The 280,041-nt window shown below is 45.0% G+C and overlaps 23 protein-coding genes across 49 annotated transcripts; 6 read left to right on the top strand and 17 right to left on the bottom strand.

Annotated features, from left to right (window-relative positions):
- Positions 1-931: 931 nt before the first annotated feature.
- cars2 (cysteinyl-tRNA synthetase 2, mitochondrial) lies at positions 932-5,288 on the bottom strand. The gene is made up of 15 exons (XM_084668748.1): positions 4,768-5,288; positions 4,630-4,680; positions 4,424-4,541; positions 4,269-4,340; positions 4,015-4,120; positions 3,829-3,909; positions 3,503-3,632; positions 3,256-3,389; positions 3,093-3,160; positions 2,858-2,924; positions 2,630-2,768; positions 2,361-2,484; positions 2,055-2,153; positions 1,715-1,933; positions 932-1,493 (listed from the first exon to the last, which is right to left on the bottom strand). Exons 1-15 carry the CDS (start codon positions 5,013-5,015, stop codon positions 1,431-1,433), a joined length of 1,719 nt encoding a protein of 572 aa, XP_084524874.1. The 5' UTR covers positions 5,016-5,288; the 3' UTR covers positions 932-1,430.
- Positions 5,289-5,963: 675 nt separating this feature from the next.
- On the bottom strand, positions 5,964-7,510 carry LOC146261066 (ubiquitin-conjugating enzyme E2 A). The gene is made up of 6 exons (XM_084667814.1): positions 7,322-7,510; positions 7,091-7,171; positions 6,786-6,811; positions 6,602-6,691; positions 6,410-6,498; positions 5,964-6,226 (listed from the first exon to the last, which is right to left on the bottom strand). The coding sequence occupies exons 1-6, from the start codon at positions 7,363-7,365 to the stop codon at positions 6,098-6,100; spliced, it is 459 nt and encodes a 152-aa protein (XP_084523940.1). The 5' UTR covers positions 7,366-7,510; the 3' UTR covers positions 5,964-6,097.
- Positions 7,511-7,862: 352 nt separating this feature from the next.
- On the bottom strand, positions 7,863-24,413 carry ankrd10a (ankyrin repeat domain 10a). Of its 3 annotated transcripts, XM_084667515.1 has the most exons (7): positions 24,230-24,413; positions 23,061-23,280; positions 21,140-21,292; positions 18,362-18,453; positions 11,485-11,720; positions 11,315-11,401; positions 7,863-9,149 (listed from the first exon to the last, which is right to left on the bottom strand). In XM_084667515.1, the coding sequence occupies exons 2-7, from the start codon at positions 23,256-23,258 to the stop codon at positions 8,698-8,700; spliced, it is 1,218 nt and encodes a 405-aa protein (XP_084523641.1). In that variant the 5' UTR covers positions 23,259-23,280; positions 24,230-24,413; the 3' UTR covers positions 7,863-8,697. The 3 variants fall into 3 exon arrangements, with proteins under 3 accessions (XP_084523641.1, XP_084523640.1, XP_084523642.1); XM_084667514.1 differs by lacking the exon at positions 24,230-24,413 and having other exon boundaries at positions 23,061-23,629; XM_084667516.1 differs by lacking the exons at positions 21,140-21,292; positions 23,061-23,280; positions 24,230-24,413 and adding an exon at positions 20,603-20,725.
- hsf2bp (heat shock transcription factor 2 binding protein) lies at positions 23,165-27,072 on the top strand. Its single transcript, XM_084667518.1, is given in 11 exon segments — positions 23,165-23,282; positions 23,777-23,800; positions 23,923-24,019; positions 24,456-24,600; positions 24,746-24,849; positions 24,989-25,138; positions 25,269-25,413; positions 25,535-25,664; positions 25,772-25,774; positions 25,863-25,966; positions 26,321-27,072. Coding segments are annotated over 11 exon segments (1,239 nt in total). The 5' UTR covers positions 23,165-23,256; the 3' UTR covers positions 26,632-27,072.
- A 641-nt stretch (positions 27,073-27,713) lies between these two features.
- On the top strand, positions 27,714-32,746 carry LOC146261063 (serine/threonine-protein kinase SIK1-like). Of its 4 annotated transcripts, none has more exons than XM_084667513.1 (12): positions 27,714-27,942; positions 28,053-28,220; positions 28,342-28,458; positions 28,941-29,004; positions 29,111-29,272; positions 29,447-29,571; positions 29,760-29,883; positions 30,268-30,491; positions 30,708-31,020; positions 31,174-31,452; positions 31,608-31,791; positions 31,889-32,746. In XM_084667513.1, exons 2-12 carry the CDS (start codon positions 28,077-28,079, stop codon positions 32,397-32,399), a joined length of 2,247 nt encoding a protein of 748 aa, XP_084523639.1. In that variant the 5' UTR covers positions 27,714-27,942; positions 28,053-28,076; the 3' UTR covers positions 32,400-32,746. The 4 variants fall into 4 exon arrangements, with proteins under 4 accessions (XP_084523639.1, XP_084523636.1, XP_084523638.1 ...); XM_084667510.1 differs by having other exon boundaries at positions 27,718-27,942; positions 31,168-31,452; XM_084667512.1 differs by having other exon boundaries at positions 27,783-27,942; positions 31,168-31,452; positions 31,892-32,746.
- A 1,161-nt stretch (positions 32,747-33,907) lies between these two features.
- Positions 33,908-36,489, bottom strand: cryaa (crystallin, alpha A). The gene is made up of 3 exons (XM_084668060.1): positions 35,955-36,489; positions 35,145-35,267; positions 33,908-34,258 (listed from the first exon to the last, which is right to left on the bottom strand). The coding sequence occupies exons 1-3, from the start codon at positions 36,150-36,152 to the stop codon at positions 34,049-34,051; spliced, it is 531 nt and encodes a 176-aa protein (XP_084524186.1). The 5' UTR covers positions 36,153-36,489; the 3' UTR covers positions 33,908-34,048.
- A 1,515-nt stretch (positions 36,490-38,004) lies between these two features.
- cbsa (cystathionine beta-synthase a) lies at positions 38,005-45,355 on the bottom strand. The gene is made up of 15 exons (XM_084668005.1): positions 45,233-45,355; positions 43,671-43,972; positions 43,330-43,436; positions 42,448-42,582; positions 42,057-42,136; positions 41,744-41,948; positions 41,566-41,657; positions 41,348-41,473; positions 41,072-41,156; positions 40,518-40,623; positions 40,209-40,286; positions 39,958-40,092; positions 39,699-39,807; positions 39,352-39,436; positions 38,005-38,814 (listed from the first exon to the last, which is right to left on the bottom strand). Exons 2-15 carry the CDS (start codon positions 43,970-43,972, stop codon positions 38,684-38,686), a joined length of 1,776 nt encoding a protein of 591 aa, XP_084524131.1. The 5' UTR covers positions 45,233-45,355; the 3' UTR covers positions 38,005-38,683.
- Positions 45,356-45,805: 450 nt separating this feature from the next.
- On the bottom strand, positions 45,806-50,760 carry LOC146261060 (splicing factor U2AF 35 kDa subunit-like). 2 transcript variants are annotated; one of them, XM_084668403.1, is made up of 8 exons: positions 50,669-50,760; positions 50,222-50,309; positions 49,231-49,297; positions 47,143-47,192; positions 46,872-46,970; positions 46,625-46,758; positions 46,299-46,391; positions 45,806-46,126 (listed from the first exon to the last, which is right to left on the bottom strand). In XM_084668403.1, exons 1-8 carry the CDS (start codon positions 50,710-50,712, stop codon positions 45,982-45,984), a joined length of 720 nt encoding a protein of 239 aa, XP_084524529.1. In that variant the 5' UTR covers positions 50,713-50,760; the 3' UTR covers positions 45,806-45,981. The 2 variants fall into 2 exon arrangements, with proteins under 2 accessions (XP_084524529.1, XP_084524528.1); XM_084668402.1 differs by lacking the exon at positions 49,231-49,297 and adding an exon at positions 48,037-48,103.
- A 526-nt stretch (positions 50,761-51,286) lies between these two features.
- On the top strand, positions 51,287-55,625 carry btla (B and T lymphocyte attenuator). Its single transcript, XM_084668631.1, has 6 exons — positions 51,287-51,516; positions 52,668-52,991; positions 53,090-53,134; positions 53,336-53,455; positions 53,577-53,611; positions 53,712-55,625. The coding sequence occupies exons 1-6, from the start codon at positions 51,438-51,440 to the stop codon at positions 54,051-54,053; spliced, it is 945 nt and encodes a 314-aa protein (XP_084524757.1). The 5' UTR covers positions 51,287-51,437; the 3' UTR covers positions 54,054-55,625.
- A 1,317-nt stretch (positions 55,626-56,942) lies between these two features.
- LOC146261058 (nectin-4-like) lies at positions 56,943-67,369 on the bottom strand. 3 transcript variants are annotated; one of them, XM_084668630.1, is made up of 8 exons: positions 67,224-67,369; positions 65,173-65,271; positions 64,879-64,980; positions 64,423-64,746; positions 63,686-64,015; positions 61,750-62,034; positions 61,138-61,239; positions 56,943-57,657 (listed from the first exon to the last, which is right to left on the bottom strand). In XM_084668630.1, the coding sequence occupies exons 3-8, from the start codon at positions 64,967-64,969 to the stop codon at positions 57,653-57,655; spliced, it is 1,137 nt and encodes a 378-aa protein (XP_084524756.1). In that variant the 5' UTR covers positions 64,970-64,980; positions 65,173-65,271; positions 67,224-67,369; the 3' UTR covers positions 56,943-57,652. The 3 variants fall into 3 exon arrangements, with proteins under 3 accessions (XP_084524756.1, XP_084524755.1, XP_084524754.1); XM_084668629.1 differs by lacking the exon at positions 56,943-57,657 and having other exon boundaries at positions 61,130-61,239; positions 64,879-65,001; XM_084668628.1 differs by lacking the exon at positions 56,943-57,657 and having other exon boundaries at positions 61,130-61,239.
- A 275-nt stretch (positions 67,370-67,644) lies between these two features.
- On the bottom strand, positions 67,645-77,189 carry LOC146261057 (OX-2 membrane glycoprotein-like). 11 transcript variants are annotated; one of them, XR_014724809.1, is made up of 17 exons: positions 77,080-77,189; positions 73,164-73,502; positions 72,740-73,045; positions 72,604-72,636; positions 72,406-72,487; positions 71,880-71,948; positions 71,665-71,688; positions 71,403-71,435; positions 71,276-71,314; positions 71,097-71,165; positions 70,882-70,905; positions 70,618-70,650; positions 70,491-70,529; positions 70,281-70,305; positions 68,281-68,439; positions 68,006-68,089; positions 67,645-67,910 (listed from the first exon to the last, which is right to left on the bottom strand). XR_014724809.1 is itself a non-coding variant. In XM_084668503.1 (15 exons), exons 1-14 carry the CDS (start codon positions 77,150-77,152, stop codon positions 70,290-70,292), a joined length of 1,179 nt encoding a protein of 392 aa, XP_084524629.1. In that variant the 5' UTR covers positions 77,153-77,189; the 3' UTR covers positions 68,114-68,439; positions 70,281-70,289. The 11 variants fall into 11 exon arrangements, 8 of the variants coding, with proteins under 8 accessions (XP_084524629.1, XP_084524628.1, XP_084524631.1 ...); XR_014724810.1 differs by having other exon boundaries at positions 68,006-68,045; XR_014724808.1 differs by having other exon boundaries at positions 67,645-68,089.
- Positions 77,190-78,543: 1,354 nt separating this feature from the next.
- On the bottom strand, positions 78,544-80,596 carry LOC146261056 (OX-2 membrane glycoprotein-like). Its single transcript, XM_084668510.1, has 4 exons — positions 80,560-80,596; positions 80,094-80,435; positions 79,206-79,523; positions 78,544-78,683 (listed from the first exon to the last, which is right to left on the bottom strand). The coding sequence occupies exons 1-4, from the start codon at positions 80,594-80,596 to the stop codon at positions 78,544-78,546; spliced, it is 837 nt and encodes a 278-aa protein (XP_084524636.1).
- Positions 80,597-81,997: 1,401 nt separating this feature from the next.
- Positions 81,998-85,075, bottom strand: LOC146261055 (uncharacterized). Its single transcript, XM_084668424.1, has 5 exons — positions 84,858-85,075; positions 83,295-83,609; positions 83,068-83,191; positions 82,639-82,681; positions 81,998-82,479 (listed from the first exon to the last, which is right to left on the bottom strand). Exons 1-5 carry the CDS (start codon positions 84,922-84,924, stop codon positions 82,381-82,383), a joined length of 648 nt encoding a protein of 215 aa, XP_084524550.1. The 5' UTR covers positions 84,925-85,075; the 3' UTR covers positions 81,998-82,380.
- A 2,542-nt stretch (positions 85,076-87,617) lies between these two features.
- On the bottom strand, positions 87,618-94,255 carry LOC146261054 (motile sperm domain-containing protein 2-like). Its single transcript, XM_084668031.1, has 16 exons — positions 94,114-94,255; positions 93,244-93,393; positions 93,086-93,131; positions 92,719-92,874; positions 92,199-92,285; positions 91,945-92,099; positions 91,188-91,248; positions 90,901-90,939; positions 90,642-90,766; positions 90,111-90,233; positions 89,862-89,959; positions 89,365-89,458; positions 88,936-89,032; positions 88,621-88,747; positions 88,339-88,453; positions 87,618-88,163 (listed from the first exon to the last, which is right to left on the bottom strand). Exons 2-16 carry the CDS (start codon positions 93,274-93,276, stop codon positions 88,011-88,013), a joined length of 1,509 nt encoding a protein of 502 aa, XP_084524157.1. The 5' UTR covers positions 93,277-93,393; positions 94,114-94,255; the 3' UTR covers positions 87,618-88,010.
- Positions 93,326-95,918, top strand: gemin8 (gem (nuclear organelle) associated protein 8). 4 transcript variants are annotated; one of them, XM_084668035.1, is made up of 4 exons: positions 93,326-93,399; positions 94,006-94,058; positions 94,296-94,695; positions 95,012-95,918. In XM_084668035.1, exons 2-4 carry the CDS (start codon positions 94,056-94,058, stop codon positions 95,266-95,268), a joined length of 660 nt encoding a protein of 219 aa, XP_084524161.1. In that variant the 5' UTR covers positions 93,326-93,399; positions 94,006-94,055; the 3' UTR covers positions 95,269-95,918. The 4 variants fall into 4 exon arrangements, with proteins under 4 accessions (XP_084524161.1, XP_084524160.1, XP_084524158.1 ...); XM_084668034.1 differs by lacking the exon at positions 93,326-93,399 and adding an exon at positions 93,589-93,681; XM_084668032.1 differs by lacking the exon at positions 93,326-93,399 and adding an exon at positions 93,614-93,909.
- Positions 95,919-102,752: 6,834 nt separating this feature from the next.
- Positions 102,753-116,749, top strand: LOC146261052 (neuronal membrane glycoprotein M6-b-like). Of its 2 annotated transcripts, none has more exons than XM_084667827.1 (7): positions 102,753-102,894; positions 112,407-112,593; positions 112,830-112,989; positions 113,696-113,864; positions 114,191-114,264; positions 114,449-114,514; positions 116,568-116,749. In XM_084667827.1, the coding sequence occupies exons 1-7, from the start codon at positions 102,825-102,827 to the stop codon at positions 116,715-116,717; spliced, it is 876 nt and encodes a 291-aa protein (XP_084523953.1). In that variant the 5' UTR covers positions 102,753-102,824; the 3' UTR covers positions 116,718-116,749. The 2 variants fall into 2 exon arrangements, with proteins under 2 accessions (XP_084523953.1, XP_084523954.1); XM_084667828.1 differs by lacking the exon at positions 116,568-116,749 and adding an exon at positions 115,412-116,246.
- A 2,859-nt stretch (positions 116,750-119,608) lies between these two features.
- On the bottom strand, positions 119,609-126,449 carry LOC146261051 (ras-related protein Rab-9A-like). Of its 2 annotated transcripts, XM_084668115.1 has the most exons (5): positions 126,392-126,436; positions 123,515-124,083; positions 123,242-123,302; positions 122,207-122,239; positions 119,609-121,566 (listed from the first exon to the last, which is right to left on the bottom strand). In XM_084668115.1, the coding sequence occupies exon 5, from the start codon at positions 121,542-121,544 to the stop codon at positions 120,939-120,941; it is 606 nt and encodes a 201-aa protein (XP_084524241.1). In that variant the 5' UTR covers positions 121,545-121,566; positions 122,207-122,239; positions 123,242-123,302; positions 123,515-124,083; positions 126,392-126,436; the 3' UTR covers positions 119,609-120,938. The 2 variants fall into 2 exon arrangements, 1 of the variants encoding a protein (XP_084524241.1); XR_014724765.1 differs by lacking the exons at positions 119,609-121,566; positions 123,242-123,302 and adding an exon at positions 121,579-121,639 and having other exon boundaries at positions 123,924-124,083; positions 126,392-126,449.
- On the bottom strand, positions 124,111-126,452 carry tceanc (transcription elongation factor A N-terminal and central domain containing). Its single transcript, XM_084668114.1, has 2 exons — positions 126,221-126,452; positions 124,111-126,127 (listed from the first exon to the last, which is right to left on the bottom strand). Exon 2 carries the CDS (start codon positions 126,122-126,124, stop codon positions 125,099-125,101), a length of 1,026 nt encoding a protein of 341 aa, XP_084524240.1. The 5' UTR covers positions 126,125-126,127; positions 126,221-126,452; the 3' UTR covers positions 124,111-125,098.
- Positions 126,453-147,199: 20,747 nt separating this feature from the next.
- On the bottom strand, positions 147,200-149,505 carry LOC146261049 (thymosin beta-11). Its single transcript, XM_084668337.1, has 3 exons — positions 149,364-149,505; positions 148,316-148,428; positions 147,200-148,084 (listed from the first exon to the last, which is right to left on the bottom strand). Exons 2-3 carry the CDS (start codon positions 148,413-148,415, stop codon positions 148,053-148,055), a joined length of 132 nt encoding a protein of 43 aa, XP_084524463.1. The 5' UTR covers positions 148,416-148,428; positions 149,364-149,505; the 3' UTR covers positions 147,200-148,052.
- Positions 149,506-149,979: 474 nt separating this feature from the next.
- LOC146261048 (ribose-phosphate pyrophosphokinase 2) lies at positions 149,980-156,389 on the bottom strand. Its single transcript, XM_084668116.1, has 7 exons — positions 156,100-156,389; positions 154,034-154,217; positions 152,706-152,804; positions 152,465-152,589; positions 151,857-152,030; positions 151,549-151,708; positions 149,980-151,360 (listed from the first exon to the last, which is right to left on the bottom strand). Exons 1-7 carry the CDS (start codon positions 156,219-156,221, stop codon positions 151,268-151,270), a joined length of 957 nt encoding a protein of 318 aa, XP_084524242.1. The 5' UTR covers positions 156,222-156,389; the 3' UTR covers positions 149,980-151,267.
- A 2,492-nt stretch (positions 156,390-158,881) lies between these two features.
- On the bottom strand, positions 158,882-196,542 carry LOC146261047 (FERM and PDZ domain-containing protein 4-like). Its single transcript, XM_084668367.1, is given in 17 exon segments — positions 158,882-160,733; positions 160,736-162,679; positions 162,966-163,943; positions 164,164-164,302; positions 164,574-164,756; positions 164,884-164,973; positions 165,194-165,320; positions 165,609-165,745; positions 165,971-166,090; positions 167,103-167,234; positions 167,511-167,618; positions 167,852-167,956; positions 168,045-168,090; positions 168,421-168,523; positions 169,749-169,909; positions 171,689-171,805; positions 196,303-196,542. Coding segments are annotated over 17 exon segments (5,997 nt in total). The 5' UTR covers positions 196,533-196,542; the 3' UTR covers positions 158,882-159,456.
- Positions 196,543-197,838: 1,296 nt separating this feature from the next.
- Positions 197,839-205,596, bottom strand: LOC146261046 (MSL complex subunit 3-like). Of its 3 annotated transcripts, none has more exons than XM_084668477.1 (13): positions 205,366-205,594; positions 204,538-204,620; positions 204,347-204,442; positions 204,071-204,171; positions 203,728-203,828; positions 203,450-203,569; positions 203,121-203,281; positions 202,846-203,004; positions 202,263-202,567; positions 201,841-201,950; positions 201,605-201,704; positions 201,256-201,340; positions 197,839-198,820 (listed from the first exon to the last, which is right to left on the bottom strand). In XM_084668477.1, the coding sequence occupies exons 1-13, from the start codon at positions 205,462-205,464 to the stop codon at positions 198,721-198,723; spliced, it is 1,620 nt and encodes a 539-aa protein (XP_084524603.1). In that variant the 5' UTR covers positions 205,465-205,594; the 3' UTR covers positions 197,839-198,720. The 3 variants fall into 3 exon arrangements, with proteins under 3 accessions (XP_084524603.1, XP_084524604.1, XP_084524605.1); XM_084668478.1 differs by having other exon boundaries at positions 202,278-202,567; positions 205,366-205,592; XM_084668479.1 differs by lacking the exon at positions 197,839-198,820 and having other exon boundaries at positions 201,526-201,704; positions 205,366-205,596.
- Positions 205,597-207,218: 1,622 nt separating this feature from the next.
- LOC146261045 (rho GTPase-activating protein 6-like) lies at positions 207,219-251,109 on the top strand. 2 transcript variants are annotated; one of them, XM_084668418.1, is made up of 13 exons: positions 207,219-208,004; positions 238,093-238,252; positions 239,991-240,062; positions 242,003-242,277; positions 242,487-242,682; positions 243,166-243,221; positions 245,087-245,237; positions 245,727-245,875; positions 247,404-247,583; positions 248,855-248,946; positions 249,171-249,424; positions 249,522-249,605; positions 249,748-251,109. In XM_084668418.1, exons 1-13 carry the CDS (start codon positions 207,483-207,485, stop codon positions 250,326-250,328), a joined length of 2,772 nt encoding a protein of 923 aa, XP_084524544.1. In that variant the 5' UTR covers positions 207,219-207,482; the 3' UTR covers positions 250,329-251,109. The 2 variants fall into 2 exon arrangements, with proteins under 2 accessions (XP_084524544.1, XP_084524545.1); XM_084668419.1 differs by lacking the exon at positions 207,219-208,004 and adding an exon at positions 224,273-224,589.
- The last annotated feature ends 28,932 nt before the right edge of the window (positions 251,110-280,041 follow it).

Here is a 280,041-nt window from a genome sequence, read left to right as displayed (position 1 = left end):
TCCACTCTCCCTGTTTCTTCTGATTTAAAAAAAACTGCTTGCAGTGGATGAAGAAAAGACGACAGTTGTTTGAGCACAGTGCAGGGCTGTGGGCGGCCCAGGTGGATGCAAGCTGCTATAAGTCTGACAACCCCTTATGTGCTTTAACATGTTTATTGACCTCCCCCACCCCCACCTCCCCTGCTGTAGGTGTCAAGCAAGTGGATTTCCCCTTTAACATGGGATGACAGTTCCAGGAAATAGCTTTCAGGAACACGATTCCAAGCATGGTTCACAAGAACAGACATCTGTGGGCAGGTCTGGACTGGGACTGAAAAAAACGGCCCAGGACTTTGAAACGCAGACCAGCCCACGACGATATATTGATTTTTTTGCATTATGCTGCGGCCGTTTGAGCGGCCGTTCGGGATATCTCCCGACGGCCAGTCCGACCCTGTCTGTGGGCTACAAACCGCGCCATGGCAGCAAGGTCATGATTCAATCCTCCGTTGTTCTGGCAATTTCTATAGAGCACATACATTTATAACACAAACGTGGCCTGTGACTTAATTACGCTAACCTGACAACATCATCTACGGTTCCATATTAATGGAGCTGGACAGATTACAGCAAGAGGATTCTGGTTCTGTTAAACCATAGAGGAATCCTGAGTTGAAGACTGGGAATGGACTACACAGTTAACAAGCTCAACAAGCCTAAACGACACACTCAAACAAACACATTAGATCCATGGCACAGTTACTGGCTAAATTAAATGTATTTGTAAGATGCACTGAGGAGCTTTACATTGCACATTTCAGTGACATGCTTACCTGAGAGCTTACTAATAATTCACTACAGGTATAGAGAAATTGTCAATCAAACAAAATCAAACATCCTTAAAATTGGATAGAGATTTTAGTGGCAATGATAACCTCTTATAAACGCAAAATATAATTCAATTTTTTTATTGGGTGTGCAACAACCAAGCCTTTTCAGAGGTTCATCTCAGTCCACGTCCTCAGTTCTAATACTGTTGGCAAACTATTGTAGAGGTCCTTCCCAATGTCATTCCAATGGAATTAAAACTCAAGAGTACCTTGTGTCAAAGTGCACTTACATTAACCTCACTCCCCAGGGTTCAGTCAAAGCCGGTCCCCCGTCCAACAGTTGACAGTAGACTACCACCTAGTGGACTAATCGCACACCTGCAGGGGCACGCCAGCAGAGGCGCACAAGGACGAGGACGATTCCGGATGATTCCGGATGATTCCGATCTCTGGATGATTCCGGATGATTCCGATCTCTGGATGATTCCGGGACCTTTAGACTGTTCCACCCATGGAGTCTGGCGAGCGTATGACACGGTCTGCATGACAATAATGATCTCCAAGGCAGCCGTCCTGATGTGGACCAGGACCCTCCAGCTGAAGCACGTCGGGGCGGAAACGCTACTTGTCTTGATACACAGATCGCGTTTGAGATATCTCCCATGTGGAGTTGGTCCCTCGGTCCTAAAAACATTCAAAACAAGATCCGTCTGGGAATATCAGCCAGGCAAATTCCGACCCGGAAAATGCAAGACTAAATAAAGACTAAATAAAAAAGGCCATCACAAACACATAGAAGCTTGTTGACGATGGACGCCTTAAGTATTGCTACAAGTACGACACTCCATTTATGATCTCAGCCCACATATGACTAAACATATGTGAGTAATCACACACACACACACCTTTATGAGCACCCCTAAGGGTGCAAGCTCTTTGCGCAGCACATCACAGGCTTGAAGAAGAGGCAGTCTGTCTGGGCGCGGTTTCGGTCTGGCTGGGCCTGGTTCTCCAGGGGCCGATTCCACGGGAGCCAGGGCAAAGGCCCTGACCTCACTACGGAAACGAGCCAGCTGCTCCACTACATTCTGGAGGGTTCCAGAAGAGTCTTCAATTTGGCTCTCCTGAGAATGAGGAAGGAACAACAGTTAGACCATTCAAAGCCAAAAAACACCTCAATGCATAAGAACATCTTTGTGTTGACAGAGAGCCGACATTCAAATGATATATTCTTTAACCTCTGACCTTTCTATCCAGCAGGTCAACCCCCAGCACCTCGAAGACTTCCCTGATGTAGGACAGCATTGCCCCAAACACTGCTGGACTCCTCGGTGAACCATCAGGCTGGCCAGCCAAAGGACATATTCATTTTAATATTCATTACACATTTTGCAATGGATATTTGTGGGTGAAATCACACAGCATGCCACTGAACTTACAGCGACACACCCTTTAGTCCAGGACTATTTGGCTAGCGGTGTGTTTTTAGCTTTTCATTCCCACACCCACTCTCTTTGTTTAGAAAGAACAGACATTTCCATTGGACGGTACCTTAGTGATGGGTTGCAAGTGCCGGTTGCCATGGTACACCAGGTTCATAATGGCACCAATTGCTCTCGGTGTATCAAAGTCATCAGCTAATGCCTTCCTAACACTTGCTTTGGTTTCCTCTAGCCTATGAAACACAAAACCCAGGGAGGGGATATTATGTTTTTGCTTGAGGGCCAAAGGGAGGTATAGTCTGGTGAGAGGTGAAAGTGTCAAAGAAAAAGGTGGTAAACACTGAATGTAGGCAAATCCATTCAGGAAGGTATTCCAACCTCTCAAATAGTGACCCCTCTTGTACGGCTTGGCACTGCAGCTGCCCCCTCATGTAGGCCTGGGCATCGTGGGTAAAAGTGTCAATGGTTGCCAGGGAACTTCTGGCTTCAATCATGCTGGCATCGCTGTAGTCAATTGCTGTAGAGATGGATGAGAAGACTATGTTGAACCACATCGCAGTTTGATGGAAACGTACGGATATGCAACACTTCAGATATGCTTCTTACCTGATCTGTATTTAGTCAGCAGGCAGAACATACGGAACTCATTGGCAGAGTAGAACTGCAGGAAATCCTAATATGAATTAACGTGAAGAGAGAAAGGAAACAAAATGGTTTGCTTTCAAACAGACACCAACAAATAGAAAATGGAGATGACATGATGGCAGATGAGTCTGTAAATACGTTATTATTACACATTACAAACACTAATGATTTACAGAGTTCTCCAGCCACTGTTCACCTTAATAGTGATGTAGTTCTTTAGGGACTTGGACATTTTCTCTGTGCTGCCTTTCAAATGTAAATGTCCTGTGAGTAAAAACAAAGAACACAGATTCAATCACGACCTCCTAATGAGGGAGTTCACGATGCATTATTCATGTTATTTGACACATAGGGCCCACCTGAATGTAGGAAGTAATTCCCCCACTGGTCACACTGGTGGTAGGCCTCACACTGAGCAATCTCATTCTCGTGGTGAGGGAAGGCCAGGTCAATGCCGCCAGAGTGGATATCCAGCTGATTCCCGAACACAGAGCTGTAAAGCATCAAAATAAAACTGTCATGAAATATATTGTTTTGTACAGTCTACAGCACAGAACCATCCATAAATGAAACTAGGGACACACACTGTACAACCAGTGTTCAGACCTGGCAACAGTGGAGCATTCGATATGCCAGCCTGGTCTTCCATTGCCCCAGGGAGATGTCCAGAAGGGTTCCTGAGGCTTAGAGCTCTTCCACAGTGCAAAGTCCCGAGCATCACGTTTCTCTGATTCTCCTGGGGGGGGGGGAAACTGTCTCTTGAAGATCCATTCAAAGACAATCCAAGATAACATGCATACAGCATGTTAAACATGTACTTCTGTTTCACAGCTGCCCTATCCATGGTCTTAAAGAACAGCATTTAGTCTACTGAGCAACAGGGAGCAACTAGAAGCCACGAAACAGCCCGTACGCAAACCAGAAACACTCACCAGGCTCTGTAGTTGAATCTCCAGAACCGGTAAGCTTGCCATAACGCTCTCTGATGGACTGGATGTCAAAATAGACATCACCTGAAGGAAAAACAATCAAAAATATAGTACCTACTTCTAAAAATAGTTCATAATGGCACCATGCGAAACAGGTATGATCGAATAGCATGTTTGTCACGTAATTACCCAGTTTTGTGGAATATGCATGTCCATTTTGGATGATTTGTTCAATGTAAGCCACAATCTGAGGTACATTTTCAGTCACCCTCAAGTACACTGCAGGAGGGATCACCTCAAAAAGAAAAGGAAAAAAAAACGGAAAAGTTAAATATGCTACAGATGTTCACTCTTTTTCACAATACATACAGTCATGGGAGTTTCAGTTCATACTGAAACACACAGGAGACAACAAAGACACCTCACAATTCATACTCACACACCTTCAAAGCTAACATGTCATTTTTAAAGTCCTCCTCATATATTCTGGCTAGGACCGTTGGGGATATGTTCTCCTGTAATGACAAGTTGTGATAAACTAACATTGCAAAAATGATTGTTGACTGAATGATGACCGGAAAGTACATTGTCGGCTTACTTCCAAACTCCTTCTTATAATTTTATCATCAATGTCAGTGATGACCATTGCATGGATGACAGTGATTCCAAAGACCTTGGATAGAATCCTCTGCAGTATGTCAAACCTTACATAAGAACTACGACAGGAAAAGAAAGGGAAGTCAAATCAACTGCTGTATGTAGTTGAATATTGATGCTCGACAATGAAACTAAATTGCGGATTACCATGCATGACCCAGATGTGCGTGATCATAGACTGTGGGTCCACAACTATACCTACAGCGAAAGAGAACACAGTACAGCTTTTATTAATGTCCTTATTAAAATGCAACAAAATGTCCCCAAAAACCATGTCTTCCATACCAAGTAGCAATTCCTTCCTGTGCCAGGATAAGTGGCTCTTTCTGTTTAGTGAGACTGTTGTAGGTTGTCAAGCCGGTGTCGAATCCAGTGGGTTTTGTCCATGATTTTCTTGTTCCTGCACAGGATGCATTACATCTGTAGGCTAATGTGCTGGTTGGTGGCGGGTTGAGGGAGACAGTTGATAAACAATACGCGCCTTTTATTTTCCACAATAATGGCTTTAAGGTTCTTGCAGGCCACATCTTCATTGTTAGGTGCAAAATGGTTATAGTTTACCAATGCTGAACTGTGAGTTTGCCCTTTGGCCACAAAGATACCGGGGACACGGCTAGCTCTTCAGCTGCTTGAATGTGTCCTGGTCAATCCGCGCAAAGCCTCAACACCGCCCATTGTGCCATAATAGATACATGTTGCATTAATGTGTTCATTGATGTAATTAGCATTTAAAACACAGTCACGCAAACAAAAACAAGATGCATTTCTTCTTGTACATGAGCTCCACAACATCCGTGCGTCAATATTGCGTCAAGATGACACATTCTTCGCGCGTGCGCAATGTGCAGACATTATGATGGGAACTTCCGTTTTGGTACACAGGGTAGCCGAGTTTTCTTTCCCCTTTTTACTATTCTTTTAGTGCTTTAGGATTGGATAGAGTGCACAGGTTTTATATCCATAATTAGTGTGAGTCAGATGGTTTCCCACAATTTGATCAAATGATTCCGGTGCCTATGAAACCTATCCAGACTTCACTGTGACAAACGTATCGAGCTTTCATTGGACACAATAAAACGATGCACAATCATAACTTTTCTTTTACTAATAAAGGTAGCCTTTAATTACAAGTGCTGAAAAAAAATGACATTTGAACATCCTGTGCATGTCTTCTGCACATGACTTCATATGAGGTGTTATATACATATTTGAGAGACAGACACGCAAACACATTGGAAGGCATTCACACAGGCATGCTTCAAAAGGAGGAGGCATGACATGGCTGGCAAAGGTTTCCATGTAAATCATACCTGATTCCAGAGTAGGATACCAATGAACTGTAATGTCTCTTATTGTCAGTTATTAAAAAGTGAATAATTATTGATCTACTCAACCATTAAGTATTTGGATGGTGGAAAGGTTAAAACATATCTGAGGGTTGATAAACAAAATCTGTCAGGACCCCTTCTTAGTAGAGCAAATCCTTAAAGTGCTTGAAAGTTGTATATTGGTGTAGGCAAAAGACACAAAATAGAAGATGCTTCACCAATCACTCTACTCTAAATCACACAACATTCCGTGTTCTTTGGACAAAGGTTTCGTTCCATCGCAGAGGTCAACTGTCCCTCCAGCTCTGCTCCACTATGGCTGAAACTCTCTTCTCATACTCCCGCTTGTTCTCCTGGTACAGCTGTGCAGCCTGGCTGTTGGCCGGACTGTTTGGGTTCGGTTCATCTAGAAGAGACTGCAGAGACCAGGAAGACGGCAAGAACGAGAGGGGGTAAATTTAGAAGGAAGGGTATGCGGGTGGATTTCCCTTGTGCCATTTTCAACGGACCATCCGATACATATGGCCTACATGCATTACTACTTGTATTATTGTTGATACTTTAATTGCAGATTTTTGATCAAATAATTCAAAATGTACCTGTATAGAGGTGAGAATTGATGATACATCATAGGTTGGACTCCAGCGGTTTTGAAGAATATCTAAGCAAATACTTCCATCTGCATAAACTATGGGAGAGATTATTACCCAATAATTAAGTAGGGGTATGGACTTAAAGCACAAAAGCAAAATAGTGGGCGTTATTTATGTATGAGCATAAGCAGTACAAACCATTAGGATGGAACATCTTTGAAACAAATCGTACAGTTGGTGGTTTGTTGGGATACTCTTCAGTAAACTCTACTGTAAGTTTGAATGTGCCTGTTGTTGACAAAAAAAGATGATTATTCGGTTAATAAATGCTCAGCAAGCGACCCGGCAATAACAAATAAAGGTGCAATTAGCAGTTACTTACCATCTTCAAATGGAGTTCCTTCAGGCCTGTAATGACAGATACAAGTTTTGTCTGAGAAGCTATTAAGGACGAGTGAAGGTGTGATTTTATTTAGAATTGTATATCATTTAAAACTGTTGTAAAGCAAAATGGGTGAGACATGCAGACAGAGTAAGAATATAATAGAATGTCGTTATTTAAGCAAGTGGCCATCTGGTAGGACCGGCTTGAGCTTCAATTAAGCCTATCACACGAGTGTTTCCATGACACAAATGCCAGCTCTAAATGAGATAGAAATAAGAGTCCAACTGTCTAAATTTGCTCACCCAAATATGACTGCATTCCACACCATTATATTGTTCTCTGAAGGTGCACCACTCACGCCAGCTGGGGGGTCCTCTTGCAGTCTGCAGGATAGGAAAACTACATGACGTACACTGGGGGTAACTGTCGTAAGGTCACCGAATATCATTTTTTATTGCAGAGCATAGGCTACGACCGAGCGACAGCTTTAAGTAAACAACCGAATTCCCTCGACATATTCGCAGTCAATTTACCTTTTGAAATCTCGCATGAGTCGCCTTCTTGCAGGGGTAGACATCACTGTAGATTTAAGTTTCTTATGTCAGCAAACGCTGAAAACCCCAAACGTATTTACGTTAAGTTAAATAATAGTACCACTTGTAATTGCTTGCTAAACTACAGCCCTTTCTTCCTGAGAGCAAAATTATGCTCTGTATTTCTGACCTAACTAGAATTAAGGGTTATACCAAATATGGGAAATAGGAGGCCAATGTAAGTAGCCTATAAAAAGGTACAATTTCGAAACATTGTATTCATGGTTTCATCTAGACTAGTCCATTGAAATAATATTCAAACAAATATTTTAATGAGGTACGCTGTCTGATAATATAATGTTATATTTTTCCTAATACAGTTCAGTGTAACACCCTAGTTTCATGTGTAAAATGGAACATTTGGAGGCGGGGCCTTGGTAACGTGAGGCGAGACGGAATAGTTGCGCAGGTGACGCACGAGTGAATGGACACGTGAGCAGGGTGCAGGAGGTAGACGAAGAGATGCAGAAGTGATCAAATATAACATTTCAGAAAGCATTTAATGAAATATTTGCAAGGACAAAAAACGTTAGTTTATAATACAGAATGCATTTCAGTGAAAACTTGCCATTGAGAAACATTCGCATGTCTACACTCCTGGAGTCTGAATAAGCACATTTATCTCTAGATTATATATCTGAGACTCTTGCAACCTTGCAAAAATGAAAAAGCAGTGTAACAAACGTGAAACACTCCATTACATTCAATACCCTTTTAATGGTGATAAAAAATAAACAAACCTAAATGTCAGAGATTGTTTCAAGACAGTTTGACAAATACTGTTTTACATATTTTCTGCTCTAAGGTTTGAAGAAAAACATGAGATGTGTAAGAAAAAGTATTGTACAAACAAAATGATTTCCATCACAAGCAGTGCCATATAATACTAAATAGGCAGTATACTAATCTGTAGTATTGGCACAATCTAACTAGATTCCAAACATAAGTCATATCCCTTTCGTTTTAACACATCTGGCATTATTCATTCTAATAACCAGCACCTTTGAAAAACAAAATGCATTAAATGCAATATCACACACAAACTAATAACCTTACTACAACCACATACAGTATTTTGTTTTACAACACAAAATGTTGAATATTAAAATAAGGATTTCATTGTCAAATACAAAAGAAAAACTGCTTTTTTGTGTCCCTTTGGTAGACATGTTAACACACCAATGATCTATCTGGACATTCTCTTTACTTCTCAGTGCAACACCAAGATCACCGTTGGGTTTAAGGCGGACGGCGTAGGGCACAAAAGGTGCCACCAGGACACGCGAGTGGACAGACGGCCTGGAGGGCTCACCCTCTTAAGACCCGTGGTAGAGGTGCATGGTGCTCAGCACCGCCTGGTCATAGCGCTGCTCGGCCCGCACGCTGGTGCTGTGCTCCAGCCGGCTGCTCGTGTCGGTCAGATCTTCCGCCGTGTCCCCGAAACCGTGGTAGTGGCCGTAGTGCAAGGTTTCCCCCAGGTCGGAGGCCATGACGCCCCAGGAGGGTCTGTGGGAGACACAGCTGCTGGGGCTGCCAGACTGGTGCAGGGAGCCGCACATGTCGGCCGAGCGACGCCTGGACTCCTCGGCCGCCGGCCCCTGGCCAGGCTGCCTGGAGGACAGCCCGTTCCCAGTGGAGAGAGCAGCCACCAATCCCCATGGAGTGCTAAAACCATTGGTGGACACGCCGTTGCTAGCGCAGTGGCCATTGGTGGAGGCCCCGTTTGAGAGGCCATGCTTGTTCCTCAGAGCGGTGGTTTTGGGGTCATCTGCCGTTTGAAAAAAGATATGCGTCACACAGACATGTGATGGTATAAGACAGGAGATATGGACAAGAGAAGGATTTGGCCTGGCAGGTTCATGGCAAGATATCTCCAAACACCAGGTGTGTGTGTGTGTGTGCACGCACGCGCTACAGATGACATCGCCTCAAATCTGGATTTTGTTTTGCCCACACCATCCTTGTGTGATCATCATGAAATGGTTTAGATTGTTATGCGTCAACATGTCCCATTGTACCAATACCTTTTTCTAGTTGATGCCAATGACTTTTGAATCTTTGTGATTGCTCTTGTCCATCCAAAGGTGGTTGTAGTTCACCTGCCTGGAATGTTTTACTGATGAACAGTAGTTGATTCAACTGGAGAGTACTTTGGATTTTACAGCCTTTAGCCACTAGAGGGAAGCCACACTACATTGGCATGCCAAAGACCCATTATGGTTGGGGTCAGTGAGCCGCCTTTGAATCTGAATCCGACTCCAGAGGAAAACACCTGAGCGGTTTTCGACACACAGCATCGTTCAGCACCCCTCATCTCAGAGGTTAATTACAACCCTGTCAAATCATTAGATTTTGCTCTATACCTGCCAATGCTCCATTCGTCTCATATAAACATACTATTGTACAGGTGCACATACTGCACACACTCACAAAAAACACTCCAAACCAAACTAGATTTGTACAAGGGGTGATATACTTTAATGGATCGATATACAGGAATAAAATATTAAGGAAGCTGCCAGAATCACCAAATCTAAGCACACTATAAAACTAACAGAGTTGAGCTGAAACACTGAGTTAAATTTGATTTAGTTTATAAATACAAAGTTGATTATTGGTCATAAAATGTACTACTGGCCACTGTCAAATACAGTGGAAGAGCAGAAAAGCTAGCCTAATATCAAAAAGAGACAGATAATACTGAAATCCCTTTTGCCAGATCCCCTTAAGGAAGTAACTAGCTTAAGCAATTTATGCAAGCATTTGCATAGTCATGCATGTTAATTAAACTGCTACAGTTTTTGACGTAAATAGTCAACTTTACAGTGCAATCAAATTAGTTATGATAGCTTCCTTTTGGATTTACAATCATTGTCAGGACAGGGGAAGTTTGCCCTTAAAAACACACACAACGTTCAATAAAATCTGGAGCACCATGGTTCTCACAACCCAACATAACCATAACACATTATCTTTGGCCAAAACTGTCTAAAACGATGCAGGGTGGATGGTAAACTTGGAATGAATTCCATGGCTTTTCTGAAATACGCCATGCCTGGCTGCCATGCAATCTGTCAAGATTATGGGTATTAATGAACACATGCTTTCAAACAGTAACGCCACTGTCACACCTGGAGCATGGCAACAGAGGCCGGTTACAGAGGAAATCTCATCAAAGTCCGCCACAGGAACCAATAAGGTTGGGCCAAAAAAGCGACACCACACGGACGTGGGTCCAATCAGCATTCCGAACAGAGGCGTACACTGGGAAATGACCAACAGGTGGATGAAAGGGGACGGGTGTGCAAAAACAAAATCCAAAAGCAAGGGACACGTGTCACGGTCAAAACGTGTGGTGTAAACTGCACATCATGCAGGGTTATCAAATAGGAAGTCACTTAAAAATTGAATTTTAAGTCCATTAAGGGCATCCGTAGTAACTGAAAGGGTAAGAGTGCATCTGGTTCCATATTTCAAATCCAACTAAATCCATGCAGAAATATGCATGACCGGCCAGGGTATGAATACATCTTGAACATGAACGTGCCATAAATGCATATCAACAATGTATGGTGAGCAGAACATGACAAGTAGGCATTAGTTAGTTGAGAAAAACATATTATAAACCGACGTAGACTCAATGAAGTGTGACGTCAAGAGACCAGTCCCGCCTGGCTCATATCTTTAAAATCTCCAAATCCTTAACACACCCAGACCCACTATTAAGAACGTGTAGCAGGGTTACAGAGAAAGGCCTTTACAGGTAAGCATAGGAGTTAGTACAGCGGAAGGGGAACTGCACAGTGGTGGGCTGGGTGGATGTGTGAGCCTCTCTGGGGCCAGTGGAGGAGGAGGAGGAGGAGATCTCCTTGGGCCCCCAGTCCTGCTGGGGTCCTGTGCACACGGGCCCACATGCATCGTGGCCAGTCCCACCTGACAGGGCCTCCCGGGCAGACTCGACATGCATGCTCTCCATCTCCACGCCGCAAGCATTCAGCATCCTCATTGGTGGGAGCACACCTGCGGAAATATTGAGACAAATCAAATGGCAGTCCTTCTTGGCAAAAATCGGAATAATTAAATGCCAACAAAAACGTATTTACCGTCGGTTCTGGCTTTCTTGGTGTGGTTGCAGTCCATGTCATCCAGCAGCCTCTTTCTATTGGCCATCCCGTTGAGAAGGCCCCGACCTTGACTGTTACCATTGACAGCCCCATTGGCATGGAAACCATTCAGCTGGTTGACATGGTTTTGGGCATTAGAGAGGAGCTGGGCACACTCCCGGAAGCCCTGGGCATGGGCCAGGTCTGCCGCCGTCAGGCCGCTAGCGTTCCTCAAGCTGTGCGGTGAGAGAAGACACCCTCAGCAAAGCTAACCCTGGCGTTAGCTCGCACAAGACAAGTCACAAGAAAAAAATATTTAACTCTGCCAATCTACTCTGCCGACAGTCTCATTCTAACCGTTGTCCTCACTGCGTGCAAGACTACGATTTATTCTAAGACATCATGAAAGTAAAATGTCTAAACTGGATAAATCTCTTCACGTGAATGTAAACACTGCAACGGGAGATGATCAGAAGCCACACATCAGAAGGGTCAATACTCAGAAAGATTAATTTCCTTAAACACCATTGTTACATTAAGATGTGTTTTTAAAAGGCACCAAAGACGTTGACAGGGAAAGGGTTTTCATGAATTTTCATAATTGAAGGAGAAAAGTCCCACTAGTCAAAAAAGACTTTGGGTCATCTTCAAGGATGTGGGACTAAAACATTTCTTGATGCTTTGTCTTCGAGATAGAATGAACACCCTTTTACTTTGTCTGAACTGGAGACTAGGGTGGAAGTTTCCCACAAGTAGAAAGCACATTTGCGGTAAGAGAAAATACGAGTACAGATGAGGGCTATCAGTTCTCTAAGATGTACCATAATGGACTGTTACATAGACCACTAAGCCAGCTAAAATGTTAATGGGCACTTAAAATCTGGCCTCTCTAAACTGTACCCATCTATAATGTTTCTTACTAAAATGGATTTACTTTTGGCTGACAAGAACTAATTCAGTGAACCAGGTCACAATCTTCCAAATCCAGCAGGTATGTGACTTAAGAATAATATCTCTCCTTCAAAGTTTTGAGAAGAACGTTCAGAAAGCACGTCGTCAGATCTTCATGACCGTTCAGGGTTGGAACCACAAAGAAACGGAGGACAAATCCATTAAAATAGTTCATGTTGCTCCTGTCTTTCAAGCATAATGTGCTGAACTGAAAAGGACTGGTGTGCAGAAAGTACCGTCATCGCCTGTAGACGTGCTGTCAGCAGCAAAGTAGTATGACACGTAATGTGAAAGAACAAAGTGTAGCAATAAATGAAGTCATTTTTCATAATTAACAATCGTTTCTTCCATTCGGGCTCGATCATCTCCCATTCCAGTGTGAACCGAACAAATCTCTGAATCCATGAATGAGCAACTCTAGAGTTACATAGGCTTGGTTTCACCATGACCTGCAGTACGTTTGAATAATAGCCAAAAGGAGCGATGCCATGTTTATCTGAACAGTAAATGTCCTACTTGTCACTCTCAGTTGGATGAATGCCACAAAACACAGGCTAACACAAACACTGGAATGATTCTAAAATGTGTAGACATTAGTTAGTGCTCCAACTCTGCAGTTCTGTCAAATGTACTAAATGTGCTTGTCTGACTAAGGTTCTTTGGCTCTACTGTACACGATGTTTTAAAAAAAGAGCAAAGACACAGTACTGTTTCCACAGATGGTAAGTCTCAGATTTGTTAGGTGTCCAGGAAGGTTTGGCCTTCAACATGAGCCGTGGGTTGAACATCTGGTTCTTAGAGGAAGATTAATTTAATGGCTGTAAGAGGTGTCAGACTTGGCATTACTGGGAACCTCTGAAAATATACATATTCAAAAACTAATCTGGGTAGCTTTCCCCCAAATCACAAGATGCATGTTTGTACATTGCTAGGCCTTGTTGGAATGGACGAGTTATGTTACTATTGGTTTTAACACTAATCGTATAGACACCACACCAACTTTGCGTGACAATTGTTGTCAGAAATAGTACTTTTAGAAATTGTTCATTCATGGATTCGTTGACTCTACTCTAGACTCTTTTTCTAAATGTCTAGTCTATGAAACAACGCTCAAAATAATACAAAAATCATAAAACACCTACAAGTATTAGGTCATAGCATTTAATTTCATGGGAAGAATCATTTTAAAGAAATAAAATCAACAGAATACTTCAGTACACCTATTCCCAGTGCCCCCTATTTAAGAAAAAATAATATGTTTCCAAACAGGATCTGAACTGTCTCGTAAATTGGGAAAAACAAATAGGCGAGTGAAAAAAAGGCAACCTTTCTCATTGTCAGACAACACTCAAGTACTTTGCAGCTATATAAACACAATTACAAATCCATCCTGAGGTTACACAAGTAGGAAAACATGGATCTATTAGAAGTCGCTTTGGATAAAAGCATCTGCTAAATGAATAAATGTAAATCTATTAATTAGATTCAAACATCTAGTAATAATCTACCTAGATGGATTAAAAACATCTAGGAAACGATGTGCTTTTGAGTAGCATCTCTGTCCAGTGGCAAAATACTAAAATAATTGGGTGCAATGTATTGTAATACAGTATTTTATACAGTGTTCTTGGGGAAAACAGGTTATTGAAAAGGACATCTGAACAGTTTTGTGGGGTCTTTCCATCTTAAATTTTGATACTAGCAATAAGCATGAAGTGCTAACTGTTTGTCCTTATAACCCTTAAAATCCCATCAATAGGTTAATGACATAATATATCCTTGTTTACACATGTAATATATACGCCAAAATAACTATAACCGGTCATTTCATATCTATTAATAGGGATGTGTTTAACATCCTATAGAATACAGATCCAGTACATTTTCAAGAGTGAATTGGTAGGTAATTTTGTTTTAACTTTAATCTAACAAGGCATCTTGTCTGACAATGAGAGTAAGACCCATGAGAATCTCATTTAAAAGTTAAATAGACCAGCAGATTTTCACAACAGACATCAAGGACAGATCTTGTTTGTGGAAGCATATGATAATTATCCCCCCCCCTCCTCCCCCCTTCATTCCTGATATGCTTTGCTTCTAATGCGAGGAAACCCCATAAAAACATATTCTAACCTGACCATCTACTGCTATGAAACTAAAACTGCCCTATTCTCGCAGCCCTAGTCCTGAATTTGAGCTAAAATCCTAAAAGGTTAGTTAGCTAGTATCTGAAGTAGATGAGATAAAAAATTAGGTATAAGCAAAGCATGCAGGTCTAGACAGACTATCATGACTGCTCTCCTAGCATTAAAACCAATCACTGCAAGAAATACCTCGCCAGTTTGCCAGTGTGTAGATACTGTAGGAAGCGATAGTGAGAACACTCATTGCCACAACTGTAAGATGTTCGCTGAATCACTTGTGGCAGATTCTGCAGTGCCTATTTGGAATGCTCCCCCTTTCTGGGATTACTTGAAAAAATCAAGTCATGTTCAAATTCAATAGCTGTAAAACATCGAAACGTGTAGGGGTTTTGTTTTTTGTGACAGGACAATTTTGCATAAAATTCTTAGGATGGCCTTTTCATTAGAGAAAAGGTAGTAAATATCATTTAAAATACAGATCTAAGTTAAAACATTCTAAACAGTATATATGTCTGACATAAACAGAGACATTGAAGAATTATGGTTAGCTTGAGACACCTCTCACTGAATGTACAATTTCTGTCCTGGCAACACTTTTCCTTTCCACTGACTGTTGTATGACACTTGTGCCATCACTGATTTGAGGCTGGAAGCTTATAATGATGTTTTGCCATAAATTGATAGCATTTTATGCCGACATGTTGACCCATATCACAAAGCACTTACAATTAGATTTCTCTTAAATTGTTTTTTCTTCACGGTTACAGCAAAAGCAAGATGTTCCTGATTCGCCACTAGCCTTTGTAAACGAAAGTAGACTGGACAGAAAATACAATGGTTTTAAGCTATATAAGGAATGGAATCGACAAAGAATTGTTGTTGAAGCGGTATTTGAAGCGGTATTTGATGATCAAGTGCGTGGGTCAAAAAAATCAGCTCCTTGTTTCCACAAATATGTAAAAAATGACATCGTCCAGGCCAAAAAGAGCCAAACAAGAAATCCCAATAAATCTTGGTGTTCTGGAATGTTTCAGACCCATGGATATGGGCAAGAAAGGAAGACAAGAGAAATCAACTACAAACCGGGTTCAAAGAGATGCTGTAGAGTTTAAAAACATGGATCCATAGACAACCACACTCAAGGAGACGTTCAAGTAAAGCCATTTTGCTACTGTAGATAGTTAAGGCCAAAAACAAATTGATTTTTGGTTATTTGTTCAAAAATATAACCAGTCAAGCCTCTGAGAAAGATGATTGCTTCATACACAATTTTAGGTAAACAATTCACATAAGTAGCATTAAAAAAAGCTAAAGGTGAAAGCTTATTGCTTTTTGCTTGAGTTGCGACGCAAAACAAGGCAGCAGAGGAGATATTTGGAAAATAAAATAAATAAAGGAGTCAAATTTGGAAAATAAAAGAGATTTTTCCTTCAATATTATCTTGGCAGGAAATTGAATGCTGGCAGCCATGCGTTCTCCTTGTTGGGTGCTGGTCAGCTGTTGGTTTAGTCTTCATAGATGCGGGCATAGAATGTTCACAAGATCAAAAGGGGAATGTTCTTCAATCTTCTGTCCAGTAATACAAAAAAATATACCCCATGAATAAAAGGACCTACTTCCTGCCCTCTCTGGAGCAAAGTTGAGGGTTCACGGATAAATAACTGGTTGGGATGAGCAAGCGAATGATAGGCAGGTAGCCCAGCTGTTTGAAAAGCATCCAATCATTGCTTAACCATGTTCAACTGATTTAAGAGAAATCTAAATCTTTGTTTTTTATACTTAAGGGTCTACTTCGTAACGGTTCTAACAATATATACATGTTAGTTATCATATTCAATGGTTTATATGTGTTTTTGTTGCTTTGAAAAATAAACAAATCTACCAATTCAATCAGTAAATTGGAATTTAAATGTCTGTAAAATACTCAAAGAGGAATCGTCTTCAAAACAGGAAAAAACGAATTATACATAAACTCTGTGCCAAAATTTGTCCTGGTTGGTCCACATTATGACTGGCCAGTTTGAGAAAAAGGAGGGGTTAAGTAGGAGAGCCATTTGTAAAACATTAACAAAGCTAACTGACAGAGTAAAACAGCCAAAGACCCTCTTTGCAAAGGTTACGTTGTTTCTTATGGGCACTTTAAAAGAAGGCATCTTTAATTGGAATTTTACTGCAGGGCAAAACAAAATATAAGCTTCCCTGCCAAATCCTCCCCTAATCCTTTTTTTCTACTTCTAAGGTAAGAGCTAACATGCCATGTCTGAAGCTGTCAAAGGAAGGAAAAGCATCACACCATACAAGCAAATGTTGTTAGACAAACTAACAATACTATCAAGGCATTAAAACATGACTAATACTTAACACACTTCCTTTTGGGGGGAAAAAGCATTGACCAAATGCACATTTCCACATAAAAAAATGTTGGATGGATGAATATGAGGCGTTAAAATCATAATGTAACATGTGATAATGGGCTCTTAAGAACAGTAGGAGTTCAGTTCATTAGGAGTCAAGGGACAATGTCCTCTGAAGCCGGCAGGTGCACAGACAACAGTGCAGGGATTCAATGTGATAAGGCAGATGGTCACTAGTGGCACAACCAATCATTGCATTGCTGTGCCAGCTATTGCTAAGGCCTTACATCTGCTGCACCTGCTAACCAAATGATTAATCATTGGGACACTAAAACAAAAGCAGGCAGACTAACAGGGTGACTGAGTTAATTAGATCTGAAATAACTAGAGAAGTGATTAAAAATCATGGGACATCAAGCCAAACTCTTGAAGTGAACATTTCTACTAGGACCATTACATGTTGAAGTCCCCTAAAATCTTGGTACAAATCTTTCTATAATTATATAATATCCATGTTTGTGGGAGTACTATTGGCAGGACAGACTTAACTTGCAATACTTAAGGACTATGGCCATCTGTGACAGTGATTACATTTACTACATCTCACCAGCAAGTAACACTATTCCGTTAACCCTTATTAGGCTGCTGATAAACAATTGTCTACTAACCTTGGAGCAAGAAGCTATGGCCAGGGGTTACAATTCAATTAAGAGGAAATGTGCATTTGCCCCATACCTTGCCAAACATGAATCGTTATCGTAAAATTAGCATTACATTATAACCATCCAATTAATTATATCAATAGATACACAATTAGTCACCACGGAAGCAGATTTATGAAAGGAGGAACCCCAACCACATATTCAAGAGTGGCGTAAAAAAAAAAAATGGGTAGGTATGCAATTTAGCAAGGCTATTTGAATAACTTAAAAGATACAGTAGGATTTGGAGACCAACACAAATAAGCTTATGGCTTGACCCAGGGCAACCCCCCCCCCCCTTTGCATAATGAGTCCATCTGGCTCAATTGGAATTAAATTACAAAAGGGCAGAAGATTACCTTAAAAAAGGTTCTATATTGCCCCATGTCACTTTAAAGAACCTTGAGGAAAAATAACTACTTGTGAACTGATGTGGGCCAAATGACAGGCACTTTTCCCTTTACCCGGACAATGTTTTTCCATCTTTAACGAACAGTACTGGGTGTGCATGTCATTTCTACACAATAAGATAGACACCAAAGACTAAACAGAAAACCATCTACAGAACCGCCAGATTCACGTTTCGATACGCCCTGAGGACGAAATGTGGCACTGAAATCATATGGTGGAGTTCCCCCTTCTTCACAATAACATTGTTTCCGTGGTAACGCAGCTTTATTTGGTGTACAGTTTAGGTGTGGTGGAAGGTGTGCAGGAGGGGACTTACTCAGGTTTAGCAGCCTGTATTAAGAGGGCGCTGATGCACTCCATACTACCCGCTCGGGCTGCCTTGTGGATAGGAGTCTCACCCACATAGTCCTGGGTGCAAAACAGAGAAAAAAAAGGCATCACGTCTACAGAAACACACTGAAATTGAAGTGCGTTGAAGCAAACTGTTTCAAATGAACCAGAAGGATAAATCATACATCTGCGTTGCAAAAATGTATATTCAGAGCCATGCTTTCGGCCTCAGTGGATTCAACAATGTCCGCAGAAGATCGAGTTATAAGCAGCAGTCCCGTAAACGGCTTCATCTAAGCGGTAAACCTTTCAAGATGGGCACAGCTGCAGACAACAGTCTCAGGGGGAAGCGTTGACAGAGATGCCGTGTAAAGATCTGTTTGCTCCAAGCAGACATGGCGGGCACTGGGCCACCAGGACCGGGGCTGAACTCTTGACCCCCTCACCCACCCACCCCCTCACCCCCCCCCACACCCCCCACACCCCCCCCTTAATAGCGCCCCCTGGGGCCGAGGACCACATCAGCACTCTTGCCCAGCAAACCTGCCTCCGGGCTCCACTTCAGCTACTGCTCTGGCGGAATGTAGGTCAGACGGCCCTGTTTTTCACTGTCAGTGATCCGATTCGCGGATGTGGAGGAAAGTGCATCTGCCCCGTCGTGCTCGTTTTTAGGGCAGTGCTGTGACGCCGTGCCGTAGCCTCATCCCCCCCCTTGTGCATTTCATCAGACAGATCAGACAGGGATTACTGGGCCAAGTTCAGCTGTCTTCAGCCTACGCCTGTCTTGACTCTGTCAGACAAATTACACCCCATTGGAGTCGCTGCCCAGAACAGACTTTATTAATAGGAGGTTAATCAACCTCAGAGCAGACCATTTTAGATTGTCCGTTTCACCCCCAAAAAAACATTAAGAAAGTCTAAATTTTAAAGCGTCACAGAGAGAATGAAAGAGGAAGAAGGAGAGGAAGAGAGTGTGCTACAGAGAGAATGCAAGAGGAAGAAGGAGAGGAAGAGAGTGTGCTACAGAGAAAATGAAAGAGGAAGAAGGAGAGGAAAAGAGTGTGCTACAGAGAGAATGAAAGGGGAAGAAGGAGAGGAAGAGAGTGTGCTACAAAGAGAATGAAAGGGGAAGAAGGAGAGGAAGAGAGTGTGCTACAGAGAGAATGAAAGGGGAAGAAGGAGAGGAAGAGAGTGTGCTACAGAGAGAATGAAAGAGGAAGAAGGAGAGGAAGAGAGTGTGCTACAGAGAGAATGAAAGAGGAAGAAGGAGAGGAAGAGAGTGTGCTACAGAGAGAATGAAAGAGGAAGAAGGAGAGGAAGAGAGTGTGCTACAGAGAGAATGTGAGGGAAAGGCTGAGAGAGATGCTGGACAGGATGGAGCCGGGAATTACGCAATCGTGACCTCCTAATCTGATTTGCCCAGCTCAGCCTCTCTGGCCCACAGCCTCTAGGTGCACTTACGCTGTCATGGCAGCACAGATAGGCTGCCCCCCCCCCCCCCCCTCCAGTTCATACTCTGGAGAGGGGGGGTGGCCCCTGCTCGTCCTCCAGCCCAAGCCGTGACGTAGCCTGCCTGCTACATGCTGCTGCGTAAGATGACCAGCGTGTAAGGATTAGCGGGTCTGGGTCTATGGGGTCAGGGGCGTAGTAGTGCAACCTACGGCGCACGCCGTCGACCTGATCCCGTAATAGGATCGAGCGGGTCTACGTGGCCTGGGAGAGAGCTAGTAAAGAACTGCTGAGTGGGAGGAAGTGCAGTCTCGTAGGAGAAATCTCGATTCATGTTGTGAATGAGATATCCGGGCCTTGTGAACCATACTGCCCTACAAAGCCAAAAGACCGTAACTCGCCGAAGTGTAGAACTGAGAAAAACGACTTCAAAGTTTTTGCACTTTCAAAGTAGTTGTCCTGCAAATGCATTTTAGGTAGGACACTGGAAATCTAGCAGTTTGATGTTTTAGTGATTACACATTATCTAAACTAGACATTTTTGAAATTGTTGATCTTAAACTGCACTTTTGACCCAAATTTTGAAATTACAGTAGTATACCATAGTCTATCGTAAGTGGTCATGCCAAGGCAAAATACAGTAACTTCCGTTTCTTCGCTCACTTAGTTGCTTATCACGATATAAACTCTGTATTTTATAAGCCAATGTAACATACACATGGATACCTGTCACAAGACAAGAGTGTTTTTGATTTAACTGCCAGGGTAAGATACTTACAAACGACTCATGTTTGGGATGTTTGGTGTTGAATGCCAGCGAGTAGGCTAAGCTAATGCTAGATGTGTTTATTGTTGCTAGGTTACGTATTAGTTCAATTGAAACCATAACTCCATTTGAACGTTTGAGTGCCGCAAAACAAAGGCAAAGAACCGTAACTGATGTTACGGCATTCTGCATTGGATTTCTAAAGCCAAAGCAGGCTTTTGGAAGGTACGGTGAAGACAACAACCTTATTTTCTCTGAAAAACAGACGAGTTCATTTAAGATATTAGGCCACATGATAAAGCAGACCTTAACTGTTCCGAAAATGAAAAAAAATCATTTTTGACAAAACTGAAGTTACGGTCTTTTGCCTTTGCACGGCAGCATAGGTTTTGGAGCGCTGAGGCGTCCTTTTGTTTAGCAACCTTTTTTTGTCCCCCCTGAGGGGCATTTTGTTCTGCAGCATGCGAGTTGTGCCGGTCGCGGTCGGTCTGGTAGGCAGGTGGTCAGTGGTGGTCTGTGGAGTCAGCAGGGTGGAGGTTTGAGACGCACCTGTCGGTTGATGTCGGCCCCGGCCTGCAGCAGCCACAACACGCACTCCGGGTGGCCCCCGAACGCAGCGATGTGGGCGGGAGTCTGGGCGAACCTTGTCGTCATGGCGTTCACCTCGCAGCCCACCTGCACCAGACGCATCACACACTCCAGCTGCGGGAGGGAGAAAGTGGACGGAAAGGGGAGAGAGCGCGGGGGCAGGGAGGAATAAGCATTACATGGACCACGTGACTTTACCAACAACGCATGCTCGTTTTCTCGTGGAGTGGTTTCCATTAGGCAACGCATTAATGATCAACTTCACTCATTCTCTGACAGTTAAGTTTCACTTTATAAACCTCTGCTTCACACATACGACACACCAATGTATAACTAAGTGTGGTAGTAAAATAAACATGGAACTTAGACCAATTATATCCATCTTTTCAAAATTGCTTTTTCACATCACAGTAGTCACGCTTATCACATTTTCCCCCTCAGGTTCAGCCAAGGCCATAGACTTGGGTGTGTTCGGCACAGAGTTGTTTTGGCGGGAAACTTGTTTTCCCAGAATTCACAGAAACATTAACTCTGGCCCCTCCCTAAAAGATAAACTTGTCTAGGTAGACCTTTTGTCTGCCAGCTGCATGTCCCTTGAAAAAGTGTGTATTTGTATTTATGTAACATTTCAAAAACAGTTTAAGTCTGAGTTAGCTTGCTGACTTGCTTTTATCCCTACTGTGTATATTCAAAGTTTCTCAGAAATAATAGTAGTTGGCCATTCTTTGACTTAGAACAAGGCTCTGGTGTTGTCTTTTGAACACCATAGTAACTCATGATTTGTAATCTCTCCTTCACTCAACCTTAAATCTCTCTTCCCACTTCAAAAACCTGTGGAACCTTCAATAGAAAAAAACCTTGGGAAAAAAAAAAGCTCCTCTCTTGTACTTGAAACCCACACAAGGCAGCTGCAGCCGTTGGGTGGGAGAAAGAAAAAAAACACTGTCAGCAGATGTGAAGGGGTTGGCTCTTTTCTGCCAATTCTTTCCTGCTCTTTTTGTAGGTTCCCCCCAGGCTCCCTGAATACCCAAAAGACTCAAGTTCAAGTCAGTACCAATCCTCGTGCAAAGGAGTCAAAAGGCAAATTTGCATGACAGAGATTTCTTGAAATAATCACTGTAACATTTGCATGCAAAGGGCCTTAGCCGTTAGAAAACTATTAATCCATGTTCCAAAACAATTAAGGTAATGGAGAATTAACAACTACTACCTTGCATTAATGAGGTAATTTAGTGCCGTGCCAATTATCTTTAATGAGCAGGTTGCCCCACTTGGCATCATGATCCTTACATCTTGAAATTACACTAGTTTAGCCAGAAATGTGTACATTTTAACTACCAAAATAAAAACACCCTGTGTGTGGGTTAAACATGTTTTTATTTACTTAGCCCGTACTAGGCATTAGGTAATTCCACAGTTTAAACCGTTTGACTGTTACGACTTTGGCGCTTTGATGATCATTGGTCAAGAGTAAGCCAATGAAAAGCTATGCGACGCCATCAAAAAATGAAGAAAAAAAAAATTGTTAGTAAAACAGACTCTCGCAAAACAACAGTTTACTTTGTGAATCAATTGCTGTTGCAAGTTTAAACATGTTTCAAGACACAGCATGCTTGTAGTTGAACGTTAGTCAGCGTTGCGTTTTCATTGTATTGTGCCGAACTACGCATGTTCTTATTCCACTTGAAATTACATATTGCAAACAGTGTATATATTACAGAAGTAGCACTAGACTAGATTGGCTTATTGGTAGCATTTTGATTATTTGGTGAATGCTAGCCACGATAACGGTGAATGGTTGCAAGCTAACTCAAAATGGCACGATTCATCGCCTTCGATGTGTCTCGATCCATAATTAACGAATACTACAATGGCAGTTTACCTTCCCAAAATGCGCAGCCCAGTGAATGGGAGTCCATCCATAGAAAGAGTCCTCCGCTATTAGGTCAGCTTGGTTTGTGGTGCACTGGAGAAGTGAGCACAAAGCACCGACGTCTCCATCCCTGCACGCCCGGTGAAGAGGGAAACGAATATTGAGCACCTCGTCGTTCGAAAATCCAGACTCGATCCCAACAGACATGTTTCAGCTTCGAAGAACACAGCTGTAAGTGAAATGATAGATGTCGTTTCAACGTAGCTATCACAGACAAGAATGCAACTCCTTCCGCGCTCCTGAGAATGATGTTCCTTCACCGGTAACGTGCGCACGGTACACAAAGGAGAGGAAGGAAAGATATGCGCTCCTACTCAACTTAGGCCACAATGAAATAGCGTTGTGGAATCACGGATTGGGTCGCATGTCGCTTGATGTAGCCTACTAATGCAAGTTCTATCAAGACCCGTCATGGAGTTTTTTTTATGACATTAAGTCTACCGTCAGGCATTTGGTGCCAATTTGTTTCTGATTTATTTGCTTCCTATTCTAAAGTATGGCTAAAAGCACACAAGCAGATGACAGTAAGTTTTATGAAATATGTGCAAATTGAACACACTAACACACACCTCCTTGCTCAAATCTTAATAATTTCAAGTGTGTTCACGGTCGCACAAGGTGTTCTGAGGTTAAAACGTATTTCCTTCTCTCCCTACTGCCCGCAGTGCATTCATATTTTACAATATCCAGTAAGTCAACGTAATTCTCCAAAAATACACGACAAAATGTGAATTAAATGTCTCACATGGCAGTATAGTATTAAGACCATCTCTTGCTGGACTAAGTAACACCAAAGATATTGTGTCGACAGGAGAACTCTGCCTACCTGGCTTATAGACGACACAATTCAGTGTGGGGCTAAACACACAATAATTCAAACGATGGACTCAACGAGCAAACTGGGAAAGGTATCCTAATAATTCAGTTATCAATTATGTGTCACTAGTAATCTGTCTACAATTTTCTTGGTACTGTACATTTTGGAGGCCCCCAGCTAACAAGGTACAGTAGGCTACCCATCACCTCAATGAACCTGATCTGCAGTCCTGTAATTGATAGCTAAATAAATATATCTGTCACGTTTTGAAAATAATATAAACAGATTGAGGGAACCTTACAATATGAGTCTGTGAGTAGAAGTTATATTGTCCCTCAGAAAAAACTTGTGTGTCGCTAGCTGGTGGAAAACTAGCACTGAATGTAGTCCGTAGCTAGCTAGCGCTACAAGACTGAGAGGATTACGCCCTCTCTTCTCTACGAGTTTGTCCACCAGGCGGCATGCAAGGTTCATTATTCATGAATTAAACTCAGCACAAAACGTGTATTACAACACTTTTTTTACAGGATGACAGCCGTGATAGTTTTGTTATAGTAAGGAAAAGAGAGTTGGAGATGTTGACCACGGAAGTCATGCAGCTCCGTGAGTTCCTGCCCCAAATTAATGGAGATCTGGTAGAAATTGTGCATAGATCCCGTACTGCACAAACAAGTAAGCCAATCTAACTTGCTATAACTATAAAGCCTGCTCTAATTTGGCAATAAATCATGTCCTTTGAAAAATGCATAAATGACACGATATCGTATCCAAGAAAATAATAATGAGATCCAGTGAGACTGTTCTGTTTGTGCTGTAGTGACTAATCACCTTGCCCAGGATCAAGAGCAGCTGAAGCAAGAGTGCTTGCATCTCCGTTCAAGACTGGATGCAGCTCAGAGTGAGTGCCAGAAAGAGAGGGAGGTGAGGGACAAAACGTTTCCACGATGGGCATGCACTAAAGTGTTGAGAGGGGATCTTGTGTCAAAGTCGGGAGTTTTCTTTGTGTCCGTGTTAGGGATTGCGTACATATTTGTGCGTGTGCGTGTGTGTGTGTCACCAGGAGAAGCTGGTTCTGAGGGAGCAGCTGTGGGAAGGCCGGGAGCAGCTCCAGCAACAGGCTGAGTTCTGCACAGGGCTCGGGGCCTCCGCCTGCACCCTGCTGTGGAGTGCCTCCAGCAAGGAGAACGCTGTCAAAGACATCCTAGCCGATGTGAGTCCCTCCCGTTCTCTCAACGATTCATCAGCCTGGGCTCCCTCTGTAAACGTTTGCCCACAGCCACCCCTGGACTCCTCTTTACTGAATGGGAAACATATAAACTGTGTGTGTCTGTGGGTCACAGGGTAAGCTGGAGTCCTTCCTGACTCTAGCAGGTCAGACTCTGGAGAGCTTTGTAAAGTCTATGGATGGGGAGGTTGAGAATGAAAAGCAGGACTTGAACTCCCATGAGCACCAGTTTGTCATGGCCTTGGCTGGAGTCATCACCAGTGAGTTTCTAGACTGGCCCACAATTGCAGAGAAGGATGGTATCAACTAATTGTAACTATTACTGTCTATGAAATGTTGCTCCTTTCATAACCTGTTTAATTTCCATCCACCTCATTCAAGATGTGGCAGCTGTAACGTGTGGGCGGGACTTCCTGTCCAGCTCAGCCCAAGTCCTTTTAGACACTCTGATGCAGCTACTGGAGCTTATGAAGACTGGGGTGTTCCCAAGCTAAAAGTGTGAGAGTTATGAGTCATTAACACCCAACCATTTGAATAGTCACTGTAATGGTACTACAGGTGGATACAGATGCTTACTGTAGTTTCCTGACTATGGTTGTTTGTCTCGTCACTGTGCAGGTGGTTTGTAGTTATTGTAGTTCCTTGCAAATGGACAGTCTATCTTCTCTGGGATTGAAACTGTGCCAATTCTTCTGGTATTGCGATACAGGTTGATGCTCATGGCTTTATACAACGTCAGCATCAGTGTGAAGGGACTGAAGTACATCAGCGAGAGCCCAGGACTTCTCCCTCTCATCTGGAACCTTCTGGAAGGTAAGGGGCAGAAACAGATGGGCTTAACGTTGACATTTACGATGATAAAATAGCGTGCGTTTCTTTTTATTCGATTTGGTTTTTGTGCGTACATGGAGACATCTGTAAGTTGGTGATGAGAGTGCGTGCGTTCATGTCCCTGGACACGTGGACACTGTGGAATGTGTGTTTATGTGTTCGATGCCAAGCCAGCTTCCACTCAGAGAATCCGACCTCTGCCCTCTGACGTTAGCAATCAGTACTCAGCGTGTGGTCAGGGGATTAAGAACGCTCTTCTCTTTCTCCAATTCTTTCCCCCCTCCCTCCATCTCTCTATTTCTCTCCCTAACCTTTTGGTGTTTTTCTCTCTCTGAGACGGTGACCAAGACGTCTGCCTCCACTCCCTGCGCCTGCTCCAGTCCCTGCTGTTGGAGGCGGAGGTTGTGGCCCTGGTGCGCCCAGGGCTCCCGGACCCTCTCCCTCTAGCCCGCATCCGCCAGCTGGCCTCCAGCCGCCACCCGGCCCTCAGGCAGACAGCGCAGGAGACCCTGGAAGATCTGGACTCCCTCTGGGACGGCTCCCCCCGGAGCGCAGCACCTCCGAGTCCGACCGAGCATAAGCAAAGTCGCGCACGTCCCGCTCGCATGAAAGCCAGGTCGGCCATTCTATGCGTTTTGGATCCGTGAGCAAACCTTAATGAGTTTTTTTTTTTCCCATGGTGGACTGGTCATGTGAAAGCCGAGCCTGCCCTTTCCCCTCATTGCCTGGGGAAGACATTACCCCTGTCAGGGCCTTGAGGACTGTTGTTCTTGAATGCCTGGCAACTCATTAGGGAAATGGCTCTGTTCTTGCTGTAGAACTGCCACAAAGGAACCGTTCCATGTTGTTTGTGTTTGTTTCATGGGAGGGTCTTGCGACACAAAGTCATTTGCTTCCAGTTTGGACTGTACGTGTGGTATGTTGATGTTGGCATATGGTGGCCATATGTCGTAAGTTCCATAGGGACTTTATTCGTTTACAAGCTGCTTCTGGTGTTCTGTCGCTCAGCTGCTAAGGACTGAAGTTACGTTCATGTTACATTTGGGTTCAAATGTTTTCACTGCCATTAAAGCTGATTTTTCATTCCATTCAATGTGAAAATGTGAATTGTGATATACCGTCCGAGGTAAACGTCTCCCTCCTATTTATATCCACATATCTTCTTAGACACCTTAATCTAATCACTCATACCCAGGTGAGAGGAAAAAATGGGCGAGTCTTTAGGTGAGTCATAAGTGGTAAGTGGATAAGTCTGGGAGAGTGAAGAGATGAAACTTGGGGTAAGCTTTCACTGCACGTGCTCTAGCAGTCAGCACTGCTGACAGTTTAGGATACAGTCTCGTGGGTTTAAGCCACACACTGATACAGATAGCACATAAACACGGGAGTATATTCTGGTCCACGTGACAAGGTATTTGCACTGTCTTTTGAAATGGCTAATAAAGTGTCAAACAGCATCAAAGTTGGGTCTTGAATTTCCAAGTCCACACAGTTATTTGAGTAGTTTGTTTATGAAATATGATGTACTGTCTACAACTTAGACTGGACTGATCCAGACATTGTTGACATCTCAACATGTTGTGGTGCAACAGATCGGACTGAAATCCACGTGGGACTTTGAACAACTGTTACCAGCCTTGAGCTACATATCCCACGACTCAGCCACGAGTCGTTGATCAGTTTCTTGGCAACTCAGACTCCGTCAAGCGGTTGTGCCACAGCCGAGCTGAGCTGACCTTGCGCACCGCCCGGAGCTCTGCCTCTGACGCCAGAGTGACGTTAACGGAGTGGGTTTCATATTGGCAGGGCTCCAAGGAGCCTTTTGAACGAGCTTTGTTTCCAGAGGACGGATGTTCATTCTGATCCCATGTTTGCAAAATACACTGTTAAGGATGGACACACGAGGAATATAACAGGTGTGCGCATATGTTCTGGAAACTGGAAGATTTGTTGAGAAGGTAGTCCATTCATTTTCTTCTCTCAAGATATAGTTGGATGAGTTGTCTGCTTAGGATAAATATATTTGATTACAATTTCTTTGTTGTTGAAACATTTACATTATTATTAGTTGATTCCATCGAAGCCTTTCACCATGGTGATTTTATCGGCGGAGTCACCTCCAAGCTCACCCTCCGGCAAGGCGCTGCAGGTCGGTTTCTATGAAATCATCAGGACGTTAGGAAAAGGAAATTTTGCAATTGTCAAACTGGCATGTCACAAAGTCACAAAAACTCAGGTGCGTAATTTTTATTTACGACATTGCTGTTTCCAGTAAACAGTAGCCTGATGGATTCAATCATCATAACTTACTTAATGAAAAGCATTGTTTGATGTCGTTTTGCTGTCTGCGACTTAAGGTGGCCATCAAAATTATTGACAAAACTAAACTAGACCCTTCAGACCTGGAGAAGATATACAGAGAGGTTCAACTCATGAAGCTGATGAATCACCCTCATATCATCAAGCTTTACCAGGTAGGTCATCTCCCTCTCTCCTCAGTGCCTCTTGTTATTTGTTTAAGAAGGTTATGCTTTTTGTTTTTATTATTGGGTTGCGACTTCATTCCCAGACATTATCCCCCCCTCTGAGTTACTGAGTCTCGAGGGGGTTTTAGGGTGGAAAATGATGATGCCTGATGAATCGTTTTAACTATTCCGCTCCAAATATGGCCTTAACCCTTGTGCTGCCTTCGGGTCAAGGTTCACAATGACCCATCGCCATCATCGTGTTGCGACAACTTTACCCAATACAAAAACAAAGTGAAGCATTTTCTTTTAACCTTCGCGCTGTGGTGGTCCGAGACAGCGCGACGGTTAAAAGAAAATGCTTCACTTCATTTTTGTATTGGTAAATTGTCGCAACACGGTGGGTCACAATGACCCAAAGGTTACACACGGGTTAAGCAAATTATCCCTGAAATCCATGTCTTGTAAAAATATCTTTCTTTAATTTGAAGGTAATGGAATCTAAAGACATGTTGTACATGGTGATGGAGTATGCCAAAAATGGAGAGATGTTTGGTAAGTGGAGAGCTGTGTTATTCTTATGACCAAATGTTTATATGACCACAAGTTTCCTCATGTATAACATTCCACATGTTTCTCAATCTCTACACACCACATGTAGATTATCTGGCTTCGTCTGGGCGGTTAAGTGAAGGTGAGGCTCGAAGAAAGTTCTGGCAGATCCTCACAGCGGTGGATTACTGCCACAAGAACCACATTGTTCACCGTGACCTCAAGGCAGAGAATCTCCTACTGGACTCCAACCTGGATATCAAACTAGCAGGTATCCAGAGACAATGTTGGACTATCCACTAATCAGAAAACAAGAGTTGGGAGGAACATCTAAAAGAACGATGCTATGAAACGATCATGCACCGTTTCACTCCGTTCCCCCCATATGACAACGTAAAAATAAATAAACGCAAGTCTCTAACGCTCTCTCTGTTCCTGCATGTAGACTTTGGTTTCGGGAACTTCTTCAGCGAGGGGGAACCCCTGAGCACGTGGTGTGGAAGTCCCCCGTACGCGGCTCCAGAGGTGTTCGAAGGGAGGGAATACGAGGGGCCTTCTCTGGACATCTGGGTGAGGAAGCACACCCTGCGCCACTCTCTGCCGCCCCCCGGTGCGTTCTCTTACACCCCCTCGGGAAGAGCTCTCACTCTGGAGGCAGAGCCGCAGCTCGACGGGCCTGTACCCCAGAGGAACGGGGGTTGGAAGGTTCCGGAACGTGTGCGGGTGCTCACACCTGTGCTCTTCTCCTTGCTCGTCAGAGTCTGGGGGTGGTGCTGTACGTCCTGGTGTGTGGCGCCCTGCCCTTTGACGCCCCGAGCCTGCACATGCTCAGACAGAAGGTCACCGAGGGGCGCTTCCGAATCCCCTTCTTTATGTCCCAGGGTAGGTGGAACATGAGATCACCATCCACACTGATGAATAAATGATGCTGCTTGCATAAAATACCATATAATACCACCAGTATCATCGGGTTACGTTTAGACATTTAGCAGACACTCTTATCCAGAGCGATTTACAGTAAGTACAGGGACATTCCCCCCGAAGCAAGTAGGGTGAAGTGCCTTGCCCAAGGACACAACATCATTTTGCACTGGCAACCTTCAGATTACTAGCCCGACTCCCTAACCACCGCTCAGCCATCTGACTCCTTACAACAACCAATGTTTATAACCACTATTATTGATGAATCAATTCATCATTAACCCAACCATAGTGATGGTGGATGACTCATTGATTCTATAACCTGTGTCTTTTCCCCTCCCTCAGACTGTGAGAGCCTGGTGAGGAGGATGTTGTGTGTGGACCCTTCCAAGCGCATCACCTTGGCCCAGATCAAGCAGCACCGCTGGCTGCAGGCAGACCCCACCGCGGCCCCCCAGGCCCTCCACTGGGCCCTAGCCCCAGAGAAGGAGCCCTTCGTAGGGGAGTACAGCGAGTCTGTCCTGGGAGTCATGCAGACCCTGGGCATCGACAAGCAGAGAACCGTGGAGGTAAGAGGCGGGAGGTTTGGATGACCTACGAAGATAAGCTGTAAATGTGTCCCTTTACAGAGTCAAGAGTTGTTTATTTGTTGTTTTGGAAAGTTTACTTTGCTATCCGTTAATGGCAAGAAATGAATCAGTGTGAAGTGTATGAGCCATCTGGTAAGGACTCTTCAAAGTCAGGTACTATAATCTAATCATTCTCTCCACTCATTATCCTATAAGTCTCTTCAGAGCAGCAGCTACAACCACTTCTCTGCGATTTACTGCCTCCTGCTGGAGAAGATGGAGGAACTGCGCGGCCGGAGGCCGTCCCTGGCCGTGGAGGAGGCGGGCTTCCTCCCAAGCCCCGCCCACGGCAGCCTGCTGCAGACCAGCATGGACGAGACCCAGCACAGAGACCCGGGGGAGGAGCTGGAGGAAGACGAGGAGGAGGAAGGTGGAGGCCGTCAGAAGGTCCTCCCCGTGTCTCTAAACCCCTCCCGTAGACACACCTTAGCGGAAGTCCCCGCTAGCAACAAGCACATTCCACCCCACTGTGAGTAGAGACAACACACACGCGCACTGGTAAAAACACGCATTCCTTCAATCACTCAGGAAGTGCTATGCGCACGTTGGTCCATATCACAACACACCTGTGTGTTCAAACATGCCAGTAAACCTAACCACAATGAACATGTGTCAGTTCCAGATGTTCTGGCAGACACTTCCGGCGAGGGTTCTTTGGAAAGCTGTGAGACGTCCTCCTCCTCCTCCTCGTCCTCCTCTTCCTCATACAATGGCTGCTCCCCGCTGACAACCTCCATCAAAGCTCCTGCCGTAGTCTTGGCCCCTGGAACCCTCAGCCCCACAGAGTCATCCGGCCCACTGCCCCCTCCCCAGGCCCAGGTGTGGGTCCAGGCCCGGGACAGCCTCCCCCTACCGAGGTTCCAGGAGGGCCGCAGGGCCTCTGACACCTCCCTCACACAAGGTACGAGGCTGCTCTCTGCGTCTCTCTCATCCACCGCAAGCCGGCAAACTGTCCGGCCGTCTCCGACAGACAGATGACAAGATTTGTGAGGGCTGGATTCAACCGATCTCTCAGAGTCGGATCTCAGACTTCTCCCGCTCCCCCCCCCCCCCTAGGTCTGAGGGCTTTCCGCCAGCAGCTGAGGGCGGAGGTCAGAGCCAAGGGCCTCCTGGGATTGAACAGGTTTAAGAGTCCCGGGCGTCAGGTGTGGATGCCCCCGACCAGTCCCCGGCTGAACCAAGGGCTGCCCCACTGTGCGCCCTCCAGCCCTGTCGGGGAGGAAGCCCTGCTCCAGCACAGGTGAGGCCAGAAGCGTCTCCTCCGTGTCAGCTCTCCTAGACCCAGTCTGGTCCAGGGGCCGGTCCCTTCTGACTCTTCTTCTCTCCCTTCCTGACAGCAGAGTCGTCCAGATCCCGCTGCATCACTTTCTCCCCAGCGCCTGCCCTCAGCCGCCCGTTCTGTTCCTCCCTCACCCGAACGCCGCCTCTCCCCTCGCCCCTCCGCCTCCTCCGCCTCCCTCTTTCGACGCTCCCCACCCACGCCCGCCGTCCTACGTTCTACAGACCCCCGCGCCTTTCGCAGACTTCTCCCGCCATCCCTCCCCCCCGTCGCCCCCCCAGTCCTGCTTCCATCCGTGCTCAGAGCAACCCTTGGATTTATCCTCCTCTTCCTCCTCCTCTCTGGCCATGGTGGCGTCCACCGCTCAGCTCTTGAAGACGAGTCTCCACATTCACCAGGGCCCGCGGGCGGAGGGTCTCACCCAGCACCAGGCCCAGCATCCGCTAGCCCAGGCCGAGAGGAGGCCTCGGGCCAGCCTGCATCCCTACACCTACACCCAGAGTCTCCTGCAGCCCCAGCCTCTTTTCCCCACCGCCTTAGGCAGACTGGAGCCTGCGCATGGCCCATAGCACTGGGACGCTCAGAAACCATGGGGGTTCTTCCCAGGGATTAACAAACACAAGATGGCTTCTCTGACCCGATAGTCCTACTGGTTGACGTTTTCTGTCAGGTTGTTTGAACCATACCCTTGTGCCTTTTGTACCAGCGTGCAATCATAGTAGCACAGTTCGCAAACAAAGTATCACTTTCAGAACTGCGTTTTGTAGGTTATTTTCTATGTTTGCAGTATGCTGTTCAATCAACTGTATTACTGGTAAATGCGTGTAATACTTTGTATTGTAAGCACGTACTATCTGAATATGCATGTGTTAGAGTTGAATATATTTATTTAAATAAATTAACTAATCAACGTCAATATTTTTTTGTGGATGGTTGTTACTGTATTTCACATACCGCCCACAGGCATGTAATAGTTGTTGTAGTCAATTAGTTAATTGAGCCGGCAGTCTAGGTATTAAGTAGTGTGTATCGCATAACACAATAAAACTGATACGATCTGCTGTGCAACCCGAACCACGTTAAGCATTCCAGCGCTCTGCGTGCGTGCGTCATTCAATGCACTGCTGACCCCTGGAGAGTTGATCCTTTTATCTTTCCAGCCCTCCTTAGCGTCCTCCTCACTGTCCCCCACCCCCCCCCCCCCCCACCCACCCCAAGTCTTGGTGTCTCCTTTCTCCCTTTTTCCTTTCCTCCGACACCTAACTTTTCTTTCTTATACGTCACTGAGAGGTGTTGTAGACAATGTGGTGCTGCAACAAACAGTCTCTGTTAGAATAAAATGTCATCATTAGTCTAAGTTAGTAGAGGACTCGTAGTCAGAGAGATGCTGTGGACACAGGGGTTGCCTTTTTGTTAATTGTACAACTTTATTGTGTATACCTTTTAGTAGACTTCTTGGGTGATGGTCAGATATCAGTTGGACAGGGCTAACACTACAGGACAGGAAATATTCAATGACAAAAGAGAAGGGTTTGGAAAAGTTGACACAGGAATGGAAAAAGCCAGGTGGGTGGGTAAGTCTAGGATGGTCTGAACTGTACCCCAACTATCTTGCCCCTCTTCTCTTTCTCTCGTTCAAATATGCTCAGAAGAGCGTTGTAATATGGGGAGTAGGGCAAGCAGAATGGCCACGTGGGGAAAACACTTGGCTCTGGGAAACCTACCCATGGTGTTCTTAGGGTGACAGCTCTTGGGTTGACAGAGGAGGTAGAAAGCTAGGGTCATGTAATCCTCTGTTCAACCCTTAAAAGGTACCTGCCCCACCTCCCCCAACCACCCCTCTCTTTATCCATCCTAATGGGAAGTGAATCATCATAATCATAACAAGAATATTAATATTATCATAATGTTCTAGAATCATCTAAAGAAGGAGAATATATTAGGCTACAAAAACACTGATATCCTTTAGGGGTGGGGGGTCAGGGGAAGAGGGAGGTGGAGAGGGGAAGGGAGTAGAGTGGAGCCTTGGAGGGGGGGGGGGGGGGGGGGGAGGGAGTAGAGTGGAGCCTTGGAGGGGGGAGGGGGGTAGGGAGGGTGTGCACCCCCGCGCCAGGCCCCAGCCGCATGGCTGCTTTGTTTGGAAGAGAAGCCCCTGCACGTGCCCTCTGCCACCCCCTGTGCCCTCCATGGTTCCACCTGGTCGCCGGCTGGCGTCCACTTAGGAGGATGGGGCAGCGTTAGGCTTATCGTCACGGGTGACTGGGATGCTGCGGTCGCCGCGGCCGGACTCGTTGCCCCCGCTGACCTTTGGGCCGTTCAGGGACAGGAGGCCATCGGTGGTCAGCGTGCAGGTGATCGCTGATTGGTCCACGTTGGAGGGGAGGCGGTAGCGGCGGTGGAACTCACGAGAGATGTAACCATGGTCGTCCTGTGAAAGAGGGAAGAGACATGAAGATTTGCAAGGAGAGAGTGGTCAGGGATTTTGTGTCCGGTTAGAGGTGTCTCGGTCATATGTGTTTCAACAGATCCCTTACACTTCTGTTCTTTCATTTTCAGCTGCGTTTGTTTTGGGAGGAAAACTTAACTTCATATACGCAGATTAGCCTGGATTATTTGTAGGCTGAACAAATAAACTCTGACTTCTCGGAATCTTATGGGTAATGACGCACAGATGACGCAAGAAAAATCCCAAATCGCTATTGTTTTCCTCAACGCGTCTCTCACTCTTTGTCCCATGAGGAACATGGCACGTTAAAATAAACTGAAACCAGGAACAAATGGCCTACATTGATGTGAACCCAAATACCTTACCAATAAAGTACTTCAGCATAATCAAAATAGCCTTTGCATTTAGGGCTTGGCAAATGAAATGACCTGATAAATTGCCTCCTGTTGGCTCCAGACCAGACTGCCACAAGCATTTCCCAGCTATATGTTTTGTGAGAAGGTTAATAAAATGTACAGGACCACAGGTTAAAATACAATGTCATGGGGGTCATTGTGTAAAAATGTTCTATTTAAAAGAATAAATAGTTTGGGATTTTAAATAAACTTGTAATTGCATGTGTATGTCCAATTGGACTGGGGGATGGTTAGCCCTGGGGCCTGTTCACTGACTTGACAACAAACAGTGTTGACACTGTCTGCTGCTTCTGTTACATCAGCTGCTGCCAAACCATGTCTGTAACTGACAGCTGTCAGGCAATATCCTCTCTTGCTCTCTCTCTCTATCTCTTCTTCTCTCTCTGTGTCTCTAACACACAAACACACACAACACACACACACACACACGCACACTAAAGGGTGGCGCTCACCTGTCTTTCTCCATGCTTGCCTTGGATCTCCACGTAGTCGTCGGTGATCTTCACGTTGAGCTCATCTGGGGAGAAGTGCTTGACGTCCAGGTGGACGCTGAACTTGTCTCTGTCTGATCTCACCTGGGAAACAGAGATGGAGATGGAAAGAGGGTATGAAAGAGTGAGAGCAACGGCAAAAGGGCAAATGTCAAGGTGGGCAGGAGATTGGGTGTGAATCTGTCAAATGGACAAACAGAAAGCTTTGTGTTGTAGCTCATATAAAAGTTAGTTAACTTGTGATTAACTGCAGGTTTCGACTGTTTGAATCCTGCTGCTGGGACATGTTAAAGAGATGAAATGATTGCTGGCTGTTTGCTATTTGCTGTCGCTGCTGTTTGAAATTATAGCTTTGCATTGTAGTGACAGTTTGGTTGACTTTGATAAAACCATACGCCGAGGCTAGCATCAATAGCTACTACCAGATGATTCCCCATATTGTTTCCATTCTGGATGGACAAGTATATTTGATTCTGTTCTGTTTTAGTTAGTCTATTTAGTATATTTTAGTACAAAATGGCTGCAGACCTGACTGAATGTATACCCCCCAGGTTTTCAACTTTCATCTCCTCCAACAACAGTCAAATCTGAGACTTTTTTGAGCAACCCTAAAAACAAAGTTAACACATACATCTCCTTCAACTGAATCTGATTTTTAAATTCAAAAGCCCAAGGCACTGCATCTTCTCTATCTTTCCCTCTCCCTGAGGCCGCCAAAGGCCTATTCTAGTGTTTTGGATGGAGAAAGTGGAGCTCCATAAAGAGCATTACCTCAGAGATGCCAGAGTTGGAGGAATCCATGAAGTTGCGGAAGAGCGACTGTCTGTAGTAGGGGCTGATGGTGGAGGCGGTGTAGGGGAAGAGGTCATAGTCGAACATTCCCTCTCCGAAAAACTGGTCGAAGAGGCGGGCGGGGTAGAGGGAGCCCATAGCGCGTCTGAACCAAGGGTGCTGGATGGCAATATCCATAGTGTCTGACTTGGCTTGGGTCTAGCTGGGCTGGGGCTTAGGCAGGTTCTAGCTGGGCTGCTGGATGGCGGTCGGCACGGGGTCTAGCTCGGTGCGAGGCGTGCAGCGAAGGTGGCGGAGACAGAGGAGGAGAGGCGAAGGCCGTGAGAGCGAGCGGAGGTCCCAAGTGGCGTGTGTCCTCTCTCCTGCAGCCGCCCTCTCTTTATATACCTGAGGGGCAGAAAAAGGGGCTTTAGAGTAGATCTCTCTGGAATGGCATTATCTCATGGTGGGATGGGCCCAGTCAGCAGAATCCTCGGGGTGCACGCTGACCCTCTCGCCACGCATGCTGGCCCCCCGGCGGGAGGCAGGGGCGCAGCGGGACCCCGTGCCAGCGGTCGCCGAGGGTCTGCCAAAACAAACCGCGCTGATGAGTGGGATGAAGACAGCGGAGAACGTACGGAGAGAGAGAGAGAGAGAAAGAGAGAGAGAGTTAGAGAGAGAGAGAGAGAGAGAGAGGGAGGTCAGACAGAGGAGGGTGGACAGGTGATGAAGAATGCATGATTGTGTACACACAAGCACGGGCTGCAGGGTGCCATTATGACATGACGGTGTTGTTGTGGTTCGATGGAAGATATGTTTAGTTACAATGTCGGGGACGGGGCTTTGAGGGGAAGAAAAACAACAACAAAAACACGGAGCAGAGTCGACTTGAGGGTGAACTGTTGAAACATCAGGGACCTTGGTTATTTCGTAGAGGTTGTATGTACTGTGTAGTAGATGCTGTGCGTGATTCCTTTACAGGACATGACCTAGCTCTGTCTGTATCTATAATGAGGTATGCTACATTCATGGAAAAGGAGTCCACACCCAAACAGTCTGCACCACGCCCAGCGCACCACCAGTTCCCATGGCTCTGATCCCGCTCACGGTGACTTCCCGCCGCGACCGTTCACCGCTGCATTAGCTTAATCCCACCAGGCTTTCACCCACGCCAGTACAGAGGCTTACCCAAAGTACCAGCCAGGCCCTTTTCCAGCCCGCAGACCCCAGTGCCAAGACCAACCAGCCTGGCCAGGGGCAAGCCAGCGCTTAGGGGGCATTGTGGGGCTGGTAGAGGGCTTTTGGAAGGGCAGGGGGGGGTAAAACAGGGGGCCGGACGTAGAAGGGGTTAGGCCCTGGCTGGATTTGAGCCCTGTCAGCATGTTTGGGGGCAGAGTTTTTTTTCTCAATGAGGTGGACAATAGAGGAGTTTGCGCAGGCCTACTACACCAGGGTGCTCACTGAGAGCAGGCAGGGGCTGACCGGGCAGGGCCTGTGTTTGTCAGCTACGGTTGTTTCATGAGGACCTGAGGACCAACGTTTCTATGATTCTATAGGATGGAGAGACCCCAGAGCAGCAGGGCATTCAAGTTGTTTCATGTCTTCTGTACTGTCTGGGTGGTTAGAAGGCATTCAAGGGCTCTACACATGTTACAGCAGACTAAATACTCCTTATTTATAACAGTGAATAATCTGGCCAATGTCTTGGCGTCTTGACAACAGATTCAAAGCTTTCTACACATTCAAGTCAAAGCAGGCCTTAAGTAGTGCCCTATTTATTCAGAATATGCCAGCCTACAACCAAAAAATACTGTATATTGTGTTGAAGTTCATCTGTTGCAAGTCTCTCATCTCCCCCTTGTGGCAATAATGTGTAACTGCTGCAAGACCCAATTTACAAGGATTCCATAATATAAAAGAGACCTTCATGCGGGCATAGTTTGCACAGACTAATAGTTATGCCGATCTGAAATATATCATAAAGCAAGGCTAACAAAGTACAGCGTCATGCAATACCAGCAACAATAAACAAAACATACAAAAGAAAACGTAAATTAAAAATAATTTAATGATCCCATAATAGTCAACATTTATTGACAGTGAATCATCAATTAAGACTTTTCTGTGCGATACATTCAGCATTCGATACAGGACAACCAACATGATCTCAATACCCTTGCTCCATTTAGTCCTACAGATCCCAATTGGATAACTTCATCCAAAAAGATTTATAGATGTTCATGTTGAAGTCAGTTCATGTTAACAAGATAACGTTTTCGAGGTCTGTTCTTCAAACTTATTAGGTGTATTGTAACTTATACCATATGGCTATATGGTGAATATGACAGATGAATATGCAAATCTAATTTCAATAAGAGAATACAGATAGAAAGGGCTAAATTAATCAAATTCACAGTTTAAAGCAGCAAAACACTCATATGTCAAGCTTTTTTAATAACCAAAAAAGCTTGTTTAATAACCCAAGCTAAGATTCCTATTGTATAAGCCTTCTCTGTATTAAGCTGTATTCTTATAATACCTACATAACAATAACATGATTGTTATAGGAATCAAAGATCAACTACGAGAAAGGACAACCAAGACAGGAAAGCAAATGAACGGATAATGACACATCGGTGTTACCCTCTATTTGACACAGCCACTAACAGTACTGCTGCCTGTGTGTCTGTGAGTGGGTCCTGTGCAGCGTTCAGGCACTACGCGCCCTTTCACGGTTCTTCGGCGCACTCCGATAAGGACCTCTCCCTCTTCTCCCGAGCTGTGACGAAGTTGAGCAGGTCGATGGCGGTCACCACACCAAACACCATCTGCTTCAGACTGGGGGAGCCGTCTGTTAGGTCTGTGGGAGGGGAGGAAGGAGGGAGGGAGAGGCTGAAGGGTGGTGGAAGAGAGACGCACCGCACCTGGACTCGAACGCTGACACCCAGCCGGCCTGGTGTGGCGTCACGATCGAGGCATTACAGGCATCCGACATCGCACCCTCTCAGCCATGCAGAGATGACGCAATGCCTGTGGAACATTTCTTACTGCTGGCTGGAGCCAATGTGGAAACAAACAAACAAGGGTGTGTGTGTGTGTGTGTGTGTGTGTGAGATTGTTTGCCGAGTTGCCTCTTCTGGCCATTACTGGACTAGACGGAGGGTGGGGATAAGGCACCTGGAAACTCTCTGCTTAGATCACCGTGATACTATTGGACTACTGAACTCTGATGCTGGCGTTTCACCATGTGTACTTGCACAGTGACCTGCTATTACATAACAGCACACACAGCCAGACGCACACATGTCCCTGGAACACCAGTTTAAATAGAGATGTTTATGTACTCTGGATGGAGAGTGTACTCATCCCTTCGAGCGAGAGTGTGAGAGAGACTCACACTGGATCTGTTCGTGCACCACCAGGGCAAAGTGGTCAATCTCCAGGATCCGGGACAACTTCCCCAGGTTGTCATTCAAACGAATCTGAGGAGAGGGAGAAAGATTCAAAACATGCGTACACCCACACACACACACACACACACACACACACACACACACACACACACACACACACACACACACACACACACACACACACACACACACACACACACACACACACACACACACACACACACACACACACACACACACACACACACACACACACACACACACACACACACACACACACACACACACACACACACACACACCAGGACTTATGAGGATTCCAGTGACCGACCTGTTTGAACTGCTTGTAGAGCACCTTGCTGACAGGGTCGGAGGGCTTGACCTTCCCAGCCAGGACAGAGGCCAGCATGTTCCCCAGGGTCACCATGCCCAGGATCAAACTGCACACACACCCACAAACTCATGTCAGCGTACGATGAACCCACGCCAAAGTACACAAGCCCCAGTTGAACTCCACTGGATCGATAAAATACAAAAACAACAAGTCCAGAACGCGCCCCACACGTGATCCCTGATCACGAGCACCCTACCCAGCCTCGTCCACCACAGGGGCCTGGTCGAACGCCTTCTCCTTCAGGATCTTGATGGTCTTCTGACAGGTGACCGTGGGAAGGACGGTCAGGGGGGCCGACAGGTTCAGACCCTGCAGTTTCAGATTCCACCACCTGGGAGTGAAACACACACACACGGTACTTCAAATCATGATGTATTACTACATTTTTCACACACTTTTAGAGGACAAACACATTCTCTGTGCACACACACACACACACACACACACCAGGGTTTGGACACCATGATGTGCTCCTCCCTCAGGAAGCCCTTCTGGAACATCCACTTGTCACTCAGGAACTTGGACCTAAGAATGAATGCAGAGACATGACACTGGTAAATGCGTCATCTCATAGACTAATGGGGCTGCAGATCAGTTGAGACCGAGATCTGACGCGACAGCTGCAATACCAAACAAGGCCACAGGGAGTCCGCATAAACGAGTGTGACCCCAGTGTGAGCATTTGTCATGTCGTAATTCTCATTGCACCACAACGCAATTTCTGAGACACACAAACAAACACACACGGCTCCTCACATGTAGTTGCGGATGGAGTCTGGCAGGATGACCACACAGCGCTGGCCCTCCTTCAGCTCCCTGGCCATCCTGACCGCCGCGGCCATGGCTGTGCCTGAGCTGCCCCCTGGGGCAGAGGGACAGAGACGGGTCAAACGCCACTCCTCCTCTTCCTCCAGAAACACACTCCCTTTCACCTTTGAATTCATGTTTATGTGACCAAATCAGGCTAAACCGGGTGTTCCGTTATAGCCCGGGTCAAGGACAGGGGAGAAGGAGAGGGGGAGGAGGACAGTGAGAGGGGGAGGAGGAGAGGGAGAGAAGGAGAGGGGGAGGAGGACAGGGAGAGGAGGAGAGGGAGAGAAGGACAGGGGAGGAGGAGAAGGAGAGGGGGAGGAGAGGGAGAAGGAGAGGTAGAGGGGGGAGAAGGAGAGGGAGAGGAGGAGAGGGAGAGGGGGAGGAGGAAAAGAGGAGGAGTAGAAGGAAAGGGGGAGGAGGAGGAGGAGAGGGAGAGGAAGGAGGAGAGGGGGGGAGGAGAGGGAGAGGGGGAGGAGGAGAGGGAGAGGAGAGCGTACCACACAGCAGCCCCTCGTCTCTGATGAGCATGCGGGACATGTTGAAGGAATCCTCGTCATTGGACTTGTACCAGCTGTCCACCACCTGAGGCAAACACACACTGTGAGCGTGGACGCGTTGTGTTTGGACAGGCAACAGTTACTCTCCAGGTACACTGTGTCTCTGGAGAAAAATCGCAGGCGATGTGTTTTGACTGCGTGAGACAGGGCGTGAGTGAGTGTGTGTGAGAGAGTGAGGAGAAGGAGAGAGCGCGTCTGCCAGTATCTGCCACGTACAGATCTGTCCAGCACGGTGGGGATGAAGTCGTATCCGATGCCCTCCACCTCGTAATGGGTCTTATCGGTCCTGTTGAGCTTTTCTGGTTCGGCCAGAATGGAGCCCTCAGGGTCCACACCTACAATCTACGCATACACATTCACACGCTTGTAAGAAGGAAAAAAAATACCTCATGAGTCATCGAAATGTATGGAACATTCCAGATTAGGGGTCTCACCTTGATGTTGGGGCATCGCTCCTTCAGTTTGCGGGCGATGCCAGTGATGGTGCCACCTGTGCCGGCACCTGCCACCAGCATGTCCACCTTGCCTGGCGGGTTGTAGACCCGGGAAGGAAACGCAATGAGCTCCGACACATCAAAACCATGATAAAGGTTTCCCTTCGGCAAACCTCACCATCACACTGCTCCAGGATCTCCTCAGCGGTAGTGTCGTAGTGGGCCAGGGGGTTGCTGGGATTGCGGTACTGGTCCAGGATGTGCGAGTTGGGGATCTCGTTTTTCAGACGCCAAGCCACGCCCACGTGCGACTCGGGCGAGTCGAAGCGAGCGCTCGTGGGTGTCCGGACAATCTCGGCCCCGAGGGCTCTCAGAACATCCACCTGTGTACTCACACACACACACCAAAATGATCAACTGGCTACTACTACACCATTTCAAAGCAGGATATTTACACTAGGGAGTCCTATTTGTCATGAGACAGATGTCACCTTTTCCATGCTCATCTTCTCAGGCATGACGATGATGCAGCGGTAGCCTTTCACAGCAGAGGCCAGGGCCAGGCCGATCCCTGACACACACACACACACACACACACACACACACACACACACACACACACACACACACACACACACACACACACACACACACACACACACACACACACACACACACACACACACACACACACACACACACACACACACACACACACACACACACACACACACACACACACACACACACACACTTAGAGAGCACTGAAATAGCTGAGAAATCAGACATTTACTAAGGGTGTATAAACAAACATAAATATACACACACGTACACAAACACACATATCTAAATAAATACACACGCACACAGAGTCGTAGTTACCTGTGTTCCCAGAGGTGGGCTCTATGATGGTGTCTCCAGGTTTAAGGAGGCCCGCCCTCTCTGCATCCTCCACCATGCGGAGACTGATCCTGTCCTTCACACTGCCGCCCGCGTTGAAGTACTCACACTTGGCCACTGTGCGCACGGACACAACACACACACACCAGCAGGCGTACTACATTAGGAAAACAGATATCATGTGTTGTCCTAAATATACTAGTAAAGCGATGTTTCTTTCACGAAACTGGTGGGAAATGTCTACTACCCCAAACAACTATTACTGCCAAATTGTCCCCCCTTCAATAATCCTCCAAAGGATTATAAAATATTTTTTCCACAAATGTCCTTTCATTAAGCTATAACTAGCCGGTCCAGCTCCCAAATCTATTGTGCATGGTACCATACACAATATCATTTGGCTTCCAAAATCTACTCAAATGCTAGTAAAAAAGGTTTTAGAGTGAAATCTATTTCACATGAATTCCTAGAGCTAGTTAATCCAAAGCCGTTCAAATCACGACTCGTCATGGTAGCCCATGTGTAACAGCTTTGTAGTATGACTACTAGATCAAGACATTTGAATGTTAAGCAGGAAGGCTTTTGTCTGAGTCCATAGAAGCCCTTTGGGTCAAGGCAAGCTTTTATCATTGTGGGATTTCCTTCTAACTTTTTGAGAGAAAAGCAAGCGAGTCACGTAGTTTGCCCTGGACATGGGCACTGTCTCAAGCTATCCCCATTTCTCCGATGAAGATCAGAGAGATCACGTACAAGAGTGTCCGCCTCACTTAACAGTGCTGCCGTCTCACAGTTCCATTTTACTCCCATCATCCAAATAAAATACAGTTGGGGACATCTGATTGGTTACCATCATGAGGAACTCACGGATTTCACATTTGAGGCCAAAGGTTTTGGGGATCTTGTTGATGCGCACCAGGGGGGTGTCTCCGATCCTGCGCAGTATGTCTGGGAGGATACTGGGGTGGTCAGTCCTGGCAGGGGGCCGGGGGAAAGTACACAGTCAACACTCAGCACAGAGCTAACATCAAAGTCATAAATGAACTATCCATTTTTCCACATAACGCATTTTTAGGTTCTCTTATCTAAAAGATTATGGACGTTCATTTGAGGGGCAAACCAACATTGTGTTGTGTCAAAAGTGCATTTCAGTTCACGAGAGATAAAAACAAAGGTTAACACATATGGGGTGAGTAGCCCAGTCGTACTTTGGTGGGTGGGTATGGGGGGAGTCGGCGTGCGACGCGCCCAGCCTCCAGGTGCACTTGCTGGGAAGGTCGGGGCGGATCCACTTCCTCTCGCCAGCTGCCTTTCCCACATTCAGCCTGACGGGCAGGTCCCCGTCCCCTACCTCAGCCATGGAGGACAGAGAGAAGGGGCCGTCCAGGACTTTGACTCCCTTAACATCACCGTTGGTGTGGGCTCGCAGCTTGGCAGCATGGGGGCACCCAGGGCCAGCGGGATTCGGCAGGGTGCTTTCTTTGGAGGAGGGAATTGAAGGCATGGTCATCTGGTGGAAGGAAGGTGAACGATAAAAAAAGATAGATTATCAGTTAACAGTGACGTGATCGGTAATCTTTCCAATTAGCCGTTGTTTTTGTTTCACGCAATTCAGTACAAAATAAATACAAAAAAATAAATACAAACATCCAAAACAATGGGCCAAACATTCATTTTCATTGTTCCAAAAGCTCCTCTCTGCCCAATCATCAATTTGCATTGAAGTTATTAAATAAGGCTATATGAAACCCCTCAACATCATTAGCAGTCAACATGATTTAACAGGAGCGCACACACACTGAGCTACACTTACACTATATTAAGGAAGGAGTAACTTGAAGCACTCAAATGGACGTAAAACATTTGGACGCCACAGTGAAAGGTCAAACAAGGAGCCGTCGTGAATATGGACGCCAGAAAGGTCGCTTTCCAAGAAGCTGAATGGAATTCTGGGAGTGGCTGCTGTTGGTATCGTTCCACACACACTGTGGCTGGCTAGTAACACTATACTCTCCCTTAACAAGTTGACTTGCATAAAGTACAGTACAAAATACTTTTCCATAGCGTAAATGGCCATGTGCTATCCCAGCATAGATGATTCATTCCATTTGGTTGCAATCTTATGCTTGAATTGACATGAGATGACCTCTGATGATATAGTGTACAATACTAAGCAACTGTTCAGCTGGAGCCTCTTTCCACACTGGGCAGAAATAATATCCTTGCACATTAGTGACTTGATTTGAGAAGTGAAAACAAGTGTTTAGTAATACCAATCCAAGACTGGCATGAACTCTTTATGATAAGACTCAATTACAACACAACCACAAATGAACTAATGCCCACGCTTGCTGTTTAATACTGAAATGTTTTATCACTGACTGGGGGAAAGCAGCAGGACCTTTGAAACTGTAAAATAGACTGTTTCCGACATGCTGAAGGAGAAGTGAATTAATATAAAGTAAATGTATCCATGAGGAACAGCATTAATCTGTCAGGGTATCAAGAATCGGTTCATTGGACCAAAGACAAACGGTTTGCTGTCAAGAACTTGAAGCAACTTGCAAGAAAGTCACATGGGCTACTAAAGTAACAACGTTGTACGTAGGCTTGATCTGTCCCCTTTACAATTATAGTTTATGTTTGGGAAATGAACGCACTAAACTTTGACACAATCAACTTTTACAATTGTCTTTATACATTGCACTACTAGAAAATATCTTACAAGACTAGAACACGTGGAAATCATCCAGTTCTTAGAAATACTTACCTAAATGAGTGAATGAGCCCCGGGGACGAGAGCTGTGGTCCAGAGTAACCGGACGTTCATAGAACTAAGGACGAAAACGAACATTTGTCGCAAACTTTGACAAGATTAAAAAAACGATTGGCCAATTAGCTAGAGAATAAGATAGGTTTCCGCATGGCTCTGATTGGCTACGGCATGGGCGTCTATTGGTTTTTCTTATCCAACCAAGGGAGAGGAGAAGTCAGTGCAGACGTTTGTGAAAACAAACGCAATTATGTCAATATGAACTTCTTCTGGTTTACAATGTTGCTGGAATGCCCACATTAGGTACCAGATCATTTAGTGAAAACTGGCCGTATACATGAACTAAAAGCATGACATTTCATCATGACTTTGTACATTCCTTTTTTGATGAAAGAGCACTACTATCCCTTTATTGATTTAACATAATAATAGAATTTAAACAAGCCCTAATTATGCTGGCATAACTTTGATAATTAAAACATCTCAGGAGAAACATATTAGCCAGTTGTATATCAAGAAGTACAACTAACTGAGACAACATAGCAAAAATAAATGGGACCCAATACTGAATCACTACAAAGATGTTTTATTAAGAAAGAATCACACCTGTGTCTTTAAAAAAAAGAAATAAAAGAAAATCGGGCTGCAACATTTAACAATTTTCATAACAGGACCAAGAGGGATGGGACTGGAAGGATGAAGAGAGAGGAGTAAAGGTATAGATGGGACGGATCTTGGCTTTAAATTTAGAATCTTCCAGAACGTTCTCTGTCCCTTGACCTCCGTCTTGCACGGTCCCGTCCACCACCGCCACCACCACCACCGCCGCCACCACGACCACGGTCTCTGGACCGGGAGCGCCTGTCTCGCGAACGCGAGCTGGAGCGGTGCCTGATGAGGGAAAAATTGAGACAAATGAAGTACCAAGGCTGGGATGAAAGCCTGGCACGAATTACTTCTGTAGTCTAAGTGCAATAGCCTTTATGGTTGGACAGCTACGAAATACTACTGGAAAAGTAGTCATTCAGGCCCAAAACTTAACACATTTCCAGAAATTCTGTACCTTTTCCTGCGGCGTCCATACAACTCCCTACGGAGCTCTCGTGATATGGGTTTTAGGTGCATGAAGTTGCAGAAGCCACCTCGCGTGCACTCTCTGTGAACAACAGGCGTAGTAAAGGGTTCAAACTGACGTGCGTGTGAAAAGCTGTCTCGTACCCAGCTGCCGTCCTTGAAGCGGCAGCTGGCAGAACGTTTTTTTTTTTTACCCTCGTTCACTTGGAACATTGTCACGCTATGCTCAAACAACTTACGGCCCAAGTCTACTTTATAACCATCAGGTAAATGTCAGAATGACAGTGATGGGGGTGTGAATGATGAAACACTGACCCCATTTCATACTGGCGACAGCAGGCTTCTCGGAAGTCGGTGACGGGGGACAGCTCTGCGTGGATGGGCTGACCGTTGAACCAGCGGTTGTTCAGGTCCATCACCGCCTTCTCGGCGTCCTCTTCCCGGCGGAACTGCATTTGCACATGAGAGCACGCGCAACACGCACAAGTCACAACCAGAGGGGTCACACATGGGTCATCGCAAGGGCTTCTAAACACAGCAGCCCCCCCCCCCCAACAGCCACCTTCACATAGACGTTCCCCACGAGGTGGTCCCCCAGGTTGTCGCACACGTTCATCTCCTCCACCTCGCCGTACTTCTCCTCCATCTCCGTGAAGACCTCCTGCGGGGACCAGGAGGAAGAGAGAAGACCGTTCATACAGGGAAGAAAAAAAGATTTTTACTACATTTTAGAGGGATAAGATTTAGACCAAACATCCAGAAATGAAAGCTGTGGAAGGGTGGTGACAGGGCCTTTGATCTGGTTTCGGGGACGTGTCACAGAGGTCACGCACCTCAAAGAACTCGTCGTAGTGCTCTTGCATCTCCACATCGCTGACAGCACCTGAAAGCAGGAAACAGATCAAAACACTGATATAGGACTACATTTACCAGTATCCTCACGCCATGTGTATGAGCAATGTGGGACAATGAAGCCACAATGCTCCGCTGAGCTTTTGTTGTCCCCTTATGTTTTACTTCATTTTTTTAATGTGAAAAAGGGCTTTAGCATCAGTTTGAAGCAGCACCAGATTATTTGTGTGACGCATTACTGACTGACATCCACATCTACACAATCAACTATATCCAGCAACAGTACAACACTGCTGAAAAGTCTGATCTGCATGAAACATGTTTACATATGTAACATTGTCGACCCCTAGTGGTTTTGTTACACTTCATCTTAAGCAATGTAACAGTTATTAGCAGGTGAAGAGTATGCATGTTTGTTAATATAGGCTAACTGATCATGAGAAAGGCAACTGAATGCACTGAAAGAACCTAGGCCCATTTGAGCACATCTGCTTAACACAGAGAAAAGGACCTCAGCCAAAACTATGTTCTTGTGCTATTAGGCAATATGACTATACGGTAATATTTACTGTGAATCCAGCATATTAAAACGACCAAAATATCATACACTGAATCTGGCTAAATTCAATAGAGGTCTTTAAGGTTATTAAAGAATCATCAAAACACACATTTGTCCCATCAAATCAAAATACAGGGCAATGGTGGAGCTTCAGAAACGAGGGTTCTGCATCTAAATGTCTAGAGTACGCCTTTTGAACAGGGCAATTTGGTTGCCTGGCAAGGGAGAGACAATTCTGTGTGGGTGGGTATGTGCATGGAACAATACAATACGAGCAGTCAATGCCGCAAGGTCCTGCGTATGAGGGGGAACTTACAGTGTAAACCATCGGCAGACTGGGCAGAGTTTTGAGGGTTACGGTAAATGTTCAAGAGGGCAATGGTCTGAAATACAAAACGCAAAACGCATGTGATACAAGTCAAGCAGAAATGAGAGGGAGGTGGGGTGGGGGGGAAGAAAAGGTAAGATTAGATTATTGGTAGGGACCCTCAAGTCACTGTCCTAAAACGAGGGGACACATTTGCGTCAGCTACGGGTGTGCGTGTTAACAGTCTGGATTCGTAGGCTGCGACCTGTCCTACAGCAGTCATCCCCTTCTTGAACTACAGAGCTCTGCTGTGAAGGAAAAATGGCATTGGGTGATCGTCGATGGAGGGAGTCACTGCAAGAGACCGGACACTGTGGAGGAAACTACAAGTAAATACTGCCACAAAGTCACAGGAAGCTGCAATCACAAGGATCTCAGAGCCAGTTACTTTAGTACGTCAGAATCAGTGAGGTCTGAACTACATCCGTGACCATAAATCCAAACGGACGTCATTTGTGAGGGTGGTCATCTCGAAAATAGGCCACGGTCATGTGGTTTGTATGACTGGTTCTGATATCCCCGTCAGGAAACAGAAGTGGAAATCAGCAGAGTGTAGCAGAGGAGTGCCACAGCCATACCCACAGCGGTACCTACCTGGGTGAGCGGCTCTGCGTCAGCTCTGCTAGAGAGAGCTCAACCCCAGCGACTGTTCACACTAAAGGAAGACATAAGACTACACTGAGCACTGCTTGTACCTACTGTCCGAACGAGGCCGGTCGTATGCTAGAGATCACATCGGACAAGTCTGGATTACAAGGTAGAAATGGATGTTTTCGAGTTTATGGGTGAGGCCTACCTTTAGAGGAAAGGGGTGAGAGGTTGTATAAAACTGAATGGTGTCAGTCTTAGACTAAGGAAATGTAACTAAACTGTAAGCTAGTCCTGGGCATGTGATAAACCATTGTCAAAGATCTAAAGATTGTATTTTTATATATTTTTTTCATGTAGGCTAGGCTTAATCTACTTTAAAATCTGAAAGTAAACTTGTTCCAGTGTGTGAAAGGTAAAAGTTGGCTTTCCTGCTAACAGCGCTGAGGCAATCCCTCACTGCTGAGCTGCAACATGACCTATATTTTGGGGATGGGATGGGGAAAGAAGGAGGGATTTTGGCACCTCTGAGGCTGACAAATCTGTTGGACTTACAGCGAGAGGCGTCGGCCGTCTGTGCACTGTTTTGGGGATTACGGTAGATGTTTTGAATCAAGATGGTCTGCAGAGGGAAGAATAAAAACATGATCAGATCAACTTCCTTAATGCGATTTAGCTCCCTGTGCATAGTTTTTCAATGAAGAGTTACTATTGCGAATACCTAGAATTTTAAAACTGAATTTAAATGCCTTTTTAAAATGTATTATTATTCTCGACGGCTTGTCAACTATCCGTGAGCTGTTTTTAGTTTGGAGAGATAAAGCTAACACCTTTGCAGCTGCCTTTAACAACCCTACTACTAAGTGTCTAAGATGTTGAACAGCACTGAGTGAACTAAGTAGCCAGTGTCTTCATTCCCAAAAGATCTCCCCCAGTAAAGGATGGGTGTTATATGTGTCCATGTGTTCCGCAATCCAGTTGGATACTTGGAGGAACAGGAACATAATTGTCCCTGATAAATTATGCCAAAATGCATGTAGATATGTTTCATAATCAAATGCTGCTGATGGTCACGATTTAACACAAAGCAAAACATGAATCCTATTTTTTTACTCAACAGAACGTGCAGTATCTCTGAAAAAGAACAAAACACAGGGTTAACAAAAACTAGCTGCATTGTCCCCAGCAAGAACTCTGAAATTCAAATAATGTCCTGATTCCTCCAGCAGAAGCTGTTACACAAAGACAAAATACATGAGATTCATGCAATCCTGACATTGTAACGGCGAATCAAACGTGATTCCTGTCGAGTGTGGTCCTACAAAGTTACTTTTTTTTTACACAGACACGCCCAACTGGCACCGCTTTCAAGCAAGTAAGATGGTTAACCAGGAATGCCAGTTTGCAGACTTTGAATGGCGAAAAATGCATTATAATAAGAACTGATACATGGGTTGACATAATAAACCTTCCTATGCAAAACTGTAAGCCATGCTACCTATATGAGTTGGGACTATCCTCATGCCATTTATGATAAGGGACTTACCTGGCTGAAAGTTGGTTTGTTGTGCAACCTAGAGCAGCGGTCTCCATGCCTGCACGCTCCAATTTTGAAATAGAATGAACAATTGACCCTAGAAGAAGAGATGTGTGGAAAAGAGAGTGTGCAGGAGAGAGTGTGCGTTAGGAAGCATACCAGGACAAATATTTGAGAAACTTGACGCAACTTAGCTGGTTCGCAAACAGGGATATAAAAGGTTGGCGCAAATGCCACATTGTGTCGCAGGCTGGTAGCAGCATTGCAGTTGCTGTACAGTAACGCGTTAGCTGGCTAGCACTAGAGGTAGCAATGACAGCTAATCAGCTGCCCAAAGAGCAAAAAAGACACGTTCATAGGACCCACAAATCAAAATCAATGATTAAGTGATCACAGTGAACCTAAATGGCTTATCGGTTTACATGGTTAATTCAAATAGATAATTATAAAACTTACTTGTCTTTTTCAGTACCGAAAATGGACGCCAGGTACTCCGCCATTTTTGGTTGGTCAAACTTATTGTGGTGAACGTCATCGGTGAAACACAGTTGCTGTGTTTCAGGAATGTGTTTTTCGTCAGAAGCACTTGAACTTCACTATTCTCACAGGGGCGCTGTTGTATCAGTTGCCATTACAGTATTGCATCATGGACAAAACAACAGTAAACTTTGTTATTACACGGCTTTTCTAAATGCAATAGAATGCCCAATTCAAGGGCCCCTGGTGATTACTGTGACAAATTGTAGCAAAATAACATAAATAAGTTAATAATAAATAAATAGGCAAGCAATGAGATTGGTAACTTGCCCAATAAATAATATTGCCTATTTTAGACATTGCTGTATTTCTACATTCGTCATACATTCTTTAGGTAAGACTGTAACATTTATGTCTCGTTTTGATGCAATAACTTCTTGAGATTGAATATCTGATAGACCACAAGAGGTATGATGCTTTGTGATTGTTAGGCAAGGGGAAAGTTGAGACTGGGGAGAGAGGAAGTGAACTGAAGGTATGGAACCACACATGAGGTGTGTCACTTGGGGAAGTAGTGACACACAAAAGTAGAACTAAGATTCAAATACTACGCTTTTTCTGGTGTGAATGCAGGGATTTTAAGGAAGGTGTCATTCACGGTTTTGCTGAGGCTGTCTCCTTAACACACCTGGACTCTTATTAGGCTACCATCTGTTAATGGAACCAGACCAGCGGACTAGAAGATATCATGAGGCCCAACAAGCTTTGGACCAAGCCCCCTCTGTTAATCCTCCTGGTTGTACATCTGTTCCCCTGGACCATCTACAGTGAGTTAACCAACACTCTCTCTCTACACACACTCACATACACACGTTGTATAAGTAGGCCTATGTCTGTACACAACTTTCACTAGGCATTGCAATAGTTGTACTCCAGCCAATTGTGTCACCTTCACATAGTCTAAAGACAAAATGTTGTCATCAGAGGGAATCATATTTTAAGATGGTAGAGGCATTCTTAGATGTCAGGACTAGCATGCATTAGGCTACATACTGACATCCTCCACCCCTGGACAGATATATAGCCTAGATATCATTTAGGTAAACATAAGAACAGGAAAAGAAACTATGTGTAAAAATGAAACAATTTTCCAAACGTATTCCTCCTTTTAATATAATTTTCTTTCATACTGAATTTCTCTTTTTATCTATATTTTCCGTTCATTTTGATTCACAAGTTGAACATTTTCGTTTGAATCAATAATGCCATTCATTATGACAGTATCTCGACATATGGGACTTTGAACTAATACAGGTATCTGATATAGCCATGTGGTTTTCCTGTGTGGTTCGGGGTAGCCCATGTGTTGCCCAGCTACCCAAGATCTGTGGATAGATATGTATATTGGTACACTTTATTCACACCATTAGACATGCATGTCTTTGGGAAGACAATCCCTTAGTGATCAGATCACGTGTATTGCTGCATAGTGCGATGATCACATTGTGTTTGCCGTTAGACCAGGTTGCTAATAGTACAGGTGATGCTGCACACTTCTTAGTTTCCTACAGGGCTATTTTCTCTGTCTCATGCAAATTTCACTCCCACTCAGAAGGAGGAAAAACGACCTAATCAGGGTTTAATGCATGTTTTTTGCATGGATGCTTTTACTGAGGGGAAAATATAACGCATTCTTTCTTTTGTCAAAATCACCTTGTTCCAAGTCCTTAGTTTCACTCTTAGTCTTATTCCACTGTACATTCAAGAGATTCATGTTTTTATTGTATATAATTTCTTATTCTCCTAATGAGAAGGTTCAATATGTCATCATTTGTTGATGGTGTAGACTACCTGACTAACAGTTTAGCCATACGTTATTAATCAACTTGATTTGAATTAAAATAACAAAATCACTTGCTTGGTCAACAACCATCCTAGTATCCTTATCCTGTTCATTGTTTTATGTTATTCTCTCTAGCACAAGAAGCTGACTGTGAACAAAAGATTAGAGTACATCGGAATACAGTTATGAGCGCTTCATCTGGAGAGGACCTGAGGATTGAGTGCCCCGTTGACTTCTGCTACGACTTACAACCAGTGGTCTCCTGGTGTAAACTGGATGATTCAAATAACTGCAGTCCTTTAAATCTATCTGCTCGGACTGAAACCCACTGGCAGAATTTGACACGCAACACAGGGATCTCCTTTCTAAATTTGAAAGATGTATCTACAAACGATACAGGTCAATACAGGTGTCAATATATATCCGACATGAGTCATAGCATCAAGATCAGAGTCTCAGGTAAGCAGAGTTTCCTGTTCATCTGGTTCTAACAGCATACATCTAATCTAATCAGCACCACACCTCCCTGTAACTGGGTACAAATTGATGTATTTCAGAAAGAGCAGACATCTCCACAGTTGTATATGAGAAGAATGAAACAAGTAAGCGAGAGAGATGTGTGCTTGCTTATGGTCAGACTGTGGCGGAAAGACAGATCTATGCACACGGATATTGGATATCCATGAACCACAGTATTTCCTACCAGTCTGAAAAAGCCTATGGAACACGTCAATTCAACTAAAAGCTGTTAATCAACATGCGTGTGAAGACAAACATTCTTTTTTTCTCCATTTTTTTTACAGACAGCTCTCCACCTCCTGAATTAGAGTGGCTTTTGCCTTACATCTACCCTGCGGTAGGGATTTTAGGGCTTGTTGTCGTGGTGATGACAACATCCATCTTATTGATGCAAAGAAGTCGAGGTAAAACTCTCATCATCATAATGTTGTCATATGTAGGATGAATAGGATTGCTCAGGAAAATATATTTTGACATTTTGTTTCAGTATATTTGCATTATGTTAAATAATTACCCATGTTCCAGGTCGACCAAAGAACACCGATCCAACAGAAAATAAAGTAAGAAGGCCAGCCTTTTGTGTACAAGAGTGGTCTTAGGCCAAAATGTGCATCTTGGTACAATATTGTATACAATAAAGTGTTGTTAATCTATTTGCAGTACATGGCTATACCAATGACACAACAAGCATTGCCCCACGCTGACATCAGCCCCCAGCCCTACCCCAGAGCAAGCCCCCGTCAGTCCGTACCCACCATCTACGACAACGCACCCTCCAGGAGACCCCCCCGCGCCCAAGCACCTCCCACCCGGCCCGCTGCCAATCACAAGGCCGCGCCAGAGGACAGAGACCAGGGCAACAGGAAGGCAGGCGAAAGGGAGAGAGATGAAGAGAGTCTTCTGTACGCTGCACTCGACCACCAGGCTCTTCCTGGGGCCACAGGCCGGCCCCAGAGGCCCCAAGAGGAGTGCTCTGAGTACGCAGCCATCCGCGTACATTGAACACCTGGCCAACACAACAACATGCTGAGCCACTGACTTAACTCCCTCCGATGCACATGGCTTTCTTTACTTTATGTTGCACAGTTTGCGGTAGATGTCTTTGTACATTCAGGGTTCCTTTTAGATGTTTTTGTTCATTTGTGTAACGTATGATGTCGGGTGGTTAATGACATTCCCAGTTCCAACAAACAGCACTATGAGCAAAATCTGTAAAACTGTGACAAACTTGTTTCTGTAAATCTTCCTGTTTCACCTCAGAAATGAGAGCTGTCTGATTAATGAAAAGCCCCCATGGTTTTACTGAGGTGTTGGAGTTTTATGAAGACAGTTTTTTTCGCTGCTTTGTTGGTTCTGTTGGGATGTGATCCTGCCTTGCACAAACCCTAACCCACATGTGCACTTACAGCCACATATCCTGTTTGAAACTTTGAGAGTCTCAACGACGTTTCACACATGTTTATGTGAACGAAAGTGAATGTACAATATGTAGAAGATAAATATGATCATGTTAATTTATGTAGATTGTGAATGTACTGATCTCAGACCAATGCACAAACACCTGAACTGCAAACATTAAGCCAAAGGTGCTCTAGATTACTTACTATTTCTACAGCTGCTTTACGGTAATTTACAGCAAAGGAGGCTAACCAAATATCTACCAGACTTGCCTGGGTGTTACATTAGCGTTATGAGTGATTTCATAACGCTAATTTCAGCTGCGGCAGTCTTAGGGGCTCAACATTGATGTCAAAATGGTCTATGAAAGTACACATGAAAGTCTAATGTTGTTTTCCATTGGTGTGGTCATTCTAGAGATATTTTAAGGCTTATGTTTGCATGTGTTACTGCCTTACTTGCCTTAAGTTAACTAATGAGATAATGGCAATGGAACTCATCGCAATCAAAGTGTCTGATTACAAATGTGACATACAAGTAAATTGAATGTACAGTAGAGACTTTTGCGTGTGCTGGCCATCTCACTTCTCCTGGAACTGCTTTCAGGAAATGAGAATTTTCAGTACTATTTTCAGTAGCCCTTAACTTTAAGGGACATTTTAAAACCATACATTTGAAATAGCTTAAATGAAACTATGCAATGAATTTCTTTTGTTACCTGTGATTCGTACATCTTTTAGTCTCTCAAAAACTACTATTAGTTTCATGGTGGTTTACTGGTGGTCTATGCTCTAAAATACCGGAAGTAGGGTTAGAGATAAACCATTAAGAAAGTAAATCAAAACCCTTGTGTGTTCAGTGTCTAACTAAGTGGATATTTTGGCAGGCATGAAAGCGAGGTAAGACACGTCTCACATGGGGGACAAGATGGGTTGTACACTGTGGTTATGAAAGTGTGAACGTGTGCTCCCCACTCATGCCCACACACACTGTCACACTTATTGCATAAGCTCGGAAGTGCAGTCATGTAACATTGTACAATGATGTGTATGACATCAGAGAACGGGAACATTTTCTAAAAAACAAAATGTATTTGTGAGGGAACTGTGAAAAAACCATTTGATTAGCATTTTTTAATGCAATGTACGGGGGACTAACAACAACCAAACGTTTTCTTACAACAGTGTTCCGTTTTTTACTAAAGTGTTGGCTTTTGACTTTTTTGTCAGATTTGCCCAATGGCTATAAAAACATGTCTGTGTTAGTGTCACCTAAAGCTTACAGTATTAAAGCACACCTCATAGCGTATTGCTTTAGTGGTTTGGAGCAAAGGGAGAACATGCACTTAGTGATGTGCAGAGCCATCTAGAGGAGAAAAATACACTCAAATGATGTCACAAAGAAAATAAAACATGGATAGGTCCAAACTTCTAAAATGAATATCACATGATTTGCTTTTATAGTAACCATAACAGTGGTCAAACACCATAACAATGAGTATTTGCTTTCCTGTCATTGTTATAGAGCCAAATTCTTACATTTTCTCATTGATAGTGACGTACTTAAATGAGTGACAAACAGTAGAAGAGAACCTGTACTGTTAAAAGGCCACCATTTTGATGGGAGTAGCAATAACTGAGCAATTAACACTGAAGATGACTGTACCACGTTAGTAAAATGTGAATAACGAGTCAAGCAGTGACAATACCAAGACAAACAATCCGTGGTGCATAGCCTTTTTTATCATTATACCTCAACCTGAGGCAGAAAAGGCTGGTTCACAGTTGCACGTGTGATCTTACCACATGTCTGGTTTGGAAGCCATTCACCACAGTACCCCTTTTCCATATCTAACAAATACCTGAAATGTATGTGTCAGACAAGGAGAATGTTTACTTTGAATTGGAACTTGGAAAGTTAACACACAGAATGGATGGTAGTCATAGACCATTTTAGACTGGTTGTCAACAAGCCAGTAGCCTAACAGTCACCACTCACAGTTGAATCACACAAGGCAGACATGGGAGCTGGCTGAGGGGAATTTCAGTGGAGAGATCAGATAGGTCTACTTCTCACTGTTAAACGACTTTTGAGGTGTTAATGTGATTCAAATCACATTAAAAAGGGGGAAAAACTAAAAGAAGCAGACATCAAATCACATTCATTTCCACGGCGCAGTGCAGTAAAATGTTATGTAGACAAGCACACACACACATGCTCATTAATGTTGTAGCTTTAAATTGCAAGTATTCAGAGTTTTCAAAAAGAAGTTAGCTGGCACTTATTTAATGAGGAAGTTGTGCCAAAAGTTAGCTGTCTGCAGGACAGGAGGGAATTTTTTTTAGACTATAATGAAGCCAATCCAAAGACACCAGAGGTAACCAAAGGTAGAGAACCAAAAAACACATTCTCATAAATCAGCAACGTCTATCACACCTTGTCACAAGTTTGGTTACCTCAAACAGCAAATAAAAACATCAGTGTAGTCAAAAGAACAACATAATGTGTATTTTATTTCACACTGGGTCACAGTTATACTATTTAAATAAATAGTAAAAAGTAATGTGTAGTTTAATTTACACAGGTAGTCAGGTAGGTTAGTGGCACAATATCTCCCATCCTTTTTTTTACTACAGGTATAACACTGATGGCATTAGAGTTCATTGGAAACAATTGTATACGATATCTTTAGGCTCAAACAAGTAACATGAAAACAGAAATGAAGGCAAACACTGATGTCTGCAATATTCAATATATACTTCAATCTCTCAACTGTTACAACATACACAGACGCACATTCACCCATCAATGTATCCAATGCACACCATTACATCTGCATTCAATAAAATAAACATAACTTTTTATCACTAAGCAGCCTTATATAATTACAAAGAATGTGCTTCACAGACAATGTTGTGAAATGATGCTTCAAATAAGCTTTTATGGGATTAAGAACCTCAAACTACCTTTCGGAGCAAAGGATTTAGCGTTGTATATCCACATTGCTAAGTTGTGCTTTCTAAAGGGGGTTTGGTGATGGTGGTGTTGGTGGGGAACAAACTGGAATGCTGTCTGTCTGTCTTTCTGCTGCACGTTTCCTTTAAACAGACTTGGAGCTCATGGTGGTGAGCAGCTAGGTCAGGCTGGGACTGGGGGGCCCTCGACGCTCATCAGGGACAGACCCCATAGTTCCAGGTCAAGGCTCAATCTGAAGGGAGGGAGTGGAGAGCAGAGAGATGGAGAGAGAGAGAGGGAAACAGAGAGAAAGGGAACAAGAAACAAAAGAAAAAGAGGAAAAGGAGGATAGAAATGGAGGGAAAGCAAGAGAAAGAGAGGGGAACACATATCAGAGTAAAGAAACTGTTACTTAAGAAAAGAATGATGCCTAAGGCTGGATGAAGTTGCCACACATCCTTGAAAGGCCTATCATCCCAGCTTCCCAGCTAAACCCCGGCCTTACTCAACCACCTAATCTCCTTTCCCCGTTCCACACCCACTGCAAGTCTAGTCAGTGACACCCTTTTCCTGACGTGACTGCAAGGGAATTCTATCATGTAGGAATCACATATCAACAAATTAAAACCATTTATGTTGGTTGACAAAAGGCCCTGTAGCCACATTGGTTTACCTCAGGGCGGATGTGAGTGGAGCTGGTCTTATTATTCTTCCTGTCCATGATTCAGTTCTTTGGTAAAGTAATTTTTCAAGCCAACAACATCAACTTTTCAGGAAAGAGGTGGTGACTACAACTGTTCAAACAAGTACACCCACACTCACTCACTCACACACACACACACACACACACACACACACACACACACACACACACACACACACACACACACACACGCGCGCACACACACACACACACACGCACACACACACACACACACACACATACACGTACACACACGAGAAAAAATAGTTTGGAGTATGGGGAATTTAGGGATACGTTTGAAAGAATAACATTTAAACAGGCACAGATGCTCTGTATCATCACTACCCTTGAGAGTGTGCTGTGACACAGACCACATCCCCTGTCCACCACCAGGGGTCTCTTAAAAGACCGAAGTTCCTTTAGTTACAGTGTTTCCAGTGTGGACATGACATGGTGAATGGGGGAGATATGGGCATAAAGTTCTTACTTTAGCTACCTCTCATCTCTCTTGCCCACTTCTCATCTCTCTTCCCTACCTTTTTTCTCTCTTCCCTACGTCTTTCCCTTCCTTGAACAATCAAGGTCACCCAGCGGTATACCCTCCAAGCGACAAAGGGCCCGAACATGTTTGTGTGCCGGACAGGATGTGGTTACTCCCTATACTTCCTGTGGTGTTGCAGATTAAAGGTGCCCCTGGAAAATCTTTCAGCAAAAATAAAAGTCTTATCTGGCACTTCCTCCTTGGTGTTTTTTTCCAAAGCATCAATCATCAAAACAAATAAATCAACAAATAAAAAAGTCGCATTGATTGCTTAACATTTCTCAAACAATCTCCCCCAAAAACACTCTACTATGATTACATGGGTCACACATGACCCAGCCCCACACGCCCAAACATCACAAAGGACTGAGGTTTTTCCCGTAAAGTTGGTCTATTTCTTGACTCTGATCGAAGCAGACAGAGATTACAGTCACCAGTTAAATAAGCATAACCACAGACACCCACGCATGGTTCCACGGTGCACTCTGATCATCCACACTGAAGACAGAGGCTCCCCACCCCCAACTCTACTGCACCAACAAGCCCCAGACGAGCACACATCAGCTGGGTGTCACTCAATGAAAACATTTGCAAAGTACAAACACAAAGGAAAGTTATTCTTCTCATTCCAAGTATTTGGAATAAGTTAACAACGTTTCACACAAACAAAGATAGTCTAGTCATTCTTCATCTCAGAGCCACAGCTGGCTCTCTGTACACAAATCATCCTCAGTCCAAGTTGCATAAACACCACAGCCAAGCCTACCACAACCATCTTTCGACCTCAAAATGTGATTAGTGAGAGGGAGTCTCTACAATGTCGGCCAGGGCAGTGATGAATGAGGCCCAGGCTGCAGTTTGACAGACCCGTTGTTGTCCACTGGGCAGGGTGTCAGGCCTGGGTGTGCACCCCCTCCTCCTTCCCTCCGCCACTCCTGTAAATCTGGCTCGGGGAACACGATTAGAGAGAGTTCCTTTCCACTAGCACTGGGCAACCAACACAAACCACTTGTTCAGTGATTTTCGGAGAGTGGAGAGTGGAATCCAGAAATGATAGAGAGGCCGTTGTTAAACGTTTTCCAGTTCAATTCTTTTTGCCAAAGTGACATCAAGACAGTGACTGCATCCATCAAATGTTATCACAGTAGAGTACTCTGATTATGACTTCAAACACTGCAGGTCTCAAAGTCACTTAGAATGAAACAGCTGCTGTGAGGAAATCACAGAAATCTTTTTTCTTGATTGCCTGCAAACAAATAAAGCATAGTCTAACACTTATAAAAAGGTTCTGAGTAGAGTTTTTGGAACATGTATGAAAGAAATCATTGAGCACCCAAGATGACAAGATATACTGTATCTGGCAAGTTGAGATGATTCAACCAAGTTAACACCCTCAGACAACACTTACAGTTAATAGACTACCCGGATGATGTAAAGACCAGGCTCTGTTCTAACACAACCCCTCTACCACTACAGCTTATCATGCAAAATTACCACCTGAATTCCTATCAGTAGTGTGTCTGAGTCTATGGGGCCACACCCTGCCAATGCACCACACTTCTTCACTGCGAACACCCACTGGACAAACATTCTAATGTTGACGGTATCAAGAGGTAGATCTTTCTGTGGTTTACAACTACCTAGAAGCAAAGATAAAAATTGATATTTTTATGACAACCTTCCAGAGAAGTCTCACTATTTCAGTTTCCTGTCCTTTTAAAGGCATTATTGTTCTATTCTGACAACACATCCTGTAAGTGGCGTGGTCTGTTTAACTTGGGGACTGGGCTGGCATAGTGTGGAGGGGCATGCCACAGTAAGCTGGCACCAAGCTGCTTCCCCCTACGCTAGCACTTTAAATGCAGGATACCCAGAGAGGGTCATGGGAAAAGGTGTTAACAGATATTCTGGCAGTGACTGTGACACAGGTCTGGAGTGACTTCTGTCACTTTCCTGTGAAACTCCCACCTCCGTGACTAAAAGACCACCATCGCCATCCTTTCCCACAAGTTTTCCATTTCAGTCACATCCTCTGTCCTGCTGAAACATGTCAAGTCCCAGAAGGATCTACCCATAATTTTGTCTATAGGAAAAAAAACATATTTTTAGCTAGTTTGGCCAAGAAACTTTGAGAATGTAATAACGTTTCACAACATAACTAGTAATGGGATTTGACCCTGAATGTCCCCTGTTCCTTCTTATAGTTCATAATAATTGACCCTACTTGTCCTCTCACATGATAAGCAGTGAGAAAACACTACCCTATGCCCTTTGAGACAGAGGATTCCATATGTGTCTACTCTCGTTCAACGTTTGGAAACAGTCACTGCAGTGACAGACACTTCTGAATTGGCAGGCTAACCAGGTCACAGCATGACCTCTGAATATGAGCGATGAGGAGATACTGTGTCCCATGACTCTGTCAGACAGGGGGTTTCATAGTCTGCATCAGTCTCAGTGCCGCGGCCCGCTATCGATTGGTTACTCACCGTCGCGGCAGAGAAAACACTTGCAGAGACACACACACAGGCACAGCAGGAGCAGAGCTGCAACACAGGACACAGAGATGACGACTGCCAGAGCTGGTCCCACTGCAACACACACACATACATACACACACACACACATGCACTGTGACACATTTATCCTAATTGTAAATGGCAGTACATGAATGAAAGAGGGAGAAACGTGAACCATCTGGCGATCAGGTGCTGCAAGGTTTGAGCTTGCCAGTTTTCTTATTTTAGAGGCCAATTTAGCCGAAGCGGTAAAGAATGCTTCGTCATCCGTCAAACTAGCCATAATTGCGCGTCACTAAAATAGCAGAGAATCCACTGGGAAGAAAAACCGAGATTCGAATTACTGCTTTGAACCTCAACACCCACCGGAAACAAGAACCACTTGGGCTATGCAATGCAGATCACATAACCCAGAGTTATGCATTTAGTCATTTAGCATACGCTCTTATCCAGAACGACTTACAGTAAGTACAGGGACATTCCTCCCTTATGCACACTGAACCACTTAGAATGAACCCTTGTGAGACATGGAGGATGTGGAGACAACACCATACTGGGGTGCGATCGTCTAACTGCCCTCACCGTTTGTGTTCAGGGACACAGACATGGGCGTTTCCAGGCCTCTGTGATGCACCAAGCATTTGACGGACAGGTCATTGAGCAGGCCTGATTGGAGGAGGAGGGTGCTGGTGACCCACGTGGTGCCGTCTCCCTGTTCGTAGGAGGAGGAGACAGGGGGCCCCAGCGTTCGGTTGTCCCCCTCTACGTTCCACACCAGCTCCGCGGGCGGGCGGGACCGGGCCGTGCAGTTGGCCTCGATGACCCCGGGGGACGAAGTCACGTAGGTCACCTCCGGTTTAGGCAGCACTGAGGTCAGCATCCGACATGCAGGAAGATTTTACCAGGGTTAGATCATGCCGGGGAGGTAAAAAGAACACATCATTCAATAAATCAAAATGTTAAATCACAGTAGGGCTTCTTCTTGTTTCTTCTTCTTGTGTATAGTTTTGTGTGTTTGTGCAGTGTTGTTATATTTGACTATTTGGCCTGAAACTGCTTGTCATTTTGTACAGTCTGAACTGTCTGATCCCAGACAACAGACAGCATGTTTGTATCCACCCTGGCATGACAGAAAACGGCAACAATGCACACAGTCTCTCTCTCTCTCTCTCTCTCTCTCTCTCTCTCTCTCTCTCTCTCTCTCTCTCTCTCTCTCTCTCTCTCTCTCTCTCTCTCTCTGTCTTCATTGAACACAGCACCACATCCCCATCCAAGACCCTCACATATGGAAGAGAGAGAGTGAAAGAGGACTGAGTTCTATGTGGTGCGCTGGGAGGCTGGGAGGCTGGGAGGCTGTTTGTGCCTTGTGCTGACTGGACAAGATCTGGGCTGTTTGGCTAGGATGGAAGCCGAGGGGCAAGACAGGACACACACACACACACTCACACGCACACACAGAGGCCCTGTGTCTAGGGAAACAGTGACCCACTCTTCCCCGGAGTCCTCGCCCCAACTGAGTCACCTCTTTCCCCTTGACCATCACCTCTCCCTCTGTCAACTTTATCACTAGCGAGCGGCTCACCGGGTAGAGAGCCAGATTGGCTGAGGCCCAAACAGCAGCCAGGGGTCGTTTCTGGCTCAGCCCCTTTCTGCATGTCTTCCACCTCTCTCTCGCCAACATTTCCTGTCTACCTCTAACTGTCTCTGGACGAAATAGGCTAAAAATACATCTTAAACACGTTGCAAACACCCACGCACTAGGAGTGAAGTCGATGACCACTTGTAGAGCAGCACCACAGATATTTTAAAGCATAAAGCGTGAAACTCAGAAGCAGCAACATGCAAATGGGAAATGTGCTGAATGTTGAACTTTTTGGGTACAACATGACCTGAGCAGAGCATCACACTATAGGATTTCTGAGGGACGGGGCAACAAGGGTTAAGACATTGAAAATAAGTCTGTACAGTCAGCACAGTAGTATTTCTGGACCACACTTGCCACTGTCTAAGTACAATCGTTTATTTACGCAAAGTTCTTCCCCTTCCTGTACTATCTTCCTGTGTGAATACACAACAAGCACACACACACACACGCTAACATAAAAGTACCTCTTTCCTTCCAACCAATACCTCTTATTCTTAAACTTCAAATGACCTTCCGGAATCTCTGAGATGATGAGGCATAATTAGGCATGGCCTTCCAATGACCTGCAGAGTGTGTGGAGAACGACTGATAACACTCAGAACGACTGGCAACACCCTCATCTCCCGCCTCCAGAGATGTGCTCTCAGCCTGGCTCTGGGTCCCACAGCTCTTTCGAACCAAAGCCATTGTAGTCATCAACTACATCTACAGAATGCATTCTCTGTCATGAGGATTCTCACATCCAATCAAGCACATGTCAGATTCCCAAAAAAGACTAATTATAGTTTGGTTAAAGTCACGGTGTCTAAAGCAGTTTATCGTCTCAGTTCAGTTACAGAGGCATGGACGATCTCTGCCGGCCCACATACCCACCATATACAGAGAGACAAGCCGTGGCCCTCCTGGTGCCTTCTGGATAGGTGTGGAACTCGCAGCTGTAGCATCCCTCATCCTCAGTCTTGACCGGCCGGATGGTCAGCTGGGTATCCCCCAGGGTGGGGCTGAGGGTCACGCGGCCCAGAAAGGGCCTCTCGACGGTGGGTTGGCCTCGCTTGGCGTGCGAGGCCACACTGGTGGTGTCCCCCTGCTCGGCGGTCTTCCTCCACAGCACTTGGCGCACCCTCTCCTGCAGGCCGTACCAGCAGGACAGGGTGGCCTGCTTGCCGCTCACTGCTGTCTTGTTGCCTTCAGAGCCCACTTCGCCTGGGGAGATACACACATTGACATTGATTAAGAGGTTTAATGCTCTATGAACAGCTTAGAGGAATGTGACAATGAATAGTAAGGGAAGTCTTTTAGACCACCGAGGGGTTAACTTAAAGCAGGTCTCTTGTGATGGTTCAGTAGAGACAGGAAAAAGTCTGTTTGGGGGCCGGCCTGAACTCTTTGGGGCCCAGTCTGACCTCAGCCTACTTCCTGTTTTCAGACCATTAATGCATTGTGGACTTGAGGTTGGGGGGTTGGGGGTCAAGTATTGTGAGTATTGTGACTCTAACAAACATTCTAGCAAACATTACAAAATCTGAGGGTAAAGTGAAGCTGAAAAATACCTCAGTCTCCAAGATTCGAATGCTTTCAGGCTTTCAAAGTATGAGGGTTTTGGAACTCACCAATGATGTTAAGGCAAGTCTTTCCTTCCTGACTGCCACTGGGGTAAATATCAAAGATGCACTGGTAGCATCCCTCGTCCTTAGGCCCCGCCCTCTTGATGGTGATGATGCTGACGTCGTTGCGGGAGGCTGTCAGTGTCACATCGTCGCGCTGTGAGGAGATGGTGACAGGCTGCCCCGGTTTGTACGCCAGGAGAACCTGCTTGTGCTGGTTCAGCCAGCGCACCTGCTTCACTGTGTGGCCAGTTTCCATGGTGACGTTACAGCCCAGTGAGAAGGGAAGACCCGCGATGGCGTTCAGACTGGAGGGGGCGATCACCTCACCTGACACGAGATAAAACAGTGAGAAGCGACTTCACAGGATATCTCACCAATCAGGTCGAAGTATTCTCTGTATTGTTCTAGATGAAAAAACACAACAGGCTAATCCAAAGGAATGCCTCTTCTGAAACACACCTCCAGTCAAAGACGTCACCATCACCAGGATCCAGAGCTGCAAGCCTCCAGGCAGGGCAGATGACCACATGTTTGGCTGCAGGACATTCATTAACGCTCACTCTGTAATGGACATCCAGATCACTTCAGAGAAAACATACATTTAGCTGGACATGTACTTGCTTGAGAACATACAGTCAGATTATTATTTGCTCCAAACTGATTTTTGTATTTATCATTTACAGTTTATCTCCATAATTCCCTCAACGGATCTGAGGGATGCCAGTGTGGTTAGATACTAACTGACAGACTCACCTTGGCGGTTGTCTGGTGTGTATGGTTTGTCTTTGCGGTCTTCTTTAGTCAGTGCTGCGATTGCATCCTCCTTCCGGCACTCCTTCTCTGTAGCCGTGGCTATGCCCAGGGATCAGATAATGACACGTTCGGAACATGCTATTTTCTCAGTCTTGTAGTTGTCCATTTACTGATATCAGCCCTTGAAGATGAACGTTATAACAGCTTCCTGCTGTGGGAGCTTGTGTTCTGAGGTGGGTCAGTGAAAACTGATCTCACTGGTCAAGCTCTACATAAATTATCACTCAAGTATGTTTTTTTGCATTTGGGATTTTCAACATTGTGTGTCTGGAATGAATTGCAAAATGCATGATTGGAAAAATGTTTATGCGTATTAAATATATTTAATGTTTATGAAAGCATAAATTCCTGAAAAAACATAAAAGCAAAGAGGATGATGGTGAAATATGACAGAACGTGTTATGTAAAGCATTATTAGCAAGTTCAACTAAACCCTGTGGCTGTGAAGAGTGAGAGAAGGGCATAGGGAAAGCAAAGCACAGCACACTGCACCAGCGGTGGTCTCTAAGTCACAATAACCTGGGGTCAACACCAACGGCTATCACCATGGTGACTTAACTCCCCAACAAGATTTTATAAGATTCATCTAACGGTTGCTAAGTCCTGGGATGTTTCATATCTGCCCCCCGTCTAGCACCCTACCGACACAGACCATAATCACCTGGAAACACTCTTTGATGTCTAGACTGCACCGACCCACACAATTTCAAAAGGCACATTTCTGAGGAGCTGAAGGTCTATGTTGTAAACAGTAGCAAAGACATCCAGTAACCATGGTTGTAACCATGTGCCAGTAGAAGCTGTCTTTCATCATACCATGTTAAACTAGGCTTCACAGATGGAGATGAATGCACAGTGACAGGGTTACTGTAAGAACAATGATTTTATACTGCAGTGGAGAGGGCTAATGTTAGCCAAGCTCAGCGGTTGGGTCTCTATATAAAAATACTCCTGTGGTTGTGCCCCTGTGTCTGACTTGCCGGGAAATCCACTTGTTGTAGAGTGACAGTGGGAGGCTTCAACAGTGCCAGAGAAAGTAAGTACCTGCCTAAAAGCTGCCCTGAGATCAGACATCGGAATCTAAATCCAAGTGCTTTAAGTACGGAGTTTGAGTAAAACTGATCTTAGATTATATGTTACTTAACTTAAGACTCTGCAATGTAGCCTCAAACCAGACCATAATTTAACAGCAGAGCTTGAAGGGTATTTTATGGTGTTTTTAACAACATGAACCATCTGGGTTCAAGTGTGCAGCCTGCCCCTGTTGGGATAGATTTCAAACAGTTCAGCTATTGTTCCACTACACAAGTAAAAGACAAAGAAACCACACATTTACATGACTGCTCATGAACAGGACGGATAAGGCAGTCTTGATACATAGTTACATGTAAAGACCGGCAATAGAGCCTCTTCCATGTCCGTCTATTTCAAGGCGCAGTCAGATCATCATCTCCTGAACCAAGAACAGGTCCAATGACTGTTTCTAACTATTTGTGGTATTAATTATGGGTACACTTGACAAAGTATATCAAGGTACACTGCAACAAAAACAAAACTGTCACTTCAGAAAAGCCATGGCCCTTCAAAGGCTTCGCTACTTCACTTGTCACTTCACTAACTAGTTGAGAAAGTAATACTCATGGGAAAATCTGCAGGTGTGCGCGCAGTTATATATTCAACAGATGTTAAATTCAGTTTTCCTCAACAACATTTGAAGATCTGATAACAAAAGGTCCCATCTGTTTTACAATTAGACTGCAGAAGAGATGTCATTGGGTGTCATTGTGATGTTTGGTTAGTTGCGGACAACATACAATTTGCTATCTGCCGTACCTGCAACAAACAACTAAATAAACCATGAAAACTAAACTTAAATGTATTTCCGAAAAACGTGTTGTCAAAATGACTAGGCACTATACTTTTAATAACATATCCTATGATGAAATTAAAATGTAAGACCAAAAGTAGGTCTTCATTTAACAGTAACTTACCCGTTAGATAAGAGCATGCAGGCGGATTTTGATTATTGGCTTACGATCACGGTGAACTGCGCAAATGGTAAGTCACAGTAAAATCCATATTCTAAAGTATTAGCATTCTGGTGTAACTAAACAGTCTGGCGGGTTTAGGGCACACCGCCCATTGGCAGCGTCAGAGGAAGCGCACCTCATTTACAAGACGGGCCCGAAGGTCTCCAAGAAAAGAGTTAGATAAATTATGCCGATCAGGTTGTCAAGTTACACAATGGTGACCTCTGGTGGAAATTTGCATAGCTTGTTTAAGTAATGAGGCAAAGCATTTTTTTGTATAAGTCGTATTATTTAAAAAAGCGTTCAGAAGGCTTTAATACAATTGACAATAAAAGAAAAACTGAAATAACGTTGACATTTAAATTACATATAGTTACTTGTAAACAGTGATGTATCTCAATTGTATCAATCAATCAGAACACAGTCTGCTTTCTGATGGTTCACCTTAGGTAGCGTACCACCAAACATAAACAATAAACAATAAAACAAGTTTTGAGAAGTAATTTTTGATTTAGATAACAGCAAATCAACAATTTAATCGAATGTACTGGTTAGTGTCTCAATGTCACTGGTTAGTGTCTCCATCAGGCAAATGTCAGCTCAGTGAATTTATCACATCAGCAGCAGCAAGTCTTGTTTAAAAACTTCCTGAAATGAAAAAAGGATTACTCAGGAACAGCATGCGAGACCTGAACATATTTAAAGAAAAAAAAACTTCTGGCTGCATATTTAAATACTCTTACCATTCACCATTATCATTACCATTATCTGGATTAATTGAAACTGTAATAGACAAGAGTACATCATAATGTATATTGTTCACCCATCTGTAAAAAAACCAGATACTTCAATAATTTTACTAAAATATACTACTACTTCAAATTGTATATTTTGTTAGTTTAGCTGTTTCTCTATACAAGTTCAATTGAGAACAACAAGTATTTCAAAAAAATAAAACGCACTATATTTTTCAAAGATTAAAATGACATTTTTCTCAATACAAAAGATTTTCACTTACTTTACAGCAGACATTTATTGAGCACTTCCTCATCATGGACATGTGATGCAAGAGGTCCTCTGGTTAGCTTTCCCTGGAGCAAACTATATTGATCTTTGCTGCTGAATTTGCATTTCATTTCACTTTTCCTCATTTAAAATGGTGATTGCCAACATCTCTCTGCGGCCAAAGAATGATGGGGAAAAATGCTGCTAAGGTTAATAACAATCAGCCACTCAAAATTAATGAGCTTATCAGCATAATGTAAATAGTTCAGATGTTAATTGCTTTAGACCTTTCCTGTATATGAAGGACTTGTATCCTATCTGACGGATATACTGTTATGGGAGGAATACAATTAACTGGCGGTGACTCCAAGATCACTCCTGTGTTCCATGAGGGAAACAAATGTACTCCATGTCTTTACTGTTGCATTGCAACACAGACATACAACCATATAAGCCATGTAAGCCTTGACATGTTCAGTAGAAATGTTTACTGAACTCCTGATATTTATATATTCATATTTTAATAAAGTGTCTTGTCAAAAATAGTTTTTAATAACATTCAATAACATGATAGGCCATAAGCAAACAATGCTATACTTTTTTCTTATGTTGACAAATTATTGACTTGATGATTGTGAGATACTATTTAATCTAACCATATTTATTATATGTAGGTATAGATTATTCATTATAGGTTTAGATAAGCCATTAGGGCTTGACAAGAAAAACAGGACCAAATAATTGCAATGTACCTACACCTTGTTACAAATGGCAATAAACTTGAACCATATCCTTCCACTCCCATTTAAAACTTAATGTGAAAGAGGACATTCGGGCTGAGCAATCCCCCAAAAAGGTACATGCAACACAATTGGATAGAGACAAAGTCTGCAGGACTGAGACAAAGCCACAGTTTCACCCTCACCCAATTAGAGACCTGAAATCCATAGCCTCATTAGACTGGCCAGGTTGGAGGAGTCCCTCATTCCCTTGACATCTATTTTACACTAACAAGACAAATTTGGTTAACGTTGAGGTTCCAATTATTTTGTTCACTGTGGCAGTATAAAACTGGTCCACAAGATTTTCTAATTTAATCTTCAACCCATTCCTGGATGTGATTCCCCTTGAGAATTATGCAACAAAAAAAAAAGCACATAACATAGGCCTACAGGTCTAGTCAGTCAACACATGCATCAGAACCTTTAATCAGCAACCTTCTCTGTTGGTCAGATAACAACATATTTTTTATACCGATAAAAGAAATTGACAATTATACACCGGGCTATATTCATGTTGTTACAACAATGAACGCTTCAAAAATAAATAAAACAGACTTCACTTATAACGTTGGGCTGTTTGATCAATTCATTACAAGTTGTATTATCTATCAATTAATTTATTGTCACTACAACTGCATTGTTCTATGCATTATGACTTTCTATAAAATAAGATCAACATAAATTGAACATTTACATTTACATTTATTCATTTAGCAAAGCAACTTCCAAGAGAGAGCTTTACAAAGTGCATAGATCACTGATAATAACAACAAGATAGCCCCATAGCATTGCGGGTAGCCAAAACAAGAATTACATATTGTGAACAACCACAAAATAAGTGATAAAGGGAAGAAACCATAAGAGCATGTAATTAAGCAAGTTACAATTAAACAATATGAATCTCTAAGTGCAAGTGTACCTGTAGGAAAGCAATACAAAATAGGATTAACTAAAATAGCATAGAATACAACAGTTTAAATCAGCTACCACTAACCAACAAGAGCAACAGTCTAAGCAAGTCATTCAGATCCTTGAATGACTTGCTTAGACTGTTGAAGAAATTGAAGACAAATGTAATGTCTCGATTGTATTCATTAACAATATGTTTTATAGTTTTCATGGTGTGTAATTTTGTATTATACAGTATTACAAAGTCCATGGGGGTATTACAGTAGTATTGGAATATTTCATAAATGACCTTTGGCTGCAATATGTCCCCAAACACTCTTACCTTGAACCCTCATTCACTGAAAAGTCTGTAGAAGAGGAAAATCAAGCATATTTATTGTTCATTTATGGGTGTTTTAGGGACTAATCAAACAGTGATATAGCTTAATCAGTGCAAGAATGTAATCAGCTTGAATACTGTAGCCCAAAACACCATTCACTTTCTATCTTAATTAAAGAGTAAAGCAGATCAAATAACAAGATGACAGCTTACTCTCTTTTGCAGTTACTAGTCCAACTAGGGGATCGTGTGCTGAAAAAAGAACATTTATTAAGTTGTTGACAAATGTGTGTTGTAATAAAGCATAACAGAGCCGACAGAGTAAATGAGGATGGCTTACTTATCTGGCAGCATTCGCTTAGTCAAAGTGCTGCTGAAAACAAAAAGAATGACAATAATGAATACCTTAAAAAAATATGTATAATACATAGAGAGTGTGTTATGCATCTAAAATGACAAAATGCCGTAAAGTGTTAATGTTACAGCAGTTTAAGTTCAGATAAATGCAACAAAGCACTGTGTAGTGTCACTTTTTACAAGATATAACACAGTAAACTGTATATCCTTATAGTATAGCAGCAATTGTATATGCTGGCACACTTACTTTCCATATTGAGTGGTAATGGTTCTGGGGGGAATAAGTATTAACCATATTAGGAAAAGAGCCAAAGCACCTGTTTTACCATTCACAAGCGATTTCTGGTGTTTTTTAAAAAGGCACTGACATTTGTCGGTTAATGAATGCACAAAATGCTATCCTTAAATCATCGATCATTTCCTTGTAAAGACCACTAACTGCTTTCATTCATCATGACTTACTGGGTTCTTGGCGTTGCCCTTTGAGGAGTGCGTATATTTTCATCAAAGATGGAGATGTTGGAGGACTTTCTGTGTAAAACAAACCAGATAATCAGCTTGAATACTGTAGCCCAAAACACCATTCACTTTCTATCTTAATTAAATAATAAAGCAGATAAAATAACAAGATGACAGCTTACTCTCCTTTGCAGGTACCAGTCGAACTAGGGGATCGTGTTCTGAAAAAAGAATATTTATGAAGTTGTTCACAAATGTGTGTTGTAATAAAGCATAACAGAGCTGACAGAGTAAATGAGGATGGCTTACTTATCTGGCAGCATTCGTTGAGTCAAAGTGTTGCTGAAAACAAAAAGAATTACAAGAATGAATACCTTCAAATGTGTATATAAGACATAGACAGTGTTATGTATCAGAAGTTACAACATGCCGTAAAGTGTTAATGTTCCAGCATGTAAAGTTCAGATAAAATGCAACAAAGCACCGTGTAGTGTCACTCTTTATAAGATATAACACAGTAAACTGTATATACTTATAGTATATCAGCAGTTGTATATGCTGACATACTTACTTTCCATGTGGAGTGGTAATGGTTCTGGGGGGAATAAGTATTAACCATATTAGGAAAAGAGCCAAAGCACCTGTTTTACCATTCACAAGTCATTTCTATTGTTTAAAAAAAAGGCACTGACATTTGTTGGTTAATGAATGCACAAAATGCTATCCTTAAATCATCGATCATTTCCTTGTAAAGACCACTAACTGCTTTCATTCATCATGACTTACTGGGTTCTTGGCGTTGCCCTTTGAGGAGTGCGTATATTTTCATCAATGATGGAGCCATTGGAGGACTTTCTGTGTAAAACAAACCAGATAATCAGCTTGAATACTGTAGCCCAAAACACCAGTCACTTTCTATCTTAATTAAAGAGTAAAGCAGTTACCAGTCTAACATTAAGTTGTTGACAAATGTGTGTCATAATAAAGCATAACAAAGCTGACAGAATCAATGAGGATCAGGAACACTAAATGCTTCCATTCATTATGACTTTCTGGGTTCTTTGCAACGACTTTTTAGGAGTGCGTATGTTTTCATAACTGTCAGAGATATTGGAGATTGACTTTCTGTGTGAAACAAACCAGATGATGTCCCCTCTGACCCCAGGTTACATCACTGTATCACTGTATGTCTGATAGATGTATTCAGTCATTTACATTTAACTTTGTATTGTTGTTTTGCTAAGCTATAAACTTGACTGGCTTATTTTGACTTAATATCTGGGTTAGGAAACAATCCCTTTTCTTTTCTTACCTCTTTTTCCACAAACACACTAAAACCAGTATGACTAGAACCACAAAAACGAACACTGCACACACTGATATAGTCACTATACCTGTGGACACAGACAGAAATGAGAGATGAAGGTAATGGTTCAGTACATGTAAGGGTACATTACAGCTGGTCAATGGGTCAATTAAACAGTCAACAATGAAACATGACAATACTTACGACTTCTCTCCGTGACTTGATCCACATGCTCAGCTGACCAACAAAAAAGAACATGGACATTGTGCTACTTTTCAACAGACCCTTTTACTTTATGTATGTGTGTGTAGTGACAGAACATGACATCAGCTTATCTTACATGGAACAAATGCTTGGACAGTAGCTGCAATCAACACGGATGCCTCTTTGCTGGCTCCCCCTGGGGACTGTGATACCACACACCTAACCAACGTGTCTTGGGCCACTTTCACCCTGCCGGTTGAGGTGACAGTGATGGTTCCATTGGGGTGAGGAACGTGGATAGTGCTGGAGTTTAACAGAGGGAGTTGTTCCGGGATTTCCCACGTCACAGTTGGAGCAGGCCGTCCAGTGGCAGAGCAGGAAATTAATGAGTCGCCATTGGTGTTGTTTGTTTGTGTTGTGAGGAGACTGGGTTCATACAGCTCTATGGACCAACAACAAGAACAGTGGTGACAATAATTGTACAACTCTAATGTATAAAACTGATATTCATGATGAAGTAGACAGGAAATTGACATATTTACAAATAAATATAGTTTTACCATGGACTTTGACACAGTGCTTCTCAGAGATGTCTTTGTGTGGGTAGATGGTAAACCGACACTTGTAGCAACTGTCATCCATCCATGTCACATTCCTGATAACAATAGAACTGGTGTGCAGTCCAGGGTTACTAAACTCTACATTCCCCTTAAAAGGAGAGTTGATCACAGGACCAAAGCGTGTAGTATAGGTGCCCACATTTCGTTTAGTCTTTGCACCTTCTTTATACCACGTGACCTGAAGAACCTCCAGCTGTTGCATGAGCTTGCAATTAAGGACGGCATCTTCTCCAAGGTTAACAAAGACTTCATGACGAGTTTCCACTGACTCAAGGTACCCTGTATGAAGTTACTGAAACAGTTATACTGACCATTCAAACTATTACATTATAATGTCAACAATAACTAGTTCATGGGTTAAGTAAATTCTTAAGTTAAGTAGTTGTAGAGTATTTATCATCTGTCATCTCTCATCCTCTGTCATGCACAGACATCCAAGTGTTTTTGCATTAAGAGAGTGAAAACTAAACTATAGATAAATGTACTGGGTCAGTGACATGCGGTCAGGGAAGGCAAGGGAGGCAGTGCCTCCCCTGTGTCATCATGAAATGTAAAAAACTAATAATTATTAAAAATAGATCAATAAATAATTGTCCATTGATATGTGATATAATAACTACTTATTATATGGCAACGACGGTACGAGATTTCTGTTTGGCTAATGGGTAGTCATGCCTGACGCGTATTGCCCTCCTCAGCGGTCAGTACGGCTCCATATTGCCCTCTGACGTCATCTTCAAAATGACCGACGAGTAAGTTGCTGAGTTTTACCAGAGAATGTCTAATATAGAGAGAACTGCCACTCTCGGGAAACTTCCGGGTTCTGAACTGGTTGAAGTTCCATGTGAGGGCGCTAACGAGCGAGTGCAGAATGAATGGAGGTCTATGGAGCGGTACCCCTCAAAATACACTTTTCTCAGTATATAATTTGTTGTCTAGTGATTTGAATTCTGAATTCAAAAGGGGAGGCAAAAAAAATACACACTGCTGGCTGTTGGATTGTTTTAAAGTCACCTTTCTGTTCTAAAAAGCTTTTGAAAATGTCATTGATGTCATACACATCGTACGATCAGAGCTACTGCTTGACGGCAAGCTCTGGTCACTTACTTTTTTCTCTCAGGGCATCGACAACACAGCTGACAGGTTAGGCTCTCCCTGTCAATACATATGCTAGAAAGAGTTTTGGCTTGCTATGTTGTTGCTAATGTTGCTAATGCTCCAACTTTCTGATTTCGCTTCGGATGCCATCAAGCGGGAACTCTGGTCGTATCAGTCCTTCACTAACCAATCAGCATTCATTAGCAGAATGCTAGCGTGTTATGGGCAACAACGACTCACCATGTAAGAAATCCAAAGGACATAAGTACTCGTACATTCAACTTTCGACCTATAATCCATGTTGAATATGCACAAACTACAATCAAATCGGAGATTTTTCAACGACAATCAGGCGAAAGAGACAAATTTAGCCGTTTAGCTCCATAGACTCCCATTCGACATGCACTCGCTCGCGATCACCCCAAGTGGAACTTTGGTGGAACTGCAGCCAAATTCGGTACAATGGGGCTTAATGGGGAGTGGCAAGGCTCTCCTTAAACAGGCTCTGCTTTTACTATCCAGATGATGCTGAAAAGATTTGTCATCGAAAGTGAGGATGAAGACTAGACTCTTTTAATCACTTGTGTCGTTATTTTGTGTTGAAATTAAAGCCATTTTAGCAGAACCATGTTGTCCGCTTTCTATCAAAACTAATGAGTTGCTAGGCAACACATGAAACACAGCGTGAGAAGACTTGAGAGCTAGCTACAATTAGCCTAGAGGTAATATTTATTTTCTTTTACAAAATGAAAATAAGCTAAAAATGCCATATAATAAACTAGGCTACTTACTAACCTCTACCGTTTGGTCATGCCGGGAAATATCAAACCTCGGCTTTGCCGTATCGACCAGTATTGTCAGTTGGATATTTCCCGGCATGACCTCACTCTCGGTTAGTAATAACTACTTACTAACCGAGAGTGAGGCTGGAACGTATCGACCGAGCGATAGCGAGGTTTGATATTTCCCGGCATGATCGAACGGTCGAGGTTGGTAAGTTTATTATATGGCATTTTTAGCTTATTTTCATTTTGTAAACGAAAATAAATGGTAGGCCTACCTCTAGGCTAATTGTAGGTTGCTCTCAAGTCTTCTCACGGTGTTTTTCATGTGTTACCTAGCAACTCATTAGAAAGCGGACAGCTTGGTTCTGCTAAAATGACTTTAATTTCAACACAAAATAACGACACAAGTGATTCAAAGAGTTTAGTCTTCATCCTCACTTTCAATGACAAATCTTTTCAGCATCATCTGGATAGTAAAACTCAGCAGCTGACTCGTTGCTCATTTTGAAGCTGACGTCAGAGGGCAATACGGATCCGTATTGACCGGCGAGGAGGGGAATACGCGGCTGGCATGACTACCCAGTAGCCAATCAGAACGCTCGTACCGTCGTTGCCATATAATAAATGTAATTATTGTATGATTCCAAACATTCCGTAAAATGATTTTTATAGTCAATATCGCTGAATTTGTGTATTTTCCTTTTCAAATACGAAGGAAAGACACAAAAGGAGACAGTGACGAGCTGAGCCTGTTCTCGGATTGCACAATGCCTCACAAACTGGGTTGAGCTCAGAAGCATTGTCGACTGTTTATTTACCTAGGTTATCGAGAAGTAAAATTTACAAATTTAGTATAGGAAGGAGAATGTGAAACAAGTTTGAAGTTTATGTGGTCATTTTTGACAAAGATATTGATGAAATACTGGAAAATGTGTGTTTTTATTGATTTATTGGCTATGGGTTAATCAATAATCATATTTATCACCAAACCAAAACTTGGACAACTTGGTCAGCTAGTAGTTGAAAAATTTGAAACAGATATGAAGTTTCTATGTTCTTTTTTGACAAAGATATTGAGGAGACACTGAAATATTGGTATTTGTATTGATTTATTGGCTATGGGTTAATCAATAATCAACTTTATCACCAAACCAAGGCTTGGACAACTTGGTCAGATAGTATTAGAAGAATGTGAAAAAAGTTTGAAGTGTGGTCATTTTTGACAAAGATATTAATGAAATTGGTGTTTGTATCGATTTAGGCCTATTTGCTATTAGTCAATCACTAATCAACTTTATTTACCAAACCAAGTCATGCACAACTTGGTGTGCTAGTAGTAGAAGAATGTGAAACATGTTTGAAGTGTCTATGTTCATTTTTGACAAAGAAATTGAAGAAACATCTGTCTACTCTTTCATCCCGGTCCCTAAATATGACGCGGAGCCTGAACAGAGGTATGAATATGAATAGGTGTGTTCGATTTCATGCAGCAACGGCGGCGCCGACAGTTAAGTAGGCTACAGAAAGTCAAGTGCACCCAGTGGCGGTCCTAGTACATTTGGCGCCCCGGGCAAGATGTTCCCTTAACAAATGGAAGACCGATGACAGAGCTAAAAGATTTGATGCAAACGACTGGACAGCTAAGATAAGAAAATAATTAAGCTGCGTTGTTTGTAAGAATAAAACTAAATTTGTCTTTTTGTTGTGGACTGTAGGCCTATATTCTTTCATTTGTATTGAATGAGTATGTATTGTGGAATTGTGATGGCAAATTAAGAACTATGAGCCAATATTTAACGCTCTTCTATTGAATTTCATATATTTGGAAATCTGACTTTGAAAGAGTCAGTGCCTCCCCAGCCACGAACCTCACCACACGTCACTAGAGTCAGGTTAGTTTTAATAGCATATCAATTTACTAGCAGCTATTACACACTTTACATTTTATTTGAAACATGAAGAAAATAGCTTACCTAAAGGAAGGAGAAGCAGAACAAAAAGAAACTCGTGTGCTGCAGGCATTGCGAGATTTTGCGCGGCAGACATTCAAAAAAAGAAAGTAAAAGTAAGACGTTGTCACGTACAACCAATCAGAGCAACGTAATATGTTGATTCTTGAAAACGAATTCAACCCAAGCGTCCTTTGGTGACGTGGTTGATTACGTTACCTATGATCATCTGTCCATCCATATATATATATATATTAATGTGTCCATCATCGAATAAAGCCTGCCCTGACAATTTGATTGGTCCGAACAGGAGCTGTTCGAACATACTTTTTCCCAAAACTAGCGACCCAAGACCCAACTTTCCGACCACATGTTTTTGTGTGGGCGGGGCTAAATTGGGCTGGCAGCAGGCAAGTGTAGGCCTAATGTAAAAACAAATGAGGTATTTTGTTTTAATACAGTAAACAATATCTTTATTAAACAAATATTTGGGTGTGTGTGCTTTAGTTTAGAATATTTTATACATTCATGTGTCAATCTTACATTGACGTATTTGCATTTTATGGATGTAAATGAACAAATATACGTTTACAATGAAAACATTAAATATGTTTAATTATGAGAAGGAAAAGTAGCATATTGCACATTCAAATAGAAGAATCTTAAATGAAAGTAAACTACACTTCACTGACATTTTTTGAAGAAATATTAAGTAATATGAAACTACTCATGCAATGACATGACGGTGTAAATAAAGTGCAAAAAGTGCCCATGCTGTTGATTATTGAATAAAAATGAGAATTCAACATTTTCATTACTCAACAGTAAAATAATAACAGTTGGCCTCAATATAATCAAATGCATAACATTTTAGAACTCAGATCTGAGGCGTTAAGACCAAAAAGTATTACATTTCTTTGCCACAAGGGAGAGCTGTTGAATCGTTGTCTTGATTACCTGGTTGAGGGTGACAGATGAAAACACCTTCTGTATTCATCCAATAACCAATATTGTGGAAGACATATAATACAGGCATTACTGTTGATAATATAATCTAATAACAAAAATACTGTAACTGTCTTATCTGTTTTAACAGTAAGTCACGCTACAGTTTTAACACATAAGCTTAAGGTGGACTAACTTCATCACACTATGATCTGTGACAGAGATCCCATCATTCATCTAAATGGTAATGACATCACCAAGCATTCAACAGGTCACTTTCAATATATCCTAACTATATCACTCAGATATATGAACTAGTTTATCTCTGACTATGAAGTTGATTATTAATTTTAACTAGGTTTGTTTATTTTTATATCAGTTTATATGTTTATATCAGTTGTTAACTAGCAAAGCATTAACCTATAGTTAATAACTTATTTAAAACTTGAAATCTATCCACACAAAGGTACATAGACACTGCAAACACTACCATTATATTAGTACATTCCACATCCAGTTGTATTAGATGAATTGGCCACATTTTTACACAATTCCTTTTCCTTTTACACAACATGATACAGATTGACCTTTTAGAATCCTCTTCATGGCATAGAAAATGAGCAAGAGAAAAGGAATGCAGAGGATGATTGTCAATACAATCACACCATGATACCGGCCATCATCTGGAAAGTGAAACACAAGGTTCCAGTGAGGTGACACAGCATTTCCAGTGAAGAGGGACATGGGATTGGCTTGCTAGATAGTAATATAAGGAGGCACTTCCTCTGGCTTCCCTACTGTGTTGGAAACTACCCAGAACAATCCACTTGTTGGGTCATTATGCTGCAAATTGCTGCAATTAGTTAGTGAAAATAAAACCTAATTGCCCAGATAACAACACTGTATTACCAGCATAGTACGTGCTGGTTATGATGCTGGACAATTTTGTTTACTACAATACTTTTAGTGTACACTACCTGAAATATACATGCAATGAAATTAAATGAAATATAGGCTACTGTAAATAAGTATCATAAACATGTATTGTTTTTGTTATTTAGTCACATGAATCATTATTACGGCAAGTGATGGAATTCAAAACACAATAGGCTACAGCTGTTCTAATGTCCATTGTGGAGATAGCTCTCCTTCACTGACCCACTGTCACAATGTGTATCTGGACATGCGTCATATACATTACATACCCATGTCATTCTCTGTCTGCCCTTCGTGGATGATGGGCAGCAGGATCCTCTCATGCTTTTGTCCTTTTGTCCCATTGTTTACAAGACAGTCCACAAAGCCCCCTGATTGTGGCGACAGGCGAAGAGTAAAGTTGCTTGTAGTGGTGGCTGTTTGGTCGGCATTCAAAACTGTTCTCTGGCTTGGTTCTGTGTTGGCTGACGTAATCCAGGTGATAACAGGAGCTGGTTTTCCCGTTGCTGAGCATGACACTACAACTTCTGTGCCTGTCTCAGGATGAGGGAGAGTCTGTGACTTTGCGGTTTTCACTTCAGATATACCTTCAGATAATAAAAGAAAGAACTTGTTTAGGTGTCATCCAAATAATTAACAGCCCAGGTCATATTATTAGCTTCATGAGCTACACTATTTGCACGTAAAACAGATGGGAAACTATTACTAATGAATGTTCTCATTGCATTCTCTACATCTATAAATGTTAGGCCAACCGTAGTCTATCTTATATTTCACTATCACTTTTCATTACGTAGACACAGACACACACAAACAAACATAGCATGGATAGGTATTATTTACATATACATTTTTTTCATATATAACTTTATATATAGCCTACCAATCCATGCACCTTTCTCACAATAAATTATTAAATTAAACGTTAAAAATCATTGACAAAAATAAATGATTATCCCTAATGATTAATAGAGAAGTTGGTTAATTCATTAACACACGTCAAACTCTAATTTAAACACCTGTTTAACAATATCGGCCCTCACAAGTTACACTTTTAATTAAAGAGCAACCACACTACGGTAATGCACAGCAAGGGCTGTAAATATCTGCAGTCAAATCAAACGGAACAGGTGATAGTGCCCCTTTCAGTGAAATACCTTGTACAGTGAGGCAGGTCTGCTTCCGTATAGATCCACTTGGATACACATTAAAGCTACATATGTAGCAAGCCTCGTCGTTCCATGTTACGTTCTTTACGATTATAGACGTTGAGTTGAGAGATGCCTTGGTGAGAAATACCCTGCCTTGGTGTGGGCTGATGATTTGCGTTCCAAATCGTTTACTAAATGTTGCCAAGTTCTCCACAGAGTCGTCTGAAAACAACCTCTGCCAAGTTACCTGTAGAACACCTGTCAAATCCGCGAGGGTGCAGCTGAACGATGCGTCTTCGCTGAAGACCGACGTCGTGTCTCCATTCGCCACGACGTTGACCGACAGTGCTGTAAAATTGCAAATGCATTTGAGTTTAATTGGCTAACACGACTAGCTTTATTTGAGAGGATTGTGCTTTATAAATTAACATGAACATTTTGACTCGATTAACCAATATAAATGGACAATTACCTTTCGACAGTAAGCAAAATAAAATAACAGACTTCATTCTTCGGCAGACTGTCCCATTCTATATCCTGTACAGAAACACTGGACTTTTAAATAACGAGTCAATCAAGAACGGAATTGCCCTATCACTGTGCCTTACTGTAATGGAACCACGGTATTTCCCGGACAAACTCCTGAGTCAGAGCTTGGTGACTCACTGCATTATTTTATTATGGTAGATTTATTGTCCGGTTATTGCTTTAGATGTCAAAAATGATACTCAAATATCCCGTGACAGTGGTTTTAGGATTGTCGAGACTCATCATAATGAAACTGAACGCACGTAACCTACCGGACAGACACATATCACGTAATAGATACTTGAAAGAAACAGGATTAGAAAGCCAATTTGTTTGGAAAGTTAGTTTATAATTATTTTGTCAAATGTTCTCAACACTTTGGAAGGCACACGAATACAGTATTGTGTTATTTATATTACACAATGTGTTTGGAGGCTATATCGTGACCTCTGCAATTCTACATGGATAATACATATGACAAAGTCTCACGCATTCGCAGTGAGACTCATGCATTGCACCCATTTCTCACGCTCTCACACAACATCTTACAAATATTTCTCACGCTGAGAAGTAAGGGATAAATTGTTGTCCCGCTATATAGGCGAGGCGCAGGCATACGGAGGTAAGTTTTCTGCTTAGTTGAGAGCTTTCTCGAGGTATACAGAATTAAATGCACATACATAGAGATTACGTGATGTCCAAATTATTTGTATTTTTTATGGAAGGCAGAACCATTGATACCAGCGTTGGCAGTAATATACATAATTTTGATTTGCTCCTCGAGAAAACACATTTCTAATTTACCTTATCCCCAATTGGATGTGTCATTGACAGACAATTTACTCTGAAGACACCCACCAAACAGAATAAAAACTGCTGATTTACTAAATAACTGTCGACAAGTATCTCCGACCCTAACGCATGTTTTATGATGCGAGAAATGTTAGCTGTTCAACCTGATATTTTTCATTTCTATTGCTCTTCTCAATGGGCTTGTCATTTTGTGGTCAAGATAATTCTCAAGGGAATGTGGAGAGAAGGTTATTGTGTGTGTTTGTTTGTTTGTGTGTGTGTGTGTAATGTGTGTAATGTGTGTGTGTGTGTGTGTGTGTGTGGGGGGGGGGGGGTCGTCAATATGTAATGATATTGGAAGACAGCCAAAGAAGTAACGTTACTGGCAATATAAAGTTTTGTATTTGAATTTCCATCTGAAAGAAGGAAGTGATTCTGTGACTCAACTCACAAAGCTACAGTAGCATGAGAGTTTGTTTGTTTGTGTGTGTGTGTGTAATGTGTGTGTGTGTGTGTGTGTGTGGGGGGGGGGGGGGGTCGTCAATATGTAATGATATTGGAAGACAGCCAAAGAAGTAACGTTACTGGCAATATAAAGTTTTGTATTTGAATTTCCATCTGAAAGAAGGAAGTGATTCTGTGACTCAACTCACAAAGCTACAGTAGCATGAGAGGCCACACCATAATCTATGTGCTAAGAACATACAGGTTGTTCCTTGACACTACTGAACTATGCAGTTCTGATCTTTGACTTTCTGCTGCATGCACTTTCAGTTTATTCAATTTGTATGTCACTTAGAATAAAATAAAATGTAAATGTTTTAATGTAAAAAAGTATTACACTGACATCTGGCGGAGTGTATACTGGAGTAATTTGGTAAGAGTCACAAGAATGTACTGTAGTCTTTCCCATTCTCCTGAACATAGTGTGTCCCAAGCCAGTGAAGCGGACCATGCTATATCTTAGTATTAGTCAGTCATCATCAGAACAGGGAAAGTCCAGTTGGACAGTTGAGTACAGCCCATTGGTTGTCTGTATGAATGTGCTGTACGGCTCAATATCCTGCACCTCCTAAAAGACACAAGCAAAGCAGTCTTACTCATCAATCAACCAACATGACCAAGTATAAACACATTTCATGTATTCATGGGACATTACTAGGCTTAATCATTGATACCATATACTGAAGTCTGTGAAATCACTTGAGCTCATAAAGACATAATGTTTTACTTGAAACTCTTTGGAAGGGACATCGTTTTTCTGGTGAAGTCTCCTTTTGGGCAAAACAAGAGAAAAAAATGAAAAAGAATAAACACAGGGGTAAATAATAGGCCTATGTAACAATGCTTCTAACACTGTTTGTCTGCTTCAAGGGGTATGAGAATACTATTCTCATAACCGCTCTGACAAACTAGATGAGAATTGAAAGGACATATAGCGGTTAAGATTGAAATGGAAACCTATAACCTGTCTGTCTCTAATTGTATCTTTGCATGTGCATTGCATTTGAAACACACAAATGTATTTACTGTATTAAGGCAATGAGTTAATGAGTGGTCATTGACATAGAAAGATCATCTGGTGACTTTGAATGATGTTTACAGAATGAGTCGTCATTGTCATCCTCTTCTGTTCTTTTTGAGTGAGCTAATCTCTTACCAGAGATGTCTTTTCTTCAGAGTTACTCCAACAAAGACAACAGCAACCATGGTCACTGCCAAACCTCCCATCATCATCGTCACATTAGGGTAGGGGCCTTCTTCAGTCATAGACATATGAGACTCTGCGTATGGAGTAGTGTTTTACATTATTTATGTTAATCTTGTTTGTCCCATCAACAATAATTATCATCATAAGGATCATACGAATGAGAATGGAACACTTACCTTTGTAAGAAACATTGATATTTATGAAATGTATTCCTCCATGAAAGGTACACTGACATGTGTAGTTCCCTTCATCAGATGGTGTTGGACGTAAGAAGTGTAAAAATGTTCTTTCCTTCTCTATGTGCATGGTGACTCTGTAGTCACAACTTGTGTGTGTTTTATTACTGTCAAATCGAGATGAAATGTTACATCCATATGTCCAATTATTCACTGTATGTATCTCACATTTGACAGCTGTCATTTCCTCAAATGATGGGTGGGTGCATATAGGAATAGAATTAAACATGTCTGTGAGCACAAAATTGAGAGTTTCTGTAAAAAGAAAAAAAGACAAGTTTCTATAATTAGTGGATGATGGGATAGACTGGGAATACTCTATGCTAAAATCATATTAGTTAAGTACAAATAACTGTGTACTGATCCTTGATTATCTACTGTAGGTATTATAGGCACTCTGTCTGTTGCTCTGATCAAAAGTGTCAGCTAAATTAATACAATGTGTGAGGGGTCAGGTGGAACACAGGGTCCGGGGGCACCCTCTCCTGGGAGGTAGGCCTAAAGACGCTTAATTGAGGTAATCAACTAACAGGTGTAACTCATATTCCTGATTGTGCTTGCTTTAAAGCTCCCGATTAGAGGAAGGAGGGGAGAGTGGAGCCGGAGAGTGACGGGCGCAACGGCGGTTGAGGGACAGTCTGCGTTCACACTGCAGCGACGCGAATCGCTTGCCATCGCTCGCCTTCCCACAGTTCACCACGCTCGGGGGCGTTTCAAACAGATTAATGTAGAATGTAGCTAGTTCTCAAAAGTCACTGTTGTAGTTGTAATGGCCAAGTGTGCAGACTTGGGTTTACGTACTCGCAACATCGATCAAAATACAACTTGCATAGAAAATACAAAACAGTTTAATAGACATACACGTTGACATGTGTAAAAAAACGTTTTACTATATTCCTCAGTCTCTGCTAATCTGTCGATATTAGGTTGGAATCCAGCCTTTATATTTTGGCCTGTCATAATTTTGATGATCTATTTAGTTAAACAGGATGACATCATTCTGAAATACACTGCACAAATTCATGCAATTCCACCTTGAAATTCCTAACCTTTGTCCCAAAGCTGACCAAAGCGAATACTCTGCCTTTTCCATTCATACAATCTCAACAGTTGGTGTGTAGCAGAGAGGATAGAGACTAACTTGTAACCTTATGCTCATGAGTTCAAATCCCCATTCAGCCTATTGTTGTTGGCCAAACATTAAGTAGTTTTGCTCTTTTGTTGTCCAACTCTCGATCTTCTACAGTGTACATGTTTATAATATTTTGCGGAGGAACCCGCATCGCTGCTTGCAGCTATATTTTACGAAGTATTTTTGTTGACCGGTTTTGCCTAGTACGGAAGTGTGCCTGCTAGCGTTCTCACAGTTCTCTCTTCCCCAGTTAAAATATATGTGTACTGAATCTACAGGGACAACAATGCATTAACCAGCTGCAAAGAAAATGTAAGGAACACCAACAAGCATTTGGGAATCTTTCAAATGAAAATATTATCTGGACTTACCGTCAAATGCTGTGTACATTCCCCACATTTCCAAAAGCACAACAAACCTGAATGCACTTTTCCACATTCTACCCAGTAAAACCAACTAACTAATATATTATTCTCCGGACCTGTCTGTCTTTATGTCAACTCAAAGTTTCAAGCTTAATATGCAGATCAAGACATCTTCACTCTTTAACAAGCTCTGTCATCCCAAACACACAAGGCAAGGGGTTGTGTATTAGGAGGCTCTGCACTGTCTTGTTTCCGACCTACAAAACAAGTACAGAAACTAGTGCAGGAGGAAGTGATATTTGATATATTGAGACCATCTATGGGTTCTATAAGTATATGACAATGGGGTAGATAGATAGCTGTGCAGCTCTGGCAACTACTATTTACTGCTCAACATGTTTATTTTCAGTTATAGCAACATTAGGAAACCACAATGTTCTTGGTAACTCAGATGAAGGGTGCAAAGTCACGTTTATTCATAATAAATGAGACAACATTGTATTTGTCCATTACAAATGTCACGGTAAACAATTTAGGTGGAACATGATTCTGTGATTATATTAGAAATGTTGATTATTTTGGGGGGGAGGGGGGGGGGGGTGCTGTGAGCAGAAACCAATATCGATAAGTAATGAAGTTGGAAGAGAGCCAAATCATTTATGTTACCGGAAAGTGGTTGGGAACCAGAGTATGGTAAGAGTCAAAAAGAGTTGTGACCAGTGTGTATCTTAGTATCAGTTAGTCATCATCAGCACAGAGTCCAACTGGATGTCCAGTTGGGCAGTTGAGTAAAGCCCATTGGTTCTCAATATGAATGTGCTGTACGGCTCAATATCCTGCACCTCCTAAAAGACACAAGCAAAGAAGTCTCACTCAACAATCCATATACTGATACCATATACTGAAGTGCTGTGAAATCATTTGAGCTCATAAAGACATTATATTTTACTTGAAACGCTTTGCAAGGGACACAGGTTTTCTGATAAAGTCTCCTTTTGGCCAAAAAAAGAAAAGAAAAGAGAAAATAATTAACACAATGGGAAAGAATAGGCCTATGTAACAATGTCTCGAGCACTTTTTGTCTGCTTCAAGGGGTATGAGAATACTATTCTCATAACTGCTCTGAAAAACTAGATGAGAAGTGAAAGGACCTATAGTGGTTAAGATTGAGATGGAGACCTATAACCTGTCACACTCAACCAAAAGTAGGTCTTTTTGTATGTCTTCAAGGTGCTATCTCTGATTGTATCTTAGCATGTGCATTGTATTTGAAACACACAAATCTATTTACTATATTCGGGCAAGAGCTAATGAGTGGTCATTGACATAGAAAGATCATCTGGTGACTTTGAATGATGTTTACAGAATGAGTCGTCATTGTCATCCTCTTCTGTTCTTTTTGAGTGAGCTAATCTCTTACCAGAGATGTCTTTTCTTCAGAGTTACTCCAACAAAGACAACAGCAACCATGGTCACTGCCAAACCTCCCATCATCATTGTCACATTAGGGTAGGGGCCTTCTTCAGTCATAGACGCATGAGATTCTGCGTACAGAAAGCAAGGTTTAGTGCTTTACACTATTTATGTTGATCTTGTTTGTCTCATCAATAATAATTATCATCATAAAGATCATATTACTGAAAACTTGATGACAGACTGTACATTGTAGGTTGAACACAGAACAGAACACAATGCAGCAGCAGCAGTACATAATAACTTTAATAACACTTACCTTGGTAAGAAACATTGATATATGTGATATTTGTTCCTCCCTGAAAGACACACCAACATGTGTAGTTCCCTTCATCAGATAGTGTTGGACGTATGAAGTGTAAAAATGTTCTTTCCTTCTCTATGTGCATGGGGACTCTGGAGTCACAACTTGTGTGTTTTATTACTGTCAAATCGATACGAAATTCTACATCCATATGTCCAATTATTCACTGTATGTATCTCACAAATGACAGCTGTCATTTCCTCAAATGATAGGTGGGTGCATATACGAATGGAATTAAACATGTCTGTGAGCACAAAATTGAGAGTTTCTGTAAAGAAGGAAAGAAATAGACATTTATATTATTAGTGGATGATGGGATAGACTGGGAATACTCTATGATCAAATCATATTGGTTAAGTAAAAAGAACTGTAATCCTTGATAATACACTGTTATTATTATAGGCACTATCTTTGTGTTGCTTTGTTCAAAAATGTCAGCTAAATTAATACAATGTAAAACATTTTCTCAGTTCTCGCTTCCTCAGGTAAAATATATGTGGACTGAATCTACAGGGACAAGAATGCATGGACAAGTTGCAAAGCAAATGCAGGTAATAGCAACATGCATTTGGGAATAATTCAAATGAAACTATTATCTGTACTTATCCTCAAGGACTGTGCACAATCCCCACATTTCCAAAAGCACAACAAATCAGAATGCACTTTTCCACATTCTACCCAGTAAAACAACTAACCATTATATTATTTTCCGGACCTGTCTGTCTGGATGTCAACTCAAAGTTTCAGGCTAAATATTGATACAGAGCAAGACACGTTCACCCTTTAACAAGCTCTGTCTACTCAAACACACATGGTAAGGGGTTGTGTTTTAAGAGGCTCAGCACTGTTGCTTGTTTCCGACCAACAAAACACATACAGAAGCTTGTGCAGGAGGAAGTGGTATTTGATGTATTGAGGTGTAAAATGTCTGTGTGTTCTATAAGTATATGACAATGGGGTAGATAGCTGTGCAGCCCTGGCAACTACTATTCACTGCTCAACATGTTTATTTTCAGTTTTAGCATGATTAGGAAACCACAATGTTCTTGGTAACTCAGACTAAGTGTGCAAAGTCACTTCAATTAATAATTAACGAGACAACATTGTATTTGTTCATTCCAAATGTCACCGTAAACAATTGAGGTGGAACATGATTCTGTGATGACCAGATCAGACGTCATTACAGATCAACAAACAGATGGAGAGTATTAAAAAAACATGAAAAGAATCGGAATGTTCAGAAAACACGATTGAACTCTTTTCTCCACGAATGGCTCCTTCATCATTGAGGTTCCCATCTATGATTGGTTGGTTGGTGCTCTGCCCCTCAATTTTATATCCATGTTGCATACACAGGCCCAGTTCTCCATGGTCCGGTGCCGCTACTGTGCATTGTCCCAAGTGTACAACATGTAGAAAGCAGAGAACCCCAAGCCTGTCAGTGCTGTCACCATGGCTGTCAGAACGTTCTGGGACCACAGGCATCGCTCCAACTTCTGCTCCAGCCTGGTGCTGCTGGCCAACATGTGCATGAGCTGCAGGGAACAGAGGATGCAAGGAACGGCTTGTTCAACAACGCAAAACACAGCGGTTTAGATAGGTTCTAAAATGCTTTGACACCTCTGTATTACTGTAATACTTTCATACTTCGACACGCTAAATATCCGCTGAACACTTCGACCACAAGAACTGATTGCACTGGTGACTCACAGTGGTATGCATGTCTTGGTACCCGTTGGCCTCCTGTATTTTGGGCTGTTCTTTTTGGCTGTTCCTTACTGGGTTTAGGGCAGGCTTGAGGCCTTCCAGGATATGACATTGCAGCCTGCAGGTACAGACAAGCACTTTATCAGTGAACATCTGAGGTACAATTGTCTTTGGAGACACATAAACAGCAAACACTGTTCTTAATTGTTACATTTTCTACAAATACTTTAGTAGGGCACTTGGTGATTGTGTTTTGTTCATCTAAATGAAAGTGGACGATCTCACCTGTGCTCCATCATTTTGTTTCGTTGGATGCCCTTCCAGAAGGAGGCCAGATCTGGGCCTGTCCCACTGTTCTGCTCCATCTCTGCAGCAATGATCAGGAAGCGGTCCTGAGGCGAGGGTACAGAACCTGCACAGCCAATCAGAAGACATGCAATCAGGTCCAACAGCCGATCAGAAATAATCGAGGACTAACAGATTTTTTCTACATATATATTAAATACAGGTCTACAGATCCTGTTCATGTTTTTATATTGCATTCGCAGTGTAGGACTTCACAGAGTAGGACTAAAGGGTTGAATGGGACAGATGAAGCACCTCCATGCAGGGAAACTATGATCTCTGCATTAGTCCCTGGCTCACAGCTACTGTTGCTGGGCTTCACCCTGTACTTGTTTGGGGCTGTGGTGCGTACCTAAAACCATAGATAGGAGGGTTGTCAAATAAGCCAAATATACATCTATGTATGCATACATTTATATGTACACATGTATACATAAATCTAGTGAACAGCAGTGAAGTGAGGATTGTCTGGAACCTTCCTTCCTGTGTTTTTTTACTACTTTAGTACTAAATTAGTTACTAAATTAGTTTCTAGTGTATAAGTAATCACATGATTTTCAATTTGCTTTTGTTGTTTACACTTTTCTGGTATTGTTTTGGTTGTGATTGGATGCACATGGTTGAACACATTGGTTATCCAGTGTTTACAGAGGAATGTTCTAGAGTCCACTGAGCAAGACTTACCTTAAAGGCCACTGGGTTTTTGGCGACATTATTAAGGACGATCAGACATTTCTTCTCGCTCTCTTGGGAGCCAAAGCACAGCTCTTCAGCAGGACTGCAGCAGGAAAATATACAAGATCAAATGCTGAAAAACCCACTTCTGTTCTTTCCTTTTTTCTCTGTCTTGACACTTCACTTCAAAAACAAGTGGTTTAGTCTGTGTGCTCACTCTGCAGAAGCGTGGTGCGCCACAGTCCTCATACATAGGCCAAGCATTAAACTGTACATGCACCTGCAAATTACATTGTGTGCATAACTGCAGAATATTCTATTCCATTTCAAGTGTGTAACATCAATGCAAAATAGAACCTAATATGGAGTAAAGCATGGTGACACTGTACTACACCACAGTAATGATGTAGGACATGGACACAAATATGTATTACACTGTACATGCAAATGGATAAAAAAAAGTCAAAAAATGAAGAAAATAAATGAGTGCAGTTTTTTTCTCTAACCTGACATGGAGCAAAGAGCCTTTCCAAGTCGTCATGGGTCTCCTAGCTGTCCAGACTCTGCTCACAGTGTCCATGTCCCCATCCTCAGAAAAGGACACCTGCTCCTCCAGATGGATAGAGATGGAGGACAAATATATCTGTTATCGATATGCTATGCTATTATCTATGCTCGCTACATATGACTGAAACTGGTTAGTACGACGGCTCTGAACTAGGCGGTTGGTTGGATGAAGGCATGGACGGCGGCACCTTTTTGGGGATGACGGCTGGCTCTGCCGTCTCACCATCCTGCTCTCCATCTTTCACCTCATCAGATATGGACGGCTGGAAGTCATCGTCAGGCAGAGGTGGATAGCTGTATTTGAAGGGGTCCTGTGAATTAGATGTGAACAGAAGAGCTACTTTAGCCAAACCAGATCCCAGGAAACACAGAAGCAATCACATTCTTTAATGCAACTCACAGCATAACCCGAACGTTTTGCCTGTAGGCTGTCTGTATTGTGTTCATGAGAATACAGTCCCTTTATGTGTAGTCATACATAATATACAGCTGTGGCTACATGCTAATGAGGCTAAATGTGTGTACTGTATGCACCCATTATCAATGTATATATTAATCCAATGGACAGAGGAATTATGTGGACAGCATACATTTTACCTAACAAAAGTTTAAACAAGCATAAAGGTGTCTTCTGAACTGTATGCAGAGCAGAAAGCAGATGGGTAGCCTGTGTAGATACTGTTCACGTGTGTCTGGTACTGCAGCTGTAGGGAACGTACTGTTCCTCCCATGTAAGATGGTAGGTGTTCTGCGTCGACGTAAGTCTGGATGTCACTCTTGGAGACAAACTTCAGTTTGTCGATAGCATCTGGGTCCAGCCAGGTCTTAATGACCTTCCAAGCAGCTAGGGTGTAGATTACGTGACTGGGATTACAAACAGAGCTGTGATAGAATGGTGCTAATGGTGGTTCTTGAGATGGGCAGGCCAGCATGGTCTTGAATAGACTCAAATGAACGGAAATACTTGCCATGACTCACCATTCATGATCCATGGCATGTCGTACATGAGCATTTTAGCTGAAAATCAACGGAATTAAAGAAACACAAATCAAACAAGGCATGAGCTTTCCCTTTAAGGACGATTATCAGATGGGAGTCGCATGCAGGTCAAACATCCCATATGATTTCCCAATAGGTTAAAATGTTTTTGAAATGTTAAAGAGACAACGCAAGTCCAGCACATTAAAGGAACATTATCCTGGATTATTAAAATGCAACAAATCATAAACAAGAGTGACAAAATGACCGTATTCCCAGCTACTTACAAAGCAATCTTGGGTAATATACCTGGAAGCAATTAATGATGTACTTCACAATCTCCATGTCCTACAAGAGAAGCGACACAGCAGATACTGATCGCATAAATACATCATTTGGAACAATAAGAGAGGAAACATGTTCAGTAAAGACGCAGCTGTATCTCTTTCTGAACAGACTTAGAGCCCCAAGCCAGAGCCTGACCCAGATAAGACAGAGAAGCTAACTTTGGCTCTCACATACTGCTTCTGTTTACTCAATCATATGACCCGTAATACCCCTCGGAAAATATCTCAGCCTTTTCTTATACAACAACGTATTGTGCTTACACTGGATAGTCCACTGTGTGTGTGGTGTGCAAAAAGAAGGATGCAGATATTCTCTTGAAGAAGGAACTAATATCTCATTTATCTTTCAACAGCTTTTGTCATTCTAGACGTTTTTATGGTCCAAGATTACCTTTGAGCTCAACATAGGCTAGTGTCTGATCATGCCACATTAGGCCGTTGGGTAGTTTTGGAGCAAGCATAAACACAATCATAAAGAGGGGGATACATTGTCTACAGTAATGATAACCGAAACTCCTCCCTGAGTAATACTGAGATACAGTGACGCTGTAAGTTTCGAAAGGACGTTGGGTTTCACAAAAGACGCATTCACGTGTCCCAAACAAATACAAAAAACCTCCCATGATGATGAGATTGAGAGAGTGAGAGAGGAAATGAGTGAGAGCAGAGGGGAGGGGTGTGGAGAGCAGTTTCTTACGACATTTCCTAGACCCGACTCAGACATGTCGAAAACCACAGTGAGGGACATTCCAGGTTCTCTCTTGGCGTAGCGCTCTAACCAGAAGGCCACATACCTCTTCCTCTCCTGTAACATCTGCGGGTCTTTCACATGTAACTTCACCCTAAACCAGACTGGGGAGAAAACATACTGTTTACTGCCAGCAGTCAGCATGAACACAATGTTTTATTTGGATTTCAATAACGGACCTCGTCAAGACAATAGACACGTACACAGTTTGTTGCCTTCTTTATCATAGCCATGGAGGTAGTGCACACCAGACTCAAAGAGAGCATTCTGGATACAGCTTTCATTTATGTCTAGAAGAAGAGAGATTCATCAATTAGAAAAATGGGTATGCTGATTGAAACTAACCTGAGGTTAGTGTAAAAATGAAAGTGTCATTGTGTGTGTGTGTGTGTTTGTGTGTGCATGTGGGACATGCATGGCCCTTCTGCCTTCACTAAACAGAGGGTTCTCTATTGTAGTAGTTACAATTCTTTTCATTGTAAACCAGCCCAGGGTCTAACTTCATGCCATTGTAAAAATCTTTATACAATCCTTTCCCACCTGTGTATATTCAGTTTCCAAACAGTGATCAATGCTTTCTGACAACACCTGGTATGCCATCTTGAATAACTGGTTTAAGAGGGTTTACTGTAACCAACATGTGACGTTTGCAAATGGAACAACCAGTTTTGGATCAATCTAATCTAATGATGGAAAAGTGTTCCTTGAACAAAGACAACCCACCATTCAGTTTGAATTCCTTTCTCCACTTTAGGCTCTCATCGATCATTTTCAAGGTGTCTTCCAACACATAGTGCCTCCAGTCCAAATAACCGTCCACCAAAGCGTCGTCATTCAGTAATCTGTCCACATCCCTGATGTCATACTTGTCACATGGATCTGTGACAGATTTAAATGGAATGCATGACTGCGCATGTTTTTGTCCAGACACACGTTTCTTGTCTAAGCTTTCTCTACAATGTATTAACTTTTGTTTAGAAATAATATTTAATACAACTGTACCTAAAACACCTGTAACTTCCGTTACAGGCTATACATTCTGTATGAGATTTTTTAAATTATTCTCTTCACAGCGCATTCCACATCTCACCTTGTGCATATTCCGCGCTGAATCTTTGTCTTATTTCTGCTATTTTCTTTTGAATAAAACAAGTTTATAAAAAGTTATCAATATGTCTGCATTTCATGTTACATAATGCATTGTCTGATAAGAGTTTTAAAAAGTGCTGTAATCTGTGTATAGCCTACCTTTAGTGATTCCGTTGAACCTGCGTCCGCCATACTCAGCTCCAGAGTTCCGACCAGACAGTGTAAATACTTGTCTCCAACCAGTTACAGAGGGGCGGGATTGGGATAAATGCCATGTTCTTCTTGACAAATGTACGCGATTCACTGAAGCTACAGGTATGAAATTTGAGCGAGAGAAAGTTGGAAGGATTGTCTTACTAGCTTACTGTCTAAGCTTTAAACATGCATTGTTAAATTATTCGATTTCATTTATTTTATTTCGTGCAGATAAATAAACAGGGTACGTTTTTTTCCTTGGAAAGGAACCTCAAGTGGAACGGTTATTCCAAGTCCAAGCAGGCATAGGTCACCCTGTCCATCTTATTCAGTCCACTAGGTGGTGGCATACACGCATACATGCTTTTGACAATATTGTAGTCAACAAAGTGAGCTCATAAGGTAGCCGACTAGTAATGCAAGTTTGATAAACGTGTACAATACACTGTCAAATTAAGCTTTTGTATCAATTAATACTGTTTTAACTAACGTGCGTTCTCTAGCTGGCCTCCATAACATGTGACGGTGACGTATGTAACGTTGTTTGTTAGCAATAGCTAGCTAGCTAGTCGACGATTACCCTCCCGCATGCCACACCGTGGACTTCTGTAGCCTGTTTGGGGCATGCAGTTAAGTTAAGCCAGTTACACAAAGTTATCCTCATAGTGATAGCTTGCGTGCTAATTCATTTGCGTATGTTCAAGTTTACAATTTGTATTACTTTAGGTCCGGCAATGAAATAAACTAAGCACCAGCAATCAAGTCATAACATCAGCATGGTAAGTTAGCTAGCTAGCTAGTAGCATAGCACAACTGTGCAGTGTGGTAGCCTACTTCACAGCATAGTCTCTCGATGAGCTTCATTGGTTTGTAGTTGCTACTCAAATGTCTTCTTCATGTACGCTAGCGCTAACTAATATAAAAGGGAGCTGTGTAGTTCTGATACGTAAGACTTTATGTGACATACTTTTTGGGCGAAATCTAATCTCTCATACCATCTCTCATGCCATAAATAGGAAGAACTGGGGAAGGATTCCACCTGGTTTGCTGACCCAATGTATGGCCGGTATTGGCAGCACTATCAGCAGGCTATGCGGTGGCACCAGAGGCACAGACATGCCTATAGGAAGGCTCTGGAGGCTGCTTTTAGCCCAGGCTACAACTACCAGTACCCCAACACCCCCCAACGCTATGCTGACTGGCAGAATGAAGGGAGTGGGGGTAAGGCTGATGAGGGGCTCACTGCTAAGGGCCCGAGGGAGGAGGTAGGACATGATTCTGAGAGCGAGACATACGGCTACGGCTCGGACACCGATGGTTCGGACAGCGAGATTGAGTGCGATGTCAGCAACATGGAGATCACTGAGGAGCTGCGCCAGTATTTTGCTCAGACAGAGCGGCACAAGGAAGAGCTTAGTAAGTATGTGTGTGTGTGTGTGTGTGTGTGTGAATTTGAAGCAAACCAAAACTAGTGAGCACACAGGGCTGTTTAATTGGTAGCTGTTGAGTTGTAGAAGGTGTAGAAGCCGTGTCACTTCATAACAGCTCAGATACTCTGACAAAAGAACCTTTCCCTGAAACACACCAGCGCGGTAATCGACCTCTCTTCTGGAAAAGGAGCGCATCGCACTGATGGGCTTGGTTAGTGTTTCAGTAGGTGACACGGCTTGCTGAATAATGAATCGTCGTGAAGCTCGCATGTAAAGCCTCCATTTTGTTCCCTCCCCTGCAGAGAAGCAGCAGCAGCTGGAGGCTGAGCAGGCGGAGAGCTATGTGTTGGCCGACCAGGACATGCACAGGGTGTCCTGGCGCAGCGCGCTGCCTCCCATGGAGCGGCCAGGTGAGCGCCGCGGGGCCGAGATGAAGAAGCTATACGGGGCGACCGCCGCCAAGATCCAGGGGATGGAGACGGCCATGCAGCTCACCTTCGACAGGAACTGTGACAGGAAACAGCCCAAGTACTGGCCCGTCATCCCCCTGAAACTGTAACTCAAAAGTGGATCTCCCCTGAGGCCTGCTGGGGGAAGTACTTGTCTGGTGTTCTCGTTGACCTGATGCACTGCTCTGAGCTGCTGGTGCTGACATCAAGGCTTTGGTTTGGTGTCTTTTTTAGCGTCTATTTTACAAATTACCCACCCTGCCACACACGGGATGTTGACCAAGGGCGGAGGTAGTTGTTTCTGTGACTCTTTGCCAAGGTTTTTTGGGCCAGTGGTTCCCTAAATGGATTATAAATGCATAAGTTGCACACTCAACAGGTCGGGAGAGGGTAACATATGCATACATGGGTTGGTGTGGAATGAACAGGGAATTTTCTCGTTCATGTAATCAGATTCTGCTTAGATCAGGTGTTCCTTGACTAATTAATTCTGAGAATGCTTTTGACAGTTCTGTCCTTCTCTGGCCTGAGCTTTTATGCCACAGGAATGAAGCAACTTCTGTTACTTTGTGGTAGACCTGTTATATGTGATTCATAGATTAAATTAAAATTCTCATCCCAATGTTATCTGCTTCATCATTGCATGGTTTAAACAAAAGTCACAACTTTTTGGGTGTCTCCAATGCCTTGGTTTTTTAAAGATGTATTTAAAGAATATTGTTGATATTGTTTCTAATAAAGTTTTCTGTGACCAAGTGAAGTTTCCTGATTAAGCCTGTGATTGACTAGCCTGGCCCTGCCCTCCTACACTTCCGCTCAATTTGGATTTTGCTTCAGTAGTAGTACAAATGTAATGTATGAGGGTCTGGTTAGGACCAGGCTAGTGATTGATGCCCTCTCCTTATTTTTATGCAAATGAGATGCAGATTGTTTGAAAGCCAATAGACTAGTAGGCCTACTGTGTAAATTCTTCTTTTGACAATTCCAAGAGGAGTAGGCGACTTTAAGGTCACATTCAGACCAAAGGGGTTGCATCATTTAACAATAGCACTAGGCCTCGGTCACATATTGCAGTGAGAAGCCGTCTACTGATCAATTACTAAGGTAATGTTCTTTTTGAATGAACAGTAATTATCATGTTATCTGTCTCCAAATTGGGTCCCTACCGGATCTGGCAAAAAGAAAAGGTGTTAGGGAAAGAAAGACGAAGAAACCTGGACCTGAATAGTGACGACACCGTCCCATTCCTAAGTGGGGACCTCTTTTGAGACCGATCGACTTTTGGTGCGGTCGTGGCTGTATGCATATTGTAGCGCACGTCTTTATCCAGCAAAAAAACTTCCCTGCCTGCTGAATTTGTCACATCTTCATAGTCCGAAGTTCAAGTAACGCTATGGGTATGTAGTGAACAATACAACTCGATGCATTTGTTTGCAATTGTATTTCTAAATTGGAGTTTGTTTCTTTGTTCTTGTAATAAATTAGAAAGTTGCACAATTGTTTGAGAGCTCATTGCTTTCCTTTCAAAGCAGATTGGGATGTCATTTTGTAATCGGTTGATGAGATTAGATCGAAACTAAATGTATATTATTTTCGACTGAAGGTAGATTTGTTGTTTCACTTAAACATTTCACATACTTCCTTACATGCATTTCATATGTCCCATAGCTTCAGGTAGGTTAGCATATGTTCTAATAACATGACTCGTCAAATGTAAAAATCATACAATGTGTATTTACTTTAACTTTACCATATGCCATTTGTTATTTTCTTTTTTTTACTTTAAGCCAATGAATTACAGTAATGTGGTTTTAGGGGCCAGTCGTGGAGTGCTCACGTTTTACAGAGTGTAGCCTATTTGTGTGTCAGTGTGTTTGTGATCACAGTGTGATAGACAGTGTAATGGGTGTGCATGTTTGTGACCTAATGTAGCTAACTTCCTAATGTGCAGTTCTAAGTATATGTCCAGGGAGACAAGTCATGTCACCATTGGTTTATCCCGCGGCTCAGAGCAGCATGACATAGGAGGTGCTCTCAACCACACAGTTAAACAGGATGATGTGACATCATTCTTAGGATCCCGGATTATGAATCCTCTGTATCATGGACCTGTGTGTTACACAATGTTCTCCTAATAGTCCCTAGTGGATTTAAAATGGGATCCTAAATGGATTAGAGCCGAACAATCTACTTGGTGATCAGCCTGTGAGTTCTCAACCTGCACAGTGGGCTATACATTTCCTCCCTGAAACCAGAAAATCAAAAGAGGCAGTACTGAGTCTGTTGCTTTGTGTCAGTCTGTCTATTTCTCTCACATTCCCAACATCTGTTTTGAATAAGCCGTAGTAGAGGTAGAGGTGCCTATCGAAGGTTCTGACAGGACAGTCAGACTGTTTTGTTTCAGAATAGGCAGACAAGATGTCTCCCGGTGACCTGTTTTACCTGAAAGAACGCAGCCTCCTTTAGCCTGGAGCCAACAGACAATCTGCCTCCATTTCCCTTCCTCCTTCTCTTTTTCTCTCCTGTTCCTCCTTTTATTTCCTTTCTGCCCGTAGGTTTTTTACCACAGAGCAGGTTGTGTTCGTTATCAGCCTGCAGGGGGCACAGTCATTGACAAAGGGGAACATTGTTTATTGTGTCTAGGAGGGAGAGGAATCTATTGAGTTAGCTTGCTAAATGAACACACTCACGCTCACACACTCAAACATAAGCATGGAGAAATAATGCATGTCTATTCCCACACTTTTCTTTCGACACGAAAGTGATGATGCAGATTTCACCTTGAGAACAACGCACGGTTTTGCTGTCCTGGCCAGTAGTGGGGGCTGTTCATTTGGAGATATGTATTCAACCCTTGGCTCCTGCGATCAGCTAGACCCAATTGAGGTCCATAGAGAGGTACCTGTTGCTATGGTGACAGCTATACAAAGGGCTTAAGGCATCATCTCAATCCTGTCACGTGTTAGATCTTATGTGTGTGAGTGTAAGGAAGACACACCCAAGCAGGCACACATGGGCACAATCACAGACACACACACACATGCAGTAATAGCAATTTGTGTACATTTCTGATAATGATGTAGACGTGACAGTGATCGGCGACGCTGCAGTAAAGAAATGGCTTAATTGCTTGCCTTCTCTTTGAGGCGAAACCTGTTTGCTGATTGAACCCCTGCCCTGAAAGACTCTGTACATGGATTGGCACTGGCATGCCGGGCGCAGGTGCAGGAGATGTTGAGGCGAAGGCCCCTTTCATGTGACCTGGGTATTCATGAAGGGTGGGGATGGGGGTTGGATTTGATGATGCAACATCATCACATGGAGCTGTCATCCAGCAGAATCTGGGCCAGAAGGATTATGGGCTAGTCAGATAAATCAGTGGGGGGTTGGGGTGGGAGCAGTGGCCCTGCCTCGACCCAGGCTAAGCAAATTTACAAAGACACCCGTCACGTATGGGAAAACAACAGAGGTGCTACACACTTGTCCTCTATGGGTTTTCAGTAGGGGAATTTTACGGCACACATTGCAAGGGATTGTCCAGTCTGTGTCAACCACTGTTGGTTCGACCTAGTCCTTTAAGTAAGGGTGAGGGTCTTCCTGTCTGCCATCTCCCTGTTTGTTTAAACGTACGTTGGCTTGACTTCAACTCAGTTCGGAAGTGGGTAACCCGCATTCCCAGTTCATGCAAAGTTTAGAGGAAACAAGTGGTATGACAAGTTTGAGTTTGCATCAGTTTGCATCCATTTATTAGTTTTAAATGGCTAGTTGCTGTCAATGGGCCTACATTGTATTAGGATAGCAAAATATTTACCCCCCTCACCCTGTTGATGTGTGTATAGTTTTTGTGTGTGTGTGGTGTGTGTGTTTTTTGGTAGGATTAACTTAACTCGGCATCCTCCCTCTCTCAGTCCCGCTCTCTGATGAGAGGGAGGCGTCTCCTTGGCGACCGCCATCGGTGGGTGGTGCGGGGGTAAAGTGGGTCACCCTGGAAGATTAGGACCTGGATCTGTCCATTTGACATCAGGGATCTGGAGCTCCTGTGTCACACCCCTCCACATCCCCACATCCATCCAGAGCGCAGCATCAGTATCTTCCTGGGCCCACAGACAACCACGCAGATAGGCCGAGCATGGTTGAAGTGTGATACTGAATACAATACAAGGTGCAGCGGCTTGGTCTCTGCCAGCAAAGGTTTCGCTTTTAGGGGAAGTGGAGCCCATTAAAATGGCAAGGATTAGACTAAAGCGTGAGCAGGAGGTTCTTAATGCCCTTTCAGAGATAATGTGTGTGTGTGTGAGAGAGAGACCGAGAGAGAACCAGACAGAGAGAGAGAGACAGACAGAGAAAGAGAGAGAAAGAGAGAGAGAAAGAAAGAGAGAGGAATGTTAACGATGCATTTATTAATTTCCCTTCGCGTTTGACCACATACAAACTATCCACACAGATAACGTGCAGATAACTTAAAATAAGCAGCAAAGCCCTTTCAACTCTGGCTACACTCAAAAGGAATAAACATAAAAAGGACAGAGGTCAGAGGTGTGAAGATGGATGCTGATAGGAGGAGACCTAAAAAGCCAGAGAATAGGCCCTGTTAACTATCCTGGAATCTGCTTGTACAGTGTGCTGTATGTGCTTGTTCCTACATTTTCATAAATGGCAACCTGCCTACTTGAACTATTTGTCAATTTTTTACACTACCACCTTTAGAAACAATGTATAATCAAGCCAAAAATGTTTTGGAAAAAAGAAAGTCTGATAGTAAGTAAATTAAGTAAGTAAATTGAGAACATGTTCTTGGAACTGTTATCAGTATGTTAATAAATATTAAATTGCCATAGCAACAACGGAAACATGTTCCTTATCGCTGCTGTGGGACATTTCCACTCTATGAGAGAGATCTGATTGAGCTCATGTGTGTAATGGCAAGTCTGTTTCACTGAGTTCACTCTCTGACCGTTCTCTTAAAAGTCCTTAACTTTGAAAGACAGTCCGAGGACGTGTAATTGCACTTTTGTTTACAGACGCATAAGACCAGAGACCAGACTGTCCTCGTCTCCCCTTCTCTCTAATTAACTCCCCATCTGAGAACATAAAGGAGCCGTAATGGCCTCATTACAGCAAGACGACCCCATTGTGGTTCCAGCGTCCCTCTGTTCCACATTAATGAGGCAGGACAGGCATCCAGGGGCTCTCCGCAATGGCCACCCTCAGTTCTGTGGGCATGAGAGAGCAGAACACTCAGCAGAAGGAGACATGGCTTGGGTCTCCCATAGTTCAACTAGACTCTTTATTAAAGGGGGAGTGTGTGTGTTGGGGGGAGGGTGGGGGGGGCTTGTCTGTGTTTCACAATAATTTGGGCCATCTATTGACTCTGGCAGGAAGAAGAAAGTTCAATTATGGGATATAATGTGAGTCAGCAAATTCTGATTGCGATCGCACATGCACACACTCACCAACTCACACACACACAGCAACCTATTTTCCAGAGGTGGTTTTGTCTTGTTTCTCCTGTCTGGTTCTTGCTTTGTCTCTGCTAAACCGTTCCTGGCCTCCATCTAGACCCCGTTGTTCACCCTGGGTGGATAATACACTACATATAGAATGTGGGTTTAGTCGTATGGCTACAAGGGATTATATTCAGAGGATATTGAATCCCTCATACCCCCCTTCCCATTTCACATTGAAAGCCACGAGCACAGAGAACTAACAACGTAACATTTGAAAAGCTTTTTAAAAAGTACAGCTTTTGTACTATGTACAGACATGGTTCAGGTGTGATGGGACTGTATCATGATTTTTTTTGGCAGTCGATTGATGGAGCAGACACTGGATAATTTACAGTAGAGCTGAGGCCGTGTATTGCCCTGGATAAAGCAACTGTCCTGTTCAGATCCCTCCATGTTTACTGATGAGTCGTAATTGACCTCTGTACACAGAGTTAGAAACATAAGCTTACCCGGTTTATAAAAAGCAATGTGTGTGTGCATGTGGATGTGTGTGCGCGTGTAGATGGTGTGTGTTCGTGTGTGGGTGTGTGGGTGCTGTGTGTGTGTGTGTGTGTGGTGTGTGTGTGCCTTCCAGAGCTACAGGAGGTGGGAGGGAGTGCCAGGGACCACTGTATCTCATCTTCTGGACAAGTGCTTAATCTGTGACCCAGCAAGGGATTATGGGGTGCTGGGGGATATGGGCCTTGAGATCCACCCAGGAGGGCTTCTGTTGCTCCCGTCTCTGTCAACTGGTGTGTGTGTGTGGGTATGTGTGTCATTATGTTTGTGTGGGAAGCCACTATGGGACCAGACCCAAGGTTTACATCAGTGTGTGTGTGTGTGTGTGTGTGTGTGTTTGTCAGTATGTTTGTTAAACTGAAACCACGAAAATTGTCCAGACCCAGGGCACCATACCGAGAGCACACATCGCTTTCAAGTGCTGACGACAAACATTTACTTCTTAAATGTACCTCTGTCAGTGGTGAAAGGCTCTTCCTGGATGGTTGTGATGCAGCGCTAGTGGCAGGCTTAGTCTAGACAGCATTTTGAGCTGCATTAAACCACGTGCATGAGAATTAATACTTGATTTAAGAGGATTCAGGGCAGATGGCCTCCCTTTGTTTGAGGATGTGTTTATTACTAGAAAATGAGGTGAACACTAGTGCACACAGCCATGCCTAAGTTCAAATTGAATTGTGTGTTTTTTCCCTATCGCTTTTGTTTGTTTTCTGGATAATTCCTCTTTGCTGCATGAAATATATGATAGGCAACCGTTATCTCATAACTACTGGGTTGTTTGATATACGGAATACCTCTTTCTCCCCCAGCACAAACTGAGAATAAACAAAGAACGGAGACTTTCCTTCTCTGTTGACAGAATACTCTTTTCATCTCTAGCACTCACTTTCATCCACACTCCTCCACAACACTCAGTCAATGTCTCTCCCTCTCTAATTCTCTCCCGCTCGACAGATGGAGAGTGGGTGGTGTGTGTATATGTATGTTGCTGTGAATTTGCTGCTGCGTGAACTTCATGGGTGCATATGTGTCCTTTTTGGAGTGTGTACCCTACAAGACTGCCAGTGTATGTTTAAGTGCAGGCAGTGCACATGTATGACTTGGTCTTCTGTTATTCTTCTCTCTACTAAATCCCGTCTGCATGAAACATCTTACTTGCACCTGTGTTGTTGGGAAGGGGTTGGATGGGGTTCGTTGGATGCGTGAAAATCCTCAATAGGACACTCAGAAAGCATCCCACCATCATCACAACCAATTTATTCATCGCCAAAGTAGGATTGCAAGTGACGTACAGTCAAAGCGTTAGCTGGCATCGTTTAGGGACCACTAATCTGTGCAGAATCCAATCTGACAAGACCTTTGCATCGTCAAAAGGGATTGTAATATATGCAGAGGACCTAAACTTGATAAGGAAAGAGGTTGAGGAGAAGAGAGAAGGCGTGAGAGTGAGAGAGGGAGAGATAGTGGGAGAGAGAAAGAGAGAGAAAGAGAGAGAGAGAGAGAGAGAGAGAGAGAGAGAGAGAGAGAGAGAGAGAGAGAGAGAGAGAGAGAGAGAGAGATAACAAGGACGCATTGAGGGAGAGAGCGAGAGAGAGAAACAGCAACAGCAAAGTCAGAATACAGAAGCCAGGGAGTAAAGTATACAAAGGAAAATATTCCAAATGGATGGGACGAAGCCAGCCATGGAAACTACTGCCGAAGAGAACCAAGATGAGAGTCAAGAAAGCAAAGGTAGAGAATATTATCTGCCGTTCTAATGTGCGCGTTTTCAAGCTTTTCATCTGCGCTGTTTACTGAGCGGTTTAACCTACTTGCTATGGCTTCGTTTCACGCGACACAAAAGCATGTTTTATGCCCGCAAGAGCTTGCTGGACCACCGGTTAATTGTTTTCTATTTTAGAATACAAATTAATTGCGTACATAAAGGAATAATGATTTCATGTGTTTTTTTTTGTGGACAGAGGACATTTTGCGCGACAAATTGAGGAGATGAAATAGGGTGTGCTGGGCGCACGCTCTGCTTTATGGAGCATAGTTAATTCCAATTTGCTTTGGCTTGCTGAAATCATGTAGACAGACCATCATTACCCTATTTGTCTACAGTATGGTTATGATAAACCATTCATCTTGTGCAAAGACTGCAGACATTTCGGTTTGCTTGGTTGAGGTGTGTGGACCCTTGCTGTGAATACTATTGGTCAGGTGTACAGTAAGCTATTTTATGGGCCGCTTTCAACAAAAGGTGCCAGAACAAATGGCTATCAAGGATTTCGATGACATTACCATGAACGTCAATGTGGTTATCCCTTTAGTAAAATTGATCGTCAAATGAAAAAGCTGGTGCATTGTCCAAATTCGTTTTACATTTCATCATGGTGATACGCTGATTTTGATCAAATGGTATTCTCATTGGATTACGGATATGAATAATGACGTGTCTTCACACTACACGCATTCTAAATGGAGAAATGGTAGATCTTAAACACTTATTTAAACCAACATCAGTCTATTGTTTGTTTGGACTGATAAAATGCATGGATGCCGTGCGGGAAGGCTGCTGCCTTTGTCCATCTTTAAAAAGGCGGGGACACGGGTCTATGGGAATTTCATTTGTTTTGATAGAGCCGTATACGAAACGCCCTATCCGTCAATAATTATATAAGACTACATTAAATCTCGTCCATAAATATTTTTTTCGGGAGCCTTAAGGTTAATGCTTCCAAGGTGGCGGCAGGTGACATCCGTTGTTTTGGTTGTCTTGTTGTTAAGGTCGAGAGTTTGATACACACAGCTGATCCCATGCCTAAGGGGGCGTTGCAGCTGAAGCTTCCTCAGGGGTAGTCTGTAAGCCCCAGCACCCCCCTTCCTTCTGCCACAGCCCCTGTCTTATCAAATCCTCACTCACTCACTCATTCACTCACTCACCCTATTTCTCTCTCCCCTCTCTCTTTCTCCCTCACTCACTCACTCACTCACACACACGCACACACACACACACACACACACACACACACACACACACACACACACACACACACACACACACACACACACACACACAGACGTCTTGTAAATCCAGTCAAAAGCATGTCAACAAATGAAATGTGCATTTGTGGCGTAGAGCTTGTATGTACCGTGTGGGTATTTAGTTGATGTTTCATCGTAAGCTTCACAGCATGCCTAAGATGGCTAAGATCTCTACTGAGGGGAAGGCAGCTTCCCTGTCGTGTCATGTAAGGAGCTTGTAATAGGAATGTGTCACCAGCTCTGGCTGTGGGACCCTCCACAGTGGATTTGAACACTCTTGTGGCAGTAGTGAAGAGAATAGCCAGCCTGGCTGGGATTTATATCTACCTGTGACACCTTAACTGGGGTGTCAGCAAGGACCTGACATCTGCTGTCTTCCTAGCAAGCAGTGAAGCTCAGCCTTCCTCTTCTCCAGTGCTTTTTGCGTAGGTGATGTTTTTGATACGAGAATCAGTCAGCTGCCATGATGGACAGGTGTGGTGCTGTGTCACCGTGACAGCCAGACAGGTCACATGGTGTGTGGTGCTGTGTCACCGTGACAGCCGTACAGGTCACATGGTAAGGATGGCACTTGATTTGGAGTCCAGCCAACGTGTCATCTCAAAATGCTATTAGGGAATTTTCTTGTGTCCCCATATGGTGTTTAGGTTGAACTCAATCAACCCTTAGGGTGATTCATTCTAATGTGGCAGGCTTGCACAATTTCCACATAAACGAGTAAGTACTTCTTTTCCTACTCCCTGACTGGAGCCAGGCGTCACCAGAGAGGTTACACGCATGCAAGCGTAATTACAAACGGGAAAGTGAGCACACGAGCCAACGTCCTCATCGAGGGTATAATCCCAACAACAGGATTGATATTTTTGTCTGATTGTTTATATAATCTCTAATCTGTATTCCTATAGCTTTGCCCATTGACACAATTCTGCATATACAAATAGGTCTACACGCACTGGATTTGTTCCCTCTCCCTTTCTCTCCCCCTCTCTTCCCCCCCCCCTCTCTCTCTCTCTCTCTCTCTCTCTCTCTCTCTCCTTTGCTCATTCGCTTCTCCATTGTTTCTTTCCGCTGGGCTTCTCCCTCCATCTCTTCCTATTCTTTCCATCTCCTCCCGCCTCAAAAGATGACACGCGCACGTGCACGCAAGGAAATGGTTCTGTCTTCCACTCCCACATGCACGGGAATGAAGGCGCAGCAACTGCATGTGCATGCGCGCGTCTGCGAGCGCGTGCGGTCTTATGTAACTCTCGTTGGACTCGCCATCCTAAGTTACGCACATCTCAAGAACCGTGAGGGATTACGTCATCGCCGTGGCGATGGGGAGGGGAGCTCGGCAACGGAAGCCTGATGATTCTGTATGAGAATGGAACACTGGAACATTGGACTCCACGCTCTATCTCTCCAGCTCAACACGCACGCACGCACACACACCCCCGAACAAAGCTCACCTGTTTGCAAATCTCTTCAAGCTGCTCATTGCCGTGTTTCCTACCATGCATATTAAATCAATGCCATTTGAATTGAGCACAGACCACCAGACACCAGGCACACAAGCTAGAACCTTTTTTAGCTGAGACCTGACTATTACTTTCGTTTCGACGCTCCTTTCTGAGGAATCATCAAGGCTCGTGGTGTCGCGAGACTCGCTACATGATCAGCCGCCACAGTCTGGCGAGGCGATCTAGTGGGGCAAGGTGTCTAGCCAATGAGGTGACAGAGGGGCAATGTGCAGGGGAGAACGGGTAGGGGGTTGGGGAGAGGGGGAGGCGAGGCAGGGGGAGGGGGCGGGGATCATGCCGGTGTCAGCCCCACGGAAGGACCCGGAAAGGCCCAGCTGAGGTCTGGCCTTGTCCCTGGTTTCCTGTGGAAGCATGTCGCCTGATGACCAAGGGCAGGGTCTGTGGGAAGGGGAGGGGGAGGGAGAGAAAAAGGGAGGGACTGAGAGGGAGGAAGCAAAGAGCAGCTCAGTGCAGCTACAGTGTGTGTGGGTCGTCTTTAGCAGCATCCTCCTCTCGGTATTCGGCAGACATCCTCTGCATCTCTTATCTCCTTTCCCTCTTCCTTTGAGTGATCTCCTTTTCGTATCGATGTTTACTTGATTTCCTTTTACGTTGAGGCATTGCTAGTCGTGATCTTACATTTTGGTTTCGCAAATCTTCTCAGCTCCCGCACTGCATCTTGAGCACATTTTTAGTCATGTCCCTTTACCTCACTCATTCACCGCCACCTCATTTACCCATGCTTTCCATCTCCATGAATCAATCTTTAACATCTTAACCCACTCTCATCTTTGTGCTACTTTTCTTTTTTATTCACTCACACTTACACCCACCCACCCACTCTCTCTCTCTCTCTCTCTCTCTCTCTCTCTCTCTCTCTCTCTCTCTCTCTCTCTCTCTCTCACACACACACACACACACACACACACACACGCACACACACACACACACACCATGCTCGTGCACTCTCCCTGAAGGTGTGTGAGGTGGTGAAAGCATGTGAAAGCCATCACACTCGGGGAGTGGCTCGTGTTTCTCATTTGGGCCGACCTGCCCAGAGCATGCTGTCAGCCTCCATCTGTGTGTGTGTGTGTACATGTGTGTGTGTACATGTGTGTGTGTGTGTGTGTGTGTGTATGGCGGTTGTGTTTGTTTACGTGTCAGTGACCAGGGATTTGCATTCAAGGGGATGTCTGTGTCAGGGCAGGGCTAAACACTGCAGAAAATGGCTATATTTGTACGCGCGAACATATGACGTTGTCATGAGTTCATGCATTGTTCCACATGCCAAATATCTCCACATGAATGACATGACAGCTTGGCTACGGACTCGCTTCGGCAAATGTATTCATTTGAAGAGTCCTGGTCCTCTTGAGGGCGTGTGTCATGTCCCTCTGTGTGTGTGTCTGAAGGTGTGCTTGCTCTGCCTATGCCCAGTAGTCCACAGTACATGCATGAGTATGTACAGCACTGGGTGGCAGGTTGGCACAGCGGGCTCTGTTCCTAGGCATTGCCAACCTCATACCATCCTCCTGGCCCTCCTCCATCGCCCACTGACAACCAATCTGCTCGCTCCACTCCTTCCTCCACATTCCTCTCTGTGTCTGATTAACTCTCGTCATCATTAACCATGACATCAATGCTTCCACCATGATAGAGACGGACTACCGTACCCCCTGCTGTTTCATCTGAGGAAAAAGAGAGGTATAAATCAATAGGGTGTAGTACTAGGCAGCAGCGGAGGATTGTGTGACTGAATTATTGACATTTCTTTGTAACGAGAGCCCATGTGTCAAGTGTCCTGGATGCCTTTTGTCACTGCCACACTGTTGTGGGTACAGAGCAGTTCTGAAATCTTGAATCAGGTTCCCAAACGTTTAATTACATTTGAAGCATACGTCCGGTTCTGGGTCACTGTTCCTACTATGTACAGGCCCTTGTCTACTACCTTGTCTCTACCAAGAGGAAACCTTCCCTCTGAGTTCTGTGTCTGCGGTCATGGTGAGACAGAAGGAGCCACAGCACTGGCATCAAGTTAGCAACATTAGCCACATGAGTTACATAATCCCAAAGCCATTGACTTAGATTGCGCAAGACCCTTAGCTAAGGGAAGCCATTTTATATTTTAGGGGGAATAGTGGGGAGTGACGCAGCTAAAAACCGCCTTTTGTCCTCTCCTCTGAGCTGTCCAATCACTTGGCAGTACAGGTGTTGTGACCTTCTGGCTCTGATGGGCGAGACAGCGATTAGGTCATTATCTAGCGAAATTCAGACTGGTTTCTTGTTTGACACTGATACAAAGCAACTCCAAGACTAGAGCAAAAAGATGCATGTTTAGGTCAGGTTATGTAAAAGCTCTCATGCTCCTCCACTTTACTCTCCTAAAACAAACATGGAAAAGCTCCCTAACGTCAACATGGAACAATGCATCTTTAATGTTATTTGGATTGGTTTGAGTTCTGAAGCAAATATGCACTGGTGTTTCTAATTTGGACGATTATGCGTGTTTAGTTCGGGGTTCGTACGATGCCTTTTATTACACCTTTGGAATGAAAACTGCTACGTGTGGATGTCTGTGTGCATGTATGTGTGTGTTTGTGCGTGTGTGTGCAAACTTAGTGTGTGGGACGGGCTTTGAGCCTCCTGCACAGCTGACAGAGTTTAGCCCAGATTCCCCAGTGCCAGTAAGGGATGGTTGACAGACAGTCGTGTGCCGGGCAGGACCTAGAACCAAAGGATCTCTGGGATAAAGTATTGATCACACTGGGGAGTGTTGCAGAGGATTTAAAAGCTGCTCACTTCATTACACACAATTACTCGCAGGCAGATTCTGACTTTGCGGCCTCGATGATGCTATCTGCTGGGTATGGACCAGATTGGGCTCAGTTAGGAGAAAAAAAAATGGTTTTGAAGCAGAAAACCATCATGAAGGGCACAAGCTTGATCCTCTTACCTTGCTTTTATACGATGCCCAGGCTTATTGTTGTGTTTAACACCTGGGTTTTCATAAGACTTTACTGCAATTAGACAGTGGTGCATGAGAATATTTACACATTAATGTACACACGCACATACGTCCACACAAACATATAGAGATATAGTGTATGGTATATACATATATGCATATATAAGAAAGAAGGCATCGGAATATGTTTCTCACCCTCATTTGTGAAGTGATGCTCAAATCATGACGAGTGTGTGGATGTGTGCTTTTCTGCAGCCTGTAGTTATACAGATGGGGCTCCTCTTTCATCTCCTGTACGCCTCAGTGAAGAAGGAAGCCATCTTTTTTCTTTTTTTGGGGGGCTTTTGAGAAGATGAGTTTTGTGATCCAGAGATCTGCTGGGAATTTACCCATAATGCACAAGGAGGAAATTGCACTATAACGAATACAAAGGTCACAAATTGGCATATGACCCAAAGTGAAGCTCAAACGTACAGTTGAAATATTCCCCAGGCATTTTCAAATGTTTCATTCGATAAAATATAAGCATAATGTTGCTTGAAGTGTTGTAATGTGAATCATAGTTTTAGCAGAAAATCCCCTTGGAAATATATCACATTGTTAAAACAGTCTGTTAAAGCTGATCGTGTGCGGTTCTTTATGTATGACGTCGCAGTCGTTTTTCCCTCTGGCTCAACTTGACCCATTTTCCAAAAACCAAATCCAAATCACCTACTATAACGTGCAGAATAATGCATGTAGTCTCTTTTCTCTTTTGTTTTCACTCAACATCAGACCAGGTTCCTTCTGCTCTCAGGGGCACTGCACACACTCCTGGACCACCATGTTGTATTTATGTTAATGTCGAGCTCAGGTTGTTTTAAGATTCCTGTCCTCTTCGTCACCCCACAGGTCTGACACGGACGCGTGTGTGTGTGCGTGTGTGAGTGTGAGTTCACAGCCCCGTGCTGTGTGTGAACGTGTGGGAAGTGTGGGGCCGCTGTGACAGACTCAGCTACGTGGCCGCTCAACGGGGTCGTGGATAACACGTTGCCATGACGACCACTATTCACCGGCCCCCGGGCTGAAAAATGCTTTTTCCTCTCAGACTCTCTTCAACTCTCACTCTGACTCCCTCGCTCTGACTCTCTCTCTCTCTCTCTCTCTCTCTCTCTCTCTCTCTCTCTCTCTCCTCTCTTGCTTTTGTTCTCTCACTCTTTCTGGCATCACAAAGAAGTAGGCTGAACTTTTTGACGGCATACTGTACTGAAGAGTCCAAAGCAGAGACCGTTTTTAACATACTGAAGAAAACACCGTAACGTCAGGAGCTTCACAGCCAAGCCAAGCTTAACAGAGCTTTGATACTTTTGCATGCCTTGCTTGGCAAATTAGCGAGCCGTTTACTAATGATGCTGTTGACACTGGGAAAGCGATATTACAGGAAATCCAAATCACTTTCAATGGCCACGTTTATCCACTTGTTTCAGGGAATATTCTAGGGAGCAGGGTTCGTATTGGAAGAATGATCTTTACAATGTGCCAAGACTGCTAGTGTCCGATTCTGTCAAAATAACATAAAAATCGATGGAGGTGAAGAAGTATAAAGGGCCTCTGTTGAACCTTTACCAGCTGGCTATTACTTTAGAGGAGCTGTGGACTCATATTTCACCCTGGGGATGGAAGAAGAGGAGAGAGAGAGAGAGAGGGAGACAAACGGAGAGAAGGAGCGAGAGACAGAAAGAGACAGAGGGAGAGAGAGAGAAGGAGCGAGAGACAAAAAGAGACAGCGAGAGCGCGACGTGCCACCTAAATTCCACTCTAATGAATAGCCCATCGATTTGTGTTCTGGCTGACCGGGGCTGTCCGCTCCGGCCTGTCCGCAGCCCATTATTGCACTTTAACTCGCTTGATAAACGGTCAGCAGGCAGGCAGAGCCTCGGGCAGCCAGGGTCCTTCCTGTCTGAAACAGGCTGAGACCCCCTCCATCCAACTGGGGGGCATGAGTCTAGCGGGGAAGGGAGGTGGGGGGGCATGTATTTTCGACTGGTCGCCAGTCCGTGTGAGCCCTGGGGTTTAGCCCAACTCTGCTCTAAGATTTGGGGTTGGCATCCAGCCCCATCATAGTATAGAGCTCACCTCTTCTGGCCCTGTCTCGTGACTTTGTTAACATTTAATAGGATAGAGATCCATTATGCAACAGTCTGTGTGTGTGTGGTTACACAACGCCTCACCCCTAATTCCTCAGTATTTCACTTAGCAGCAGAAGCCATCTCTTAAGTCTAACCCTTCGAGTTTTCTTAGGCCAACCGGCTGGCATGGAAAGGGGAGGGGAGATGAGACACTGTGGATCCCCCTGGATGGGCACTATCAGATTATATATATGTGATGAGTCATGTGACTTCCTGACTCCCTGCGGTCAAGAGTAAAGAACATCCTCTATGTCTCTCTGAGAAATGTCCTTTACATACAGCCGTTTCGTTGTTGACTTCAGTTACAGAATTGGAAAATGGAGGTAGAGATTAGGCTACAATCAACATTGCATTGAGAATAAATGTGTTCTGGTTTGGTTTGTAACTCTGAGAATGACATGCACCTGTGATGTAAAGGGACATTACACCACTAAAGAAACTCAGCTGCCAATTGGAAGGCGTTGTCATGGCAACACCAAAGTGGCACACGCAAGAGAGTGCAATTCTCTCAGAGTAACTTCCCTGTTTGTGAGGGGTGGCGCTATTTCTATCAGCGGTTATATAAGCGTTAATGCTTGTGTTTAATGTAATGTACTTTTTTTTCCACTCTTTTTTTGTCTTCTGAGAACTGGGTGCAGCACAACCAGTCTTGTGACCGGCCTCTCCCCTAGCCTCTCCATTAGCCTCTCCCCCAGTTTCTCCCCAGCCTCTCCCCTCTCCCCAGCCTCTTCCCTAGCCTCTCCCCAGCCTCTCCCCTAGCCTCTCCCCCAAACACTGCTACTCTACACCCCTGCCCACGTGTCATTGTTAAACTGTCACGGGCATTGCACCAAAATGACAGATTGGACGGTTTTGATCAATGTCAATAGATTTCTTCATTCATCGCTTGCTGCATTGTGTTTTTTTGAAATCCTGGAAGGAGAAAACAAAGAGAAATGTCAGGGTACATTGTCATTAAGCAATCTTTTGTTCTGGCTGTCCTTGTGATGCTGGAGAGCTGTCAAGAATTGGAGTTATAGTAACATCATCTCTCTTCTTCACTTTTATATTTTGCATTTAATATCGACTGAGACAAAGGTTTGAGTGTGTCCACTCCCTGTGCTGGGCATGAATGGAGTTAGCAACAGCAGTCCCTCGGTGCCCCAGAAACCTCTTCTTAATGATCTACATAGCAATCATTTATTTAGAATTAGATCATGCATAATTCACGTGACAGGATAAAGGAACTTGTGAATATTTCTGTCCTTAAGGAAAACTAAAGGAGAGGGAAATCTTTTCAGCAGGCAGTGGAAAGATTTGTAACTCGTGTGACGGTCATGTAATATTCAACACACTTGGGTTTTTGTGAATACGGAAAGAAGGGGTGAGAAAAAGGATGAGGGAAAAAAAGAGTTCACCCATTGTTGCCTTTTTGTTGTTTTCCATTAAAATATCATAATTCATAAGTCACATTCAAACTTACTTTTCACCCAGTTTCACTGATAATAGGAATCTGTCAGGAGCAAGGGAAAATGTAAGTCTTCCTCTGTGGTTAATCGTCCCCCCTCATGTTAAGTAACGTGTGCTCTCTGTCTCCCCTAACAGGCTGCTTTGAGTGCTGCATCAAGTGTCTGGGCGGAGTACCCTACGCTTCTCTGGTAGCCACCATCCTCTGCTTCTCTGGGGTGGCTCTGTTCTGTGGGTGTGGCCATGTGGCCCTGACCGGTACCCTGACCATGCTGGAGAACCATTTCTCCACTGTGACCAGCGACCATGCCACTCTCACCTTTGTGTAAGTGTGTGTATAAAGCTGCCTCTGTTCCTGAGTCTGTGTTTTTGTCTGCCTGTGTATGTACAATGACTTATTTCTACAGCACCGGTTAAACCTACCAAGTCAAATCACGAACACATCAATGATTTCAAATATCTTACAATGATGTGTCGCTAGCGTACACGTTCAGAAGTTCTGTCCAAACCGCGTGTCCATGTGTGCATGACTGAGCGTTTTTCCTGTGACGCCTCGCTTAGGATCCAGATCCTGCAGTACATCATCTACGGCATTGCCTCCTTCTTCTTCGTGTACGCCATCATCCTTCTGGCCGAGGGCTTCTACACCACCAGCGCTGTGAAGAAGGAGCTGCAGAGCGAGTTCAAGACCACAGCCTGTGGCCGCTGCATCACCGCCTTTGTAAGCATACACACACACACACACACACACACACACACAGGGAGATGCTTTCTCACACCTGAGTACATGTGTGGACTTAACGCACGTTCGCACTTATTAACACATTTGTTTCAGAGGCCATGTACAACCACACACACACTCACACACACACACACACACACACACACAGGCACACCCCTGGAGGGTAGCTCTGGCACAGTTTGTCCTCTCCAGTCTGATTGCTCTAATTGCTGCAGATGTCCAGTAACATCAGCCTGGAAGGCCTCTGAGCGTGTGCGTCCCCTGAAGAGCAGTCAGGCTAATACCACAGCTCAGATTTGACTGAGAGGAAGCTTTTTTCAACTAGATGGATCTGTTGGAGAATGCCGATGATGATGATGATGATGATAATAAAGGCCCCTTAAGTGTTGTTGTTGTTCACACAGCAATTACAGAGTTTCTTCTGATGATACTGTTTAAAAGGAAATAGTGATAGTGTAGTGTAATTTGAGAGTTTGTTTGCTTTGCTTTTTTGGGGTATTTTCATGCTTTATATATAGGATAGTGCAGTTCAAGGTAGACAGGAAAGGCTGGGGATAGAGAGATGGGAAGACATGTAGCAAAGTGTCTGGGCCGGATACGAACCCAGGCCGCTGCGGTGAGGCCTCAGCCCACGTGACACGTGCTTGGTGAGACACATGTTCTGAGCTCTGTCTCCTCTCCTCAGTTTGTGTTCCTGACCTACATCCTGGCTCTGGCTTTCCTGGGCATCTTCGGCTTCTCCTCCATCCCCGTCTTCCTCTTCTTCAACATGTGGACCACGTGTTCCGCCATGAGGTCCCCCGTGGCCAATATCACCTCCCCCGACTCCATCTGTGTGGACGTGCGGCAGTACGGTCAGTAGCCTCTCTCTCTCTCTCTCTCTCTCTCTCTCTCTCTCTCTCTCTCTCTCTCTCTCTCTCTCTCTCACACATTCTCTCTGTGTGTTAGTTTGTGTGTGCTAGTGTGATGAGATGGGGATTATGACCTATTTCCAAAGCACCGACGCTCCAGCTGTTCTGTAATTTATATCCGCACCTTCTGTAACCTGACCTCTTTAAATGGCCGCGATCATAAAACCTTTTTATCATCGCATTAGGCCTCTGTTCTTGAACCGATGCGACCCTCGTGTTGTAAATCTGCCCCATTAAAACCCTCCTCCCGGTCCGTACCCGCTCCACAGGCATCATTCCATGGAACGCAACGCCTGGGAAGGCCTGTGGATCCACACTGGGAGACATCTGCAACACCAGCGAGGTATGGAAACATCCGGTGCTTCTCTCACAAACCCACGACGCCAACGTCCAAACGTCGAGAGTTATGACACAGCATTCATACCCGTTCAAATACATAATCAATGCTATGATGTGTAGCCTAATACTTGACATGTATTGTGTCTCTTTGTCGCTGAAGTGAATCTCTCTCTCTGTGTGGGTTGCAGTTCTACTTGTCCTACCACCTGTACATTGTGGCGTGTGCCGGGGCTGGAGCGACCGTCATTGCGTTGGTAAGCTCTCTTCGCGCAACCCCCGTGCTCGTGCGTTTGAATTTGCATGTTGCCATGGCATGCCTATCTGTTGCCATGGTAATCCTCTTTCATGCCTCATGGTTCTCATTCCGTGCGCCTGAGGGTTTGAATCCGACCAAGCAGCCTGAGGCAACTCTTTGACCAAGGCAGCAGGAAGCTAGCTAGTGGCTAATGCTCCCTGGCTTCTGTTGTGGCCGTAGCAGAAGAAAGTCTGAAAACCCCCTGACATGGTTTCGTACCACAGATAGCGGGGATTAGAGTATGTGTGATCGGGTGGAGCTGCAGCGTCGCATATTTACAGCCGATTGGGTGTGTTTATCCAATCAATGGGCTTAGCATTAGGTGACAGCCAAGTTAACAGGTTCATGTTTGACGAGGTTAACAGACCTTGATTAGCCGCTCTCGTGTGGGTAACTGGGTTAAGGTTCACCAGTAATGTTACCTATGGTATGGAGTTAGTCACCTAACTCACTAAGCTATGTTTGGTTAATGGTGTTGCCTTTGATTGTGTATGTTGGTATGTCTTGTGTAAAGATGCAAGGGATACTAAAGAGCTGGCTAATATGCCATAGCACAGCACAGGGCTGCCCAACCCTGTTCCTGGAGAGCTAACATCCTGTATGTTTTTTGCTCCAACCACTATCACATAGTAGTACACAAGCACACCTGATTCTAATACAGTTCTGGTTGCAAAGCTGAATCAGGTTTATTACAATGGGGGTTGGAATAGAAACCAATGGGGGGTAGCTCTGCAGGAACAGAGTTCGACTTCCTGCCATCACCAGATGCCTCTTAGAGAAACACTGGCCCCCTGAAAGGCCTGCTGGGTAATGTAGTTTTGTCTTACCTGGTATACCCTCTGATCTCTCCCCCCAGCTGTTCTACATGATGGCCACCACATATAACTATGCCGTTCTCAAGTTTAAAAGTCAAGGCAACGGACGCCCTACAGATTTTGAAGGGTTTTGATGTTGCTAAGGATGGATGTGAGTGGAGAAAGGTAGAAAGAGGAGGACAGTGGGGAAATGATAAAGGAGACCGAGAAAGAAAGAGAGAAAGATTGAAATGCTTCGTAATGTCATGGCCATCTTATCCACTCTTTATTCACTGCACCAACAAATAACTCTGTGTCACTTGGTGAGAAAGTTGATATGATCAGAACACGATCAGATAATGAGGATGATGATGAACGTTTCCAGCAATAGAAGGTTCTGTAGATGCAAACAAGGGAAAGGGTTTGACAACTTACAACCTCTGACCAGACCCCATGCCTAGATCAGTATAGAGCCAGAATGTGAGTCTTGGTTGAGCCCCATAATTAGGACCACAGTAAGTTAGAGACTGATCCTAACCCTGGCATTCTAAACGTGTAACATGTAACTTCAACATGCTATACCTGTATAATTATCAATAAAGGCCAGGGAAATGTGCTGTAGGCGTGTAAAGACTGAAATGCAAAGAGAAAGGTTAAATAAGTAACGAGTGGGAGATGTATTGCACATGCATGTAATATAGATTTGTAATAGGTCAGCGATAATGTACTTTAATCAGTAGATGTAGAGTAGTGTGATACAAAAGGTCAGTTTTGCTGAACTTCTTTACACCGTAAGCCTTTGTGCCTGTACCCTTTATGGAAAGACTAGTGTGTCAGATATCAGCTAATGTTTTGCAATGTTTTTTTCTGCACAATAAACAACAATGTGGCCAAAAACGTGTCATCTCCTCAGTAGAAGGTCGACTTATTTAATTTGAATTTATATCACTAATACCTCACCATACAGTCACCCACCATCTCAAGTCCTACAATGCACATTGCAGGACTAATGCATACATTACATTTAACAACTAGTGATGACTGTGTGGGGATGACGTGTGTGTTGTGCGTGTCACATTATTAACTTTAGCTGCTTTGGTTGACTAACACACACTCACCAACCCCCTCCCCACCTCCTCTGTCCCCCCCCCCCCCTCCCCCCGTTTCTCTCCACCTCTCTGCTCCATCTCTCCACTCCTCTGCTCCATCTCTCCACAGATCCACTATCTCATGATCCTGTCGGCCAACTGGGCTTACCTGAAGAGCGCCTGCAACACGCACGCCTACCAGGACATCAAGACCAAGGACGACCAGGAGATTGATGCAGAGGCGCGCTCCAAGGACGGACAAAACTCCTCCTACTCATAAGGGCAGGACGACACGCTTCCCACATCCACCCCCCTCCCTTTTCCTCCCCTCCACATCTGCATCCTCCCCCTCCCCCCCCCCCCTCCACCACTATCTACACTTAACCTCACAAGCTTCCCACTCCCCTACCCTTTGAGTAAACCAACACCACGGTCACGTTCTCTCGACCCGAACGGGAGCGGACGGCTTTCGTAAACGGTAGACAGTAGATGAGAGTTCCCGGTTGGTCGAGCTCATTGATGGGGTCTACCTGGTTGCCGAATGTCCTCTCCCGTTCAGCGAGGAAGTGAACGGTACCTGGCTGTGATTGGCTGCCTGCTCCGCTCTGAGGCCACACACCTCTAACACAGCTCCTAACAAACAGCCTAACGACATGGTCTCTGTCTGCACTAACTCCTGAGGAAGAAAGACAGGAACTTCCTCTCTTTTTTGGTGTTTTATATACGTATATATATGAATATATTGTGCGAATGTGTATGAATGTTGTTGTTTTTTTAATACATTTCAAAGTATGCCAGGTTTACTATGATATTTATTTTTTCTTCTGTCTCTCAGATATTTTTCTCTTTCGATCATTTTCCTCATCTCTTACGGCATCGTTTTTTTTATGCTAATGCTTAAAATATCCCACTATTTAAGAAAAAGAAAATTGACTTTAAATACAAACCCCATATACACAAAGCACTGAAAAGTGCCACTCATTGAAAGAATCCTTGATCTTTCGTGATTCTCTTCTTTATAACTATTTTGTATTGTTGGCTACCGATTACAATTAATTTCTAACTGAGGAACATGCACAGTGTGTTTTATGATTCTACACAATGGCTGGCGTGCTACTGGCTTTCAGAGCTGCCGAGCTATCACACCATTCTTAAGTCCCAGAGGAGAACTCTATCTAGGCCCTGCCTGGTCCAAAACAATGCCCTGGTTCCTGTTCTCTCTCCTGAGTAGATGTAGGACAGTCAGACCGAAGCGACCGACATGGCTGTAACTCCACCTTGACCTCTAATAGCTAGAACTGCCTCTAGCTTGCTCAAACCTATCCAGTCAATCAGATTTACACAAGTGTCAAGGGAGTAGGGGCAAGAGGTTGTACTGGACCGGTCCCGTTGCATAATATCTCAGCGTCATGTTTCTCTAGGTCAAGCTGGGCCTATGAGTACAGCTCTCTAGATCAAGGCTATATTGTCTTGCTCTATGGCCAAGTGAATGACATACTGGATACCTCAGGTGTGAAACCACATACATAAACTACCCTAGATTTAGACCATGGATTTTTTATCAGCAAGACACAAGCTCAAGTGTAAAGCTCATTAATTTTATCACTCTTAAGAGGTGATATATGCTTTCCTACTTCCCCAGCTTAAAATGTACGGAATTGACATGGCTTCATGTGTTTTTTTCCACTTTCTTCAAGTGTATCCCATGTACTAAATGGATGAGGTTCACCTGTAAATATATGGACCAATCTGAGAGATCGTTTATTTGAAATACACCTCCAAAATGTGGAGGACATGGTTAATGTTCTACCATGCTATTTTCTCCTCAGTCACAAATATGTAATTGTTCCCTTTGCAATATGTGTTTAGCATTCAAATACTAGTTCTAAATTTGATATTATGTAATGTAACATCTTTGAATGGTAAGTTGTGGGAGGGGAACAGATCCAGTATATAGTCCTGATGAATTGAGGTGCTTGTATTGTATACAGTTTAAAATGTGAAAAAATGAAATTATTTTAATGTTTTCTCCGTTTTAGGCAGCTGGATTTTCCTTGTGATTCAGTAATGAATAACTTGACTTGGATTTAATTGAAATGGTTTGTGATTATTTTACTATGGCTAGCCAAATGAGTGACTGCAAATGAGTGAGTCCCATTTTCAGGCCTTTACTTGAGCCACACAAGACTGTTTGGATGTTTACAACAAAGATATAACCAGTCAGGAATTTTCTTATTTTGATTTTATCAGATTTCATTTTACAACTGAGAACTTTATTCTACACTGATTATCACTGGTTAGTTAACTCTTAAAACAGTGTAACAAGTAATATTTTACCTTTCATGGAAAGCATGTCAGTATTTGTCCTCGTGTTCAAATGTCTGAAAACAGAAAAAAGGACTATATTGCCATGTATGTTATGTTTGATAAACGTGCTTTGCCACTGGGTGATGTAGGCAAACTCGCATTCAATTTCATATTAACAAGATGCGTGTCAGGGTGTGTCGTTGTTTCCTCGTTATTGCATGAAGGAGACATGACTGTGTCTTTGCAGTTTTCAGGTGATGTGTAGTCAATTGTACTGACAACTATGGTAGGCAGTGTTTGCCCCACCCACTCTCTTTTCTAAAGAAATCCATTGTACTTTGATGGCATTGTAGTCCCTGTAGTTGTTGAATTATTGTTTGTTTTTTTAAGTTTAAAATAGTAAAATGACTCCTATTTAGTGATGATTTTTGTAACCTTCTCTAGTAAAAACCGATATTTTTTATTATCGTGATACTGGCTCACTCTGACTCTTCTGTCCAGCAAGTATGTTGCATAATGTGATATATAGATCATGTCAGCCCATTGGAGCCATTGAGAAATTGACCTAACACCTCACAGTGTTTACCTGCCATAAACAATGTTGCCATTACATTTTACATCAACTTGTGTCTCTGTTCTGGTAAGAGTATTCACAGCCTCATTGAAAATACTAGATCTGTCAGTCAGGAAAACCCACAGTACATTGTTCAGTCACCTTAATTATGGACTGAGGAGTCCATCTGGTGGGCATGATTAGTATTTTTCACTTCACAATCAAGTTGTACGTCGCTTCATTTCTTCGCTTCGTTTCAACACCTGAAATACATGTTGGCTATTACAGACTGGACAAATGAAAAGCTCCCATCTTCTTAAATTACCAACTTTATTTCAACACAAAAACCCGAACAGCTTATTTGAGTGTTTCATAGTTCCATGTTTTAATGCAAAACATAAGTAGATGATAGGATTTTAGACACACAAGAATGGCATGTAGTATTTACATACCATGTAGGCCTATACAGGATTCTAAAACGCAATGGCTTGACAGTTTGAAGTCCATCTATCCAGTCTGATCAATGGGAATATGGGCTGTGAACCTGAGAAGCGCACGTGCTAGTTTGCATAGTGACTGTTAAAGGTGGCTGAAACATCAACATGAAACCCATCTGAAACACCCAGCTTAGTGTCATACGTCTGCTTTTGGCTGTTGATCTGAAAATTAGATGAAATTAGGCTACACTTCATAAAATTTATGGATTATGAATATAGTGGCTATCCCAAAACTAGTAGACAAAAGTCCATCTGATCACAGTCTGAGTGTTCCGAGTCTTGAAAGCAAAATGAAACACTTCAAATGTACACAAGCAATTTCTCAATGCTTGGCCCATTGTCGTGCATCAGTAGAGTACAGTAAGATAGAAGAGAATGAGAATCAGGCTACAGGTGATCCAGGGCTATCCAAATGATTGAGTTAAAGGGCTGATATCATTGGCTACAACACAGGAAATGGTTTGAACCACATCCAGGTCAGCAGGAAAAAAGGAACAGCTTCACGTTGACGTTATATAAAAAGGTTTACTTGATAAATCAACAAACATAACTAAGACATTGGACTGTATTCATCCTGTTGAGTAGAAAGTGGCTAGAAAGTGACTAAGAATAATAACAAAAAGAAAAAGACAGACAGACATTAAGTTGTTACTTAGTACAGTTACTTCATTATTTGATTTGAACAGCAGTGCTTCTGTTGAGACAAGATGATATAGGCGCCATTTCGCCATTTCCATCATAGTAGTCACTGATAAATACCAGTAAAACTAATTGTGAGCTTAGAAGGACAACTTTCCATCTTTCATGAAAAGTTAGTGAACTACACAACTGTGATCTGCAGGTTTCCCCTTGTGAAGATGAACGTATTGACATGTCACAGTGAAAACATGGATCAGTCACAAGAGAAGAACACAATCTTCGAAATTCGGAGCTTGCGACACACCAACCAGCAGCTCCGACTGCTTACGAGTGTGCTCGTGTGAGAGACGCCTTGATATGTGGGTGTCCGGGAGAGTGTGTGAGTGACTGTGTGTGTGAGTGATGTGGCCATGCGCGGGAGTAGGATCTTCTCCAGGCCAGGTTCAGAGCGTTCCAGCTGCCCAGTCCACTTCAAGCTGGCTGGCAACAGTCCTCGTCCCCCCACTCAACAGCAGGAGGCGCCGGAGCGCGGCCTCCGGTGCAAGTCCACCGTATCCGTGGGGATGAGGTGCTCCGCCCTGTCCTCCGACGCCAGCACGCGGCGCACCGCCTCCTCGAAGGCCGCCGTCACGTTGACGGCGTCCTTGGCGCTCGTCTCAAAGTACGGGTGGCCGCCGTTCTCCTGGCACCACTGGCGCACGTCCTCGCCCGCCACCTGCCTCTCGGGCACGTCCAGCTTGTTGCCCAGCACCACGAAGGGGAACGCGTCCGGGTCCTTGACGTCGGCGTAGTAGGCAAACTCCTTCTTCCAGTTGGCCAGGTTGAGGAAGCTCTGGCTGTCGTCCACGCTGAAGGTGAGCAGGCAGCAGTCGGAGCCGCGGTAGAAGGGCGTGCGCAGGCTGCGGAAGCGCTCCTGCCCCGCCGTGTCCCAGATCTGCAGCGTCACCGTGCGCCCGTCCACCTCCAGCTCCTTGTTGAGGAACTCCACGCCGATGGTGTGGAACAGGTGCGTGTCGAACTTGTTGGTGACGTAGCGGTTCATGAGGGACGACTTGCCCACGCCGCCGTCCCCCAACAGGATCACCTTCAGCAGGGAGGATTTGGATGTCATGCCGGGGGCTGAGCTGGGGGGGCTGGACGGTGAAGGGGGGGGGGGGGGGGGGGGGGGAGCGGGGGAACTGAGATGAGTCTGGCAAGTTTGTCTACCTGAGAACCAGGAAACAGAAGCAATTGGATGATCGTAGAACTTCAGGATTTGGGGTTAGCCTACTCTTCAACTGCTGTGTATATCGGGCAAAAACATGATGTTAGGGGAACGTGAAAGCAATCCATGATTTGAATACAATCCAATGCAGTGTTTGCATAAATCAATTACCTTATTAGGTTGTGTGTCCAGTTAATTATACTAATGGATCAGATCAGTAGCTAGTGATGAGAAAAAGCAGTACGACTGCATTTGTATGTCCATCACATGGGCCACGGGTCACATGACTGGTAGCCACATGACACATCTCTGAGGATCACATGAGGGGAAACCTCTACCCTCATGCCGTCACCTCATTTATGACATCCGAGTTATAGACCGTTATAGCTTACTCACACATTCACAGCAATAGTTCACGTACAGCAAGCAAAGAATAACTTGTGGTACTGTGCACTACAATACGTTGCATTGAGGTCAGTCCTTGCTAAGGATTTGGCCATGATTACTGCTATAATGCCAAGCATACCCAACCCCAAAATCTTCACAATCATTACATGCAATTCCCTTACCGTTATTTTACAAGGAAAATCATTATTCAGCACCTGCATAAAAGAGAAATACCACAGTGTTAGTTCAAGGGCATTATGTGTCTATTCTAGAGCTTTTCATCATGTGGTTCTCCAAAGCTCCGTAACTTTGAATGAACCTGGTTGATTCCAACCCTATTATAGGAAATGGTCTGATAGGGTATTAAAATTCCTGTTGTTTACAAAAGAGGATTGAAGTTTGCAAGAGCCAGGGCTCTAGTAATCCCGTAACACACTAACACATTTACACAGTTCTGCGTTTCGGCCGCAGATAAGATGGCTGCAACCTTGATTTCCAGTCTGGTTCCCAGCTACTGTTAAAAGTGTGAGTGAGAAGAATAGCCAAGACACACCATTTAGTCTAAGGAATAACAAACTTGAGGCAATCTTATCTGCCTTTCGCAATGCCTTCACAAATCACATTGTCAACTTACCTTTGAGTCATCTGGCTGGCATATACTGACCAGAAAGTTGATTACATTGTGATAGTGTTAGCCTAGTTCCTATGTTCCTAGTTCCTATGTAGTGTGATACTGGCTTTACCCAAGACTATAATTCAAATTCCATGATGTAGCCTATCCTGCGTATCTCTAGTACATTCAGTGGGTCTATTCAAAGCTAAATATGTTATGCTATTTTATCTTTGCCCTTTCTCCTTACAATAATGCAATAAGATTCGAAACAGGGTTATTCAGCAACTGGCCATCTCGGTCAAAGAAGAAAAATGACTGTCTTGTTGGTTAAATTATTTTTGCAGCAGTCTCTTTTCAAAGACTGCAATTAGCTATGCTTCAGTCCTCTTAACTGTGTGTACTGAGGCATTCTGTAATGGAGAATTTGTAGATCACTCACTCTGAAAACTACAAACGTTATCTCTCCCACACACAGACACACACACAGACACACACACAGACACACACACAGACACACACACAGACACACACACACAGACACACACACACAGACACACACACAGACACACACAAAAGTCATGTGCTCTCATCAGCCAGCACTCACCGGGTATCATAGCCTTAAAGGGGAAGTGGCCTCTTGAGGTTGATACTGAAATATGACTGTCCTGTCAGCAGGAATGTGTTTAACATGATACACTGTTTCCATAATAAGCCTTCAATACGGTTTAGAAACTGTGACTATGGTCCCTACCTAATGCCCATCTTTTTATAATAGATAAGTACAAGATGAACCAGGTATAAAGACCAATGCTGGCTCAATCTATATTATGAAAAAGCTTGGACATCGTCCAGGTGTTTTACGGTAGCTTTGGCACACCTTGTTGTACTATTGGCGCTTATCTCCTTGCGACCAGACCTTTAGCAATCTAGAACGAAGCAGGTAACTACGTTTGTCTTGTTGAGAATCACCTGTACAGTGTCAGTACAAGGAAGCTAGGTTATGCCGCTCAGTTGACTACCTCGCCTTAACGACATGGATATATTTATAGCTAAGTGGGTTAGACAACGCTGTGGTTGGAAAGATTTAGAAAAAAACACAAATACTTCGTCACAGAACATATCACGCGGCTAAACATCATCATCTCGTATGATGCTATTAGCTAGCACTAGCTACACAGCTAGCTAAATACCTGATGGTTAACGAATTGCATTCGTATTCGTTTTGCCTACTTTACAGGTTGATATATATACATAAATATGTAGTCATTCAACAAAGCAAACTGTACCTTATCGTTTAACTTGTACTTCTGCGACGCTGAACGATTCCATTGCAGTCTATGGGGTCGCCGAGTCAAACTTGCCCTGTGACATGGCGCAACACTGGCACTGAACTGGCCCGATCTGTCTTGTACCACTGGTTGTCACGCCCACAGATCGCGAGATGAGCTGTCAAATCAAAACCGGGATAGAATAACAAATATGTAAAATGATTTATTATAGGAGGATCTTCTGAAGAATCTTCCCTGAACAACCTTTATTATTTGTACAATATGAAGAAATTGATGGACATGAGTAATTATTATTTTTATTTGAAACGTACGTATATGTGTGAGCAGAGACTGTATTTATTGAGACCAACCACTGCATATCAGTATTTTCTATAATATTATACTACAATTCAATGTATTTGATCAAGAGGGACAGTGTAAATTCATGAACATTAAAATGTAAATGCACCCAATTGTAGCCAAAAGGCTAGTTTCCGTTGGCAGTCCTCCTGCCGTAATGAAAAAAGGCTATACAACCTAAAAAAAAGGCATCAAGTGAAAACATATCAAACATCAAATCCCAATAAGTAGTTTTTTACATAATAACAAAACACAATGACACAAAAATGAACTGTGGGGAAGTCTACAGCCAGTTAGTCCCTTAAAGTTTAAACAATTTCGCTGATTGAAAGACAGAATATGGCTATTGTCTGGCTATTTGTAAGACACCACATTAATGATCACTTCTCATAGGACTTAAACAGTACAGTCTATATGGTTCAAATACTGACTTGGTCCTTGCCCAGCCTGTGATCATTTCAGTATTGATCTCTCTTGAATACTTCCCTGCATGCCATAGTGATGTGTCATTAGACCATGCTGGGGAGGCAGGGCGTGAAGGACCATGGGAGTATGGCCCTCACACCAGTGTCCGGGGGCCAGATTACATAGTCACATGCTCACTGGGTCACATGCTTGGTCCACAGGATGGCTAGATGAGAGTCCTCACAATGATAGGAAGTAAAAGCCAAGGAGGCAGTACAGGAAATATATATTTTAATGTATCAATAATGTCATAAAGATTGGGCAACAGTATTTTTTTGTCAGTGTTTAAAAAAACAAACAAACACACAGGCTCCATTGTGTCGACATCAACATAAATAAAACAAACCGCAGAGGGTTGGTGATGTTGGTCACAGGCACACCCAGCCACTGTGGTACCACTGTTCCCCACACCCACTACAGGTCACAAAGGTCATGGCGTCCTCACCCGGGTTACCACTGCGCACCCAGCCAGGCAGGAACAACGTCCCCCTGGACACCTGGGTGACTTTACAGTCTGAGCCGTCACATCTCCTGCAGCGTATCTTCTGGGTGGGTGTCCCCTCCAAGCCCCGGGGGAGCTGCCTCTCACTCACCCCCTGGGACGAGTACTCCTCCCTCAGCCGCTGGAGCTCCACGCTGGCCATCTCCTGCACGGACATCCGGGAGAAGGCCTCTGGAGCCAGGCTGCCGCTCAGAAGACCCTCTCGGAGGTGTCCGTTCTTCGGGTTCCTCAGGTTGGCCACCTTGCTCCTGACGCAGGTCTTGTATTTGGCCGGGTTTGCACTGTGGAGATTGTAAATGTGCTGTTCAATGTCCTCGGCGAGTGATGCCGTTGCTGCTGTTGTCTCTAGGCCGGCAGAGCCCTCTGGGTTGAGGGCACTTAGGAGCAGCTGGACACACTTGGGCCTCAGGACCAATGACTCGTTACAGGTAGTAAGGGTGGCTTCTTGATGTCTAGAGTTTGTTGCGAGGCAGTCAGAAGTTGAAGGCCTATCTGCCCGCAAAGGTGTCTTCTCTTCTCTGATAGCCTTAGTCCCTTTCACAAGTGTGCTGTCGGGTTGTGGTCCAGTTTGGGAATCACCTTGCTCAACCCTGTTAAAAGGAAGATTTGCCTCTTTTTTCTCATCATCAGTGGATTTCTCACCTCTTTTTCTGTGGTCTGAGTGACTGTACAGCTTCTTCCATTTTGATAACAAGTGCCTGACTTTCATTTTGACTGGAAGTTGTGGGCAGTTCTTGAGGACCCTATAAAGGACCCTGACTATGTCGGTTTCTTGCAGATGTTTCTCAGTGACGCATGCAATATCAAGACTGGTCAGCAAAGAGACGGTGTCTACATACTTCCCTTCCTTGTTGGATTTTTCTATGTGTACAGCATAATCTTGAAGATCCATGGTCTGTCATGGAGAAATATTACTAATAATTCAACAGTAATAGGCTTATCATTAATATTACATTTGGATAAAAGCGTCTGCTAAATGAATACATACGTTGACGTCTTGGGTTTTGTTTAGGCCCCTATGCAAATCACACCGTATGCAAGAATACGTGGTTTATGGCATGTTCGAGTACCTAATACATTTAATTAAACGGTATTCTTGCAATTTCATTACATAATTCTCATCGTGTATTTCAAAGTTGGCCTTTCGACAATATCATACCTATTTTAAATCTCGAGTTTGCTTACTGTCGCTTTTGCAGGTCGGCAGCCATGTTTCTTTCCCCCAGCTATTTAAATCCACTAGATGGTGTTGTCGGACCAATTCTGACAACCAAGTCGGGTTTAAGTTAGAAGCAGAATGCGATAAATTATTTTCAACCTTGCATTGACACAAGGTACGCTGGCACATTGGTGTGTATACTTAGATAATGTAGGCCTACTGTTCGAAGAACCACAAATGCCAATTATTACATGATTACGTTGTCCCCCAGGGACATGTAATTAAACGTGGTGCTGTCGTGTGCAAATGTTGCATGTGATGGGATAATGGATATATGGATACAAATGTTTCCAAGATAGCCTACAGGACCAAGCAGATACTGGTCTTGGGGATTCATGATTCTGAACTATGCCCAGAAACAGGCAAACTATTATAATTTCAAGAGGAGATCAGGTCCACATGTTATTATTAATTATTAAGGAATTAAAACATGTGACTTGTAGCCAGAATGATTTGTGAGCCTGCATAGTAGGGCTTGCTGTAGCATGCTACTAAAACAAGGCAGACTATGGGTTCTAAGGAGCAACCCAAATAACCACTACAGAAGTGGTTTCAGGCAAGGTAAGACAGGTCTGTAAATTCTTTAGTGTTTGTAGTGTGTGATGTAATTGGGTGATTGGCATGTTGGGTAAATATTTGTGAAACCACACAAGGATTGTGCAATTGAGTGTACTGTGAAGCTTGGACATAGTTGCTTACCACATACTGGTGATTTGTGTGTGTGTATTTAGAAATTCTGAAACTCTAATAAAAGGTGGGGCTGCAGACAGCTTGACAATGTGGGGATCTGTAAAATAGAGTTCGAAAACTGAATAATCAATGTGTTGCTAAATTAAACTGACCTCTATTAAACACAGGTATTATATGGATTTGATCCTAAATAAATCCATGGCTTGGTCTCTTGCAGCAGTCAAGAAGTTAAGCCATTAGACATAAACATTGTAAATCTGAATGGAATTTTACCAGAGACAAGAAAATACATAGCTTTAAGGTTTCTTAGCCACAAGAGGGCCTTCTTGGCCCTTTTGTGAAAACATTTCATAGCCAGGAGGAAGTCAAGCTGTATCACATCCTGCTTTGTCTCCACCGCACAACACACATGTACACACACACACACACACACACATGTACACACACACATAAACACACACACATACACACACACAGGTACACAAAATCCTGCCTGAAGGAGTGTGTACCTGACACAGCCTCCGTGGGTGTGGACTTTGTTAAAGTGATAAGATTCAGACACTGGTAAGTCCCAAGCATCCCTTTGCTCCAGTGACTCGTATTGTCTGCACCCGCCACGACACAGTCCAAACACAGGCGGTGAGCACAGCCTTGATAAACAATGGGATGGCCAATTTCATAGTCCAGGCTTGTTTCAAGAAGCCTTGCAGCTTAAAAAAAAAAAAATCAAAAGACACCTATTAGTTTGATGTTCTGGCATTCAGTTCATGTCATGAGATATGAGAAGTGTAATGCCAAGAGACAGTGACAGTGAATGCATACGGCATCCAATGTCAGTTTATCTTCATTTCCCTGGAGATGCCATTGTTGTATTCAATAGATCACGAAACCACCATGCAGGGCAAAGACACTAGTTTGCTGACAAAATTGGCAGACTGCCAGTGTGTGTATTGTGACGTGCATAACTAAGACATGCAGAGTCATCGCAGAGTCAGTTGTGTGCAGCACTGTGCCCTCCGGGTAGGCAGAGAACTGAAGAATAGCTCTGTGGGCATGAGGGGATGGGGGGGGACTACCCCTCGCACACACACCCACGGTGACCTTGAAAAGTAAACATACAACTACAGGGGGAATGGGGCGGGGGATCACCATCATCAACTGAGGAATCTGTGACTGCAATGTCATTTAGTAAGGAAACGTGGAACCCATAAACATGCAGGCTTGCCAAACCATGTACTGTTACGTCTGCAGACAAGAAGGCTGGGGTAGCACTGAGAAAATATTGTTATTGTTAAGTACAAAGAGCTGAAAACAGACATATCATGTCATATGTTCCACAGAAGGGGCATTCCTCTGTCTAATGCATTTGGAGAGTGCTGGGCATCAGACAGGATTTTAAGTACTGCGCATCACTAATTGATTTCCAGATCTATTTTGACCTATTCTGCTTGTATGGGCTTAGACCTCGCTTTGCTGGGAAGGACAACTCTGTTCTCAGCTGCTGTCGGTATAGCAGATGTCTACTGTAGGATTTGACCACGCTTCACACTGATTCATTTCATTGTTTTCCCACAAACTCCCATTGGACACATGCTAGGCCTCCTGGGAAGGTTGTAGTTACAAACATCCACATCCTCCCATAATGCATCTGGCTCTACAGTTTTTAATGCCCTAAATTGGCAAATCTACACGCCTGTCCAGTTCATAGTTATTTGGGTATGAGCGACATATCAACTATGTGTGGTTCATACTGGGTTTATGTGTAACCTATATTCAAATCTACGGAACTTTAACCGTACCTTGTCCATTTGCTACTGTCCTCTAAAGTCTACATGAAAGTATGTCCCCCTGCTCACTGTCATTCTCACCGTCCTAACTCATTATAATACACCCCCTCACATCCACTTCTGCTAACCAGGACAGAACCGAAACTCTAACTGAACTTGTAGCTAATTGCAAGATGGAAGTGCCTCATGCAGTTAAACATCTACTTTGTAAATGACTGGGTGTACCATGTGATAGATAACAAAAAGCATGATAAGAATCCAGACAGAAGTGCTTTGTTTTTTTTTCCGTTCACACCCACTGAATGTATGTGACCACTCTTTAAACACACAACTAGAATCTGGGTACAACACAATCTGGTCCAGTGAAGGCCACCAGAAGTTTATACTATTGCCTGGACCCCACCGCATAATAAAGAATGCTAAACATCCCAGCAATTCAGTATCTGTCTCTACAAAACTCCCATCAAACCCACAAGTAACTCTCTCTGTCTCTGAAGCAGAGAACAGAGACAAGATGTGCTGGACTGTTCTCATTTTTGGACTGTGCCTCCCCTCTGGTAATTTCCGTTGGGTGATTGAGCATGAATACCAGATATCCCACAGCGAAGATTCATGGGCCTGAGGCGTGTGGAGGACGTTTCTCTAATACCCCCCTCCTCCTCTCCCTCCTCCTCCTCCTATTTCCTCTCCATTCTGCTCCTCCTCGTCTCCCCCTCCTCCATCTCCCCTCCCCCAGTCCTCCCCTCCAGATTTCCCAACTCTGTGAATTCCTTGGCTCCTTGTAGGTCCTCCCACCCCAGCACCCCTCCTCCCCTTCCATAGTCAGATGATGCAGGAAAGGCAAAGGCCCTTAGAGATTCAGCTGGTTCACAGACTGCACAGTCAAAGTCAAACTGTCACAGAGTTGTGTTTGTCATTTACACAGTGTAACACAGGTCATTCCGGGCAATGAAATGCTTATGACAAGGCTAAAGCCACATAGTAAGTATAAAAATACACAGAAAAAATCCCTGAAGGTTAGAAATACTGGGGAAACCATAAAGACCCAAAACAGCAACAGCAATAGGCACCGGACATAAAAAGCAGCAGCAGCAGCAATAAAAACAGCAACATTAATAAGAAAGTAAGTGCACACACTTTGGCAAAAGAGGAAAGAGAGGTCAACTGTGTTTGGACTAACATGGTGAAATTAGAGACAGAAGGTAAGAAATTGTCAAGGATGGGTTTCAAGCACTATGCATGGATGCATCTGTGATGGTCACACACACACACCAGTCTGGACACTGTTCCAACGCTCATGGCCACATTCCTGTTTGTTCATGTGGTAAAGGCACAACAGAGAATAGCGTGGGCCCCATCTCCCTCTCTTACCCTTGAGTGCTTCCTACCCACTACACACACACAGACAGACACACGCACCACACCCCTGTCCACCCAAACAAAGATGAGGACGAGCACCAGACCTTAGGGCTTATGACAACTCAGGACATCAAAACAAACACTCGTGTCTGGTGCCTGGAAGGGGGCCAGGAGGAGGTGGTGTCTGGTGCCTGGAAGGGGGCCAGGAGGAGGTGGTGTCTGGTGCCTGAAAGGGGGGCAGGAGGAGGTGGTGTCTGGTGCCTGAAAGGGGGGCAGGAGAAGGGGCCTTCTCCTGGCTCTGATATCCTGGCCCTCAGGAAGCACTTCACCTCTGACTTGATGCCCAGACATTCTCACCACTCTGTGTATGTATACATGTTGTAAACACATGTGTATGGCAAACATATAGCAAACATTTTTCAACACTGTATCTCCTGTCAATCTCCATTGAACAATAACTTCCCTTGTTAAAGCTGAGCACACTGTCTGATCTCATCCCAAAAGGGGAACTGTGACCATAAGGCGAGGAATCAAGGGTTCAGTTTAAGATGTCTCGTCTTTAGAGGAAGTAGAGACTCATGCATCTCCTGTCATTCAAGGAGATGAACTGCACAAAGACTTTAAATTTGTTTCTGTATGTACCTTGATTGCAAGACATGACAGAGAAACAAACAATTCATGACATTTATTATTGTGCCAACCATTGTCAACCAATTCCCAACTCCTACCGCTTTCAAATCTCCATATTTAGGCTTTGTTTCAAAATGGGGTTGCAATGAAGTAAACAGTACTTCTGCCAAAAGTACTGAGTGCCTGTTTCTTGTTGATGTAGTTGACTTACAAACTGACAGCCATTGAAAGCCAACAGCTGTGTTTCAGAGCTAAAAAGGGGGAAAAGGGAGGTACTATTTTCTCTCTGAGGTGAAATTGTTCACTATCTCCCTGGCACAGCTTCACTAGGTTATATAATAGTGAACGTGAAAAAGCTGGGGAGGGGGTGATGTCATTGATTTCATTGTAAGACACGCGGGTCATAAAGGTGCAAAGTACAGCATGTGAAAGACAGCGAGAATAAAAACAATAGACAGAGATAAAGAGATAGAGATAGAGAAAGAGATAGAGATAGAGAAAGAGAGAGAGAGAGAGAGAGAGAGAGAGAGAGAGAGAGAGAGAGAGAGAGAGAGAGAGAGAGAAAGAGAGCCTCAGTTAGTTTAATAACAGAAGCCAAAAGCATCATCTTTCAGCTCGTGTCCATATTTGACACGTGGGGGAGAAAGGGAGGAAGGACAAAAGGGCCAAAATTCCACATCAGGTTTTCATCAAACAAAGATGAATGTAGTCAGCAGCATTACCTGCATCAACCCTGTACTGCCTGCTGCCTGTCCGGCGTAGAGCAAAATACTAGCATGTCTGCTCGCTTCATTAAGAGAACAATCATTCATTTAATGTCGTAACGCTACAATTAGGCTGCATGGGACTGAGGCTGCCGCACACTCAAAGAAAGGCGGCTGACCTCTGCACTCGGAGCAGTAGACTGGCAGAACACCGGCTGCTCTGATGAGGTTACACACACACACACGTGTGCACACACACTGACGCAAGCACACACACACGCTAACTGTGTGCAAAACCCAAAGTCTGACAGAGTGCTGCGCCAGATCCCCGCAGCAGACTGTGTGACAGAACTGCATCGTGGACAAGCTGCACAAGAGACACTTCTCTGAATCGGCTGTTTCCTAGCTAGTCTGAGGGGACGTTTGTGTGTTGATTACATGTCAGCTAAACAGCTGAACTACACACTATCTATCTACAGTATTATAGTCAGCCTACGTAATATGTTTCTCCTATCCAAGGAACAGCAGTGGTTTCTGGGTAGGGGGGCCTGTGACCGGAAGTCAGTTCTTCCACTTCCCAATTGACAAGGCAGCAAACGCAGAAGTAAGCCTTGCTTGCATGCTCTCGGTTCTCCTCTTCCTCCTTTTCTTCCTGTCTTTCATGTGTCCTTCTCTTCACCTCTTGCTTTTTTCCTTCTTCACATGCTAGCTGCGACAAGACCTTCAAATTGGTTGAACTAGATTCGAAACGTCCTTCAGAGTATTTCAGAATCAGAGATAGTGAATCTTCTGATCATCACGATGTCATCGTAAATGTTAACAGAATGTTATCAATTATGTCTTGTTTTGGGGAAGTCTGTATGTCTTGGTTTCTGGTAAGTCTAATAGTCCATGCCTATATGGTAGCCCAGGTTAGAGTTCATCTCTGTTTTATCTTAAACCTAATAGGCTACTGCTCGTTGTAGATCATTGCAGGAAGCTCCCTTCTCTCTCTGTAACTCTGTTTCACATTCCACATTCCTCTGAAAAATAAATCAAGTGTTGTTTGTACCAAAAGAGTGTAGCCATAACCTAGAAATTGAGATTAGTCCAGTGTTGACTCAGGTCAGCTCAGGTCTGACTTGAGCACTAGTTCCATGAAACAGACAGGTGATCTGATTGTTTTCCAGGGGACCACACAGTCCACATTCCTTATTGATGACGTCAGTGCTGAGACCATTTACCCACTGTCTCTGCCATAAGCGTGAAAGCAAACATAACATTTTTCAGGACTTTCATCCAACTATAATACTTCACCTCCACTGTCCACTCTGACCTGTTCTCTCAACACAACTTTCCCTTTTTTCCTTTAACCTTTCCTTCTTTTTTTTTCCTTTAATCTTTTCCCCTCGCTTGAACGAACAGTTCTGGCCCCTGGACCAAATTTGCCAGGTCTGTTATCATCCCAAGCATTGGTGATAAGAGCTGAACTAAAACAAATCCTGTACTGGAAAAAAAGGGCATGGTCTTTCACATCCTAATATGGCAGTTTGCTTACACACACGAGTGCAAGGGATAAACAGAAAAAGAGACAAAGAGGGAGGGCGCGAAAACACAGAGAGGCCTTGCCGAGGAAACAGCCCAGATTTACGCCTCCAAAGGAAACAACAGAAGAAACGAGTGACCTCAGATGACATTTTAAAGTGTTGAAAGAACACTAAAAGAGCGTTGACAACAATTCACCCTTTATGAATGCACAGTCTGTGAGAAAGGCAGTTTGTTGTCTTCAATGTTGTCTACACGTGTTGAGCTGTCACATTTTCTGTAGTTATTCATTCAGTTTCTCTGAACATCCCATCACTCAAACACACACAAACATGCAGACGTGTGTACACACACACACACCACACAAACACCACACACACACCACACACAGACTACTAATGAGCAGAAATGCCCACAGTTCACTGAAATGGCACGGCAGCTGACTCCACAGGGGGCCCCTTATTGGTCGGCTGCTATCCACCCGCATTTTTCTGGCCCCCAATCAAACAATGGCATGCTTTCCTTTCCCGCCACGGGTATGCTAATACGAAGGGCGAGAGAGGTAGAAATGAACAGTGCAAAAGGAGCACACAAAAAGTGTAGGGGAGCCCAAAAAGGAGTGTATTTGTGCAGCCTACGCAAGTAGGAGCACACGGACCTCTGACTAATCCGACAGCCATCCAAGCCATCCACTTCAGTTTACACTGAGAGAAATTGCACAACTTCCAGCGACCAAGGGGGAGGGACTCCTCTATGTGATGCAAAGCGTTCACCACCTCCGCTAGCATATTGATCTCTGTTAGCATGTCCGTGAACCACGGCTGTGTCTCCTCTCGGGGTTCGGCAGAAGCAGGCTGTAAGGCATTACAACAGCATGCGTGTGCGCACCACGCCAAGCTCCCCAGTTAGCCCTGTCCCGTGACGTCACTTCAACCGGACCTGTTGCAGTAGGTCCCTCCTCCGCCACCACAACAAGGCGGGCTGACGTCAGGGGGAGTGCTGAGTTATAGCCCGGGTTGAGGGGGGTCCTGGAGACTGGGAGGAATGTTTGTAATTAGGGCTGGTGTGGGTCCAGACGGACACGCAGGGGAATGTGCCGTTCCGCTGGAGCCCAGGACTAACGAGACGAGGTGGGATTGCGTAACCACAGGCCAGGACGCCGGTCCAGAGCAAAAGGATTTCTGTAGATGTACTGTGTGTGTGTGGATTGTGGGAAATATCACGGTGCTGGATATTTCATTCATGCTCCGTTTGTAGGTGACGGATCCTGTATGCGAACTTCACAGAATGATCAAGCGCATCAAGTATGGGCACGTTTAGGAAGCGTAGACATTACAAATTGCCCTTCGGTATCTGCTTAAAGTATGGACTTTGGAAGCGCTACATAACCAATCCTCTAGGGGCACTGTAACAGGCTTCTCCAGCAGCTTAGCGGATCACTAAAGTGCAAGCTGGGACAGAATAGTGTGTTTCACCAAATTCTATGACCTTTGACCCTTGGAGGTGTGGCAACTGAGGGTCAGGTCCTCAGGCAGGAGAAAAACCACTCAGTGACTGACTACGTGGGGGTCGGAGGGGTGGGGGGTGTATAAGTCACTCTAAGAGCCCTTGGGTTTATCCAGACCGCAACCCAACAGCAGCTGACCTCTTCGTGATCTCAGTGACTCTTCCATCCATATGTAAACACGTACTTTAAGGTTTTCAGGCATGCGGATGCATGTGGATGTTTCTCGTCCTGTTCGTACCCTTGCCGAGGGTTAGCTCCTCGGTCCAGCTCGCTCAAGGGGTCTGCTGAGCTGGATCGTAGTGGGAGCAGTCACACCCTGTTTTCTACGTCACTGGCATTTTTCTGCTTGTCGGTGCAAAGAGAGTAAGATTACAGCCTCGAACTGGCCCATAAAGACAGGCATGCACAAGTACTGGTTCTATCTTTCTCTCCCTCTCTCTCCCTCGCTCTCTCTCTCTCTGTCTTTCTCAAGTTCTCTCGCACACATAAACTGACACACACACATACACACGTGGAATAATCTGTGTAGCCTCATACTAAGGGGGCTCTGTTGTAAGAAGTGTAAGCAAACGAGCACCTTGAACGGATGCCATTGATTTCTCCAGCCATCTGTTGTCTTTTGGCTGAGTCTGCCTGATTTCCATGACAACACTGCGTTGATAAACGGAATCGAATTCTAATTCAGCCATGCAATCTGTTCACTGTTCACTTCACGTTGGAAATGTGTTCATATCTCTGTTTTGGGATATATTTTCAGAAGTGATGCGATATATACGTGTCCATTGTTTTCCGGAACACATTGTTTCAACGTTTCAGAGGATGTGCCTCACAAGTTTTGATATCCGCATGCGCCGGTACTTCCCTGTTATTTTCTACTGTGGGAATCACCTGACAAACTGTTATCGTTAGGAAATGTATTGTAAAATAAACCACACTTTGAACCACTCCACTGGTATTACTCTGGAAACACAAAAAGCACCATCACCTTGTTGGGTGTTGAGGCAAAACTCCTGATGGCCTCCTGTTTTTAAAAAACATCTAATGTACTTTATTATTTATAGTTAGCTCTGCTCTCCCCTGTAACAGCTTCACAAACTCAGATGACCGGAGATGTTTCCCTTTTCCGATGACTGATTGAATGGGGAAGTGCATTATATTCGGTCTCATGTCACTGAGGTGAATGAAAGTTTTTAAAGGTGTGTGCAGGGAATTAACCATGTTCCGTAGCTACCATTCTATTCACCCTCTGTTTGCATTGTGTCAACAGCAGCAATGCAGCATATAATTCAGATTTGGCTTGGGATTCAGGACGTCCCTTGACAGCAAAACAGAGTTTGAAACCTTGTGACCGCCACGACCAAAACACAACGTTTCGACTGACAGTATAGTACCCACGAAGATGGCTTTCCTCTGACCCTATTTCTCTCTTTTCTTGGCACTTCCTCAGTACTGGAGGTAGAAGCCTCGTCGTTTCTTGGAACCAGAACATCGGTTATGTAACAAGAAAGGTTTTCCTACGAAATTCCAAACCCTCAGGACACGCAGGGGCTTGAATGACAAGGCATGTCTGCACGGCTGATTTGACGAGAGATGGCATCACTCCACACTCTGATGACAAGGGCGTGTAAGGGCATGAACGTGTGTAATCACCTGCCCCGATGTGTGGGTGTACGTGCTTGCATTTCCATTGGTGCAGATTTGCACACCAACTCGGACGATTGACCAATATTCTGTACTGGTCTTTAGACACAGAATCATTGTTTTAAAAGGCCCCGTTTAAAGAGCATGCATGGAAACTAACCATTGCAACTGCGAGCCAAATGTGAGACTGCCAGTATAGCTGGTATTTATATATTTTTCTCCACAAGACAACCGATCCTTCTAGGCCTGTTAACCAAACACATATCCTCCTATCCCCCCTGATCATCCTGGATCAGTGCCACCCCACCCAACCCTGCTCTGATGGTGATACCACGCTAATGTGGCAGGGAGTGAACACATTTAACAGAGCTCTTCCCGTCTCTGTGCAAATGGAGTGGGTTTTAATGGGGCCGGATAGTCCTGCTGCTGGACATTGGAATGTCAGAGACAACTGCCAGCACCTAACATGAAGCCATTGTTATTGTGTCTGATGTTTCCACACTGATAGGGATATTGCTGTTTTATTGGGCCTTGTTTTGGCTTGATGGTTGAGCTAATTTGATCTCTGTCATAGCTTTGGCTGCAGCCTTGAAATGGACATTCCTCATAAACACACTGAGGGCACAAGCACACCAGAGCAATAAAATGACTAAAAGCCAGACAAAGGCATTTTACTTCCTATCTGCTTTTAAAATTCTGTCTAGTAATGCTTTTGGTACGCAGAAGCAGACAATTATCATTCCATTACTGAGACTTTCAAGCTAAATTTGCCATAAATAAATCAACATCAAGGCGGGGAAACTTAGGTTGACAGTGCTTGACTTCGAGATACTGGTCAGACTTTCAGTCCTGCAAAGCACGTCTCAAACCGTGAAACGTCTTCCAGCAATCTTCCATGACCCTGGCCCACCCAAAGGTTTAACCCCTGCACCAGTGAAGACAAGAGGGTGAAATACAGGGAAATACACTATACATTCTTCAGAAAGACTTCCTAATGACCCTGTCCAGCACTCCCTGACTGAGGGTCTTTCTCTCCCCCACACACACACGCACGCACACAGGCACACACACACACAAAGAATAATGAAACGTGAACGCGGGGTGAGAGGTATAAGGATATTAAGTACAGGGAAACACAACGGTTCTGATCCAATATAGCATTGCAGAGCTTTGTTATAGTAAGGAGTGGAGGGTGGGACCCTTTCTGGGAAGTAACCCTGAGCCTGACCTCTCAGGAGGAGGTGGGGGTTCGGAAGAGGGCTGCTGGGATGGACGCCATTTTTCTCTCTCTCTCTCTCTCCCTCTCTCTCTCCCCCCCCCCCCTCTCTCTCTTTCTCTCTCTTTGTATATATATATCTCTCTTCCTCTCTCTCTCTTTCTCCCTCTCAGGGCTAATCCTTTGGTATTTCCCCTCAGATTTCCCGTAGGAACTGAATGCCAAATAACGTTTATGAGAAGCGTGAGCCCGGCTGGTGCACTGGTCATTTCAGAGGAGTGTCAACACAGGAAGCTGAGGGATTCTCAGGATTTTACTGTCACTATTCAGACCGACTCTATTTTGTCACCAAGTCATTGAATGTATCAGCTGTCTCTCAACAACATGCCTTGACTGGCCATTGTCGAAAACACCTAACATTTACACTGGCTGTCCTGCACAGACAAGTATGGTATCTTCCTTCCAGGAAAACACATGTATCCATCCTCAGTTGCAATGAAGATTGCATCTATCATTTGTCTTGCTCATGTCTGGGCAAAGATCTTTCCCCAAACAATTCTCTATCTGCTCAAGGGTCTTCATAAGATGGTTGACATTCCCCCCCCCCCCCCCAGACCCTCCCCCCTTTCCTCATTTCTCTTAGCGTATCGCTCTACTCCACTGAACACCAGCAGGCACACACCCCCTGTACGTAGCACTCAGTCCAGTCAACTTCCACCAAGTCTGTTTGATTTAATTTGGTCCTCACAAATCACACAAACAAGAAAGAGCCATTGGAGAAAACGTCTCACCATAGCAGACTTCCTACATACCCCCCCCCCCCCCCCCCCCCAACGCTCACCATACCCACAATGCCTCAGCAGGCTACTTTGTTGTTTGGGACAGTCTGGCATGATGCCTACATTTGGAATGGGGGCATTTGGGGCAAAAAGGGAGCAAGAGGCCGGGGGTGGCATTTGGAGGGCAGCCCATGGTGCCAGGTGCCAGGGGAGGTCATGTGCCAGGCCAGCAGACAAAGGAAGAGATTGGGCGTAGGGCCGGGCTTGGGTCCAGCAGGGGGTGGAGAATGCAGGCACACGTCTGACCAGAGGCCTGCTGTAAGGAGGAGGCTCAACTGACAAAAAGACAGAAGGAATGGCTGTTTCTCCATCAAAGGCTGAGAGGGGCTCAGCTCAGGCATGTGGATTCCAGCTCGCTGAGCAACCGTTGCTCTCTTTTTCTGGTTGGTTGATTAAATGCCTGATGGAAATCATTTTGTGGATGAACGCCAGAAAGTCGACATTTGTGAATCCATCTGACAAGGAAATGTATTGTTTAAAATCAATTTGCATGTTAATTCAGTTTCTCAATTGCATAGCTATTATGGAAATACTTGTTTTCTTTATTCTGTAACACCTTTATAATCTGCTTCTTAATACACATATTCCTTCTACATCCTACAGTCTTGTCAGAAATCATATCGAGCATATTTAAGGATAACGAAGATTCCAGACCACCAACTGTATTTGTAACATAGAAAATGTTAAAACTGGGGACTGTAGTCTTCTAGCCACCATCTACTAAAAAAGAAAGCATGATGGTGTGTGTATGATCTATATTCTTTGGACTCACCAAACAAGACCGTGGTCCTGTGGTCCAACCTTTGATATGTCACATGGATGTAAGAGAAAAGAGAAGAATAGGCTTTCAGTGGGCCAAAGAATGTCACACAAAACAGGAAGCGCAATCAGCTCCTTAAAACAGACTTCCTTATACAGCAGCACAGTGTCAGAAACCCATTGAACAGTGTGTATTGTTCTTCAGAGAGAAGCTGCATGGGGCCTTCTCAAGCTAAAAGAGACCCGAGAACAGGAAGTACCGAGGCCCATCGCCAACTTTCCAACCTCAGATCCACTAAACCTGTCATAGACTAGAAGAACTGATCAGGGTTCAAGAGTAATGACACCTAAAGGGGAACGCCAAAACGTTGAAAATGTTGCTCGGTTTTGAACCTGCTGGGAGTGTACGAGAAGGATGCAGATGTTTTTCAAACTTTTGGATGTCAGCTACCAAGGTCACGTGGATAGTGTTCAAACATTTATGAATGTTGTGAGTCGTTTGGGGTGCAACAGTTTCCACTGGCAAGGTGTTTGATTGGAATAGAAGAAACACTGACATCTTTTTGCTACACTTCAAGGAATTACAAAAACTAAAACTAATCTTAATTACACAGTTTTTAAGTATGGCCTAGTCTCTCAGAATCCTTAATATTCACAAGACCTTGCTTTAACCAACAGTGAAAGGTTTGTATGATATAGAAAAATGAAAACAACCCACACCCAGAAAGCAGTTAAACACTGACAACAAACTATGGTTTCTACAACTGCAAATATTAATCAATATCAGTCTTATTTATAGGGGTATCAGCTTGACCTGGATAGATGCTGTGAAGAGGGTTAATGGGGCTCGGTGACATTACAGTTTTCTGTGTGGTTGACGGGTAATCTAGACCAGGATACACTACCTCTTTATGTTTTTATCTGACCTAAATCTGACTTGGCACAAGTTCCCACATAAATACAACCTGTTGGCTATGTTTGTGCAGTTGCTCTTGTTCAAACAGATCCACGGCTTTGGTGCACATTTCTGTTTTACAGTCAAGGCTGAAGTTTTCTGCTTTTGAATCTTGCAAGCTAGTTCATGAATGCAAGGCATGTTGTGTATTATGAAGTCAGTTCCACTCATTGCTGTACATGACACTCAGTATGTTGACTTCAAATTCGGGGGTTGCCCATTTGACGTGTACTTGTTAGACTTCTTTGAGATAGACTCAGTCTACACATTTCAGGATGCGCAGATGTCTGGGACTGAAGGTGACTGTCTGAACTTGAGAGCAGCTGTGCATCCGGAGGGGACCTTCTGATCTGTTGCTATAGAAACCGTTTAAAGTGACCGCCCACTCAGCTCACAGACGAGAACCCACCAGAGACCATTGCATCATGCACTGAGCAACTTCCCTTTCCCCCCCTCGTCTGACGGTATGGTGTCTTTGAGAGCGGCATGGCTTTAACCCTGCGCCACCCTGATGGAGTCTCGGAGTCGCTGCAAACGCGCAGCAAACGAGATGATAATTGCGACCGCTTATCTTTACAGCAACAACAAGGCGTTGCTTTTGTCGGCCCACTGTTATTCAGTTACTGGCCCGTTAGCTGATCCGTCCATAGAGGAAACGCCATCTTCTGCATTCTCTGCTCAGACAGCGGGGAAGCAAGAGACAAGGCCTCATTCATCTGTGAAGCAGGAAGAGCAAGCAGGGCAGGCCTGCTGGGACATTGAGTCCTTGTGTGCGAAATGAAGAAGCTCCACAAGATCTCGCTTTGCATGGCCCTCGGTCTGCAAGCATATGAAGAAGATGTCCGTGCTGTAAACTGAGACCAGTGTACTGTAGTGATAAATGCTCTGTCAGCTTTTGGGGCGGAGCTTTCTCATTGTGCCCATGATGAACTGACAGAAAACCTGTGAGATCGGTCCGCAGTGTTTTTGTTTTCATTGGATCCTTTCCAAAAAGCTCTGTGCTGTCACAAGGACAGCACTCACCTTAGTCATAAGAGCATGGGGTTGAAATACCAGAGATGTCTGCCAAATTGTGGATAAAAAATGGTAGGTGTGTGTGTGTGTGTCTGTGTGTTCATGTCCTCAGGTGCCCTAGGATAATATTTGTGTAAACACATAGGACCAAGACCCTGAGTTTGTGTTTGTCATTATTTACATTTAACCCCCCCGATTTAGGTTTTTGACAATCCATCTTGCCACCTCCTGATTGTTTGTGTTGTGTTTGTGACTGAATTTGTGTCTGAGGAAAATTAGATACTGTCTTTTAGTGCCTGAGGAAATTAATAAGTGTAGGGAATTCGATAAATGACGTACTTTTCATGCACATACTCCCCTCCCCTGTTTCCAGCTGAAAACTTCAATGAATCTTGCCAATGTGGTGTTAGATCGACCTTTCCACTAATGAGAGGAATATCCGCCAACTTTCCCCATTATTAAATATCTCTAGAGTATGTGTTTGTATGTCTCTGCATGTATGTGGTTGACATTCTAGAGCCGACTCTGTCAGTCTTTCCCACTTTCTGGTTGATTAACTACAAACATGACTTACATGTTGATATATGTTGATTTTGTCTGAGATTCTTCAAACCTGATCCTTCCCAGTGGCATCATGGCTTTGGCCCAACTTCCTGGAGTGGTTACACTACCTTGAAAGAATGTTGTTTTAGACTTTTCTCACGTTGTCCTTGACCCAGTATGAGTAATTGTTGTACCAGCAGATTCTATCTGTGCTCTGGGCTATCCTCATGCCCAAAATTGGGACACGTAAACATCCCAAAAATAATAAACAAAACGTCCAAAACGTTGCAGGAAGAAGCCATCAGATGTGTTACACTCACCACAACCTTTCACCCTCACAAAACACACAAAAACAAAGAAACACACCTACTGACCCACTGACCAACTGGGTGTAGTCATGAAGAGAGGTAGGGTGAGGGATTCCGCCCTTTGACTCCTGGGAGTTCCTATCTCTTCTCTTTGAGTCTGAATGTGACAAACGGGCACTTAACACATGACTCATAATTAGCCAATGGCTACATAGTCTGGTGTATGTGTTTCAGAATCTACAAAGTTTTTTGCACAATGAACTCATTTAGCACTCATTTGTTGTATGAACATCTCAAGTCTCCAAATCCCATGAAACGCGTTATACTATATGAGTATATCGAGACAGATTCCTTTTGATTGCCCTGAAGTCAATGATATGACATAAAGTTTGCAGATTAAAAAGTCAGTGCCAAGTCTTAAAAAAATCTTTGGCACAGAGCACAATGCCACAAACCATCTGCCCAAAGCTTACACTTCAAGATGATGAATTGATGAGAACACAGGTTTATGTGGCCTAATTAAACAACATTACAGTCGTCATGCCAATGTAATAACGAGAGGCACGTTAGATTGTAAAAGGGAGATTATTGATCAATAACCCACACTGTGCAATGTTTGGGCTGCCAATGAGAGCCTGCATTCATATCAGGGGAATTTCCTACTTGAATTGAGGGATAAGCAAGAGCACATGCAGGAACACGACAGGCTCAGGTGGAGGCATGTTGGCGACTCCTGATCAGGGAAACAGGCCGAGGCTCATGAGGCCACACAAGACAACTTTGTTATACACAGTTTGTGACACGACACAAACAATACGGTGACTGTTTGGCTAAATTGAATCATCAGTCAACACCATGGCCTCACATGCTCGTAGTCAGTCATATTAGACAAGGACAGTGGAGCCCTCCAGGTGAGAAACGTTGAAGGAAGTCTAAGTCACTTACTTTAACACACACACACACAGCCTTATTGCAGGAATGAAAGTGGGCACGTCAAGACATCAGATGATGTACCAGGCCTTGTATATTTATAGTCCTTCCATTAAAGATATAACCTAATAAGAGACTTGACACCATGGGGTAGTTAACAATGAGAGCCTGTAATTACAGGGAGCTCTCCTAGGCCTTACCACCTTGTGATTAACACAGTTCTACAACATTCACTCTCACCATCATCACACCCCCTGCACAAAGCCAAACTCTAAAACCTACTGGGTGCCATAGAACCATTTCTAACAAAGGAGTCACTATTAAAACCGTTTTTTTTTTGTCTCTCAGTGTTTAAATGCACTCAGGTTAGAAATAACCATTTAATTCAAACAGCATCACACTCCTTCTGAAAATTGTTTTAATCTGGGATGTTTAACAGAGAACCTGCAGTTTTTTTTTAGAGGATTCATCATGCTACAAAAAATCTGATAAAGCTCCCTTTATATTGAAAATACGACCATCTGTTCCTCAAAGGTAAGGCAAGAAGGACGCCCAGATATCTCCGCTGAGGGGAGCGAGTCTCGTCTCCTGCGTGTCACACGTTTCCCCACGTCAGTCTCAGCATGCCCCCGGGGGTCACACATTGAAAGCGTCCCCGTGTCGACACCTCTCGCCCCCCCCCCCCACACGGGAGGGCCGGGGACTCTGGCAGACGCTCGAAGTGACTCACGCATACCTGAACAAACACGCGAGCGCACGCGCGGCGTACGGGCACGCGTGCGTTTGAATGGAAGGATGCTGCGAATGCACGCGCGTGCAGACCGGCTCAAAAACACACACACGGGCAACAAATGTCCACGAGCTGTTAAATGTGAGAGCCAACAAACTCTCCCCCTCACTCAAAGTCGACACCTTCGAGTCGATAACAACTGTCCACACAGCGCATGATCAGATCCCAGTCCATCTCCCCTGAACTCCACGAGCTTAGCTGTGCTGCCCAAGCAGCGATATATCGATGACTCCTCACTTCAGCTAATGCATTAACAGGCAATGGAAAACGGTTCCAAAGCACTAACCATCATTGATCTACACCCCTGTTGGACAAGCCTAAGTGCTGTGGGTCCATCCAGCAGAATCTCCCTCTACGAGGCCTCACCTGTCTCTCCCTCTCACATTGCAGACCACAGAAGAAGAGAACATTCGATATCCTCCATGGACATACACTGGTAACGACCACCTCGAGGCACAGAAAACAGACACTGTTGCTTATCTGTAATGGCATGGCATTAGGTACATGAGAGTGACATGAGGGAATTGTTCTGAGCGAACATCACTTGACAAAGCAACTACAGTAATCAGTCTTGACAACCAAACTGGGAACAACAAGATTTCTCAACAGTGGTGTTTTGGATTTGCTGTCACTGATTGAATTCGCTCTTCATCCAGTCCTGTCTACCTTATGAACTTTTCCTAACTTAAAAAAATAATAAACAAAGAATCCACTCAAACCTTGAAGAACATGCCATAGCTAAGTGAAAAAAGCCATATCTAGTTTCCCTCATGACTCTCACAGAGAGTACCATTTCTGACGTCTTTGAAGGGAGTTTGAGGTTTCACAGTCAATTGACTTCCTGTGATCTCACACCAACATGCCCTTTGACCTTGTGATGCAATACACTCATAAAACCCTACATCATATGCTAAACATTACCTGGCAAGACAAAAACAATGACCCTTTCTTCCATATGAACACATTTCTATGTGCTCCATATACAGGTGTTCTGTGAACCAGGGCAGAAATCATATAGAAAATGTACACGTACTTTCCAGGACCAGAGATGAGACAGACTGGTAGTGCAGTGTATCTGTGCAGGTATAGTGTGGTTGGCAGCAGTGGCGTCTGGCCTCATCAACGATATCCCCTCGAAGTGTGACGTTGCCATGGAAACGCCAGCATGGCCGTGTGTTTTTATCCGGGAGCTGTGAACAGCGTCAACATGGCCGCTTTGGACGGTGCTGCCTCTGGAGCGATCAAAGAGCATCCGCCCGCAATTACTGGGAGACAAAGCGCAAAGGATTTCTCATGTATCTGTACATGCAAGCAAATAATGATGTCCACAGCGAGACACAAGGAATACACAGATGCACATACAACAGTGGTCTTCTGAGGCAAAAGCCTGCCTTGTGGCGTGATGATATGAGTTAGTCCTAATTGGGAGAGGGCGGCGCTGACTCTTCCAGTGGTCCTCATCTATCTGCCCGACATGTCGCGCCAGAAACTCGGACATTAGGGCAGTGCTACACCACAAACCCCTGTGCAACAGCCTGTGAGACCAACCCTGTATCCCACTGTGGTGACTTCCACAGTCGCTTTCAGCAGCCATTAATCATTCAATCAGTCAACCAACCAATTAATCGGTCGATTAAATCAGCCCGTTGTTACCTGTCACGTTTCAGACAATACAGCCCGATACAAAGCTTTTTTGAGGCAGCCATTAACATCCACACTAACCAGGGAACAATTTAAGAGAAAGAAATGTGGCTAGAGTTGGACAGAGGCCCAAAATGTCCACTGAATAGAGAGCTTGTTCAAAGTGTGTGATAATAGCACAACGGTGGTTTGTCTGTGCAGAGGGCGAGCCCAACGAAGGGAGCATCCACGAGAAGCTGCAGGAAGTGAGTCAGCACAGCGCAGCTGTTGCCGCGGGTTACCGCATGGGTCATCCTGGGCTCCCAAGAGGCCCGGGTGATACATCTGACCTGACCATTGCACGGCTCCGCCCATCCTCCACACTCCCCAACACACATACACAGACACACACACACACATGGAGACATACACATATGCCTGCATGCACGTGTGTGGTAAAAAGGGCATGTGTGTGAGAGAAAAATCGATTACACAGAGAAAAATTGGGAAAGGAGAGAAAGAGAGAGAGATACAGAGAGAGAGAGAGAGAGAGAGAGAGAGAGAGAGAGAGAGAGAGAGGGTGTGTATTAATCCTCTCTTAGCAGTGAGGCCGCAGCAGCCATGCGCGTGAGGTGTGTGAGGCGTGAGAATGAGGGCGAGGCCCTGGCCTGCTCTGCCCCTCAGCAGTGTGCATGCCTCTCCTTGCACCCTGGCCCCTCCTCCCTACAGATTAATGTCTTATTAAGAGTAACTGACTAAACACCAATCCACTTACAGTGACATGTGCAATTATCACACTGTGTTCTGAAATCAAACACACTAGACTAACATGACTTGGGATTAGTTGTGTCTATGTTACCACACTATTCAGATTAAAAGTAAGATTATTTGGTGAATCTTTTCATGAACAGTGTAAATAATAAAAAAGACATGGTGTTTTTTTATGTTGTTTTACAAAGCTTGACAAGAATTCATGTTTATGAGAGTAATGACTTGATAGATGTATTGTGGTACAGCACTAAGTAGCTACATTTGGACTGGTCTACATGCAGCTAAACTGTAGATATCCAATGGCCCCATTCGAGTTCTCTCTCCATCTGTTAGAGGGAATTGGTCTCACACACATCTACAGCAGATGTTATCAGTGATGTCATGATAATGCCATTAGGCTTTGCAGACCAGTGCTAATTCAAGCACAAGGCTGTTTGGCCACACAAATCCTTGTCTGACTCACTCGCTGGTAGGCCACCTATGCGGACATGTGACTGCAACCCACTGGGTCAACCTGTAGCTTGCTGTCTTTGTTTATCTTATCAATGTGTCCCCTAACGAAATATATACGCATGAGACCGAGAGTCGATGAGAGCATGCGCTTCCTGAATGACAGATTTGAAAGCAACACATGCGTTAAAACTCAGGTTCCCTGGTCGTGAGGGTGCGTGGGCGAGAGAGATAATCAATAGCAATAGGATCTACTTTTTGCTGAGTTTAACCTCGCCCATGTCAGGTATACAGTACAAGGCCTTATTGTTAAGACTCACAACAATCCCTTTGGAACTGCAGAAAGCTTTGTCCTCACAGGAGCTGAGCGTCTCACACGTTGAGAAAAGCCCCTGGTAAGCCACTCAAAGGTGCAAGCAGGCGGACGGTCATCTGGTGTGACCAGTAGGGTGGAACTGGTTTTGCTCGCTTTGTACCAGTGGAACTATGATCAAAATCTGAAACGGCACAGACATGAAGACATCCACTGCAGTGAAACAGATTCATCTGCGGATTTTTACTGTGACCAAATCACCGTTCAGTGTGTTTTCACTGAGACGTGAAATTCGCTTTGTATGTCTTAGAAAATGTTGCAGTGCGGTGTGTCGTTGACTGATGTTGGACATTCATACCTCTTATGTGGTCAGTGAAAAAAGTGTGTCGCAATACACCTTCATAATAACAAATTATTTTTTATTACAACATTTGACTGGTTTCCATAATTGGTAATGATTTGCAGCAGAATAACTTGACTTTTGGGACTTAACAAAACTCTTTTCTACTGACGAAAGTCAATGCATGGAAGCTATTTCCAGTATTTACTTTTCCTAATTACGAGACAGGGTGCAAACACAGATAAGCTATCCCAAATCACATTGAAAAAATGGGTCAAAATACCATACATTTGCAAAAATATCAACGTCAATTAAGTCCATACAAGTATCTCCCAGAACTAAATGGATTCCATTTTACATCCTCGCTTCGATAAAAAAAAATATTGGACAGAAAACTGTGTTAATCAATGGGTATAATGTTTTACCAGCGTAAAAACAAAAAAAGGTTGTGCATTCCGAAACAGAAAATTTAAAAAGCCGGACACCATAGTTTGGTGCGTGTTACAGGTCGACAGAAGCCACAAAAGGAAATTGGATGTCAAGAGTGTTGAGCTTCCTGGGTCGGAGGCCACACCCCCTCCCCTTAACCATCTCTTCGGCCTGTTGATGTCTGGGAGCTCATACCATGGGGACCGTCCACCACACGGCTCCCCCACTTCCCCCCCCTCACGGTGGCAACACTTCCTCATCTCCAGCATCGATAGGCCAGGTCATCATCAACCCTTCTAGATGGTGGTGTTGGGCTGAGGGTCAGGGTCAGGGCCTGGTCATGAAATTCATCCACTCAAAGTGCAGCTTTGTTTTTTTGTTTTCTTATAATTTCGGTTACAAAGTTATACAGCTAAAATAAGTGACTGAAAAGAAGGCAATGCGGGAGGAGGGGGTGTACAGTGCATGACGAGGGACAATCTTCACGAAGACGCCTGCTTCTCCTGTTCAATGGCTGTGAAGAGAGAGGAACAAGAGGATAGTCAGAATGCTGCTGTTCACCTAAATATTCACCAAAAAAAACATGCTCTGTACAGCTGAAATATCAATTCATCATTTCATTAATCTCTGTAAACATAATTAAACCTTTACAAATATGACTAGGCCCCTATCACTCCCTATGACTGGAAATAATGTTAATATGCCAGTCACTATAAATCTGTCTATTACATAACTGCAGCCTTACTTTCTTTTGAGGGCAGGGGATTTTTCTCCTGCGTCTCAGTCTTCTTCAGCTTCGTCTTGTCGAAGCTGGTAACCTCCTCGAGATTTGGCTTGTCAGACATGATTGAAGAGTGTCTGTCAAAGAAATGTAACCGTGTTAATTGTGCGCAGCCACGCAGATTTCTTAAAGTGCGCAACTACAGAGCTTCTCCAAACGTGTGAGGCTTTGAGCTTGTTCTTTTGTTCGCCTGAGGCAGTGCCTTGTTCGATTTGACTGTCGTCCTTTTAACTAATTCAGCGGCAATGTCCCAGATAGGGGAACAAAACCGCACCCCTGATGAATAGCGGTCGATATGCTCAAAAATGTTCATTTACATAACAATGCAAGTTCCCATGCTGAGAACCTCGAAAAAACGACCATGTCGGTTGGATGTGTGTAACAATATATCCAACCATTGCACCCAATAATAATTGAGATATAAATCTACACATCTATTGGACATCTTAAAGCTCATAGGATTCGATTCCACGTGCATGCGCAAAGATTTGGACATTCACTTGTCACGTCGCCTCCCTTGAGCAGCCTGGAGTGCAATCTGAGGAACCACCGCCCTGATTGCCATTCTTCTCCTACACTGGGCTATAAGTTCAAACGAAACAGATCCAAACACTAATTTGCGATGCCGAATGATATTTCGCCGTGAAGCATGATCTGAAAAGCACTGTGGGCATTTCAGAGCATCTGGCTAAGCCAATAGACTGCATCTCCACTACAAAGAATGACAAAGGATAGACTGACATGGTGAGCTCTCTCTGCTAAACTTTATATTATCATGCGTCGAATCATCTGTTTTCAGTCTATAAGTACAATTTCAGCCAAAATATAGCTAAATTAATAAAAAATATCGAATTGCATTCTTTGTCTTTGCCAATAAACACATACAGCCCTTAATATTAATAATTTTACGCACTATGCTCATTTTTATAGCAAAATATCAGTCCAATCAATAAATCAAATAAAAATGTAATTGGTGTTCCAGTTTGAATAAAATGTCAGTAAATGTGCTTACCGAAGTTTGACTTGTAAGTCAGTGGTAGTTCACTAGTCTTTGCGTTGCAGCAGTGTATCGCGCCTCTGCGCAAGCATAGGCTATATACCCTATGACAAAGCCTGACGTCACCGTTTAGCTCCCATCTTTAGTTTCCTTGTCATTGAAGTGCTAGTAAAATAACAATTTTCATGATTACATAGAATTGGTCTACTTTTAATGTTTTTTTTTATATATCCATATAGTATTTACCTTTCTTCTGAGTTAAAGTCTCCACGCATATGAACTGTTTTATTCTTCGTCATTACATTTATAGTAGAGGTCCAGGAACATGCAGCAGCATGTCAAATGTATGCCACCTGGTGGCTGGTTGGGATCATCACCACAACAAATCCACGTCAAGATACGCGAATTATAATAGAACCTTATAAGTTGCATCCGTATGCAAACAGTGTCTGTATTTGTCCTTGATTTGCAATAACTCGAAATTATAACCTAAACGGGATCCATCAATCAGGAAACCCTCAGGGGAAACACCATCGTCCGTCCTCTGCATGTCGAAGCATTGCATCACACCCATGAAGGGCTTAAACACTAAAATAAACCAACGACACAAATTAAAGACACTGAGCCTGGATGAGTAAGTCATTGCCAAAGCTTTATTGTCAATGATAATGTAAAAAAAAAGTGGCTTCATGCCAACCATTTCTCTCTAAGCTAAACCGTTAAGATTCATTTAGGGGAAAATAAACAGCAATGACACATCACAAAACATTATGACATTGCGAGAATTAACTTAAGCTTTTATATGTTCACTATCCCCTCAATACATCAGTGAAATATAACTACTAAACCTAGAAGACAAATATTAAGACTTAAAACGTATTCATGACCTTTTGGGATGTACAACCATAAACAGTCTAAAATAAAATTTCACTTGAACAGTAAGATTAAAGGTTGTGTTTAAAGGTAAGTAACAATCAGTGGATATTTCTTTATCTTCATCAAGGAAAAGGATTATGAATCAAAACAGAGGGGAATGTTGCAGTGGGTGCCTCTTAACACTAGGGGGTGCTGAAACGCCAGGGAAAAGATTGGTGAGATGACATGACGAAGACATGTGGTTACTCATGTTAAAATAAAAATCCATGGCTCAAAACTAAAAAGGTTGCAGAACATGTAGCAAAAGTTTAAGAATTTACAGTGCCACATCAGTGAGATTTACATTCAGCTATTGATGAAAAGCCTTTACCTTCTCCCTCTAAACGCTGCAGTATATTTATATATCCGTGAATACATAGTAAGGTGAAGCACCTACTCTAAATGCAATATTGCATTATTTGACTTTTGTCAGACTTTCAGCCGCATATGGCAGCTCTCTGAACCTGGTAACCCAGTTTGAATACTCCTGGTATTTAGTGCCAAAAGAGAGAACCTTGAGGACACAGAAAGGTGCATCGCTGAACAAGAGTGATCCACCTCACAGGGCAGAGCCGTCAGAGGGGAACATCTATGTGGGCGACACAGATGGCCAGCTTCATTTACGACGGCGTGGACAACATGATCTACAATCAAAGGAACATGACAAGGCAACAGACCTTTTGGTTAAAGTGACAACCACGCCCTTGATGTCTCAAGGCTTGCAAAACACGTGCTGGAAAACAATACAATGCAATAACATAAACTAACACGGTACACATTAAAGGGAAAACTTGTTGGTCTTCGAAGACATTTATTGTGTCTTTTGGTGTGGAATGTCCGAGGTTGATTGTGTGGCGTGACCTTTCAGCGCTGGTCACATGCAATTGGCCCAAAAAAGTGTCCGGGTTGAAGGACTTCTGAATACTTGTGGCTGAAGTTGTGGGCTGATTGGACTTAGAAGTGAGAGGTCACGTGCCCTTTGGTTGTCTCCTGCCTCTGATTCTTCACAAGGGCACGTGGCTGAAGAGGTAGGATACAGACTCTCCATTGTGGGTCCTCCTGATGGCCTCAGCTAGGATCATGGATATATCTATCACCTAAGAGGCACAAACACAGTTAGCTGGACAGTGACGGTCTTTTTACGGTCAATGCATTTCACATTCTAAATTCTATAATCTGGGAAATCTTGAATGGCGGTACCTTTGCGGACCAAAATCGTGAAACACGATAGATCAATTGCACACGTATGAAACGTGATGTCAGAAAAGAAGGAAAGAGGGCTTACCTGTATCTTGGGACAGGACTTCATCTTCTCTTCCTGGGGGATGGTGTTGGTCACGACCACAGCCTCAAAGGGGGCGTTGTTGATGCGCGAGATGGCCGGCCCCGAGAATATGCCGTGCGTGAGGATAGCGTAGACCTTTATGGCTCCGGCATCGATGAGCCTATGGAAGACAGGCGTGTAAGATGTGGATGGATAAAGCATTGGGAGAGTAAACGGGACAGTTTGGAAAAGCAGGGCAGGACAGAACAGGTAGGGCAGGACAGGTAGGGCAGGATAGGTAGAGAAACAAGACCAGACGAGGAACTGACTTGTCGGCGGCATGGCAGATGGTGCCGCAGGTGTCGGCCATGTCGTCCACCAGGATGGCGACGCGGTCCTTCACGTCCCCGACCAGGACCATGCGGTCCACCTCGTTGGCCTTCTTCCTCTCCTTGTGGATGAGGGCAAACTCTACATTCAGACGGTCCGCGATGGATGTAACACTGACGGAGGGAGAGAAAAACATGAGTGACTCGCTCGAGCATGCGGTTTGACAGTGTGAGAAATCTCAGGGGTGAGGCAAAGAGTTCAGAAAACTCTAGAAATGTAACTAAAGTAGCAATGGGGAATGGCCCATGTCAACGGGAACTTGGGCTAAAATCTAAGGCTTATCTCACTGGGTCAAGAACGAGTGGGCTATAGACAAAGGAGCAATTCACTGCTGACCTCCACGCATGCACCTACCTCCAAGCCAGTTGTTCTGCTACTGTCTTCGCCTCTAACCCTGAACCTAAACGCCACCATTCAAACTGTACAAAGCCTCTACACTATGGGCTTTCCACACTTCAGGCTAAACTGAGTAATACAATTGCAGTATCCTTAGTCGACTTCCTATTGCGCTAACCACTCTGAACTTCTTCTCTGGTGCACCAGTTACCGTTTGGCTCCACCTGCATCTGGAGATACAATGATGCAGTTTTTCCACTCTGGAATGTTCTCCCGGATCCACTGGAGGACGGCCGGCTCCGCATAAAGGTTGTCCACGGCGATGTCAAAGAACCCCTGGAGAGCGACAGACAAGAGGTGAATGAGCACAGCAGCAGGCAAACGGCCTCGCACATTAGCATGTGGGCGCTTTCGCACGACAAAAGGAGAACCGTTGTGTGACCGGGGCTCACCTGAATCTGCGAGGCGTGGAGGTCCATGGTGATGATGTGGTCCGCTCCGGCCACAGACAGCATGTTGGCCACGAGCTTGGCCGAGATGGGAGCACGACTCTAAAAGCCACAGACGGAGATGTGTGGAGTCGTCAGATACACTGGGGGCAACTCGCAAGCCGTATTCATCGTAAAGAGTGTCGACCTGGAAGCCGCGTTCTTTTCTCTGCAACTTTGACCGATACGTTTCTTCATCCTTCACTCACCCGATTGCTAATATCAAATAAGACTCGGTAAAAAATCAGGTAGTAAACTAGGTAATAAAAAGCGTACTATATGCCACGAATGCATTTCAGAATGTCAGGTTACACTGACAAATACGCTGTGGGGGATTTATTGGGAACGGAACGGTACGTTCTCGAACTGAGAATGTGGGTCCTCAGCACCACCGACTGAGAGAGCCTTTGACTCGGACATGTTGCACCTTCATGCGATTGGGGGGGCGGGGGGGGGTGCTTCCCCATGTATAGGTCTCACCTAGTTTCAATAGACAGTAGATTCAACGAAAGTGAGAAGGGCAACACTGAGAGCAGCCTTTTGTATTCAACAGGCCTCTGCAGGGGGGGACTTCAGCTGCCTCTGAACTTTCTCTGCTGCGCTGGTCACAGTAGCACGACAACTGAAGCAGTTTGAGACAATCATTTACAAGATAAGCGGGCCATGAACTATTTTGCCCTGGGTCGTAATGTCTGACAATTCTGACGAGTCAACAGCAGCCTACTTACTAATAGTGCTCCCATACAGATGCTTCAAATGCACACCTGATGCGCTCATGTGGGCCCACATACACTATTATGTGTGTTGACAACACATTCATCAACTAGCCACTGTAATTTAGATGTTGTTGCTATATACTTAAGCGGTTGAGATATTATTGTTGCACCGTAGTATTATCGTAGTAGCCTGCCGTATTATTTGTGTTCATTGTGCCTGGTAGCTGAGACGTGTTTAGCTTGCAATGCGGCTAAGATACTGTTCCTTGACTCTGACCAGCGAAAGACTGGAGAACCATTCCCTCCTGATCCTTGATCTTCTATTGTACTGTCGATATGCACTATTTGTACATCACCATCATGTAAATATTGTGTATAACTAAGATTCCATTGAGACCAATTGTTATACTAACCATGTGAGCCTAATAAATACTCAAAGTTTAGCTTGTTGCTTAGCCACGTAAACGTTGGTTCCGATTCATAATTCATATTTTGGCCCTTGCGCTGGTGTGCTTCAGGGGGTTCTAATGGGGCTTGTCAGTGGTCTTAATGTCCCCTCCCCCTACCGGCGTTTACCTTGTCTTTCTTGTCCTGTCGAGCATAAGGGAAGCAGGGGATGACGGCGGTGACCCGGGACGAGGAGGCGATCTTGCAGGCGTTGATCATGATGAGTAGCTCCATCAGGTTGTCGTTGATCTCCCCGCAGCCGCTCTGCACGATGTACACGTCCTCGCCGCGCACGCTCTCCCCGATCTCCACGCTGGGCCCACGGGACAGAACACGGGTCAGCGGGACGGTCAACGGCGGCATCACACAGCACCTCGCTGGTGTGCCTGGCACAAGCCGGACTAAATCTAAGCCCCTTGGTCCAATGAAAATGTTACAAACTGGACTGTGTATTTATGTGAACCCAGTTGGCTGAAAATGCAGTTGCCTTGGCTCGGTTTTGTACTAATTAACACCCTCTGTGTGTGCCAATGACTAGTTGAATGTAACATTAAATCTAACGGCAAATAAATGACAAAAAACAGCATTCTAAAAAGTCACTTATTAAACCGACGTGGAAATTGTTATTCAATACAACCACACCTTGACCCTCATTGTACGTGACAACCAACAGAAGAAAAGGTCACGCCATAAGAACACCTTGAAAACTTTGGAAGCTCGCTGTGGAAAAAAGAATGCAAAAAAAAAAAAAAACGTCCAGCATCTTCAGTGTCAACACTTACAATAGCATTACCATAACATTACTTTAGAATTGCTGCACGAGCACTTGATGATGGTACCGTTTGCATAGGTAACTACAGGACGTGTGACCTTACTCACGAGGGCCCTATTCTGTGAGTCTCCTCATTATCATGTACGCAAGCACAGCTAGTCAAATGCGAGAACACCACCGCACACAGGCCTGGGTTCATACACTGATGACCTGGCCTTTGAATGTCATAGACCTCAAATGAAAAGGTAGGGCATGTGTGAAACATTCCAGTGCCCCCTCCCCCATCCTCCTCTGCATGTCATGTGATCCTCTGACAAAGGGGTTGCAAGTCTGGTTTGTAACACTCCCAACACAAGCAAGGGGTAAATCACAAATGGGAATAAACAATGTGGGCACATAAGGCCACAGTTTACATCACAGCCTTATATTAAAGAGAAAATGTGACATTCAACCAAATGCGGTGTTCTTCTTATTACTGCCCCACCATAGCTGAAGTATTGTTTGAAAATCAAATGTTGTTGAATGCTTTTTTCAAGTGCGTGTGAGGAAATCATTAAGTATTAAGTATTAAGAATTAAGTTCAAGGTTGATATTCTGATTCTTTGTTATTGTCTACTGTTCAGTCAGAGCTACTTTCTCACTCATAACAAACTCGACCTCTGAGACAACTCCTGGGAAAGGCCTTGGAATCCGGTCAACTTTTAGATAGACTATTTTGTCTGATAATATTTTCCGGAACATCTAACACAAATTACATACCACACGTATTTAAGTGTGCTCTATAACATTGCTGTTTATCAAGGTCGACGTGCCTCTGCTGAAGCGTCTTCACTGAAGATGAAGACAGATTGAATGCATGTGATCTTTTTATAAAGTACCTAACGTGAGTAACGAGTCTCTGCAAGACACAAAGTGCCTCGTTATCATCTAACAAACGTTTACTTAAAACAAAAACAATGTTCTGGGTAACATACTTTGTATCTTTAAACAAATGCAAAGAGGAGGCAAGCTGTCATAAAAGTGTTTACATGCGGACTACTAAGCGTCACAAGTGTTGTGCTTTGAGTGGGATGCTGCAATAACAACAATCCGTGTAAGTTTAACTATATATACAGTGTGCTATTAAGCTAGGAAGAAAAATGGGTACGACCACACACCATCGTTACCTAAAATGACTGCATGAAGCATTCCCCACTGAGATGGAGATTCAGTTTCACGCGTTGACTTGCTAACTAGCTCGCCGACACATTTGCGCGCATACGCTGCTATATGCTGTCTGCGCGCACATGTTTCGAACGCGGCTAAATACGCTAGCTAACTAAACAAGATCTTTATAAGCTTAGCTTAGAGCAAGGTATTAAACTGGCTTCGGTAACACCCGTTACAGAGAAACAACATACGTATGGGAATTCGTTCAACATACCATGTTTCTTGATTGCTGAATTTCTTCGTTATCACTTTTCCCAATTCCAGTCCGAGTCGATCTGCTACTTTCTGTGATAAATCGTGGTGGGAGCTCCCACTGAAAAGCACGATGTTGGGCATGTCCGAAATAAGTGTACACTTTAGTTTTACAAGAGTAGATATGTCGATGTAATGCTTCCCCCAAATGATGGGTTAAGTGTAAAAGTATAAGGTTATTGCAGCTGCCTTTGCATTTCAGTTGTGCATGGGAGGATAGACGTAAGCAGGGTAAAGCCAACCTCAAAAAGAGATTTCATTTCCGGTTGATTTCTTACAGTTTTCAAAATAAAGGTTGACAAGGCAACAGTACCTGCAATTTGAGAAGTAAACTTTCTTTCCCAAATAAACATACACACACAATTACAGTTAAAAAAAAACAGCAGTACATTGTTATTGAGATTTATTTTATTTATTAAATCAACCGTCAATGTGGTAAGTATGTTTTGGTTCAAATTGTAATGGTGAGAACACCATCTCCTGTGCTCTCTCATTATGGTGAAACAGATTTAGAAAGGTAAAATAAAAGATAGAATATGCAATATTATTGCCACGTTCACAATCAACACTGGCAAAGGAAGCATCTTACCTGGCCTCCAATCACGACGAGATAAGTTGTCTGCAGGCTTAAGAAACGAGCTGATGTGGCCTCACAACATGGAGGTGAAATGGATTAAACAGGATGAAGGGTATCAAAATATGTCGAACTACAGCCTATACTCATGTTGACTGTGGAGGAATAAATAGTGGAGTTTGGATCCTCAATTTGTGAGGCTGATATGTGTTTATACATCTTTTTTTACTGATTTCATAGTGTGTCCGCTGACTATTCAGCTTGCATTGCAACTACAAATGCTAAATTGAATTTATGAACCCAAACTAATCTATTCAAGCCAAGTGAACAAGTTCATTTCCAGCGTGATGCATCTCACGTGACATCAGTCAGATAGGGAGAGCATTTCCAGTGAGTCAACCAAGGTCTGTGTGAGTGCATAAAAATGGACTTGAGGTATCAGATGACTACAATCTTGCAGGAAAGTCAAGTGAGGAGAGGCTCTGACAAGGGCCTTGAGAAGATTTTACTTTGTTAAAATTGTATTTCACTTACATTTTCAACCAAACAGACAAAATGTGTTTTTCCTATCAACCAAAAGAACTATATATTTTTGGGGAGATTCAATTATACACTAATTGTACAAAGTCATATACACAGAAAAGCAAAAAACGATAAATGCATACAACAAATATTTCCTTTTGACTTCCTTGAGAGCCATGCAGTCGCAGCTAAACACCCTGGACCTGGAATGTCACAAGAGGACCAAAACATTTAGGTAGGTGCATCTCTGTGGTCAACTAACAGTTGATGTCATGAAAAAAAAGATTTGTAGTGAGAGTTCTGTCGCCTTTATTTTCAGGTTCTCCCGTAACCCTATCGGTATGGCTCACATACCCATCAATCAAGAGGTGATTCTGGCCAATGAAACTAATGCACTTCCGCAAGCAAAAATAGTACAGTAGAATTGGGCTAAAATATTCCACCTAAAAAATAACTGCATTTCCTGTTTTGCGAACTTGCCTTCAAAATAAGAGCATAATGATGATTCGGTGGCACAATTCCCATCCATATACCACTGTTAAGAGTAAAAAATACTTATCTGTCTGGTTATTGGTTCTAAGCTTTAAAATAATAATAACAATAATAAGAAGAAAAGGTTAAGATGGTCAGAGTCCATTTAAAAAATAAGTTTTACAGAATGATACTATATCTATTATACTATCTATTATATCTATTGCATAAATATATATATATATATATATATATATATATATATATATATTTATGTACAATTTAAAATAAGAAAGCAATGCAAACTTGTAGTATTATGTATAAGCATATAATTTCAAGTTAGGAACCCTGACGTTACAACGTTGCAAAATAAATATTACAGTGCTAACAGGAAATAACCTTCTTAAGATTGCTTGCAATGGCGAAAGTGCCTTGATTTCATTGACCAGATTCATCCCATGATTGATGGGTGTATGAAGCCCATTCACTGTGTTACAGAACATTACATTAACTGTTTGACATGAATGACATGGCAAAATAATGACTTGTAAGTAGACCTCAGTAACAGACCTACCTTCATTTGTCTGTCCTCTGTCCTTTGTCTGAAATTTTAACTATCGCTCTTTGTAATTACATGTGTGTGACTTTGCGTATTCAGTAGATTAAGGTCTCTTGTACATTTTATAACCTCTTAACAACTCTTGTTGGAGTCCGTCCTCACTTGACTTTCCTGCAAGATTGTAGTCATCTGATACCTCAAGTCAATTTTTATGCACTCACACAGACCTTGGTTAATTCACTGGAGATGCCCTCCCATCTGACTGATGTCACATGAGATGCATCACGCTGGGAATGAACTTGTGGACCTGCTAGATTGTTGCACATTGAATAGATGAGTTCAGGTACATAAACCCCATTAAGCTGGCATTAAATAGTTTTAGTTGCAATACAAACCATACAACATCTGTGAAACATTTCTGTTGACCAATTGAGGATCCAGACTCATTTCTTCAACCGATGTCAACATGAGTAAAGACTGAAGTTAATTAAACACCTTCTGTATCCATATAGGCATTATATGTGTCAACGTTGTTACATATTTTGAAACATAATAGATGACTGCCAGTGAAAACAATGGAATCAGAGATGTTATATGTAAAACATTTTAATAGGTTGAGGAACGCTGAAAAAAATATTGAGTGGCCTTTAATATTGTAGTCAAATGAACAACTGTATTCTTTTACATAGTGTACATAATAGATAGGGACAACATGGAGTCCAAATCTAAACACATCATGAAATAACTTAAAGATTAAACATAGCATACTGTTTAAATGCTCTTGGATATTGACTTATATTTTAGAATCCCTTTCACTACATACTGTTTTATGCCCTCTCTATTTGTAAAAAAAAAAAAAGAAGAAAAAAAAAAAAAGACACAAAAAACGAAATAAAAATACAGTAAGAGCGTGCCAGTGTGATACTTGGTCAATAGTATTGATAAAACCTCTCAGCGTTTGAACTTACTCTATATCATAAATAACATTTCAAAGAGTAAATAAAGTAGAACAGATGCCTGCCTACTAAATGACCTCTTGAAATGTCTATATTTAGGGAGTGTATGTACATTTTATACATATAGAGTAAGTTATGCACAGGAAGAAGGATGTCGTAGTAATATCACAAATTTCTGAAACTGTATGGCTTTGCGAATAAGCTCGACGCAAATAGATGCCTACAGCACAGACGCGTCTACTTGTTAAGCAGCGTTTTGAGGGAGCGGGTGAGCGCGTTGGCTATGGCCGCCATGGTACTGGAGTGACGGACCAGGGCTTTGACACTGTGTTCCCCGGGGGCTCCTATGGCTGCAGCCTCGGCTGCGCGCAGCAGACAGATGTAGTTCATGACCACCTCGTCCACCTTGGCCACCACCTCCCTCTGCTGCTGGGAAGCCGCCGGGCCGAGGCCCCTGACCAGGCACATGCAGGCCTCCGACAGGCAGCACAGCACCTGGAAGCTGCAGGTGACCGCCAGCAGCATCTCCTCGGGGCTTCCGTGGGCCTGGGACATCCTCCGGCACGCGCGGCCCAGCTCCTTGGACTCGATGGAGAGCAGCTGCTTGTACTGGGACAGGTCCGACACCTGTGGCATCTGGATGCCCCGGTCGCCCCGCCCGACGCTGGAGCGCACCAGGGCTATGAGCTCGCTGGCGTCCCGGCGCACCTCGGCGAATCCGGACGGGTAGACGTACATGTGGTCCTTGAGGGCATTGATGCGCGCCAGGCGGTCGCTGAAGCTCATGTTGTCGAGGACCTCGCCGTACAGCTGGTCGCCGGCGGCGTCCACGGCCGAGCCGCCCGGGGCCGAGCCGCAGGGGGACGGCGACTCGTCCAGCTCGCCGCGACAGCGCCGGGGCCTTTCCGCCTCGACCTCGACCTCGTCCTCCTCCGCCTGGCTCTTTCGCTTGAAGAAGCAGTAGCTAAAGGGCCCGTTGCACCTCCAGGGGCTGGTGTCCAGCTTCTGGGACCCCTTCAGGTGTTTGGTGTCTTTGTGCAGGGGGAACACCACTGAGGCCCTCCTGCTGTCCCTGGTCCCAGCAGACCAGCAGGTGGTGTGCGAGGCCACGGAGCCCTGGGAGTAGCTCTTGGACAGCCTCTTTCTCGTGGGCCTCCTCTGCAGTCTGGACTCGCCCTGCTGCTGGGACGATATCTGCTGCTGGCTTCTGGTCCGGGATTTGTCAAAGAGAACGTCCACACTCCCAGAGCCGGCGGTCACACTGCTGGAGCTGCGTCTGAGCTCCCTGCCCCGCTGGAGGCTATTTGAGCGGGACTCGCCCTGCTGGAAGGCGGGGTGGACGGCCTGGATGTGGTTCTGTCTGTACTGCACGGTGGACTCCTGCTTTGGCACGATGCAATTTCTGGAGCTCACGTTCGCTTGCATTGGCAGAGGTGGCGGAGGGGGAGGAGGAGGAGGAGGAGGAGGAGGGGGGGAGGTGGCGGAGGGGCTAGGTTTGCGGTGGCCGCGACGCAGGTCCTAGCCTGCCTAGTAAAAGCCGATGGGTGGTCCCCCGCTCCCAGTGTGGTCCCCCGCGGCTCAGTGCGAGCTACACTAGGGGCGGTAGAGAAACAGAGAGAATCGTTAAGGGCCTGTCGGACGGCATGCTTCGTCCTGCAGTCAGACTTTAGCCAGTCCTCTGGGTTGCTGACCTGGGACATGACGCTCCGCGCTCTGGAGGGGGGGCGGCTGGCGCCCCCCTCACGGACGCCGTCCCTCTTACACAGAGACAGGAAGCTCTCGGGGTCGAGCGCCCTCTCTAACTCGCTCTCCATGCCGGAAAAGGAGCTCCTCCTCTCAGCGCTATTGTGCCTCACTTCAAGACTGTTGGTCGGTCTCTGAGCATGCAAGTCAGGACTGTTCTTCAGCTTGGCAGGCAGGGTAGCAGAGTGGTACGGCCGGGGGCTTTTGCTAGCCCGCTGTAGGGCAGCTGTATTGGGATTGGGGCTCCCTAGGTTAGGGCTGAGGAAGGGGGAGGACGCGGGGGGCATGCAGGGACATCGGGCAATGGTGTTCCCTTTATTTCTGACCATCTCTATCAGCTGGGGGTTACTGGTAATGAACTTCCTAAAGTCTTTTTTCACTCCCCCGCCTCCCATGCCTGCACTGTGCAACTGGCCCCCTTGGTGCATCTGGCTTACTGTCAGGTAGTTAATCAACTGCCTATACGCTTCGCTCCCCTCCTTTTGGTTTACACCCCTTAAACAGGCTGGCTTGGCATGCAGATCATTGTGAAGGTTACTCCTTCGAGCAGTACCTGTGGTTTCTTTCATCTTGAGGTTCCGGACGGAGTCCTCTCTGCTGGGCTCTGACCCCGGAGGGTGAATGTTGGGCAGCATCTTCCGTAGGAGGGCGGGGTCCGCGTGGGGGTGGATGTCCCTGCCCTGGGGGTTTTGGCCGGGAATGCCGTGTGGGGCCTTGTCCTCGTAGTTGAGGACCCTGAGGAGGGAGGAGGAGGAGCTGGATAGAGGGTGCTTTCCATCCGGGACTATGAGGGGGGAGTCGGTGGGGGTGGGACAGGCACTGTGCCCTGGGCTGCAGCCCGCATCCAGAGAGGAGCACAGCGAGCTCTGCAGAGAGCCGTGGCCTTCGCTGTGCAGGGTGGAGATTCTCTTGGCCAGGTGGTACTCACACAGGCGGGCCACGCCCTGCCTGGCTGGGGGCTGCTCTCCCGGCAGCTCCGTCTGCCCGGGGTCCCGCTGCTTCCTGGTGGGAGACGGTAAAGGAGGTGCCATCGGGTGCTCCTCCTCTCGTCCCAGAGCCGAGGCGCCGTCGCCACCGGTCGCCTCGCTCAGCTCCGCCGGCTCTCTGCGCTCAGCGGGGGGTGGAGGGCGGGGCAGGCTGCGATGGGCCCTCGGCGCGCTGTTCGAGCCCAGGCTTTCCGCCATGGAATTGTCCCGGAGAGGAGGGGGCGGTCTCCTCTGAAGGGTCTCGCGGACGGAAGCGCGCTCCGCGTCGAGGTGGCCGCCGCCCCGGTGGCCCTCTCTCGTGCTGAAGGTGTTGAACTTGCCGTTCGACGAGTCGGACGACTTCCTGGGGCGCTTACCTGCCACGGAGTTGGGCCGCTTGATGGAAGCGGGGTTCAAGCGGGGCTCCGTGCCGTCGGTGCCCGCCTGCGCGTCCGTTTGGGGGCTGGGTCGAGGAGGCACGGGGGACGACCGCGGCCCCCCGTCCCGGTGTCGAGAGGGACTGTGGGGCTTCTTTTGGGTGGCGCCCGCCGACCTGGGCGAAGTGGGGAAATCGGTCTGCTCCTCGATCAGGGGCTGGTAGCCGTCCCGAGTGGCCATCATCAGCCGCACGGTGGTCTCGTTGAGCTTGTGGAGGGCCGCCTGCTCCGAGGTCTCCGTCATCTCGGAGGAGTTGGTCTCATTGCCTGAGTCAGAAGAAGATTCAGGACTGAAGGCTCGAGATATCAATACACCTACACGTAGCAGAGGAAATATAAAATGAACACTACTGTATATGACTGGAAGTGGGCCATTGAATAATATCCAATTCGAATGAAAAGGCAAACATTACAGGCCTGGTGAGTTATTTATTGTAAGTCAAAGAAATCCTGTGCAGGTCTGCTAACAGAGCACAAACTAATGAATGCAAACAGAACACATGTCATTTCTCGATTTTATAGTGAATATCCTGTAGTTTTGTAACCTAGGATAGGATATGTGATGTGTATCTCTAGAGTGTCGGTAATGGGCGCTAAAGACCTGGGTGGCTGCAGGGTCGTGGACGAGGCCTGTCTTCGGACACGGCGAGGGCCTCCAGCGCCTGTAGGGTGTTGACCACGGCGTTGTCCAGCCTCCTCTCCCCGCCGCTCTCCCCGCGGGTGGGCACGGCGTCGATCAGCGACACGGGGATGTCGTCGTTGTCGAGCGTGCTCAGAGGGCGCCCCTCCGGGCTCTCCTCGTCCGAGCTGTCCCTGAAGCCCTGGGGCGGAGCGGCGATGGCCAGGTTTAAGGAGTGGAGCAAGGTGTCGTCGTCCTCCTCGTCGTCCTCGCCCTCCGGGGGGGGGAGCGAGGTCAAGTCGATGATGTCGTCGGTGGTGCCGGAGAGGGCGATGAACGTGGCCTTGCCGGCCGCCGCGGCCCCGCCCCCGGGGGCGTGCCCCTCCCCCGCCCCCGCGGCGGAGTCCTCCTCGCAGCTGGCGTCGTCCTCGTCCTCCGCGTCGTCCGTCGTGTCGGCGTAGCACAGGTCGCGCAGCAGCGGCTCCTCCACGCAGTCGGGGCCGCCGATGTTGCTGTAGACCACGTGCGGGTTTCCCGTGTACTGGAAGGCCGCCCCGTCCTGGGTCCTAAAGTCTGTCGAGTTGTTGTGCAAGTACACGGGCCTGTGCTCTGGCACCTCGGGGCTTTCGTCCGTCAAGCGCTCGTAGCCCAGGTTCTGGGGGTTCACGGTGGTCAACGGAGGGTCGCCGAATATGAAGGAGACCTTAGCGCTGCGGGGGGATTCCTGGGGTTGGTGTCGGGTGGCGGGCGGCAGAGGTGGAGGATGGGGGCTTCTCCTCGCCTCCATGGGTGGAGGCCGCTCGGGGGGCTCGGGGATGTAGGAGATGTTGTTCTCCTGTCCTCCGTTGTCGGAGTAGACCGAGTCTCTGTTGTAGGGCTCCAGTAATTCTGCTTGGGCATTGGGGTCCTCACAGTTACCCAGAGAAGTGCTGTAAGGCCACTCCAGTAGCCTGTCCTGGCCTGCGGAGAAATGAACAGGAGAAGGTTTTTTTTCCGAATCGCTGCCTCATTTGATTATTTTTGATTATTGCGAGTCTGTTTAAGAGAAGCTTTCGTTACTTTCCGGTTTACATGATTTAGGATTGAAAGCGAAGTGGAATCAATGCAAAGTCAATTTAGGCTATCTATGAGTTTGGCCAGACAAACGTATACATGCACACACACACACACACACACAAACCTAGGTCATCTTCCACAGTGCTGTTGCTATGGACCATGTTAAAAATGGACCGTCGAGAGTCCACTAGGAGGCGGTAGTATCCTGCTGTCAGACAGGCCAGGTTCATGGCGTCACTGGACTCCATGATTAATGTGATCGGCTATGGAGAAACAGAACAATATAAAGACACATCAGCCAATAGGAAAGATTTGTTTGCAGGAATGTACGTATACAAACATACATATTTATTCTAGACCATGACAGGCTTGTCAATTGCTTCCTGAATGGGTCACAGTCTCACTACTATCAATTGGGCCATTCAAAGTATTGTGTGGGTTTATACTGATCTACAGTAGAGTTGTGAGGTAAATTTCAATCATTTGGGCCCCATGCTCCTGGCGGCTCTTGAGCCCTGTCAGGTGTAAACTCACCCGGACATCGAGGACGTGGAGCTCCAGACGAACATTGGTGTCGTCCTCTGTGAGGATCTCAATGCGGTTGACGTGGCTGAAGTCAGCCAACAGGGCCACCAGGTGTGTCTTGGTGTTTATGACGTGACTGATGCCATACCTGGGCCCCACCAGCAAGGTGACCTCGGTTTGCTTCTCCCCTTGCTGTGCGTGTGTGCATGTGTGTTTTCACGCGTGTTTAAGAGAGAGGGAAAGAAGAAAACACGACGCAAATATGAGTAAAGTGCTATGTATTGACGACGAGTGACTCAAACCAAGCAAATGCACTCACCAGAAGGATCGATCTGAACTCTCGCCCTCCGTACAGTCTTAGATCACTGAGATACCTCAAGTAGTGCACTTTAGCCTGCAGCGCTGTCAACTGTAAGAACAAAGGCAAGGCACAACAGCTTCATGGGAACAATCCCTCAAATTGTTCTCGGTCACAACTAAGCTCCTCAAAAGGAGCTTGTCAACCACACCAAGATCAAAACGGGGCCAGCGACAGACTGTTCACCCACGGGTAGTTTCGCTGAATCACCATCGCAAGGGGGGGCGCGACACATGAGCCAAAGAGAACAAAGAAGAATAATGAGCCGTACCTTCTTCCCCGGAGGCACTAGATTCTGGTTGGTTTTGAGGATGTGCGTCAGAGCTTTCTTGATGTTTTTCTCCTTCATGCTGGACCTCACGGCAGGGGGGAGGAAAAGGGCCAGGCCCCACTCCTTCCTGGAAGTCGAGACAACGACATTCATGATTAAAATCCCATCCAATGTTCCTTATCTAAGCTCCCCACAGCCACAATCAGAAAGGTATTTCTATCTTAAAATCATCTCTGGGTTAGGGTTTTCAGGGAAAATAACTACTCCTAGTGACCAGGAAGGGCCCACCACTGGTGAGAAGGCTCAAATCCATAGACATGCCCATAGTCATCTACAGTTTGTGTCTTCGAGATAGTGGATTACACAATGGTTCCTTCGTGTGCTTTACTGGGGCCAGGTTCGGGGGCACACTCACTGGATGTACTTGAGCGAAACCTTCTGCGTCTGCCGCGTCGTCATGGTGAGGATGTACATCTGCAGAGCGGCCAGGCGCAGGGCGGCGTCGTACTTCAGCTCCGGGCCGAAGCGCTCCAGGACCACGTCGTTGCAGCTCTGCGGCACGCCGTGAGGGACGGTTAGGACAATGCGGGTGACACCAAAGGGGTTCAGCAGGACAGGGGGTGTGTGTCGTGTAAGAAAAGGATGGGGTCAAAGGTCGGCCCTTGTCCTCTGCGGCGACAGACCGCAGAATGGACTCGGAGGAATAGCATGCTTGGGGGGAGGGGGGGTTCTGAACAGCCGACAAGGTTCACCCTTCCTGCGGAGAGACGCGCTCACCTGAACATAGAGGTATTCAAAGGCCACGGCGTCTCTCCGTAGCAGATCCACAGGGTCCTTTGGGACGAAGCTGATTCTGAAGAAGCATTTCATCTTATCCGAGCCAGGTCTCTGTGTCACCTGAACGTCGAAGGAAAGGACAGAATAGTGGGGACAACGACTGAAGGACGAGGAGGACGAATACACCGGGCACGCAGTGAAGTAGAAAAGACTGCAGCTATGTGAATGTGCAGTCAATAGAGGGTATATTAATGGACACTAACTGGAATTAGGCTATCAAACGCGAGATCCAGTTCACTAGGTATGTAAATCTGGTTCTTTCCCCTGCTATGGCCAAGGCAAGCGTATTGAAGCGATGAGTAAAATAAAAAATGCAATGGTGCTTGGCCTTTGGGGCACATTAATTCACTCATCCTGTCTGAGAGGAATTATTTCACACTACCAACTTTTTTTGTCAGGAAGTTCTAAAGGCAAAGTGTTCAGAGTAAAAAAATACATCTTCACGTAAATGTGCTTTTTTTTCTTTCTCTAGAAGTACAGTATATCAAAAAAACATTTCCTGAGAAACATGAATCTGTTACAGCTTGTGTAAGCAGCCTGGCTTAGCAGTGCATGGAGAATATTAAAGGTGTCCTCCTCTGATCTCACACCTTCATTAAAAATGTGGAGAGTCTTCGCCCCTGCTGTGCTGGACCTGATAAACGACACTGTGGTGTGACATGTTCTCCTGAATACTGATCAGGGTGATGTTCTCCATAGCCAAACTTGAGGGTTTGAACCATTCCCGACCAAGGAATACCAGTGTGTGCTCCAATAACAATACACTGTGCTGTACTGGCCTGTTTGTCAAAGCTGCCTTTAAGCCAATATGGGCAAAAGAGAGACATAAAGATAACATTTTATTTGTATATTCTATTTGTAGATGCTTTATAGATTAAAAACTAGAAACATACGTCTATTAAACGACGATCTACTAACTTGAACCCAAACTAATTCCCGCATTGACTGAAACTGAGTTTCCGCTGAGATTCCCTTCACTGTTCCCTAATCGGTTTTGCATCTAAATCTACAGGGACTGTCCATATCAAATGTTGCCAGCTGGTCTTGGACGACTGCCTCCTCGGTCATTTACCTGAGTTAGCATCTCCTGCTCGTGCAGGAGTAGCAGCTTTCTCCCCGAGCCTTCTGACCTCTGCTCCAGCATCAGACAGAAGTGCTCGATACACTTGATGGACAGCTTCTCTTGGAGGGTCATGATGACATCCTGGTACATCAGAAAGTAGCCTTATTTTCTGCACACAAGCCCCCATCCCCCATCTGCATGTCCAGATTAAAGACGGCAAATTGCCTTCCTGGTTGTTTTGCTTGCCTTTTTACATTCGGAAATAATTGCGGTGGAGTTTAAATGATATTTCATTTCAAGGTTGAGGGACAACGCAATGTATTTTCCTTCTTTCAATTTATGAAACATCATTATGGATGCCTTGGGCACTCTTCTTCTTAATTCCCCCCCCCCCCCCAACCTGCACATCAAACGCACCTTGATGGATGTGCTGTTATCGAATCGAAACGACTTGGTCTGCCCGTTCTCCAGGTACACCTTCAGAACGTTTGTCATGAAGAGGAGAGAGTTGTCCTTCACAGAGTTCTGGAGGAGACAGATACACAGACACAGTGAAGGACACACCACCTCACCGTGGTAGGACCAAGCAGCGCTGACAGCTAACACACTGTGCACCAGCTCATCTCAGTAACTGCAACTGTAAAGTAAGAGTAACTGCAACTCAAGCTAACAAATACATCTTGGACAAAGAAGATGCAGTCATTTGTATGTACACCTGACTTGGATCTGTATTTGCGGTTGGCTGATAAAATACTCACTGGGACCTGGCCATTAATGATGACCTCTTCTGCAAAGCGCACTTTGACCGGATTGGACTTCAGCTTGGCTTTTTTGGCTGCACTGATGAACGCTGATTTGGGACTCTGAACAGAGAGATATTGAGGATGGAAACTGAAGCCAACAGATGACCTGAGCATAAATGGTGTCTAATATGAAAATGCAGATACTTACAGGGTACGGCTGGACAACAGTCAACAAAATGGACTCCTTGCAATTCCTGAGGGGAAAAACAATCAATTGAATTACAATCAAAATGAACAATTTGAAAAAAGAACGGCAGAAATAATTTGATTTGAAGAAACTCAGTAAATGAACCGCTTAAGGCAAAACCAGTGAACACTCAACCTTTGAAAATAATGCTAAAATACAGCATGAAGAACGTCTCATTTTATTCCATACGAGCTGTGTAACTTCTTCACTGTTAGACTGTTGTTGTTGTTGCTGTAGTTGCTTGGGGTAGAACAAATTTGAGAAAGAACCACCTATTTTGACTATAGGTATAGGTATTCTGTCATACTGGCAGACAGAGAGAGACAGCCTGGTTTACCTCACGAGGTCGATGACTCGTTCCCTGGGAGCTGAGCTGACAGCCTCATCATTAATCATGATGATTTCATCCCCTGGTATCAGCTTTCCTTCCGAGGGACCACCTAGACAAATATATGAGCAAACAAGTGTTGGTATTGTTGTTGATGACTTTAGTAATGCATTTATATGGAATAGAACGAACACACTTATGCAGACACTTTATTTGCTCTCCATCGACTTGGATGAAAACTCCCTTATGCCAGGAATTTCTCAAAGGAACCCCCCATGTATCTATTTTCTCGGTGTCTCACTCTTTGCACTTTCTCTTTCTCTGAGAGTGAGCAGCGCTTGGTTATTGAATCTCTCCACTGCACCGAGGAGCCACAAGACACATGAAGACAAGCATTGTTCCCATTGGCTGGGCCAATTCTGAACGCTCGAATTATTTTATCCCGGGAAGTCTGTTTGCCGGCGATAGTGCAGAGCTGAATGAATAGATGGACGACACTCACTATGGAGTGATGTGGAGAGGGCGTGTGGTACCAATCATCCCCTCGCACACATGTACACACACACGTACACACACACACACACATCGCTATGCACTGGGTCTGGTGGAAACTAGCCATCTCCTGTTCTTCAGAAGACATCATGTCAACTCTGTACACCAAGTTCTGTTTCAGGGCCTTGTATGGCGGTGCTTACTCTACATAAGAGTGCCTAACGGTCACACATTGAAACTTTGTTGAATTAATTCAATTTACACTGTGGTGCCAACAGATCTGGTTAATAGCCTGATGCAGATTTAGAATAAATCTCTTTCTGCAAAGATATTCTGAAGCTAAACACTACATTTCAGCTTATCTTGGATATAGAGCTGACGTGATAATTGTTATGTCAAGTATTCATAATTACTGGGGAAGTGCTCCCGGCAAGAATTAATTCTCGGCAGTGGTCCTCATGCATACATTCCCTAAGAAGCCAGAGGCATTGGAATATGCACTGCCTCTCTCGTTTATACCATTATTAGTGTTACATCATAAAGTTAATAATCATTGACACGGGCCAATCAACACTGAGTTGAACTGACAATGTAACCAAAGCCAGAAACATATCTTAAATGAGCTTGTGACTACAAAGAAAGAAACAAAGAAAGGTGTGAACTCAACATTTTCATTTCACAGTATTTAATGCTGACATCGTAGCATTAAATACTGCCTCATCAGTCCATCTCTCTATTGGAGATGAGCCAATGATACAACACCACGGGTACGTTCTTCACAAGATTGTATGTCTTCAGCCGCAAAGCATCATGGGGGATGTAGGCGGAGGGTGGGTCAGACCTACCTGGCGTGACTGAACGGACCACCACGGGTTTCTCGCTCCCCGCCACGAAGCCGAAGCCCAGGACTGGGTCTCGCCGCATTTCCACCAGGCGGGGGGCGGGGGGCACCAGCTGTAGTCCATCGAGACGCACCTCCTCCAGAGAGCTGCTCTGGGACACTTGGCTGTTGAGGGGCGTGGAGGGGACGGGGGACGGGGAACGGGGGGACGGGGGGGAGAGACAGTACAGGTTTAGGTACAGGTGTGAGCCTGTTAAGGACGTTCATGTTGTACATTTTCTCTAGAATAAGAGTGGGTCAAAACAATTAGAACAATTAATCGGACTTGGGGCAGGAGCTCTTGTTTGTCCTCATAATTGCTTTACAACGTCTTAATTGGTCCTGCCAACCAGATGTGGAAGAGAACTCAATTAGATTCCTTGTTGTTATGCAGTATTTGTGTTGCAGAGAGTAGATATTGACCAACAAACCTTTACTCAGCACACACACACTCACATGCACATACACTCGCACGCGTGCTTTGCAATTCATGTTTTGGCCATGAGATCTTATCTGGTGAACCAGAGGTCAAAATGATTAGACTGGCATCTGTGATCTTGTGGCTTCTGACATCTGCGCCCATCATACATTGTGTAAGAAAAGGGCAGCTTTGCTCTATGCTGTTTCATCACAGAGAGGTTGTTTACTGTTTCTAATGTACAGTACACTTATGGCCTTTCTTCCTGTGTTGAAGAGCCTTTGAGGTCAGACACGATGCACTGTCCCTCCTGGTTTTAATTCCTTGTCTCTAAGATACACATTCCCTTTCTTGGCTTTGGTCCATTTATCTGTCTCCCTTTTGTTTCAAGTACAACTCATTCTTTCAGGGTTGATCTGCTACAGTACTCTGTCTGAACTGAGAATGCATCATTTCCTGCATCCAGCTTAACTACATCGATGGATATAGGACAGGGGGTCAGGGTCAACAGATCACCCGGGTGCACGTGCAGGAACGCAGCATCTCATGTAGGTACACACACACACACAAACACACACACACCCATACACACACATACATGCTGATGCTCATGATCAGGCAGGCCAAGGTACAAGTACATAAACACAGTTTGCAATTGATCCTATCTCAGAGCCAAATACATAAGCTTACAAGAACAATCTCTCCTGTTTACCTGTTATGTATTCATCTCCTTTCTTGGTTTACAAATCCAAATTGTAACTCTATCTACACCTCGGTTTCATCCCTCTGTCAACTCCCTTTTGATTTACCCAGGAATCCCAGCATCCTCCAGGAGAACAACATACATTTAGACAGTATCATATCACCGGTCTGAACTCCACTCAACCATGAGAAGGTGTGCCAGTGGGTGATTCCAATAAATTGCTATTCCAAAAGATAAGACAGTGAAGCAATTGCACACAACCCTAAAGGAAGGTGAAGGGAGGGCAAGAAGGGGGATCATTATTCCACTGTCATACTGTTGATGCAGGGTGGAGGAGAGTTTGACGTGTGTGGAATATCAGACAAAAGCTAAACTAGTTCCAACATTGTGAACAAAATATGCCAACTGCAGCTGTCACAATGCTTATGTTGCTGAGAATTCGGACATTGATGCAGCTAATCATTTTTTTAATAGTAAATAAAGAAGGACTGGGTCAATGAGACAAATCTGGGACTGTTGAACATCACACGTACAATACAATAACATGTAGTTCACTGAGCTTGATGAAGTTGGCTGAAATACACTAACAAGTAACAAACCATTTGACCCCCCTGCTCCCCCCACCCGATGACTCAAAAAGCCTGTTTTCTGAGCGCTAACACCTTCAGTTGAGAGGACGAACACACTTGGGGCCCTGGATAGCGGATCGGTTCAATCAGCTATCAGTGACATCATGCACGGTGTGTGGTGTCCACGGTGTTGTTGGAAGGGCTGGAGTGCTTACTGGCTGAAGTAGTCTCGTCCCTCGCGCAGGGAGCCCATGTCCCAGCCGTACGGGGGACCCTGCAGGGTGCCCCACGTCCCAGAGGGGGGAGGCCAGCCCGCCGATTTGTTCTTGTGGCTGCAGGGGAAGAGCAGAAAGAGTTAGTGGCCGCGCTGTAGGACAGCAGAGCTGGTGGACAGCAGAGCTAGTGGATCGATGGGTAAACTAAAACACGTTCTGCGCAGCTTTGGCTTTTGAGACCATGAGAGATGTTGACCATGAGCCTGTTCGGCGTCGAGACGAAACCACATCCGCTGAGATATCCTTACTCCTGATCCCTCTCTATGAAGTGAACCTCTTCTTCAGAGGAAGTCCCTCGTGTCGCCAGGGGCCTATTCTGGTAACAGAAATCCAGGCCGCTGCTCTGTCCACGGACTTCTCCCCCCTGCCTCCGTCCGTGACTCTGCAGCGTGTCGTCCAATTAGTTTGATTTTGAAGAATAGGCAGCGTGCGACGGTGCGGCTTAACAAGATTGGCTTCCGTCTCACAGTGGCTGCTGTTGCGATAGTCCTCCCATGAAATTGTTTAAGGAGTGCAGAGACACAAGACTGTCAGGGCCACCCTGAGACGCTGGCTAAACCGCTTCCCGTCAATTAAATTAGCCACGAAATCGAGGCACAGCATGCTTCAAAGCCCGTGAAATTGGCTATAGCGTTAGTGGCATCGTCACTTGGTTAAGACCCACATTGTGTGTGCTTAGCCCTACTTTATCCACAGGGTTTACTTTTGGGGAGAGCCCACTACTTAATGCCAGGTCATGTGTCTGAAGACCGTTTTGAACCCTTGACGAACCCCAGACCCTCCCCTCAGTCTCCTCGTTCTGGACCTTTCCACAGGCATGTTTCTTCTGTAGCACCGTCCAATAAGACCAACCCTAATCCTTAGAGGAATTACACAACAATACTTGTATCCACATTGAAAAAAAAACACATACCGATGGTAAATGGGCTTAGCGCGGTTCGGTGCGTGTGGTTTCGTATATGTCACCGTAGCTTGCGATTTCACGCCGAATAAAACACATTGCGGTTCATGACTCTCTCACTGTACAGCTGTGGGCCCTAAGGTACAGGTACAGAAAACAATGTCTTTGACAGTGACAGTAAACCTGCTGCTACACGGGGATACTTTGAGGGTGGTCATCAAAAGGTTAGGACAAAGTTTAGATTCGCCAGTGAACAGCATCTATTGAACCCTGACCCCGGTGGAAGATCTCATAACGGCGATGAAACACGTCTGTCTTTGCTCCCGCTTCCACCGTATGTGATGTTGCACTCTTGAACGGGGATGCACGGTCGAGTTCATTCTCACACGTGATATGCTTGCCCCCCGTTCCACCCCCCCTCAGGCCCCCCCTCATTAACACAATAGATGCCACCGCAACACAAGCAGCCGAACGAGCCTTCGCGCGTCATCCTCGTCGACTCGACAAAAGACGCCTGACGGGCGGTCCTTTGATACGCGCGGCTCGGGGGAAGGCAGCCGGCACGCTCGCGTCCCGGCGTGCGGCCCGCTGTGCCGAGAGGGGCTTTGGTCTGAGCTGCAGCGCCGTGGCAGATCCAGAGCGAAGCCTCGCCTCCTTTATCTCCTAATCCTCCTCATCACAGTGAAAACAAATCCACACTGTGTGCACGGAGTAAGAGGATTTGGTGGGAGGGAGTGTATGAAAAATGCCACCGCTCCACTCCAGAGCTGGTGTCACCCAGCAGCGAGCTCCCGTACGCAGGTGGGAGAGGGGTTGGGGGTGGGGGGGTGAAGGGCGGGGCGAGTGAGTTTGGGTTTGGGGGGGTGGGTGGGTTGGTTCCTCAAAAACCCTTCTCCCCAAGACGCACAAACAAAGGTGCCAAACTCTCAGTAATGTCTCGTGGCTGTCGGTTGATGAAGTATAGGCCGGTTTGGAGTCCTCGTTATCATCATTCTCATGAACATAATCCTGAGCGTCAGTCTCCCTGTCACGAGCACAAAGCTCTTGTTAAAGGGCTGTCCTAGCTATGGCTAGAAGAACATTGAGTTACAAAGTCCCCCAATCAACATGCACTTTTGCTTAAAAAGGGGGAAGTGTATTGAGTACAAAAAATCTCTTTCAAATGTTTTCAAAAGTATAGATTTTGTTTTTTCTTGTGACCAAAATTGCAAAATCACCTCACTCACTGAATCAATGATTCTAATTCAGCTCAAAAGGGTACAGAACAGCGGTACGGAATACTGCCGTTCACTGTGGCTGCTTTCTGACTGAAGTGTTTTCAGAAACAACAGATGGACATTTATACAAAAACTACAGTAGTTCATGTATATCTAGTCTCACAACCTGACAACAATTGACATGAAAGTCATGTGATCTTTAACCTTGGTTCACACTGGGTGAAAGTATACAGTATGTTTGTGGTTATACCTTCAAAGCCTTTACTTACCAAAAAAATAAAAAAACTTTACAAGAAACCTTTAGAATGCTTTAAACTGACAAATCTTCACATAGTGTGTGCGTGTGAGTGTGTGTGTGTGTGTGTGTGAGAGGGTTGAGATTTTAGCGAGCACTGTTCGGTGCAGCAATAAAAGACCAACCATGCAGAGAAAAATATAATTTAGAAATACGTTTGTCACTGACATTCTCATTAATCACCCAAACATTTCGAAAGCTATCTTAGTTGAATTAAAAAAGGGTTACATAGGGACAGAGCCTACCCAAAAGTGCCTCCTCGTACAAGGATAGGGACCTCGTTCCCGTTCCTTGTCTTGTCCTGTGTCACAATAAAACTGTGCCACCATCACCAGCTATGCTAATCACGACAGTCAGCTCTCGCTTCAGAGGACCATACTGGCACCACTGAGCCAATGGCAAAATGTGTGTGGGCTAACGAACAGACACCAGTCCATCTCCTTTGCTCTCATATCACTGTGCTTGGGCAAGCGTGGTTCAAAAGGCCTGAAGGAGAGACCCCTCAAAGCGAGACTATCTGACCTGGAGCTCTCTTTCTCCCTGCCCGACCACCACCCAGACCTCGAAACGGACCCATTCAGTCTGCACAAAAGCTAAGAGCTTTCCCAAGATGCTCAAGCCTGCATGAGCACAATGCTAAACAGAGATACAATATCTCCCTTCTATCTCTCTCCTCTCACACTCTGAAGAACAACTGGGCTAATTCGGCCCACTGCCAGGTTGAAGAATATACAACCCATGCAGTGCAGTTTACTTGAGTCTGAAGTTAACTCCTCTTTCCATACACCCACATAGAATCTCAGGATGTTAAAGCAAAGGTGAAATGTTCTTTTTATTCATTCCATCCATAGAAAATATGTTATTGTTCAACGGCTGTACATTTTATTCCTCACCGTTCTGTGAGAATTATGCTTGCATCTCAATTATTAATTTCGAAGGCATCCCCTACTCAAGTGGATTCACATCCCACAGCTCAGTCCATCCAGGAACACTTAGTGAAGTGGTGCGTCCTTAGTGGACAAGAAGAAATACAGTTCCCAGAAGCCAAAGGAGATGACCAAGTCCATATAAATGATAGAAATGGCACCAAAGTCATGGTTTCCATATTGGAGTGAAAGCAGAGTGTCACTCCTACACTGCTCTAGACAACCGAAGCCATCTGTCAGCTGTCAGACCTGCTTCAGCACAACATCCCCGATGTGACGGTTACAAATCGGAAGGTTGACCGTCCCAGATCTGACCTCCACACAGCTAGACATTTCAAAGGCCCACCGAAATGGTATCCTTATGGGTCAACGGCACGTCGATATTACTGACGGTATGATGGCATTAACCACCATGGTGGAGTGAACACAAATCTATCAAGGTTAAGGAGTTTCGAAAGGATTCAGGGACAATCTGTTCTCTTACGGTCACCAATTCTTGCCATTGAAAATGTGGTGATGTCTCCCTAGATGTCCATAACAGGGGGACATAACTTGACATCCTCCACAAGGCTGTGGGCCAGCCCTACAGCCCCTTGGTCTGTGCATGAATGAAACATGAATACTTTATGTTGTCAAAAGTTGCCCCCAAAGTGCTTGCTATTTATACATCATGCTTCGGAGAAGACAACATGCTTCGACTCTAACGCGGCTAACAGATTTATGTAACCCCGTTCATGTGCGCTGAACATTTTGTCCACCGAGGATGTAGCTACATCCGGAAACTGGTGATGCTGAGGCCTGACTGTGTGCAGTCAGAACAACGTACTTCAGCGGCGAACAAGCTCCTCAGAGTTTGCAGGCGGCCATGGAATAGCTGAGTGTCTTCGCAAACGTGAAGATTGAATCGATTCCATTGTTCTGAGTTTTGGCAGGGGTACAGTTCAGTCATTAGGTTGAACGAAATGCCTACTCAGGTTTCTCCTCAGATGCACTCGGTCGTGCTAACCGCTAACCCTGCCAGTACCATGGACAGCGCCCATCAGCCCTTCTGTACCTGAGCGTGAGATTTTACAGTGCAATCAGACCAAGATCCAGCCCAGGGGGTCAACTATTAAGATCAAGTATGTCCGCAGTGGGTCAGGAGTGGTAACTTGAGCACACTTAGAGAAGCTTACATTCCACCCATCTCCACTTCCTTCTTATTTTTCTCCTCCTCTACCTTTTCTCTCTCTTCTCGGTCTAGTCCTGGGCAGTCCAGGACTCCATTTGGACAGCAAGTGCAGCAGTGTGCTCTTATCTTGATTACATTTCAGCCCTGTCTTTACAATGGGCCCCGGATGATATACGCAAGCGAGGGGAATGAACAGTCTTTTGATATTCAGTGGTTTGTACCGTCTGTTGAAGCCATCAATCATCCATGTCAAGGCTCATCCCCTGAGTGATACCAAGACATTCTTTCTCCATTTCACGGCAGTTTACTTTCCCATTACCAAGTATGTATATGGAATCTCATGAATACTTTCAAACCATCACTGGATTTGGTTCTCCATCATTCCTTACCAAAATGGACGGAAGAAATTTGTATTTAAACTTTCCAGAATGTGGGGGGGAAAAAACATCTGTACAAAAAGATATAAAAAAGGTTCCTGTCCATCTATCCACATGATGTAAGACAGCGGTACTCCTCCTGCATATATTATTTGACTCTGTGGCATACCTCAGCTTGTCTCCTAGGGTTTGGAAGAAGCAGCGGTCACAGGAGAGAACATGAGAGTTCTAAACGAAGAGCTGTCTCCCCCTCTGTCCTGCCACTTCCTGTCACTCTTTAGTGAAGCCACAGGGGAGAGGAGGAAGAGCGAGAGGGAGGGAGGGAGCAGAGGGAAGGACAGATACAGAGACAGAGACAGGGATAGAGAGAGAATGAGAGAGAGAGTGAGAGAGAGAGAGAGAGAGAGAGAGACAGAGAGAGAGAGAGAGAGAGAGAGAGAGAGAGAGAGAGACAGAGAGAGAGAGAGAGAGAGAGAGAGAGAGAGAGAGAGAGAAAGAGAGAGAAGATAGAGATGCAGGGTGCTCAGCGTCTACTCTGCAGATCCCTCTGCTCCAGGGATGTGGAGCCCAGGGGGATGGGGTGGAGGGGCTGGGCGTGGGGGGAGGTGGCAGGGTGGAGGTGGGGGGGTGGGGGTTATGAGACGGTGGGGTGGAGGCGCCGGGCGGGGGATGTTTTAACTGTATGACATGGTCTGGCACGCAGCCCACAGTCCAAACCTCCGCAGTGGAACAGTACAGTACGTCCCAGTCAGGCAGACGGACAGAGACCATTGGTATTCCAGCTGTGTGTGTGTGTGTCATAGGGTACCACTCCACCTTTCAACAGGGAATGTCATCTATGATCCTCCGTCTGTCAAAGCAGGTGGAGAAGAGGGATATGGCAGTTACATTCTGCCCCTTTAATTCATATGGAACCTAATATCTGTCTCAGCAGTGTGTGTGTGTATATGTGTGTGACTGTATTACAAGGGGAAAGGGTGGGGGGTGTGATCAATGACCCTTTCAGCATCAGTCAATAGATTGAGCCAATCAAAGCCCAAACACGGGAACGAAAACATTCGGATTGGTGGAAACAAATGGTCTGGCGTTGCATATGTGTATGTGCACCAAACGGCCAAACGCAAACAATGATCGATGTGTAGATTGCCCTTTCCTAGGTATGCCCTTGAACACAGAGTAATATGTTGTTGTTGTGGTGGTGGTGGTGTGTGTGTGTGCGTGTGTGTGTGTGTGTGGGGGGGGGGGGGTGGCAGAGAGGGGGGGGGAGCACACTATAAGCAAGAGGTTATTAAGTGCAAATCAGAGACCATGTGACCACAGTATTAGTTATTTAGCTAGTTTCACATTAATGCTCAACTAGTTTGAGAACAGACTACTGTACGGTGACCACATTGCTACGCAACCTGATATTTTGCCAAAAGGTTTGGCACACATGCATAGCATCTCAACAAAAAAAGCAACTCAAAATGTGGATACTTTTTAATGTCCCTGCCACAGCTGATAGAAAGACACAAGAGGGATCTTTCAAATCCAGAGGATTTTTGATCATCTCCATAATTTTATTTGTTGGAGAATATTTCATTCCAACTATGTCTCATTTTGTCCTTGTCATGTGAATTCTCGCACTGTGATTCTGGCACCCAGATATGAATGACCAAACGGATAGTGAATACAACTAAATGGACATGATTTGTTAAGAATATCCTGATTGTTCAAATGGAGTTTATACATAGGAAAGAGCACTTTGAATAAAATCAATTCAGTAAAAAGTAATTCAGTAAAATTAGTCATGAGATAAATTCCATCTCAACATGGAACATCCTTTGTTGCCAGATTCTTCAATAACATCACCCTAAACAGGAGTTGAATACAATGTCTCCGGAAACGATCTATATATGTGTAAAGTGTGTGTGTGTGATTGAGATCCATCTGATAGGAACAGCTTGGCTGTTCTGTGGGGATGTGGCTGAGAGCATCCTTTCTCACCCGGCACATGTCGCGGTGGAGAGAAATAAATGTGACTGTAAAATCTACATTTGCTCAACACTGGAGCACCAATCCCACGGCTATAAATACACCCTGGGACAAGCATAGCTAAATACACTCTAAATGAGATTACAGGGGACGATAATCAGTAGTACTGAATAACATGGAGTAGTTGTGTTGTTCCATAGCAGTATTTCAGTTCTTGAATGGTATAAATGATATATAGCATTTTCGGTCATTAACCAAGTCACTTCTCGCTTCACCAGCAGGTCTAGCAAAAAGCATAGATGTTTCTATTATCCTCTCCATTCGAAGTGCAATAATCCAGATCCAGGGGTTTTGTTGATCCTGTTTGAAGTGTGCCAAAAGGCTTTCAGGGGTCTGGATCCGTGCTGGCATTCACAAGCCCCTGGTTGACAATCTCTACACATGCCTTCACAAACCCAAGTTTTGAGTGAGACTATTTAGAGCAGAACAAATTATTTGCGTGAAACAGCTTCAGCTAGCCAGGCTCAACAGCCCATGGGGACCAAGGATCTTAAAACACTGTGGGATCTAAACAGCTATATCAGATGATTTTTTCCGATTAAGTGATATTGATGTTCAGTATGGTTCTTGAAAAAGGTTTTATTTATTAATCCTATTTCAGTCAACCACTCAAAGGCACTTTCTATGTACATTGTAAATAATGAAATATTTGGGGTTAGGCTATGTGTGTTTGGTAAATATAACTACAAACTACCAAAAGCAAAAGCACAGCCAAGAAATTGTGCAAATACCAAGAGATCAGATGTGAAGAAGATGTCAAGAAATGTATTAAGTATCTTTACAATTTTGAGTTTCACCCATAGCTAGTTTGGTATAGGTGTTGGGTGTATTCAGGCTGACTACACCAGATTGTCTGCCAGTATTTCACCTCCAAACAAAGGACATGCGTGGAGCCACCGTTGTGTACCGCTGCCTTAATCAGTATGTAAGAGGGAGCAGGTCCCTCTCTCTCTCTGAAAGCTAATTTATTTTTCCAGCGGTGATACGGAAGCCAGAATATCAATTGAAAAATGATTTCTTTTTTTCTTTGCTTCTCCTTTTTTTCATTTTGATGCGTTTGCAACTGATTGGTATGATGGTTTGGTAAATTGTAGTTTGGGGGCAATTGCAAACTGTAGACTGTATCATTAAATAACGATAAAAACTTGTTCTGTCCCCAGTCGTGTTTGTCTCATAGCCACAGCATCTGGTAAGAGGCTTAATCTTCTGTGCAGGTGACTTCTGCCACGATGATTCTGCCCTAGGCTGAGAAGCAGTGATTGCTTTAGAGCACAGTGGGTCATCTAACCAACACACACAGACAGGCTTGCTCCATGTGGCCATATCTATAAACCTGAAAAAATGATAACCTCCCTTTAAACTGATTAGTTTGTTGTTAATAACAGCTCAGAAGCCCTTTCCCGAAGCAGCCCAGGGTCACATTTTAGTAGTATTTCATTCATTCAGTCATGAATGAATTGAATACAGCAGTTAGACTCTACTGGTAGTGAAATTAGTTAAAATGCAGATGTTACAAATATAATTTCACATCTGAAACATTGGCCATCGCTAACAAACAGTCATTTTTTCCATAATGTGGAGTGAAATTGCCTGGTGGCCACCAGTTCCATAAATCTTCCAATCCTCTGTTCTGTAATACAAGGCCTTCCTTTACATGCGTTCTCCTCAGTTTGTTCTCCTCCTTTTGTGTTGTCCTCGCCCTGCTCCTGCTCACAAACACACAGAGATGTGCAGTGATTTCATCCTCTGAACGAAGCGGGCCATGTGTGCAGCGGTGATCACAGACCAAATCCCTTAGGAGGATTAACGCGACTCAAATCAAGAAAATCGTGCAACTTTAAGGGTTGCATGGAGAGAGGCTGCCTGCCCACGGCGAATTGGTTTTCCCCACCTCCCTCCCCACCTCCCTCCCCACCTCCCTCCCCACCTCCGTCCCCACCTCCCTCCCCACCTCCGTCCCCACCTCCCTCCCCACCTCCCTCCCCACCTCCCTCCGGTCACTGAGCCCAAACGTGTGCTACTGCCGCGTTTGGAGGACTGTCTCTGGAAAGAACATGTCAGTGAAATTAAAAGAAAAACCTGAAGAGAAAATGAAGTTTAGGAATGTCCCCCTCTGATGCTTGGCTAATGGAACAATGGAATCCACAACTTAAGTCTCATAAAACACTTGACAGTCAGTGTCTACGAAAATGGATCCTTTTGATTATTCCCCCAATTCCCGATCCATACAAAGACTTTTGTGACACTGTTGAAAAACCACAGTTGATACTTTTTCAGAGCCCAGTGTAAAAACGGCATCATCCAGTTCCACAACCACAGAGTTTACCGACAGTCAGTAAAAGAGAAAGTGTTCGATAAGAGCGGGGAGCTCATTCTGAAGCAGTGCCAACCAATGACAGCCATCACCACACACACACAAGCTGCGTAATCTCTCCCCCCCCCCCCCCCCCACTTCCAAATCCCTAGAAGTAACTCAATAGATCCCCCGCTTGTGTTAACTGGAGGTGATGACAGCATCGCCATCATTCCACTTCACCCAGGCAGAGATTCACCCATCTGTGCTGCAGTATGCAGTGAGGTTTAAAAGATTTGTTTTCCATCCTTGTTTGGTGGGTTTAGTGTTGAGACCCCAGTGAGTGAGAGATCATCCGAACGTATGTGTGTTTGTTTGTGTGTGCGTGGGTATGCTTGTGTGTGTGTGATATCTGGCAGGGTGAAGGGGTTGCCCCGGGCTTTGGGGTTTCTGGAGTGTGAAGTCACACTGATCTGGGATTCGAGTGCACTGAGCACTTCATTATTACAGCAGCCTTCTTAGGAAACCTTTGCCTCTGAAAGCTCTGCTCTTTGCCTCTGTTCCAAGTCTATTCTCATGACTTGTAAAGGCTATGTCTCACACCTCTTATTTCTCTCTGTCTCTGTCTCTCTCTCTGTCTCTGTCTCTGTCTCTCTCTCTCTCTCTGCCCTGCTTGAATATGTTCTTTCTGTCATTTTCCTCTCCTTTCCTTTTGAGGCCATGTCATTTTCATGTTCACATTCCTACTCATGCTCTCACATCAATATATCCTTCTCAGTTGTCAGTTTTCAGTTTCAACCTTTCAACCTAGTGTCTAAATGAAAACATTTGCACTCTCTCGCTTCAGCACACTTTCACAGATCTCTTCCTCCAAACTTTTTTGGATCAGGCTCAGAGCCACGGTCCATAAGTACTTAGTCACTGTGCAGTCCGCCACACTTAGTGGATAAACAGATGGATAATCATTGCTCACACACTCCTAGCTTCCATTCTGACACAACTCCCCTTCCAGCACACACACACATGCACGGACACACACACACACACACACTCACCCTGACAGCTTTGCCATCTTCCCGAAACCAAACACGTCCATACGCTCCAGCTACTGTGTGCCTGAACGTGACACACTCCAGGTCTGCAATCCAATCCACATTTGAATCCAAGAGGGGGAAACGCAAATTCACACAAGCTCCATGGCAAGGACTTGCCAACACGGGTCACATCAACAAAGTCATTCGGACAAATCAACACCTATTCCTGCCTCCCAGCGGGACAGCGATGCCCTTGAGAGGTTTTTTTCCGGCCAGTGAGGGAGTCCCACCCTTCCTGGCTAGCCTGTCCGTGCTGCCCCTCTGTCGCCCTGGCCGTGTCGGGCAGCGTTAAGCCCCCTCAGAGTGGTCTCCATCGCACTGGAGCTGGGAGATGTGCCGGGGGTCTGAGCAGTGCAGAATAAAGGAGCCAGCGAGGAGGGGGGAAGAGGAAGGGGGAGGAGGGAGGGAGGGAGGAGGGAAAGAGGGCGATGGAGGAGGGACGCAAAACACGGCAGATGAAGGATGCTCCCAGCACTCGCTCGTCCGTCCTCGGAGGAGAGGAGCTGTCCATCCACATCCCCGGGAGAACGGAGAGAGAGAGAGACATAGAGAGAGAGCTGGAGAGAGAGAGGAGAGAGAGAGACATAGAGAGAGCTGGAGAGAGAGAGCTGGAGAGAGAGAGAGACAGAGAGAGAGACGGAGAGAGAGCTGGAGAGAGACAGAGAGAGAGAGAGAGAGAGAGACAGAGAGAGACAGAGAGGAGAGAGAGAGAGAGAGACAGAGAGAGAGAGAGCTGGAGAGAGACAGAGAGGAGAGAGATAGAGATATATGGAAAGGGGGAGGGGTGCTGAAAGAGGAGTGTGAAAAATATGTACGGTATGTACATATGTATAAATATATACAGTGTGTATAGTATATACTGTATATATCCTGCATATGCATATATATATATATATATATATATATATTATATATATAAAGAGAGAGAGAGAGATTGAGATGGAGAGGGGGAGGGGCGCTGCACTGGTCAAAGAGGTAGGAGGAGAGAGATGGAGAAAGAGAGGGAGATGGGAGAGCAGAGGAGTGCTGACTCTGCAGAAGCAGGATGGGCTGCTGGAGGGAGCAGGACCCTGTCTCTCAGGTTTATTTGTGTTGCTAAGTGAGCCGCAGCAACCAGACACATAAAGGCGAGTTTATACACAGAGGACATCGAGCATTCCCCCCCATCTTTTACTACAAACTACACACTGTACTGATACTTCACCTCCATGCCATAAATAACGGTAGTGTTACGACCGTGATCTGGCATTTTACTGCCGAAAACAAACACACACACCCCCACACACGCACACATCTGACAGACTGCATGAGTAGCTACGTGAGCACACATAATCATTGAGCCCTGACCCTGGGAGCCTTGTGGGTATCCTGCAGATGGCTATCCTCAACAAGATGCTTCACCTTCTGTGAGGAGCGCCACAGGGGCCAAGGAGAACCACAGTCATGTCAGTGTCAACGCAGTTTAATCGAAACGCAAAGCAGCGTTAAACTAGTTTCTGTACCATTTAATGCAATTCAACCCAACACTATTTGCGGTTCTGTTCTGCTCTGATTGCCGCTGTTATTTGTGGTTGTGATGGGTTTTATTTTCTTGTTTGTTCATATTTAGTTTGAACATACAAACAAAAAAAAAATGTTCCCACTTACTGCATGTTGATATTTTCTTTAGTAGTTACCAGAACAATTGTTTGGGAAAAGGTTTGTTATCTGTCTAGATTGTGTCCATTACATAAACGGTTCATTTCCCCAGATGTCAAATCTTATCTCCCCAGTGCCAAAACAAACATAGTTTTGGGGTCATTTTGTGTAGCCAGAAACAAGATGAATAAGATGGAAAACAAAAACCTTATTTTCCAAGTGAAGGACAATATGATCCGCAACCCATGTCTACACGACATGGAACTATGTGACACTAAGGTAAATATGTTGTACTAAACACTATTTCCAAGGTGGAGGTTTAAGTCATTTGTATTGAATGATTTGAAGTGAAATGATTAGTGAGAGTTGCAGTATCTTCAACCCTATAGGGCTGGAGAACAGAAGCTTTTCCCATCAGGCAGTGCAGGCAGGACACAGCTTTGATCCGGGAAAGAGACTCTTTTATATCACATTTATCTTTGATGAGGACGCCGGCCTTTCTGCAGAGCACTCTATTTATTTGAGGAACGTGCCCATGGGGTCCTTGTGCCAACAGCTTTCAAAGATGAAGCTTGAAGTGATAAGCGGGAGACAAACACATCGAAGCCTTTTCCTTGTTTTTCATCTCATGTTAGTCAGGTACATTGCTTATCTTTCTACTAGGTCATTCACTGGTTCATTCAGAATGGCGATCCCCCAGAATGACAAAGTCTTTTCGACAGCTAGGTCTTCTTGTGGGCAAAGTGTGATGGAGAGACGTCAGGTCAGTTTTGACTCTAAAATTATTCCTCTTTATCAATGCAAAGAAGAAGTATTAGTATTGAAATATTTGCGGATATTTTTCATGAAATATCATTCGCAAAATGCCCAACATTGTTTAAATAAAACGATTCAGATACAAACGAATCAAAGAAAGTTTAGAATACACCGTGACAGCCTACATCCAAGGAACAATTTTAAACCGCACAAAAAAGTTCATGTGTGTTGTGTCATGAGACGTTGTGAGAGTGTGGGGTGGGTAGCTCAGCAGAAGGTGCATTTGCCTGCAGATCAAGAGGCCTCACGTTCAGATTCCCCTCCCTTCTGTACATCGCGTTGGATTCAAGCGTCCGCTAAACAAATTCTTGATGACGTGAAATGAAAGTGTGGGAGCTCCACATCTGCAGAGGCATCGCAAGACATCAGCGACGTGTGCGAAGGAGGAGACAGTCCATCCTGTGTGTGTAAACAGCCAGGCTTGTCCCAGTTGGAGGTCAGGCCCTGTAAGTGTTCAGCTTCAGTGTCAGTGACTCGTTCAGGGGTGAGGCGCCCGTTGCCTTGTAAACTGAACTATGTTGACTGTATTTATAAAAGTAACATCCAGAGAAACTCAACTGCTCCACGAACACAACACACATTGAGTGGACAGTCCTGAGTATTGTTTAACCGACTATTAAAAATTGTTTTACAAAAAGAACAAATAACTAGATAGGATTATAAAGCCAAGAAGACTGTCATTTTGTTGCAGCATCATAGACATGATGACAGTAAGTCTATAAATACGGAGCGGTATTGACAGAGACGTCACCAGTATGAATCACTGACTCCCTTCAATCAATCTAGCGCTTCCATTGTCTGTTCGCCGTGCTTCCCAACGACCCAAGACGGCTGTATATAATATGACTCACATCGAGTCGTCACCGCCACGGTGGCGAGGATAATGAGCACTAACCCGGTCGCTTCAGCCCCGGCGTGCTGTTCATCCACCAGCGAGTTTGTCATGACAGCTGGATTGGATTGTAATATCGCTGTCTGCCCGCTCCCTCTCACCTATGATCCCATGATGAATGGGGTGCCTTACTGACACCACAGAACCACTACTGGCATGTTTATGTAGTATGACACTCGAGCTGGCCGGTGAGCGAGCAGACTAGCGAGTGTGACTGAGAGATGGATTGGGGAATAACATCTCAAGTGTTGATTCGCTAGACAGAAGGGTGGGAGGGTGCCTTTCAAACCACAGTGTCCAGTCTAGTCAATGTTTCGTATCTATGTGCCTAGACATTTCATTGACAGGTATCTTTAGTATTACCCGAATATAATAACCCCCACTTCTATTTGCCCTATGACCCTACACAGCTTTGCTGTCAACCCCCCTCCCAGTAATTATGGGGGATAAACTGCTGGCTTCTGTGTGCTGTCTAAACAATAAGATCATAGATTTGCATTCCCCATCTCCCATAATCCAAGCAGCAATTTCTCTCCTTATCAGTGGGCATAATCCCCCAGACAACACAGCCGTCCTTTCAGAGAGGGAGGGATGGAGGTAGTGAGAGAGAGAGACAGAGAGAGACAGAGAGAGGGAGAGAAATAGAGTAAGATAAGTAAATATAGATTGACAGATATAATAGAAGCCAATTTATGGAATGGAGGAGGAAGAGAGAGAGAGAAAGAGAGTGAGCGAGAAAGAGGGAGAGAGAGGGAGAGAGAGAGAGGGAGATAAGGGCTGACAGAATGAGAGAGAAAAGCGAAAGACTGCTGTGCATTCTGTGTTGAGTGCAATGTCATGGTACGCAAAGAAAGCTTCAAAATAAACAAATTGGTTTGAGAACGGTCAGCAAACTGAAGAGTGATGTCACACTGGGATGAGAGGTTCTGTAAAGTGGGCCTTGCTGTGCCGAGCCTCACAGTGAGTCAGCAAAGAGCGACCATCTTCTCCTGTCTCACGTCGGTTTGGGAGGCCTCCCGCACTCGGTCACAGACACAGACAGACTCGCGTCACAGACACGTCTCATTGCGTAGGTTGCACGTCTGCGACGCAGCAGAATTGAGGAGCTTAAACTGACAATCCCCATTGTACCTTGGGCCATGATGCACTCTACTATGCCAAGATATCACGGTGTTGTTGCGTCTGAAGCTTGAGCACAGGAGAATAGCTTCTGATGAGTGATGGTACAGAGTCAAGTCATCCAAAGGTTTTGAGATCCAATTTTCCGGTTCCCCCTTGAGTTGCAAATGCTACGTACTGCATCTTAGCCTCATCACCAGTGCTGAAGCTGTTTCCCCACTGTGCCTTTGTCTATGGCAGGGATGCAAACTGTGGCATGGACTCAGCATATGGCTGCTGTCAGAATACTAAATGGCCTCTTCAGCAAAGAAGCTCCATGTGGCACGTTCAGATACTACAGAGCTCTCAACCATAGCTATTCATCACTTCCACCCCCCCTCCCCCTCACGCACTGTATGAAAGCAGTCTGCCTGGAACCCCACGTCACACACACACACACACACGCCCATACACCCGAACACACACACACACACACGCCCATACACCCGAACGCACACACACACACACACACAGTTAACGAAGGCATTGAAATGCATTGAAGGAAAAGCAGAGACCCAAAGTGTGAGTGTATTTGTGTGCGTGTGTGTGTGCCTCTGTGTGTGTGTGTGCCTCTGTGTGTGTGTGTCTCTGTGAGTGTGTGTGTGCGCCTCTGTGAGTGTGTGTGTGTGTGAGTGTGCGCTGACATTCCCTGAATACTGAGAGAACCCGAGGCTGTATGCCAGCGCTCTGGAGATTCTTTTATCATCCTGATCCTAGACCAATATTCTGAATGTCAGATGTGTGAACCCTGTAAACACACATTCTCTGTATTCAGGGCCAGATATTCGGTCAGAGCTCTGCTCCCTCACAGCGCGCCGATTCCAGCCACACAAGCCTCGGCCTGGCTGGGAAGTATTTCTCTAAACATGTTATGATGCCATACTAAAACCTGAGGGTGGTTAATCGGGGATTATCTTTAACCTATTAAATTGAGAGTGAGAAAACAAATTGAAACCATACAACAACAACTCAAACAATCCGACATGCTAGATTACCGTTGTAAGCATAACTCGGAATATCTCTATGCCTGGACTCTCTAATGCCTGGACACGCATAAGGTCTCTAACGAGGCCGCCGGGAATGGAAGTAAATACCGCTGTATGCAAATGCGAGGCTGAGGCATCGCCTGGTGTCACGGAGGCATTCCAGGCCATGGGTCTGGGCTGTCCAGAGCAAACCACCACAAATCTGCCTCTCATGAAAGGGCACCGTGGGGTGAAACCAGGGACCCCGGGCTAGACTCACAGAGTAAATCTCCACTTAGCGCGTCAAGTGGACCCATTAGGATGCCGCGCACACTCCCACTGTAAGCCCGGCACTGACGCCAAACATCCTCTTAATGTAAGGCTGTTACCGTGGGACCTTAACCCCCCACCCCACCCCCTCACCACCACCACCACCCATATGATGTGCATTGTGGGATTGACTGCCTAACCCAGCCCCATCTGCGCTGTGCGGCGCACTAGACAGACCGGGTGGAACGTGGTCATTTCTCTCTCCCCCCCCCCCCCCCCGTGAGGGAGCCACCGATTGGATGAGATCCGCTGTCATCTACTCGATCCAGCGGGTTCAATTGACTCGTGATTTGAATCGACTGAACGTTTAGTCAGGGTCCTCCCCGAGGCGGTGGGGGGGGGGGGTCCATCTTCATGCCCACAGGGAGGACGCTTCCTAATTGGATTGGAATAGGATTGAATTGGTCACCTATATGGTGGACTGACTAGCGAATGCTGACACGTTCTGTTGGGGAGTGGAGAGAGAGTAATCCATGTCATGTTCTTTCATGCAGAACCTTAGGGACCGTATCGGGCCTGCGCGACCATGCAGCTATCGTGTTGTTCATTGTAAGGATTAGCACGGGCCCAACCAAGCGACACAAAGACCAACCCCTTGTCAAACAAGCCGCGCAAACAAACACGCTGACACAGCCGGCACCTCTCCAGCCACCCCTCCTATCGACAGCCCTGACGGAGCACGCTCTCAGCGTCTCTGTGGTCCTCCGCGGTCGATACGTGGTCAGTCGGCGGTCAGCACTTCTGCTGGGGTGTGTGTGGACCAGGAGGGATGCCCAGTGCAGGACCAGAGGCGTGAGAGAGGCTGAGAGACGTGAGGTCAGAGACACTGTGTGTGACACAGTGAGAATCCTCACAGTGAGAGTCAAAGCCTCTCCAAGTAAAAGCAATCGGGCCTGACCGTTATGGCCATCTGCCCGGCCGCACAACAACTCAAACGTATCCCACAATGCACCAGCCTTCATCCCCCCCCCCTTATTCATAGAGGGTGTACCTCTATGAATGACAGCCAGGTCCTTAGCTCTGTGTTGCAACATCAGCACACGGTAACAAACGGGTTTGCTGATATTAAAGGAATACGTTTTTTTTAATTATCAGTTTGTGTTTTAATCATTCTGTGAATCCAGAACATCTAACTTTAAGCTGTATTGCTACAGTTCGGGCAACGAGGGGGATGGGGGAAAAAAAGGAATAGGCTTGTGAGCGCCTAAGACATGATGACAATACACGCACACGCATACACACACAAATTCATTTGTCCAGTTTCTGGGCCACATGTTTCATGGTAAATGACCCCCTCACCCAATCGTGGTAATCCCACGCAATGCTACGCGATCTACGCTCTCTCAATCTCCCCCGCAGTCCGACGACCATGAGCTCTGGTGTGTCCTGGCTAGTCTTTGTCAAAGCATTGCATAACACAGACAGTCATGCTACACTAGTATGCACTGCATATAGAAAATCCTCTCGCATGTTAATCAACCCAACGGACAACCTATCTATAATCATCATAGCTTGCTATAATCATAAAGCCTATTCAAGTTCCAATCTATATGTTCCTCATAAAACTCACATACATCTGTAATGGCCTTTAATGTCAAGCCGGGTTATGTGATGAAAACGCAGTGCTGTCTTTAAGCAAACACAAGTTACGTCATTGTTAGAGCAAAACAAAAGCCCCTGATATCTTCAAACCATCATTGTAACCTTAATCCTTCCTCTAAAGGTCTCTGGCCCTGTGAAGTCACCCCTGGCCTCACCCCTGCTCCCTGCTGCCCGGCTAAAGCCGCTGGTCCATGAGACTATCACAAGTGTGAGCCGTAATTACAACGCTGGGACATTCTTGTGGAATGGCAACCGCGGCTTACGTCATTGACTAGCCATGTGCCATGAAGCCAGCTTCAGAGGCACTGGCAACACATCTCATTATGACTAATGATGATCAACCCCGGGATCTAAAGAAAGGACGACGGATGATCATGAAGCGTTAAGGCTTTGACTTGCACTTGGAACTCATGGCCGACGGCAAGTCGCATAACCCGACACAAACACAACTGTTGCGTCACACAGGATCCAATCGGCCCCCTCCAACACCACTTCTGAACCTCTCCCGACACACACTCACACATGCGAGGTCTCACACACACACACACGCACGCACACACGCACACACACGTCCCCGTTTTCCTCTCTGCGCAGATTGTTAAGTTGTTGTTGGGGACCTTCTCCTCCCCTAATGGGTGCCACATTTTAGACTGATGACAGCCCATTACTGTTGTCATTCGCCTTTAGATTTCAATACGGTAAGCATGCAGGCACTGAATGTTGTTATTCATCAATACAATCCACTTATTATGCCACTCTGGCAAGCTGTGGTGACAGCCTGAATGTCCACCAATGCCAGAGATTTCCTGAAGTTTCTGGCACTGCCGTATATCTTAGCTCAGGACCAGAAATGAGAACCTTGAATACACATACTTTGGTCTAGCTCAGTTTGGATCACTGCAAAAATGTTACCCGCGGAAAACTGTTGAATGAATATAACTGACGTATGAATATAAACGGCACACTGGACACATGTGCTAGGCTACTAAGAGAAGGACGGATTCCGTCAGAAGCATGTCCAGGCAAGCGTACATTCCCACCAAACTCTTTCACCCAGTACAGCTATGCCAAAAAACAAACAAAGTATACAGGCAATCCCTAAAGGACGTGCTTTAGGATTGCCTCACATCCAAACAAGAACAGCAACAATATGTAAAACAATATCTAGATACAAATTGTCCGTTCTACAGAGTCAATGGAACACACAGAGGTGCCATGCACATCATACAGAGTTTAGATCTCAGACCACTGGCCAAAAAGGCAGTCCCCGGACAAAGAGCGCTACAGCTATCCATGCTGCCATGTGTGCCGATGGATCAGTGTACTCACTGGATGACAGTGAAGACCCCCAGTTCATCATCGCTCTCGTCCATCCCTTCCGACGGACACTCCAGCCCGCCAGAGGCTCCGAGTGTGGGGAAAGAGCTCCTGTCCCTCTCCCTGAGTATCCCCACTGATCCACTTCCCTTGCCTCTCTTTCAGACCAACGACAACAAAAATGAAACTCTGTTTTTGTGTGTGTGTGTGTGTGTTTGTGTGTGTGCTTGCCTCCCTATTGCATCTCAGCTCAGTGCCAAATGTTCCAGCTTAGCACTCGGCGCTCTGCACTGCTGGTGATGGGTTTAGCTGGGGCATCTGGGCTAGCCGGGATAAACCGTTCACACAGACACACACACACTCGCACACGCTCACACACATGCACACACTCACACACACACAGTGTCATGCTGTGCAAGTTAGGGGCCAGTGCCCTTGGGGAGACTGTGAGAGTGCATCCCCCATCCTGAATAATGACACAACATCATCACATTCCAGGCCAGTGCTTAAAGAGAAAGAGAGAGAGATAGAGAGAAAGAAAGAGAGAGAGGGAGATAAGAGGGGAGAGAATATGATAATAGAACAATGAGGAGAAGAGGGAAATGAGATCTTGGGTGTGTTGGGAGTGTGATGGAGGGGTTGACACAAGAACAATACACACACACACACACACACACACACACACACAAACCCACGGAGGGTGGTCAATGGATAAACAGACATGAGGCGACACCAGAGACGCCATGCTGACGGTAAGAGGGCACAACAGAGAGGTAGACATGGACAGCTGGTCTCATGGCCACACGATTAGGCCAGTCCTCTGTGTGTGATAAAAACACGGGCGCCTGCCAATTCCAATATGGATTCAGCATGCGGGTGTACATGGGCGCGATCACGTTAATGGCATGATTGCCCTCAAGGATATCGAGGTCAACAGTATCGGTTAACTTAAACATGAATCATAGGGTCACATGACGGGTGCCTCCGGTTCCCAGCAGTTGACTGGATCACCTCGAGCTGGCCTGGAGGGCAGATCACGATTAACTGTGCTTGTCCTGTACTTGGCTTGGCTGTGCTCGAATGCCCGTCTGGAGATGGGGTGCATAGAATGACTGAACACAGCAGTTTTAATCCCAGTGGGATTAGCAGGGTGGCTTTGGTATTGGCTACTGTACCCATGTATAACCTACACAATCACAAGGTCACCGCGGTGTCCCTCTCCCGTGTCATCCCGCCCGTGTTGGCTGTCAGTAATGTGCAATGTCCCGTGATCTAGGGGCAGCAAGTTCTTTTCAATCGCAGGCACCCAACCCAATTGTGGATGTGGCCACGGCGCCATATATTGATCCCGTGAGCAATCTCTCAATCCGTGCTGTCATCGTGGACATGCAATCTAAGTGGCACGCCAAGGGGACGTGTACAAACTGGGCTGCAGATAATTGGCCTGGTTCTTTGAGTGCTACTCACTGTGCCTCGATTCTTTACGAAGGAGAGCTTCTCACCCGCTAGAGAGCTTTGGACCTTGAATGAACACATCTCCCGTTTTAAGACAGCTCAGAACAATTTCCCGCTCCACGTGGTGTTGAATGTTCACCAAATGACCGGGACCTCCGTGGCATCTGGAATCTCTATGCCTTACGTAACAGGGGTGGGTGTAGGGGGTGGGGGGGGGGGGGTTGCTGTTTACTAGGGAAAAAAAACGAAGAGTATTGTAAGTAAAAGCTATTATGATTCATCCACTTATTATTACCATGAGCCCACTTTACGTAATGTGGCTTGGTCTGGGAAAGCAGCCATCCGAGATTTCACAGGTTTGGCCTATATCCTAGTTAATGACGACCTATGTCTCCAGTCAATCAACCAGCCAGAGTTTTATAGGCCTTTCTTGGAAGCAGTTGGATGAGGGACAATCACAGGAAAACTCACCAACAGGATATGAGTTCGGAACCTTTTGTTTCTGGCACATGTTGATCTGATGTGCTAAGATGTTTCTTGTGAGTGATATCGGTGTACTTACCCACTAAGAGGGCTTGGACAGATGCTGTGCATCTCCTTTTAAGCTGAGCTGTTATGAAATGCAAGGTTGGCTTCATCCAGTTCCATTCGAGTCTTTGACTACCCTGGCTGAATGTGTTCTTACTTGGCAGCCCCTAACCTGTTCCATCTCCTTATCTCCCTATTCTTGATCTGACATTCAGGTCTAATAACATAGACAGAGTAAAGATCTGGTCCCAGTGGTAAATGTGGATCAATGGCAATTCAAAATAACCACCTACTCTGTGCAACGTTCCTGCTAGTTCTACCCAATAAGGCCGAGCTGATGGTTTAAGATTCATGAAAGAACTCATTTCACACTTCACCAAATCTTTCCACAGTTTCAAAGTTCTTCTTCGTACCTGTGGTAAATGTGTTAAAGGGAAAGCGATTTCTTACTGTACATCATTCCTACTCTCATTTCCTGATAAATAGGAATTGCTTCCGGATGATAATGCAAGCGTGAGGGAGTGTGGAGGGGAAGGTGTGCCTCCTTCATGAGATCCGGTTTTAGTTCGACCCCTCACAGATCCTTCGTGGCAGTGTTGTCTGGTGTCACTAGACTCAATGTTGACCAATACTATCAATCAGGCTGTGGTACACTTCTAGCTTTATGTGACATTGGCCCAAGCCCCTCTAGGGCCGAGTCGCTGAGGCTGAGAACCACAGCAGTTCTATTAAACTCATACTGTACATGCATGCGTGTTTGTCTTAGTTTGAGAATGTGCTCATAAATGTTTTAATTCATGAGTGTGTGTGTGTGTGTGTGTGTGTTTGGTTGCTGAGGAGGACAGTGGGCTTGTGTTAGCTTAATGCTAACAGAGGGTACTGTGCCTCATGGCAGACTGGGGACAATCAGACTCCATAAACAATGGGGACAACGTCATCGGTCATCCATCTTCAAAGGTTAATGACTGTTTACTGATCTTCACCTGTTCTATTGCTGACATTTTCTCAATATATCAACATATTTGTGGTAAAAACATACACAGACAGCATGAGAAAATTCCCTTTCCCATCCTAAATGCAGTTTATAGCTTGCATGGCTGTAAACAACAAGGGCACACTCCCTGTTCACTGTTGAAGATGAGACACACTTAAAGGAACATTTGCAGCGATAGTGGGAGGCAAAAAGAGAGGAGGGATGCCTACCTCATGAGTGACTCAGTGTACCATCCTGCAGACCGCGTGCTCAGATCCCTATGCCCGCCGTCACAAGGGCACAATCCGACAACATCCAAAGCAAAACGACTCCACGAGGAGGTCAAAGGAAGAAGTAAGCCACTATCACGAAAACACCGGAGGGCAACCAAATCCGGTTTACGGGAGGGTGGGGGGGTTAGGATAGTGGTGGTGGGGGGGGGGGGGGAATCTCGGGTGTTAGCGGTGTGAGACGGCGAGGACGGGCGGCAAGGCAGTCTCCATCCACACATCTGGAGAGCACTTCACCTGGATGATCCCTGCCAGCAGGCAAACTCCAGATGGCCCAATCAGATTTAAGTTTTCCTGACCAACGTAACCTCTTTAGACTTTAAATACAGGCGCAAAGAACATTAACTGTTTCCCCTCCGCTTGGTTTCAGACGACAAGTCGTCTTTATCTCTTTGAAAACTACTCGGTCACATCATCCGCTCCAGTTCGACAACATGTACAAAGCGAGCTGATTAAACAAGGGTGGGTGCGTGCGCGCGTGTTTGAATGCCTGTGAATGAATGGGACTGGGACGGAATGAGAGAGGATAGGGAGAGCACACAAGAGAGATGAACAGGCTCAGCGATTGAAAGAAATGGAGCAGAGCATGTTTATGTGTGTATGTGAGAGAGAGACCAAGACAGAGAGAGAGAGAGAGAGAGAGAGAGAGAGAGAGAGAGAGAGAGAGAGAGAGAGAGAGAGAGAGAAAAAACAATGAAGAAAGAGAAAGATCCATTAAGTAAGCAACATTGAGAAACAGTGACACTAAGAAAAGGGTAAGCTTAGCGAAAGTGTGTTGAACGTCGTAACTTCCCCGCAATGAGAGGAGACTTTTAAGAGGATAAAATAGATCAATGACTGAATCGATCCTTGTAGATCCGCTCTCAAAAGGACTACAGCCTCCTGTCTATTATCAACCCCCGAACAAGATACTGTTTGAATCCATCCATCAACCACTGTCACACATTAGACACCCCTGGCTTAAATCAATGTGCCAGTCAAAAGGTGGTCAATGCTGAGGGTAAAAAAGATGCAAATACACCAGAGCTAACAGTTCACACGAAGGCTATGCTCAAAGCCTCGTCAGATCTGCATCGTCAAAACAGCCACATACGCTCTGAGTCCCTCTATGTCGTGACACAGAACAACATTATACGTCTACTTTGTCCCATCCACCCTCGGAGGGATCGTTCACGTTTACATTACGGATGATCTAATGAACAGCAGTGCCCTGCGACGCAAAAACACCAACATCATCCCAGCCTCGGGCGTCCTCTCTGTACACAAGCAGGAACTCCCTGGGGCTCCTATAGGCCAGTGATGATGAATACAGCGAGCGTGAGGGTGATGTATGGGATATCTAGACCCCAGCGACGTGTGGCTCCCCCCCCTCCCCCTTCCCCCTCCCCACCAACGCCTCCATTAATGGTGATCACTGACTCCAGATCTGCAGCCAGACAAGATGAGACCGAGACGGTTTGAATAAACATTTGCTCAAGGGGGGACCAGCTTCAAGCATAGCATCAAGCGATGGATTCCAGTCATTCTCCCATTTTCCTGGATCCTGTTTTGTTATAGATTTTCCTGCTTCCCTCCTTCTCGCCCAGAGTCAAGATAATGGTCTGCTTTCACATGAAAGGTGAGCTTCCAACAAAACTAGATTAGATAGAGGTCTCTTCGACTGTATGTCTAAAAAGCTTTCACGCGTTAAAATATCCATCCATACAGCCTATTTTCAGCACTTTTACACCTATAGAATTATTATCGACTATATCTTTGGAGATATTGAACGTCATGTAGTAAAGCTCACCAGATGCCATTAACACCGCAGCCGGGCTGAAATCCAAATCCCATGGTTTGTTTTGTTTGCCTGACACCGCAGGGACACTTACTGTCTGACCCCTGTCGATGTGTTGATTCACCCACAGACCCCGCCCCCACCCCCCCCCCGCCGACACCACAGTCTTCTGTGTGTGCGTGTCCCGCTGTGCGGTAAAAGCTTTGGTGGTCGGGCAGCAGCGTTTAAAGCCCACTGGGGATTTGGAAGCGATACCCTGGGAGAGGGCTGATCTAAGCCTCGCGGATCAAGAGGGTCCTGCGGTAGCTGTGCTATCTGGATGGAGTCAAGCAAGGTGCACTGGAGGAAGGCTTCTTTTTATTTTTCTTCTCCATACGCAACCTCCATTGCCCCCGATAGGTCCCGGGCACAATCCTAAAGCTGAACATTTCAAGCTTAGCCCAGCTGCGGGTTGATTTCTGAATGGAATGTCTTTCAAGTCCTAACAAAAGCCACGTGTACTTACTGTTCTTGTTCTGGCTCCTGCCATTCAGCGTCCACAGCCGACTCACTCCCACTGGAGAGAAGGGAGGTCTCTTCTACATGCCGGTCTCGTCTCAGCGAGGGATTCTTCCCAGTGGTGGATGACGATGGGACCTGGGACAGGCCCAGATCTATCCTGACGGGTTTAACCGCAGAGACGTTGCTGCTGCGGTCGGTCTCCATGTTGTCCCTCCATGGTCCGTCCTCATCCATGACGCTCAAACCACTGGGTCGTGAGGGGAAGAGGACGGGGAGATAAAGAGAGATACCGGAAGAGGTTACAGGGGTTAGGTGCGAGGAGAAGATATATGCCGCTTCAGGTGATATCCCACCCCCCTTTGACGAATCGAATCAAGTGTAAGTGGATATCGAGACGGTGGGACTGAAATCGATTTACTGCGGCTGAGAGATGCCTGAACTCCCAGCTCTGTTGGCCATACGATAGCATCGGACCCCAGCACGGAGCTCGGGTTCCACTTCTAAGTGCTTCATCATGGTGGTTCCATCCCATCCAAATGGCATTAGCGCACACCACTAAACCCATTTAGTCCGGTTACGAGAACAGAAGTGAACCCCCTTGGAGCTGAGAGCCTAGTTTTTTTTACTATGGAGGTCTTCACAAAGCAGACAGCTTCAGCAAGGCATTTACAGAACTGTGGGTAATGCTCATTTAAGGTGAACTACTCAGACTAATAGAAGTGTATGACTGAACTCTCTCCAGAGAAGGTGCTGCAAAGCCATTTGAAACACCTTTTGAGGAGATGAACAATAATCCTTTAAGGGTGAAATTCCTGGGAATAACTACATCTATATCTAAGGTCATGGCCTGAATTTAACATGTCAATTACATCTCCATGTGACGTCAATTTTGGTATTTTGACCCAAAATGTTAACCTCATCTGTCTGCAGGGGCTTCTATAGGTGTTGGATCAGCAGGGTGTCCGGTTGCAGATCGAAACGATTAGACCACAAGACTTGAGGGTTCAGTTTAAGGACAGTATGGGATTTACATGCTATGTACGGTGTTGGTGAATGATCTGGGTACTCCTGAAAACATCATTTGGGAGAGAAGCTTCACTGGCCTAAGTGAATTTCCAAAGGGCCTCTAATCAAATTCTGCAAAAAAACATCGAGCAGACAAAAGTCGAGATGATCGTAAGTGTTTGTCTTCTGCCCGTCATCTTCAGAGAACAGACTGTGCATATTAGGGCTCTCCGGTGTAAAGTGCTAACTGTGTGCGCTTCCTCAGGGAGCAGCGATTGGCACTGTGTGTTGGCAGGGCCTCTGGCACCCCATACATCAGCGTGGTGGGCAGGATCCAGCCAGAGGCAGGACTCTGGACACCGCGTGCCCATAAAGGATGACACAGCCCTCTGCAGAGGCCTGCATATTCCTCCCCCATCTCATCCCCTTCACCCATCTGGTGGTCCAGTCTGTGCACCAGCTCAGAGACACTGGGTTAAGGGGACCAGAACACTGTCGTTAGAAATATATATGAAATGAAAGAATCCAAAATCGATGTTTATTAAAATATTTATTTTTGGACCTTTTTGTACTGACAGGGCTACATGTGCAACCGCAGCTGTGAGACAGGCCAACTATAAATGTGCTGAAATTCCAAAGCGCAGTTAATGAACAAGTCAACAAACAAACCCCTACGTGAACAAAATCGTTTTTACATTCTTTGTCTGACAAACGAGCCAATCGCAATTTTATAATCAGGTCACACGCTTACTGGCCTGTGCTTTCTACAATAGGTTTGACGTCGTGAATATAACTGAATCAAAACAAGCATACAGGGATCCAAACTCCACAGTCCTACGTAAACAGTCCTCAGACTCGAGAAGACTCATGGCGCTGCTAATGTAAAAACCCTTTTACAACCACCCAAGAGGATCACAAGCAGTCATTCCTCACGTCGACGCGTGGCATCAGAGGAGGGAGCTCTCAGAATCCCAAGAGTCATGTAAGCAACGCTTTGAAACGGTCTCCCTCCCAACTGTTTAGTGAGGAACAGATGGACGGAGAGAGAGAGAGAGCGTCTCCTGAACGCCCCCCCACAGACCCAGGACACAGGCAGCGTCGTGGAAAACAGCTCGCGTCCAGGATCACCGCATCTCGGGGGGGGCGGGAGCGGGTGAAGTCGTTCGTGAGCCGAGGTTCACCAGGGGGGAAAAGGTGGTCATCGGAAGCTGAGGCCGAACTCTGCCTTCTGATGGGTGAAACCAAACGGGCCAGCCCTGTTCAGCTCCAGGAGGAGAAGGCCCGGGCCAAGGTCTCCCTGGAGGCTGTGGGCCTGGAGCATGGGGAAGGACAGAGACAGGGGGAAGCCGAGCTAGGAGAGGACAGGGCTGGCTGTCCTGGAAAAGAGCGGGGCAGGGCCGTGCCGAGCCGCCCCCCTTCAGTAGACAGGTCGAGGGTGCTTCATGTTGTAGTGGGCCTCGGAGGCCGACACATAGGCGGACTCTGGGAAAAAGTCTTCGTGGAACTCGGCCAGAAACCTAGGGAAGAGAGCAGAAACGAGGGGTAAAGGAACCAACAGGGCTCACGCGTTTGATTGAAGAGACCATTTCGTATTTGTACGCGGCTGCACTAGGCTTAAGCCGGAAAAGTACCTTCTCAGGTTGTCGGGTTAAATGTTTCAGCGAAGGGTTGAGGTACAGAACACATCACAACGTAGGCCTGTGGCTGAGCCTGATGTCGAGTGGGGGAGGGGGTGACCAAAGTCATCCAGGAAATTCCCACATCCAACAACGGTTCCTCCTCCCCCCCCAGCCCCCCTTCCAGTTTCCTGGATGTCAGGGGCGAGTCCCTCATCAATCACAGTCCCTGTGTCCCTTGTCATGGACTTGTCAACTGGGTTCTGCAGGAAACCCCCCCGCCCCCCCCCCCCCCCCCCCCAGGAACCTCTCCAGTCTGAAGCCTGTCCAGCGACTTGCCTTAAAAAACCCAACTCAGCAGAGCTGGAGAGGGAAAATCTCCCTGTCTAATCAGGGGAAAATAATCCGGAATGTTCTTAGTATCCGCTGCCTGGCCAAATCCCCTAAATCTTGCCATCTCATCTTAGCTCCACCGGCTTCCTAATCTGACTGCAAACAAATTATCCTCATCAAAGGAGAAATTAAGAGTGATTTAACGAGCAACAAATGATTCTCCGTCCTCGTTGGCTCTGGTGCCCAGCGCTCCGGACGGACCGCCTCTGAGACCTGCGAGAAGATGAACGGGTCGGTGTCTGGCTCCCAGCGGACCGCGCCAACCTCGACCGGAAACCACTCTCCTCCGTGAGTTCATTCCATGACCACGGAAACACAGGCTTGCACCTGCTAGGCGTGGCACCTGTGACAGGGAGCAGAGACTGGCTGGAGCCAGAGGGAGGCACGAGACACACCAGAGGAGAGGCCAGGAGAGGCTGACCAACACGCCCGTGCAACAGCAGCCAGCGGTGGCCGGCCAGGGGTACTGCACATGTTTGATTAGAGGAGAAGAAATAAATCCCTTAGGTTCGGGGGCCAGCTGAAGATCGTTGGGCTGGATTTAAAGATTAGAGACAGAGGCTTGTGTAACGCCCACTCATCTTCTGCACTTTAATGTGGTCCCTCCCTCCCTCCCTCCCTCCCAGACACACACTAAATCAAACCTCGGGGACAAATAACGCCTCAATCAGCCGATCTCCTCAACCTCACAACAAAGAAACGTGGTCGGCATGCGCTGGACCAGACACTCCGCCCAGTCCTGCAGCCCCGTGGGTTTTACTATGTCGCTGTAAAAAAGAGACTGTAAAGGGGCTGAGCAGCTTACAGGCCCCGCAGACAAACACTGGGCCTATTGGTTGACTGTCTCACACTCTCTCTCTCTCTCACACACACACACACACACACACACACACACACACACACACACACACACACACACACACACACACACACACACACACACACACACACACACACACACACACACACACACACACACACACACACACACACACACACACACACAGTTGGCATACTAGTTAGGCTGTGCCTGCTTAATGATATTGAAAGTGCTGTGCTTACACCCCCAAGGTAATTTCCCCTCAGGGGTGACTCGTTAAGAAACGACGTGTGTGTGTGTGTGTGCGCACTGACAGCTCTGTTAACTGTATTGGTCGAAGAGCGTGTGTGCGCGCGACTTCTCTCCCTCTCTCTGTGTGTAAGCAGATCGATGCCCACTACGTACAGCTCGGGCCAGAGCGAGGCTATTCTGCCTCCCTCCCTGAAACCCGATCCGTCCCGGCGGTGGCAACTCACCCACTACTGATGAGCTCCCCCCCCTCCCCCCTGCCTCGTCATGCTAGGCTACAGCTAGCGGCACAGCCCGCCTCGGCTTGACGAGACACCCAGCACACTGTGTCGTTAAAGTGCTGACACAGGCTTTGTGTGCCGTGGACAAATAGCCTAGAGAGGATGTAGCTACGGGGACCAAGAACTGCATAATGAAGCTACGGACGACTGGAATCTCAAGGCAGCATGTTTGATATATTTCTTTTGCTTCTACACATACACAGAAATAAAATCTCTCTCTCTCTCTCTCTCTCTCTCTCTCTCTCTCTCTCTCTCTCATATATCTATATATATATATATATATAGATATAGATATAGATATATATATATATATCTATATCTATATATATCTATATCTGAGGTCACCTCTGTGTCTGCTGTTTGGAGCTTGCCTATCTGAATGACAGATGAATCCAGAACAGCAGACAACTTGAGATTTCGGGGGGACAATCATGACAGCAAAAGGTACGACGAATTAGTCTGCGGAGATAAGCCGCTTTCGGTGAGTGGAGACAGTCCCTTAGGCTGGAGGGAATCGATGGAACGTTGGGCAAACACCAGCAGGGGTTGGTTTTGTTTTCGAGGGGTGGGGAGCGGAGGGTGGAGGGGCATACCTGAGGAAGAGCTCGAGGTGTTTGACCAGGGCCCGGAGGTTCTTCTCTGGGATGTGCATCTTCCCGAGGATCTCTGGCAGCTTCACTGTCCAGAAAAGGGACAAGAGAGGAACTACTTAGTGCTGCTCCCTGCGGCCTGGCCTCGACAGACAGCTTCATCAGTCGGAGAGGGTTGGCCTTTAGAATGCAGGAGGTACGCTGAAGCACTAGAAAAGCTCCTTTCTCAACACAGACTTTGCAGGGCTTTTTATTTATTTTTTTCCAATATACCAAGACATGTTTTGGCGTCAGAATGTTTCCGGTTTCCGGGTGTGTTGGTGAGAAGGGTGGTGCGGCGGAGGACACCCACCGAAGAGGCGGAGGAGGTGCTGGGAGCCGTACAGGTAGGAGGGCGGAGGGGGCTGGTCACTCTGTGGGTAGTTGTCGGGGGTCAGCTTCCAGCTCAAGACCTGCACTCAGTCGCCACAGCAAGACGAGACGCAGTCAAACACAGGGCCGACATTTTTTGAGGTGCAGTGCACTGTTACAGACGGATGGTGCGACCACCGAATGGGGGGGGGGTGGCGAACCAGACGGTGTTCTCACCTCGTTGAGCTCGTTGTTCCTGCGGCTCTCCAGGCCAGAGAACACGCCGCTGCCCTCCTTACTGGGCGTTAGGGGCAGGGGAGACGATGAGCCACTGTGGACCGGTGTTTCTGGAGAGAGGGTTGGGGGTTGACAGTTAGCTTCCGGAGATCGAGGCGCCATTGGAGGCTAGTCTGAAACAAATGTTCTACCTGTGATGTGCCTAAACTTTAGGCACATCATCACGGTTAGAACATTTGTTTAAAGCATTGAAAAGCAGACATCCTACTAAGTCCAGTGACTGTGGAATGACAAAAGGTGTAAGAGTGCCCTCTACTGGGCAAACATGGTGAATACAAATACAAAGGGTGCACAAAGTGAAGTGACGCAGCATCACACATCAAGGTCAACGGCTTATGTTGTGCGTGTGTGCGTGTGCAAACCATTGCTGCTCTTACTCTTCTCCAGATTGAGGAAGAACTTGGGCAGCTGGGCAGGCGTGTCCGCCAGGCGCCGTTTGGGCTGAGGTGACGCGGTGGCACTGCCACTGCCACCCTCCGCCAGGCGGTCCCCACCGGAGGTGTGGCGCGTGGAGCGCCGCAGGGACTGGGGAGCGTCCGAGTCGGGGCAGCGCCTGCGCTTGGGGGTGGTGGCTGTGGAGGCCTCACTCAGGGCAGGCTGGCTGTCTGTGGACTGGGGGGTCGAGGGGTTGTGGCCCGTGGGACTGGGGGTGCGTTCGCGGAGGGTCCTGCCAGACGGACAGGGGGAGAGGGTGGGGTCAGTGAGAGTAGAATCTGAATCAGAGGGGATTTTATTCGCCGTGAATGTTTGCACAAACAAGGAATTTACTTTGGCAGGGAGGTGCATACATTAAACATATAGGAATGTTGAATATTGGGAATAAAAAATAAAATTTAAAATATAAGTAGCCATAATTTACAATCTAACCTACATGAGTACATGTGTGTTGCAGAGAACATTCTTTTCAGATCAATAGGAGTTAGAAGTAGAACAAGTGTGCCTTACTTGCTGGAGCTGGTGGTGTTGTCTCTTATAGGTAGGAAGAACTTGGAGGAGCTGACTTTCTTAAACTGGGCATGCTCGTTGGAGTAGAGGAGGATCATGGGAAGGGTGAAGTCGAAGGTGATCCGGAGTCCGTCCACCATCTCCTTGCATAGCTCCTCACTGTGGAAATGAAACAAAAGGACACAACTTTATATGCAAAATGGCAACAAAATACCACTAAAAGTATCTGTACAGAGCCAATTATGGATCCTTCTACCTCAGCATCGAAGACTCACTTTTTTTCGGGAGGAACGTAGTGAGGACTGACGCTGGCCTGGGCGGAGCTCTGAGCATGCCGATACCTCTCATTGGCTGAGAAGGCAGCATTAATAGCAAAGTGCTTCACGTAGGATTCCAGAATGTTTACTATGTTCATCTGGCATGGAAGCTTCACTAACTGGGGAGAGAACATCAACTGATATTTAGACACTGAGGTGGTGAAGCAGTGGTTTTTTTTTTGGGGGGGGGGGGGGGGGGTTTACAACGCTTTAGAATGGGGGAAAAAAGGGGAAATTGATGAACATGGTTTTGTGTTTTGTTCCTGAGTACAGGCATTTTCCTGTACCTTCTTTCTCTTGTTGATGTAGTAACAGTCATCCTCCAGCTTCTTCTTCAGAACTTCGGGGATGTCAATATTGATGGTTTTGTCCTCCCCCTCCCTCTTGGCATGAGCCTCCTGTTCTTCCTTATAGGGAAACACATTCAGGGAAACAGCATTCAGAAAGACAGTCACCACCTTGAGAATTGAAAGTGAACAGGATGGAAAGTAAATGAAAGGTAGAAACGATGCAATCCCAGACCCCCCCCCCCCCCTTTTGTGATACTATGGATGCAACACCTTACCATCTTGTCCAAATCCTCAGAGGAGTCGCTTTCCTCGCTTTTTAAAGATTCAGGGTCCTCAGAATTGTCCTCGTCACTGTGGTCTGAAGATGAAATCAAACCTAATCGGGAAAAAAACAATTGTAATTGTTTACAGTAACGACGGTTCATTATCCCGTTTTTCCCCATTTGACCATAATAAGTACTGGACGTGGTAGAATCCAGGTCCTAAGTCTGGTTGACCATCTTATGGTTAATAACCTTGACAGGTCAAGTGTCCTCTGGAAGGCTACTCCTGCCACAAAACATGACGTGTTATTCTGCTTATGTCGCTTTCTGAAGTAAGAGTCTAGACCATTCTCACATGTGTCCTCACAGTCTTCCTTCTCCTCTTCAGTAAGGGTCTTAAGAGCTGACTCAACACCAGGCAGACAGCGACGTCTCTTCCCCCATCCCTTTCTCCTCCTGATGACAAAAATAAGGCACCTGTGTCACCAATAAAGTTAACCGGACATCGACCCACATTGTGCTTGTCCCCTGGCCAACCAGTACACGACTGGTTCTAGAGAATGCACAGCAAGTAACAAAGTGTAAACGTGGTGCAATTTCCATGTTTCCACACAGTTTGGTTGGGACTTACATGCGCGCCACAGCTTTGCGAGCCAGTTTCCTCTGTAATTTGCGGTTTTCGTCGGTGTCCCTGAGCACATGGTCCTCTGCAGCCCAGCGATCCCAACTGTAACAGAAACCAACACGCAAGCCTATGTATCACATCTGTCTATTGACACGTAGCTAGCCAATTATTACATTGCTTCATGCTGCTGAATGTACCTTCGGTTCCAACCATTGAAGTGAATCAGGTACTCAGAGACTCTTTTACCACGCTCATCCTTACCAATTACAATGTCAACAACCTGAAACGTATGATCAAAACAGTCAGTTAATAGGTCACATCCACCAACCAAATTAACAGAATAACATAGATGTCATAGGCTTCTTGTATACAAGTATGATACTAGACAGATGAGATACAGATGGATGTCAATTACAATAGCTAGCTCTACGTACAGTAGCTCTTGTCTAGTTAGCCTTTCTAAGCTAAATAGCTAATAACGTTTATAGCTACAGTAGAGCTATACTCCTATAGACGTTAGCGGTACGACAAGTTAGTAATATTGGGTCGTGGCCTGTAATCCACAAACGTATTGAAATCGTTTGCGGAACAATGTGTGTGGTTGGATGCTCATGTTGCAAGTATTTTTTCTTTGTTGACGTTAGCCAGCTTAGCTTGCAACTGCTGGCTTGCTCTGATCAACTTCACGTTTCCTGTTCGTTGAAGCTGTTGTTGTTCTTAGCGCTCGTGGTAGTGATGAACATAGTGCTTGATGACGGTCTGACTGGGCCAACAATTCGAGTCTGCTTGCAGTGGGCACACGCAAGTGGCCTAATGCATGCGCACCGACAAGCTAGCTAGCTATCTAGCTACTAAGCTAACGTATGCTAGCTATCGAATGAAAATATATTGGGATACATTTCGCTTGCAATATTTTTTTATTATTGCATGCAAAAAATTTTTGGCTGTTGCTGAAAGTCAACCACTGCAAACTGCACACGAGCCATTCCAAAAAGTCAGGCTAGCTAGAGACAATCTCTACTTACTTTTGCATCATACAGTACTTTGGCCTTCGTTGGATCAGGTTCGAAACACAAGACCTTTTCTCCTTTGTGGAATTTAAATTTCATTCCCCGCGAGTTCATTTGTTCGTCATGGCGAGGAGGAGAGGAGGTATCTGGACCCCCACTCCTTAACCCCTTCGTCACTGGGCTGTATCCCACGGGGTCTTCGGAAAACTATGGAAACAGGATAGCAACCTTGCTAACGAAAACGCAATTGAAAATTGTACTGTGGACCTCTATGGACACCGTCGAACTATAATGTATTGCCCAGAAGATGTCGCCAAATATCAAAATAATCAAGCACACATCTTCCTTTTTCACACGTTTTAATGTATTAAAGTGTTAATCATACATTTTGATATAATTGTTCAAAAAAGAGAGGAATGCATATCTCGCTGTGCATTGACCAAAGCATAAAAACATCAGATCTAAATCCTCACTGTGACACAAACTATGATAGGCTATTCAATTTAACTGATATTCCATTTATAAATCTTTCTAAATCAATTAAATCTACAGTTAAATCTGCAAGTAAACGGACCAGAGGAGGTTCTACCATGGCTATCAATAACAATCACTGACTTAATCACTGTACCCCTCCAAAGAGCAGTCGCCTACACAGACCGATGTTGCTCTCAAGATAGAGGGGATATTTTCATGAAAAGCACATGTCCCTAAGCATGACAAATTTGAGTACAGCTGACCAGTCGACATGAAACCTTTTCACTTTATTGAAACATCATTTTGCTTTAAACATGAAGGTATGGGGGAGCTTACGCACACATGTTATGATGTCATTCTGACAACAGATTCTATGTCCCAAGGCATGTGCAAGTTTGATTCCGATGCTGAGGCCCCTGAACCCCAAACCCTATCCCTCCATGCTTTAGTTTTCTGTAACACTGCCCCCCTCCTCTCACACATCTCACTCCCCCTCCTCTCACACATGTCACTCACTTACACTGGCACACAAAACATGCTTTCTTTACTGCAAACTGTCCAATTCACTGCACTTCAAGTCCTTTAAAAACACTATAGATTTTCTTTGTTCGTCTCTCTCTCTCTCTCTCTCTCTCTCTCTCTCTCTCTCGCTTTCTCTCTCTCTCTCAAACATACACACAGACGTGAACACACACTCTTCTTCTCTGCCGGCTGTTTTTAGGCTGGTCAAATCGGACTGAGCTGTTATCAGTGTCATGCCGTGCTACTTCATAAGCTTCTTTATCAGAGCACTCCTCCCCCAGCATCCTGTGGTGCTTCATATTTCCCATACTTTCTCACACACAAATGCACACACACACGGTTGTAACTCCAGTTTTACTTTTAGTCTTCATCTGAGGTGAGTTGTATGGTACAAGAACACAAAGGCCTAACCTCTGAATACATTCACAAGGGCAACACCAAATCTGGTATTGAAGTCAGTTTTACTACCTAGGCAGGACTATGTGTTCCCATTGTGCCCCGGTATTCAAACATATTTACATAGATACATTTATAAAAAACAGGTCTTAGCAATGTTTCAGACCATGATATATGTCTACCAGTTAATGCAAAACAGAATATTATGGAAGATTAATCCATAACCAAATTGATGCTTGAATCAAATTAAACTAAGTTGAATTGTGCTACAATACATAATACATAGTAAAGAGAGTAAATCAATGAAATAGATGCGTGCAAAGAGTAACCCAATAACCATACTGATGAACAAGGCTACTTGGATTCAAAACCTTTTACGCATGGTCTTACGCAATGTAGTGCGCGTATAACGGTCCCGGTCGATCCTGGATACACACAGTGATGAAGTTCACTCAGCTCAACCTGCCGCGTCACACTCCAGTTTGGGTTAGGGTATGAACGTAGGTAGGCTACGAGCAGAGGAACACGAGAGGACAAATTCAGTCTCTTTTTGCAATGGGAATAAACTGCATTCCGGTTTCAGCGCAAACGCAATCTAGACGGAGCTACATGGATTTCAAAGGGTAGCTTCTGATGGGGCAGCGTGGAGTAGGGTAGTTCATTAGGTAACTCAAACTGAACTCCAGAAAATCAACTGGCACGTCCGCTAATGCGCTCTTGCGCTGAGCGGATAAGGAGAGATGTCCTCCTCTCAAGGAATACTGAATAGCGTCTTCTCGTGCTCTTCTCCAGCATCAAAAGATGTCTCTAAAAGGAAGCTACGGCAAACGCGTAGTTTGGATCCTGCCATCATAAGACACTGTGGCAGCGAGACTGATATAGCACCTGGGGAAAGATTGAAGGCACCTGGGCTAGGCGTTGGAGAAGCAGGTGTCTTTGCGTCCTCGCCATTGCATGGGTCCCCGGAACACCTAGCTGCGTTCAAGCAAGACCTGCGGTCCAAAACTCTGAGATTGAAACAACCGCGATCCTCCATCTCGCCCCCATCCACACCACTGGACACATCCCCGTCTTCGAACTTTCACTTCGAATATGATGTGAGAGGCGCAAAAAGGAATACCGCATGGGATTTACCTTTTCTTGTCCGGAGCCCCAGTAACACTACCCTTGGGAGCACAAACACTTTGTTCTCACCTCGGAGGTGGCTCCAAAAGAAGCTGCAACAATCAAGCTCAAGCGCCTATATCGTGTGGAAATCCGAGGTAATTTTGCTTAACTCTTTTAACGTAGGGAAAGCCGAGACATGCTTATGACAGCATATTCATTTTACTTTCTGGTAATTTGAAGTTTGTGAGTAAGCTTTTGGATGTGAATCGTTAGGGACTCAATTTAACCTGTTAAATTGTGTATATTCAACTATATCTTCATTTTGGTGTCTGCCCTACTGCAGTATAACACTTGGTCAGACCCGAGTCAATTAGGCCTCTTTTTATAACTACTGGCCGCACTTAAAGTAATGTGGGGAAATGGACCATTACCATTTTTGCTAACTTTAAAGCAGATTAAAACTCCTGGATTACTTTCTAATGCTTACTTTCCAAGACACAGGTCTGACTTTTAGTGCAAATGGAGCGGGAATGAACACATTGCAAGATGTGGCTATTAAGTCCTCACAAGAACACCGGCCCTTGGTATGCCTTTCTTATTTTTAGCAGAGGGCTTTATTGGCTGCATATTTGGCTACAGTCCATCTGCTCTGGTGGAAAGGTATGATGATTTTGTCCATATTGTATGACTCTCCTTAAAGCCCCAGTGTAAAACAACGTTAAGCACACACATCACAGAAAGGTTTGCTTTGGCACCGATTGGAGTTCTCATGAGTGTGAAACTGTCACAAGGTCAATCACAGCCACATTTCAAGAAGGTTTCTCACGCGTTGCAGACCACCAAAGTGTATCGCTGTTCCCAGAGCCGGAGCAAGGACATATAAGTACAGAGAGAGGGGAAGACCCTAACCCCATTTGAACAGCTTGATCCAGACTCAGGAACTCATGGAGAGTTATGATACTTCAGGGCTTGCAGGTCTGAGACGCTAACGCGCACATACGCACATACACAAATGCACACACAAACGCACACGGCAGATTTTTCTCTTTCAAAACATATCCTTTATATTCCAGTATGTTCTTGACAAACATCGACACGGTATCTGTTGCAGTAGTGCAGTGAGAAGACATTGTAGAGGTGGGGTGGTCTCTTTCAAAGAGCCTCACAGCATAGGAAAACCTACTCAGTGTGATATACCTGTAAACATGCCTACTTCCAGTTCACCTGTAAACATGCCTACTTCCAGTTCACCTGTAAACATGCCTACTTCCAGTTCACCTGTAAACATGCGTACTTACAGTTCACCTGTAAATATGCCTACTTACAGTTCACCTATAGACATGCCTACTTACAGTTCACCTGTGGACATGCCTACTTACAGTTCACCTGTAAACATGCCTACTTACAGTTCACTTGTAAACATGCCTACCGACAGTTTACCTGTGAACATGCCTACTTATAGTTCATCACATCATATGATGATGTTGGACCATACCTGTCATGACTGTGGTCTGCTTTGCACTAACGAGAGAAAGACTGAAACAAAGAGAAATGAAAGACCCCTAGTTTCTGTGTGAAGGGAGATGTCAGAGTACGCAAATCACAAATATTACAAATAGAATACTATAGTACTCAAGAGTGATGAGTCATAGAGAAAAGTGAAGGTTTGTGGATAAGACCTTGCTGTTATAAATACATACCAGCAAACAATTTTGTATGTGCTCATTGTTTTTCAGTAAGAACTTTTTCCAGAGTTTCAGTGTAACAAGTCAGAATATGCTGACAGTCATCAATCATCATTATAATAACATAATCTCAATTTAAAAATGTCTGTCAGCAAGACAAATCACAATAATAATCAATGTCCAATTTTAAGGGCTGCATTGGCTGAGTTTTCCAAGCATTGCAGCTTATTAGTGATTCAGTGAGGTAGGTTTCTTTGATGTGTATTGGTTTTAGTATATCTGACCATGTCTTGTAATCTATGTTCATAATCAATAACTATTTTGTGATTCTTTAGAAGCACATTGGCCCAATTGCAAATTGGCAAAGGTGGCTAGAGATTTATGAGAGATGTCAGTTTTTAGATCCCTTTCAACTCCCACCACATGTTGTACTGACAATGCAGAATGACACGGTCCATGAGTGAGAGTTGGGTTCACCCAAGATTTATATGAATGGAACCTGCTGTTCAGTATTTCATAGAGATTTACTTAGAACCCACAATTTGAATTCCTTAGTATTACCATCCCGTGATCCCTTTTAGTAAATCTGAGTATCTCTATTTAAGTTTGAGGTAAGTAACTGAATATATCAAGCTGAAAGTCTCCAAATTGCTTCGTAGTCATTTGTATTTAGCTTTAGCGTGCAAGCAGTTTACTCATGGTAATCAAACAGAGGATGTTTGTAAAGAGTTACTTGAAGGTTTATGTTCAGAAACTATTTTTGGACCATTAGCAGTTCATGGGTGAGGATGGGGGGCGGGGGGGGGTTGATTGGGAGGGAAGAGACTGTAAGATGCATGCTTGTGTTACAATCTACAGCCTTACTCCCTCTTGTGAAGGCCAGATTGAATCAACAGGTGAAAACCAATACTGAACATAAACTGTTGACATTTAATCAAATGTTGGAGGTAAGGCTAGGTAGCCATCCCACGCCCAGACCCTGGGTATGATGCTTTCCATGCTTTAATGCATCCATTTGGCTGGGGCACCGAAGCATCAATTTTGATTTCATTGATGATAGCAAACTCCCTCGCTTTTTCACTTCCCAGATTGTTTTAGGTTCTGCCAGCTGGCTTGGATTATTGCCACGGCCAATTCTTTCTGAATCGACATCCTGTTGCTAGCATGCCTGCTAGCTAGATCTTACTGTTGAGTGATCTAAAATACCCTCTCCACCCCCAGTCATAGGATTTCATCGAAAGTTATTAACCTTTCATACCTTCTTTAAACTGACTGCCTAACGGAAAGCGTCTGTTAAAAAGATTGTCAAACAGGAGATACGGCACTGGATGGTTTTTGTCAGTTCGTCTACTCGTAACAAGTTCTGTACTATTCAGATCACACCAGTCCAAAGGTGCCTGGCTGATTGAGGTAAACAATAGATATATGGAGGACATCCTCCAAGAACTAACATTTCTGCCTCAGTGAAGTGTCGGAGGACTCGGGCCTTGACAGTTGTACATCGTTGGAATGTTTCACCCATAAAGTGTGGGTGGCTACAACTGGATTGGAAGCACCTGCCAAAGTTATTTTACCTCTCCTTGTTGTTTCCCACTGCTGAGATTGCAACGCTGTCTCTGCCTTAAAAGGTCATCCGCTCATTTGGATCATGTGACTATTGTTGTCTGGAAGGACTGTATATCAAATGACCGCCCCTTATCTTGAAAATCGGATATGCGTCTGTTTCCCAGCTGTGAAATAACCTACATCATTTGTTTGGGGTGGGCTTGTCACACGTTCTTTTCTTCTCTCTGTGGGGAATAGAATTGGGATTTGAGTCAGTACATCTGCTTCTTCCAGACTATTAACCGTTCAACTTGTCTGTTGCCATTTACCACATTGTCATTTGTCTTGATCTATTTGGTATTTGGGTTGTGTAAAGATAATTCAGTGGTTGAATTCAACTGAGCTGTGTGTAGATAGAAGACTATTCAGTGGACTACACCATAGATTGACTCTTTCTGTACTATAGCCATCCACAACTCTAAGGTTGCAGAATTTTTGTTTTGTATAGAACTGGTTCACTCAGATAACCATCAGACTGTGGCATCTCTGCACCAAAAAAACAACAATGGGATTTTTTTGCAGAATCAATAATCTGGTTGATCTCATAGGATTCATTTTTACAGTGGGGAGAAATGAAAATAATCATAAACTGATCTCCCTGTCAAAAGGGAATCCTCCATTTTTGTGACTGGTTACTGCTGAGCATGTTCAAAAAGAAATGCCACAGGTTATAACATTCTTTCATTACTTATAGTATTTTATCTGACAAGATGCCTACTGAATACTTAATGGTATGTGCAACGTTTTCTATTTGATTTAGTTGTGCAAGCTTGGCTTAAGGTTAGGAGTTGATTAATTCTGACAAAGGTATGTGCATCAACGGTTGAGAAACCTCATTTGAATAGGTGCCTGCAAATAGTTACATTTGAGTGTGTGTGAGAGTGTGTGTGTGTGTGAGAGAGAATGAATGCTCTGTTAGTTTGTTAATAACTTGTCTTTAAGGTACGTTTTCTCAACATTGAAAGGAGAACCGCTTGACATAGAGCTGCCTGTAAAGTAAACATTAATTTCCGCTGCCAAATCTTGGTGTCTGTTGCAGATTACCTTTCTCCTCCAATGTGAAGCCATCCTTGTGTAGATCTTTGTTTAGAGAGAGCACATTAATGTGGTCTGTCATGGGGAAGGCATGGGTTGATTCAAGCTATTTCCAAACCTCACAACTCTTACCCTGGAGGGTTTGGACGGGGTGTTAGGTTCACAAGTACAATTTATTTATTCATTTCTTCAAATGTAAACTGTAGCAATATGATACATACCCGCCGAAGTCTTCCCATGAATAATATCCTGACTGCTCCATTTTAAACAGACCAGAAATTTGAGGCCATGTTAAACATGGTGTTATTGCTGTGAGAGAAGCTACACCGTAGATAACCATCTTTTGAGAAACATTCAAATAGAAATACGAATGTTCTTTCTGTTTATAAACCCATGGTGCCTAGTGCCTGCTCAGAATCATAAAACTCACAGTAAAAACATTCACATTAAACTGTGCTCACCCTGAGGTACTGTGGTGAATGTCTTCCAGATTGTCCACACGTTGTCACATGACAACACATTCTTGTTTTCTGTTCTCTCTGTGGTTGCGTCCCTGATTTGAGCTGTCTGTTTTTGCTGTGGATGCTGCACTGTTTTGGCCTGCAGGGAACTGGGATCTTCATAAGGCCAGAGGAAGTGGAAACATTTTCATTTCCTGTCACTGCTGCAGAATGATCCTGAAGGAAAGAACACATACAATTGGTCCACTTTGGTTTGTGAGCAATGGACACCTGAGTTCAACCAGGGACAATCTCCGACCTATTTATTTATAATGTGATGGCATTTATTTGTATTCAGTCCATCTTAACCATTTCATTTTACTCAGTAAATTCACTTGATGTCTACAGCATGTGACATTATCCAATGTCCTGTCCTTTCTGCTGCATAGGACATTTGATGTGCTTTAATTTCCCATCAAGCATTATTTCCTTAAATGTCTGTGTACACAAGGCAAAAATTAGCTATGTGGATGTGCAGTATTAGGCAACAACGACTCGCAAATATTTTGGAAAAAATATTCAGTCATTGTATTCCCTTCAACAGTGTGCTTGCTCTATAGTTTTCCTCTATAGTTTTCTATACATGACCCTCTGACCATTTCAGCCAGTGTCCCAAGATGGATTCAGGCTCACACGAGGGAGCTCGGGAAGTTGTTTGGAATTCCAGGCCAGTGATGCCTGGGGCCCTGTCAGAGAGGGGTGGCGGCCCCCAATTCCCAAACCTATCATCTGGCTTTACAGTCAGCTAAACGCCTGCTATTTCTTCCTTTTTTGACATAGTTTTCCATGGCCATATTTGCTTCGCAGAATAGCTGAAGCAGTGGGGTCTGTTATACACAGTAGCTTGTCCTGTAGATCTTTCCCTACTAACAGTTTATCACTGGATCTTCTCCTCTCCCTGTGGAGCAATGTGACCTGACCTCCTGTTTCCCTGGAAGCCAACAGGCTCAGCCTTCCCTCCTCCTCCTCCTCCTCCTCCTCCTCCTCCTCCTCCTCCTCCTCCTCCTCCTCCTCCTCCTCCTCCTCCTCCTCCTCCTCCTCCTCCTCCTCCTCCTCCTTCTCCTCCTCCTCCTCCTCCTTCTCCTCCTCCTCCTCCTCCTTCTCCTCCACACCCAAGCATTCTTTAGAACATGATATCATAAGAAACCATAATCACCAGCAATTAGCTATAAGCTAGCCAACCACTGCCATCCCACTGCTGAAAAAGTACTAAATTCCCAATCAGTTGATGGTGGAATCGGTCCAAAGCTATAGTTACAGGCACAAGCCTGAGGCCAACGTTCTATACACACATTTCAACAAGTACATGGATCAGAGCTAAATAACTTGAGGCATTTCTCAGCAATGAAGATGGGCTAGCGGGCTAACTCTAGCTGCCCAGACTACACAGCAAAAGAGGCAGAAAGAGGGAGATTCAAAGACAGAAAGAGATAGAGAGAAAGAGTGAATGCCTCATCCCAGCTATTCTTATCTTTGTGTTCTCCTCTCTCCCTGTGGCCTGGCTCTGAGGAGACTGTCTTATCTGCTCCATGCAGCTTGGGCCCAGTGGTCTGCCAAACAGGCTGAAATAACTCACAACTTACAAGGATAGTTATTGGTTGATACATGATATATTCCAAGCTCAAGTGTCCAAGCCAGTGTTGCAACTGTGCAAATACTGAATACAACATGTTTCATTTTTTAATAGAGGCTTAGAGCACAATAGGGGCCCTTGAGCTTGATGTCAAGTTGGGAGATTGGGCCAAAATGGAAGTGTATTTTTGGTTCTTATTTGCTTGGTTTTCTATTTTAAACGTTGCTGACCTGACTGCCTCCAAGCAAAAATGCTTGTAATGCCTAAATAAATATGTCTGTGTGCGATGCAGAGCCCTGTGAGACAGGCTGACCAGAACCCCTCACCCCTAATCTCTCCTGCTGCTTGGAAGAAAAGCCTAACAGGGAACCAGCATTTCAGAAACAACGGACCTTCATAGCTATAAATAGAAAACCATTTTTTTGAAGTAGCCCTACTCCCCTTGTGATGGCTTTGGCATTCTGTGTGTATCCCCACCCATGTGTGTATATGTTACACACAGGGAGAGGGGAGAGGGGAGAGGGGAGAGGGGAGAGGGGAGAGGGGAGGGGGGAGGGGGGAGGGGGGAGGGGGGAGGGGGAGAGGGGAGAGGGGAAAGAGAACATCTTCTGTACAGCTAATATAAATGATGATTATATGTTGCCGTCACTGTGGATATAATTATAGGAATGTGCTTCTCATCAGTGAGGAAGTCATGTAGCCTAGAGAATTCCTATAACACCATCTTGTGGTGATCACTATAAAATGACAGCATCAAGTGCTTACTGCACTTCTTAGCCACAGAGGGGGGCTATTATCCTTCTTACAGCAAAGCGTTGCACACAAAATCTTTTGAGACTCATTTTTTGAATAGGTCTACAGGACGACTGCACAACATACATATGCTTCAACTACGGTGTGAATTACACCAATGGGGGTGGGGGGGGGGGGTGGTTTGTGGAGGACCACACCACACCTTCAATCTATCTCACTGTAAACAAATGCTCATATACAACATGTATGAATGCTAGATAAAGCTTCCATTATGACCGTCCTGTTTACGCAGTGACACAGCAGCCTGTCAGAAGCTTATGGCTGCACAGCGGTGATAGTTTACAGTGCAGTGAGGAGCAGCTCTTGGGTGGGCTGCGGTTCCGTCTGTCCTCAGCTGCTAACCCAGCTGGAGCGACGACGGCCATTCTGGGCACCAACACGTGGTCCTCAAGTTACGGAGCGGCGTTGCATCACCGATGCAGATGGAAATCTTGATTTACATACCTGACACACTGAGTATTATATCATAGGAAACATATATATATATATATATATATATATATACCACACTATGTGTGTTGTAATAATACATGAGTGTTGGTTATTCGTTTTAAATATTTTATTGCCTGGACTGCCATAGAATTGGTCTCTGTGCTGAGGCTAGCCTTTTTGAAAACCGTACTATCCGATGGTTATCACCCTCATTGTGGTGGGTTTGTTCTCAAAATGGCTTCTCTGTAATATCTCGACCTTGTTATATCAACAGCTCCATTGCTGGCCCTCTTGTTCCTCCACAAGAGGAAAAAGTGAAGATGAATAACAGTGTGCGCAAGCAAACTCCAGCTGAGTGTTGTGTTTGTACTGCTTCAGCAGGGACAGGCGTCACATCCAGGCATGGATCACAATCCATGCTGTTGGTTCCCTTCCCAGAATCCTTATGCAGTGACGTGTGTGTGTGTGTGTGTGTGAGGATGTGTGGGTGTGGGGTGTGTGTTGCAATTCCATTTGCTGTGAATACCAAAGAGGTCTCATTTTGCACTGTGTATAACTTGTGTTATATCGTTGATCCTTTTCCCAGTCCTTTATCTCTCCAGTTTGATTCCTGCCCCTCCCTTCCCTTCTCCTCCCCAGGATCTGGAGCCTCCCTGGCTCACAGACGGCCTCATTAGACAGACAGCACAGGAGCTGTCACTTTGTTGTCTTGGTTACTGAGTAAAACAGTGCTTGTGTCTGGTCCCTGACTGCCTCCCTCCCTCTCATTGGTGGACAGTCAGTGGCTGTTTCATGTGTGTGTGTTTCATTAGTGCGTGTGTGTGCAGATCAGTATTTAAATCTGTGTTCATGTCTTCAAGCTTCAATCAGAAAAGCAAACCCCTCTACCCCTTTTACAACCACAAACTGCATTAAGATGGACGGTCGGACGTGATGCATGTCTCTCTCCCCCCCCCCCCCCCCCCATGGTCGTGAGTTTGCAGCTTAACAGTCAAAGCTCCCTCTTCTCCTTCACAGCTCAGTCAGTCTGCTCCTTGGGAATGGGAGCCGAATAAACACAGCCGACGAGCTCCCTCTTAGCGACCGCTTCACCGCACCGGTCCGTCCGTCCGTCCGTCTGTCCGTCAGTGGGTCTGGCTGTCCGTCTCACTTTGCCCGTTCCTCGGTCCCGTTCTATGACCGTGCTGCGTCACCCAGCGCCACGCCGGGCCCCCGCAGATGAGAACAGCCTGTAGGCCTGCTGGAATGGAGACGTTACAGGGATAAACATTTTTCTTTCGGGTTCTTTCGGGTAATTTGAGCCAAGGAGAAGCCTCTTTACTGCATGGGGGTTAGGTCAGAGGGAAGGAGCGACAGTGGAGGGAGGCTGTTGAAGCGAGGTTGCCTACAGGGACGGGAGTCGGTGCTCTCCTTTCAAAATGAGGGGATAGTACCAGCAAGAAGGACACCCCATTGGGTGATTTTCAATTAAAAAACCAGAGTCGTGAGGAATAAAAGAGAGGAGTGAAACGACGCAGAAGTAAAATTTTGGAGGTATCCTTCGCGAAGTTTAATGAGGGTTTTTTTTTTTTTTTTTTTATCAAGTTTGAATCCCAGGGTACATTGAGTAAACAAACAACAACAAAAAAACACCCTCAAGAGTAGCCTACTGCATTCCACACGGCGATAAGTCGTTGCCTAAAAAGATAGGGAGGTGTGCTGGACCCGTTTTTCCACAGGAGGCCTTATTCATTGTAATTTGCCTCAATTGGAGAAGGATGGCTGGGGAGCTTCCAGCTCAAGGGGGAGCGTGGGAAACAAAGTCTCGGGTACGGCTCAGCCTTGTTTGGGCAGCACGGTCTGCCGTCACACCTGTGTCGGATTAGCTCAGCCAGCAGGGAGGGCTCTCGTCTAATGGAGCTATAATATACTTTAAATGAGTTACTGCTGCTCATGGGGCCTTGTCACACTGCACACACGGGCACCACTATCTATCTGTCTGGCGTACATGTCACATGACCTGACTGTACCAAAGAAAAACCTGAAGCATGATGAGTTCATCCAATGATGTTTTCTCTCGAAATTTGAAGTGTGAAATGGTACTTTGATTGCACTAAAGGCAGGCTTCTGGCCCAGTTGGTAAGCAATGTGAGTTTTGTCTGTGTGGAGTAACATACGGTTTGTCGTGTGAAATGCAGTGCTCTCTCTCTAATGTAAGTGAGGATATAGGTTGGGGCTCAGAGCATTGGTTGCAGTCGCTGGCCAAACCGGTGACCCTGCAGCCTCGCTCGATGAAGCCGTCTGTCTCATCCTGTGTTTTCTTGTCTGGAGCCCCCCCCCCCCCCCCCCACACACACACACACCCCTCCCGAGCCCCCCCGCAGAGCAGGCTGATGAAGCAGCTGGGAACACTGCGATCACGCTGACACACACTGCTGACCTTTCACAAAAAAAAAAAAAAAAACACAGTCGGGTCAGCTCATTGACGCATTCCTATGAAAAGCTTGTTTGACTGGGAACGCAGTGGAACTGCACGGAGGCATCTCCAAACGGCCCTAAGTATTTGTGTCTGCAGGGCACATATGAGGACCCATGGTGTCTAATGGAATACTGAATACATTTATCGGTGTGTTTTGGTCAGCAAATGTTAGCCATTGATTTTCAACTCCATCTGTGGAGTGCAGTTGCTTGTTCCATGTCATATCCTGTAGCTGACATCATGGCATCTATATATAGTGCATACACGTAAATGTGCACAATGTAGTATTGATGTACGCATAATGTAGACGTTTAATGACCTCCATTGTCATGGATATTGACGCATGAACAGTATCCCCCCCCGGAATACTGGTCAACATGCTTCTTTTTTTTCTACGTGTTTCATTTGTTGCCGTTGTGCGTGTTTCTTTGTTGCCATGGTGATGACAGAGTGCCGTAAACACTCGAGTGTCTGTGGCAGTCTGTAGCAGTGGGCGTGGCGTACAGCAGAGAGAAGAATGCTCCTTGCCAAAGCTAAAGGCTTCTAGTTGTCTCCCGACTAGATGCCCGTACATATTTCAATGTACAGGCCCCATACACGCATATATATACACACCCCGGAGTTACTCAGACTGGACCCACTGGTGAAGGGTCACTGTGTGCTGAGGTAGGGGAGTTGTTCCTGTGTGTGGCGTGGTTAGGGAAATGTGTTGGCGCTGGTCTCCCTGTGGGAGATGGAGCAAGCTGGGGCAGGGCACGTGGGGGAGTCTGGTTAGGATTCCAGACGCATTCCGGAGGTCCAAGGGAGAGCAGAGAGCCAAGATGCATCTCCCAACCCCCCCCCACCCCCACCCACCCACCATCCATATACCTCTCACCCTGCTTACCTCTCCTTTCTAACTCATCTCCCCTTTCCCTGTTTCTTCTTCTGCGGGGAGATTGCATGCTCAAGCCCTCGACGACACGCAGACAAAACGGACCAAACTAAGAGAGAAGGCCACACAATGACATAATCCTCTAAAATAGCTCTCCAAATTTAGATATTTTGGTGGCACGAATAAATATTTAAAGATCTGTGGAAAAGTACTTTGCAGCAAGCTGAATTACATCATGTTTGCAAATTTTTTTAAATTTATTGCGAACCCGTAGACATTCTCAAGCTGTTTTGTGTACACGTCTTTGCCTGGATTCAGTGATTGGTGGAGGGTCGTTGTGTGTTGTTTGCTTCAAAACCTCAGCACTGGTCCAGGGTTTTAACATGCTGTCTGCATTATTTGAAACAAATCAGATTTGAAACCTGGATGGGAAACGTTCCCCAGTGTCGGCTAACTCTCCTTTTTATAACACATACAAATGTGTCTGTTTTTATAGCTCACAGAGGGCATTCTCCGAAACCATGTGTTTATACTCTGGCGTAAATATTTAGGCCTTCCGTCTAAAAGAATAGGAGCTTCTAAGCTGTGCCTCAGATAAGGGTTTGATCTGAAGTATGTCACCGTTTAAGGCTGTTGAATGTGACGTCCCTCAAAATCGACCAGTGTGAAATAAATGTCCTGTTTTGGAAAACCTTTCGTCAGCAATTGAACAAAATATGTTCCCTGGAGACGTCGAGTCCGGGGATTTTTGTTCTCCACTAACAAACAACACATATGTGTTATCAACAGATAGGATGACCACACACAAACAGGCCCTCCAAACACTGACACTCCAGTCGTTTTGTTATGTCTGACCTGGTCTGATAGGGTCAGCCACCAAAAGAGAGGTCACCCTATCAAGGTTGGCAGAAGGCCAGAGAGACACTGGAGGGATGGAGAGATGTTAAGGCTGTATGTGGTGCAGCCAAGCGCAAAGGGTCTAAACCCAATGACCTCTGCTTGTGCAAATGAGCTGTGCAATGATTTTTGCCCACAACATGATTGCAATAGTGAACACTTCACAAACCGTAGTGTGTACTCAAGAGAAGTGTGTGCCTGCGGACATTTTGTTTTTGTTTGTAAAGATGGCAAAGTTGTCTTTTTGCCTGACATCTTTGTTTTTGGTGGGAATATTAGATTTGCTGACGAAAAATGTGTGTAAGGATCTGTACAATTGTTCTCTCGCCAGGACACCAAGTTCCCGTACCCCCCCCCCCCCCCCCCCACCACAAATTTTTTTTTTACCAAAAAATGTCAAGACTCTTTAAGATTCATGGAAAGCCTCTCTGAGTACCAGCCATCTTTCAGTTCTAATTGTCTGTGCCATCTGATAATCCTTGCACTGGAGTGCGTCTTCACTTATGCAGTAGTCCGGCTGCGACACCATGGCAACGGCCTTCTGCGAAAAACACCAAGCGTAGGTGGAGATGGCGTCTTTCTCCCTCTTGTGGGAGCAACGTGAGCCTCCCCACTCAGCCCTGGTGCCAGTCTGTATCCATCCCCTCTCCGCCTCTCAAGTCTGATTCTTGTATATCCGGCTCCTTCTGGGAATGTCAGGCGAAGACGGAATCTTCGAGCCCAGACTGACACACGCAGCGGAAGTCTGGGCCAAGTCAGCTAGCCGTGTCTTGAGGGGTTGTGAAACGTCTGACTCCGTCTCAGTCGCACGTTACGCTCATGCCCTTTGCGACAGAATGCTTTTCTAGGCTCTCGGAGGTCGTGCAAAGACGTCGCACAAGCTTTGCAACTTTGACTGGAAAGCCTTTTTACGTTGAGAAATAAGCAGAGGGAGTCTCCTCTGCGTTGTCTATGTGGAGAATGGAATGGGGAAGTGACATGGACAAGATGAGTATGATGTCAAAGGCTACTCTGTGGCAGGTCCCTTTGTCCCATATTCCTATACTCCTTTGGTTAGTTTTGCTTTTCTTCTGACCGTGACATCACTGCAGGCTGTGTGATGAAACAACCTGGCCCAGCTGGAGGTTGACAGAGAGCCCAGGGTGTGATTGAGCCACTCAAAGGAGGCAAAAAAACAACACACACACACGCACAACACACACGCAATATACACACACAATACACACGCACACACATACGGGGCCTGGATTCCATCTCTCTACCGCCTAGTCTTTGTCTCAAACATCTGGGTTGTGCTCAGTGTTCCGACATGAAATATCTTGTGTGTTAGCCAGTGGAAAATGCTTCTCCCCTTTCGGCCCTTTAGCTCTTCGGCAGGCTAACTAGCGTGTCACAGGCGTGTGCTCCCTCTCCCCGCACCCACGACAGAACAGAAGGAGCGTCAGGACAAGGCCTTCGGCCTGAGGGATGGAAGCCCGATGATTGAATCCAGACCGGGGGAAGGGTGGGGGGCTGTCGTGTGCTCGGGGGCTTGTTTCTTAGCCTCTTCCTTTCTTGGATCATTTTGGTCCGCGGACGTCTTGAGATCCTTGAAGATGTCAGGGAGATGCGCTGGTAACAAACTGTCCCCCCCCCTTTCTCTCTCTCTCTCTCTCTCTCTCTCTCTCTCTCTCTCTCTCTCTCTCTCTCTTTCTCTCTCTCTCTCTCTCTCTCTCTCTCTCTCTCTCTCTCTCTGTCTCTCTCTCTCTCTCTGTCTCTCTCTGGAGATGGGGTGAGACCACATTCCCCAGCACTGAGGTCACTCTCCAAGGGCTTTGTGTTGCTCCCGCAGTAAAGGCGTTTATGTGTGTGCCCGCTTTTTTGGGGGAGTCTTCCCACTCGTTTTCCTCCTGTACTCCTGACCGCCACTCACGTTTGTCTCTCAAACTATGAACGTTTCAACTTTGAGCATCTGGATGAAACCAATCCACCAAATTGTTGGAGGAAGAGCTTCAGATCTCGCTGCTTTTCCTTACACGTACGGCAGTGCCGTAAACACTTTTCTGGGAGATTTCCTGATGCTCCAATGATTACCGAGCCGAGGAATGCATCATCCCGACTGTGGAGAGCCAACCAGTCCTACGAGACAGACGTAAATATCTGCAACCGCACCGCGCTGCGCTCACGATGACAGGGGGCATGGCGACGGCCTCAAATCATCCTCCAATATCCAAGTGGCAATAAATGTCAGTTTGTTGAGATGGTCAAGAACCAAAGCCTGTAAATACAAACGACATCTTGAGAGGCCATAGTGGCTCTGGAGTTCATAGGACACTCTGCGAGGCTAGGACACATAATTGTAAGATCATTATACGACTGTCCTGTTCCCTGAACAGGACCACTGGCCTCCCTCACAAGGCAACAAGCCTGACTTGTCCTCAAACAGGGGCTTAGAAAGCTCTTTATCCCTGGGTGTCCTGACTGAGTCACCTCCCCTGACCACTGGCAAATAAATCTAGCCCTGAACTACTGCTATTGTGACGATGTCCATCCGTAAACAGCAATCATATACTTAGTTCTCTTTTTGGGTCTGACTTAACTGTCAGCCATTGATGGTACAAAGTAAAAGAGGGTTGTAACATCCTGAAGTGCTGACATTTCAATGTGGGGGACCCTTCCTGGTTAGCATAATAACCACAACTTGATATGAATTTGAGACTTTTAACGGTAAGCACAATTTCCCTCACTTCCCCCTCGTTTCACCAATGAATGTTCTTAAAATGGTAGTCAATGGGTGATCGTAGTACAAAACATGTATTCGAGAAAAAAAAAAAAAACATTTGTTAAACATTTGCTAACAAAACTTAAACAAATTTAAGCAATGCATGAACGTTGAAGTTCCATAATTAAGGAGACAAAATAGTTTATGGTCTGTTCAATTTTCATTCTTTATTCTTGTACTATGGAAATGCAATTTGAACCAAAGATAGTTCCGTCCTAAGAGTACCTAAGATTAGCTAAGATTTATCAGCAGTGTTTGCACAGTGAGAGTGAAGTAGCTGGAATGGGTGGCACTGCAGTCTTAATTTTTAAATGCTTTACTGCATTTTCATAGCATGTTGAAAACTTCAATAATGAACTTTGAATGTTTCCTCATGGTGTTGATCAGGTCTTCTCCTGTTGTACACAAGGGCAAATTAACAAGGCAGGTATCTACATTCAATATACGAACAACATATTTTAAATCAGCAATGTTCTTCCAATACCAAGGTCCGGGGGTCTAGAATGGGCATCGTTTTTTCCCACTTACAATTATCAGTGATAGTCTTTCCTCTGCGATTTGGAACAAACTGTGTGTTTCCTTGTCTGGTCTGGGAGAGTAGGTGCAATCAGGACAAACTGCTCCATGTTGTGTGATGATGCACATCTGGACATCTTGGGATGTCCTACCACATTCCCTTCCATCTCCCCTCTTTTCATGGTCTTCTCCTCCTTCCTCCTCCCCTCAGTTCAGCTCAGGCAGTGTCAGCCGGTCACACTGGGAGGATCCTATCACCATTTTAGGAGAAAATGTATCCATTCAGGCCTAAACTGTTTCCTCTAGAAATGTACTTAAACGGGGGTCACTTTTTTTTATTATTAGCCATGACGCTAGTCAAAGAAAAAAATGTGCATTGGATACGTTTTGCGTCATCTGATGCAAGATGATGTCATGTGCTGATGCCCTTTGACATATATCATGGTATCTTGTGTCATCTGATTTCATTGTAAAACAATCACCTTCTTGCTGCTCAACATTCTTTAGATGTTTACAAGTCTATTTGATAAACCCTGGAATTTACTGTGTGTGTGTGTGTGTGTGTGTGTGTGTGTGTGTGTGTTTGTGTGATATGTATGAGTATAGAATGTGCCTACATAGTTAACAGGGATTTACCCATACCCAAAGGGGAAAATAATGCACAGTCTATCTTGAAGCCTAGTAGCCTAGAGACTGACTATAGAATAGGTCATTTTATATCCCTCATGCCCCTGCTTGCCAATGGAGAGCAAATCAAATGGTTTTCATTAACTCTAGTAAATATGATTCTAGTAACTCCATTGTAAAATCCTCACAGGAGGTGTATGAGTCCTTATGCAGCCTGACCCCATGAAACTGTGTTGTATTATTTTTGTTTTCATATCTGTTGCCAGAAAAATTGCTGGCAAAACTTGGCTGCATTGCTCAACCTTTTACACAAAGCCTCAAACTTGCCCCATTGTTGAAAACTTTTCTATTACTTCGACAGTGGCCAAGTTTCAGAGAAACAGTGGATCATTTTGAACATTTGCGAGTTATGTCAATTGTCACTGTTGACCCCTCATTCTGAGGCACTGTGTACATAAGCAACGTCCCTTTCAACAACCTAGGTTGCTGCTGATTGAGTGTAATGTGCACCAGCACATATAGACCTAGTCTAATTGCTCCACTCGATCCATGGTTCCCTCTGAGGTGCCCCGCCTATCTGTCTTTCTCTACCCGACTTTGCTTCCTCCGCTTGGCGCAACATCGCAAATTTTAGCAGTCGGAGCGGAGAGCATGCATGGAGCTGTGGAGCACTGCCCTCGGTGTCCTTCATGGCATGGATATAATATTGCTACATTGTATTATTTGGAGATGCGACCATTTAGCTTGAACGCAAGTCACAGTGTGTTCTTAATAGTTAAATCCAAACGTAATTGCTGAACTGATGTGACGGGCAACAACGCGTGTTTGCCGTTGAGTCGCTTACTCTTTTGAGTCAGAATAACACTTGTTGAATCGCTTCGTTAATTTCTGGAGACTTGTATGTGGATTCTTATTTTGAGACATGGGCGACTCTGTTTTCCTCGACAGGCACAATTCCTATCTTGTAAGTTTGTGTGTCCAAAATGTTTACCACATGTTACATCAGTATTTTCGGAGCGCACAATACACATTGTTAGTATTATAATGATTCACAATCGCTTAATTTTACCCGACTGATCATATGTGAAACTTTTTTGTGCTATTACTGCATGGGCATTTTTTACTTCCATTGTTCACCGTATTAGAACATGCCATGAAGTCAAGTTGATGTCACTCAAGACACTGCAGTTGAGTCAAAATGTCCAGTTGAACGAGGCAACTCAGGTCAGCAACACCTCATGGCTGAATATATGAGTGCGGTGATGGATGTTGCCAGATGTACTGTAGAGGAAGATAGGACTCTGGAGGATTGAGTGTGTTTATCACCGTTGTCTCAGTGACTGCAGCTTCACAGCACAACCTCCATACATATCTTTCCAAGACTGTACTTGTAAATACATTTTACTACATATTTTGTTCTTGGATTCCTCCCAAAATTGTAGGCATACTAAAAGAGAAAGCACACATCCTTCTTTTGATGCAACAGTTACTAAGACAGTCAGACAGTTTGGCTCAATGACAGATCCAGGAAGCTGAGTTTGTTTTTTGTTAACGAAATGTGCGTACACCCAGAACTCACCCCCCCTAGTTTCATAGTTCTTTTGTTATTGCCAACAGAATATTGTTATTACAACGGAAGCTATACTGTGGTTGCATTTTGTACACATGAGTGTGTGTGTGTGTGTGTGTGTGATGAATGGTGACATTCTTGATGTGGGATTAATCGTGTTTACCTAACCTCTGTATGGAGTGGAACTCATTCACACCAAGTGTTTGGCTTTATGTACAAGTTCTGACGTGTGATAACAATAGGTTACAATATGAGTTGAATGAGATGACCACGAGAAGCCGCCGTTCCAGTATGTTGTGAAGAGGTTTATTGTTAGACACCAGGAAAGGTGGTTGGAGATTACAGTAAAGACACAGTGCCAGTGCAGTACTGGCGATCAGAGATTAGGCCGTCAGCGTGGGAACTCCTTCCCAACCGCTTCCTCAGCACTTTTAACGCAGCCTAGCACCTGTCTGTCAACATGGTTTCTTCTAGAATAACTATCAAGTGAAGCAGTTGAGATTTGTCCTTTTTTTTTTATTTTTTTTTATCCGTTCAGGGGTAGTTGATTTGCAGCTGTGGGTCACAGTCTCTTTCTCTTTGGGAATTAATTCAGGACTTCTCTCCAACTGTGAATAACCCTATGCCCATTGAGGCTGTTCAACAAGCAGGCTCACTTTATGAGCAATGTTTCTGCGGTGAAGACTTGTAAAGGGGCAACCATAGATTGAAAAACAATACCGTTTGCTTTGGCTTTTCTGGCCCTTCTCTGTGGTCTACCAGTGGGCCTCATCTAGGAAGAGGGAGTGTATGTGTGTGCGTGTGTGTGTGTGTGTCGAAAACCACGTGAGTGTGTGTAGCCCCTCATTTGTGGCGTGGCTTACTTACACACTCTTTCATTTTGTTGGATCATCTACAAATACCCACAATGTAGTGGTGGCTGGACTGTCTCTAAGTTTAAGGGTGATATGTCATCAACGTCTTATGTCATCGTCTTAGCATTCAAAACAATGCCAGAACCTACGTCTGTCTGTCTAACTTTTGAGCAGAATGCATTGCATTGACTAGCCAATTCAGTCAAATTGCATTGTATTTCTGTTGCCCGTTTTTGACATGCATGCTGGGAAATATCAAAGGAGAACGTAAAGAGTAGAAACCAGTGAAGAATTAGTCATCTCCAATGATGATCATTTCTAGTCGTTGTCCATGGGTGAGAGACTAATCAAAACGTGTTGAAATACTCCTTAAAACCATCATCAAAAGAGGCTGTTTAAACAAACTACAATAGTTGATAGCTAGTTATTGAACTGGTTGGTACCAATATTAAAGCAGCAGTATGTGGGAGTCAGGTGGCTGAGTGGGCACAGCATCGGGCTAGTAACCTTGCCAGTGCCAGTTCGATTCCCGGCTGGTGCACATGTCGTCGTGTCCTTGGGCAAGGCACTTCACCCTACTTGCCTTGGGGAGAATGTCCCTGTACTTACTGTAAGTCGCTCTGAGTAAGAGCGTCTGCTAAATGACAAAATGTAAATGTGCTAGAGGAGGATGATGTCGTCTTAAGTCCCTCTCCATCAGCCATCCAACAAACAAATTCCGTATGTCGTCATTCCAAAGGCCGTGTATAAATATTCCAGATTCCGTCTTACCGGTAGGAGACATTGAGGGATGGTCTAGAGAGAGAAAGCAGCACCTCCCGGTTGCCAGAGGATAAACTTTTAATCCGTCTTGCAGGCAGCCATGTGGCTGGTCTCTGCTCACGGTGACGCGCGCGCCAATACCTTGCAGGATTAGACAGCGCTTGTCTGGTTCGGTGTTCACTTGCTTGCACTTTGCCCAGCCTCAGAAGCTGGTTGGAGCAGCTGCCCTGTAGTACTTTGGGTTTTGGAAGCTTGGGAATCCACTGGGTTTTCTCGGGCTCTGTAAAAATAGTCCATAACCTTTTCAAGTGCTGACGTGTCTGGAGTGTCCAGGGGTTTCGAGCGGATGTTAGACAGGCGGATTCTGCTTCATGGTGGTTGCGTGATGAGCATGTGATGGGTTTTGTTTTGGTTGACAGGAAGGGATGCTTTAACTCAAACCAGAGGCTCCTAGCTGGCTGTTTTGTTGTGGCTAAGTCTTCCATCGCGTTCCTCTCTCTCTTTCTTCCTCTGGTGAGTGTTTTTTCCCCCCGACAGTCAATGCTGCCCCTGATAGATCACTGTGGTCAAGAACTCTGTTGTTGTACAGGCTCCCTACCAAGATGGATGGACAGGGGGATGAGTAGATGGATGCAGTGATTTACTGGTTTATGTTATACGTCTGCTGCTTAGCTTGGGGGCTTTTCTCTTGGGGTCATCACCAGCCAGGACGAACACGCCCACTCTTCTTGGTCGTTGGACCCTTGTTGGTCTTGAGGCCAAGCAACCAGTATGGACACGCTCCACATTTCTCCCTTTTTGTCAAAGGAGGCCTCTGTCATTGCCCCTATTATCTTAAGCTGGTCAGTCTATTACACACTAAACACACATCTTGTTAGCTTCCCCCCCCCCCCACCTGGCCCAGCAGACTCACCTTGGTGTAGGGATGTTTGCTCTGTTCATGGCCACTCCCTCTACAAACAGCATCTAATGAACAAGGCACAAAGCCACCTTTCTGTTAAGTTTGAGGACACCTTGGCATTGAGGGAAAAACACTTGGGCGATCCCATGGCATCCAGGCTGCAGACTTAATGCTCCCAGTGTTTGGAGTTTATTTTTAAAATTCTCTTATAAAGTGACAATTAGGCTAAATAAGTTAAGTCGTCAGTTTGAATGTGGGAAGAATGGAACTGTCTGCAAACCAAACAGCACCACACATTGTGTTGCACAGAAACATTAGACTGGACGCTCAACCAGAGTTGTGTAACCTGGGCAGGGCCAAAGACATAAATAAAAAGAACAAACTGTGAACTTAATAGAAGTTTCCATAAATATTGAAGAGCCCAGCTATATCATTTGATTTAGATGTATTATGTATTGTTTATATGAATGTTAGGTCACAGGATTTTGATTTATTTATTTGGAAATTTGATTTAGAACCATATACTTTGAGATTTAGGTTAGGCCACTATTGAACAGTTGAGATGAAATGGACCAAGAATTCCAATTTACCTGTACTTGTAAATGGCAAATAAACTTGAAGCTTTAACTAAAAATTGCCTTTCAAATCAAGGTACAGTAGGTCCAACCACTCATGTCACGGTCGCTTTGTCTCAACCCTCAAAATCATAAAGGGGTCACCATTGAGTCATCAGTTCTTCTGGGATCTTGGCTGATAGGGGTCAGCTAAGGGAGTGTGCAGTGTTAGGATTTGGTAGATAGAAAGAGTGAGGATACTTCATTTCAGTAACTGAGAGACGTATAGTTAGACGTGTCTACATAAAACTGTAGAGAAAGTGTAGAATAGTTGTTTCTTGGAACCAGTGGCATGGCTTCCACTTTAGAACGAGAAAGTTCAATTTCCTGTCCATGTCATTGTGTTCCTGTTAATCTGTGTTATTGTGTGCACGCATGACAGGGAATTGTGTGTGTGTGTGTGTGTGTGTGTGTGGTGACACACATGATCATGCATGAGGGCCATAAATAAAGTGCAGGTGCACTTCTAAGTGCAGCGCACCTAGAAGTTGAGAGGGCCCACTGTCAGGATGGGTTCGCTTGTCCCCTAGCTGCTCACAAGAATCCGAGGATCAACAAGTGTGGCTTTAAGTGCACACACACACACACACACAGACACACGTGTACACACACTGCTTTTTCTTGATCTCTCACTCTTTGAGGTTTCATTTCCGGTTATGTCTGTTCAGCATTCATGCTTGTATTTGTGAATTAGTTTACCACACTGCCTCAACTTCCCTTCAGTTGTTACCACACACGTCAACGACCTCTAACATCCCTCAGTAAAGAAAAATAATGAGTTTGAACTCCACCGGGTTTGACAAGTGGTTTTGTTTGTTTTTACTGTAGATTTCTTTTGGACAGAATGAAAACAAAAGGCAGACTGGGTTGGACTTCTGGGTGGCTAACTGTTTGCTTCTGTTTGCTGTTGATTGTTTACAGTGGTGAGCTGATAGTGACTTCTTTGTTTCAAGGCCTTTTAAGCAGAAAGGGTCAGGGGTGCATGCCATACTGCAGTGAACTGATGAATGATAAGACTAAACTCATCCATCAGAAGATCAGTCAGAGCGTGAGCAGTGTCTGTTTGGCTACCTACCTTTCTGTCTCTCCCTCCTCTTTCTCTCATTCTTTCTTTCTTTTTTTTTCTTTCTACCTCCTGTTTCTTGTAGACTACTAGTTCTGTGAATGCTTTTCTGGAGTCCATGAGAACTCAGCTTTTGTAAAGGACAGCTCCAAACTCCTTTCCCGACCTTCAGGAAGAGTTCCATTTGACTTGTAGGAGCCTTGTCAAAGAAAACATTGAACAAGGACCATTAAGGTTCAGCACTTGATCTTTTTCCCTGCCAAGTTCAACAGTGTATAAAAGACACAGAGGCTTTGGTGAGAGCTACCAGATATCTTGATGAATGGACAAACTAACACAAATACTAAACAAAATTGAAACAAAATGTAATGGAATACAAATTAAGGTGGACAACCACACGTTGGCATGATGTCAAGACTGACATTCAAAGATGAATGCTAACTGTGTGACTTTCTAAATGTGGTCACCATTTCTGTAGGTGTTTTGCAGTAGACAAGTCCTGACAGAATTTAGCTGTGAAAATACATTTTTTATTGAAGAGTCAGGTTGATATGCTGTTTTGGACTTGTTCATCACCAGAGTGGATGCCAAGAAGAGACATTGAATTTCAGAGGAGCAGAGTGACATCACTATAAGGTACTGTGTAGGGAAGGATTCTCTTTTCACAACACCCAGAACCTGTGTGTGTGTGTGTGTGTGTGTGTGTGTGTGTGTGTGTGTGTGTGTGTGTGTGTGTGTGTGTGTGTGTGTGTGTGTGTGTGTGTGTGTGTGTGTGATAGAGAGAGACCGACCAGAAACAATTGCAACACACTGCATTTACCCTCATCAACACTTCGGCAATGACTCATTATTGGATTCATTAGTGATTAGTACACTACACCACACCGTTTAAATGCCCAACTCTTGAGTGTTGAAGAGGTCAGTTGAAGGTTGCTGTGCTGGGGAGAGAGAGAAACGATCCTCACCACAATGATCTGCCTCCAACAGGAAACCAATAGAGGACCAGCCACCTAGTCTTTGACCTCACTAATATCCTCTGGCCTATATCTGGCAGGCTCCACTGACTTCTAGTCCTGTTTTTGAGTGTCGGGGGCAAACGTCAGTCTGCCTGCGAACCACGCTTCTACAGGGAACAAAGTGTTTTTTGGGGGTTCTGCAGGATGTGACACTTGCCTCACACTTCCTGTACTGAGAGGAATTAGCAATGACAGATGGGTCTGTTTCTCTTATCAATTCCATACATAAGTCGAACAATTTTTACAATGTGGAGCTTACGTACGTGAAAACTACATTATGTAGACATTGCAATAGTTCCCTTTGAGCGAAATGACAAGACTTGCTACACACATAGATAATCCCATGTACACCCATATACATTCTTTGCTTTGAAAAGTGTTTCTTTTAAGTGGAAGAAAGTGTTCGACTCGCTCAACCATCAAGTAGTAGTGACCTTTTAGCCGTGGGGTAGAAATCTGCTAAGTCATAGTGGGGCCACGCATTCCGATTCAGTCATGGAAGCTTCTGTGTCTGAGGGAAAAGTAGGCCTAATGCAGAAATTCTATCTTCAAAAATAGCCACAGTATCTCCAAGACCTTTATCGGTCTGTGAGCAGTTGGGGTCACTGATAGTCAATATCACGCTTGTAAGATATTAGAAGATGAGGATTCGCAGTGGTCATACCTCATTAAAAGAGCCTTGCTGAGGGGCAGTTATGGGGTGGAAAGAGCCACTTTATGGAACACTGCGACCCATGGATAGACGTTCTCACAGACCGGCCTCACCTCCGCGCCCTTCTGTGGGTGTTCGTACACCATTCAAACACCGATAGCATGTTTGTCGACATGCACCTCCTCGAATCGGCCACGACGCACCCGTCATTAAGCGGAAAGGTTTGCGCCTCAGTGAGAACGCTGACATATGTCTCGTAAAGGGGGCATTGGGTTGGCCCTGCTCTGTCATCAAAGCGTTGAGGGAGCTCAGTCGAACACACTAGAGCGTTGTAATCCATTCTTTAACAGTGTCGGAGGATTAGCAGGGGGACTCTGAAAGGTTGGGTCCTCGTTCACAGTGGGCTTGTTTAAATGTTGTGAAAGTTAAAGAGTTGCTGGAGCATTTCGTATGCCACTTTAATGTAAAAAAAAAGAAAAAAGAAGAAAAAAGGAATGGATCTCACAAGAGCCAGCCATGTTATAAAATCACGGGACATGAGGTGTCCAGATTTTCCCCTGAGTGTTACGAGCGGAGCGCGACTCCGCAGGATGTGGTGTCACAGCGGGCAAAGTTGTTCTGCGGGCCCCGCTCTGCTTGCTGTTTTAGTGGGAGTGACACGAGAAGAGGTACGCACTTGGCGTGTTCAGCTTGGTGAGGACAGAGGAGGCCCGCAAACACAGAGAACCTGTATTCTTAATAATGCGCCACTGTGTGTTAGTCTGACCTGTAGATCTTGGTGTGTCTCAGTTCACAATGTCATTTTTCTCTGTCTCGAGCCCTGAGATCAAAATCAATGACATGCCTTGTGGCCTCGCTGCAGCTATGCTCCAAAGCTGGGCTGGTTCGGTATTTATTCCAGAAGTTCCAGAGGATGATTGAGCGGCACATTACTTCGAGGGGACTGGTTATGCAATAAGATGTTCTCACGCTGGGAGAATGGCAGGGCGGTGGAACTCTGTGGGTTCTCTGGGAAACCAAAACCCAGTGGGCTACTTAGCCAACAAACCGCTTCGCTGCCCAGACAGACATACAGACAGACCCAGCAGCAACACACCAATCGCTGACCTGACCTAGAGACCCACAGTAGCAGAAGAACGTTTGAGGCGCTGGTACCTCAGATTGGCCACCAGGTTATTTTAACATGTTCTCCTTGTCTCTGCATCGTGGCAGCCATTATAGATGGCCAGGCAATGCTCACCCTAGACAACCCATTCCTTTGTAGATGGACCTAGCCTTTTGTTTAACTTAGTAGAGTTTAGGTTTTAGAGATGTCGGTGAAAAATGATTATAGTATGAACCATGAGGATAGTGTTATGATAGACTAGAAACATACATTAAAAGGGGACCCTTTCTCTCTCTCTCTCTCTCTCTCTCTCTCTCTCTCTCTCTCTCTCTCTCTCTCTCTCTCTCTCTCTCTCTCTCTCTCTCTCTCTCTCTCTCTCTCTCTTTGACCATCTCTCTCGGTATCTCTGTTGCTTGGCTGTGAAGCCTTTGAAAACACTGCTGCCTACGATCAGTGGTTAATCAGCATGCAGCTTCAGGGGCTGGGGTCAGAGATGCAGGCTCACCTTGAAACACAAGACACTGACATGTGCATGTGTTCAGCAGATGGCCTCACATAGTGTGTGTGTGTATGTGACTAGACGTACAATAGGCAGGACTCTCATTTATCATATACGTGTCTGTGTGCACGAAAGACCAATGCTTATTTTTATGTTTTATAACTTTGCTATTACTTTCCTGTGTAACTTGAAAATTCGGCACATAAAAAAAGTTAATATTTGCGAGAGACACATTGTAATACGATATTTCAATTGTTTCTTTATTGAGGTTTACACACTTCTGATGGTTTCACACTCAAGAGTCAAGGAGATGAGATTTGAAGTATTCATCAGTAGTCTGGCCCTTAACATCAGGCAGGAACACTTCAAGTGGAGGAGATTGTCTCCCCCCCCCCATTGACTAATCATTGAAAGACCTCCATACTATATTACAATCATTAAACGGGTTCATTAGCTCACCGTGCTGTTGGTCTGTGGGGCTATGGGATTTGCCTGCTGGCATGCAGGGAAGATTACACACATTCTTTGGCGGTAGAGGTCTTGGCTGGAGGGAGTGAGAGAGCAGGGGGTTATTGCACGAGAGCCCAGCAGTGTTTTGGCTGGTGAGTGCGAGGAGGAGGAGGAAAGGGAGGGGGGGGGGGGACTGGTGTGTTGGTCATAATGACCCGAATTAAGGAGAGGGAGGAAGTGTGCCTCAACAAGGTTTTGCAACACACGTATAATAATACTTTGCCGCATGATGTGCATGCAAGGTTGCACACACACAGACCCCCAAGAAGAAATGCACTCTCCACCTTTACTACCAACAGTAAAATACATCTAAAGATACTATAACTGAGTTGTTTTTGTAAATGTAGATAATGTGATCCGTACCCTGACCTCAAGGTTATGAATCGGCAGTTATAATGTTCAGAAGGCTGTCTGCTCCAATCCGTTCTCCAGATGTACTTTGTTAACCCCCGCCTTGCATTCAAGAATGAAGCCGTAAAGCAGTGGCTTTTATTGTGACAAGCACAAAGCACTGGTCATTTTGACTCGAGACCCTGTTGAAAGGGAGTCATGATCATTACAGTCTGTGCTTATTTGGTTTTGTTATGTCTCATAATTCATAACCGGGTATTTGTTATTCCTCCCATTCTCCAGATGTACACGATGACATCCGGCCCTTCATGATGTAACTGCTGCTCATTAGCCCCCGACTGTCAGATAATTGGACTTTGTTCTTGTTGATGTATCAGGCTTAGTCCAGTCAGGCCCATTTTTCCTCAGGCAGTGAGATGGACGGACCGGCGCAGGTGGAGGGCCTATTAATCGTTAGTGTGTGACAGGCCTGCGATGGCCAACGGCGGTGTAATTGCAAGCAGATGTTAACCTTGGGGACGTACCAGGTCCACACAAGTCAGCCATTACCAGTCGGAGTCAACGCCACCTGTAGAAAGGCAAAAAAAAAAGCAACAAAAAAAAAAACATTCCTCCAGGGCGATCTCTTAACACGTCCTCCCTTCTCAGGGCCAAAGTGTCAGCCGGTATCCCTTATGAGACGCGGGGCGGCCTCTCGGATCTCTCCCCAGATGTGTGCTGCGATGCAACGTCCGTCTCTCGAGATGACGGTGCGGGGAGTGTTGTTTTTGGACGGAGCAGATGTTCCCGGTACATGCGCGCGCAAGGTGCATTTTTTTTTCATGGCCTAGACGTTTCCAGTTCTGCCGTTTTGCTCCTGGTGTGATGTGATTCGGCTCGACTGCCTGTCCACGTTGATACAGGCTTGTTCACATGACACAGGCAACAGAGATGCTTTTCTGAAACTTTCAAAAACCACCATAGCAGTGTTCTTTTTATATTCCAGGGGGGAATTATAGTTACCACTCGCATGTGACATTTACAATGGATTACAAAACAACAAAACACAATGTTCCATGTCATTGTCAGTCTGTTCCATACGTCAATTCAATTTAGCAGCAGTAGTTTTTGCACAGGCCCACCCATTACGTGCTTGCAATATGGATGGCTTGCTGTCAATAAGCTATCAGCCCAATTACAATCCTACTGGTGAATTGATTTGGATGCTCGGCGACAGCTGTGTCACTTTACATTATTGGAGAACTTCAGATTAGTTAGTGCCACATTTACACTATAGACTCTGAAATTCTATAAGTCTCTAATACTGTACATTGTATATTCAGTCATAGAGTGACATATTAAACCTATGCTTGGGCCTGTGTTTAAGGTAAACATGTTTTCAATAAGAGCTAGGGCCACAGTGGGTAGACATGGTAATGGATATAATCAAACAGAATAGAAATGATTGACATTGGCAAAGGGCCATCCAAGGCTATTGCTTAGAAGTCCAACTTCAAATACTCTAGGTTTGTTTCCATAGGTAATAGTTTTGTTTGGGTTCAGTGCATTATCCATAATACTGTCATTCTTTTAGAATACTTTCCAAGCGTTCAATGAATATCTAGTCAAGTCTTCACAAGGTATGCTTTGTACAATATATGGTTAGGGTGAACTGTATCTATTTTATATTTCTGAATTTCTCATCCTGAAGCCCAATCCAATATGCTGGTTCAGTGATTGTCCGTTTGATGCAGGTTGCCATAGAAATGTTGCCTCATATCCTGCAGCATTTTATTCTCTGTGCACATGTTGCTACGGAAACTAGAAAACATTATTCTTTTGCTTCCGTTTCTATTCTGTCCTTGAGTATTGAACAGATTCAAACCAGCCATGCACAGCATATTAGTCATGATTCTAATGAATCTATGATGTACCAAAGAAAGCTTCGGTTCTGAAATAACATGAATGCAAGGACTTGGGTATTGAAACTGTGGTATGGTACTGTAGTAGTGATGCTGTACTGTGGTGTAACTGTTGAAAGGAAGCCTTAGGGATCCACCTTGATTACGCAAATGCAACCCTCAACCCTGCCAGTTTGCGTGCTACAGCGGTGAATTGCCAAATAAAGATTGTCGGTTTATCTGTGGTCAATATTTCAGATCCAGATGCTGAACAAGTTCATTGTTTAAGAGAAGAAAGCTTTGGGGGGTTTCTGAAGAATAACTATTCCTGATGGCTCAGGACCACAGACATAGGTCTATAACTTTTGCGTTCTACTATGCACTTAGTTCATCCTACCATGCAGTGGATCACGACCATACAAGCCAACTGATGTGTGCCATACCCCACTGATAGTTGGTGCTATGTGTCGTCAACCTTTCTGTCAGAATATTCCAACTTCTTGCCGCATAAGATTTTTTTAGAGAAGCAAAAATATTGAATCATATCATTAGTTATAGTTGTAAAATAAACTAAATAAGATTATGGCTCTATAACAGGATGTCAACAACATCTTCTCTTTGTAGTTATAATATCGATACTCTGCATAACAGGATGATTTTATTAAGGTGACCAGTTGGTATGGCAACCAGAGTGGGATGCTTGGCAACAAAAGAAGGGAAACTGCTTAATTTTCATTCCAAATATGATCTCAAACATTAAAGCTTTTAATATATTATTAGATACTTACAGTCTCTGTCAGAAACAATTAGACCTTTTATTCACATACTATCCAGCTCATTGATAGTGGGCTCGGTTATTAGATTTGATTTTGAATTATTTGTGAAATGTCAGTCCACCAATGCTTCCTGCTTGTGTCCAGTCAGATGGACTAGACACGGACTGTTCTGGTAGTTTGTATTGAGGCGCAGAAGCAGACATGATGTGTGTGCTGGAAAAAGGGATGTTTAAAAACGCAGAGAGGTGGTGTTATGGAGCAGTTACCCTGTGTTTATATGATGAGAAGACCATGCGTGTCGGACCATGTGGTTCTTCAGGGCAGGGCTTGGTGACTAAACTGTAGGACTGAGGAGTGCGTGTTTAAGATTTAGATTGTAGCAACTGTAATCAGCTCTGAAGACACCAGGCCAAGGCTGAAATAGATGACACACAACCTGCCCTAATATTGATAGTTGGGGACAGGGAAGTGAAACATGTATTAGAATCCTCTTGGCAACGAGATAAACAGTTCAGATCTAGCAGCAAACATTATCCACAACCATCCAGTTGCAGAATATCATTCAGCGCTTACCCTAGCCACTTTGATGTTGGAAAAATGGGTCAAAGTTCAAACGGATCTGATGGCTGCACACATAATATTTTGCCTTCTTTTCGCTACCGTCACTTTAGAGTGGTGGAGAGAAGGGACAAGCAGAGGAGCGGGTTGGATTTGGTCACGCTCTTCTCGAAACTTTGGATTGGCCAAGTCGGAGTGCTTTCAGCAGCGGGACCACTGTTCCATAAACATTCCAGAGACGTTCCTTAGCCTGACAAATTAGGCGCCATCCATTCTAGTCAATCTCCTGCCTAGCTGGATAACTGAGGCGTGGTGGCAGCCCCTATTTTCCCAGCTGTTTCTCCATTCTTTCATTGAACCTCACCACCGCAGCACATTGACAAGCACATTGAGTCGTCCTTCAGCAGCCCTCTGGCTATGTAAGGGCCCGTTGGAGGGGACCGATACGGAACCGAGGCGTCACACCCCTACCTGGCCAGGACAGGCTCCGCAGAACAGCGGTGCTTTCATACATGCCGGGCTAGGCTGCGCTAGACTAACGAAGCGGTCTATTTTGGAGCGTGTTGTCTCGCTGGCTGGTTCCTCGTTAGGGTCGCGTTAAGGACCGGGCGGGGGGGGGGGGGGGGGGGGTAGGCTTGGCCAATCTCAGCGGTGCAGGGTAGGCTATTTCTACATCTTGTTTTTGGGCCTCGCTAGAGAACAATGGGATGGTTTCATCGAGTTGTTTTGGGAGCTCAAGGTGAGGGTCTTGAAGGTAAGCCAAGAGAACCATCCTCAGTACTCGTAGGCCTGCATGACTGTGAGCTTCATGAGAACATTGTCTTCAGCATTTAGTTTGAGCAGATCATTTCGATTTTTTCCCCCCTCCATGAGAACCTCCATCTAAAACGGTATGTTCCAAAACACATATCTCAAATGTACATCTTTAAGCGGTAGCAGCGATGCAAAGTCCACTACTCCCCCTCTCTCCGCAAACCTGGCAAAGTCATCAGCAGTAGTGCATCAATGCCCCCTGTCTACCCACGCTCAGATATGACATAGGGGAATGCAGGCTCATAGATCCTGGGATTCAGATGACTTATGAGTTCATTAGGAAGCTCCTTTGGGCTGCCGTCCAGTCCAGCTCTTCCTAACCACTGTACTCGTATTACTTCTCTCTTTTCCTCCTGTCAATGCAGGTGCGGCAAGATCTCCTTCTGAAGCGCTGCGACTTGCTAATCGTAATGAGTTCACTGCGATTTCGTGACGCTTATCACGTAGAGACGATTCGTGTGAATTGTGGCCTATGGAAGTCATTGTGGTCGCTCTCAGTCCTGGCAGAGTTGGTGACGAGTGTTTCCCTCCCCTCTCCTCTAGGGTGACTTCACCTGGAACAGCTTGTCAGGGCGGAGTGTGCATCTCACACCTGTGGCCATCCAGAGCCTATCAGAGCTGGAGAGGGTGCGGCTACAGGAAGTGGCGTTCAACCGCCTCCATCAGGACTACGACCTGGGCTGCCAGATCACCATCCCTAAAGGTGTGTGTGTGTGAGAGAGAGAGAGAGAGATCCATATATTGAGACATGAAAAGGGATATGAGACAAAGAAGGAAGAAAGACATGCTGTTTGACTCTGTCTCACTGCAAGTCCGGTCAGTAAGCTGTATGTGTTCAGTCCTACAAATATGTTAGCACAGATAGTAATGGATCAAGGCTTGGCCTACTTTGGGACCAATCCCATTGAGCTCTTTGGAGGACCAACAGACAGTGTTTGGGGAGGCCGTGAGCACACATGATTTGAGACGTAAACTTCAGTTCACATGATACCCCACAGCACTTTTGGATGCGACAGCCACATCCTGTTTAACAGTCAGGTGACTTTTTAGGCCCCAAAATATACATGTACATTATACGGCAGCTGTAGCCTGAAACTCGGGCAGTCAAACAATGTAGAGCGCTATATTTTAGCTTGGGTCTGCATTCCTGCAGGTTATACCTCTCTCCACAAAGATTTAATGCGTTTGTCTGTGTTCCTTATGAATTCCAGAACTCATGCGCCATGTGCTAGTGAGATATTTCAGCACCACGAGTGTGGGTTTTTCACTCGGCTGGTTCAGTTATTTATCTTGCGCTGTGGGCTGGATTGCCCGCGCTCAGAGGCCCACGATGCTCCAAAAAAGAGAAAAGAAAACGGCTTGTTGGATCATTTCACGAGTCATTGGAGTTGGGGAGAGAGGACTGGAGGTTCCTGGGATTTCCGTGCAGCTTTGCTCGCCATCTGACAAGAATCCAAACCATTTCCTCTCTCTCTCTCTCTCTCTCTCTCTCTCTCTCTCTCTCTCTCTCTCTCTCGCTGTCTCTCTATCTCTCTATCTCTCTCTCGCTGTCTCTCTATCTCTCTATCTCTCTATCTCTCTCTTGCTGTCTCTTTCTCTCGCTGTCTCTCTATCTCTCTCTTGCTGTCTCTCTCTCTCGCTGTCTCTCTCTCGCTTTCTCTTTCTTTTTCTTTCCCTCTTAATTTCAGAGCATGTGTCTATGTCATGCCTTCCAGACACCTTTCTTTCTTTTCTCTACCGTTTTCTAACTGCCTTTTTCCTCAACCACTTGTTCTCTTTCCTTTGCTTTCTATGGCTTCTTTCATATTTCTCTCTCAACATTAGTCGCTAAACACAAACAGTGGAAGTCGAAGGCTCTTATAGCACCTTTCACCAAACCAGAGCGGTCATGGTTATGACCATGAGACAATGATGTGGTCAGATGGACCAAAAGTCAAATTTACAATCCCAAACATGTGATAAGTTGAGGTTAACATCTCTAGTGGCATAGTCAGCTCCAGCTATCTTCTTGGTCAGACATTTTGGCTTTTGAAGACCAAGCAGGATCCCAACACATCGTCCAAGCCAACAGGGTTTCCTGAACATTAATCATCATTTTAGGGTTCATAGATCATGTTGACAGTTGATGAAACACTTTCTCCTCTCCGAAGTCATCCTCAAAATCAATTCCACATTTGTACTCAGTAGAACCTACAAGAACACATTTCTTAGCAATATTTTGAGTAAGTGTATTCACTAAATAAAACCCCAATACTAATACATGCCAACGACTCTTTCCCTCCTCCCCTCTTAATAAAAACAATTCAACGTTATCTATTAAGGTATCTATCAATGTATTTGCATTTCAGTGGCTTGATTTGGACCTTTTGTAGATCACAATATACTGGGACTCGAGAATACACAGTTATTAACAATATCTTCTCATTTCTTTCTACTCGTAGATGGACAGAAGAGAAAGAAATCTTTGAGGAGGAAACTTGACTCTCTTGCAAAAGAGAAGAATAAAGACAAAGGTACGTGAGCTGCTCCTACTTCTGATTCCAGTAAGATACAGATTGAGTGACACAAGCTAAACTCTCAAATCCTAGGCCTTCAACTTTCCTTTATCACTTTGTGAAGGATTAGATGAGGAGTTCTCTCGTCAAAAGAAATCACCAGGTGAACAGTAGGCTTCTGAAAAGTATAATTAGAGGATCTGTTTAGATGTAATATTTAAAAAGAAAGGAGTGACTGCTTGTAAGGGGACCGGGCTGAAATACACAATCTCAACAGACAGCTTTTGGCTCAGAGCAGCAAATCTGAAGAGGAAGGAACTGAGATAGGGAGAAAGGAGCAAAAAAAAAAAAAAAAGAAGATAATTTCAATTCTCTCACATTTGCTTCCAAGCTTTTGAGTCTTTCAGCTGCTCCCTGGCCAGTCCTTTCATGTAAACATGAACTTATTTTTACCTCTCTTTGATGCTTCGATGCTACGGTTACTTTGTTCCCTTCATAGTGACAGCCATCAGCTTGGACCACACACACTGGCAGCGGCAATATTTACATCTTGCCTGTATTGCAGTATACTGGTAGTCTTTTGTGATAGAACATGTTCGAAGATATTTGTTTTCGTTGCTGGCGCCGTGTTGTGTGTTGTGAGGCTCCCTCATGCTTTATGTAACCACGTTTGTTTTCTGTGTCCCAGCTTTTGCTTCCAGCTGTCATGAAATGAGTTGCTGTATATGTGGAGTGAACTCATTGTGTCATGGAGTGTGGCAGCACATAAACCATGTCATTACTTTCACATCACACATGCGCACACACAGACAGACGCACACACACACACACACACACAGCTGGACTGTGTTTTCTTAACCGCTCGCTCATCCTCGCTGCAGAGGGAAACGTGATGATGTATACGCGCGTGACGTCATGCCCGTCTCTCATCTCCAGAACAGTGTTCTCTGCTTAGACATGATCTTACATGAGGATGTCTGAGCAGACTCACCTGGCAGACACCTGTTGGATCTTGATGGGAAATAAGATGATCTGCAATATTTTTTGCTCTAACTTAACTTTTTTTTTTGTCTTGTCAATTACCAAATGCAAGTTTTGTCAATAAAACTCACTTGTTTGTATATCCACCTGTCAGGAGTTTTCCTGGGCTGCATCTAGATAATTCCCCCTACTCATACCTTCTATGTTAGCAGACCTTGCCCTCCCGCCCCCCTCCCCCACCCCACCCCCCCACTCCCCCCCCCCCCGACAGTGACAGAGATTATGGCCTAGAGGCAAGTGATCACACAACTCTTGTTAATTGAGTTTCTCTCGTTGGCATGAGGGCCGTCTAAAAATGACTTGCAGAAAAAGCCAGCTGTTTCTGGGCCGTGTTGTCCTCTCCAATCTGGTCCGGTGAACGTGGCCGGGGTTATGTGCACAGAGATCTTTTGTTGATTTAGGGCTGAAGAACTGTCTCTACGTTGTCTGGGTAGTCGGAAAAAGCTGGCTGAGCAGTTTTTATCAGATTCTGTTGAAGCCTTTTTTATTCTAAACATGTGTCGACTTTATCTCTTTATGGCTTGTTCATTAAACAAAGATCCAGCTGAGGTAATAAGAAGGTTATTTGGAGATTTATTTGATGTCTATAATCCTGAAAGTTTACCAAGTCAGTACACTCGATGCAGTTTTTTTATTCTCATTAATATCCCCCCTTACTTTCCCCCCCTCCTCACTCGCTCATTCACTCTCTCTCTGTCTCTCTCTCTCTCTCTCTCTCTCTCTCTCTCTCTCTCTCTCTCTCTCTCTCTCTCTCTCTCTCTCTCTCTCTCTCTCTCTCTCTCTCTCTCTCTCTCTCTCTCTCTCTCTCTCTCTCTCTCTCTCTCTCTCTCTCTCTCTCTCTCTCTCTCTCTCTCTCTCTCTCTCTCTCTCTCTCTCTCTCTCTCTCTCTCTCTCTCTCCCTCCCTCCCTGCCTGCAGAGTGTGTGACCCATGCCTTCGGCATGCCCCTGTCCCAGGTGATTGTCAACGACCGCACCCACAGGCAGCGGCAGGACCACCTGCGGCAGGACGCTCCCCCTCGGGACGAGCAGAAGGACAGCACGGACCTGGTGTCCTCCATCCTGCAGTTTGCCACCAAGCGGCCCGCCAAGGAGCTCTCCAGCAGCAACTCCTCCCTGAGCTCCACCTCGGAGAACGCCAACGAGTCCACGTCGCCCAACACTCCCGAGGCGGCCCCGCGGGCACGCAGGAGGGTGAGCCACGCCCGCCCGACCGCCTTCCTCCCCCTCTGTCTGTCCGACAGCTCTCATCTCCCCCTCTCCCTCCCCCTCTTGAGGTTTACAATCTGCGTGTGTGTTTCCGAGCCGTCTTCTCTGAAGGAAGCGCTCGAACCTTTTTTTTGGGGGGGGGGGGCCGTTTTGCTGCCGCGCTCTCTGACCGTGTCTTGTGGTCTCTCGGGCAGGGCGGTATGTCTGTCGACTCCATCACAGACCTGGACGACAACCAGTCTCGCCTGTTGGAGGCGCTGCAGCTGTCTCTGCCCGCTGAGACGCCCAGCAAGAAGGAGAAGCACCGGGACAAGAGGCTGAGCCTCAACCCCATCTACAGACAGGTGCCCCGGGTGGTGGACAGCTGCTGCCGACACCTCGAGAAATATGGTAAACAGCCCCAATGCTTGTAGACATGTCCGGAAGGGGGTGGCCCACTACTGGCCTGTGTCTCTGTTGAACATGAGCTCGCAGTGGAAAGCGGTGCATCACCTCTCCACGCACGTACTGAGTGAATGGGTGAACGTCGAAACCTACCAATACCAACCTGTTGGTCCAAATGAGCAACGCCGACTTTGCTCCAGTAGTCCTGACTCAACGTGACACTCATGGCTCCCTGCAAACTGTACAGCACACCGACCGTCAACATGACCCTGGCGGCTCCCCTCAGGTTTTCATACGCATGCTTTGGTCTGTGACCTCCGACTTCGTAGCACCCCGCCACCGCACGTCCCGGCGTTGCTTCTCTCCTTTCTGTTTTCCCAGCAGCCCTGGCGGGAAGAGCTCGTTGTTTTCTTTCGTATTAGGTGTGGTCTGTTTAGGTAGCCTCGGCTGTCCTCCTCGTGAAGCATCACGCTGTCCTTCTCTCCACAGGTCTGCAGACGGTGGGGATATTCAGAGTGGGCAGCTCCAAGAAGAGAGTGAGACAGGTAATTATTATTGTAGGATTGGGAGGGGAGCAAAACAATCGAATGATAACCCTGCTTTGTTCCTAGCCAGACGCCTGCCTTATCTGCCCCGGCCGATGTGGCGTTCCCGACGAAAGCATTTGTAGTTGCGTAAACGTCTCGTAAGCCCAGGGTAGAATCACGACGATCTCGCCTCGGGGTTGTGAGGTTGAAAAAAATCCAAATGAAAATACGACACGCTAATGAAAAACATCGTGTGGATGGAGTTTAGCTGTAGCTAATGGAGTGGACCTGGTCTTTCATGGCCCCGCAGCTTCGGTGAGCTGAGCCACTTAGCATGAATTCAGCATCTTATTAAAGGAAGTGGAGCAGAGCGGCTTGGCCCCTGCTGAAGAGGCCAGCCTCTCTGTACTCACGGAGGCTGTTCAAAAAGAGACGCCGCAGGCCTTAATGCCACATTTGTAATTCAAGCAGGCTTTTAGCTGCTCCCCGCCATCTCGGGGCTACAGTGTTGTGATGGCTGTTGTCTTCTCTGCCCATGTGTGCCCTTAGGCTGCGTAGCCCCCCCCCCACCCACCCATCCCCCCCCCCACCCACCCATCCCCCCCCCCACCCACCCATCCCCCCCCCCCCCCTCTGCTTGTACTCCTATGCCTCGATATCTGAATCCATCTGTCTGTGTCTTGTTTTTCGTTTTTCGTTTTTCTTCTTTGTGTTTGTCGGACACTTGTTTTTCCGTCTTTCATTTCTCTCCTCTCTGTCTGTATCTATCTTTCTTTCTCTCGCTCTATAAGCAGCAGCATATTCTGTGTGGACAAGTTTTGATCATTCGGACCCCCCCAAAAAATGTAATCCAATACTACTTGTTGTTGGACAGTGATCCGTGTGAGTTTGGATCAGTTTGAGTCCTGGCCTCCATGTCTTCTTCTTCTGGGTTAACTTTGCTCTGAATGCTCACAATGGCAGATTTGTATCAGGTTTTCAAGTCAACAAATAATGGCACTGCCAGCAGCTCAACTGTACTCTGCCTACTGTTGGTTCAGAAAAAGGACGTTCTCCCAATCAAGAGATTTATTTTCAGTGTCACTCACCTAGTAACCCCAATGCATCCTGTGTACCAAATCAAACATGTCACATTAGTCTGTGATTACCGACCCAAGTTCATAATGATTCCATGATCTGTTCCAGAATGTTTTTTTCTCAAAGAATTTGATCTTGCAATACTATTTAGGTATGGTGTCCAATATCTTTTTATTCCTTAGCCTTTGAAAATATACGTCTTTATCTTACTGGACCATAGTTGAGCCTATTTAATCCTGAGTAATGCCCGGGTCAGATTGCGGGCTGTAAGCGGGCTGAGATTTCAAACACGACAGGTCAGACCGGTTCTGTGTCAGTGAGCTCAAGGTCACCTGGGGGATTCACGGGTCGCTGAGGGCAGTTGAACAAGACGACCTGGTTCAGTGTGGACATGCGACTTACAGGTGCTTGTTGAACATGTTTTGTGCCGGTGTCACACCGTGTGTGTGGTGGTGTGTACACGGTAAACAGACCGTTTGCCTTTCGATGTGAAATACTTCTGAACCACTGTTCTTTCTCTCTACCCTCCACCCCCCCCCCCCCCCACCGCCACACCATCTCCCCAACCTCTGTCATTTTTCGCCTGTTTCCTTCTCCCTCTTCACACCTCTTTCTCTCTCTCTCTCTCTCCCTCTCTCTCTCTTTCTCTCTCTTTCTCTCTCTCTCTCTCTCTTTCTCTCTCTCTCTCTCTCTCTCTCTCTCTCTCTCTCTCTCTCTCTCTCCCTCCCTCCCTCCCTCCCTCCCTCCCTCCCTCCCTCCCTCCCTCCCTCCCTCCCTCCCTCTCTCTTTTCCTCTCTCTGTGTCAGCTGAGGGAAGAGTTTGACCGGGGCGTCGACGTACAGCTGGACGAGGAGCACAGCGTGCACGACGTGGCAGCCCTGCTCAAGGAGTTCCTGCGCGACATGCCCGACCCCCTCCTCACCAAGGAGCTCTACACCGCCTTCATCAACACCATGCGTGAGTGGCACACGGGCCTTCCCCTCCCGCCCTCCCCTCGGCGGGCTCCTGCTCCTGCCCGGTGTGGACTCGCCCGCGGGTCCTCTTTGAACTGCGCCGCGTTGGGTTTTCAGCCGCGACCAGCAGTTCCATAGCTCCGTCGGTCGGTGGGCCGTTCCACAGACGCGGAGGCGTTTGTGGACAAAGTCACGCTTGTTCATAAACAAACCAAATCAAGGCACTCTTCTCCCAGAAAGTTTAAAAGCCCTTATTGAAATTACAATTTCATGGTGGAAAACAAACAAACCAAACATAAACACTGCTAGTACACGTTAACAATAAAGCTGGGATATAACCCCACGTGTAGCGGCACAAACAGCCTCCCTCAGGGCGTGAAGGTCCCGCTTGTTCGTATTGATCCTGCCTCAAAGCGCCATTGTGGCACATCCAAATAGGGTTCACGCTCGATGGATAAAGCCGCTCACGTGTGCTTTACATGTTCCTCTCTAGTGTTGGAGCCCGAGGAACAGCTGAGTGCCACCCAGCTGCTGGTCTATCTGCTCCCAGCATGCAACTGTGACACGCTACATCGCCTCATCGAGTTCCTCTCCACCGTGGCTGCCCATGCCCACGACGCGCACCTCAAAGACGGGCAGGAGGTGAGGAGGATCCTGGTTCTGCATCGCAGGGCAGCATGGACGGGTGGTGCCGTCCTTCTTTCTCTTAGACTGTTCTGTGGATAGAAAGGCACAAAAGGGCTTCTGAGGGGTTTGAATTACGGGCTGCTACCAACTCAACCACATGCTGAGGGCATGCCTATTAGCCGCTGATAAGTATAAGAAGCTTACAGACATTACATTTGTCTTGTGTTAGCACCCAATTATTGGGGTATTTAGGCAGCTCTTATGGATAAGTGTTTGCGGTTGATGACAATTGTATTCCCTAACTGACTGGACAGGGCAGGGCATTTTCTACTCAATTTAACTTGCGATAGTGCACAGAATAGCAACCACAATGGATTATATGCTTTACTTTTTTTACAAAGTTGACTGTACTTTAAGTCTACACTACTGATAATGTGTGTAGCTTATGGATTCATAACATATCAAAACGACCTCAGGTCAGATGTTTCTTAAATGCATGCAGTGAATGAAGCTTTCACAAAGCAACTTCAGTAAGCCTTCGCCAAGCCGTGATTCTAGCAAGACGGGTCAAGCACAGAGAAATGCACCGACTCCGTTTATCTGGGATCAGGGTTCCGGTGGGTTCCGGCGGGTGCTGGCAGGGCCTGGTGTTTCTGTGGTCTTCTCCCGCTGGTCCTCTCTCCCACACCACGCTCCATTTGTCCCCTGTGTCCTTTCCCACACGGTCCGCCCCGCTATCTGGGATCTGCACAGGAAGTGAGCCCATTTCACGTTCGGGGGGGGGGAGGGGAGGGGGTGACGACAGCTCGGCGCTTTCATCACGCTCGTGTTCCTACTCTCTTGCTGCTCTTTGGGGAAACCGAGTTATGGAGGGGGCGGGGTTCTTTTCCCCCCTTTCTCCCCTTGGGAATCAATAAAGTACCCACTGCTACAACATGGGAGTCAGGTGGCTGAGCGGTTAGGGAATCGGGCTATTAATCTGAAGGTTGCCAGTTCGATTCCCGGCAAAATGGCTTTGTGTCCTTGGGCAAGCCACTTCACCCTACTTGCCTCGGGGGGAATGTCCCTATACTTACTGTAAGTCGCTCTGGATAAGAGTGTCTGCTAAATGACCAAATGTAATGTAACATGTCATTTTGGTTCTGCTTTCGGGGGCAGTGGGGGGGAGGGACAGAGGAGAGGGTGAATGAGACGACTCGCATCAGAAGGGACGGGAGTGATGGTGGGGGGGGCGGGTGTTGCTGGTGGATGGGGGGGGGGGGGGGGGGCAGACTCTGAGCACTTGCCCAGCACAATACTGGGATGTCATCTTGGAGCTCTGTGACGCACGGTGCCCCGATGGCTCCCTCCGTCTGGGAAAAGGGCTATTTTGGGGGAATGCTACGCGGCACGTCCTGCGCAGCTTTTACATGTCTGTCTCCAGTCGCCCGCCCGTGCAACATGTCTCTCATTGTGCGGTTTCACTCACGCAAGCCTGCCTTTTGTGTCTCCCTGGTAGCCGACATACATATAACCTCCATGGTGTTGTGGGTTTGTCTCCCAGCTGACAGGGAACAAGATGACCTCTTTGAACCTGGCCACCATCTTTGGGCCCAATCTCCTCCACAAGCAGAAGAACTCTGACAAGGAGTTCAGCGTCCAGAGCTCCGCCCGGGCCGAGGAGAGCACGGCGGTGATCGCCGTCCTCCAGAGACTGATAGCCAGCTACCAGACTCTGTTCATGGTACGTTGTGGATGGGGAGAGGAGGGGGGGGGGGGATGTTTGTGTGTGTGCCAGAGCATGCTTACTTTCCTCTCCTAAAGTATCAAATGTCATCCAGCAGGTTTCAGTGAAGTGGTAATTACACAGATAAATCCATGGAAACCGTCTCAAATCAGTCACACAGGAGTCTCCACTCCCACCGTCTCAGCTGGGAGACCCGGCAGACTGCAAACAGTTGAGACGGTGCAGAAGGAGTCTGATAGTCAGATAACCGTGGAATACGTTGTGAACCACACGGTATCCATCCAGTCCACTTCAATTATCACTGCCTCACTCCCACCTCTCTCACATTCTCTCTTTCCATCTCTCTCTCTCTCTCTCTCTCTCTCTCTCTCTCTCTCTCTCTCTCTCTCTCTCTCTCTCTCTCTCTATCACTCTCTCTCTCTATCACTCTCTCTCTCTCTCTCTCTCTCTCTCTCTCTCTCTCTCTCTCTCTCTCTCTATCACTCTCTCTCTCTATCACTCTCTCTCTCTCTCTTTCACCCTCCCTTCTGTGGTGCCACTCTGTAACACATTCCTGCGCCGTGTTTAAGTTTGCAGATTCCCCTGGCTTAGCAGACAATGGCTCTGTCTAAAGCGGGGAATCAGAGCCGTGTGCGGCTCAGTATCGCAGCGGAGACTCTCAGCTCAGCCTGTAGGCTCAGCCGTAGTCCTGTCCACACAGGACCCCCACATGAGACGGTGCCAGGGGGTCTCACTCACCAATCCATCTGCCTGCGTTGTTGCACCACGACTTTGGTCAAATTGTTCAGCCTCCTCCTCATTCCCCTTGGTGGAGGGAGTTAAGGGTAACTTAGTGTTTTGCCAGGACTGAAATATTACACCCCGATGTTTTAGGCTTAACCGGGGGCTAGTTTCCTGGAGTGTGCATTCCTGGTGTAAGCCAATAAGGAAGTTTGGTGATCGTTTTACCTTTCATGGGTCGCTTGGAGACGTGTTTCTTTCGAGAACACGGTGCTGCCCCAAGGCAGAGTGTTCCAGTAGGTGGTCAGTTCGTCATCAGTGTTTTGTTAAAACACAAAAATTAAACAAAATTCTTTAAAAACATTTTTTCTCTTTTTGTTGTCTAAAATGGATGATTTGGTGAAGAGTGCCCCCTAGCCCCAATGCAACACAATTACATCATCAAAAGTATTCATAGTTTACTCATGAAGTAGAAATGACAGTTCATTCAGGGTTCAGTGGATGAAAATAGGTAAAGGCAGTTTTTTGTTTTGTTTTTGTCCATTTAGGTTCCTCCTGATCTGCAGAATGAAGTTCTGATGAGTCTGCTGGAGACTGATCCTGATGTGGTAGACTACCTACTCCGCAGGAAAGCATCCCAGTGAGTTCAGCCTCAAACATACACACACACACACACATAACCACACCCGCTTGCACACACAAAGCCACAAAGCGGCAAGGATGCATACTGTGAAGTAAAAAAAAAAAAGAAGATTTGATTCATTGAAGATTGCCCTCCATCCTTACTTTTGCTCTCTACCCTTTCTCTCTCGCTCTCTCTCTTTCCCTCTCTTCATCTTACCCCTGTAATCATTAACTCCACAGGAGTCCGGACCTCCTGCGGTCCGAGGATCCCTTCTCTCTCAGCGAGCGCCGCTCTTCGAGTGATTCTAACAAAGCCTCCAGCGGAGAGGTCTCACCCTATGACAACAATTCCCCCGTCCTGTGTGAGCGGCGTGGGGAGGGCTGCAGCAGCCCGGGCTCTGAGCGCCTCTTCCGTGTCCCTGAACAGTACACCCTGGTGGGCCAGGTGGCAGGGAGGGCCCGGGAGCCCACCTCCAGCCCGTGGGCCTCCAAAGGTTAGAGGAGCGGGTCTAACTTTGGGCCATCACCATGATGATGATGATGATAGGGAACTCAAAGCAGGTTCTAAAACGTTCTCTGTGTTTCTGTCAGACACGATAACAGAGGAACATGTTAATATCTGGGGCGCCTGGCATTCCACACTGAAGCCAGGACTTAAGGATCAAACATACACAGGTACTCACAAACATATGATTGCTTTACTACATTTTTATGATATGAATGTGATATCATTTGAAACGTCGAACTATACTTTTCTGGGACAAAGTCTTGCGTAAACGAAAGCCTCTTTGACCTAATTGAATGTCTCTGTCTCCAGGTTCCCATGGCAACATGTCAGAGGGTAGCTCCCGCAGTTCGCAGGAAGGACTGGACGGTCTCCAAGGCGACGCCAGGCAGCTGGTACGACGGACCCAGACCTCGCTGGGCGTGGCCGAGTGCCGGCCCCACCCCCTTGTGACCCGTGTGTGCAGCAGCCCTCAGGGCTTGGCAGGGCGGCGACGCCTCCACCTCAGCCTCAACCCCATGACTGCTCACCTGAACGACCAATCAACAGGGAGCAGCAACGAGGACCTCCCACAGGGCAGTGGAAGCCGGCTCAGTCCCGCCCCGATGGCTAACCCGAGGAATGATGGGCGCTCCCCGCCTCCCTATAGCCTGTCCCCCAGGTTCCCTCCCACAGCCTCCCAGCTCCCCCAGGCGCCGGTTCTTTCCCCTCTCCGGCTCCCCCTGCAGGCTGGGAGGCCTACGCTGCAGAACCCAGCCTCCGCTCCCCCCTTAGCCGCAGACACCATGGTGCCCATGAGCCCAGAGTGGCAAGACTGGCAGAGGGACCGGTGGCAGATCTGGCAGCTCCTGTCGTCGGAGAACGCAGACACGCTCCCCGAAACGCTGGTGTGAACTCGAGGGGTTTCGGAAACCTCCCCCCGCCCCCACCGCTCCCAGCTCACCTTCCCCCGCCTTCTTCCTCCCTCACCCCATACGTCCTGCCCTCTGTCCTTCTCTAAAACATGGCGCCATGGCGTTGTTTACATGTGCAGCTGCTGCCTTTCTTTGTATACACACTTGTGTCTTGTATACACAGCCACTACTGTTCCCCCTAGTATGCTATACGATTGATCCATTATTGGTGTATCCTGTTGTCATGTTTGTATGCTTATCATCTATCGATCAGTCTTTTCACTATTTTCTTCAAGGTGTTTCAGAAGGTATCAAAATTAACTGTCCACAAGACTTACCTCAAACCTCGTGTTGATGAACTCTATCCAGATTTGTTCTTAACATTTTGGAAAGGAAGGTCAATGTCTGGCAACCATCATTAAGTTTATACAAATAGGAACATATAAACAATTTGGAAGATATACGTGGGTTATCCAACCAAAGCTTGTGAAGTTTCTCTTTCATTTGTAAATCTATCAATTTACAATATGATGTGTTCTTTATGTACAAATCTGGCCAAGACATTGCCTCCTAATACTTGTTCGTATTTGCTGTTGATATACAGATATGTCTATTTACTGCAAGCATAGCTAACAAACAAGGTCTGTACATATAAGCCTAAATAGAGCATATATTCAACATGAATATCTGTGATGCAACAGTTAGCCCAGAGTACACATTGGCAAACAGTTTGTATGTATTATATCAAAAACATAATGTCAAATATATTCATATGAACCTACCTAAGAGTAACTCTCTTTCACAGACTGCAAAGGTAACTTGTGTGTCTCAACCTCTGATTTGGTCTCAAAAAAAGCTCAGTGTATGAAGAAGCTAACTGTGATTAGCACTAAGAAGCAGGAACTGTGCCAAAGACATCAACGTAACATCAAGTTGTTATCTCCTATGTTCGTTACCGTCCACTTGACTTGAAGTCTTTGAGTTCTCTGATGCATCAAGACCTGAAAACTCAGCTCTCCCACAATCTCTCTTGGTAAGGATTACAGTCAAGTTTTTAGTCCGTTTTCTCCAGTATTACGCATAGCTCTGGCCTCTTAACAGTGGTAGCTATGTCATAGCTGCATGATCATTGGGAGACACGGTAAAGCTTTTGTCGGCTTTGTTATTTTAGATGGATCTGTCGGATTATGTCAATGTTAGGACTGCATGGAAATATTTTTCACAGCAGATCAAAACAAATGTTGTACTGAAAATCTATTACAATATAGTTAAACCTTTTCTGCCATGTGGATATCCTTTGGTTACTAACACACTTTAATTACAGAGTAAAGTGGATATTTGCTGGCAAATATTGCACGTTGACTGTGGGTCAAGTGGTTCATGTTTTTCCTCAAATGGTTTAGATATTCACTCGATTGAGACCAGACCGATGTCCTTCAGCATTATAGTCGATAAGAGACATTTTGGTTGATCGCACACAGCACAGTAGACACACACATTTCTACATGTAATTGTTCCTATGGTGACAGAGCTTGCTGAGTATGCAATCCAAGCTCATCATTTTATGAAAGAAAAAAAAATATATAAGCAGTTTTTATTTTTAAGCACCTTTCAGTACCCCAAAGTGGAGTCTAATGTGCCAGAGATCCCGTTTTTTGGTAAATGATTTGGTACCACATAGTTTGCCAATTATTTTGTATCTTGTGATCTTTTTTTATTGTCTGTTACTCAGTATTGTAATATAGGCATAACGGTTTTTACTCCAATAGTCTGAAAAGATGTGTTTTGATCAAATGTCTGCTTTTGTAATGAATGCCATCTTGGATGTGTCATGTTTGTATTAAACATGAGAGTAAAAAGTGTTTTGTTCTTTGTTGGTGATTTGCTGTTTTAGTGTCCGCTGTTTGATGTCTGTCTTAGCTGGGATTGTATCTCCAGCTGTCTACATTCACTGAGGCACTCATCATCCACTGTCATACAATTACAGGAGCACCACTAGAGGGCAGTCTATAGCTGTACTGGAGCGTTGTGTGGCAAAACTGTTGACAACCTCACATTTGGTTGGCAAATATTTGGAGGTGCATGGTTTTGTTTGTCGGTATTATATTGGGTATAAATGAGCATGCTCCAAAATACCACAAGCTCGTGGTAGAGCCCAAAGGATTCGGCATCTTCGCGTAGGTGGAGAGAGAGCGAGAGAGAGAGGGAAAGAGAGAGCCAAGATCTCCATATAATTTAAAATAAAGAAACTCAGATTAAAAGATTCCACTCTTGAGGCTTAAAGGCCTCTGTGAATCTGAAACCTTTCCAAGGCCCCTTACAGCACCAGAAAATATGAATATGAACTTTCAGGGGGATTATCAACAACAACCTATAAAGTAATGAAGTGATAATGATCTGTGTAAATGTGTGTGCAATTGACAGCGGCATGCTGTCTAGGGACACTTAGCTTCTCTTGAGTCTCTTCTGAAGACCAGGACTGGTGCATACAGAATCACACTACCCCACTTTAGTTTTGTAGGACTGTAGTATACTGGATTACGTATTACCAAGTAGTTTAGCATATTTCTATAAAGTATAAACTACCAGAATTGTATTTGCATGTTTTTACACCAAAACAGTTTGCCGTGAAAAATATCTGTTCAATGCAGTCCAACTCGCTGTCGATGGGGAACACATACCGCTACTAGGCCACAATGAGGCAGACTGAGTGTTCCAGGATAGCATTCAGCCCATGACCAAGCTCTCTGTCTCCAGTTTTGAAGTCCTGGTTTGTAACTGGAGCGAGACCCAAGGCTAACAGAAACCTCTTGGCCTTGTGAAGTGGTTCCTAGAACTCCACCCATCTGTGGTTCTGTTCCCTCTCTGTTGTCCCAGGTTCTTCCCACACACCCCACGGTTCTATGGAAAACCCTTCCCTTCCAATGTCTAAAATAAAAGTGGAAAAATGTGTTTCCTCAAAAAGATGACCACACACATTCCTGACTGCCTACAGGGTATTTTTCCTCTCCTTAAAAAACTCAACTATCAAGCATGAAGAGCACAGACGATTTGGATTGTTTATTTTACTTTTAGGCAGGTTGATTAAGAACATTTTCTTATTTGCATCATAAGGCTTCTGTAGTGACAGGGATCGTGATTCAATCACAAAACACATGTTGTTGCAACCATACAATGCTTGAAAGAGTTTAGCTGATACAGTGATAAAGAAGAACTGTACTTCTTAGCATAATTTCTGTATGAACTGAAACCTATTTCAGCAGTGGCACATTTCATATTTTCAATTAAAGTTCAAATGATGCCACTATAGGATAATGTGAAATGATGCTGTGTTGCTGACTGCCAAAGTGTGAAATTGAACAGTTGTTTTCGGCTTTGCATTGTTCATGTCTATTATCAGTGTGCGGTAGAAAGGGGACAGGGAATCTGACTATGTATTTAGCTCTTGTTCCTTTGTCCTTTTTGGCTCATACCAGCGCCTGTTTTCTGGATATGAGCCTGATTCGAAATACCCTTTGCCTGGACCATGACAAAGAACACAAAGCAGCTTTCTTTCTGTGTCTAATGACATGGTTCCTAATAGTATTACCCCGCTGGAGAACACAATAGCATAGGAACTGGTTGTGTTCTTGCATGACAGTGTTTAACTTTGTTGATTTGGTGCTGCAGGGTTGTAAACAGTTGCTTTCTTTGAGCTGCTTGTCAACAATTTTTGGGGTATTTTCACTGAATTTTGACCGGTTCATCTTGGGTGTGTGGTGTCGGATCGGCATCTGTTGTGTGCAGAAATAGGGATTTCAAATGTGATTTCAAATATTTGATGTAAGTTCATGTCTCTAACTCAGAATAATTCTAAGATATGGATGTGTGCGGTGGGTTTTGCAGTTAAAGTTGAAATCATTATGACTTATCTGACAGCAAAGCATTTGCTGTACCGCGGTCCCCATCACGCATTGCCCTAGAGCAGTCAAGTGTTTGCAGTTCTGACACCAACATATATCAGCAGAGGAAGTTTAGCTCCTAGTTTCAACGACATCACTACTATTTAACAGTGCAGTGAGTGAAAATGTCTTCTGTTTCCTCTTTGTCATGGAAACCCAATAACATCTTCCACATGAGCGTAATAGCTTGATGTAGCTGTAGGCTAGGTTTTGTATTTTTTTGTATGTATTTCTGGACCAAAGACAGCCATGAATCAAAAGCACTGGCATACTTGGTAAACAAACAGGCAGATGGGCTGCACCGCTGGCTTGTCTACGGCATGTTTGTGGCTGGGACAGGGACTGACTGTGATTTGTGTCCCACTTAGGGCACATGGCCTATTGCCATTGCGGCTTGAAGATGGCTCATTCGGAGCTGTTTTAGCAGCGTGAGGTAAAGGAAGAGGGAAGCTGTCCATCCGACCATGACACATTCACATCTCGCCCCCAGGGGGTTGAGAGCGAGGACGCCCTCCACATGTTCACTTGGATGGAAACAGATGCACACAAGCGCTGACGCAAAATGCATGCGCATGCAATTAGGCACATGCATGAAGACACACTCGCATACACAAATATATTCTTTTCAATGGTTATATGAGGTTGTCCTATGCTTTCTACACATGTAGATATCGCTTCACTGTGCTCTGAGGGTACACTGGCCACACAGGTCTATTGGAGGTCACGGAAGTGTGTCTTAGCGGAGAAGGAGAAGCTTCATTGTCAAGCAAACAATTACATTCGAACCATAACAGCCACACAACAGAAGAGAACGTGCAAAAAAGATTGCATTCCTATCATGACACTAGATACAAGTAAACATCACTCAGTTCCACAACTTGACCCCAGACAAGATCCCCCCCCCCCGTTCAAGCAGTTGAGTGAGGATCAAACTCAACCTTGATAGTCAGGAACAGCTGTTATCACTCGCCGTAAACGTGCATGTGTTCCATATCCTGCCCGGTCGATCAAAGCAGCCTGAAAAACTTGGTTAGTGTGGTGAATCAGCCCTCTCAGATATTTCCTGTCTGTATCACCTGAAACAAACTGGATTCCTCTGGTCTGCCATGCTTCAGCGGTGAGCTTCCTGCTGATTCCATGCTCCAAGGAAGTATCGTTGACTTTCAGCTTCCGAGTCACACCTCAGACTATCTTATGGGAGTCCCTCACAGACATACTGGGTTGAAGGTCTGTGGCTTGTATCTCCAGTTGAGACAAATTCAACCAAAAACTTAGGACAAATCATTGGGTTTCTGCTTCTGTGATGGCGCCTGATTAATTACTTTTCAGCTCTGGCCTGCAGAATTCACAAACCACTGCATAGAGGGATGACAGATCACATACAGCCATAGATCATAGATGTCATACACAGTGTCCTAGCACCCATCTAAGTCGTTGATCAGCCTATGTCAGCTGTCATGAAATCTGGCACAGATGACTTACTGCCTCGTACATAATTTAGGAGGTTTTTATGGAGTAGTGCTTTACAGGGTTGAATGATGAATGCTATACGCTAGACCATGAGATGGAATTGAGAGAACCCCTCTAAATTGTCCTTCAACATCTCAGTGAGAGAGAACGAAGGAAAGACCTTGGATCTAGACAACAAACACCAAGATATGTCAACCCCCGAATCTGGAAAACATACTTTCAGTTTCAAGTCTCAAGACTTCAAAAGAGTTTCAGTTTCAAGTCTGAAAGAAACAAACAACAAAAAAACAACTGCCACAAAATATTCCTCAGAAATAAAATGTCCCTCGGGGGTGTTTAGTTGGAAAACAAAACTGTGCACGTTCGATAAGTACCTCGTCAGGGCCATATCTTTTACCTCTCATTGCACAGTGCTCTCTCTGTTTCCTAGGTGACATGCTGTAGTCGTGTAGCTACTTTTGACTGGCTGAGAGCTATTTTCTGTTTAGTTTCCTGTGTGACTATCAGGTTGAACAATGCCTCCAGCAGGATCTCAGACACTAGTGGATGTCTCAGAGAGTGTTTTTGCTGCCAGGGACGATTGGTTTAACGATCCCTGATACAAATATTGTGCCAGCATGATGTGTGCTCCCTCCTTCATGCAGGGACATGTAATTGTCTGAAACATTGTGATATTTCCTGCAGATATTGTGACTATTCAGTCGTCACAGAGATCTGATTTTGAGTTTTTCTTTTATTTCTTTCTTTCTTTCTTTCCTTCTTTTTTTGGGGGTAAATGACTGCTAGGAGGAGGCACTCTGTCCTTGTTTCACGTCATGGATTAGATAAGATAATCGAAGTATATTGTTCAAACTACTGTTCTGGTTCAATAGGGGGTTTGGAGGCTAAGAGGTAAATGCCTAGGAGACCACATTCCTACTGAGGACAATAACTAAGCGCTGGCTGAGCGACATCTTTACGGAATAAGCAATATCCTGCAAGTTAAACTAATGCAAAGGACAAGCAAAGTCAAAGCTAACTGTGTGAGTGAAACAAAGATTTTGCCTCTCCTAAGAGCAACACAACTCATTCGTCCAGATGTTTGCCTGTAGTGAGAGCTGACTGTTAGAACTAAGCAGACCTTTTTTTCCATTTTAGCTGTCCTGGCACTGAACCAAATGGAGACAGTTTGACTTGACTGTAAGTGTGTGTGTGTGTGTGTGTGTATGTGTGTGTTAAGTGTGCGTGACAGTTTGAGAGAGAGTGAATTTGATGAACCTGACAGAGATATATCGTTTCTCTCTTCTATAAGCCCCAAATGCATATGATGACCTACTCAGCGATCTGCTCCAAATAAACAGCCTCTGCCGACATCTACTCTAAACAAACCAGAAGTTCATTAGATGAGGTGAACTAGAAAAGCGAGCCAAAGAACACAGATGACGAACTATGTACTGTACTGTCGTGTGCTGTACTTTATTGCAGTTAAAGTTCTCAGACAGTCGAAAATTTTCATTGCATATTCGACTTTAGAAACCAGCCAGGATGGGAGTTCCGAGTCCCTTTTTAGTTATTTCAGGGGAGGTGAGAAGATGTTTAAATGAAGAGACAGTCTCTTTTGGGGGGAAAATAGGATGGGGATATTGTTTTTACAGATTGTGCTCTCCTCACTCCCTGTGGCCCCCAGGGTGACACATCGTATCGCAGACAGCACAGTGTCAGTGATGGCTTTCCCAGCAGGCCCTGAGCACGTCAACCAGGTCTCTCAGGATGCAGTATTTGTCTTAACCCTGACTGTGTGAGTCGTCCGCTGGAAAGGCGACACTGCAGCAAGGTCCAGGGTGATGTTCCAGATCATCCCCCTCCAAGCCTGGCAGGATGTGATGTCACACCACGGAATTGTGGAGTCGTCTGTCAGTGCTTTGCGAGTGCAACCGGTTGCAATGGTTTTCCTGTTGTAAATGCTTGGCTTGTAAATCAAGCCTGGGTGGTGAATTCATTCCTTATCGACGTTAACAGAATTTTTACGGCACCAGTGATCGCCTGTTGAACTTTCTACTGTGTGAATCTGTGATCTTCGTCTTCAGTGATTGTCTATTGGCATGGCTGGAACAAAGTACGCTCTCTACTGGGCCCGTCCACCTCCTCTCCACCCCTGACCTCATGATCGCAGGCCGAGTTTCTCCTGAAGACAGGTGGTAATTACTGCAGTAGAGGCTCTGGATGGCAGCCATGTTTTCATGGCTTGGATACACTTGGCGACCGCTTACCTTGACCTTTTACACACACGTACGTGCACACACACACACACACAGTCACACACACATGTTGCTCAATTAGAATCATTACTTATTCCCTATACCTCTCCCAGTGCACATTACAGCAGGGAGAGAAAACTGGACACTTTTGTTTGGCCTTTTTTGTACGCCATCCCAATGAGGAGAAAGAGAAAAGCAGAACTGTTGGCTCGCCTCTGCATTCCAGCCTTTCTGTCCCTCTGCACCTCTCTCCCAGCAACTCAGCTTGTAAAAAGACTGGAGCCCTATGCTCAGAGAGAGTTCCCTCCCAACGCCAGCCAGCTGAACGTAAATCATTCATCAAAGATGACCTACTATTTCACGTGATAAGGCTGTAATTATACTTAATGTCGAGACTGAATGTCTCCTCTCGATATACAGTCACAGCTGTGCGCACTGCCGTGAATAGTCCAGAGGCTTACGGCATGCTTCACAAACCATATTTCTGCAGGTGTTTCGATCTCCAATCCCTCTTCAACATTTCTCCCTCTCGAGACGCACGTACCTCTCTCCGAAGTGAGTGGAAGCTGGAGGTTGTCATCAGCTAAAATTGGTTGTTGCACTGTGGTGTGATGGTTAATCAGTCCGTATCTGATTCAGAGAGGTTATTAATGAGTACGTGAGGCTTATGCTGCCTGGCCGGCTGGCTGCTGATTGAAGTGATGCTCTGCTCAGACCATTTTCACGCACTCATATTTTTGCGACCATGGGAAATTGTGCATTATGAGATGGCGATTAAATAAATCCTGCTTGAATTGCAAAGAATCATTCGCTACGTTTTTGCATGCCCTCTCGTCATGAGCATCTGGGGATTTAGGATTCCTCCGTCAGTTGCATGGACAGATTTAGCATCCTGCAGGTTAAAATGTACTTACCGGTACACGATTCATTTTTCTGAAGTCCAACCTCTAGCATCAGAATTTGACAATGTTTTGCCATTTTGAGGGGGAATCCACCATTGCAGGGGGCAGCTATATTGAATCTCGAATGCATTTTGAAGTTGCGTCAGCTGGACGTGTGCTTAACTCCTGTTGTCATGTTCAAGGTAACGTTCGGTTTTCTATTCTGTATTCCATCAGTGCACCTACACACAGCCACCTGGGTAACAGAGATGGAAGCAAACATCTTGAAACACACAAGTGTGCCTGGAGTGACAGATGAGAGGTACAAGGCTTCTCTTTAAAGTTTGTCAAAGTTGCACACCCCTTGTTCCTCTAGGGTGTGTGACTGAGGACTGACTTAGGAAGGGAAGAAGAGATAAATAATGCAGGTCATGGCCTTGTGGGCAGCCATTGTTTTCGAGGCCCTTTCACTACCTCGGTAAAATATTGATTTTGCACTTAGCAGTTGTTGAGGGAAACGGCGCTGGATGGGAGACACACATGGGAGATTTTCCTGAAGGATTTGGGGTTATAGGATGGAAGACTCAGCGGAGAGACTCAGACAAAACCGGTGTGATTGTTGTCAAAATAACATAACAAGCCGGTGTAGTGCACATGTTCGATGCACAGACAAGGATGTTGGATTGTTTTCAGCAGTGTGAAATAGTACAGCATGTACATGGGTTGGATATTTGAGACACCTGGAATTAACTTTTTGGAGTGAATTTGGGGGGTATTCAATCATACTGCCAGAGAATCAGATGCCGTGACAAGGCATCATTCCTATATGCAAACTTTGAAATCAAAAATAGGCTTTCTGTCATCTCTAGTCTCTATTTTCAATGGTCGAGACTGCAATTTAAAACTGTAAATGATGCATGGATCTATCAATTTTTAAATCAGATCTTTAAAAGTCTTTCAAGCATGGGGACTGATGATGCCTATCAATGAACTGCCGTTGAATATTCCATTAACGTTCCATGCAACATTTATTAAGAGTATGTCTCACTTTATATCCCATCCAGGGTCAATGAGCTTATCTACATTCCTTTTACAATTAAGTATCTGTCTGTGTTTTTCTGGTGGAAAAGTGAATTTCCTCCACGGCTTACATGTTTGTAGCTCGCTCACATGGGTTGCATCTTCTCGTGTTACATCTTCTCCGACAGCTCAGGTTACTCCTGTGTGGGTTAGTGAGACCAAAGAGGGAATATTGGCTGCACTAGACCATGACTTGATATAATTTGATTTGACTTGAGTAGAGGCTAAAACACCTCATCTCTCCTGTGTCAGAGTGACAGTCTTTCACTGTGCCATGTCAATCACTTTCGAAATTCATGTCCTCACAGCTTCCCTGTCGGTTTGGGCCCCGCGGGTCTTCTGTGTCATTCAATTGACTTCTAAAGTATCAAAACTCATTGATAAACTCGTTCATCAAGTGCAGTATGGTGTTTGCCATCTGCCACTGGATCTGACATCATACTGCAGTGCTTGGTAATCAAAAGCAGAATCGATCAGAAGTTGTAGATCAATATGTGCCCCCATACTTGGACAGTTGAGGAAATACAACCTGGCCTGCTCTGTATTCCCGGTGGATGAGCCTGCAGGGAAACCTTTAGAGGAGCAGAAACAACCCACGGGTCTCTGGGGAGGGGGGAATGAGAGAGGAGATGGTGGGTAGGGTAGTTGAGTGACATGAGTAGAGGAGAGTCCATTTGAAAGTGTCTGGTTGTGTTGGCTGCACGGTAGCAAGAAATGGAAATCCAGATCAAAAGGTAGTGAGGAGAGACTAGGTGTAGTCAGTGTGTAGTCAGTTCTCTTAGGTCGTAATGTACCTGCTGGGACACAACCCACAGCGACCTGTCTCCTCACTTATTATCCTCTTTCCCAGCATTTCTTCCCCCTTCACTATCAGAAAGCCACATCCTCCATCCATTTCCACTAGTCCTTCTACGAGGCCTTCTGCACCCTCTGCTTCTCCCTTTTGGTGGTTTTCACACCCTGTGCGAAACCCCAAGCTGGAGGAAAACTCAGACTCAGACAAAAAATACCAATTAACTTCATAGCAGTGAAGTGGATGACTTAATTTGAGGTTTCTCTGGGAAACACATGCTGCACCAGGTTTTATTTTTATTTTCACTCTGTATGAGTGAAAATAACAAAAACGAATACATAATAAAATATTGTATAACTGAGGCCTGATTTATACAGAAGACGGCACCAAGGGCTTTGTTCTTTTCCCTTCAGGAAATCAGTATAATTTAAAGGAGCGAGGCATCGCCACCCTGTTTGGGCATGAATGTTTAAGAGCTTTTTTTTTTTTTCCTCCCATGTGTCTTGGGACTATGTTTCTCACTACTCTCTCTCTCTCTCTCTCTCTCTCTCTCTCTCTCCCTCTCTCTCTCCTTCGTACCGTCCCAGTCGGACTGAAATAAAGATTACTTATGAATTACTTATAGAGGAAGCGTAGGAGGACTAAAGCTTCTATGCGGGGTCTCTTTGTGCTTCATAGTCAGTCCATGGGTTCACTTCTCTGCCATGCTTTCCACTATGATACTTTGCAGTCTAGAGTTGAAAGATTCAGCATCTGGCATTTTATCCTGTTCTTATAAAGCTGTTACTATATGTGCCATACAGTATGTAGCAAGATTAGGATAAAGGCTTCAATGTTCTTGGATATGTGAAAACAAAAAATACTTAAAGCAAGGATATGATTAAGTAAGGTTTATAAAACCACCAAGCAGCCAGTGAGTCAAAGTAGTGAGTGGCCTTCAGAAAGATTCAAACTGCAGAAGAGAAAATAAACACACAATTGGAAGTACGAGAGTTTCACCTTACATTTGCCCTTTTATAATCCCTCCTTGCTCACATCCACACATCACAGGTCAAGCCAGCGACAGTGAATACCTGAAAGAACATAATCCTCTTCAAAAAGGTCATGTACTTTCCATTAATCAGTATCTCCTCAAAGTCATTTTCAGGTGTTTTGTTTTTTATAGATCAAATGAATGGAAGTCATTCATAGGTTCATAATTAGTTTCTTCCCCAACTTGGAAATCTTGTCAGCAGATGTTTATTTGGACACACCGGAGATGTACGGGCATGAGGCCTCGGCATGCTCGAGCCCTCGTCTCCTGAAACAGATCGCCTCAGAGGGTGCAGCACGGACAGCTGGCCTCTCTCCAGAGCTGCCGGGGGAAGAGACACCGAGGCGAGAGCTGCACTGTCCAGACGGACTTGTGGGCTGGTAAACAACTGTCAGCTACACTAATTGCCATGGATAATCATCCACTTCAAAAGCACATAGATCTGGATTGTTGAGAATAGGACTTAATTCAGAAGGAGACCGAGAGAGAAACTAAAACAGAGGGAGAGACTCAATGCTTGTCCACTTCTTTGACCATCACCAAGGCCTCAGAACAAAACAGAACAACATCCATGGATCATCCAACACTTGGCTCTGCTAACCCTATATTCACACGCCATGCTGCATATCACTCACAGACACATCCTCCCTGACAACATTATTATGTTTGACACATTGTTGACCATGTTTGACACTAAATATATTGTAGCGTCTTGAGAAGAGCTGCCTAGGGCAGGCAAGAGTGAGGCAGTGCACTGGGGTGGGAAAGACCAAGCAAAAACAGGTTCCACAAAAAAGAGGGCACTTTATTTTCCACAAAAAGACAACAAAAATCAACTCAGGCAGGGTTTTACTTCCACCTTCCACCAGCCAACAAAATCCACAAAAGTTTAAACAAAAAATGACTTTCCCCTTCAAAAAGCCGTCTGTAACTCACCCAACTTTTTTCTGGTCCAAACTAACCAGCCATGTGCCCTTTGTCTCTCTGGTCTCTCCCCCTGCTCTTTCCCCTCCTTTTCTAGTCCTAACTTGATTAGGTGGCTCACACGCCCACACCTGTCCACTTGGTGAGGGATTCTGGGAGATGTATTGTGGGCCATTGCCACCATTTTGTGGTGTTGCCCCCTCTCTGGTCCAGGGATGTAACATCCCTCCACTACCTGTCCCCTGGTGATGTCACAATATATTCAGTTTGAAATGTATGAAGTCACTTTGTTTAACCCAGAGAATAGATGTCATGAATTTATGAATCTATGAACTACTTGCTAATCTCTGCAGTAAATCTCTGGCATCATAAATCAAAATGAAGTCACATGTTGTCACTTACGGCACCATATAAAGGTATTTAGCATAATTCCTTTATCCATTGCAATACATAGGGTGTTCGTGTCTCATTCAATTAAGGCATCAACAGCACAGAGGACATACTTTTCTGCAAGTGTTCACCTAGAAGACCAAACATTTCCTATTTTGCTCAAGTTATAAATTTGGCAGAATATTTGATTGAATGTTCAAAAGTGTTGGTATCTGGTCAACTGACATATATATGTTATTATTTTCAGTATTTGTTGTTGCTAATAACAAAGTCAACGTTCAGGAGCCTAAGAGAGACCCTTGTTGTGTGGAATCTTGGCCAACATGCTTTAGACCACTTTACTATTCTGTCATTCATTGCATTGAGATTAAACATTCAATCTAAAATAAGGAACGCAAGCCACAGACAATCCTAGTGAAGGAAAACCTCTTGTCAACTGTGATCTGTCAGCCAGTTGTCTCAAACACACATACTGTACGCGTATAGACAGTCACACACACACACACACACACACACACACACACACACACACACACACACACACACTATCGCTCTTGTATGACTAATACACGGATGACAACTGCACTTGTGCAACTTAGTTAAAAATATAAAATTCAGGTAGCACACCAAGCGCCACACCAGTGGATGCCTCAACACAGGGGCCTGGGATCGATTCCGTCCTGCATGTCCTTGACTCTCTCTCTCCACTACATTCCCTATCCCTCTCTACTGTCACTATCATAATAAAGCCCCAAAATATCTTCCAAAAATATGTGTGTATGACATTCTTCTGACATTTAAATAGAAACACAAAGCAGTTTTGTGCATTAGGTGCTGACCCATACTCGTGGCTACATGCAAGGAAGCCAACACGTCCATCTCTTTCACTTCAATGTAACCTCAGTATTTACATACTAAGCCTGGCTGTGGTGTGCACTGCAGTGGAAGAACACTACAAAAAGCGCAGAGAGCATACTAACACTTTCTGTGTTGTTGACAATGCACATTGCATGTAGCATTGTTATAAAGGAACAGAACATCCAAAACACAACTGGATCAAGTATTCCTGCCGTGTGTTCACAAAGCCAACTCGTCACACTAAACAAAAATGTGCTGAAGAACTGTTTAAGATTTCATGTGGCTCTGAAAGCCTTTCCTTCCCTCAAAGCGTGATTGTTCCAATTCGTCTGAGAGCGCCAGTTTCTAATGCTTCCTAAGAGCCCAAACTGCTTTGTTCAGGGACCTACTCGGCCAAATAAGAATAAATATTTATTTATATGAAATCAGTCAGCATGAAATATACATGGAGAGAAGTGGAAGCTGGAGTTTTAGCCCTCATATTTGGAAAGACTTCAACATGATCTCCTATGGGATTCGTCCATAGAAAAAGCTATATTTAAAAGCTATTTGTGAAAAGATTCACAAAAAAGGATTGCCTATTTATTATCCTCCCTGAAATAGTTCCATAGTTCAGCAGGGATATACCTGAAACAGAGAACTGGGTAGAACAATACATGGTTTGGAAAATGAGAATCACAAAGGGTGGGGTAATGAAAATCAAGTGACTTTTGACATGCTGCTTTGTCATTTCTTGCTGTGCAATTATGTGCCCGTTGTTGAGGCAATTTAAGTTTTTATAACAGAAAAGGCACATTTGGTCTTTCTGATTGCGCTGTTTGTCCATGTGAAAGCGCTTAACCCTGTGAAACCCCTTATTTTAAAATGATCTCTTTAATTGCAAATGTCTTTTTTTTAAGACCAAATGTATCCAATAGCATAGCAAGGCAAGACAATAGGACCCATTAGTTATGTAAATGTAGTCTTTCCCCAAAAAATCGTATTTGCAAATGTATTTTTTGGAGAGCTAAAGGTGAGGTTGAAATTATAGGGTCGGGTCTTACAGGGTTTTAATGAATTTTTCTGGAAATGGTTGCGTAAACTAAATCACAATTTCTGTCATGAGATTAACCTTTACAGTTAAATTAAATTAAATTATCATTTTTATACATATAGCAGATGCGTTTATCCAAAGCAACGTACAAATAGTACATATAGAAAAAACAGCAGAAGATCAAGGATCAGAAGTGCCTTTCTTTTTTGGTTGGGACATTTTACTTCCAACTCTTGGCATCCTGACAGAATAAAGATGAAAGATGAAAGACAATTAATGACCTGCTACAGAGTGATATGTGATTTATTGGCATGTGCTGTACGTGTATTAAGTTCACATGCAGGTGGCAGGGAATAACTGAAAGAAACAAAACATATGCTGTGAGTTCGTAAAGCGATGTTGCAGAAACGGTCACGTGAAGCAGGTGGACCCAAAAACAGACTCAGATGAGGAGGCAGGTTTCAGGCCACTAAAGTACAGTATTAAGAAAACCAGGAATCTGAGGCTGGGGCAAAGGGACCAGGGGCAGGTTGAGCAGGTCTGGAGAGGAATCCAAGCAAGAAGTAGAGCAGGGGTAGGGGCAGGGAAGCAGCATTGACACACGGGACTGGAGACAGGGGCCAAAGACAGAGCGGAAGGAGCCATAGCAAAGACACGACACATAGAACAGAGGCAGGCTAAGGCACACAAACTGGCTAGGCGTGAAACGGCTTGAATCACAGACTGACTGAGTGGAGGTTGCGATCTGCCGCTGTGGAAGTGACAGGGCTGAGTGCTTATAGAGGACTTGATTGGAACAGGTTGCAGCTGGTAGAATCAGCTCCATCTCCCGCACACCTGTCTATACTTACAGAGCACAAGGGGACTTGATGGCAGGTTAGCAAGACACGGGATGAGGATGGGAGGGCGTGGCAGGGGCAGATGTAACAGGAACCGGGGAAAGGACCTTTTGAAACCGTTTTGGCAGCTGTTGTGAAGCTTTGAGCAAACTATTGTTTTATCCTAATCTTATGTTGTACTGTATTTACCATGACATGGAAAGATACAAACAGCTACATGTATTGAAACCAACGTTCAAACCCTCCCTCCTTACCTCTCGCACACACACACACATGCACACACACACACACACACGCACACACACACACACACACACACACACACACACACACACACACACACACACACACACACACACAAACACACTGCTGTCCATCTGCTACAACTCACATATAGTATAGCAGGGCTAAGCCTACCCATCCATCAGAATGCTAACTTTGAAGTTGACCTTGACCACCCAACTCCCAGGACTGTGTCTGGCAGGTGGGCGCAGATCCAGCCCATGACCTTCCAGAAGTTGAGCAACACAACCCCAGTCACCCCAGAGGACCAACATGATCTTAGGCCAGCGCTTCGAAGTCCAAAGAGTTCCCCCTGGACTCATCATGGTTAGATCACCACCCAGAGCCAGAGGCAAGCCTAATAACTCCAGCTCACCTTGAGTACCCTCTCATTACACATGCCTTTTGTTATCTGGAACTAATTTCCCCCGTGTTTTAAATTTGTGATGAGTCGTACTGTCAGGATATTCCCTGTTGTGGACGAAGGGCACGTGAAAGGGATTGGTGGAGGGGAGCCAATGTGTGTTGCGATTGGCAAGGGTGCTGTGAATATCTGGGCTATGTGGTGGGGTGCAGCACACATGGAACCCATACGGAGGAGGAACCGCGCAGATCTCCACCAATGGGTGTCAGGAAGACGAGGGAGAGGGACTGGCTGTAGCATCCCTTTCTCGCATCGTTGCACTTAAACCACAGAGTTGTTTCCATGTGTTTGTACATGTTGAGAAGTGTGTGTGTGTGTGTGTGTGGTTAGGAGGGTGGGTGGGCTAGTCTTTGTGTTGTGTTCATGTATTTGCATATCTCTTGAGGGTATTATCAAGGAAACTTTTATTTCATATCACTCATCAACTTCCCCTCCCCCAAGATTTAACCTAGATGTGTTTTACAATGTGGACAGGCATCATGTCTTGCCTACCACGTGAGTCCTCTGCAAAATGCTTGTTCGAAATGGCTGAGGTTCTCCATCCACTTGCCTGTAGATGTATGTTCACATCTCCGGATCACGGAACATGCTAATTAACCCCAATATTCAGTGAAAAGCCCTATGGGAGATGTAGGCCATCTGCGACCTGCTCACTCAGTTAGAAACTGTGCCTGATGAAAATCTCAGTAAGCAGCCATTTTGGGAGTAATATGATTATTGTGTCAGTGTGACATTTTCTAATGTCAATAGATCTCCAAAGACCTTGGCTGTGGAACGCTGTGTTGTGATCGCGCATACAAATGGCTTGCCGTTAAAAAAGCACCAAGTTAAAATGCGTTAACCTCACCTATCTCAGGTGGTGGTATTTGCTTTGCGGTAAATTACGGGTGGGCAGATTTGACTTTTCTAAATGTAAATGCGTCTGGGCTTCAGGGAGCGCTGAGCCAGCCGTCTGTGCCGGTGAATAAAGAGCGGAGGACTCCGTTTAATTTTGTTGGTTTTGTGCATGGCCTGTGGAATGGGCATTGAATTTAATGAAGTGAATACACTTCCCTGAGAGCTTATAGGACACATGAAACTATTCTTATCTATACGAAGCTGCGCTTTGAGGGGGCTTCTGTCCCGTCGGGTCCTCTGCACTGTAAGATAACGTTCTACTATCAGTCAAATATTATATCAGTGGTATGCAGAGCGGACCACAATGGAGAAGACTAACCATGCCTTTTGCATGTGCAATTGACAGCGTTTTCCTTGTGTGTGGTCCTATTATTGCTTTTTCACGTATTGACTGTTGGTCGTGGAGCATACTGTTTATGAGAGTCCATCTCCTAGCCAAGGTCTGATGGGGGCTGTATGGCCAAGGTTTCCACCCCCCCCCTCCCCCCTCTCTTACCCCAGCCTTGTGCCCTGCAAACCCCTCAGGCTACCACTGAGCAGAGGAATTCAGTTTCCAGGTCAGCTCCCATACTTGCTCCTTGCAGCTGACTTGGCCCGCTGCTAGCACAAGCTATCTCGGCTAATTACGAAGCGATCCAGGGGTCAAGGGAATTGCGCTTGCGTCGACCGGCGGAGGCACGAGGCGGTAAATGGTTGTGGCATGCTCTCGCGCTCCCTCTCTGAGGCCCTGAGGCTACTCCTGGAGGCTGCAGAGGCTCAGAGAGACAGACCTCCCTATACTCATGTCAGAAGCTCTGTAAAGCCCAGGACAGGTGAGGCTGTCATGAAAGTAATGACAGGATCCATGTAACAATAGCGTAACCCCACCACAGGAGATCCATGTCTTCACTTGGTTCTCAAACAGATATGGAAAACTCAAAGGTCTTTTTACTTTTCTAATCAGAAACCATAACAACATGAACTGTAAGCTCATTAGGAACAGGTTAGGAACTGAAACTGCATCACACAGAAAATACAACAGTGCTGTAAATAGGTCACTCATAAATGACTTATGGCATACATTTGACATGGACTGGAAGCAAATACTACAATATACACACTGATGCTAAAGGCAAATAATTTAGTGTCCAATTCCCAGCTCCAATTGGTGCCAAGCTAATGGAAACTTACTCCTGGCATTAGTGTGTGGCTGGATGGACTTGGGTGTCAGTGTTACCATGGAGATATTCTACTCTACCCTATCAGCCATTGTAGACTCTTACATAAGAAGCCTATGGAAAGATGGCTGGTGATGACCATTAGATCAATGGATGTCTAGTGTGTAGATATAGAGGTGATGGACCGATGAGAATGTGGAAACAGAGGTATGTGTTGCATCCTCTTGTTTTTGTTGTCCCAGCTGTGACATGTAGCGTGGCTTTTCTTTCTAATCGCTCTTTCTCATGCTGAAGGTCAAGGCTGCAGCCTGTGGAGATGTTGTAGTCCTCCAGAAACCCCCTGTGGCATGGCTGTCACCCCAGACGGTGTTCGAGTCTTGTCGAACAGAAGGTTGACTTACACGTGACATGTAAGGTTCGTGAGTAGTTCCCTGTTAAGAACACAGGTTGACCTGCAGGTCATGAAACTGTCGAACACACTGCCAGTAATGTCATTTCTACAGTATCTCTCTCTCTGCCTTTCTTATTTCAAACTCTGCCTTCTTTGGTCTGTCTCATCAAATAACCCCATTATTATATTTCTGAACCATTTACGCTTGCCAGCTCCCCTACTAATGGTAATATTCCCTGATATTCTCTGACATGTCAAAGCCTATTGGACGTTGTAATTTAAATGGCTTACTTCTGTGCTGTATAATCATTACGGACACATTTATGAGATAGGGCATTCAAGCTAACCCTAAGGGGCTTTTCAGATAAGAAGTGACCTGAATGGTCATATTGATCCTTACAAATTGAGATTAGCTACTGTATTGATTGGTACCATAAATGGGATGTTGGTCCATTGATTTGCCCTATTACACGTGACATGAAGCAAATACATTGGGATTAAATGGGTAATTTACCTTTGACATGAAGATTTTTCTTTGGGATTTGGATAAGTGGTCAAAAGCACATGGTCTCTCTGGTCTTCAAACCTCGTTGTGGTTTCCCTGATTGTTTATGAGGTGTTAAAAATGCAGAACTACAGCAAAAGTCCATAATCTGTCGACTCAACCAGCAATCAATAATGATTGTTGGCTCAGAGTATTAAAACAATGGAACAAAACATGGCTGGATTTAAATGTTGCCATTTTGCCAAAGCATTCTTGATCTCTTGCTAGCATGACCTTAAACATCCCAGAGGTTCATCCACTTCTAGATCCCAAGTGAACACACATAATGAGAATTGAAAGCTTTGGATGGGTGGGCCTGTTTTGCTAGCTTTGTTGGGATAAGATTATACTCATCACAATCTATCAGAGCACATTGTTGGATAATCTCTCTCTGTGCATGCAGGGTTTGAATGACGTAGGGCATTCCGCTTTCCCATCCTGCCTGCTCTTGGTGTAGATATCGCCGTCTACTTCCACTTTGTGATCTTGAAAAATGTTTTGTCTGGAGCCTATGGACGAAGCCATTCACATCCCCCCACCAATGTCAATGGGGGGTGACAAACATTGCTGCTAGTTCAGACAACGGTCTGAGAACGCCATTTAGAGCCCACCACAGGACAACCGGCTAAATGGGGGATCAGGATGCTAATACTGAACCCCAATGAAAACCAAACAAACCCACAGACATGCTGGCGTGCGGAGTGCTACTTAGTTTTCCCTCAAATACCCCAAAAAGGCAATCTGATTGGATGGGGAGAATGGCCTTATAAAGTAATTGTTCTGACTGAGCCCATAAACCTACTCAGGGTGTAAAGTACAGTCTGTCAATCATGATGACTATTAAGTCAAGCAGAGGGGAATAGCGATTTTAAGCCCCTAGGTGGTCACCGTGAAGGTCATCAGGGAAGGGAGATGCCATGTGTCCAAACAATGACCTCAGTGTTTGACAACGGGGAGAAAACACCAGCTGATCCCTCAGCTTACTGGCCCTGGAAGCCCCCTGGAAGAGCAAGTTCAAAGAGAACCAGATGAACACACACAGCTATCCAAACGGATCTCCGTGACAAGTATTTATCTGTGGACTCACTACTGTTACAGTAAGCGAAAGCTGTGTTATTCCAATACTCTGTCAATGTTGAGATAAAGCGCACAGTCTAAAGACTAAACAAGCATTTTTCTACCTTTTGAAGTTTATCAATCCTATTGTCTTTCATGGTGAGCTACAAAAACGGGTGGGATTGACTGTGTTCTCCTTTTTTGGGTCCACAGCGTCTCCATGTAGTGAAACATTCAGGTAATGTACCACAACAATATATTAGCTGCTGAACATTCATGTAAATGAATGATGCTGTCACTGGTTAATGATCAGTAACAAATGATCCCAGATGATCCCAGGAGACAGCGTCGGGTCGTTTAGTGTCTGCCTGTCTTCGCTTCTCTTAGAGACCTACTGATAACAGCGGGCACCATCACATAGTGTGGGCTGTACAGTACAACCTGAGTGTCCGTGTCAACCCCCGCCCTGCAAACACTCTCTCTCTCTTTTTCTCTCACACAATCTCTCTCTCTCTCTCTCTCTCTCTCTCTCTCTCTCTCTCTCTCTCTCTCTCTGTCTCTCTCTCTCTCTCTCTCTCTCTCTCTCTCTCTCTGTCTCTCTCTCTCTCTCTCTCTCTCTCTCTCTCTCTCTCTCTCTCTCTCTCTCTCTCTCTCTCTCTCTCTCTCACGAAAGCACACACACACAATATTGTCCCCAGTGTTGACTCCGAAGTCTGGGTTCAGGACAGGAGGGGGGGGGGGGGCTTGGAGGAGCAAGCATGCTCAACGTTCCACATAATGGGAGCAAGGTTCCAGCTGTGGGATGAGCACTTGAAAAACGCCGGTTCCCTCCCGCCTGCTTCACGCTCGTCTGAGCACTCGCCAAGTGAGAGCCAGGGGCAGGAAGAGGGTGGGGGGAGAACAACAGAGTCAGAGGGACACCACGGAGGCTGGATCGCTATTGTTTTGTTTTGAGTGCATGCTGGATACCTCTCTCTCTCTCTCTCTGTTTATCTCTCTCTCTCACACTCTCTCTCTCACTCTCTCTCTCTCTCTCTCTCTCTCTCTCTCTCCCTCTCGTGCTTGCTCTCACTTAGTGTTGTCTCTGGGTGATCATTGTCTGCTTCTCTCGCTCTCTTTTGGAGGGACCATGTGAGGGGGGCTTGAACGTAAGTACTACTTCTTTTGTCCTGTGTTAATACGCTCTCAGTGAGAACATCTTTGCAGGCAGCTGAAGTGTTGTGGTTTTCTGACTGCCCCAAAGTCTAGTTCCTGACAGGGCGGTGTGTTTGGGGGCTCGCTCCATGTGCTTCCATGTGGGAGTTTCCTGCACGTGTGAAGGGGCGTCAGTTCCCCCAGTAGTTTTGATTTGTGGTGATTCGTTTTGAACTTGTTCTGCTGACTGATGAATTGTTAGATTTCACTCAATTATTTTATGTTTTTCTTTTCAGTTCATAGCTCTGACACAATTATACTTTGTTGAATTCGAACAATGTGTGTTGATAGAACTATGCTGTAGATGTGATATGATCCTATCTTTTAATGTTTAGGAAATGTCTGATTCTGACCTCCCAATATTTGATATGGCTGTTTTAAGCAGTCTATTGTTTTGTACTTAAACCTTCAGATTTGTATGACAGAAAAAAAAAAAAAAAAAGTATTTGTATAGCTCTTTTTAAAAGCAACATCACAGAGGGCTTCACATACGCCCATAGAACTGCCCCTCAACCAACCTAAACCTTCAAGGAAGACAAGGAAAAACTCCCAGAAAAAAAGTCACTCACAGGAGAAAAAATAGAAGAAACCTTATGAGGAGCAATTCCATGAGGGATCCCCTCCTCCAGAGACAGTTGGTGAAAGAGAGGCGCAAAAAACAGGCTAAACATAGTCATACAGCAGGGAAGTGTCAATGGGTGTTGAAACACCAAAATCCAATGTTCCACTTGGGTCAGAGTTGGTAAATGTCAGTTTAAGCAGAGGTAGCCACAGGGCTGGGGACTGTGATCGGCACAGCAGCAGGATGAGGAAAGGGACTGGGACTCGCTGTTGTCCGTCAGGGAGACTGGTGTCCACTTGGCGACTAGATCCAGCTCTGGCAGACTGTTACAGATCGATGTCCACTGCTAAAACATTTATTTTAGACAATGACATTTTATACAAAAAATAGAGGCCCACCTTGAGTTTGTATAGACAGCATTTACATAACCTACTACAAGTCTTGACACAAGCTTAATCATTAACATGAAAAACGTGTTTGGTTGCTTTTGAAGTCAGAGGATCAAGGTCTGGACTCTCTTCCCCATGTAGTACTGAGTCTCGGTGTAGCTGAATCGAATTAAACATTACACCTGACTGCTCAGGGGTTAACAACACCTGTCTTGGCCTGCCTCCATATTGAAAGTTTACAGAACTCAACCATGCATATTGTACATGCATGGGGAGCTCTGGTGAGTTATGGTTTAAGAACGGATGAAAAAGCTTCACGCATACAGTGCTCCTCAAGGCCCCGCGTGAGATGCAAAGCAGAAATACAGAAACAATGAATCATGGGGCAACGTGATTGCTGTTTCTGGTGGAGGTGTGGCGTTCAGTTGAGTTAAGGACCGGCATGTTTCCCCCTTTCAGCGTCCTTCCAAGAGTGTTTTAGAGAACTTGACAGATGAATAATGCAAGTAGCGTATACAGTCATCTATAATACACACTCAGATGTATGTACACAGAGTGCACATGAAATATAGAAATACGAGCCAGAGGTGTGACTGCCCCAAATGTGTTTGTCTGGCCATTCTTCATATCGAACAGTATTGTCTTTTTGTTACAACCCAAAGCTGTTTAAACACAAATGCTGTGAAGAGAACGTGCTGGAAGATCACGGCTGTGTCACACACAAACTGCTACACACTGAGAAACTGGGAAATCTGCCCCGGTTTCGACTCAGGAGGTATTTATAGATTGTAACATCCGCCTGGCCTCTGTTAGGGGTGAAACGCCCTAATGATGGTTGACGTGTAGAGTGGAGGCTGTCGTGATGAAGCCAAGGAGTGACAGTTGTGGACCTCGGGCAGTGGGAGAGCTGTGGCTGGTCACCCTGCTGTTAGAGAGCTTGTTGGGTTGGAAACCAAATAGATGAGGCTACACACCCACACACCAAGTGTCTCGTGTGCAAATTTTACTCACACGCCCTCCGCCATTTTTATAAAATTCAAACCAAGAAAATGATGCGGAATTGATGCTTTGTTGATCATGGTCGTTCTTATAATAGGCTGCACCTTTTGTCATTAAATGTCATATACTACATCGTTGCAAACCCAAATAATGTGATGCGACAGTATGACTTCAGCCCCTGTGAGTTCCCCCAATTTAGCAGAAGCATATTGAATAGCGTGACCGTTAGCATATTTCTCTGCCACCCTTGTTGCCATGGTGGAGCGCCATCTCTCCATGCAGGCCAGGGCATAAGCAGCATGCAATGTCTACACAGCCATTCACCGGCTGCCAGCCTCCCACATTCCAACTGCAAATCTCCTCTCCACTCCTGCTGTGGCTTCGAGAGCCTGGCATCCATTCTCTGGCTCCTCAGCACCACGCTACTTCGCACTTCAGTCAAGAATGCCGGTGCTTGAATGGGAGGCAGAAGTAGTTTGTTTGTGAGGGACTCGCTCTCTGTCGAGAGGGTTGTTAGACAGTGTGAAAGCGGGGGCTTGTGTTCCACGTGACCGGACAAGACACTGATATGTTCTTCTTGGTTTCTTTTCAGACCAAAGAGAACCTAGTCGTGTTTACAATGTAGGTGGTGAGGGCGAGTTGGACACGCGTTCCGTCCTCCTGACAGAATTCATGGCTGAAGACACTTATGATGTCATGATGTCTAGCACGTTTCATTCTTCCTACTCCATACACTCAAAGAAAGATTGTGGTGGAGAATGTGGTACTGTATGTAACCCTGTTTACCATGTATGCAGTTTCCATGCCATGGTTATTGATTTATACAGGCCATTGTCACAAGCATTAGGCTTGATGGCATGATAACAATCATCAAACTTGCTTTCAATTTTTTGAGGTTAGTATCAACTTGTGTCAGATGTGGGCTAAAGAGTCAAATTAATGTCAGCCTGCATTGGTAGAGGACACAGCATCTGATCACTCGCGTAAAAGGCTTTGTGCCAGTGTAGCTTTTAAGTTCAAATGAACCAAGCTGCCCGACTTTGCAGGAACAGCTTTCTGCATTAATCACCTCATTGATTTGCTGATGCAGACGAGAAAGGGATTGTATTGTGACTGAAGCCGTGGAGTTTAGAACAGAGAAAAAGTGTTTGATCATGGTGGGGACAAGCCACTGCAAATGAAAAATGTCATCACTCTGCGAGTAAAGAGGGCAATCAATGTCCAATACCAACTCGTATTTGTTACTTTTTCTTTTTTGAGTGCTGAATTCATGCATGTCAGAGCCCAGAAGTGTTGTCACTATTCTAATGTATCAAACTATGCATACTGTAGTCAGGCATGTCAACTTTATCACACTCACTTGGGCCCTACACACTATTGACTTTGGAGGTATGCCTCCACCCGCACTGTGTGTGCCTCTCAATGTTGTTTACCGAACAATCCAATTGTGACTAATTTGATCTTTGTCTGATGGTCACGTCCTATGCAAGAGCACACGCTGAGCAGGAGTGTTGGGGTCGCATTGATCGTCTCTGCTCACCTCAATAGATCTTTCAAAGGTAAACAGATAACAAGCTGTGAAACAACCAGCCATGATTCACAGGGTTGAAGGTGAGGTGAAATCTGTATGTGTGCCGCGAAACTCTTAATTGCTCGCGCCGTGGAGTCCAAACTATGTCCTGAAGACCCAGGCTCTGCCGGTGGGTGATTTATTGAACGTCTTTTTTCTTCCACATAGGATAAGAGAATAGAAACACGATGGTTGCCATGGCCTTTCTCTTCCTGGACAAAGTAGAGGTTCAGAAATTCACTGATAAGAAGCCAGCATGTCTTTCTGAAGTGCACAATACCACAGAGATAACATGGTATCAGAAGACCAGTTCATTATACTGATATACTAATGATGAAAAGAGAACATGACAGGTCCAAGAAATACTTAAACTGCAAAAGGTCTTTGGCTTGGAATATTCTGTTCAGTTCCCATTGCTAATTTGGATCTTATGTTGCTGTGTTTTGCACTTTTGCATTTGCCTGTTTTTTGTTCTCGCACATTGTGTGTTGTTGTGTCATATCAGACCAAAGCAAATTCCTTGTTTTTCAAAACCGGCTTAGTCATAAACCTGTTTCTTATTCTGAATATTCTGCTCCAAAATATGAAGCTGTTGAATGAAACTAAATATCCTGCTTCTGTTATTGCTTTTGGATGTTTTTTTCCCCCATGGAGAATCAGTCATTTCCAATGTTGTGATAGGACACACACCCATTCCCTAGATCTGAGACTTGAGCTTTATCAATGGATCATGTGACATCAAGGTGTCCTATTGCTCATTCCATGACTTATTCATATTCCAGTATCATAGCTATTACTGCCTGCTGATGCAAAATGCATGCTTCTGATGAATGTTCCAGCGCCCAGAGTACCATATTCCTATGCCATTATGTTCCATAGCTCTGGACTCCATCTCAGATTCTTTTATGGCTAAAGATGATACATAACTTTCGTATTAGCCCCAGAGAAAGTAAGATGTTCCGGCTTCCAGGGATGAGGTTGGCCCCCCCCCCAACCCTCCACCTCCCCAGCATCACTACCCCATCCCCACCCGCTCTGCCGTTTTCAGAGGACTCATAAATCTGAATCTGTTCCTAACAGGCAGGTACATTATCTACAGCATTAACCTGTCTCAACCCCAGGGACATGAGCAAGGCTAGAGTGACTGCCTGTTATTTATAACTTGTTCATCACTGGCAGGATTCACACACCTGGGTATTTGAAGGGTGTGGTGCCGTAGCAACACCCTGGGAGTTGGGAGGACATTGACATCATTAAGGGATCATGAAACGTTCTTCGGCTAGGTTCTAGTTTGGATCTTTCTAGGCTGTTGAGTGCAAGATGGAAGGCCCGGTTTGCTGAACACTCACTATAACATGTGCGGGTCTGTGCCTGGAAGTGTCTGTCAGTGGGTGTTGCTGATTAGACACCCATCCTCTCTTTTCAACCACAACAGCATTCGTCCAGCTTTCCAGGGGCACTTGACAAACACCCTTGGTGCATATTAAAGGGATTATCTGTCGTAATACTTCTGCCTCCTGCACGTCTGCTTCGGCACATGAAAGATGGCTGTGGGGAAACACCACCCGGAATAAGCATTAGAACTCGTATTAGGATCATTACAGATAGAGGATTAGCTACAGCATGCAGGGATACTCTGTCGAGTGTATTCTGAGTCTTGGTGTTTAGTAGCTGGTGTCAGTGATGGGGAGTGGGGGGGGGGGGGGGAGTGGTTGAGTATGAGCAGTACGGACTTGAGTCTTGTGTGACAGATTGAGGCTTCGTGGGCAATGCAATAATATACAAACTGCTTTGGGGGTGGGAATTGAGTGAGTGGGAGAGAGAAAGAGAGAGAGAGAGAGAGAGAGAGAGAGAGAGAGAGAGAGAGAGAGAGAGAGAGAGAGAGAGAGGGAAAAAGAGACAGGGAGTGTGTGGGAGTGTGCGTCCGTTTGTGTGTGGACCCACAATCTGCCCCGCAGGCGGTTGAGAAGAATTTCCCTTGTGTGACACGGAATGACCTTGAGACGTTTGCTGCGGGTGAATCAGCAGAGTTCAAGAGAGGGCCGCACACACACTCGCAGCGTCGCCGCACACTGTCTTCACTGAGGTTACATGGACACCACTGGCTCCTTAGGCAGCAGCATGAGCTTTGCCAGAAAAACAGCCAGACAAAGATCGTGACTTCCATTGGAGCTGGCCTCGGCTACTGTTGGTCCTTCTCTGCTGCATGTATTCTCATCATGCGTCTACCTACATGTAATGGTTTGACCTTTTTGTTTTGCTTGATCTTTTTTGTCCGTTTCGGACTGATCATCCTAGCTTTTTTGTAAATGTCAATGTTTGGTATCGGCTCTGCATTTCTGGTATCGAGTCTCTTTTCGTTGATGCTTTCTAAAACGAGGCTTCGTGAGTTGACGGTATCTGTGGAATCATTTTCTGTCTGATCCCATGAAACCTTCTAAGTGCCTATGTTTAAATGCCAACTGCCAACCCAGGCCATATATCTCCCTGGAAGAGAAGAAACAGCTCGTTAAAACCACATGTGAAGTCACTTCATAGGTCATAGGTCACTGAGAAGAGAAACTGTGTTTGGTTTTTGCTGAAGCCCCGGAACACCTCGGTTGCTCTCTGAGCGCAGAGCGATCCTTTGAAGATACTGTTCACACTCACTCGTATTCACAACCTACTTTTATTCAATTACGGAGTACATTCATCTATGTAAAGCTCAATCCAATTATTTTTACTGTTTTAAGTATTACTGTTAAAATATAGGGTCATTTCTTTTAGTATGGGGGGTCCTGGAGATATTTGAGTCATAAAGATGATTCAATGTCGGGGGATAGGTTGTTGGTTTAAGGTCTGTGAGCGTGTGTGTGTGCGCGTATGAGTGAGAAAGTGCAGACTACCCACTGAGTCTGTGTCCTCTAAATTGTCTGGCCATAACCCTGCCTCGGCTTATCCCTATAATGGGCTCAGTCAGAGAAGAGAGCCAACCTCCAGAACATTCCAGTCATTCCACTAAGGTCGAGGTACGCTCCCAAAAACTCATTTGAGATTGTCCAATTTTCTCAAAAGTAAGAACAGTGTACATTTGGGGTTTATGAAAATGAAAAGGCAGGCATTTGTCACAAACAAAAGTGACTTTGAGGTTGTCTTTTTGACTAAATCTATTTTCCTTTTTTTGACCCGCAGAAGTTAACAAGCAAGATCAAAAAGTATTTCGAAAGATAAAGTAACACCCATTAGCTCCTTCCATGTGGTGTTCAAGGAGAAAACAAGCTTGTAAAAAAAAAAAATCGAGACTTGCATGAGGTTTCTTGAAGAGTTGGAGGACTCTTAAGTGTTTTAGCTGTGCCCTGAGTGGGCCGGATAGTTATCCCAACAATATTGGAGCCAGGCTCTGACACTACAGAAGACTATTGTGGATTTAATTAAAGACAGAGTCCAAGCAGCGGGTATTCTGAGTTCCTCTCCAAACCAGCACGTTCCCAGTAGCTCTCGAATCGGACAAAGAGAGGAAGGCTTTTGTTTGATTATTCAAAGTTAACTGCCACTTCACTCAAGAACACAGAGCTTGTTATCTCACTGGGAAGACAGAGCAGGGAAATTATATGAAAGTGGCCATTTCCAGGAGGACACTGCTGTTTACTTTTCATCTCTGCAGCCATTTTGATCAATTGTTTGTTTGTGTTTATAGATTTCCAAGGCACAATATATATGATACCAAAACCATTTTCATTCATGTCCTGACAGACAACTTTCTTTTTCTTTTCAAATGATTGTGCCGGTGAGGAAGATAAGAAATAGGTTAGCCAAAAACCACCTTTGATTTGACACGTTTATTTTTCAGTGTTTTCCAGGAAAACAATCTCTGTAGCAATTATGCCTCACTCATACTGCACTCATCTCATTCCTACTCTTAAAATGAGAGTCACAGCCTCGGTCAAGGTACTTAACTTTCTCAGTACCAGATTCACTCAAGCAGCTATCTTCAACTCCCACTGCCCATTAAAAGCAGATTACGTCGTTTCATTTCCCCCAAAAGATCTAGCCATTGGAAATTCACTGATTTATTGGTAACATTTATTTTACTGTAGTTGGGCATTAAAAGTGACACTATTGTTAAGTTAAGGGAATGTTGTGGTTTTAACTCTGACCCGAAACTGGGTCAGTCAACCTCATAGACGTACCTGATTACCTTAAAGCATCTTTGTCGTTATTTAGCCAACAGTCCCATGAGAACCATAAAGATCTGAAATTATGCCCTTCAGTTATCAATGAGCTGTTAAATGGGCTGACTAGCTTTAGAAAATAACAATGAATTCCAGGAAGTTAAAAAATAATAATATTCTCACTGCTGTAATAGCTTAGGAGGTCAGGGAGTAATTGAAAATGACAGTGACATTTCTCTGCCTTAGATGCTCAGATATTTGTGAAGGGGAAGAGTTTCATCAAAAGATTTAGATCAGGCTTTATACCCCCAAAAGTAGAAAGGATAGGGTTATATCTGTGAGATTAATCTCTTTCTCTGGACCTGAAAGTAGTGAGCTCAAAACTGCTTGCTTTCATTTTCTGTGTCTGTGTGTGTGCGTGTGTTGGAGTGTTTGTGTTTGAAAGAGTGAGTAAACTGACAAAGAGAATGCAAAGAAAGAAAGGAAGGGAAGAAAGATTACCATGGAAAGAGAGCAGAGAGAGAGAGAGAGAGAGAGAGAGAGAGAGAGAGAGAGAGAGAGAGAGCAGAGAAACAAATGTCGAGAACAAGGCACAGAAAGAGTTAGAATGAGAGAGAG

The sequence above is a fragment of the Hypomesus nipponensis genome, chromosome 12, assembly GCF_054491055.1.
Source record: "Hypomesus nipponensis isolate SF chromosome 12, ASM5449105v1, whole genome shotgun sequence".
NCBI classification, from domain to species: Eukaryota; Metazoa; Chordata; class Actinopteri; order Osmeriformes; family Osmeridae; genus Hypomesus; species Hypomesus nipponensis.
This window is presented reverse-complemented; position numbering and strand designations above follow the sequence as displayed.

What these genes read in the sequence shown, in the direction of transcription:
- cars2 (XM_084668748.1), bottom strand. Translation starts at nt 5,015, where the DNA reads ATGAAGATGTGGCCTGCAAGAACCTTAAAGCCATTATTGTGGAAAATA. An exon ending in CAGGAAGGAATTGCTACTTG is followed by an intron (nt 4,681 to 4,767) that starts GTATGGAAGACA and finishes CTTTCGCTGTAG; the next exon opens with GTATAGTTGTGGACCCACAG. An exon ending in TGCATATTCCACAAAACTGG is followed by an intron (nt 3,910 to 4,014) that starts GTAATTACGTGA and finishes TTTTTCCTTCAG; the next exon opens with GTGATGTCTATTTTGACATC.
- LOC146261066 (XM_084667814.1), bottom strand. Translation starts at nt 7,365, where the DNA reads ATGTCTACCCCTGCAAGAAGGCGACTCATGCGAGATTTCAAAAG. An exon ending in AGGAACTCCATTTGAAGATG is followed by an intron (nt 6,692 to 6,785) that starts GTAAGTAACTGC and finishes TGTCAACAACAG; the next exon opens with GCACATTCAAACTTACAGTA. An exon ending in AAAGATGTTCCATCCTAATG is followed by an intron (nt 6,499 to 6,601) that starts GTTTGTACTGCT and finishes TCTCTCCCATAG; the next exon opens with TTTATGCAGATGGAAGTATT.
- ankrd10a (XM_084667515.1), bottom strand. Translation starts at nt 23,258, where the DNA reads ATGTCTGTTGGGATCGAGTCTGGATTTTCGAACGACGAGGTGCTCAAT. An exon ending in CAAGAAAGCCAGAACCGACG is followed by an intron (nt 11,402 to 11,484) that starts GTAAATACGTTT and finishes ATATTTCCGCAG; the next exon opens with GTGTGCTCCCACCAATGAGG. An exon ending in TGCCCGGGAGGCCCTGTCAG is followed by an intron (nt 9,150 to 11,314) that starts GTGGGACTGGCC and finishes TTCAAACGGCAG; the next exon opens with ATGACCCCAAAACCACCGCT.
- LOC146261063 (XM_084667510.1), top strand. Translation starts at nt 28,077, where the DNA reads ATGGTGATTTTATCGGCGGAGTCACCTCCAAGCTCACCCTCCGGCAAG. An exon ending in CAAAAATGGAGAGATGTTTG is followed by an intron (nt 29,005 to 29,110) that starts GTAAGTGGAGAG and finishes CACCACATGTAG; the next exon opens with ATTATCTGGCTTCGTCTGGG. An exon ending in ACAAGCAGAGAACCGTGGAG is followed by an intron (nt 30,492 to 30,707) that starts GTAAGAGGCGGG and finishes TTATCCTATAAG; the next exon opens with TCTCTTCAGAGCAGCAGCTA.
- cryaa (XM_084668060.1), bottom strand. Translation starts at nt 36,152, where the DNA reads ATGGATATTGCCATCCAGCACCCTTGGTTCAGACGCGCTATGGGCTCC. An exon ending in CCAACTCTGGCATCTCTGAG is followed by an intron (nt 35,268 to 35,954) that starts GTAATGCTCTTT and finishes TCTGTTTCCCAG; the next exon opens with GTGAGATCAGACAGAGACAA. An exon ending in GCAAGCATGGAGAAAGACAG is followed by an intron (nt 34,259 to 35,144) that starts GTGAGCGCCACC and finishes CCTCTTTCACAG; the next exon opens with GACGACCATGGTTACATCTC.
- cbsa (XM_084668005.1), bottom strand. Translation starts at nt 43,972, where the DNA reads ATGACCATGCCTTCAATTCCCTCCTCCAAAGAAAGCACCCTGCCGAAT. An exon ending in GATCCTGGAGCAGTGTGATG is followed by an intron (nt 41,658 to 41,743) that starts GTGAGGTTTGCC and finishes ACAACCCGCCAG; the next exon opens with GCAAGGTGGACATGCTGGTG. An exon ending in GGTGCACGAACAGATCCAGT is followed by an intron (nt 38,815 to 39,351) that starts GTGAGTCTCTCT and finishes CCCCTCCCACAG; the next exon opens with ACCTAACAGACGGCTCCCCC.
- LOC146261060 (XM_084668403.1), bottom strand. Translation starts at nt 50,712, where the DNA reads ATGGCGGAGTACCTGGCGTCCATTTTCGGTACTGAAAAAGACAA. An exon ending in ACAAACCAACTTTCAGCCAG is followed by an intron (nt 49,298 to 50,221) that starts GTAAGTCCCTTA and finishes TTCCCTCTGCAG; the next exon opens with ACCATCTTGATTCAAAACAT. An exon ending in TATGGACGCCGCAGGAAAAG is followed by an intron (nt 46,127 to 46,298) that starts GTACAGAATTTC and finishes TTCCCTCATCAG; the next exon opens with GCACCGCTCCAGCTCGCGTT.
- btla (XM_084668631.1), top strand. Translation starts at nt 51,438, where the DNA reads ATGAGGCCCAACAAGCTTTGGACCAAGCCCCCTCTGTTAATCCTCCTG. An exon ending in CATCAAGATCAGAGTCTCAG is followed by an intron (nt 52,992 to 53,089) that starts GTAAGCAGAGTT and finishes GATGTATTTCAG; the next exon opens with AAAGAGCAGACATCTCCACA. An exon ending in CCGATCCAACAGAAAATAAA is followed by an intron (nt 53,612 to 53,711) that starts GTAAGAAGGCCA and finishes ATCTATTTGCAG; the next exon opens with TACATGGCTATACCAATGAC.
- LOC146261058 (XM_084668629.1), bottom strand. Translation starts at nt 64,969, where the DNA reads ATGAATGTCCTGCAGCCAAACATGTGGTCATCTGCCCTGCCTGGAGGC. An exon ending in GGTGACGTCTTTGACTGGAG is followed by an intron (nt 64,747 to 64,878) that starts GTGTGTTTCAGA and finishes ATCTCGTGTCAG; the next exon opens with GTGAGGTGATCGCCCCCTCC. An exon ending in GGCTTGTCTCTCTGTATATG is followed by an intron (nt 62,035 to 63,685) that starts GTGGGTATGTGG and finishes TGCTGACCTCAG; the next exon opens with TGCTGCCTAAACCGGAGGTG.
- LOC146261057 (XM_084668503.1), bottom strand. Translation starts at nt 77,152, where the DNA reads ATGTCTGCCGCGCAAAATCTCGCAATGCCTGCAGCACACGAGTTTCTT. An exon ending in AGGGCAACGCCAAGAACCCA is followed by an intron (nt 71,689 to 71,879) that starts GTAAGTCATGAT and finishes TATTCCCCCCAG; the next exon opens with AACCATTACCACTCCACATG. An exon ending in CAACGAATGCTGCCAGATAA is followed by an intron (nt 71,315 to 71,402) that starts GTAAGCCATCCT and finishes TTCTTTTTTCAG; the next exon opens with AACACGATCCCCTAGTTCGA.
- LOC146261056 (XM_084668510.1), bottom strand. Translation starts at nt 80,596, where the DNA reads ATGAAGTCTGTTATTTTATTTTGCTTACTGTCGAAAG. An exon ending in GACCTGCCTCACTGTACAAG is followed by an intron (nt 79,524 to 80,093) that starts GTATTTCACTGA and finishes TATTATCTGAAG; the next exon opens with GTATATCTGAAGTGAAAACC. An exon ending in GCAGACAGAGAATGACATGG is followed by an intron (nt 78,684 to 79,205) that starts GTATGTAATGTA and finishes TTCACTTTCCAG; the next exon opens with ATGATGGCCGGTATCATGGT.
- LOC146261055 (XM_084668424.1), bottom strand. Translation starts at nt 84,924, where the DNA reads ATGTGGAAAAGTGCATTCAGGTTTGTTGTGCTTTTGGAAATGTGGGGA. An exon ending in TATCAATGTTTCTTACAAAG is followed by an intron (nt 83,192 to 83,294) that starts GTAAGTGTTCCA and finishes CTCCATACGCAG; the next exon opens with AGTCTCATATGTCTATGACT. An exon ending in TCCCTTCCAAAGAGTTTCAA is followed by an intron (nt 82,480 to 82,638) that starts GTAAAACATTAT and finishes TGTGTCTTTTAG; the next exon opens with GAGGTGCAGGATATTGAGCC.
- LOC146261054 (XM_084668031.1), bottom strand. Translation starts at nt 93,276, where the DNA reads ATGGCGGACGCAGGTTCAACGGAATCACTAAAG. An exon ending in ATATTACCCAAGATTGCTTT is followed by an intron (nt 90,940 to 91,187) that starts GTAAGTAGCTGG and finishes GTTGATTTTCAG; the next exon opens with CTAAAATGCTCATGTACGAC. An exon ending in GGCTCTTTGCTCCATGTCAG is followed by an intron (nt 89,459 to 89,861) that starts GTTAGAGAAAAA and finishes TTCCTGCTGCAG; the next exon opens with TCCTGCTGAAGAGCTGTGCT.
- gemin8 (XM_084668035.1), top strand. An exon ending in GCGGCACAAGGAAGAGCTTA is followed by an intron (nt 94,696 to 95,011) that starts GTAAGTATGTGT and finishes CCTCCCCTGCAG; the next exon opens with AGAAGCAGCAGCAGCTGGAG.
- LOC146261052 (XM_084667827.1), top strand. Translation starts at nt 102,825, where the DNA reads ATGGATGGGACGAAGCCAGCCATGGAAACTACTGCCGAAGAGAACCAA. An exon ending in GCCGCTGCATCACCGCCTTT is followed by an intron (nt 112,990 to 113,695) that starts GTAAGCATACAC and finishes TCCTCTCCTCAG; the next exon opens with TTTGTGTTCCTGACCTACAT. An exon ending in GAGCGACCGTCATTGCGTTG is followed by an intron (nt 114,515 to 116,567) that starts GTAAGCTCTCTT and finishes ATCTCTCCACAG; the next exon opens with ATCCACTATCTCATGATCCT.
- LOC146261051 (XM_084668115.1), bottom strand. Translation starts at nt 121,544, where the DNA reads ATGACATCCAAATCCTCCCTGCTGAAGGTGATCCTGTTGGGGGACGGC.
- tceanc (XM_084668114.1), bottom strand. Translation starts at nt 126,124, where the DNA reads ATGGATCTTCAAGATTATGCTGTACACATAGAAAAATCCAACAAGGAA.
- LOC146261049 (XM_084668337.1), bottom strand. Translation starts at nt 148,415, where the DNA reads ATGTCTGACAAGCCAAATCTCGAGGAGGTTACCAGCTTCGACAAGACG. An exon ending in TCCCCTGCCCTCAAAAGAAA is followed by an intron (nt 148,085 to 148,315) that starts GTAAGGCTGCAG and finishes CTCTCTTCACAG; the next exon opens with CCATTGAACAGGAGAAGCAG.
- LOC146261048 (XM_084668116.1), bottom strand. Translation starts at nt 156,221, where the DNA reads ATGCCCAACATCGTGCTTTTCAGTGGGAGCTCCCACCACGATTTATCA. An exon ending in GATGCAGGTGGAGCCAAACG is followed by an intron (nt 152,031 to 152,464) that starts GTAACTGGTGCA and finishes TCCCTCCGTCAG; the next exon opens with TGTTACATCCATCGCGGACC. An exon ending in ATCTGCCATGCCGCCGACAA is followed by an intron (nt 151,709 to 151,856) that starts GTCAGTTCCTCG and finishes TGTCTTCCATAG; the next exon opens with GCTCATCGATGCCGGAGCCA.
- LOC146261046 (XM_084668477.1), bottom strand. Translation starts at nt 205,464, where the DNA reads ATGAACTCGCGGGGAATGAAATTTAAATTCCACAAAGGAGAAAAGGTC. An exon ending in TTCAATGGTTGGAACCGAAG is followed by an intron (nt 204,443 to 204,537) that starts GTACATTCAGCA and finishes TTTCTGTTACAG; the next exon opens with TTGGGATCGCTGGGCTGCAG. An exon ending in CGCAAAGCTGTGGCGCGCAT is followed by an intron (nt 204,172 to 204,346) that starts GTAAGTCCCAAC and finishes TTTTGTCATCAG; the next exon opens with GAGGAGAAAGGGATGGGGGA.
- LOC146261045 (XM_084668418.1), top strand. Translation starts at nt 207,483, where the DNA reads ATGTCCTCCTCTCAAGGAATACTGAATAGCGTCTTCTCGTGCTCTTCT. An exon ending in ATATCGTGTGGAAATCCGAG is followed by an intron (nt 208,005 to 238,092) that starts GTAATTTTGCTT and finishes CCTCTCCTCTAG; the next exon opens with GGTGACTTCACCTGGAACAG. An exon ending in CCCCGCGGGCACGCAGGAGG is followed by an intron (nt 242,278 to 242,486) that starts GTGAGCCACGCC and finishes TCTCTCGGGCAG; the next exon opens with GGCGGTATGTCTGTCGACTC.